The 282,477-nt window shown below is 40.7% G+C and overlaps 29 protein-coding genes, 1 long non-coding RNA gene, 1 other non-coding gene and 1 pseudogene across 44 annotated transcripts in view; 18 read left to right on the forward strand and 14 right to left on the reverse strand.

Annotated features, from left to right (window-relative positions):
• The first annotated feature begins 12,732 nt into the window (after positions 1-12,732).
• Positions 12,733-15,803, forward strand: LOC103991720 (short-chain dehydrogenase TIC 32 B, chloroplastic-like). The gene is made up of 8 exons (XM_009411253.3): positions 12,733-12,927; positions 13,071-13,302; positions 13,385-13,464; positions 13,542-13,695; positions 13,799-13,877; positions 14,713-14,797; positions 14,890-14,936; positions 15,501-15,803. The coding sequence occupies exons 1-8, from the start codon at positions 12,810-12,812 to the stop codon at positions 15,678-15,680; spliced, it is 975 nt and encodes a 324-aa protein (XP_009409528.2). The 5' UTR covers positions 12,733-12,809; the 3' UTR covers positions 15,681-15,803.
• Positions 15,804-17,611: 1,808 nt separating this feature from the next.
• Positions 17,612-21,376, forward strand: LOC103991721 (putative pentatricopeptide repeat-containing protein At5g59900). Its single transcript, XM_009411256.3, has 3 exons — positions 17,612-20,652; positions 20,744-20,908; positions 21,011-21,376. The coding sequence occupies exon 1, from the start codon at positions 17,795-17,797 to the stop codon at positions 20,549-20,551; it is 2,757 nt and encodes a 918-aa protein (XP_009409531.2). The 5' UTR covers positions 17,612-17,794; the 3' UTR covers positions 20,552-20,652; positions 20,744-20,908; positions 21,011-21,376.
• A 407-nt stretch (positions 21,377-21,783) lies between these two features.
• On the reverse strand, positions 21,784-24,725 carry LOC135642490 (histone H2B.11-like). Of its 5 annotated transcripts, none has more exons than XM_065158690.1 (4): positions 24,141-24,725; positions 23,239-23,361; positions 23,065-23,153; positions 21,784-22,122 (listed from the first exon to the last, which is right to left on the reverse strand). In XM_065158690.1, exon 1 carries the CDS (start codon positions 24,629-24,631, stop codon positions 24,173-24,175), a length of 459 nt encoding a protein of 152 aa, XP_065014762.1. In that variant the 5' UTR covers positions 24,632-24,725; the 3' UTR covers positions 21,784-22,122; positions 23,065-23,153; positions 23,239-23,361; positions 24,141-24,172. The 5 variants fall into 5 exon arrangements, with proteins under 5 accessions (XP_065014762.1, XP_065014760.1, XP_065014763.1 ...); XM_065158688.1 differs by having other exon boundaries at positions 21,784-22,128; XM_065158691.1 differs by lacking the exon at positions 23,065-23,153.
• A 357-nt stretch (positions 24,726-25,082) lies between these two features.
• Positions 25,083-30,823, forward strand: LOC135642489 (coatomer subunit zeta-1-like). Its single transcript, XM_065158686.1, has 6 exons — positions 25,083-25,236; positions 28,344-28,503; positions 29,600-29,747; positions 29,860-29,937; positions 30,387-30,471; positions 30,573-30,823. The coding sequence occupies exons 1-6, from the start codon at positions 25,234-25,236 to the stop codon at positions 30,630-30,632; spliced, it is 534 nt and encodes a 177-aa protein (XP_065014758.1). The 5' UTR covers positions 25,083-25,233; the 3' UTR covers positions 30,633-30,823.
• A 1,327-nt stretch (positions 30,824-32,150) lies between these two features.
• Positions 32,151-32,861, reverse strand: LOC135642493 (uncharacterized). Its single transcript, XR_010497983.1, has 2 exons — positions 32,568-32,861; positions 32,151-32,479 (listed from the first exon to the last, which is right to left on the reverse strand). It is a non-coding gene; the product is annotated as an uncharacterized LOC135642493 (long non-coding RNA).
• A 3,908-nt stretch (positions 32,862-36,769) lies between these two features.
• Positions 36,770-39,631, forward strand: LOC135643811 (uncharacterized). Its single transcript, XM_065161177.1, has 3 exons — positions 36,770-37,571; positions 37,719-38,384; positions 38,517-39,631. The coding sequence occupies exons 1-3, from the start codon at positions 36,770-36,772 to the stop codon at positions 39,629-39,631; spliced, it is 2,583 nt and encodes an 860-aa protein (XP_065017249.1).
• Positions 39,632-44,435: 4,804 nt separating this feature from the next.
• Positions 44,436-45,202, forward strand: LOC135642491 (uncharacterized). The gene is made up of 3 exons (XM_065158692.1): positions 44,436-44,623; positions 44,710-44,815; positions 44,901-45,202. Exons 1-3 carry the CDS (start codon positions 44,480-44,482, stop codon positions 44,987-44,989), a joined length of 339 nt encoding a protein of 112 aa, XP_065014764.1. The 5' UTR covers positions 44,436-44,479; the 3' UTR covers positions 44,990-45,202.
• A 143-nt stretch (positions 45,203-45,345) lies between these two features.
• LOC103991725 (protein SLOW GREEN 1, chloroplastic) lies at positions 45,346-46,820 on the forward strand. The gene has a single exon (XM_009411260.3). It carries the CDS (start codon positions 45,553-45,555, stop codon positions 46,597-46,599), a length of 1,047 nt encoding a protein of 348 aa, XP_009409535.2. The 5' UTR covers positions 45,346-45,552; the 3' UTR covers positions 46,600-46,820.
• Positions 46,821-48,786: 1,966 nt separating this feature from the next.
• LOC103991726 (uncharacterized) lies at positions 48,787-55,289 on the forward strand. 2 transcript variants are annotated; one of them, XM_018829116.2, is made up of 11 exons: positions 48,805-49,252; positions 49,996-50,387; positions 50,666-50,761; positions 52,064-52,148; positions 52,284-52,405; positions 52,523-52,547; positions 52,633-52,716; positions 52,817-52,846; positions 52,965-53,070; positions 53,179-53,243; positions 55,029-55,289. In XM_018829116.2, exons 2-10 carry the CDS (start codon positions 50,298-50,300, stop codon positions 53,240-53,242), a joined length of 702 nt encoding a protein of 233 aa, XP_018684661.1. In that variant the 5' UTR covers positions 48,805-49,252; positions 49,996-50,297; the 3' UTR covers position 53,243; positions 55,029-55,289. The 2 variants fall into 2 exon arrangements, with proteins under 2 accessions (XP_065014757.1, XP_018684661.1); XM_065158685.1 differs by lacking the exon at positions 53,179-53,243 and having other exon boundaries at positions 48,787-49,252.
• A 9,948-nt stretch (positions 55,290-65,237) lies between these two features.
• Positions 65,238-66,927, forward strand: LOC135643163 (protein SODIUM POTASSIUM ROOT DEFECTIVE 3-like). Its single transcript, XM_065159811.1, has 3 exons — positions 65,238-66,100; positions 66,176-66,251; positions 66,326-66,927. The coding sequence occupies exons 1-3, from the start codon at positions 65,648-65,650 to the stop codon at positions 66,469-66,471; spliced, it is 675 nt and encodes a 224-aa protein (XP_065015883.1). The 5' UTR covers positions 65,238-65,647; the 3' UTR covers positions 66,472-66,927.
• Positions 66,928-85,107: 18,180 nt separating this feature from the next.
• On the forward strand, positions 85,108-87,530 carry LOC135642295 (exocyst complex component EXO70H1-like). Its single transcript, XM_065158312.1, has one exon. It carries the CDS (start codon positions 85,283-85,285, stop codon positions 87,179-87,181), a length of 1,899 nt encoding a protein of 632 aa, XP_065014384.1. The 5' UTR covers positions 85,108-85,282; the 3' UTR covers positions 87,182-87,530.
• A 339-nt stretch (positions 87,531-87,869) lies between these two features.
• LOC135642594 (ankyrin repeat-containing protein ITN1-like) lies at positions 87,870-103,090 on the forward strand. Its single transcript, XM_065158870.1, has 4 exons — positions 87,870-88,019; positions 88,106-88,648; positions 89,830-90,239; positions 102,027-103,090. The coding sequence occupies exons 1-4, from the start codon at positions 87,998-88,000 to the stop codon at positions 102,852-102,854; spliced, it is 1,803 nt and encodes a 600-aa protein (XP_065014942.1). The 5' UTR covers positions 87,870-87,997; the 3' UTR covers positions 102,855-103,090.
• Positions 103,091-103,739: 649 nt separating this feature from the next.
• LOC135643812 (uncharacterized) lies at positions 103,740-104,270 on the reverse strand. Its single transcript, XM_065161178.1, has one exon. The coding sequence runs from the start codon at positions 104,268-104,270 to the stop codon at positions 103,740-103,742; it is 531 nt and encodes a 176-aa protein (XP_065017250.1).
• Positions 104,271-109,491: 5,221 nt separating this feature from the next.
• LOC135642172 (histone H4) lies at positions 109,492-110,180 on the reverse strand. Its single transcript, XM_065158091.1, has one exon. It carries the CDS (start codon positions 110,044-110,046, stop codon positions 109,735-109,737), a length of 312 nt encoding a protein of 103 aa, XP_065014163.1. The 5' UTR covers positions 110,047-110,180; the 3' UTR covers positions 109,492-109,734.
• A 4,884-nt stretch (positions 110,181-115,064) lies between these two features.
• LOC135643813 (protein NETWORKED 2D-like) lies at positions 115,065-117,929 on the forward strand. The gene is made up of 2 exons (XM_065161179.1): positions 115,065-117,808; positions 117,902-117,929. Exons 1-2 carry the CDS (start codon positions 115,065-115,067, stop codon positions 117,927-117,929), a joined length of 2,772 nt encoding a protein of 923 aa, XP_065017251.1.
• A 1,607-nt stretch (positions 117,930-119,536) lies between these two features.
• Positions 119,537-124,888, forward strand: LOC103991732 (glycine-rich protein A3). The gene is made up of 3 exons (XM_009411269.3): positions 119,537-119,664; positions 123,652-123,933; positions 124,503-124,888. The coding sequence occupies exons 2-3, from the start codon at positions 123,675-123,677 to the stop codon at positions 124,730-124,732; spliced, it is 489 nt and encodes a 162-aa protein (XP_009409544.1). The 5' UTR covers positions 119,537-119,664; positions 123,652-123,674; the 3' UTR covers positions 124,733-124,888.
• A 192-nt stretch (positions 124,889-125,080) lies between these two features.
• Positions 125,081-132,134, reverse strand: LOC103991731 (kinesin-like protein KIN-5A). The gene is made up of 23 exons (XM_009411266.3): positions 131,858-132,134; positions 131,367-131,547; positions 131,155-131,284; positions 130,912-131,067; positions 130,350-130,823; positions 130,002-130,099; positions 129,766-129,922; positions 129,611-129,680; positions 129,199-129,275; positions 129,009-129,062; positions 128,844-128,924; positions 128,630-128,741; positions 128,259-128,345; positions 127,982-128,157; positions 127,728-127,889; positions 127,503-127,610; positions 127,253-127,411; positions 127,082-127,165; positions 126,215-126,420; positions 126,020-126,121; positions 125,790-125,899; positions 125,549-125,703; positions 125,081-125,460 (listed from the first exon to the last, which is right to left on the reverse strand). The coding sequence occupies exons 2-23, from the start codon at positions 131,531-131,533 to the stop codon at positions 125,248-125,250; spliced, it is 3,138 nt and encodes a 1,045-aa protein (XP_009409541.2). The 5' UTR covers positions 131,534-131,547; positions 131,858-132,134; the 3' UTR covers positions 125,081-125,247.
• Positions 132,135-134,241: 2,107 nt separating this feature from the next.
• TRNAE-CUC (transfer RNA glutamic acid (anticodon CUC)) lies at positions 134,242-134,314 on the forward strand. The gene has a single exon. It is a non-coding gene; the product is annotated as a tRNA-Glu (tRNA).
• A 727-nt stretch (positions 134,315-135,041) lies between these two features.
• On the reverse strand, positions 135,042-145,995 carry LOC135643425 (thylakoid membrane protein TERC, chloroplastic-like). The gene is made up of 14 exons (XM_065160345.1): positions 145,792-145,995; positions 145,616-145,696; positions 143,869-144,005; positions 143,675-143,751; positions 141,965-142,052; positions 141,798-141,878; positions 141,650-141,706; positions 139,396-139,477; positions 138,765-138,814; positions 138,591-138,647; positions 138,432-138,510; positions 137,027-137,085; positions 135,691-135,748; positions 135,042-135,542 (listed from the first exon to the last, which is right to left on the reverse strand). The coding sequence occupies exons 1-14, from the start codon at positions 145,925-145,927 to the stop codon at positions 135,448-135,450; spliced, it is 1,137 nt and encodes a 378-aa protein (XP_065016417.1). The 5' UTR covers positions 145,928-145,995; the 3' UTR covers positions 135,042-135,447.
• A 477-nt stretch (positions 145,996-146,472) lies between these two features.
• On the forward strand, positions 146,473-149,859 carry LOC103991733 (protein MODIFIER OF SNC1 11). 4 transcript variants are annotated; one of them, XM_009411270.3, is made up of 6 exons: positions 146,473-146,880; positions 148,341-148,421; positions 148,519-148,644; positions 149,124-149,172; positions 149,267-149,322; positions 149,500-149,859. In XM_009411270.3, exons 1-5 carry the CDS (start codon positions 146,531-146,533, stop codon positions 149,291-149,293), a joined length of 633 nt encoding a protein of 210 aa, XP_009409545.2. In that variant the 5' UTR covers positions 146,473-146,530; the 3' UTR covers positions 149,294-149,322; positions 149,500-149,859. The 4 variants fall into 4 exon arrangements, with proteins under 4 accessions (XP_009409545.2, XP_009409546.2, XP_009409547.2 ...); XM_009411271.3 differs by having other exon boundaries at positions 149,536-149,859; XM_009411272.3 differs by having other exon boundaries at positions 149,270-149,322.
• Positions 149,860-150,929: 1,070 nt separating this feature from the next.
• Positions 150,930-152,906, reverse strand: LOC135642630 (uncharacterized). Of its 2 annotated transcripts, none has more exons than XM_065158927.1 (4): positions 152,317-152,906; positions 152,099-152,212; positions 151,711-152,003; positions 150,930-151,295 (listed from the first exon to the last, which is right to left on the reverse strand). In XM_065158927.1, the coding sequence occupies exons 1-4, from the start codon at positions 152,320-152,322 to the stop codon at positions 151,043-151,045; spliced, it is 666 nt and encodes a 221-aa protein (XP_065014999.1). In that variant the 5' UTR covers positions 152,323-152,906; the 3' UTR covers positions 150,930-151,042. The 2 variants fall into 2 exon arrangements, with proteins under 2 accessions (XP_065014999.1, XP_065014998.1); XM_065158926.1 differs by having other exon boundaries at positions 152,099-152,235.
• Positions 152,907-153,055: 149 nt separating this feature from the next.
• LOC135642628 (pentatricopeptide repeat-containing protein At5g02830, chloroplastic-like) lies at positions 153,056-171,909 on the reverse strand. Of its 2 annotated transcripts, XR_010498014.1 has the most exons (13): positions 171,273-171,909; positions 171,006-171,093; positions 165,455-165,659; positions 162,141-162,248; positions 161,556-161,720; positions 160,848-161,441; positions 158,688-158,753; positions 157,433-157,513; positions 155,991-156,088; positions 155,039-155,255; positions 154,330-154,390; positions 153,469-153,826; positions 153,056-153,373 (listed from the first exon to the last, which is right to left on the reverse strand). XR_010498014.1 is itself a non-coding variant. In XM_065158924.1 (12 exons), exons 1-12 carry the CDS (start codon positions 171,850-171,852, stop codon positions 153,525-153,527), a joined length of 2,565 nt encoding a protein of 854 aa, XP_065014996.1. In that variant the 5' UTR covers positions 171,853-171,909; the 3' UTR covers positions 153,394-153,524. The 2 variants fall into 2 exon arrangements, 1 of the variants encoding a protein (XP_065014996.1); XM_065158924.1 differs by lacking the exon at positions 153,056-153,373 and having other exon boundaries at positions 153,394-153,826.
• A 3,060-nt stretch (positions 171,910-174,969) lies between these two features.
• On the forward strand, positions 174,970-178,647 carry LOC135642629 (L-ascorbate peroxidase, cytosolic-like). Its single transcript, XM_065158925.1, has 9 exons — positions 174,970-175,162; positions 175,258-175,432; positions 175,519-175,584; positions 177,106-177,154; positions 177,770-177,852; positions 177,938-178,017; positions 178,139-178,241; positions 178,338-178,396; positions 178,481-178,647. The coding sequence occupies exons 1-9, from the start codon at positions 175,044-175,046 to the stop codon at positions 178,494-178,496; spliced, it is 750 nt and encodes a 249-aa protein (XP_065014997.1). The 5' UTR covers positions 174,970-175,043; the 3' UTR covers positions 178,497-178,647.
• A 194-nt stretch (positions 178,648-178,841) lies between these two features.
• LOC135642632 (salt stress-induced hydrophobic peptide ESI3) lies at positions 178,842-179,717 on the reverse strand. The gene is made up of 2 exons (XM_065158928.1): positions 179,373-179,717; positions 178,842-179,295 (listed from the first exon to the last, which is right to left on the reverse strand). Exons 1-2 carry the CDS (start codon positions 179,451-179,453, stop codon positions 179,212-179,214), a joined length of 165 nt encoding a protein of 54 aa, XP_065015000.1. The 5' UTR covers positions 179,454-179,717; the 3' UTR covers positions 178,842-179,211.
• A 2,620-nt stretch (positions 179,718-182,337) lies between these two features.
• Positions 182,338-183,230, reverse strand: LOC103991738 (LOB domain-containing protein 1). The gene is made up of 2 exons (XM_009411277.3): positions 182,947-183,230; positions 182,338-182,838 (listed from the first exon to the last, which is right to left on the reverse strand). Exons 1-2 carry the CDS (start codon positions 183,178-183,180, stop codon positions 182,482-182,484), a joined length of 591 nt encoding a protein of 196 aa, XP_009409552.2. The 5' UTR covers positions 183,181-183,230; the 3' UTR covers positions 182,338-182,481.
• Positions 183,231-190,239: 7,009 nt separating this feature from the next.
• LOC135643831 (elongation factor 1-alpha-like) lies at positions 190,240-192,699 on the forward strand (annotated as a pseudogene).
• A 119-nt stretch (positions 192,700-192,818) lies between these two features.
• On the reverse strand, positions 192,819-194,573 carry LOC103991909 (uncharacterized). Its single transcript, XM_009411449.3, has one exon. It carries the CDS (start codon positions 193,981-193,983, stop codon positions 193,111-193,113), a length of 873 nt encoding a protein of 290 aa, XP_009409724.3. The 5' UTR covers positions 193,984-194,573; the 3' UTR covers positions 192,819-193,110.
• Positions 194,574-194,728: 155 nt separating this feature from the next.
• On the reverse strand, positions 194,729-203,218 carry LOC135643834 (lipid phosphate phosphatase gamma-like). The gene is made up of 3 exons (XM_065161197.1): positions 202,609-203,218; positions 202,319-202,535; positions 194,729-194,968 (listed from the first exon to the last, which is right to left on the reverse strand). Exons 1-2 carry the CDS (start codon positions 203,083-203,085, stop codon positions 202,329-202,331), a joined length of 684 nt encoding a protein of 227 aa, XP_065017269.1. The 5' UTR covers positions 203,086-203,218; the 3' UTR covers positions 194,729-194,968; positions 202,319-202,328.
• A 341-nt stretch (positions 203,219-203,559) lies between these two features.
• LOC135643833 (PHD finger protein ALFIN-LIKE 2-like) lies at positions 203,560-208,589 on the forward strand. The gene is made up of 5 exons (XM_065161196.1): positions 203,560-203,835; positions 203,941-203,973; positions 204,060-204,282; positions 207,883-208,003; positions 208,081-208,589. Exons 1-5 carry the CDS (start codon positions 203,736-203,738, stop codon positions 208,330-208,332), a joined length of 729 nt encoding a protein of 242 aa, XP_065017268.1. The 5' UTR covers positions 203,560-203,735; the 3' UTR covers positions 208,333-208,589.
• A 1,280-nt stretch (positions 208,590-209,869) lies between these two features.
• On the reverse strand, positions 209,870-211,962 carry LOC135643832 (jasmonate-induced oxygenase 2-like). The gene is made up of 3 exons (XM_065161195.1): positions 211,251-211,962; positions 210,852-211,182; positions 209,870-210,361 (listed from the first exon to the last, which is right to left on the reverse strand). Exons 1-3 carry the CDS (start codon positions 211,718-211,720, stop codon positions 210,098-210,100), a joined length of 1,065 nt encoding a protein of 354 aa, XP_065017267.1. The 5' UTR covers positions 211,721-211,962; the 3' UTR covers positions 209,870-210,097.
• Positions 211,963-242,937: 30,975 nt separating this feature from the next.
• Positions 242,938-246,535, reverse strand: LOC135583876 (metal tolerance protein 1-like). Of its 3 annotated transcripts, none has more exons than XM_065160902.1 (3): positions 246,396-246,535; positions 243,219-244,456; positions 242,938-243,123 (listed from the first exon to the last, which is right to left on the reverse strand). In XM_065160902.1, exon 2 carries the CDS (start codon positions 244,454-244,456, stop codon positions 243,230-243,232), a length of 1,227 nt encoding a protein of 408 aa, XP_065016974.1. In that variant the 5' UTR covers positions 246,396-246,535; the 3' UTR covers positions 242,938-243,123; positions 243,219-243,229. The 3 variants fall into 3 exon arrangements, with proteins under 3 accessions (XP_065016974.1, XP_065016975.1, XP_065016973.1); XM_065160903.1 differs by having other exon boundaries at positions 242,938-243,130; XM_065160901.1 differs by having other exon boundaries at positions 242,938-244,456.
• Positions 246,536-282,269: 35,734 nt separating this feature from the next.
• LOC135642538 (protein trichome birefringence-like 3) overlaps positions 282,270-282,477 on the forward strand; it is a 1,821-nt gene continuing 1,613 nt past the window's right edge. The window contains exon 1 of one of the 2 annotated variants that reach the window (XM_065158767.1): positions 282,270-282,446. In XM_065158767.1, coding sequence (XP_065014839.1) covers positions 282,302-282,446 — 145 coding nt within the window. In that variant the 5' untranslated portion in view covers positions 282,270-282,301. The remainder of the gene's footprint in view (positions 282,447-282,477) is intronic. The other variant, XM_065158768.1, reaches the window with a different exon arrangement.

Consider the following 282,477-nt stretch of genomic DNA (forward strand, 5'->3'; position numbering starts at 1 on the left):
ATCCTATATTGTCCGACATGTCATTGGTTCATCCGATGCTTCATCTGATCCTTCGGTGCTTTGTTCGATCGTTTGGCCTATTGCCCGATTGACATGTTGACCTCCTGCAACTTCCGATCTCCTTGGTGCAATGTCTGAACCTTTAGCCTAATGCCCGAACTCATGGTACGAAGTCCTTCCAGCACGTTGACCATTCCTCAGGCTCAATATCCAATCTTCTAACATATTCTACTCCGACCCAACATCTAATTCTTCTTGCTTCAGTCGAATTATCTTTCCTTGATCGAGGTTAGTCCTGCGTCACTCAAACGTATATTAGATCATAATTTCATCATCAATATTTGAGATTCAACAATCTCCCCCTTTTTAATGATGATAACCAATTGATGACGGAGTTTAAACTAAACTCCCCCTATCAGTATGCCATATTAAATTAAAGTAAACTTAAATTCAGAAAGAGTGATAACCTTTGAATTCAAGTTAAAACACTATTATTACATACATCATAATATCAAATCATGAGTTAAAATATCATTACATGCATAATTTGAAATCATCATAATTTCAAAATATATCAAGTATATCATACCATGATCATCATAACTTCTCTCACTTTATCATCAACAAAAAGAAGAAAAGTACAACTAGCAAATTTTTAAAATATGTAAGCTAGTAAAATAGCAAGTTTTACATCATTTTAAAATATGTAAACTAGCAAGTTTTAGAGATGTGCAAGTTTAGCAATTTTGCTTCTCTTGAGATGTCTAAGATTAGCAATTTTATTTTTTTTTTGCAATATGCAAGCTAGCAACTTTCTCTCCTTGAAATATGCACGCTAACAAGTTTTCTTTTCTTTGAAATATGTAAACTAGGAATACTTTCTTCCCCTTTGTTATTGTAAAAAAGAATAGAAGAATATAATGTTGTAATTCTTTTTCCTTTACATCAATTTTCAATTCACAACAAAGATAAATTTACATTACTATTTCAATCATAAAAAATGAAAGATCGGGTCATGAATACCAAAAGACTATGAGTCATTTTTTACAAATCTCTTCTTTTGTAAAAAGAAGGAATGATAAAAAAAGATCTTAATTTAAAAAGAAAACTCATGTCATAAAAATCGAGAAATCAATATTATGATCGAAAAATGTATAAGAAGAGTTTATACATTTGTGAGATTTAACAATTTATCTAAATTTAATATTTAAGTTAGTACTTTTGGTTCTATTGAGATACTAGCAATTTTTTTTCTCCCTTTTATCATTGTAAGAAAGAACAACAGAGAAATAATACAATGGTGCAATTTATTTCCCTTTACATCAATTCTCTAAGCATCATATAAGGTATATAACCTAAACACAATGGAATTATATATAATGAAACTTATGTCAAGAAAGATATAATATCAAAGATCATGTGAATACTAAAAGACATGATTTATTTTGATCTCCTTAAAAAAAATTGAAAAGAAATCCTAAGAGACCGAATAGTAACGTAAATATTAAGTTATGAATTCTGAAAAAGATATTCTCTTTAGTAAATAGCAAGAAGGAACATAGGAGAATAAAAGATCTTGATTCATGTATAAGAAATCTCAAGTTGTCAAGAGTATGATTTATATATTAAAAAATTCAAGTTATGATTCCTAGAATTCACAAGAAAAACATGATTCATATAAAAAGAACTTATCTTAAATAATAAGAAGGAATGATACGAGAACACATAATAAGATATTTTAATTCATAAAAGATTTTAAATTATAATTCTGAAAAATCAAGAGAAAAATCATCATTCATTTAGATAATACTCCTCTTTAGTAAATAATAAAAAGAAATCTTGGGAGATTAAAGATCTTGATTCATAAAAAAAATCTCACGTATCAAGTTTATGATTCGGATAAAACTCATTCAAATTTAATTTATCAAATCATCAAAATTACTTTCTTAGTTCAAGAGATTCATCACTAAGGATCACTCGTTGAAAATTCGAAAAGCTTTAGAGTTATTTTCAAGAAAAATGCATTCCCTTTTTAGTTTTAATTTATGTGATTTATTTCATATAAGCATGTCTTTACCTTTTATGCCAAATCCATACATCAATATTTAAAACCAAAAAATAAAAAATTATCACAAAAATCATCAAGATCAATAAACCATAAATCATAAAAATCATCATGCATAATTTCAAAATATAAACTTATTAAGTATGATTTCAAATCATCATTACTTTAAATCATCATTACATTATTACATCATTAAATCATCAAGCATAGTTTCATTAAACATAAAGCATCTTCAATCAAAATCATTTTATTTTGACTAGTGAGTTTTGTGAAGTGTGTTGGATCTCCGGTCATAAGCCTTGAGCATCTACTATCAAAATTTTATTTTTGCACCTAGCTTTCAATTGTAAAGATATCTATAAGAAAAGTGAGTTTCCTTTAAATACCCATTAACTTTAGGTCCCTCATGGTTGGATCTACTTATCTTAATTTTTAGCATTTGATCATTTATGGTTCTTTTAGGAACCCAAATCAATTTATCTACCGTAAAAATTATACTTAACCTTAAGGGTAATATACAATGTGGGTCTTTTAACAAATAAAGTCAGTTTTTGTTGACTATTGCTACTCGCAAAACTTATTCCTACTTTTTTATGTACATGACCCTTATTGGCAAGAACCATGTTTAATGATTTGCTACCAATTTAATTTTTTTTTAAGTTTATTGTAATACTATATTTTTCTTTCTTAAGTGAGTCTAATTCTTCACATTTAGTGCAAGGGGTTAATATGCAATTATCTTGCTCATTTTTTATTTTTTTAAAATTACTAGAGAGCGAAGCATGATTTTTTTTAACACTTTATATTTTTTATCAACTAATTTAAAATCATCATATAAATTATGAAAAGTATTTAATAATTCATTGTAAAGTAAAGGGGTTTTGGTTGAGTCATTTACCTCGTCATTGAGAGCCATCAAAGTGTAGTTCGCCACTTCATCTTTGGTTTACTTATCATTGCAGATACACTCGATTCATCCCAAGTCACATTAAGTGTTTTTTTTTCTTTGACAGCCTCTTCTTTTTAAGTTTATTTTTATTCTTAGATTCTTATTTTATAAACTTTTTAAATTTGCTTGTGAGAAATTCAAAGTCATCATCACTTAAGCTTTTACTCGAGTGGTCTTCTTTTGTTCTAAGTGTCAAATGCTTCTTATTCTTTGGAAGGTTATTCTCATATTCATCAAGTTCATCATGTCTTATATGTCATTTTATAGGTTATTAATGACTCAATCATTTCTTCAAGTAAAAAATTACTTAAGTCATTTGCTTCTTATATTACAGTTACTTTCAAATCCTAATTTTTAGAAAGAGATAGCAAAACTTTATTAATAAGTTCAAGATTTAAAAAATATTTACCAAGAGCTTTTAAACTATTGATGACATCCATAAAACGAGTGTACATGTCAATAATAGTTTTGCTTGGTTTCTTTCGAAACAATTCAAAATCATGCATCAAAAGATTTATTTTAGACTTTTTACCTCTACTTATGTCTTTATGTGTAATTTTAAGAGTGTGTCAAATGTCATATGCAGTTTCACAAATCCAAGTACGATTAAACTCATTTTTGTCTAAAGTACAAAATATAGCGTTCATAGCTTAGCATTTAAAGAAAAGAGTTTTTCTCCAAATTATTCCATTTATTCATTAGAGTAGAAGACTTTTGAAAATCTTTTTCAATAATATTACATAAATCAAAATTCATAGAAAGTAAGAAAACTCTCAAACATATTTTTCAATAAGTGTAGTTCATCCCATTGAACATCTGAGGATGAATGATAGAGTGACCCTCTAGATTGTCGGAAAAAATCATCTCTTTAAGTGTTAAACCAACGAAGAGAAACGTGGCTCTGATACCAACTGTTAGGACTGCATCGACACTAAGAGGAGGGTTGAATTAATACTTTTGAAAAATTACGTTGGTTTGAAAAATTATGTTCAACAAAAATCGATAATGAAAATAAGCATGACTTAAAGTAAGTGTAAAGTGGAGTAAGCAATAAAATCAGTAAGTAATAAAAGTAAACAATAAAGAAAAAGAGTATACTAGATTTATAGTGATTCGGTCATCGTGACCTATATCCACTCCTCATTCCTCTTCATTCGAGGCCACCGACTTCTATTACCAATCTTCTTTCAATGAGTGAAGATCAATTACCCTTACAACTCTTTCTCCTTTTGACAGGTTCAGGAGAAAACCTTTATACCCCTTTTTACAAGGTAACTCTCACACACCTCTCTTAAATCTACTTCTAAGCTCAATAAGGAGGGAACTCAATATTTTAGCAGAGTTTTCTCAGTTTTTCCTTAAGAATTCTTGCTCCTTTCTTGCGACCCAAGTGGGGTATTTATAGGCCCCAAATGATTTAAAAAATAGAGTTAAAATTTTAAAATTTTAGGTTTTCCGAGTAGGGGTGATACCATCACCTGCCAGTCTAACACTGGGCAGTACCACCGCCTGACACACTAACATTGGGCGGCACCACCACCCGATCTAGTGGTACCACCGTTTGACAACCTCGGAGACTAGGCTTTTGACTTTTTCAGCTCATAAGCGATTCCATCGTCTGACCCAACTTTTGAATCATTGAATGGGTCTCCCAATGAGCCCAAATCAATCCTAATTTAGGCCCAATTGACCTCTAATTAAGTTATTTTGGTTACACCCAAAAATAACTCAGTTAGACCTAAACTAACTTGATCTATACATAATCAATTACAAGCATGAATTCTATGTTGTCAGACATGTCATTGGTTTATCCAACGCTTCGTCCAATCCTTCAACGCTTGTCTGATCCTTTGGCGTATTGCCCAATCAACATATTGACCTCCTGCAACTTTCGATCTCCTTGGTGCAATGTCCGATCCTTTGGCCCGATGCTCGAACTCATTGTACGAAGTCCTTCCGGCACGTCGATCATTCCTTCGACTCGACGTCCAATCTTCTGACATATTCTAATTCGACCCAACGTTTGATTCTTCCTGCTTTAATCGAATTGTCTTTCCTTGATCGAGGTTAGTTTATGCATCACTCAAACTATGTTATATCATAATTTTATCAATTGATTTCATCGTTACGAAATTCAACATGTTACAGAATAATAATAAGTTGGATTTGTTTTGGGAGGTATTTGAGTATGCTTAAATCACTTTTTAGATACCTTTTAATCAGATCTAGGATGAAAGTATTCGAGTTAGATTCAGCAAATGAAAAATAAAATGCTCTTTCGAGGAATTGGAGCTCAAAATGTTGAGTGGATCCTCCATTGGAATTGACTCCCAATCATGAAGATTTCAACACAAATGTGCTGCCTTAATTTTTCCCATGCAAGTCACTACCGAAGAAAATTGATTACTTGGGCTGAACTTGACCTTGATTCCAAACCACCTTGACAAGTGATGCAAATTTTTGGAGAGTCTGGAGGTTTTCAATAAGATTGATCATGAACATTCTTTGACCTCTTTGTTCCTTGTAAGATTTCCTTAATTTGATTCTGATATCATCACACTCCACCATATCCATGTTGTGGATCTGATTTTTTATCTGTGCATCAACATAGGAAATGCTTGAAGACAAAGAAAGCAGAACAGATTAAGAAATGCTTGAATAAGAGGTAAAATGAACTCAGAGAATTAATGCATGGATTCATTGATGGGCCTCTTGGAGTTGCCACGAAACTCTCAATCTTGATCACCAATGTAATAAGAATTCAGTAGAACAATCCTCTTCTCTATTCACTTGACCCAAAGTTGGCTTTTCATACTTCTCTGTTTCTTGTCTGTGCTTTGTATCCCCATCTTAACAATCTCTTGGTGCTAATAATTTCCAGATCTAATAGTTGAACAACAGGATTTGCTAACCAAATTTTCTGCAATTTACTGCCAAAATGTGGCCAAGCCAAGACTTCATCCAAGATAAATAAACCAAATTCATGTTTATTTCTTGTCCTCCATATGAAGGAAGAAATCTTGTAGAAAATTCCAAAATCCTGTGACAGGTGGTGGATACTTAGAACAAAGAGAACATTTGTGCAAGAATCATGCCTTCAATGTCTGATCAGCAAAGCAAACAATATAACAGACTTAATATTACAGCAAGTGAGGATTTTCCAGAGAGAATTGAAGGCATGTTTTCATTGCCACTAAGATTGCTATGGGCTTATCATATGATGACTCCCTTGGAACTGTGATAATATGCATGCACCTACTTCGACGCAATTAAGTATGTATTTAAAAGCTGAGCTATCCAATAATAATGATATCTGTAAGGCATGGTCTGCAATTAATCCTTATCCAAACCCCTTCTGAGACTGTCTGTCAATTGTCTTCTTTTTTTCGTTAAGGTCCTTTTAACTCCATTTCTTCAGCTCATTTAGGATTTAGCCATATCTGCTCCTGTTGGAGAACTTTCACAACTTGAGAGCATGTGTCTCAGACTAGATAGTTCACAAAGTTATGAAGAGCTTACACAGGACTGTATCTAATTTCATATGTTCATCAGTCAATTTGAGACTCCTAATCAAAGAAAAACTTAACAGTTGCAATTGCATGGATAATAAATTTCCAATGACATAGTTCTTCAAGTTTCGTGGATTCAGTCCAGGGCAGAGAAATGCATTTATATCGCCATGACAAAGCAGGCAACATCCTTGCAATGAGCTGTAACCTTCGATGCAGATGTGATTTCTGAGGACAACATCACATGCCTATTGATGGTACAGAATCATGCAAATTGACCTCAACAGTCACTAAGATGCCCCACCTGGATTGCCGGGCAGAATCTTTCAACTCTTAAGTGTTTCCCAAGGCAATGTTAGTACAGTGAACTGAATTAATTGTATTAAGACTTGCCAAGATCTGGGCGGATACTGTAGCTCCATGAAGGATCTGCACAAGCTTGATCAAGCTCAGAGCAAGAAGTTAGTGCGGACTTTATCTGGCTGTTAGTACAGTGAACTGAATCGATCGCATCAAGCCTTGCCAAGATCTGGGCGTATGTGGTGGGGTGGCTCCATGAATGATCTGCTCAAAGCTGATCAAGCTCAGAGCAAGAATTTATTCCGGCATTTAATCGAACACTTTATCAAGGTACTCATGAAGTGTGAATCTTCTCTTCTTGCTATTGAGCTCATGAGAATGTGAATGCAGGTGGCCTGAGGCAGCTAAAGCTTATCAGTCTTCTGTGTCCTCCGGCCATTTCATGCAAGCTTACACTGGAAATCTGCTGTCTCTCTCTACTTCAACCGTACGCTAATATTTTCCGGCGCGGCCATGCCGTCTTCAATGCCTCATCCACCGATGGTTGAACACATTGAAGTCCTTCAACTGCTCTGCTGGCTCCTCAGGTCCCCAGTGGCCATGTCGATCATGGAGGATGCCTCCAGCACAAAGACGAATAAACGCCGCCAAATCCAGTCTCGATGAACACACAGCAGACAGCACTCGCAAGCCGTGTACTTCTCCTAGCTTCGACCGATCCAGAACGCCACAACACGGAATACCTGAGTAGGAGAGGATGCACGTATTGATAATTGATTTTAGTTCCACGTAATTATAGACATGTTGTAAGTAGTGACATATCATCTAGAAGTTATAGGATGATTTCTATATTCAACTCAATCATGGATGATATGATGAAATGAGATAGTTACTTCTAAGTCCTGTAAATAGGACCATAGTTCATGAAGTAAGATAGAATATGTGTGCATAAGTGTTCTTGTCTTACCTCTTATTTAAATATTACAATGGTTTTCTTGATCGAAATAATTCTTTTTAATTGCATCATAGTATTCTGTTTTTATCATTTCCTTGCTCATCTATCCCCAACATTTGTACTATCAGAGCTAAGTTTCAATTTGAACTGAGTATTATGATTTTCAATGACAATTCCATGTCGCAACCCTTTATTCCCATCTTCTCGAGCAAATGCTATGAATTTTGAAGTATCAAGATGAAAACTCTATTTAAGTCTCAAGATCTTTGTGACTTGATAGAGAATGGATATGTAAATCCAGATGAAGAAATCGGGCTGAACGAGAATAGAAAGAATGACTTAAAGGCATTATTTTTCGTTCAACAAGTTATACATGAAACAATCTTCTCAAGAATTACAGTAATGACAACCTCAAAGTAAACTTGGTTAATACTTTAAAATGAATTTAAAGGCTCATCAAGAGTGATTACGGTAAAACTTCAAACCCTTCATCGAGTTTGAAATTTTGTTTATGAAAAACAATAAATCAGTGCAAGATTTTCTTTTGACTAAAATTGTTAGTCAAATGAAATCTTATGGTGAACATCTTCCTGATCATATAATTATTACAAAAGTTTTGAGAAGTTTAACTCTGAAATTTGATCTATGTTATTACCGTAATTGAGGAATCAAAACATTTAATCTACAGTTTAATTTGATGAACTAATGAGTTCTTTGCAAGCACATAACTCAAGATTGAACAGATCACTTGAAAAAAAGTGAAAAAAAAAAAAAGCATTTCAAGTTAAGGGAGAGTCTTCTACTTTGAAAGAAGATAAAAAATCAGTAGGAAGTTGACGTGGCAGAGGAGGATTTTTTGATAGAGGAAATGGAAGAGGAAGAGGACACTTTGATAGACATAATGAATAAAAACAATCAAATTATGATTAAAAAAAACTACAAAAGTGAAATTCAATATCACTATTGTAAAAAGTTTGGTCACATAAAGGCAGATCGCTAGAAAATAGAAAAACAAGCATGGAGAAAAATGAAGAAAATAGTAAGTGATTTATGACTCGTTTACAAGTTAATGATATCTTAAATGATATTTAGTTTCTGGATAGTGGATATTCTAATTATATGTCAAGTATAAGATCAATGTTTAGAGATATTGATAAAACTTGTTTCCAAGTTAGACCTGGAGATAACAAGCAAATCCAAATGGAAGGAAAAAAGAATAATTGAGGTGAAGACAAGTCAAGGGAAAATAAAATACCTTGATAATGTTTTCTTTGTTCATAGTTTATCACATTACTTATTGAGTGTTGGTCAATTGATAAATGATGGATATTCAGTTATATTTGATGATGGTTCATACACTATTAAGGATAAAAATCTGGTTTAATTACGTTAAATATTTGTATGACATAAAACAAGATATTTCTACTTGATGTTTCAAAAATTGAAAAGCATACTCTTGTTGCAACTTAAAAGAACGAGTCTAATTTATGACATTTAAAATATTACCTTAACATTAGAGGTTTAAGATTATTAAATAAAAAAATAGTTTTGGGATTATCCTAAATTAATACACTTGATGTATGTGAAGTATGCAACAGATCTACTAAAAAAATCTAACATGATTAATTGCAAAACTACAGCAACACGCATGAATGAATGTAAATGAGAAATTGAAACATAAATATGATACATATTTGACAAATGCAAGATACTATAGAACTTTAGTTAGAGGTTTTATTTATCTAACTCATACTTGATCAGATATTATATTCTCTATTAGTTTAGTATCCAGGTTTATGCATAGCCCAAGCAAATATCATCTTGGAGCTGTTAAAAGAATTCTACGTTATATTGCTAGAACTATAAGTATTTAGTATTCTCATAATTTTAAATTTAAATTATTTGGTTTCACTGATAGTGATTGAGCAGGAGTTTTAAATGATAGAAAAAGTAATTCAGGTAATATTTTTAGCATCGAATCATGAGTTATATGTCGGAGTTCAAACAAGCAAGCAACAACTATGTTATCGACATTGGAAGCATAATATATAGCCGCAACATCAGTAGCTTGTCAAGCAATATGACTTAAAAGACTTCTAGAAGATCTTTATCAAGAACAAAAAGAAGCAACGAAAATATTTTATAACAACAAAGCCACAATTATAATAATGAAGAATCCAACATTTCATGGAAGAATATAGAGATACGTTATCATTTCATCCGGGATCTTGTAGTAAATAGAGTTATAGCAGTGAAGTATTATGAAACAGATGAATAAGTTACGGATATCCTCACCAAGTTGCTTCTAGTTCAAAATCATATTCATTTTATGTTGCAAATCGATGTAATTATGAATCAAGGGGAAGTGTTGAAAATTGATTCATAATAATTATCTAGACAGTTACCTTTAGGTTCTATAAATATGATCATAATTCATGAAGTAAGATAGAATAATGTGTACACTAACTATTATATTTATCTTTCATTTAAACAATATAATATTTTTTTTTATTAAAATGATTCTTTTCGATTGTATTATAGTATTATATTTTTATTGTTCGCTCCTCCGTCCCAGAACCGTCCTCTTCGTAGCGACGATCTGCCAGCGAGATGAACAGGAATCGTGCTCCGGATTAGGAATCCATTGCTTTCACGGCCTGTGCTTGCCGTGTTAGCTCTCCACGGTTGTTTGAGCACTAATGGCATGGACAATCACTGCTGATAGATGGGACGTGGAGGCGACTGAGACTCGAGACCATAGCATTCATTCGGGAGCGCTCTTTTGGTAGGGACAATCGGCCGAGCGGTGGAATACATGCGGGTGTGGCACGCAAAAAGGACGCCACGTTAACGATGGACACGGACAGAACTGAACCCCCACAAGATTCGTGCCGGCACGATCACCCGATCACCGCCCACAAGTCGAGAGCTCCTCTCAGCCCGGTCATAGGAACGTTTTGGGGCCCACACCATCTTCCCAACTGCCCAACGAATCAAGTACTATCCACGGCAGCACTTAAAAGGCCTCAACCATCTCTCGTGGGCTTTTATCATTTGGTGCTGTTCAGCGCAACATTACTAATCTCAAGAACATTCTAATTTTGAAGTGAAATTGGTCACAAATATTTGTATTTAATGCAATCGTCCTCTTTTATCTAACACAATTAAATGCCTTAATTCTAGCCCTTGATTTCGATTGCGAAAACTCAACCATCACCACCAAAGTTTCCAGTGATACAGTGTAATTATGACATCCAAAATATACTATTTCAATATCTAACATCGATATCCAAGTCATTCTGACGTGATATAAATCTATGTGCGTAAAAATGTCTAAGTATCATCAAGATATTCCTGATATGAAAAATTTATATCCTTTAATGTGATCTACACAATGATAAGGTTGAAGGGTTTTTTCGATCTCGTCCCTCTGACGATTAAGTTAGCTCGAGGAGATATACACACAAATGATCTTTTATATCAGAAAGAGAAGAAATTATTCTTCATTATATATATATATATACATATATATATATATATATATCTTGTCGACATAGGCATAGGGGAACTTACATCCGTGTGGATAGATAAAGGGAGGCAGGTTTTTACATTAACTGGACTATAACGTCTATAACCATGCATTGAATAATAATTAATTGATAATATTTTTACTATCAAATATTATTTTTGATATTTTTCATTCAACTTTATCCTCTGGCATCTAACTATTTTATATTTTCTAGACCATCAATTAAAAGATAAATAATAGAATCTTGATTAATAAAGTCTATTGTCTTTTCCATTGTTTTTTTTAATAAAAAACTAACTATAAGATAATGAGAATTGCTGCATTATCACTCCTATTTGCCTCTGGCTGAACGGCCAATAAAATTGTATAATTTCTTTAGAAAATAATTAAATTTTAAGTATTTCTTAATCAATATTTTTATTTTTATTATTTTCTCAAACAGTATATTTAATTAGAAAATATTTAAATTATCTTTCAAAAAATTTTCGTTTATTATAATGTTATAGACTTTCAACCTAAACCAAACTAATTACAATAATCGTCTACGAGCAATAACAATCAAAGAGACACATATGATATCATATTTTTCAATAATATTTACAGTATTTTTAATACCTTAATGAAACACTATGAATATTATTTAAAAAATAATATAAATGAGTGAAATAAAAATACTATAATAGTTAAAAATTGATAAAAATAAATTAAAAAAATTGATGAGAAAACTTTCGAGGGATATTTTGAATATTTTAAAAAATTAAGATTACTTTTTGAATAAAAAAATATTCAAAATATAAATATTTTCTAGGAAAATCATGCAATACAATTCCACTCATGGGTCGTAGCCAACACCCAATTCCACATGGTTTGGTTTGTCCAAACAAGGAAGATACGTCCATGGTCATTTATGCCGTCGCACCTCCACGGTCACCTGCCTTTGCATTGGAGCCAACCTCCGGGGCCCACATTCCGAACGCGTGTGCCCAGAAACGAGAATTGAACCACGAAGTAAATATCTGACGTCCTCATCATATTTAAAAAAGAGTTGTAAACATATTTCAGATGACCTACCCACTCCGGTACCTGCACTGTTATTAGACGGGACACAGCAGGCTCCTTATTGGTGGTCTTCCGGGGGCCCATCAGGCAATCACATCCCCCCACCTTCGCGCATTAACTCGAACGCAGATGCTATGCAGGCTGCTCTGTATCGAAAACCATCCATCTCACTACTCTTCCAATCTCAACCGCCCATCTGAGGGGGTCAACTCTTGATAATTTAAACAAACGGTTGATATGAACCTTTAATCCTTTCCCGTGCAAGTTACCCTGCACAGGATCGACAACGCCTCACCCACCCCGAACGCTCTCCCGGCTCCCATACAATCATAAATAACGACCCGCCTCTCTCGATTCGCTCACCTTCTCTTCCACCACCTTTCTCTCTGTCTCATCACCTTCTTGCGGCGTCGCTGCCACCCTCCTTCGGCGGAGCAGGAAGAATGGGATTCTTCAGGCTGGTGACGGGGCTGCCGGGTCCGAGCGGGTTCGGATCCGCTTCCACGGCTGAGCAGGTCACCGCTGGCATTGACGCCTCCAACCTCACCGTCATCATCACCGGTCCGTCCATCCTCTGCTCTACTTCTCTTACTGCTCTGCTTGCCTTCTTGACGATGCAAATGTCAATCCAAGTAGAGAATAACTTAACTTGTTCGTATATATTTCCATTAACGATCATCAATGAGGGTTTTTACCCGATGCAGGAGGTGCAAGCGGGATCGGCACAGAGACCGCGAGAGTTTTTGCGCTTCGAGGAGCACATGTCATCATTGCTGCAAGGAACTTGAAGGCTGCCGATGGCGCAAAGCAACTCATCCAGCGAACTGCTCCAGCATCCCGAGTCGACATCTTAGAGCTCGATCTGAGCTCGTTGAAGTCCGTGCGAGCCTTCGCAGATAAATTCCTTTCCATGGATTTACCTCTCGACATCTTGATGTATGTGCTTCTTCTTGTTACTGTTCTTCCATATCCGGCATCACAACTGAGACAGAGTTTTGTGCATCAAATCGGTTACCAGAAACAATGCCGGTGTGATGTTCTGTCCCTATCAACTCTCCCAGGATGGAATCGAGATGCAGTTTGCTACGAATCATCTGGGTATCATATGCATTTATATCAGTGTTTTGAGTTCTTAGCGAAGCTGTTGGTTTAATCAATTGAACTTTACACTACAGGTCACTTTCTGTTGACGAATCTTCTACTTGAGAAGATGAAAAGCACAGCGAAGAAGACAGGAATGGAGGGTCGCATCATAAATCTATCGTCGATAGCTCACAAGCATACATACAAGGGAGGAATATGGTTCGATAAACTTAATGACAAGGATGTGTAAGTTTCAGTTGGCAACTGCTCTGCTGCATTCATATGAGAATGGTTCTTTCATCAATAAAGCTGGATGATGTTTTCTTCTGTTTCCTTGTTGCTTTATCAGATACTCGGATAAAAAGGCATATGGACAGTCCAAACTGGCCAATATATTGCATGCAAATGAGCTATCTCGGCGCTTACAGGTACTCAGTTTGATGCATAAACTACACAAGGAATCATACCAAAGAACAAAAATGCATAACTACCATTATATTTGATTGATATACAAATATGTTTCTCAAAATGGACTCTTATATGAACAGTTTGCAGATATAAATAATTCGTTCATGGTCCACATCTTTTTATAACCCTTTTGCAATATTGTCACAGATAAAATATATTAACTTAGCAAAGACAAGTACAAACCCTGTTCTGTTCATACATCTTCTTCCTTCTCATTCCTCAAATTTATTCACGCTGTTTATGTGGAGAAAGAGGAAAATAAAGCATGAACTAAATCATTTTCTGGATTATGCCTAAGCTCAAAGGAGAAATCTGAACTCATAATTTCATGCTTAATGTGCCATTAGGTGAATCTGGCTAACTTAAGTGCACAAACCTGACACACCAGCTGAATTGTGCATCTGCTGCTGCTCCATGTCATCCTGGCTTATCCTGCATGGACCTGGGTGACCATTTTAGTACTTTTAGAATCACAAGCACAAAAGATCTTATCCATCTTTGAATGACTGACAAGATTGCTCTTGGTATCTAAATAGATTTAGAACAGGGATAAACAAGCAACATACTTTTATCAGAAAGGAAGTCACTTTCTGTTGACCAAGACCTCGATCATGATCAGGGCAGGAGTATATATAAGTTAATTTTCCTTCAGGTGGTGAGATTTTACACTGCTGGTCCGTAAGATGCATCCATACGTACATGTAGCCTGTTTTGTTTTCTCAATCTGAATTCTCGATATGTAGCATGGTATGACAGGTTGGTTTTACACAGATTTACTACTCTCATGGTTAACAGGAAGATGGTGCAAAAGTTACAGTAAATTCTGTTCATCCAGGTCTGATCATGACAAATTTGATGAGGCATTCTTTCCTTTTAATGCGTATGCACGATGAACCTTCCAAGTTGATGATTTTATTTGAAGAAGAGTGAAAAGTTCCGAACTCATACATTGTGCTTGCTGCTTTCTTGCAGGGGTGCTAAAAGTATTCAGTTGTGTCTTCTGGAAGAATGTACCACAGGTGTGATGCACTCGGTTGATGATTAAAGCCGCCACTCTATGCATAAAAAGAATCCTTTTTTCCTGCAAAAGATAGGGCAATCTGGATTAGAATCCTGCGATGCAATGGAGAATCTAATTTTCCTCTTGCTCATCTAGTATCATGCTAAGCTATATTTCTGATTAGATAGGTGCGAGTTGAAATGACAATATTAAGCCAACTTCACCTGCCAATAGTCCGGCCGGCTGGCTTCTCTCCTCATCTTGAATAGGTTGTGGCCAATTTCTGCTGGAGGTGGTGCTCAAGCAAATGTTTGACCTAGATAATTTTATAGGCTCCGCGGTTCTCAAAAGAAGAAGAAAAAAAAAAATCAGAAGAGAATCACTAAAAGTCTTAATAATTCTATATGATGTAAACATGAGAGTTGTGTATTCTACGTATCAGCAGCTACTATAATGTTAGATTTTATGACTCTTTATAATTGAATAAGATATATATATTATAATTAATTGGATTCTGATGAAATATATTGGTCAATAGAAAAAAAATCCATACAATTATATATTCTACGTACATACAATGCAGGGAGCAGCTACTACATGCTACGTCGCACTGCATCCGAGCCTCAAGGGTGTGACCGGGAAGTACTTCTTCGACTGCAACGAGGAGATGCCGAGTTCCTGGGCCAGAGACAAGAAGTTGGCGAAGAAGCTCTGGGACTTCAGCGAAAAGCTGGTTAAATCAAGCCTAAGAGATCTCCCATAAAATTGTTGATATTTCCCTACTAGCAACCTATGACTGTAAGGTTTCAATCTACCTTTCTTTCTTTCCTCCGATTACATGCTGCAAAATTGTTGAAGGTGTAACTATAGTAATCGGTTGTCTTCATGCCAAAGATCTTTTAGATCACTCTGAACTGCAACTCTCCGCACCTGGAGCAACAAAATTACAACCTCAGCTTTTTAGCAAGTAGGAGACAAAGCATCATCTTGAACTAAACATCCCACTTTTATTATTATTCTTCTAAAAGTAATTTCAGAAAATTAATCCAACATCATCTTGAGGTAATTGCATGTAACATAATGTTATTAGAGTTATCCAACAATTTGGAACCTTTGAGATCAAACATGTAGCAAATAAAATCCATGTAAGCAGTAGATCAAAAGGATTAGATCCATCACATAATAGTCTGCCACATGATAGTTTCACAAGACTAGCTTATCTTGATCAGAACACAAATGTAATCTCATTCTCACCCTCTGACAATAAAATGATCAGATTTAAGCATCCAAGTAACATCAATTTGGAACTGTATGATAGATACCTTTGCTATCTTAGAAGTTATATACAGTATATGGATCAGGAAATGTGATAAGGTAAAGAGCTTAGTACATCATTTTACCCACTACAGACAAACAACTGTGAAATAAATTTAAAAGACATCCAAAAGATAATGACCCTTAGGCATCATTTCCATTTCAAAACATTCAATCCAACCAACCACATGATCACCAATCACAAGGATCATCTGAGAAAACCTCAACCCACCAAAACACATTTTTCACATACTCATTAGGACTTCTCAAAGTCAGTGATAGGAGGAGACATGTTCAAGTAGCAGACAAGGCACACACTACTGCACTCTTCACCTTCTTGAAACAATACCAGCTGTTATTGAACAGAAACTCATTACACAGGATCAAAGTTGAAACAGTAAAATGTCAGAAACCACAAGTAAGAACTAACATCATCATCAATCACTTAACATAGAGCACTTTGTCATAGGAACAAGGAAAACAAAAATGTGCAGCTGACAAATGAACTATAGAAACCAAATGCAAAGCTGCATCCAAATCAAATCATTTAACAACTAGGCCAAATTAGCGGTCATTATCCTATCAATTTTACAGAAAATTAAACTTAAACAATGTTCAACCACATTGTCCTAAGTTCAAAATCATGATACAGCTGAAACAATTTGAAAGCACACAATGCAAGTTAACCATTAGCAGAAGATAGGAGCTTCCCACATTTTAACAAGAAAAATGAATGCTAGTGAAGAATATAAGAAATGACAACAGCAACTTAGCATCCCAATTGAATCATTCACAATTTGGCCAAATTCAGTCATCATCTCCACAATTCTATAGAGAATGTCTAACATCAACATCTTAATTTTATAGAGAATGTCTAACATTGACTGTCATCTTAGTGCATCACTTATCATCTTTCATAATAATATATATGTTATCTCTAGTACATTGATATTTGATTAGTTAAGTTATATTATATATATATATATATTCTATGATCATTATATTATTAAGTGATTTCATGACAGACACATTCTATTCATGCATAGGAATCTATTTAATAAAATGATGTGTATCTACTTAGTAGAAACCTCTTTATTTTTTCCTATCGGGTAATTTTGCTTATTATATTATTTTTTAATTGGTCGCAATAGATTTCGATAAAAAAAATGAAAATCTCAAAACTCCAATCCTGCCTTTGGTATTTACTCTTTATAAAATAAAATAAAAATTGATAGAAAAATTCTTTTAGGATTTTTCTAGAGAAGTATTAAAGGGGTGTTCGAATCAGATACTTTTTTAGGTAAATAAACGTGTATGACAAAAGACAATTTCAGTTTCCACTATGGATTTCATGAAGTTCGTAATGGGATACAAATTTTAGAATTCATACACGTGGCTGTTTTCTAATGGATGAAGCTTTTGGTTTGGGCCGGCTTTGGGTTCGGTTCAGTTTGGGTCAAGTTGAGCGGAACCGGGCTTTCCATTTGATCTCGACCCGGTTAGCTAATAGGTCAAGTCGCCACTATGTGAGACGGACGCGTCGGGTTCCGTCTTGGTCGAACGATGAATCGGCGTCGTCGTTCTCCGCTCCTCCACCCCGCTTGCTTCCTCCTCGCCCGACCGCACTCCGCCGGGATCCCCGTCCGGCCGCCCAACCCTCCTTCCCCTGACAACAACGAACGCGACGAGGGCTTCGTCAAGATCCTGTGCGACATCCTCCGTTCCCGCCCGCAGGGCTGGCGCGCCGCCCTCGCCTCCCCCTTCGTCGCCAACCGCCTCCGCCCCCGCCACTTCGAGCGCCTTCTCCTCATCCTTCACCATCAACGCCACGACGATCCTCGCCTCGCTCTTCGCTTCTTCGATTTCCTCGGCCTCCACCACCGCTTCCCCCACTCCCCCCTCTCTTTCGCCCTCCTCGCCCACGCCCTCCTCCGCGCCGGCCTCCACTGGCCCGCGTCTTCCCTCCTCCAGACCCTTGCCTCCCACCCCGGCGTCCTCCCGGTGGACGCCTTTCGCGCCGTCGCTGAGGCCGGCCGCCTCTGCGGCGCCCCCCGCTCCACCATCGCATTCGACTTCCTGGTCCAGGCCTACCTTCAGATCGGCCGCCCCTTGGACGCCCTCGCCGTCCTCAGTCTTCTCCCGGAGCCCCGGACCTTCAGCGACGTCATGCACGGATTGGCCAAGGCCAGGATGTTCGATCTGGTCTTCGCGGTGTTCGACGAGGCCGCGAGATCTGGGATCACCCTCGACGTCTTCATCTACACTGCGGTGGTGAAGGCCTTTTGCGAGCTGAAGGATTTGAATAGTGCTAAAGAAATCATTTCCCGGATGGAGGCCGATGGGGCAAATTCTAGTGTCGTCCCGTACAATGTGTTGATTCATGGGCTTTGCAAGAACCGAAAGGTTACGGAGGCGATGGAAATCAAGAATTCTTTGGGGTCGAGTGGGTTGAAGGCCAATGATGTGACTTATTGCACTTTGGTTCTTGGACTTTGCAAGGTGGAGGAGTTGGAAACGGCTGTGGAAATAACCAAGGAAATGATCGACTTAGGCTTGGTACCGACCAAAGCTGTTTGCTCCACAGTGGTGGATGGATTGAGGAGGAAAGGAAAGCTAGAAGAGGCTTTTGGATTAGTTCATAAGCTGGGAAACGTGGGGTTGATCCCCGATCTGTTTGCTCATAATGCTTTGATCAATACTTTGTGTAAGAGTGGGAAATTTGATGAAGCTGAATCTCTTTTTGCAAAGATGAAGGAGAAAGGTCTATCTCCGGATGATGTTACCTATTCAATATTGATTGATTCGTTGTGCAAAAGGGGCATACTGAATAATGCCCTCCAGTTGTTCGGCAAACTGAAGGAAGAAGGTTTGCGAGTTACCATTTACCCGTACAATTCTTTGATTAATGGGCATTGCCGATCAGGAGGTTTGACCAAAGCAGAGGCTCTCTTTAGGGAGATGACCGAGCAAGGATTGTCACCAAATGAATTAACTTATACTTCATTGATAACTGGATATTGCAGGGAAGGGGATTTGGCTAGTGCTTCGAAGCTTCACCGCCAGATGCCTGAGAATGGTTTGACATGGAATACTCATACTTTCACAGCCCTTATTAGTGGATATTGTCGGGCTAAATTGATGGTGAAAGCTGCTGGATTGTTTGATGAAATGGTAGAACTGAATGTGTTGCCGAACCAAGTGACCTATAATGTCATGATAGAAGGATATTGTTCTATAGGAGATACGGCAACAGCTTTCCAGCTATATGATGGGATGGTAAAGAAGGGCATCACCCCAGACAATTATACTTTTAGGTCCTTGATAACTGGCTTGTGTATGTGTGGCAGAGTGGCTGAAGCCAAGGAATTTGTAGATGATCTACACAGCGAGCATCAGGCACTAAATGAGATGAGCTGCAGTTCCCTTCTTCATGGATTCTGCAAACAAGAAAGAATAGATGATGCCTATGATCTCTGGAAAGAAATGGTGGAGAGGGGAGTAAATATGGATCTTGTCTGTTACAGTGTGCTTATTTATGGATCTTTAATGCAGCAGGATAAAGTAAGATCACATTCACTATTAAGAGAAATGATCAACAAAGGAATTAAGCCTGATGTTATTTTGTATACTAATATAGTTGATGCATATTCGAAGCTAGAAAAATTTTCAGAAGCCTCAGTTATCTGGGATAAAATGGCTGTTGAGGGATGTCAGCCAAATGTTGTGACTTATAACGTACTGATAAATGGATTGTGTAAGGCAGGATTCTTTAATAAAGCACTGATGCTTTGCAAGGAAATGCTAGTTAGTGGAGTTCTTCCTAATAGTGTTACATTTGGCTCCTTGCTCGACTGCCTTACTAGAGAAGGAAATATGAATGAAGCTGTAATGCTGCATCGAGTGATGCTTAATGGAATTTTAGCCAATACAGTTACGTACAACCTGCTAATAAGGGGTTTCTGCAAAACTGGGAGAATTCAGGATGCTGCTAGCCTTGTTGGTCATATGGTTCAAAATAACATTTTTCCTGATTGCATTAGTTATTCGACACTAATTTATGAGTACTGCAGAACAGGTAATCTAAATGAAGCTTTTCAGCTCTGGGATGAGATGCTTAGAAGTGGATTGAAGCCCGATACGTTAGCATACAATTTACTTATACGTGGTTGCATTATAAGCGGTGAGCTGGCTAAAGCTTCTGCTTTATACGATGACATGATCAGATGCAATGTGAAGCCAAATAGGGCGACATATACCTCTCTTATTCATGGTATATGCTCGATGGGCACTAAAGGACGGCAAACATTTCTTATCGAGTAAATGTATTTCAGAGTAACCTGTGGTTATATGCTCTCAGCAATGGATTGATCAACAGGCGGCAAGATAGCTGCTATTTCCTCTATTCAATGCATAATGCTGAGGTTGGTTTTAGTTTGTTAATCTAATAGTCAAACCATTGATGGTCAACAAGTATGATGGTTCCGATAATGATCTGGCTTGTATTCTGTGCAGGTTACTGGTCGGTCGATTCGATATAAAACCCACCAATTAACTCGGTTACAGGTGTGGTTTTGTCTGACATATTTAAAAGTAAAGCTATTTCAATGTATTGATTCTCTCAAAACTACATGGTGAGAGGCATCTTCAGAAGGGCCCTTAATTCATATGTGGTTTCAGGTATATCTCTATTTTCTTATTTAAGATCCAAAAACTTGAAAACTAAACGAAGTATGTTGATTCTGCATGTCGATATTGATGCGTGCCCACGATTTCATGAAGGTCATTTTAAGATGTGAAATAGTTTCAAAGGAAAGCATTTACTGTTCCAAAAGTTCAACTTGAAGGAAGGTGATGGCTGACTCTGGCAATTGATAACCATAACGCTGCAAACTAGCAAAATCTGATCTTCCATGAGTTGGAAAGTAAGAGCAAAAGGAAGCATGTATGTTTCAGATATTTCTTCATTCTGAAGTTGTTTCCTGCTTCCGGTTATCCCTAAAACTATACTTCTCTCTAATTTTCCTCTGTTCAATTTTTCTGGTTGTAAATTCTTGTACAAAACTGCTTATTGATTTAGTTACACATCACAATCTTTATAAATGTTACTTGCAAGTTGTTATCGTACCATAATGCTTTGTCAGATTATTTAATGTGTTTTCTATAAAAGTTTAAGAGAGAGGAGAAGATTGGCGCCATGGAAAGATTTTTGGTTTGTGACCTGATTGTGAAAATAATCTGTCTCTGCATTTTGAACTTCATAAAACCCTGTGTTTCTGGTAGACTTTTAATCATGCTGAGGCTCATGTGTATGAAGCATGGAAATGAGCAAGAAAGTTGTATAGGGTGGGCTACCAACTGACCGGAAGCCCTCGTAGGATATCATTTACTGATAAAAAGCTAAATATGTTGTGTCTCTGCGATCCTTCTGAACGGATTCTGGATAAGTTTTGATGTACCAAAATTTCTCCTGAATTTGTCATTGAAATTACTTAGTAAGTTAAAACAATCTCTACGTTTGTAACATTATGCACTGTTGATCGAGTCTCAACAAATAAATAAGTCAATTATTCCATCAGATTAGATGGTGACTAATGTTTCAAAAAATGTTACTACTAGCTTTGATTCTTGGCTATGTTACCAGCTGAGCCGCAGACCACATCAACTCATCCTACTTATTACAGACTTCAAATGCCAAGGTGGAGCAGTAGTTTTCAAATAAGCTGTCAATAATTTCTTAGATTCAAAGTTAATCTTCACAATGCAGTTGTTCCTCTTTAGTTCTCCTCGGACCTTCCATACCAGCTCTATACCTTCAACTTGCTTGGCCTCCTTCACTTTGCAAAGGACAACATCAGCAGCTAAGATTTCTCCATCACACCTGATAATGTAACCTGTATCTACAGGTCCAGAAAGGGAATCCAATGAGCCATCACATTTAATAGTGAAACTGAGATCAAATTATTTACCACAGATCTAGTATTTGGAAGAAAAACCCCTTGGAAGCCCCCAGAAAGACCTGTGCTAAGTATGATCGTTAGCACAAGCAAAAACTTGCCCAGATGATTGTGAAACAAGGATTTGTTATGGTTAACCCAAAGAAACCAATGAGATAGCTAATAGGCTTCTTAGTGGCCATGCATCTCAAAATCTGTATCGAAAATATATCAATTTATTCGAGTACCAACATCCCAATGTGGAAAAGCTAAAAAGGAGTATAATGTCATTTACTTTTCATGGAATCATATCATCACACACGAGCGTCAAAATCTGAAATATCATGTCCAAGTATTTTAAAGACCTTTTGTAGAAAATTACAGGAAGCAAGAAAGGAGAAGAGATAAAGAGCTAGTGCATAATTTGAGATAGTAATGGCAAAGGAAACTAGCACTGAAAGCATGCCATGCTAAATACTTATGCCAAGTAATGACAGAACTACCAGAGAAATACTAATGGCAAGGTAAACTAACAATGAACCATATCCATGCCAAATACTTATGCCAAGCAAGAAATGACAGAGCACTACCAGAAAACCAAACTATTACTTTCTTTTTTGAAAAAGATATGCTTGCACTATAGCAGATTCATCAGATGATCATCTTATGCACTACATCTCCACATCGGCATAGCACTTTGATCACTTGGACAATCGCTAAAAAACTTAAATGTCTTGTCTTAAACAAGTTTTTATGAAGAAATTTCAAAAAGGGGGGATGAGTGATAATCATAGCTTTGCTTGTCCAAGGCTTTGGAACAAATTTAGAATCAGAACTGCTAACACAAAATGACCAAACCAATCAGCAGTGATAGAACTCTAATATTGAGAAAGCAGTCACCTGGCCACATGGAAACCTGCTGACTAATTGAACTTCTACATCTTAGCTACTTTGAACTTTGAAAGAAAAGTATACTATAAGAAGTTCACCTGAAAAATGAAATATAAGGCATCTATCAGCAGGATAGTTTAAGAACAAATAAAAGAATCAAGATGATTTCAGGTGAAAAGGCACCTGTCCGGTTAGAGACGAAAACGTATATAATTTCTTCTCCAATCTGATTTTTGCTCAAGTCTCCAACAAATCCAAGGACATATTAAATAAATTCTGACCATCTATCAGGATGATTGGCAGATTCTGAAACAAACATTCATAAGCAAATTAGTCACCAATCAGGAAGCCACATAAAAGATATTGAATCATATAATAATACCACATCCAGTAACATAAAAAACAAAGACAAAAAGCACTTGACCAATTACAAAAATAAAATGCAAGAAATTTCCCCAAATCCAACTTTTGCTCAAGTTTCCAACAAATTCAAGGACATAACATAGAAATTCCAATCGTCTATCAGAATGATATGTGGTTTCTGATACTAACATCCATAAATACATCAAGCAGAAAGCCACATAAGCATCGCATCCATAACATAAAACAAAAAGAAAAGAACCACCACGACAAAGACAATTGGAAAGGGAACATTAGATGACACACTGTAGATATGCTGAACAAATTATTCCATGGAAAGAAGCTGGAAAGAGGAAGATAGAGATATAAAGCATTGTGACAACAAGCACAAATAAACATCCAACAGCCTCATGCATCAAACCCTTCCTCCAAAATCCTCATAAATGTAGAATACTTAATCTGAGAAGTCCCCCTGACCTTTTGTATCATACATCAACAAGTATAAAGTACGCTTGTTAGACTGATAAAGAGGTAATACCTATCTTTCCCAAATGTAACGTATGAAAGCGATGTCATTTTAAGATTTATATTAACTTATATCAAAAATCATATCATCAAATACCCCTTTTCCTCAACACGGCTCATAAACTTAAATGGAACAACCACACGCCCATCATATCCAATACAAAAAGAAAGCATTATAACCCTAGCAGCCATTTGCTCACCAAAGCAGTATAACCCTAGCGGCAGCCACGGCTCAAGAGCTGGTGAACTTGGTCACCGCTTTGGTCCCCTCAGAGACTGCGTGCTTGGCAAGCTCGCCAGGGAGCACCAGACGGACGGAGGTCTGGATCTCGCGAGAAGTGATGGTGGGTTTCTTGTTGTAGCGGGCGAGGCGAGAGGCCTCCTGGGCGAGTTTCTCGAAGATGTCGTTGATGAAGGAGTTCATAATGGACATGGCCTTGCTTGAGATGCCGATGTCCGGGTGCACCTGCTTGAGCACCTTGAAAATGTAGATCTTGTAGGTCTCGCTCCCCTTCTTAGTCTTCTTCTTCTTCTTCCTGTCGCCGGACGCGCTGTCCTTGGAGGGGAGGCGCTTCTCCGCCTTGAGCATCTTCTCGGCCGCGGACTTCTCCGCATTCTTCTCCTTGTCCTCGGCCGGCTTCTCGGCGGCGGGCTTCTTCTCCGCTGGCCTCTTCTCGGCCTTGGGCGCCATTAGAAGCGAGGGTTTCGGGAAAGCGACTTGCGTGTGGCTCGAGAAACGAACGATCGTGGAGGACAAGCGGCGATCGGAATGGAGAGAGCGGCAGACGTATATAAAGAAAAGGGTAGCGTTTTGCTTGGAGGAGGTGTTTCGTTTGGGATCCTTGACGTGTCACTTTCTTGGATCATCAGATTGAGCGTAAATATACGGCTATGATTCGACGTACCTTGACGGAGCGGAGGCGTTGGATACGATTCGATCCGATTACGACCGGTGTTATTGCTTTGCACGGACCGTAGGAGGATCATCAGATTGAGCGTAAATATACGGCTATGATTCGACGTACTTTGACGGAGCGGAGGCGTTGGATACGATTTGATCCGATTACGACCGGTGTTATTGCTTTACACGGACCGTAGGAGGCATTGAACGCAAACGGATCTGATCCGAACCCGACTTGATGACACCACCTTGGGTTTGGACTTTGAGGTGGTTTCTAAGACTGCCTCTTTTAATCTCGGGAGACAGACTACGAGCTCAGCATCGGAGGTCGCTGCGCCAATTGCCGATTGGATCTCGTCGTTCCCCTTCCTTTTGCCCTTAGAATCTCTCGAATGGTACGTTCTTTGATCGTCTCTCTGCCTCTCTAGTCGATTGGATCTACAGTTTTCCTGCAGTCTTGTGAATTCTGGTAGATTTTGTCGTTGTCGTGACAATCTGGCCGACAAACCTTTAGATCTAGATCTGTTCGACGATGATCATCTGGTGTTTTTGGGCGTCATTGATGCCTTTGGTCTAAGCGGAAATGAAGTACAAACGTAAAGAAAAGAATAGATCTTAAAGCAGAAAGGGACGGCGATCTAAAACGGATGAAAGGAAGAGGATCCAAACGAGATGCTTCTTTGATGGGTGGTAGAACGGGTGACAGGCGCATTAAGTTTAAGAATAAGAATTATGCGATCCTTTTATTACATCTCATTGATAGAAGATTATGGTAGAGGGAAATAAGAAATGATAATTTTGTATTTCTTACATGCTTTAATCTTCAATCAGTCTATGATTTAGGATCAATCATCAAGATATATGTGTATAATTTGAGCACATGGTTAAGATAAATCTCTCCCTCAAATCTGCATAAATATGTATTCCCTTGATGAATGAAATCATTCATTTCATAACAAATTATTTCTTCACTAATATCAAGAAAAACTATGTGACTTCTCCTTCCTTTTTCTCTACACTGTAATTATGTTGATGATTGCATTAGCTGATTTAGATTATTATACAGGAATTTTTACTCTTGAAGCTTTGTTGCTGTACAGTTTTGTGTAGGAGAAATTGACAATTCATGTAGCTACGCAGTCAAGCTTCAAGTGCATTGAAGTGAGATCGGTGCTAGAATTTAGGACCGACATTGAAGTAGAATGGACTATCAAAAATCTGATCAGGTTGACTAGTATCTGCTTCAACAGATATTTGTCGGGAGTCTATGGGATCTGATCTTCAGATCGACCAACCTGGTACAGTAAACCATGTCAAGGATATAAATATCTCATCTGTAAGAAGTAAGAACCTGAATGTATATATGTCTAAAAGGTCTTGTACATACATCTTATAGTATAAGGCTATAAGCACAATGAAAATTGGTATTCTATATTCAGTTACTGTTCATACATTCTGGAGATATACATGTAGTGATAAGCATTGAAGGATGAAATGAGCTGAATTGTTGAATAAACTGAGCAAGCTTTATCTCTAACTAGTTATGTGATCTCAAACACTCAAGGAACTAAAGCATCCATTTGCATGAAGTCCTGTAGTGTAGAAATATGGGAGTCTATGGGATCTGATCTTCAGATCGACCCCATTTGCATGAAGTCCTGTAGTATAGAAATATGGGAGTCTAGTATCTGCTTCAACAGATATTTGTCGGGAGTCTATGGGATTTGATCTTCAAATCGACCAACCTGGCACAGTAAACCATGTCAAGGATATAAATATCTCATCTGTAAGAAGTAAGAACCTGAATGTATATATGTCTAAAAGGTCTTGTACATACATCTTATAGTATGAGGCTATAAGCACAATGAAAATTGGTATTCAATATTCAGTTACTGTTCATACATTCCGGAGATATACATGTGTGATAAGCATTGAAGGATGAAATGCGCTGAATTGTTGAATAAACTGAGCAAGCTTTATCTCTAACTAGTTATGTGATCTCAAACACTCAAGGAACTAAAGCATCCATTTCCATGAAGTCCTGTAGTATAGAAATATGCAAGTTTCTTTGATTATCACAGGTTGGTTGAAGATGTGTATTCGATCCTGAGCAAACAGAACCTCTTTATATAAGATTGTACATGAGGCCATTCTTGACAAGAAAATTAATTTAAAGACCATAGTAAAATCAATTGAGTGCAGCTGTCAGTGTCCCCACTTAAGAAGATTCTATGTTAACAATATGGGTCATAGGTAGGGCCTTTTCTTGTTGATTTACTTGGAATATACTTTGCTTTTGTGTTATCTCACAAATGAGTATCATTTTGTTCAACTGGAGTTTGGAATACTTGGGTATATGGTGTGATATATACTTGGTAGAATTTCCAATTGGTTGTATTGAGTAAATATTGGTTTTACTAGACTCTTTTCCTGCTACGAGTACATTCAATTTCACAGTATGTTATTTTCAGCTTGTAACCATGGTTATGTTTAAACTGTTGGTAAAGTTCAGGTTTTCATTTGACAACAGTTTTTATGCCTTAGCTACTGTCACAACTCAAATTACAGAAACTCTGAAAGAAATTGTTAATGTTATCATATCTAAACCTTTTTTTTTGTGACCTTTCTACTTACAATTTTTTGTCATTTGATTGTATCTATTGAATAAACCATGTGATGTACATTAAAAAAATGCTAGATTTGGGTCATCATAACATATTTTTACCTCTTCATTTGTTTCTACTCTATGCAATTTTCTTAAAAACAAATGAAGAATAATATGTGAGTTTTGAGCTGGCATTCCTCTAAAATGTGGAAAATTCAGCGAATCTTCTGACTGCAGCTATTTAAGATTTCTTTTTGTCTATTTCCTTGATTCTTATGGTTTAGTTTTCTTATCAGCTTTTTGACACGTGGTTTTCCACCATTTATCTATGCCCAGTTATTATAATTTATATTGCACCTTTCTGACCCTTTATCTATATAATATTTACCATCATAAACTCATAGAGTCCACAACAAACATAAATAAAGTCATAAAAATTTCTAAAGTCAACCACCTTTAAGTACTGATGCTGATGGCCTGTATACATATGTGTCTTGTACATAAATGCTTATTTCACTTAAAATACTAATGCATTTCATCATTATCAGTTCCACATTTAGTCTCAAATTTTTCTTCAGTTACCACTCTGATCTCTAGGTGTGTCTGCCAAGACCTTCAACCTTAGCTTTTTAGTACTTCACTTGCAATACACTTTTTAGACTGATATGAGTTTGACTGTTCAAGAACGGCAGTAGCTTAATCAAATGACACCTAGAAATTCACTTGGCATCAGCAGGTGAGGTACCAGTCTCATGCTCACACGAGCACATTGGTACTCTGCCATATATGCTACCGTTTAAACTAATTTTTGTTCAACATTTTCATTAACTTTCTTTGGAGCCATTAAGGATTTTGTTTCTTACAATTGCAACCTCTCTCTGTCTGTTTAATTTGTAGGATTGTTGCCCATCCATCAAGAATGTTCTTCTCCTTGATTCTGAGGGAAAACGAGTGGCTGTTAAGTACTATACAGATGATTGGCCTACACTTGCCGCTAAATTGGCATATGAGAAGTCTATATTTACCAAGACACTGAAAACAAATGCTAGGACTGAAGGTAACATGTCTGTCATCAGTTTGTTCTACTTTCTAATTGGTTTCTGAGTACTTAAAATTGGCATTCTACCACAGTATTCTTGAGCACACATGTTTATATTAGTAAGTGCATAAATTGTGGATTAATTTTCTTTCAATGGAGGATAATTTATTTGCTTTTATTGTTAATATTTTATGCTCAAAGGAAAGATTTATTGAGATCAATTATATTCTCATATCCTTATTTCTCATAAAAAATCTCTCACTGTGATTCTTTGTTGCTGTCACCTTCCGTTGGCGTTCTAGATATACTTATTCTAATGGTTGATTTAGGAGACTGATTCATCAATGGCTGCTTATAAATGAGTACATGCTGAACAGACTGTCTATATGCCATCTTGACTACAGAGACAATGTTCCTTAAAGTAGTAAGCATGTTGTTTCTGGAAGAGAAGAATTTAGCATGCTTCTTGAGTCCTTGAAATTGTATTACCCATGTCGGAAAACATTATATGTCTTAACTGGGGAAGAGATTATGTTGTTTAATCATTTCCACATGCTAAAGCAATGCAGCTTCTTCAACTCTCTATGGAACATACTTGAGAGGAGCTCTCTTATTAAAATTATTGAGCATATGTGTTAGATGTCGGTTTTTAATTTGTAAGGGATGAAGAAAATTGCGGTGCCTGAAAAATTCTGCTTTATGTTGACTTGCCCTGGCTATTTTCTTGATAAGCTTGAATTGTTACTAATTCCTTCCCTGAATTTCTATGTAACTCAACAGTTGCTTTTTATCTGTTTTCATCTCTTGGTCATAGCTTAAGCATTGTCATCGACTTAAGGTAGATACACTATTTCTCTTAATGCCACAGATTGTGGATGAGTTGATATGCAATCATCCAAACTCTCCTTTATCTAGTACAGGCCAGATACTTCATCCTGCTGATTTTTTTTGGATAACTCAAGCAATTGAAGTCTTCTTGAAAATAACTGATGCAGATATGTTTAGTCTGACTATAAAATAACTAAAGAATTGACCAAATTTACCATTTTATCTGTTGTTACATAGACAGGATTTATGTTTTGTTATGCTGATTTAGTGTTGTGACCATTTACAGCTGAGATAGCAATGCTTGACGGTTACATTGTCGTCTACAAATTCATTCAGGACCTTCACTTTTTTGTTACTGGAGGAGACGATGAGAATGAGCTCATCATAGCGACTGTGCTTCAGGGATTCTTTGATGCAGTTGGGCTGCTTCTTAGGTTTCTCCATTTTCATTTGTTGCTGTTTTCTCACGTAAAAGAACAAAGAAATGCAATTGTCTTTCACTTCTATCTGCTGATTCACAGTTGTAACTGTGTTGCATGGTTCCAGGAACAATGTAGATAAAAGATCAGCACTTGAAAACCTGGATTTGATCCTTCTTTGCCTTGATGAAATTGTTGATGGAGGGTAAGATACTTCTGTTTGGTTAATTTGACTTGCATAAATTGTTCGTACTTATGCCATTTTTCACTATCTCCTTCCATCCATGTTGCTTAGTCAACATATAACCTATAAAATGATCTCTCTGGAAATTCGGGACTTGTTTGTAACGGGTAAAGATATTCTTATGGTTTAACTTTCCAAATGGTGCTGTAGCAAAGCTGAAATTAGAAGATAATGTATCCCAAACTAAGACCTCACTAAGACTGAACACAGAATGTTAAGAAAAAAGCCTATTGGACGAGTTTGATAAAGAACCTGAAGCTAGGATAGAAAGAACTGAAAAAAATATGACATTAATTATATGTTCAAAATTAAATCCACTTATATTTCATTATCTACTTGCACTTTAAACCATTACATGTGAAACCAAGATGTTATCAAAGTGTACTTATGGATCTTGTTTTGACTTGCAGGATTGTCCTCGAGACAGAAGCAAGTGTTATTGCCACAAAAGTAGCAGCAAACAGTCTTGATGGAGCCACATCCTTGTCCGAGCAGGTGAGGATCATAACTAGATATACTGTACCTTAATAAAATATTTAACATTCACTGGACCGTGCTGAACCTTAATAAAATATTTCATTGTTTAACATTTGCAGACGATTTCTCAAGCCCTGGCAACTGCTCGTGAACACTTGGCAAGATCTCTTCTTAAGTAATGCCTTTGTCTATTTACTCTGGTAGAAATGAAAAGCTTGACAATGATCAAGTTTAATCTTTCACTTGATCCATTATCCTTTTCTTTTCTCTACCTGATAAAAGAGCTAAACTATTTGGATTCAATTTTGTGACTGCTAAAAATGTAGTACATTTTCTATAATGAATGATTACAGTATGATGGTTGAAATTATTAATGGCTATGAAAACTAGTCAATCTACCAATTGCATATGGACCTGATGCATGCTCATATTATTCATTTCACATCGAATTGTCACACTAGCACCAATGACATGCACAGATGTAGGTTACAATCCCTGTAGATATGGAAGGCAGCACAAGTATTCAGTTAAGAGCCTACTAGACAAATTAACTATGGAATAAAAATAAGTCACACACTTTTGAATCTTGCAAATCATGATGTGCTGAGTAATTGCTCATTAACATGGGTTTTTAGCCTGTGTACCATATTTCGATACATTGATGTCGGAATTTAAAATCATGCTTTAATAGTATTGGATTTTAATGCCTTTTGCTCTAGGCATTGATCCATTTATTGTAGCTATATCTGAAGCTTGTAATCCGTGAAATCCACGGACTGAGCTTTAGACTCGAGCAAAGTAGACTAGGAATGATGAGGTATGCTAAACTTAATAAGGAAATCTGAATCGCAGAAAAGAAATTTTCCAATGAGGAAAACTTTCCTTGCGAAGCTGCGTGAAGTCGGTCGTCCATGCTCCTTGCCTCCCGCAAGTTCCCATAGGAAAACGATTCCGATTCCTTGTAAAGTGTTCTCTTCTTCCTCTTCAAGTACAAAAGTCCCCAGTCCTACAGACTTAGAGAGAGAGAGAGAGAGAGAGAGAGAGAGAAAGAGAGAGAGAGAGAGAGAGAGAGAGAGGATATGGATGTGAATCCTTGATCTCTTTCAGAGGTTTGCACCACCGTCGGCGACTTGGTTTCTGCTTGGGACTACCAAGAGGTCAGACGCCGCTCATCTCTGTCTTCTGCTTATCGAGACGTCTCTTCGTTCCTTCTTTTCTTGCTTGTATCAACGTTTGCCGACGAACTCTTTCCACAGACCGTCGAGGACTTGAATCGCAAGATACTATGCAGCGACATGGAACTGGAGCGACTACGGATCAACGCCCACCATGAGTTGCAGAAGGCCAAGGAGACCATCGAGCAATTGATCGAACACCTCGAGGTCAGAACCTCCGAAATAGACGAAGCAAGGAAGCAGGTGCAGCTCTGTAGTGACTGATATCCTTGCCCTGAAGAAGGCACTACCAGAGAGGCATGTTTCAGCAAGCTGTTCTCCGAGCGGGTCCACTGCTGCAGATTGTCATGTCGGCTGGGCCACCACCATCGCGCCATCCTCAAGTCCCTTCAGCAGCCATTAATCCAGACCTTCTGGTATGCAATCATGAGCAACCTAGTAGAAGGTCTCATGTTTATGCTGTTCCTGAGATGAATTTGACGTAGACATGAAGTCTTCTTCTTCCCTTAACAGAGGACAAGATAAAGAGAATTTTGTAGATTTGGATCGCTTAGCTTACAACTTACACTGATCAAAGTATCAACAAAGCACCTTTGTCTTAAAAATCATTATTAGAAAGTCTTATCAAAGTCTTGCACACGCAAATTCTACTGATCTTTAGTACCATGGAGTTCAGATCCTGGCTTGGCTAGGAAGCGGAGGATGGAGGAGGGAAGAAGATCTCATCAGAGGTCCTCTTGGACCTGAACAGCTTCTCCATGTCAGGGGTGGTGTCGAATGAAGCCTGCAGCACCTCTGCGGACATTGCCTTCCACACAGATGTCCTCCCTGCCAGATGAGTAAACACCGGGCTGCAGCAATTTCACAGACAACACATCCATTAGATTCCAGCAGACACTAGCAAGAAGAAGAAGAAGAAGGGGAGCAGCTCCGACTCACTTGGGAGTGGTGATGATGGAGAACCACTCCATTCCCTCAGCATCAGCGATCTTTGACACCACAAAGAACCGAGGCACAATGAACAGGCAACCCCTCTCCACCTTCGTCTCCAGCACGCGCTTGCCATCTGATAGGGGAAATAATGACGACATGATGCGCCAGGACAACGGCCCCACCTGGACGCCCCGCTGCCCGATGTGGAAGGCAGCGACGCTGACTTGACTCGCGCTGACGACACCCACTGGCGAGCAGCGACTTCCATCCCCGCACGCTTGTCCACAGCGAGACAAGACAACTACCGACCCCCGCCCATACCCTGCGGCGATCCGACCCCCCACGCAACGCCAACGACCGTGTCAAACGGCATCAGAGGTACGACCCTGCTCACACGAACAACCACATCAAGTAACATCAAACCTCGTCTATAAATACCCCTGAGCTCTAAGCAAAGAGGGGGGAGGAACTCACTCAGACACAAAATGTAATCAAATCAAATATTTGAGATTGAGATTTAGGAAATCTTAATCTACTTCCTTGTTTGTTGATATGAATTAAGGAAATAACTATTAAGTATTTCAAATATGATGATATCATATTTATTAGTATATTAAATGGAAATAATTTATATTAAATAAATACGAAAATTAAAATTTATTTTCCTTAATAGAGGCTCACCTCCTCCTATTTAAAGGGGAGGGATCTCTCTTCTTCATTCTTTACTTAGTCGAGCTTGGCAGCGGGAGAAACGAGGAGTTACACCCTGTTGACAAGAGAACGAGGAGTTACACCCTATTGACAAGAGGTAGGTTTCCCTACCTTTCTTAAAAGTTTTAGCTTTTATTTTGATTCTTTAAATGTTGAAAGTTTTATAGTTTGAAAAATGTGTATCAATTCTTTAAATGTCAAATTTTTTTGTATTAAAGTAATCAGTTAAAGTTTTCAAAATATTCTTTGACCAATGATTAAGGTTTTTATTGTAGAATTAAATATGTTAAAAATGTATATGTTTTATATGATATATTTTCTATATTACAGTTTATCTTTAATCTTATCTGGATTAAAATCTTGTTAGACTAGAATATGTTATCTAAAATCCCTTTTTGATATCCTTTGATCTGAAATTTAAAATATATTATTCTGAATGATTTAAAATATGACTAGAATATGTTGAAATTTTATGTGTTGAAAATATGATTTTTATTTGAATTTAGAAAGCTATTTCCTTGTGTTAAAACTTATCTCCTAGTCCCTCTTTTAATGTCTTATGATTTATAGTCAAATTGAAAATGTTATTTCTTTGTATTAAAACTTTTCTCCTCATCTATCTTTTAATGCATTATTATGTTTTCATATATGTTGTTAATGGGTATATGCTATCACTAGTCCATGGGCCAAGGCTGGGCTAGTTTTATGTAATGCATGCTCAATCATGTATAATGCACATGACCAATAGATGGACTGGCTCAATCTAGCCCAATATTATTGTTGAACTTGAGCCCAAATATTGATTGAATTAAACTATACTTGATTAGTCTATATCAATTCAGGGTGATTCCGAATTGATTGGCTTATTCAAGTTAGTTTAACCTAAATTGAACTTAATCTAGTCTAAATTATACTAGTCTAGGGTGGTTCCAGACCAATTAAATAAGGATTAGAGATCAGTTCAGTTAGGCTCTAGTAAATCGAGTTCAAGTGAATCGATTAAACTAGAGTTCAAGTAAATTGAGGGTTAATTTATATTATTTGATATTGATGACTTTTGAAAGAGATGTTTTAAATATGTTATTTCATCCGAAAATTGATATGACCAGTGTGAGATTATATTCCTGCCAAGAGCATGTAGGGCGATTCCCTTCGGGGATTAGCGAGCCGTCAGACGTGGCGGTTGGACGGTTCCTCCATCCGCTGTTGGGAGGAACGTGTCCCCACTTTGGCGGGTGTGGGGACACCACTCCATCCGCTGTTGGGAGTGTGATATGAGTTTGCCTCCATCCGTTGTTGGGAGAACACAAACTCATCCCGTAGGATAAAGCCTCTCCATCCACTATTGGGGGAGTGCTCCTTCGGGTACTTGATATACGCCAATGGGATGATTGATTGAATTTTGATCATGTATTTATCTTGATTTGACTTTTGGGGTTCCTACTCAGCGTTGCTGAATTTTCTTTGTTTTTGATTTTCAGAGCAGCCTCCCTCTAGTACTAAATCGGATTCCAATGGAGAGCGAACCTTCCTCTACCGCTACCGCTAGGTAGAGCCACTTGGATGACTCTTGAAGTTAACTTTTCTATTTGTAATTAGATGAATAAATGAATTGTAATAAATGGTTATAGATGATGAATAAAGTGATGTTTATTTATTTGGCCTGTGTGAAAATATATGAAAAAAACAAAATCTAGGATGTGACACAAAAACACTCAGAGGCTCTTCTTCTGCCTCATCCACAATCCCCTCCACATCTTTCTCTAACTTGATCGTCGGAGGGGTCGGGCCGAGCTCCCGGCCCGACCTGCGTGCAAGTGCCAGACCAGACTACGGAGACCAGCCGCCGAGAGGCCTCGAAGGACATCGATCAAGATCTTCGACATCCGGACCCCCGAACCGAGCCGCGTCGGCCCCGAGACCACGGCTTAAACAGTTGCCCCCCGCAACATTTTAGCGCTAGAAGGAGGGCCTCCGAAATGTCGACTGATCAGCAGATCCACTTTGGCGAACCCACGGCTACGGGGTCGCGCCCGGTCGGGACCCCAGGGGATCATCCCTCGCGGGAGGAGCTCCGAGACGAGCGCGCCGCTGCGATTACGGAGCGATATTGGCGACTGTTCAATGACCCGGGCTTGTCGCCGCCCGACGCCCCCGTCGGTCCGCCATCCGTTTCGCCCGAGGCCTTTCACGACCTCGCCCACCAAGTGCGGGCACTGGCGAGCATGGTGCAGACCATCGTCCCGCTCATCCCTCAGCCGACACTCCCGCATGCAGATCGACCTTTGCAACAACGGGAGCCCGCCCCTCGGATGCACGCGCCGCGTCCCGGGCTTCCTCCGTCGCCTCAGAACCAAACGGCCCAGCTTGGAGATCAGGAGACCGGAGGCACATCCAGTCCCCCCGAGCCCGAGCGGCCACCCGCGAACCCGACCAACGTCCTCCAAGCCCAGTTGCACCTCTTCAATCAACGTCTTAATGAAGTGCAACAAGAGATGCGCAGGTCGAAAGGGGAGCTCGGGACGGACGGATACCAAGGGTCCCCGTTCGCGCCCGAAGTTCAGGATCAGGCCATCCCGCCGCACTTTCGACTCCCATCCCTGGACACCTACAACGGCGACACCGACCCCGCGGATCACGTAGCCGCGTTTCGCGCCCAGATGGCGCTATATGGGACTTCCAACGCCTTGATGTGCAGGGCATTCCCAACGACTTTGAGGGGATCGGCCCGCGCGTGGTACGTCAACCTCAAAGCTGGTACCATCTCTTCCTTTGACCAGCTTGCCCGGGACTTTGAATTCAACTTCCTCGCCTACGCCCGCCCGAAGTCGTCCGTGGCGTTACTCCTCGGACTCAACCAAAGGGAGGATTAGTCCCTCTCCCACTTCTTGAACCGCTTTACAACGCAGATTCGCGGGCTCTCGGACGCTCATCCTTCTCTATTGATGCAGGCATTCATGATAGGCTTGCGACCCTCCAGGTTCTTCTGGTCCCTAGTAGAGCGACCCCCCACGACGGTACCCGAGATGCTCCAACGGGCGAGTCAGTTTGTCGCCGCGGAAGCTTGGATGGCAAGGAAACCCGGGGGACACAGAGGGACCAAGTTGGAGCCACCCCGACAGCAACAACCCGAGACATCCCGGCGTAAGTTGGACCGACCCGACCCGTCGATTTCAAGGCCCCCTCTCCCAGCCTTGAATTCGTCCCGAACGAAAATATTCCTTCACATAAGAGAGAAGGGACTCCTCAAAGAACCTTACCCGATAAGTAGTCCCCGAGCGTTGGCGGACCAATCAAAGTAATGTCGCTTCCACCGGCAACGAGGGCACGACACTGAACAGTGTCAGGAATTGAAAAGACAGATCGAGGAACTCATCCGTAGAGGACACCTCGACCAGTACCTCCGCCCAGACAAGGAACCTTCGCCATGCCCGGAAGGTCCCATCGAATGACACATCGATGTTATAACCGGAGGCCCCGTGTTCGGTGGGGATTCCATGGCCAGAAAGAAGGCGTACGCCCGAGCCGCCTCGGCCGAAGCTCCCAGATACGCGCCCGGACCCAGTGTCACCTTCCCGGCCAGGACATATGAACAGGCCGAGCACGACGATGCGCTCGTGATATCAGCCAGAATCGCCAATGCGCAAGTAAAAAGGATCATGGTCGATACTGGAAGCTCGGCCGACATACTATATTTTGACGCCTTCCAGAAGCTCGGCCTGTCCAGGGATAACATGAAGCCAGTATCCTCGGCGCTCACCGGCTTCACCAGCGATTCAATCTCACCACTGGGGGCGATCACTCTGCCCCTCACCTTGGGAGCCCTGCCGAGGTCAAAGATGACAATGACCACCTTCTTGGTAATCGACCTCCCCGCCGCCTACAACGCCATCCTCGGTCGGCCGACCCTCAATAAAATCAGAGCTGTCATCTTGACCTACTACCAAACCGTGAAGTTCCCAACCCACGCCGGGATCGGAGAGATCGCAGGAAGCCCTCGAGAATCTCGGCGCTGCTACCTGACTGTCGTCTCGTTGCCCAAAAAGGTGAGGATCGAACAACCGTTAGCAGACCCTCGGGAAACGCAGAAGCCGACCCCCCACCTGGAGCCGAAAGGGACCACAGTCGCGGTGCCACTCCTAGAAGATCGACCAGAATGGACGATTAAGATCGGGTCAGAGCTGCCCGAGCAAGAACGGGGACAACTTGTCGGCCTCCTACAAAAGAACGCTGACATCTTCGCTTGGTCGCCTTCCGACATGGCAGGCGTCGACCCGGAAGTCGCCTTACATCACCTCAGTATCTCGCCTGGCGCTCGTCCGGTAAAACAAAAGCTAAGGCGACAGGCCCCGGAACGGCAGGCAGCCGTGCAAGAAGAAGTGACTCGACTCTTGGAGGCAGGCTTCATATAAGAAGCTGAATACCCGCAATGGCTATCCAATGTAGTCCTCGTCAAGAAGGCTAATGGAAGTTGGAGGATGTGCGTTGATTACACCAGTCTTAACAGTGCATGCCCAAAGGACTGCTACCCTCTGCCTAGGGTTGACCAGCTGGTCGACGCCACGGCAGGTCACGCCCGCCTCTCATTTATGGACGCCTTCTCGGGTTATAACCAGATCAGAATGGCGCCCGAAGATCAAGAGTACACAGCCTTTATCACCGATCAGGGGGTTTACTTTTACAAAGTCATGCCCTTCGGATTGAAAAATGCCGGGGCAACATATCAGAGGACGGTGAACAAGATGTTCGCCCACCAGATTGGGCGAAACATGGAGGTGTACGTCGACGACATGATCGTAAAAAGCCAAGAGGCCGGGGCTCACCTCGCTGACCTGACCGAAGCATTTGCTACGCTCTGCAGGTTCGGCATGCGACTCAACCCCGCAAAATGCGCCTTCGGCGTCACGTCGGGAAAGTTCCTCGGATTCATTGTACATGAAAGAGGAATTGACGCCAACCCAGAGAAGGTCCAGGCGATCATCAATATGCAATCACCTCGGACGATCAAAGACCTGCAGCGCCTCAACGGAAAACTCGTCGCCATATCCCGCTTCCTCGCCCGATCAGGTGATCGCTGCTTCCCCTTTTTCAGGGCGCTGAAGAACCCGAAAGGTTTCCAATGGACGGCAGAATGCAAGGAAGCCCTCGAGCAAGTGAAACAGCACCTGACAAACCTTCCTTGACTCGCCTCGGTCTCCCCGGGCGAGAAACTGCGCATCTACCTGGTGGCCTCCCCGCACGCAGTAAGTTCCGTCCTGGTTAAAGAAAGCTTCGGCGACCAGCTCCCGGTCTATTATGTCAGCCATGTCCTCAATGGTCCCGAGGAACGATACCCACCGATCGAGAAGCTAGCCCTCGCGCTCGTGCTGTCCGCCCGGAAGCTACGCCCTTATTTCCAGGCTCACCCGGTGGAAGTAATTACGGACCAGCCGCTCCGACAGGCCTTGTCTAAGTTTGATGTTGCAAGATGGCTTCTCAAATGGGCGATAGAGCTCAACGAGCACGACATTCGATACGTGCCCAGGACAACTATTAAAGCCCAGTCTGTGGCCGACTTCATCGCAGAGTTAACTCAGATCGAGAACGAGAGCCTCAGCCAACCTCCTGAGGCCTGGATCTTGCACGTCGACGGATCAGCCAACTCAAAAGGTGCTGGCGCGGGATTGGTACTCCGAGCTCCCGACAGGCGGTCGTTCGAGCGTTCCCTTCGCTTCGGGTTCCGCGCCACTAACAACGAGGCGAAATACGAGGCGCTTCTAGCAGGACTCAGATTGGCTCTCGAGATGCAGGTGGTCGCCCTCCACGTCCACACCGACTCCCAGCTGGTGGCCGAGCAACTCAGCGGGGGATACGAGGCCCGCGACTCGACTATGACGAAATACCTGGCACAGGTAAAAAGCCTGACCGCAAAGTTCCTTCATTTCACATTATCTAATGTCCCCAGGGGGGAGAACGAGCGCGCCGACGCACTAGCTAAGCTGGCCTCAAAGCCTGCCCCCGAAGTCGGGCCCGAGGTCGAGGAGTTACCCGCTCGCACTGTCGAAATCGCGGCCACAGCTATGAGTAGCGCGTCCACCACCTGGATACAAGAACTGCTACGCTTCAAACGGGACGAAATTCTCCCGCCCGACGAAGCATCAGCTCGGCGCCTACGCCACACACATGCGTGGTATACCGAGGTGGGCGAACGGCTCTACAAGCGGTCTTTTTCGTACCCCCTCCTACGATGCTTAGAGCCCGACGAAGCTCAGACCGTCCTGGCAGAGATACATGAAGGAGTCTGCAGAGAACACATCGGCGGGCGGACCCTAGCACATAAAATACTTCGCCAAGGCTACTACTGGCCGACCATGTGCTGAGACGTGACAACGCATGTGCAACGATGTACCTCATGTCGAGAACACGCCCGCACGCCTCGGCTGCCCGCAGTTCTACTAACTCCCATCGACTGCGCATGGCCATTTGCGCAATGGGGTTTAGACCTCCTCGGACCCTTCCCCCAGCCGCAGGACAGCGGAGGTACATCGTAGTCGGCGTAGATTACTTCACAAAATGGGTCGAGGCCGAACCGTTGGCGACGATTACGGCACGGCAAATAGAGAAGTTCGTATGGAGGAATTTGATCACTCGGTTCGGCCTGCCAAAAACCATCATCACGGATAATGGGCCCCAGTTCGCTAGTCAGGGATTTCGGGAGTTCTGCGCAAAACACGGAATCCGTCTGAAGTACAGCTCGGTCCCTCACCCTCAGACTAACGGGCTGACGGAGGTGACTAATCGGTCCATCCTGGATGGGCTCAAAAGAAGAATATCCACGGCTCGGACAGCTTGGACGGACGAACTCCCGAGCGTGCTATGGGCGCTACGCACCACCCCAAAAACCGCTACTAGGGAGTCCCCGTACAGCCTCGCGTTCGGAAATGAAGCTGTCCTCCCTCCCGAGGTAACCATCGCCACCCTCCGGACAAAAAGCTACGACGAGGGAGCCTCGGACGAAGGACTTCGAGCCGCCCTCGACCTACTGGAGGAGCGGCGTGCTGACGCGCATATAAGAGCCCTCTCTTATAAGAGAGCAGTCGCAAGGGTTTACAACCGAAAGGTGCGACCCCGACCTATCAAATTAGGCGACCTGGTCCTGCGAAGGACCGAGGTCAGCGACCCGACCCGAGCAAGAGGCAAGTTGGCCCCCAGTTGGGAAGGCCCCTACTGGGTGACCGAAGTCATCGGAACCGGCGCATTCTGACTCGCCACGATGACGGGCCATTCCCTGCCAAGGACTTGGAACACCCAAAATCTCAAAAAGTTCTTTCCATGAGTAAAGACTCGGCCAGTTACAAGAACCGCACCGAGGCACAGACAGTCAACTAAGAAGAAGAAGAAGATCATGTTTATTCGAAAACAAGGGGGGTGTTACAAAAATAAAGCAAAAAGTACAAAGGACGTCAATCCTCCAGGACGTCTGGGCTGTCGTCAAAAGGAACTTCAGCTGGCATGTCGACGCCCAAATCCTCGGGGAAAGAACCAAAGGGGTCCTCCACGACCTCCAAGTCGGGGTGGCGCGCTTTAAAACGAGCGAGGGCAACCCGATACCCGTACTCGTATGAGACCCGCCCGGTCCGAACAAGACCCAGCTGAAAACCCGAGGATCCCTCGTACCCACCTTAGTGACGGAAGGCGAACGACCCGACGTGGCCGAGGTCTTTCCCCCACGCAGGGCCTCGAGAAGCACCATCTCTACTAAGAAAGGTCGGAACGACTGCCGGTTAAGCAAAAAACCCACAAGGAAAAGAGAGAAAACCCCTAAAAAACCGCCCCTCGGAGCGTACCTAGAGGTACCGGGCTAAGCCCCGCCTCCACCAACAATCGCTCAGACATACTCCGGATGGCTCGGGAGGCCGGGAGGATCTCTCTAAGCCTCAGAAGCCCTCGGCGCTCCTCGTCGTCCAAGACTGGGGCGGTGTTGTCTATCACACGCGCCCCCCAGCGGACACCGAACCCCCAGTCTTCCAAGCGGTTGACAAAAAGAAGCGCTCCTTCCACCCTTTGTTGCTAGGAGGGGCCCCACTCACTCTGAAGCCCGCTCGAGCGGACAAATAGTAGCCCCCCGACCCCTTAGAAAGACGAAAACAGGAAAAGAAGAGGGCACGGGTCGGGGCTATGTTGGCATAGTGGCACTCCCCCAAAAAAGCCACCAAATAGCGCCATGAGTTCGGCGCCACTTGAGACGGGGAGATACGCCACTAAGAAAGGCAGGAGACTATTACAGGGTGTAGGGGGAGGCGTAGCCCGGCATCAAAGGCATCGAGGGTAAGGGCGAAGCCCCCAGGAATCAGGTCGTATGCTCGTTGGCCAGGCTCAGGAGCGAGAAGGACGAACTCCTCTGGGATGCCATAGCGATCCCGGAGGAGGCTCAATGACGACTCACCCACAGTGGAGTCATGGTCGTGAGGCCACATCAAGGCCTCAAGGGCCCGGGCCGCCTTCTCGTCCGATGACGAGGTGGAGTTCGATGAAGTCGCCGCTCCCCCGGCTTTCGACGAAGGAGAAGACGAACGGGAAGAAGGGGACACCATTCTTCCTGACCTTTGGCGAGAAAAGGAGCGATTAGCACGAGCAAGACGAAGAAGTGTGAAGCAGTCCGAAGCAAAAGATGGGAAAGGATCCTTTCCCCCCCCCCAACGGCTAGCCTCACGCCACTTATAGGCAGGCCGCTTCTCGCCAAAGCAGTAACACTTCCTCTCCCGATGTGCGCTACGGAGGCGGAAAGCATCACCTCACCATAAATACAGCCTGACATGGCAGACAGCTGCAGCGCGGCGCAAATGCAAAGGCGTTAATCATATCGGCCTCGGAAACACTAATCGAATCAACCTTAAAAACGCAGAGCACGCCCGCTTTAAAAACTCTAATTATACCGGCCTCGAGACTCGGCGACCCCCGAAAAAAGGCGGCCCCTTGACCTTCCCCAGGGAAAAGCGAGCCTGGCCGCTCGCGCACACTTAAACAAACAACCGCCGATCAAGATAAAGTAATCCCCGAGGCACTTCAGCGTGGTCTACCCGCCTGGGTCACGCTCCTCGGTCGCGTAATGCCCGAGGCACTTCAGCGCGGTCTACCCGCCCCTGCCTTGCTCCTCGGTCGCGTAATGCCCGAGGCACTTCAGCGCGGTCTGCCCGCCTGGATCACGCTCCTCGGTCGCGTAATGCCTGAGGCACTTCAGCGCGGTCAGCCCGCCCCTGCCTTGCTCCTCGATCGCGTAATGCCCAAGGCACTTCAGCGCGGTCAGCCCGCCCCTGCCTTGCTCCTCGGTCGCGTAATGCCCGAGGCACTTCAGCGCGATCTACCCGCCTGGGTCACGCTCCTCGGTCGCATAATGCCCGAGGCACTTCAGCGCGGTCAGCCCGCCCCTGCCTTACTCCTCGGTCGCGTAATGTCCGAGGCACTTCAGCGCGATCTGCCCGCCTGGGTCACGCTCCTCGGTCGCGTAATGCCCGAGGCTCTTCAGCACGGTCAGCCCTCTCGTGTCACGATCCTCGGCCGTGTAATGCCCGAGACCCCGCCTGCATAAAAGGAGCTCGACCTCATGTCGCCCTTATGAGCTCGACCTCAGGTCGCCTGAGATCGCTTCAGCACCAAGAGACGCAGCTATGCCACGGGCTCCCTCCCCCGCCCGTCACAACCGACGCATAGCTTCTTTCGGGGGGGGAATATGATAGGGGAAATAATGGCGACATGATGCGCCAGGACAACGGCCCCACCTGGACGCCCCGTTGCCCGATGTGGAAGGCAGCGATGTTGACTTGACCCGCGTTGACGACACCCACTGGCGAGCAGCGACTTCCATCCCCGCACGCTTGTCCATAGCGAGACAAGACAACTACCGACCCCTGCCCATACCCTGCGGCGATCCGACCCCCCACGCAACGCCAACGACCGTGTCAGACGGCATCAGAGGTACGACCCTGCTCACACGAACAGCCACATCAGGTAACATCAAACCTCATCTATAAATACCCTTGAGCTCTAAGCAAAGAGGGGGGAGGAACTCACTCAGACACAAAAACACTCAGAGGCTCTTCTTCTGCCTCATCCACAATCCCCTCCACATCTTTCTCAAACTTGATCGTCGGAGGGGTCGGGCCGAGCTCCCGGCCCGACCTGCGTGCAGGTGCCAGACCGGACTATGGAGACCAGCCGTCGAGAGGCCTCGAAGGACATCGATCAAGATCTTCGACATCCGGACCCCTGAACCGAGCCGCGTTGGCCCCGAGACCACGGCTTAAACAGTTGCCCCCCGCAACACCATCGACGTCGACGACCTGCACGCGACCGCTCCCCCTGACCACGTACGTCACCTGGAAGGCCGAGTCGCAGGAGAACCCCGGGGAGCACATGGCGTGGCCGTTCAGCCTCACGAGATCGGCGCCGAGCCCGACCTCCCCGACCAGAGGAAGGTTCTTGGTGTTCGGCACCACGTCGCAGCCGCCGTTCTTGATGTCCACGTCCAGGGGCGCCTCCTCGCGGTTCAGAACCATGCCTTCCCTATCTAGCGCTGAGGGCTCGGGCATGGCGTGGCTGTCCTTCACCTTGACAATGCCGGCACTGGTCCGGCTGTGGACCAGCTTCTCGGCCTCGTCTTCGGTGAGGTATGTGTCAATTATGAAGTATATAGTATATTTTTTCTAGATTTAATTACCTTTGTGATGTGTTGAACTTGGGGCATGATAATATTGAGATTAATTACATCTTATTTCTTATAATTAATTATCTTTAATATCTCGATCCTTATATTTTTAGAAGTTATATTGAGATATTTATATTATGAAATATTTTTCTCTTTAAATTTTTAATTTTATAAAATTATAAAAACTAATTATAAAAAAATAATTAATTTTAATTTTAAATTATATTCAGTCACCTATTTAGGTGTCCGGTCGTATGATATGTTGGTGACGTGACACTGAGATGTTAGACACGTGGTGAGAAAATATCATTAGAAATATCACACCTCATTCTTCTCGGCGAGTGTCACCGTGGCGGATAACACCGACATCTCTGCAACGTCGCATGCGTTGTCTTTTAGTGTGACGGTCACACGCAGGTCCTCAAAGCCTTGCACGCAACCCCATCTCCATCTCAGCATGCACAAGCCCCACTTCACGTGAAGACGTGAGGCACGTACGCTATTCGTAATCTCCTCTCCTCCAATGATCTCCACTCGGGCACGTGATCACCTCCACCCTCTCCTCCTTTTATTTGCCCACCATCATCACCACCTCGGCCGCAGCAGAACCAGTCAAGCTTTCGACATGGGCGAGCACTACTCTCCGGCCGCCGCATACATCAGACTGGTAATTACAGGCAGATCGCTTGCTCTCACCGTGTCCTTAGATCGATACATAGATCGTGCTCTTGACCCGTGCTTTTGGCCGATCAGGTTCAGCATCTCATCGAGACATGCCTGCTGTGGCACATGAGCATGGAGGAATGCATGGAGGCGCTGCTGCTGCACGCCGATGTCAGTCCGGCCATCACCTCCACCGGTTGGTCTTTGCTGCTGCTCCCTACGCTTACCTCTTCCTTCTTTCTTTGTGATTAAGCATTCATGGCGTTGCCATTTGTGTTCAGTGTGGAAGGAGTTGGAGAAGGAGAACCAGGAGTTCTTCAGGGCGTACCGGCGGGTGCCGCCGCAGTACGTCGGTCAGAGCCGGAGGTGATGCAGAAGTAGCTCCTTTGTTTCCACCCAATTCTGGCTACGGTCTCAAGTGCAGTCCTGAGAAATCGATCTAAGTTTTTGGATGAGAAGAGAAGCTAAAACCATTAAGAATTGAGATTTATGGCTTAATCTCATGTCATATTTATCGATCTAAGTTTTTGGATGAAATGACATTTGATCAAAAAAATAGTAATATATATGCTGATTAATTCGAGTTATTTTAAGATAAAAAATATTCAGACTGATAAATATAATTTATCTCTATTTTTTTTAAAAAATAATTTATATTGTGTCCATTTTCCGGATCAATTTTGGTCTCGCATCAGATAACACACGCCCGTCTTATACGAGCTCAAATACTAACGTTTGTCCACTTAAAAGGAGGAGGAAGCGATTGTTTAACTTCTAAAGATCTGACGGTGGAGAGGCTCCCATATCGTAGCGTATGATTTGCGCGTGAAGATACCACGTTCGTTTAAAGGATCCTCTTTATCCCTCGTAGGGTTTTTGGCCTTCTCAGTTCTCCCCATTCTTCCTCGCCTTCGCCCCTTTGGAGACCGAGACATGGAGCCTCTCTGCCGCACCGCCCACCGCCACCCTTTTCACCTCCCTCTCTTCTCCAAACCCCTCATCTCTTCTCCTCCGCTTCTTAAGCCCTTCCCCTGCTCCTCCTCGACGAAACCGTGTCCCTCCCTCCGCGCGTCTTGCTCCTCCAAATCATCGTCGAATTCCCTCGCGCCCGTCATCAAGATCGCTTCCGTCGCTGCAGCCACCTCCATCGCCGCGGCTGCCCTCTTCCTCGCCCGCCTGTGCCCACCCGCTCTCGCCGCCGCCGCCGCCGCCGCGGCCGCTGCCCCTCCCGCCCCCGCCGTCCAATCCGATGCCCTGCCCTCCGATGCCTCCTCCGAGACCACCCCCCTCACCGAGGCCGAGAAGGAGCGGATCCTCGAGGAGCGACTGGACTCCCACCCCGACGACGTCCGGTCACTCCGCGCCCTCATGGAGCTCAAGGTCAAGGCTGGGAAGCTCGCCGAGGCCATTGGCATCGTCGACCGGCTCGTCGCCCTCGAGCCCGCCGAGAAGGACCTCCCTCTCCTTAAGGCCCACCTGCAGAGCTACGATGGCGACACGGAGACTGCGAAGCGAGGATTCGAGGAGCTCCTCGAGAAAGACCCCTTCTTGGTTGAGGCCTATCACGGGCTCATAATGGCCACCTCGCAGTCGGAGGACGATGGCGACCTCGACGCCATCTTGAAGAGAGTCGAGGACGCGATGGAACTGTGCAAGAAGGCCAGGAGAAAGGAGGACTTGAGGGACTTTAAGCTGCTGATGGCACAAATTAGGGTTATAGAGGGGAGGTACGAGGACTCGCTTAAGATATACAAGGAACTGGTGAAGGAGGAGCCAAGGGATTTCCGGCCTTATCTTTGTCAGGGCATCATATACACATTGTTGAGGAAGAAGGATGAGGCAGAAAAGCAATTCCAGACGTACCGGAGACTCGTCCCAAAGGGCCACCCTTATGCACAATACTTTGACGATAACATGATTGCGATGAAGGTCTTCGGGCAGATGGATGAAAACAGAAGAAAGGCTGCACTGAAAAATTAGAAGGGTTTGATGGTCAAATAATCGACCGAAGAGATTAAATTAAGTAAAAGATGGGCTTTGGACAAATTTGGAGCAAATGATCTAATTTTCATGATCTCTGTTAGGTCAGCAAATTTCATTTTAAGAACTCACTAGAAAAGTTGTTTGTTTTGTTATTTTAGATAGTAAGAAGAGGTGTCTAATAGTACTGCTTTAATGCACATGATGAGTTTTCTTTTCCAGCTGCATAAATCTTACTGAGATAACAGCTAATCTTCTTAAGTTCATTGAATTGCATAAGGTGCATCAGTATGTCTTTTGTTTTTCTTTTCATGCTTGTTTCCGTTAGGGGTTGTGATGGAGATTCACTCAATAGTTTATCCTAATTGCAAGTCTAAAATGGCTTTTCATCAGTGATTTCTGAAATCTCATGTCCGCCTTGGTGTATTCGTCACTGACCTGTTGGCAAGCAGGACATTTGTTGACATTAAACACACACCAGCTTTATGATGAGAGATTTAGAAGATCAAAAAATACTGGGGACTTTTTTGCTACAATTCCAAATTACCTTGCTGACATTAAAATGGATGTATTTCCATTGTTGAAGCTTCTCTTAAGATCATGTTTTATCATATGCAATCCAAATAATTTCCCCTATGTACTCTATATAATTCTTTTTTTTGGTGAATCCAACACTTGAATATGATCATGTCCATTCGACTATGAACAACATCCTTACGAGCATTCATGAGATTGTCATCCACTTCCTCTACTAGATATTTGTTACTGCTTAGTTAAGAACTTAAGTGCCTAATTGCTCTAGTACTTTTGCATTAGTCATCATGAACTTGTGAAATATGCCTATTCCACCTTTTTCTAAACTAGTTGTCTTGGCATTGCAAAGGTGCATATTTGTTGGTACAGGAGATAGGATATTTTTTATGTGAATGCTAGTTCAAGGACAATGATTGTGGTGATCTGCCACCTTATGCTTTATTTCTACTGCATGTAAATTTATAACCTTGGTGTATTGAAATAATTCAGCCCCCAATCCTTCCAAGCAGCTGTGTTATGCAATTACAACATCTTGCAAAGTGTATGTGGAATAGTTATGGCAACTGAATTTATATTATAAAATTATTGTGTAAAATATGTACAATTAAATTCTGAGGTAGGAAAAAGTCAATTGTCAATAATGAATGAATACGCTATATTGTAAGTTTAAATAAGACATTGTTAAGCACAGAGTGATGGGTAAAGCCATAGAGATTAGTTTAATGTTCTCATGGTATATCTATATTTTGTAGGTGATAGGGAGGAAGCATGTATCAATCTATTAATGCATAGTCTACATAGTGATGGATATTGACCTGAATATATACTTATGCACGGTTCTCGCATGACTCATCTGCATATGCAGCTGCATGGGTTAATTTAGGACTCCCATATGGATGTTCTTTTTATCAATAACTTTTCTTTAGATGTTCCGATAATGGTTCTTATTTTGGTCATTAAATTTCAGGAGTCTCTTTGCTCACTAACATCTGTACATGATTTCCATTTTTAACTCTAGTATTACACAGCTAAAGATATAACCATCTAAACATTGAATGCAATAAAGACTAAGGCATTACTTAGAATTGGATTTAGCTTCATAAAGCTTGCACTAATAACCATTAGCTGTGGCCGTAGCATAACCTTGAAACACGTGACCAGTATTGTTCACAATCCTTCAAACTTTATGGCCATAGATTGTAACAAAAAATGCTAGAAATTTAATTGAATATCAAGGAGTACAGATATCTTAGTATAATGAGCACATTTGCCATACTCAACTACATAAGGGTGAGCAAATTATTTATTTGCTTTTTGATCTATTTGAATTAGTACCAAATGTAACAAAGATGTTTGAGTTGTTTGTATCTGTCTGTACACATCAAATGATATGGAGATGGTATCAGAGATATAAATTAATATATGTCTAAAGTAAATATCATAAGAGGGGTTCAATAGATAATTGAAAGTTGGGTACTGAATACATGATAGGATCCCTTGTCTCTTTAGAAAAAAAAAAAGCTTTATAGGATTTATAGGATGTTGCCACTGGGAGTTGACCGAGGTGCTGTAGCACTCCTTTCTAAGGAGTGCATGTCTATCAATTTCATCTAGGGGGCTTACTGGAAACAGTAATAGTTAATTCAAGCACTTTAAACAATAGAATTGAATAATAAAGATTCAAGGTATATACTGTTTGTTGCTTTTGTTACTTGTAGTTAGATGTGCTATAACACTTGGCATACATGTTCATATCAAGAAAAATCATGGATAACCTAAGAAGATGTAGGATGCTACAAATCCAGTCTCAGACCTAAGAAGACATCTTTTTCGACCATGATAATTTTTTAGGCATTCATGAAAAATTTCTTGTTACTTCAATAAGCTGGGGTTTGACATAAAAGTATATTGTTATGATCCTTTTGAGCAAGGAATGTTCAGGTGCTTGACCACCTACTGAAGCACAGAAAATGCATGAGATAAGAAAACCGAGGAAGGTATTATGGTGGGTCATCTTGGTTCTTTGATTCTACTCTAGTGTGCAAGTTTGTGGTTATCATAAATGATGCAAGAGTTCTTCGTTCCATCTCCACAGCTGCCAAACTTCTTTGCAACCTTGGTATGTTCTTTTTTGTCTGCTTTCCATTCATTAAGTAGCTGAATCCTACAAGCTTTATGCTTTCCAGTTGCTGTAGGTTTTTTCATATGATAAATAACAGTCTACCTATGTGTCAATACCTGACAGGATCAAGTGCCTAACACACCATCTTTTTGTGAAAACAGTATCTATTAGTTTCTGAAGATTGGATTCTCAGTTTAAATTGAGATTCTTGGTAGTTGTCAAGAGAGATCAGTAGATAAACTTTGGTTTTCTTGTTTACATGTATTCTCTGCAACAGAGGATGGATACGAAAATAAAAGGTTAAATCCCTAATTTTCAAGTAAAATATGATCTTTCAAGATTAGTCTCTGCCATCATTTGTAATATCTTCTTCCCAGGAATGGCATTGTTAGCAGTAAATTGTTATGGTGAGCACAGGGAGGAGTCGTCATAAATGATTGATTAAGATGTAAAAAAATGAAAGGGTGGATCATTTAATATATCTAATCATTTGGTCTCATTGGAACCTTGTCGATATTGTTTCAAAGCATCTATCGAAATAATTCCCTTGGAAATATGTTTTTATTTAGTCCCGTTTGATTGCTTTAATTAAAAATAATTATAAAAGTGGAATACAGGAAGAATAATAATTATTTTTTTTGTGAAAAATAAAATCTCAGCTAATTTTCGATTTAAATTAAAAAAAATCATCGAAGAAAATAAATTGTAATAAAAAAGCGATATTTTCTGCATTTGACCAGTTGACGAAGAAAGACGGTCAATGACACGCCCGCTGACCAATAGCGAATGGAGTTGTTCCACATGTAACGCCACGCCCTTTTCGGTTTTCTCTGCCCTCTCGGCTTCCTCTCTTCCGTGCAAGCATTGCATTAGAAGACGTTGACGGCTGGTCTGCTCGGACGGACTCCCCTCTTACGCCTGCCTCCGCGACGACCAGGTTCTCCATCTCTCTCCTCCTCAGATCCGAAAGGTTCAGAGCCTATCGATCTATCGGCTAAAGAACAGAAGGAAATCGACGAGAGAAAGAAACGAAGGTAGAGAGATGCCCAATTGGGAGCTCAAGCACTGCTGCGACCACGAGCAGTCCGTCTTCATCGTCACCATTGCCGTCTTCACCGTCGTCATCCTCGCCGTGAGTTCATCCTCCCCAAAATGTCGATTCTGCCCGTTATACTTTCCGAACAAAGGGCAATTACTTTTGGCCCTTTTTTAAACGAAGAAATCGAAAAAATGTACGACTTTGTGGGGGCGAAGGCCACAATGTTGAAGCAGTACTGCCGTCAAATTGGTTCCTTTGCTTGATCTTGTGCTGCTTGGTTTGATGGGCAACCTCCTTAAGCTGGATCTTTGAGGTCTATGCTGTCTTGCTGCGTTCTGATCTGTTGGTGTCCTGCTTTTGGTTTCTTGTAGTTGTGGAGGACAGTGCTGCTGACACCTTTCAAGCTCATCACGGTGTTTCTCCATGAGACGAGCCATGCTCTCGCCTGCAAACTAACATGCGGTGATGTAGGGAATTCATACTTTTCACAATGCATGAGCATACATTGTTGTTTTTGACATAGAATGATGAATCTTTGCCTGGAAATTTCTTCTGGTTTACCTCAGATGTTCCTTTTTCTCAGCTCTTAATGCTTCACTTAATCATCCTGGTGAATTTAACTGAACCAAGTGAGGTTTGTGTGTCTTCTGAAATTAACACTGAATGCGTGTCAGCTGTTTTCGGACATATGAGGTGATGGATGTGTTGGATGTAGAACGGGTTTAGATGCTAACAAAATGTGCCTTTCTTAGCAGTTTTAAGGAAAGGGATGACTATGATGATAATTTAATAGATTGCTTCCACTCCAAAAAAGCCCATGCACTCTCTTCTTCTAAGACATGCCACTGACACCAGTAAACCAGCAAAGAGAAAAATGCTGAGGAGGATTACATTTTTGAATGCCTGACACACTTCTTAGAAAGAAACAAAAATTCATTGCATTCTTAGTTGAAGTGATAAAAAAATTTGTTCAGTTTGCCTTTGTATTGTAGACTTCCTTTCAATTACATGGCCAACTAAGAATCTTTTGAGATTTCTGATTGAATTCTTTGACGCGTGTTGTTAATTATAAATGAATCATTGAGTGGGCTTTCACTCCATATTCCTTATTTCAACTTATGAATTCCAACTACTCAAACCAATCAACTTCTTTCTGATGAATTCTTTGTCAGATTGATCGTCTGCGGTAAGTGGCAATAATCACAAACATCTTTTTCCTAATATCAGCATGAAACTTTTGCTGATACATACAAAGTGTAACCTACATTTCACTTCCTATAAAACTATCAAATTCAGATAGACTCACCAAATTGGTATAACTTGACTAGACATGGTTGACATTAGACATGCCCAAAACATGGCCAACTAAACTTCTAGGTTCCATGACCCGTTCTTTTCTTCTACAAAGTTGTAATTTTACCATGAAATTAAATTTCTGTATTGTCCTGTGTGAAGTTGTTATTCCACAAAGTTTACTTTGTCCTGTCAGCTTTGTCTGAATGCTCATGGAGATTGATGACAGTATGGAGTATTATTGACTAATTATTTGCAAAATATGCCCACTTTATCTATTGTTATGGCACCCTTAAGTTGTAGAGTGGAGTCTTTATCACTATATTTATAAGGTTTCCATTGCATGTGCATAAGACTAGTTTGTTGTTTATGCCTTATGATTTACTAAGATACTGATCAATCTAATCTTATATGGTTAACATAATCTGATGCCTACTCCGGGAATAAAGTATTTGCATTAAACATGTTTCATGCAGGTTGAAGGCATACAGGTACATGCAAATGAGGGTGGAGTCACACAAACTCGTGGTGGGATCTATTGGATCATTTTGCCAGCTGGATGTAATGATTCTTTAAAGTTTCAGCTGAAACCAATCATTTGAATCAATGATCTAGATCTAATAATTCTCTGACGAATGCTCTCAATAACATGATTCCGACTGCCTTGATTTTAGACGTTTTTATTTCTCCTCCCAGATCTTGGCTCATCATTCTGGGGAATGGTTTTCATTCTTGCATCTACTAATCTTCTCACAACGAGAATTGCTGCTGGTTGCTTCCTGCTTGCATTGCTTGTTGTACTATTTGTTGCCAAAAATGTAAGTGGTTGATATTTTTTAATTTTATTACTTGCTTCTGCATTATATAGTTGCTTAGATTGAAAATAATCCACAGTTTTCTTAATCAATCTGATTTGTTACTGATGGATCATACAGTGGTTGCTTCGTGGACTTTGTATAGGTGTGTATTAATAATTTATTTACTCGAAAGGACTCAAAGTTAATTGGAAGATCTTAATAAATTTTTGAACTCCTATTTTGTCTAGGCTTTATCATATTTCTTGCAATTGTTTGGCTTCTGCAAGAAACTACCAAGGTTCGCATTCTTCGCTTCGTCATTCTGTTTATAGGTAAGAGTCTGTCTACTTCCCTACTTTCTTCTGTTTATGGTAAATAAGTATTACTAGAAGGTACCTAGAAGATAATTTCCATGATTCTATGCATTTGCAGGTGTCATGAACAGCTTATTTTCTGTCTATGGTAAGATTGATTTTAGATATTATCTTACTGTGAGAAAACCAAGTAAATTAGCATCTTTAAGTATAATAATTATGTAGAAATATATATTTGATGCCATCTGAAGCATACACTACTACAGATATCTATGATGATTTAATTTCTCGAAGAGTTCACTCGAGTGATGCCGAGAAATTTGCTGAAATTTGTCCTTGCCCTTGTAATGGTGTTGCATGGGGAGTTATTTGGTAAGTTTTGTTGATAGACAAACTTATCCAGGAATATCATTTTTAATTTTTCTGTCATGTATATTTTCCTCAATTATTCAGGATGATCATTCTTGATTTGGTTTGTAGGGGTCTAATATCATTTACATTCCTTTGTGGATCCATTTACCTTGGTCTTGTTATTCTCTCTTAAGGTATTCTTTTTTCCATTCCAATGTATTTTTTCACCCTTTCTTTTCATTATTCTGTTTTGCCAAATTTTTTAGATACTGTTAGAACTCATCGAGCAGACCGCTTTGACTAATGAGAATTTTGCAAAGAGAACCTTGCACCCATGTGAAAGATGGATACTTTTATATACTTCATAGTGATATACAATTTAACTGCTCTCCATAGTAGATTTCAAAACTCTTAATAACATAGACTAGAGACGTATTCCCTTGGCATGCAGAATGGTATATTTTCTGTTAGCTTCAGAATTTTCTGAAAGGTTATCATGCAGTGCTTCTGCAGTATAGTGACTGAAGAAAATTGAAGAAAAAAAAAGGAAGTGAAGTGGATTTCTATAGATTTCTGCAAAGCAACAATTTGGTGACTATCCTCCCCTTGGCTCCCCAGGTTTATAAAGGACTAATCAGTTTTAGTTGAAAGCATGAAAGAGACAAAAGGGATAAAATGTTATGGTCTTCAAGGGAATGACTAAGATGTGCAAAGCTGTAGGTTCTATGCCATGCATAGTCGAAAGAAAGGTCTACCACTTCTGTACATATAACATGGGCTTTAGTATCTGCTGAAAGCCAAACATCAAAATGGCAACACTTTGGGCTTCTGCAGACTGCTTTTAACTCTCTTCAGATTGTATTATTATTTTCTTCAGTTGATGGATTTTATTATATATCATCTAACACTTTAGGTGCTTTGTCTTTTTGTTTCCTATTGGATGTGTCATTCCAGTTTGATATCTCACAATTTTCTTAACATCAACGCTCAATCTTTATGTTAGTTCTCTTCCTACAACTGTTGCTATTTTAATTTTTTCCCCAATATCTTGATATTACACTGGAAAGAACAAAGACCATGATATTAGATAAAAGAAGTTCTAAATACACTCAGCAATTTTATCTAGCCAGAGTAAATTTATCATATGAATCAGTAGAGAATGCCCTTTAAATGTGTACCTATATTATATAATCATATTATAGTCCTTGTATATCAGCATTGCTTAGGCATAAATAACTTGCAACATTTTTTCCTTTTCTCCATCATTTGATTTCCAAAATGTTTGGTTGGAGGTGTTATTATGCTACATGTGTAAATTACCAAAGTTGTAGTCTTATACACAGACAGTTCTAATAAGTAGGGGAGCTTTGAGGTTAAGATTTTTCTTCTTCTCTTAAAATTTGTTTCTGTATGTTGTGTGCCTGATCTGAGCCTCATTGCTTCAGAACCTATATCATAAGAGTGAGTGCCTTTTACATCTTGTTATTTTACTTTTAAGCGTGTGAAGAGCTTATTAAAGCTGACCTTTTTAACTGGAATCATGCTGCATCATTCTCTCTATGTTCGACATCATTTTTTGCAATGTCCCTGTTTACTTATACAATCAGGTTTTTCAGACTTTATAAGCACATGACCATTAGCAATGTGCCTCTTGCCAGCTGCTATTCATGATGAAATAAAACTGTTCTGGTTGTACTGCTGCTAATCCTTAGCACCTGTTGTTGAAAAGCATGATAACCAGCAACTTCTTGGTTTGGTTCTTTTAATTCATTTTAATATCTATAATTCTCATGCAATTTAGTAAGTTTTAAGATGGTCATTGTGGATATTGAAAAAAAACACTTTTTTTTCTCTTTCTTTTTCTTTTTCTTTTTTATTTTGTGCTTTTCCTAGTTAAAGCTAAATAGCTACTAATTTGCCTTCATCAATTGCTGATGAAGCCGGCTTTGTGCGCTGATCTCTCTTTCCAACCTGTGCAGGTCTCATGCGTATGCCTCGATCCGGATATGCTCAGATTGGATTGAATGTGCTATTCTTGGCAGATTGCCATTAAATTGAATAGTGCCAGATTCATTTGACTTTCATCATTTCTGGGTTATCATTTGAGACTTGGGTTTCTCTTGACAATACTGATGTTTCCTGTAATCTGCATAGCAAATCATTCTTTGCAACTTGTGCCACCACTCTAATTTATTGCTTCATTTGACACTAACACTTGGTAATGTTCATGTCTCCTATCATGTTGGACTCCATGTCAGATTGAAATAGTTTCTCAAGTATCATAAATCTCTACTGTATTACTCCAGTAAATTTATGATTATAGTCGCAAGCAACCACATTGACTTCCGTTTGTCTACATAGTTCTAAATACCGTTGGCATGATCCATACCTGAAGGTATATAGCCGTCGACGGCATGGGAATACATGGACTAGCTGTTTTTAGATGGTTTAGGACTAACCTCACTCTCTCTCTCTCTCTCTCTCTCCGTGTCTGATTAATTACTTTACCTTTTCTTGTATGAAACAATGACAGCTTATCAAACATGTTGGTGCCATATGATTCACAGCTCATGTTTCCTGTAACCTTTGCCATAGGATCACGAAGAACAGAGTCCAACTCTGACCTCAGTAGACAAGTTGATGTTGAATCTCGGATTTTGATGATAAAATCAATTGATGAGTTAATTGATTTAATCCATATTATTGAGCTAAGTGTGTAGGATTAATTATGATAACCAGAAAACACAGAGCAAGTATACCGGAGTCAAGTTCGATGGACGTTTAAGAGTCCGAAGAATCGTCGGAGATGTCGGAACCAATCGAGAAGAAATCGGGAACCTGTCGGAATTTTCGGAAGTTCGCCGAAGAGATCGTCGGAGGTTTACGGAGATCACCGAGAAGGCTCGGCTACTCGTTAAAGTCATCACAAGTTCGGGAGCTTGCTGGGAGTCCGTCAGAAAGCTCGTCGAAACAAGACTTGACGTTCGCGGTTGAAAGCTTGCTTAGGATGTGTTTTTTGTTATGTAGTTCACTTATAATTAGGATTAGGATTAAGAGATAATCCTATATCCTGGTTAGGGCCAATTGAGCCCGAGTTCGGACTGGTTTGGGCCAAGTTTGAAGCCCAACTAGTGAGCTGAATTGGCTTAGACAGTGGCACCGCCCAGCACCCGAGAGCTGGGCGGTGACACCTCCTGGGCTGGGCGGTGGCACCGCCAGCATCGGGAACCCAAAGAGAATTCAAATTTTAGAGCCCAAATTTGAATCCTCTTGAGGCCTATAAATACCCCTCAAATCTCAGCTGAGATAACAACTTTTGAGAAGCATTTGATTGAGAGAAAAGTCTTAGAAAGTCTTAGCAAGTCTTGTTTTTAATTTGCTAGAGAGTTCTCCTCCTTCTTTCTTATTGAAAATTTGTAAGAGGTTGAACTGCTTGTAAAAGGTTGTAAGAGGGGTATTTACCCTTCCATTTCAAGAGATTTGCTAGTGGAAGGTGGGAGCCTCATCGAAGAGGGGCCTCGCAAGTGGATGTAGGTCATTTGACCGAACCACTCTAAAATCGGCGTAATCTCTGGTTTGCATTTCATTATTGCTATTTACATTACTGCAAACCTTCTTACATGCTTTAGTTCCTTATTACCTTTGCTATACAACTTTAAGAATACACTTTCAAGTTAAGCTTTTCAAGTTCTGTTCTTATCGTACGAAAGATTTTTCTAAAACCGAAGTTTTAATCCGCTGCACTAATTCACCCCCCCCTCTTAGTGCCGCTCCGATCCTAACAAGTGGTATCAGAGCGAGGTTATCTCTCATATTTGGTTTAATACCCAAGAGAGATGGCTTACTCCGGCATGCAAGAGGGCCATTCTATTACACGACCACCTTTGTTTAATGGGTCGGATTACACATATTAGAAGACTCGCATGAGAATCTTCCTCATTTCTATGGACTTTGAGCTTTGGTCTATTGTCGAGAATGGATTTCAAAAATCTTCTCTTCCGATGAGCGAATGGAATGAATCGGAGAAGAAGGTTTTTGCTTTAAATGCAAAGGCTATGAATGCCTTGTTTTGTGCACTAGACAAAAACGAATTTAATCGTGTTTCAATGTGTGATTCGACTTTTGATATTTGGAGAACTCTTGAGGTCACTCATGAATGCACTAGCCGAGTGAAAGAGTCCAAAATCAACATCCTTGTGCACTCTTACGAACTTTTCCAAATGAAACCAAGTGAGTCCATCGGAGACATGTACACCCGGTTTACGGATGTCATCAATGGACTCAAAGCTCTTGGTAAAGATTTTACTAACTTTGAACTAGTAACTAAAATCTTAAGATCCCTCCCTAAAAGTTGGGATCCAAAAGTTACGGCCATTCAAGAGGCCAAAGACCTTAAAGCATTCCCTCTTGAAGAACTCGTTGGGTCTCTAATGACCTACGAAATGACATGTCAAGCTCATGACGAGCTCGAGAACCCCCTTCCAAAGAACAGGAAGGATATAACACTCAAATCACAAGAAGACCACTTGAAAGGAACATCAAGTGATGAGGACAATGACAATGACATTGCACTTTTGACTCAAAATTTTAAAAAATATTTAAGAAAGAACAAATTTAAAAATAATATAAAAAATAAATTTGAACAAAAGAAGGATCAAGTGATTTACTATGAATGCAAAAAATCGGGACACTACAAGAACGATTGTCCTCAAGCCAAAAAGAGAACATCAAAGAAGAAGGTGCTCAAGGCAACGTGGGATGATTCAAGCGCGTCCGAAGAAGAGGAGTCCAACACCGAGCAAGTTGCTCATTACGCGCTAATGGCTTTAGGAGAAGAGACAAACCTACAAGCCAGGAGCAAGAGATGATATCTCGATAGTGGATGCTCAAGACATATGACTGGAGATCCATCTCATTTCTCTATGCTCACTAGCAAAGAAGAAGGGTACGTCACCTTCGGAGACAACAACAAAGGTAAAATCATTGGCAAGGGAACTATTGGTAACAAATTTAGTTTTTCCATCGATGATGTTTTACTAGTTGATGGATTGAAACATAATCTCTTGAGTATTAGTCAACTATGCGATAAAGGTTATATCGTTAGATTTGAATCAAATATATGCATTATTGAAAAACCAAATCATAACATGACTATGATTGCTTTAAAACAAAATAATGTCTATACCATCAATCTTGATGAACTAAGTAATGAAATGTGTTTCTCTGCCGTAAATGATGATGCTTGGCTTTGGCATAGGAGATTAGGCCATGCAAGCATGAAAACAATATCTAAAATCTCATCTCAAGAATTAGTACGAGGGATTCCGAATATGAAGTTTATTAAGGATAAGGTATGCGATGCATGTCAACTAGGCAAACAAATAAAAACAAGCTTCAAACCAAAAAATCAAATTAGCACCACTAGACCGTTACAATTGATCCATTTGGACTTATTTGGACCAATTGATACAACAAGTCTAGGTGGAAGCAAATATGCTTTTGTGATTGTGGATGACTACTCTAGATACACTTGGACCTATTTCTTAGCTCACAAAAGTGATTGCTTCAAGTGTTTCTCTAAATTTTGTAAACTCACTCAAAACGAAAAAGGCTTCATGATTTCATCAATTCTGAGTGATCACGGTGGTGAATTTCAAAACTGTGACTTTCAAAATTTTTGCGAAGTTAATGGGTACAATCACAACTTCTCAACTCCAAGAAATCCTCAACAAAATGGAGTAGTTGAAAGGAAAAATAGAAACCTACAAGAAATGGCAAGAACTATGTTAAATGAACATAGTTTACCCAAATATTTTTGGGCCGAAGCCGTAAATACGGCTTGTTACATCATGAATAGGGTCCTGATAAGATCATCTCTATCAAAAACTCCCTATGAATTATGGAATAACAAAAATCCAAATATTTCTTATTTTAAAGTTTTTGGTTGTAAATGCTTTATTTTAAATGAAAAGGATGCCCTAGGTAAATTTGATGCTAAATCCGATAAAGGCATTTTTCTTGGTTACTCCTCTGTTTCTAAAGCCTTTCGTGTCTTTAACAAAAAGACCTTAGTAATAGAAGAGTCTATTCATATAGTTTTTAATGAAATTTCTGATTTAAAGAAAAATGACTTGGATGATGATCTTGGTTTTGATAATTTGAATTTAAATGAATCCCCTCCTCAAAATAGCTATTTGAATGCATCTTCTTCTGAAATTTCTTTACCCAAAGAATGGAAGTACGTAGATGCTCATCCAAAGGAGCTAATTATAGGAGATACAATAAAAGGGGTTCAAACTCCTTCTTCTTTCAAGAATTTTTGTGCTAACGCCGGTTTCCTTTCTCAAATTGAACCTAAATGCATTGACGAAGCCTTAAAAGATGATTTTTGGGTCATTGCAATGCAAGAAGAATTGAACCAATTTGAGAGGAATGAGGTATGGAAGCTTGTTCCTAGACCAAGTGACCACTTAGTCATAGGTACTAAGTGGGTCTTTAGAAACAAGCAAGACGAAAATGGTATCATGGTTAGAAACAAGGCTAGATTAGTGGCCAAAGGTTTTAACCAAGAAGAAGGTATCGATTACGAAGAAACCTTCGCTCCCGTGGCTCGATTAGAAGCCATAAGGATGTTCCTTGCCTATGCCAGTAGTAATAATTTTAAACTATTTCAAATGGAATTCAAAAGTGCTTTCTTGAATGGTTTTATTTCCGAAGAAGTATATGTCGAACAACCTCTCGAATTTGAAAATTCTCTTCTTCCTAATCATGTATTCAAATTGATTAAAGCTCTCTATGGCTTGAAACAAGCTCCTAGAGCTTGGTATGAAAGGCTTAGTTCCTTTCTTATTTTAAATAATTTTACCAAAGGCAAGGTTGATACTACATTGTTTATTAAACATTTAGAAAATAATTTTCTTATTGTGCAAATTTATGTTGACGATATTATTTTTGGCTCTTCGGATGAATCACTATATGAATCATTTGCCAAATGTATGAGTCATGAATTTGAAATGAGTTTAATGGGTGAATTAACTTTCTTTTTAGGATTACAAATCAAACAACTTAGTGATGGTATATTTCTTAACCAATCCAAATATACATTAGAATTGTTAAAACGATTTAACATGGATAATTCAAAAGCAATAAACACCCCTATGAGCACTGCAACTAAGTTAGATATGGATGAAAATAGTGAAAATTTTGATCAAAAAATATATAGGGGAATGATAGGTAGTCTACTCTACCTCATTGCGACTAGACCGGATATTATGTTTAGTGTAGGACTTTGCGCTAGGTTTTAATCTAATCCTAAATTATCTCATCTTAAGAGTGTTAAAAGAATATTTAGGTATCTTAAAGGAACTCCAAATTTAGGATTGTGGTATCCAAAATATGAAAAATTCGATCTAATAGCTTATGCAGATGCCGATTTTGGCGGATGCAGGATAGATAGAAAAAGTACATCCGGAACATGCCAATTTTTAGGACATGCACTTGTTTCTTGTATTTCCAAGAAACAAAATTTAGTTGCACTATCTACGGCGGAAGCCGAATACATTACTGCAAGTGCATGTTGTGCACAAGTTATTTGGATGAAAAATACATTAGAAGACTATGGAATTCACTTTAAAAACATTCCTATAAAATGTGATAATACTAGTGCCATATGTCTTACTAAAAATCCAATTTAGCACTCTAGAACCAAGCACATCGATGTTAGGCATCATTTTATACGCGATCATATCCTTAACAATAATGTTGTTCTAGAATTCATTGACACAAAGCATCAATTAGCAGATATATTTACAAAAGCTTTGAACGAAGACCAATTTGAATTCATTAGAAGGGAATTAGGTATGTTGAATTGTCCCAAAGAATAAATGTGTTTAAATGGATTTTCCGTAAAGTTTTTCATTCTCTCTTCGTTCCTCTCCTCGGTGAATCTAATCCTTCTCTTTCGATTCTAAATGACTTGTTAAATTATCTTATCCTATCTTGAGTCAAACACTGCTCCCATTTGATCAAGATTAATGATTTTATGAATCTCGAAATTAATTTTGATGGCTTGATTATGAGTTTCAAGTTGACAATTTGAATTTAAATGAGTTTGTATTCGAATTATGATCTTGACTTATTGGAGTTACTACTTGAATTTTTTAATCACGATCTCTTCCTTATACACCTATAATTTTTTATTATAGAAAGAAGAGATTTGATAAAATGGATGAATGTTAAATTTTCCTTTATGATGAACTTGACATAAACATTTTAGCATACTTAATTTTGGATGATAAAATTTTTGTATGATCAATGTTATAATCACAAATTATGTGTTTCAAGTCTCGTTCTCTTTTTGTTGATGACAAAGGGGGAGAAAAGTGATGACTTGTACCATTTTGATAGCATGACTTATATAAATTACAAAAGCTTGTATGAATGTCTTATATGCCTTGCAAAATGCCTTGCAAAATCCTTGAGAATATCACAAGATTGATTGATCATATTGAAAGCATGCCTTACATCCATATCATGAAATTCATGTTGAAAATCTTTATCTCCTATCGTAGTAAAAATCGTCCCATATCATTTAACTTATGATTTTCATCGAAGTTTCGCATTTACTATTGCTTAATGAGAATAACGATAAGTTCGACGGTTAGAACTTATCGGTTTATGCTTGAATTCAATGAATGAAATTCAAGTGTTTTCATCTTATCATAATATGACATATAGATAGGGGGAGTTATGTTTAACTCCGTCATCAATTGATTGTCATCGTAAAAAATGGGGAGATTGTTGAATCTCGGATTTTGATGATAAAATCAATTGATGGGTTAATTGATCTAATCCATATTATTGAGCTAAGTGTGTAGGATTAACTACGATAACCAGAAAACACAAAGCAAGTATACCGGAGTCAAGTTCGATGGACGTTTAAGAGTCCGAAGAATCGTCGGAGATGTTGCCGGAACCAATCGAGAAGAAATCGGGAACCTGTCGGAATTTTCGAAAGTTCGCCGAAGAGATCGTCGGAGGTTCACGGAGATCACCAAGAAGGCTCGGCTACTCGTTAAAGTCATCACAAGTTCGGGAGCTTGCTGGGAGTCCGTCGGAAGAAGTTCATCGGAAAGCTCGCCGAAACAAGACTCGACGTTCGCGGTTGAAAGCTTGCTTAGGATGCGTTTTTTGTTATGTAGTTCACTTATAATTAGGATTAGGATTAAGAGATAATCCTATATCCTGGTTAGGGGCCAATTGGGCCCGAGTTCGGACTGGTTTGGGCCAAGTTTGGAGCCCAACCAGTGAGCTGAATTGGCCTAGGCGGTGGCACCGCCCAGCACCCGAGAGCTGGGCGGTGACACCTCCTGGGCTGGGCGGTGGCACCGCCAGCATCGGGAACCCAAAGAGAATTCAAATTTTGGAGCCCAAATTTGAATCCTCTTGAGGCCTATAAATACCCCTCAAATCTCAGTTGAGATAACAACTTTTGAGAAGCATTTGATTGAGAGAAAAGTCTTAGAAAGTCTTAGTAAGTCTTGTTTTCAATTTGCTAGAGAGTTCTCCTCCTTCTTTCTTATTGAAAATTTGTAAGAGGTTGAACTGATTGTAAAAGGTTGTAAGAGGGGTATTTACCCTTCCATTTCAAGAGATTTGCTAGTGGAAGGTGGGAGCCTCATCGAAGAGGGGCCTCGCAAGTGGATGTAGGTCATTTGACCGAACCACTCTAAAATCGACATAATCTCTGATTTGCATTTCATTATTGCTATTTACATTACTACAAACCTTCTTACATGCTTTAGTTCCTTATTACCTTTGCTGTGCAACTTTAAGAATACACTTTCAAGTTAAGCTTTTCAAGTTCCGTTCTTATCGTACGAAAGATTGTTTTAAAACTGAAGTTTTAATCCGTTATACTAATTCACCCCCCTCTGAGTGCCGCTCCGATCCTAACGGTTGAGTTACCGCAGACTTCTTTTATCCATTGGCAGGCATCTTATGGATGATGCACACCGCTCAAAGTTGCTTTATGACTCCTCAAAGAAGCATGCTGCCACAAAGGCGGCTTAACAGGATGCAACTTCACCGGTTTGAGTCGTGAGAGATAGCAGAAGCCATCCTCTAATTCCACCAAATCTTCTGTAAACTACTTCGTGATATGAAAAAGGTGCACACAACTTTCAGAGAGAGAATACTGGTGGCATCATTGGCAGCAGCCATAGTAGTACTTGAAGCAAATCTTAAGTAGTAGTGGTAGTATTACCTCAAGTAGCAGTATCATTTGTTATGGTCTTGGAGTAATCATATATATTCCATGATCTAGATGTGTTCTATGATGCTGTATTGGTAAACACTGATGAGGTTCAACTTCTAACATCTCATGTCCAATTCGTTTCATTCCTACTTCTCCGACTGACCTTATGCAAATAATATGCATTCTTAGATTACATAAATGCAAAATGAGAATCTGTATGATTGATTTTGACCATTTGGCACTGAAGTCAGAGTCCACCCAACTCAAGGGGATGATCATTAAACAAGGATGATCCTCATCAGCAGGCATCATTACTTGGGTAAACACTTTGAGCATGCCTAGAGGATTAATCATGAGACTTCAACTGGCAGATTAACAATAGAAAGTTGTTTCTAACATTTCCTTGTTTCCTGCAATCTCTGATCCTATTTATAGAACAATGTCCAGGCAAAGCTGCAGCAGCACCTAAAATTGTATTCATACATACTACTGTATCAGTATGACTTCCATCCATCAGGTCCTTTCTATTTGTCAAAAAGACAACACCACCTACAACGAAAGCAAACTCAACTTGCCTAATTCATAGATATTTTTTTCTTCATCAAAAGGTAATCACTCTCTCTCTCTCTTTTTGTGAAGCCAACCTTCTCTTGTCCTCCTGCAAAGTCTGGTGTGCATGAATTTAATTTTCTGGATCCCTTCCCATCATCATTACCCAAGGTTGCTTCCATGGAATGCGAGCATCACTTCCTTTATCTTAACCTAATTGCTTTGTTTAAAGGCCTTAAAGCAAACCCATTTGCCAGTCCATGTGTAGGGTACCAAGATACTATAATTGCAAAGATAAGATTGAAACCTCAGAAAAAGCATGTAGAGAGGGTTGACACAGAGACTCAGAGGATGCACAAACAGAGGTCAAGATGCAAAAGAGACCTCCAAATATAAATTTGATGTCAAAAGTTGATGGCTGAAGTCCGAACAATCCTATCTTTCCAATCCCCAAAACACCTCATTGGCTCCTGAGAGGAGAACACAGGAATCCACAAGTCTCAAGATACACAGCACAAAGATGAGTTGCGAATGCTACTGATATGATGAAGATACCAAGAGCAAACAAAACAAGTGTGTTGCATGAGAGGCAATCTCAGATCAGAGGATTGTGCTGAGAGGAAACACAGCCCACAGTGAGGGAGTGCTTAAAGCAGCAGCAGTAGTCACAATGAGCATCAGATTCCAATGTTGGGTGGGAGAGGAATCTTAGGATGGATAGGAAAAGAAGAAAAAAGTGGATCTTTGTCTTTATTTTACTGATTTGCTACCTAACTCTGCACATTGTTCTCTCCAGAATCAGATCAACCAAAGTGTCTTTACAAGATCTACTTATTTTACTGATTTGTTACTTAACTCCACGCATTGTTCTCGCCCCAATTTCTCCAGAATCATCAGATCAGGTAAAGTGTCATTACAAGATATAGTTACTCCTACGATTCCACCCACAACATATCACCATTTTTGCAATGGTTTCTCTTTCTTCTTAGAATTCCTAGTTGCAAAAACAAAAGTTTAGTTAGATGATCTGATACGATAATCGAGATAAATCGATGATGAGTTACTCGAATAGAATTCTGAAGCTAATACGAATCCCTTCGTCCGAAAAGAATTCTTTTGATGGATAAAAAGAAGGATCAACAGGAGGAATTCATTGGAGTATAGTTTCCAAATAATTCATGCAGCAATTAACTTTCCTCGAGAAAGGAAACATTACACGTCAGGTACGATATTATCATTTGTTTAGTACAAATCGCCGCTTGAGCCGTTCCTTCTTTATCTTTGGCTTAGCAGCGTCGACAGGACCAACAGCATCACGACACCCATGGCCACAAATCAGGCTTAAAACGAGCACCGATGTCTTCTTCTTCTTCTTCTTCTTCTTCTTCTCCCTACACATACAACAGGAAGAGTCACTGAGTCGTCTCAACTCTTGTTTAAGACCAGTAGGTGCTGGTGTCGTCAGTGCAAAAACGTAGTCAACGTGGCCGAAAGGTTTCAGCCGTAGCATTTGTTTTGTAGGGTTTGCTTTTTGGATGACAAGCTTCAGCTCTTCTTCTTCCCCTTGCTGTAAAAGCTGGAGGAGTAGTGTTCGATTGGTGTCGGTCATCCTTACATAAAGTTGAACTCGATCATTGACGCATCCTTTCACTCACCTGAAGGTCGTGGCCCTCGATCTTGCACTGTTGTCTCCTGCCACCTTTCTCCTTGTTTAAGAGCACATCCAGCCGACCACCCCTCGTGACATCTCTCCTCCCTCCGTCACCAAACGGATGCTCCTTCTCACTGAAAGATATGGCTCCTTTGCTCTTTAGAGAGATCAAAGCTGCGGGCTTCTCCTGTGCGTCTCCTTCTTCTGCGGCCGTTTGCTCGACCATACACCAGGGATCTATAGTTCAGCCTGTGACTGGAAGAGCCATCGATCGCCACACGCCTCACCTGAGAGACCCACAGAGAACCAGGTCTCAGTTCACCTCCAAGCCGCGAAGCCATAACCCGAAGGCCGGCAGGAAAATCTCCGCGAAACAAGCTGACCTTGTCAACCCCGCCGACTCCTCCCGGTGTCTCCTGAGCTCATCCAGATTCAGACTTGACGACGCCGCCTTCTACGATATATTCCCTGGCCCTCAGCCGATTCCGCCACCGTCTCCGTTCCCGATCGAAACGCTGAGGTCGCAGCAGTGCGTGAGAAGCTGTAGCGAACGAGCCGTTCGTAGGCCATCTTCTTCTACCAGAACACAGGATCAGGTACCGTACCGCGTCAAACTCTCTTCCTCGTTTCCCATTGCTGGAAGAGGAGCGCCTGACTTCGTCACTCTTCAGGTTGTCGTCCTGAGAGTGTCCTTGCACTGCAAGGGTTGTGAAGGGAAGGTGAGGAGGCACATAGCCAAGATGCAAGGTGAGATCATCTGGTCTTGTCATGATCATACTCGGATAACATTTGGCTGAAGAAAGCAGGGATTCCTCGAGCAGGGGTTTCATCCTTCAGCGTGGACTTGGCGACGAAGAAGGTGACGGTGGTGGGGGACGTGACGCCTCTGGGCGTGCTCAACAGCATCTCCAAGGTGAAGCATGCGCAGTTCTGGCAGTCGCCTCCCCGGGCATCGGCATCATTCTAATGCCATGCAGCAGATCCATCATCTCTTCTAGGCTTGGGTGAACACGAGCATCACCATGTCACATCTCCTGCCTGCAACTTAGTACTGTAGCTTCTGCTGTCCAAGGAGAAAACTTGCCGGAGTATGGCTTTGTTTAGTGTACTCGTCGAACTATGTCAAGCTGTGTACTGCAATCTTGCTGTAACTTATGGTGCTCGATATGATTAGTGCCGGTGGTACATAACACCATGCGAACGACTACAGTCGAACATAAAGCATTGTGTATGTCGTGAACCATGGATGGACGACAGCTTCATCGAAAGGACCGCAGGATCGAGGAAGACTCGAGAGTAATTGGAGATGAAGTAAAAAAACCATGGGTGATATGATGAATAAGAGCATCATCACATGTATCAGTCGGCAGGCATGCACTCGATCTGTGGCAATTATTGCTTCATTCCCTTTCTTTCCTTTCAGAAACAAAGTTAGAGGTGATATGATGAATATTTTCGTGGAACCTATTCGAACTCGACGCTTGGATCATATTTCTTTGACTATATTAATTAAGTTCATAGCGAAAAACATCATCCAGTAAATAAGATTTTTCTAATTATACGAAAAAATCTTTTTGATTTATTGAGAAAAATCCTTCCTCCTAATTTATATAAACAAAAACATATCTTCTGTCGGTCGGAATCCGAAATCATTTAGTCAATACGTCCATATTATAGATAGAGGTCTCTTTAGATACGAAAAGAATTCTTTGACTCTGTCAATCGTATTCGAACCATCTTGATACTTAACTTTCATATCGGATCGAAGACATCTCACGCAGCATTCTCACAAAACAAGTTTTGTATGAAATACTATGATCGAGAATAAATCTTCTTAGCGACATAGTTCGAACAAAGCAGATAAAGATCGAAACAATTTCAACATATATTTGACAGTGACTTCAGAAGATTGAGAAGTCTGCTTGAGAACAAAAAAAAAAAAAAAGAAATAACCACGTATGTGTCGGTGTTACAGCTAACTGTTCCCGCCAAGAAGGTCTCATTGGAATCCATGAGAGACCAACCAACCAACCAACAGGGAGACCGCAATCAAAGCAGCAGCACTGCAGCCGGGATGCAAGAGCTCAGTGCCCAATGCTCGACAGTAGGAACGACAACTTGAAAGGATCAGCACCATATAAATACAGATAGATAGAAAGAAGACTCAACGTTCTAGGCTGAAGAGGCTGACATGAAACCCTAATGGTCCCTTGACATGAACTATGTCCTAAAATATGCTCGTCTTCCCCATTGTTGTCGTGTGGTCTTCAGACAAGAATTCTTTGACCTCTACAGTAACATTCGTGCTCTTCTTCCCATGTCCTTAGTGTTTGATCAAATGCTAGCTTTCTGTCTCCGACATACGGGCCATGGGTTACAGATTAAAGATGGCTCGCTTCGTTCTTTTCTCTTCTTCCATTCGTTCAAATTTGAATTGAACTCTGGAATAGAGAAAAAACAACAACCAATGCCGAGAACAATGATCATGGTGCCAAAATTCTTTTAACGTGAAGTCTGATAAAATATCATATTATAAATAAATATAGAATGATAATTTTATATATTTTATTCCTTAATCAATATATAATTTAAAGATCAATTATAATTTTAAGTGCATACTTTGAACATATGATTAAGAAAAATCTTTCCCTTTTATCGTATCAAAGCCCTCTTAATTTAAATAAAAGACTTTCTTTTCTTCCTCCTCTTATCTCATTTCCATCGGAACTCTCTAATCTATCTCCTTGTCATATGCTATCGCTATAACAATAATCCCTTTCCTTGGTTATCTTGACCAGCATTGGAGTACCTCGAGAGAGCCTCCTCCCTCCCTTTCTTACCGTCGACAAGTTCTATCCACTACCACCTCGGGTGTCCTCGTCGTCATTGTTTGTTTAGGGGCCCCGGTTGCAACCCCAACCTTCTGCCTCTTCCTTTCCTGCCATTTCGATCCCATCCACCACTCCCTCTCTAACCACCGCTCGTGAGTGAAGTTCGTCGACCACTCTACCTTCTCCCACCTAGATTTCTTCACGGGCGTCGCCTCCTACTTACACAAGAACCTAGCCTACTTCCATCTCAACTATGTGACTATCATTGCAACCATCCTCACATCTCCATAGTCAGTCATCAACCTTCTCATCGGCCATGAATGTCGCTATCGATTTCGCTAGTATCCTCGAATGCCTCCTTCGACGCATATCCCAGATTTACGAATCATTAGTTAAACTTCCCTCGATGCCTCCTTTAGTCAATCGTCTACCAAATACTCCTCTATTTGTGCCCCTTGCACCTTGCTATCATCGTCGGCGATCAACAACCTCATTCACATAGTGCTAACGACTTCTCTTCGATAATGAATCACATCACTCGATGGACGGCTTAGCAATCATTCTCCTCTCCCTATCACAAAACACTAGCCATCGTCGTTGATTGCTTTGCTCGACGGTCTTTATTCTAATTTGCAATATATATCTTAGATCTATAATTTTCTCTTTTACGACTCTATCATTGCCACTGCCCTTATTGTCATTGTCAAAAGAAGAGCCTTCTCCATATCTCCTTGAATAATAGATCAAATCTCCACTATATGCCAAATCATTGATAGGACCCTAGCAGGGTTGGGTCCTACTCAACCAAGAAGCAGCTAATAAAACCTTATGAGATTGTAATAAACCCCACCTAGTCGCCTCTATCCTATAAAGAAGAGTGGCTAGGGTTTATATTTGGACCTTTGGGCTTCCTAGCCATCACCCCATTTTACTGAGTTGGTTGGTTAGGGTTAAGGGCAAAAGGAATAACTCACTTAGGAAGCAGCCCCTAAGGCTAGGGTTTGGAGCCCTATATAAGCATGTAGCTTCCATCTCTTTGGGAATGAGATATATCTATAATTGAAGTCATTTGACCGACTTCTAGGAGGGTGGAACACATATAGTGTTCCAAGGAGTGATCTCCCTCAAAGATCAATCTACATAGAATTCCTCTAGAGTTCTATCATCTGGTATTAGAGCGGCGATCTTGCTGCTTTTGCTGCCACCTCTACCGCCTACCACCAGCCAAGCAATTCCCATAATTGCTCTTGACGTCGCCATCTCCACCGTCATCTTCTATCGTAGATCTACTCAATCTACTACCGTCACCTCCAATTGCATCGGAGATCTGGTATTCTCTTATCATCAATACCTTTTGCTGTTGTAATTTTTCATTCAAAATACCAAGAAGAAGTATTTTTATCTATCCTGTGCTACAAACTCCTTTCGTCGTAAAAGTTATATCTTTGCGAACGAAGGATTGCTGCAGAAAATTTCAACCGCATATTGTTGCTTTTAAACAATCTATTTGCTTTCCTTCTTGAACGAAATTGCTTATACGCTTTATAGATCATCTTGGCTTCCATCTAAGATTGATCTATTGAGGATTTCATCTCTAAAAATGTTCTTGTGTTGCTGTAAATTTTCGTCGCAAACCGCTAGAATTTTTCGACAAGAATTCTGCTATCACAACTTGCACCAATCTCCTTGCTGTTATACTGCCAAAATTTTCTTGATTAAATTTGTCATCATTGTGGTTTCCTCCTCAAATCTCTCGATTTTTGCTAGAAATTTTGTCGAGAAACCAGTGTTTCTTCGACGACAATTCTGCTCATACAAGACAATATCTATCTGCAGCAACATCCATTGATTTCTATCAAACCTTTGCTACCATCTACCAGAGATCTAAAACTTTTTTCCTAACCTTCATCCACTACCATTACAGCCCTAAAACTCTAACAAATCACACCCTCAAACTGCACCCAAAACAACAAAAAAATAAGTCTAAAACCGTAGCCTACATCCACCAATCCACCAACCCTTTCGACTACCACTTCTCTTAACCGATACATATCTTTAACCCGACAACAAAAGAGAGATATTAACATTATATATTTGGAGGCATATACTATAGCATCTGAGGAGGCAATCAATGCTAAATTCAAAGCCTTCGAGACACGAATGGAGGATAAGATTCAGACTCTCTTTACCGAACTCAGTTTGGGCCGACCACCAAGCCCGAAGAAATCACATCAAGGGGAGAGCTCTGACCAATCATACCAAGCCCGAAGAGATGAGTTCCAAAAGAGGGGAGGCTCTATGACCGATCTCCACTATCCACGTATAAGGGTGGACTTTCCTAGATGAGAAGAAGGAGACTCGATTGGTTGGATCTCGCGCGCAGAGCGATATTTTAGGTACCACAAAATCGTGGACGCATCTATGGTGGAAATTGTAGCTATACATCTTAAAGGGGATATCATACAGTGGTTTGACTAGTACGAATACACTAATGGAGTCCTCTCATGGTGACAATTCAAAGGACTGTTGATCCACTTCGGACCAACCGATTACGAGAACATTGACGAACAACTAGCAAAGATCCAAAAAATCTCTACCATTCAAGAGTACCAAACCAGGTTTGAAAGGTTATCTAATCAAACTTGTGATTGGTCTGAAAAATAACTTTTAGGGACCTTCATTAAGGGCTTAAAGCCAGAGATCCGAGAAGAAGTTAAAGCACGACAACTGTACACGCTTATGACAGCCATCTCTTTCGCACGACTTCAAGAGGAGCGATTGAACCATGAAGCCCAGAGGACTAGGGTCACTCCCCGACCAGCAATATTGAAGCCCTCAGCCCCCCCCTATTATCAACTAAGCCCCTGCACCAAAAATGTTTATAAGAGAAAAACTTCGGGAGCGATCTGTGAACGAGTTATGTTGGCATTGCGATGAGCCATGGAGCCGCGAGCATCGCTGTAAAAAAGGGAGACTTCTTATGATTGAACCAGTAGAAGAAGAGGCTATTGAATATCCAAAAGAGAGCCTTGAAAATGAAGAAGAAGATACGGAAGAAGAGCCATAACCAATCGATTTTATGGTACATGCGCTAACCGGCTACTCAAACCCATAAACGATGAAAGTTTAAGGCCTTCTCAAACAACAACCGATCACTATTCTTATCGACATGAGCAGCATTAATAACTTCTTAAATAGTAAGGTTGCTGCTCGGATGACGCTCCATATCGAAGGTTGCAGCAAGTTCGATATAAAGGTCACCGACGATAGAATCCTAAAGTGCGACCAAAGATGCCCGCAGGTGAAACTATTACTGTAAGACCAAGAAATTATCACCGACTTCTTCCTCCAACCAATTGATGACTATGAGACCATGCTTGGCATAGAATGGCTGACTACACTAGGTGATGTCTCTTGGAACTTTTCCAAGTTAATTATGAAATTCTACTGCAAAAGCAAACAGATCATCCTATGCGGGAAGCGCGGAAGCAACGTAACCACTGTTTCAACCCAACGAATGGAGAAAGTTTTACATAAGGTAAATGGTGGTTTTTTTATGCATCTCTAGCAGCAATCAGAGGGGAAGAAAATAGAAATTGAAGATCAAAATCTTACCTAATTGCTTGCTGAATTTGCCGACATTTTTGCTGAGCTGCGCTGTCTTCCTCCTACTCAGCAACATGACTATCGAATTCCAGTCCTTCTAGGCAAGCCACTAGTGAACACTCGGCTGTATCATTATCCTCATCTCTAGAAGCATGAAATTAAAAATATTATAAAGGAGATGCTTGAAACATGGGTGATTCGATCAAGTTGCAGTTCCTATTCCTCACCGGTGCTACTTGTACACAAGAAGGATGGAACTTGGCGGATGTGCATCGACTACCGAGCTTTAAATGGCATCACCGTCAAGAACAAGTACCCAGTACCAATGGTGGATGAACTTTTTGATGAGTTAAAAGAAGCTCGAGTCTTCACGAAGTTGGACCTCCGATCCAGTTACCACCAAATTCAGGTATGTGAAGACGACATTCCAAAAACTACATTCCGCGACGGCCATTATGAATTTTTGATAATGCCTTTTGGACTCACTAATGCTCCTTCAACCTTCAAAAGTCTCATGAATGATATATTTCGGAGCTTTCTTCGCATTTGTGCTAGTATTTTTCGATGATATTCTTATTTACAGCCCTTCTCTTGAGACTTACTTTCAGCATTTATGGGTTGTTTTGACGATTCTTCGGGAGAATACTCTTTTTGTTAAGCAACCAAAGTACAGCTTTCTCTAGCAAAAAGTAGAGTACCTTGGGCACATAATATCAGAAGGAGTGGCGGTATACCCAACAAAAATTGAAGTAATGCAAGGCTGGCCGAAACGTATAAACGTGAAATTACTATGTGGGTTTCTTGGACTAACGGGCTACTACCGAAAATTTGTCAAGAACTATGGGAAGATCAGTGCACCCCTCACCTCTCTATTGAAAAAAGATACATTTCAATGGTCGAACAAAGCCTCGGTTGCTTTCGACAAACTTAAGGTAGCTATGACGACGATGCCGGTGCTAACACTACCAGATTTCAACCGACCCTTTATCATTGAGGCTGATGCATCTGGAGTCAGAATTGGAGTCATTCTCATGTAAGATGGTCGACCACTCACATACACCAGCAAGACATTGTCTCCCTTGTTAATCATAGGTGTCTAGCATACCAATCACATGAGTGATGGCACGTGTGACTTGACATGAAATCTTTTTGTTTATTATATTTTAGCATTTATCACTTTATATTGACTATTGCATATATGCATGTATATATTGTGATGTCCTTGGATCTGTGCAATCTGTGCAATAAAAATCAAATCGTGATGAGATCACAATAATGAGATCGATTCACCTTTAAATATAAATCCTAAATAATCCCAGATATAGGTTACTCGAGAGAGACATCGAGATAACCGAACAAACTGGTGTGCTATATACTCATCCATATGATGGATACAACTGGTCTTATAACTACTTGTGTGGAGACACTATGGATACAATACAAGTGCTCATTAGAGAATGAGTTCACTGATTGATCCGTTTACAGAATGCTGGATGGTTGATGATGCCTTATTGTCAGACAACGATTTCATAGTCCCAATGATGTATCTGGTCCTTATAGATTTAGATGTCTTATATCTAGTACAATCGGTCATTGGGAGTGGCAATCGACCTTACGAGAGCTATTGAGTGTCGATAGAGGATCATCCACTCTCGGCGTCATGAGAGGAATATCTTATGTGTTCTTGCTCAAATAAATCCCTAGTCAGGGTCATTCAGATTGAGAGAGAAAGAGTTCTCTAGGAGAATCCGATTAGAGCGAGACTCGAGTAGAAATCGTATGGGTCTGACAGCACCATCCAGGTATATAGTCTCTAGGATATTAAATGGATGAGGGACTATAGGTACACTGTAACTAAGGACAAACAGGTCCAATGGATTGGATTCTCTTGTATTGTCTGGGGACTACGGCGTAGTGTCCTAGTACGTCCGTAGTCGATGAGTCGAGTGAATTATTATGGAGATAATAATTCATTGAGCTAGAAGGAGTTCTGAAAGGTATGACTCATGGCCAGCTCCATATTGGGTCTAGAGGGTCACACACATATGGTAGGCATTGCGATGAGTATAGGTTCGGATATTAGATATCCGTCGGAACCCCTATCTTATTGAATATCCAAAAAACCCCTGAATTATTGGATCCTATGGATGAGATCCAATAAGAGCCCATAAGAGATTATTGGATAGAGATCCATTAATCTAATAGTATTGGGTAGTTGGATGGAGATCCAATACCCAACAAGGGAGGATCCATTAGGGTTAAGTTGATAGGGGACCACTATAAATAAGAGGGATTCAGTGGTTAATATGCTAAAGCCTTTGCTTGTCTCTCCTATTCTCCTCCCCCTCTCCACCTCAAAGCAGGTCTGGAGTTTTGAGGAGCGTCGTTGTAGCCCTGTTGTGTGGATCACCGTTAGAGAGGAGGACGCTTGACCTCCTTCACCCTCTCCTAGAGATTTAAAAGGATTTAGGTGTTGGGAAATCTTGGGGGTGACATCACATACATAGCGGAAGAACAAAAAAATAAAATCTTCGATTTCCAAGGAGATGTTCGTCGTCGTGCGAAGATTGGTGCGCAAAAAATCCGCGAAACTTAAAACTGCGTATAGAGTAGAATGTGTTACCTAGGGAGATTGTATATCCCTGTTTCCTTACAAATCATTAGGAGAGAGTGAAGAAGGTCAAGCGTCCTCCTCTCTAGTGGTGATCCACACAATAGGGCTGCGACAACGCTCCTCAAAACTCCAGGCCTGCTCTGAGGTTGAGAGGGGGAGGAGAATAGGAGAGGCAAATAAAGGCTCTAGCCTATGAGGCTCTGAATCCCTCCTATTTATAGAGGTCCCATGTCAAACCCTAATGGATCCTCCCCTAGTGGGTATTGGATCTGCATCCAATAAGACAAGGGCTCCGTCGGATATCTCATATCCGAACCTCTACTCATCGCAATGCCTACCATATGTGTGTGACCCTCTAGGCCCAATATCGAGTTGGCCGTGAGTCATACATGTCAGAACTCCTAACTTAGTGAATTATTATCTCTGTAATAATTCACTCGACTCATCGACTACGGACATACTAGGCCACTACGCCGTAGTCCTCAAACGATACAGGGGAATCCAATCCATTGGACCTGTCTGTCCTCAGTTACCATGTACCTATAGTCCCTCATCCATCTAATATCCCAAAGACCGTATATCGAGAATGGTGCTGTCAAACCCATACGGTTTCTTCTTGAGTCTCGCTCTAATCGGATTCTCCCGGAGAACTCTTTCTCTCTCAACCTGAATGACCCTGGCCAGGGATTTGTCTAAGCAAGAACACATGATATATTCCTCTCATGACGCTGAGAGTGGATGATCCTCTATTGACACTCAATAGCCCTCGTAAGGTCAACTACCACTCATAATGACCAGTTGTACTAGATCTGGGACAGCCAAACCTATAAGTCTAGTATCAAAGAGTGGAGCACTCATACAGGACATCCTTGGTGTCTCAAGTCTAAGGACCAGATACACCACTAGGACTACGGAATCGCTGTCTGACAATAAGGCATCATCAACCATCCAGCATTCTGTAAGCGGATCAATCAGTGAACTTATTCTCCAATGAGCACCTGCACTGTATCCCTAGTGTCCCTACACGAGCGGCTATGAGACCAGGTGCATCCATCATATGGACGGGTATACAGCACACCAGTATGTCCGGTTATCACGATGTTGCTCTCGAGTAACCTATGAGTATGATTATTTAGGATCTGTGTTTAAAGGTGAATCGATCTCATTATCGTGATCTCATCACGATCCGATTCCCATTGCACAAATCCAAAGACATATATATATATATATATATATATATATATATATATATATATATATATATATATATATATATATATATATATATATATATATATATATATATATATATATATGCAATAGTTATAAAGTGACATATGCCAAAATATAAAAGCGAAAAAGACTCTGTATCAAGTCACACGTGTCATCACTCACGTGATTGGCTTGCTGGGCACCTATGACTAGCATTAGGGGTATATGATCTCTGTAGGTAACACAATCTATTTTATATGTAGTTTTAAGTTTCGTGAATTTTTTGCGCACCAATTTTCACACGACAACGAACATCTTTTGGGAAATTAGAGATTTTATTTTCTTGTTCTTCCGCTACACATGTGATGTCGCCCCCAAAGATTTCCCAACATCCCTCCCATCAAAACATGTCAATATATGATAAGGAGATGCTTGCCATTGTGCATGCAGTAACGAGGTGGAGACCCTACCTAATCGGTTGACGATTTCGAATTAAAACTAATCATAGAAGCCTTAAGTAATTTTTGGAGTAGAAGATATTATCCCTTGAGCAGCAAAAATGGGTAACCAAACTTCTATGATTTGATTATGAAATTATTTACAAAAAATGGGATAGAAAACGTTGTTGCAGATGCACTCTCACGGCTACATGAGCAAACTAAATTTTCAACCATCTCTCTTCCTACCACCGGCTTCCTCGAGGACATTAGGGAAGAATGGAAGAAAGATCTAGAGATCAGCAACATCATAAAAAAATTGGAGGATCCAAGTGCAATAGCCCACTATACTTGGGATTCAAGAGATCTACGCTACAAAGGTCACATTTTGTTTATACCCGACTCCCCTTGCATCAAAATAATCCTGCATGAAATACACTTTTAGTAGGGAACTCTGGATTCTTGAGAACCTACAAAAGAGTGAAGCAAAATTTTTATTAGAGAGGGATGAAAAAAATTATTTCTGAATATGTGGCATAATAAGATGTATGTCAACAACACAAAGGTGAAACAATGGCAAGTCTAGGGAAGCTACAACCACTACCTATACTAGACTCGGTGTGGACTGACATCTCCATGTACTTCATCGAAAGGCTGCCACCTTCCAAAGGTAAAAGCATAATTCTTATAGTGGTTGATCAACTTATGAAATATGCTCATTTTTATGCTGTGCGAAATCCCTACACTACTACTAGCATTACCCAGATTTTCATAGAAAATATTATTAAACTGCATGGGATGCCAAAGTCCATTGTAAGTGATTGTGACAGGATCTTCACTCGTAAATTTTGGATTAAGTTATTTCAGTTACAGAGCACCAAACTTAAGATAAGCATATCATATCATCCACAAACTAACGGCCAAACAAAGGTGGTGCACAAGTGTTTAGAGACGTACCTTTGGTGTTTCACTAGTGACCGGCCAAAGGAGTGGGCGAAATAGCTTCCCTGGGTCGAATGGTGGTATAATACTATATATCATTCATCTACAAAATGTGCCCCTTATGAAGCATTGTATGGTCGGCCGACCCCTGTGATTACAAAGTATGTAATTGGCTCGGCCAAGGTAGATCAGGTCGACCAAGAATTGATTGACAAGGACAAACTCTTATAACTGCTAAAGGATAATCTCTCTACCGCTCAAGCCAAAATGAAGCAACAAGCCAATACACGACGAAGCGAAAGAAAATTTTCAATAGGAGATTGGGTTTATCTTCGCCTACAGCCATATAAGCAACTCTCCATCAATGCACGAGCCTTCATGAAACTATCCCCACGTTTTTATGGTCTCTATCAGATCACGGAGCATATTGGAGTCGTGCCATACATACGTAAATTTCTTGAGGATGCCAAAATTCACCATATCTTCCACGTGTCATGCTGGAAGCTAAAGTTGGGAGAACATGAGTCACCTCAGATCCAACTACCCAACACCACTAATGATGGAGATATTCAAGCCCAACCACAAGCCATACTCGACCGTAGAATCGTGATGCATCGTCGACGTCTCTCTACTAAAGTACTAGTGCATTGGAATAATTTACAACTTGAAGACACCACATGGGAATCACAAGAGGAGTTGAAGACCCGGTTCTCTAAGTTCATGGAACCTCAGCCTTGAGGACAAGGCTGATTTGGAGAGGGCAGGCTTGATAGGACCCTAGTAGGGTTGGGTCTTACTCAACCAAGAAGTAGCTAATAAAACCTTGTGAGATTGTAATAAACCCCACCTAGCCGCCTCTATCCTATAAAGAAGAGTGGCTAGGGTTTATATTTAGGCCTTTAGGTTTCTTAGTCGCCGCCCCCTTTTATTGGGTAGGTTGGTTAGGGTTAAAGGCAAAAGGGGTAACTCACTTAGGAAGCAGCCCCTAGGATTAGGGTTTGGAGCCATATATAAGTATATAGCTTCCATCTCTTTGAGAATGAGATCTATCTATAATTGCAACCATTTGGCCAACTTCTAGGTGGGTGGAACCCCTATAGTATTTCAAGGAGTGATCTCCCTCAAAGATCAATCTATATAGAATTCCTCTAGGGTTCTACCAACCATCAATTGATTTTGAATTTTCTTTGGTAGATTACAATATCTTCTCAGCATGTCTTACACTTCTACATCTCATGCTTCAATTATTATTTCCTTAGCAAGCAATAGTCCATCTCAATTTACAAGACTTATATATATAAATGCAACAAATTTGATGACATTCAAACTATCCAAAAACAACAACTATGCATCTTGATAAGTATAATTCATCAGTCTCCTATTTGGATATGATCTATTAGGCTACATCATTGGCTCTCTTAGTTGTTTACCAGAAAAATCTTAATATCAAGAGAACCCATCCTAATGGTAAATATTGATTATAAGTTATGACTACAACAAGATTGCCTTATTTTATAAGTCATTCAAGCCCCAATCATTGGCTTCATGGCACCATTAATCTTTTTGTGCAACACTACAGTAGAAGTATAGTCCAAGTTACAAATCATCCTCGTCAATCTTTTTCGCACTTGCATGTTAAGTCTTTTATCTATTCTAATAAAAATAACACAAGAAGGAAGTAATATTATTAATTATATATAAAATCTAAAAGTTATTATAAATGACTTAGCTTTAATAAGTCATCCCTTAAGTAATGAAAAAGTCATTATTCATACTCTCAATAGCCTAGAAGACAAATATAAGGAATTGACGATAGTAATTCGAACACGTGACTCATCAATATCATTTGAAGAATTATATGATAAGCTGATTAATCATGAAACATATATGAGATGAAAAGAGACAAATACGAGACTAAATATTACAAAAAAAATAATCAATTCAATAAAAAATCTAAAGGAAAAGATAATCAAAGCAATAAGAACTTCAATAAATGATAAAATAAGATGCCTCTTATATATATATATATATATATATATATATATATATATATATATATATATATATATATATATATATATATATATATATATATATGTATATATATGTATGTATGAGTGTTACGCAAAGTAATCATCCTTCATTACACTATTAACTCTCCAACTAAGGTGACAACTTCAACTTAAACAACTCAGGAAATAACTTTAACTATCAGCAGTTCTAACATCTTGACAATAATAATTAATAAAAAATTATATATCAACTATATGACAAAATCAGATATATAACAAAAGTTTATCGATCTTAACCCAAACCTACTACTACACCTAACGAGCACTCAAGTAACATCATGATTGCTCCGATTGCTTATATAAGCAATTGGATTATTGACTCTGGTATTTCTCATCATATCACTTCTAATGTACAGAATTTATCTATTTACATCGACTATGGAGATAATGAAGATATCATCATTAGTGATAATAATGGAATCCCTTGCTAGTCATAGGTGTCTTGCAAGCCAATCACTTGAGTGATGACACGTGTGAGTTGACACATAGTCTTTTTGCTTATTATTATTATTTGACATTTTATCACTTTATATTACCTATTGCTTGAACATATTGTGATGTCTATGGATTTGAGCAATGAGAATCGGATCGTGATAAGATCACAATAATGAGACGGATTCGCTTTTAAACACAAATCATAAATAATCCTAATCATAGGTTAGTCGAGAGAGACATCAAGATAACTGAATAGACTTGTGTTGTATACCTGTCCAAATGCTAGATGCAGCTGGTCTCATAGCTGCTCGTGTGGGAACACTAGGAATATAGTACAAGTGCTTATTGGGGAATGAGTTCACCGATTGATCCGCTTACGGAATGCTAGATGCTTGATGATGCCTTATTGTTAGACAACGATTTTATAGTCTCAGTGGTGTATTTGGTCCTTGGACTTGAGACATCAAGGATGTCCTGTATGAGTACTTCATTCTTTGATACCAGACTTATATGTCTAGAGGTTCCAAATTCAGCACAACCGGTCATTAGGAGTGGTAGCCAACCTTACGAGGACTATTGAGTGTCGATAGAAGATCATCCACTCTCAGTGTCATGAGAGAAATATTTCATGTGTTCTTTCCTAGACAAATCTCTAGCCATGGTCATTCGGATTGAAAGAGAAAGAGTTCTCAAAGAGAATCCAATTAGAGCGAGACTTGAGCAGAAACCATATGGGTCTGATATCACCATGCTCGGTATATGGTCTCTGAGATATTAGATGGATGAGGGACTATATGTATATAGTAACTAAGGACAGATAAGTCCAATGTATTGGATTCCCCTGTATCGTCTAGCGATTACGGCGTAGTGGCCTAGTACATCCGTAGTCGATGAGTTGAGTGAATTGTTATGAAGATAATAATTCATTAAGCTATAAGGAGTTTTCACAGGTATGACTCATGACCAACTCGATATTGGGCCTAGAGGGTCACATACATATGGTAGGCGTTGCGATAAGTAGAGGTTCGGATATGAGATATTCGCCGGAGCCCTATCTTATTGGATATCCAATAAGCCCATGAATTATTGGATCCTATTGATGAGATTCAATAAGAGCCAATGAGAGATTCTTGGATAGAGAGGAGGACACTTGACCTCCTTCACCCTCTCATAGATATCTATAGGGATTTAGGAATATACGATCTCCCTAGGTAACACATTCTTTCATATATGTAGTTTTAAGTTTTGCGGTTTTTGTGCACCAATCTTTGTATAACGACGAATACATATTTGGGAAATTGGATATTTTATTTTTAATGTTCTTCTATTGCGCATGTGATAGTGCCCCCAAGGATTTTCCTACATCCCTATCAATCATACTGTTCCATAACACTTAATTCACACACAAATACTTTTATATTTGATGATGTTTTTATGCACTTCACATAATTTTTTTTTTTGTCTCTCAATGCTATAAATAAGATAATACTTTTGTTGAGTTCTTTCCTGACTCATTTCTTGTAAAGGATTTGAGTACGAGAGTATAGTCCGAGGCCAAAGTGAAGATAATATCTATGAATGACTATCAACTTTAAAATACCCAACCAATCACTCTTACTTCAGTTGCTACTCCAATCGATGTGTGTCATCGTTGCCTTGGTTCATCATCCTCCATTCAACAACAGCTATTTTTTTGTTACTCCCTTACAACTTCCAAATCAAGTAGAATTATAATTTATTGTGATGCTTGCCTTAGTAATAGAAGTCATAAACTATCTTTTAGTATGTCTTCCATATCATTCTTTAAATCATTTAAAATTATTTACACTGATGTCTAAGGCCCTACCCTATCTAATTCCTTTGATAATTTTAGATTTTATATTATTTTTTTAGATTACTTTACTAAATATACATGATTATATCCTCTCAAATATAAATATGAAGTCATTATAGTCTTTACTCATTTTAAAAGATTGGTTGAGAACTTCTTTCAGTCTACCATTAAAATAGTTTACCCTGATATAAGAGATGAATATCAAGCTCTAACAACGTATCTTTTATCATGTAGTATACAACATCTCAAGTCACTATCACACATACTTTAAGTAGTTGGCTCTATCGAACAAAAGCATTGATAAATAGCTGAGACTAGTCTCACCCTCCTATACTAAGCCTTTATGCTACTAACCTTTTAGTTAGTAGTATTTTAAACTGTAGTTTATCTCATTAACCGTATGCTCAATCCAATCCTACAACACTAGTCATCATTTAAAAAATTATTTTATAAAATCTCAAACCTTCATAAATTTAAAATATTTGGTTGCTTATGTTATACTTGACTGTGCCCCTATGTTTTACATAAATTAATACCAAAATCTAAACATTGTATCTTAATTGGGTACTCCCTTAAACATAATATTTTTCGATGTTATGATCCTTAAACTCAAAAGGTCTTTGTATCATGGAACTATTTTTGTTGAGTCTACCTTTTTTCTTCCAAAATCTTACTCCTGTAAAACGAGCCACTATAACAACCATCTATCACTGAGTTCATATTGAGTACACCTTAAACCCCCTCAAGCGTACCTCATCACGTTAACCAATAATGCTCCTCTAGACCTATACTTCCTTATTATTCCAATTCATTAGCACCACATCGCCTCTGCAACTTCTTCATCTACCTCTACTCTCAATGTTCAATAAAGCAATGCCCTTAGTACCACAAATAATGTCTTTGTTCTCTTCTCAACCAAGTGATACCGAAGTGCATTAGCTTGATCATGTACGTGTCACTAACTCATCAGTAATTCTTATACTATCAACATAACTCAATAATACCACCGAGCTTGGACATCACATGATAACACGTTTCAAAAATGATATCTTCAAACTACATCAAATTCTTGATTTTCATGCTACCACAAGCTCTCCATCTGAGTCTACTAAACCTACAACCATTTCCTAAACCCAAAAATATCCATAATAGCACCAAGCTATATGTGATAATACAGTACCTTACTTCATAATGTCACATGGACATTTATATCATCTCACCTCACACAAAATATTATTGTGTGTAAGTGGATTTTTCGAATTCGATAAAATCTATATAGATCTATTGTCAAATATAAAGTATGTCTAGCGGCCAAAAGGTTTTACCAATAACTAAGTATTAATTTCATAGAGACCTTCAGTCCAATTATTAAACCAATGATAATTCAATTCATCTTGAGCATGACTATCACTTAAGGTTAGCATATATAACAATTAAATGTTAACAGTACTTTCTTATAAATAATCTTAACTTTAAATATCTTTATGCAGTAACCCTTAGTTTCATCCACATATCTAAATCATATTTGTAAATTATGAAAAACTATTTATAAACTTTGTCAAACTCCAAGAGCTTAGTATACTGAACTTGGCATATTTTTAATGTCAGTTAACTTCATCAACTTCAAGTCTGACACCTCCTTATTCCTATGATAATAAATAAGATATATTATATATCTATTAATCTATGTGGATAATATTATTATCATAAAAAATAATTCTATGGAGATCGAGTAATTCCTTAAGTAATTGACAGATTGATTCTCCATAAAAAATCTATGAACCTTAAACTACTTTTTGGTAATGGAAGTAATATTCATATCTTTTGAATTTTTTTTTATTTTAAAAAAGTATATTCGAGATCTATTATCAAAGACGAACATGCCAAAGAACCGTCACCCAACTCTATATAATTGAGTCACTCAAATTATATAATGATAGATTTATTATGGACCCCACGGTACCGACAAATACTTAGTTTCTTATAGTATTTATTTCTCATATGTCCAGATATTTTATTTACAGTTAACAAATTATCATAATTCATGCATTAGCTCTCCACTATATATTGGTCTGCACTAAAATGTATTATGCAATATCTTAAGGGGCTCTCAATCATGGACTTATCATTCATAAACACTCATTATTTTATTCGTTGATGTTGATTGGGTAGACAATATTAATGATAGAACATCTATGTCAGCTTATATTATCTTTCTAAAAGTAAATCTAATTAGCTAGAGTTCCAAGAAACAAAATACAATCACAAGATCCATCATTGGAGTTGAATACTAAGTCAACACTACCATAACTATAAACTCAATTGGGTCATCAATCTTCTACACGCACTTGGCATTATTTCTCAATACACTCCTATAATATAATGTGATAATATTAATGTCACTTACTTTGCACCAATTCAATATTTTACTCATTTATGAAACACATTACCATCAAATTTTACTTTGTAAGAGATCAAGTTGCCCGATGTCAATTACATGTTTATCACATGTATACTTTTAATCAACTAGTAGACTTCCTCGTAAAGCCTCTTGCCTATACAAAATTTTAGTTGTATTAATCCAAGATTGATATCCTTGACAGAAGCTTAATATTGTGAGGCATAATAGAATATCATGATATAGATAAACATGAAATAAAAATTCTATATATTATAATCCTTAATCAATTCATGATGTAAAGATTTAAATGTATGACCTAAACAAGATCTCTTCCTCATCATCTATATAAATATATATTATGAAGCCATCCCTTTCATAATAAATTTTTTAAATCCATCTATCACATCAAATTGTTTATGTTGAGTTAATCTTTAAGAAAATTGTTTATGTAGAGTCAAATTGATTTGTGGACCACATGACAAAACAATATTACCCATCATGATGGATCTTTAAGTGAATGAATTATCAGCATTGACTCTGGCTCATGCATTCTTAGATTAATACATACACATCGCAGAGGTCACGCGCGGAAAAGCATTGATTCTGTCTTCCAGACGCGACCGAAGGTGAGGTTGACCTCCACATGTTTTGTGGATTAATCCGATGGGGCGACGGATTCATTATTAACATGATTAGCATAAATTATTAGTCCAAAATATTTAAATTTAAGTTAATATTTTTTATTTAATATAGAAAGAAGTTGAAGTATTATAAGGGTTTGTCCTCAATCGAATCCATCAAATTTTTTCGCATTAATGACGACTTCATACCATCACGCTATCATACGCCTTCAATTTTATTCACGAAGTCATGTGGGAACGTATCACTTGTTTGTAATCAAATCATTGGTCGACTTTTTTCCTCCGTTTCTCTTACATCTTCGTCAACTTCTCGACTTCTGACGTTTCCAAGCCAAAAACCACACAAGCGAAGTCACATTTCTACAGCGTTCCTCGACCGGCATTAAATTATTAGAGTGACAGTGACCTTCACGTCATTGACAAACCCATCACCTTGTGACGTACAATGCATCTCAAGAATACATTTCCTGTGAGAAAAGCCAAAGCGTGAGGTCGTCAAGAATCACCATCAACAATTTTCTCGGGAAAGCAAGACTTCAAGTACGGGTTTGATGAATGGAGCAGCCAAACCATAAGACTTCAAGAATACGTCATCCTACCTTTCTAAATCTTCTCGTGGAGCCATAAGAATGGAGCAGCCAAACCCACTCTGGACGACTGAAGAAACTGAATGAAATTATCAGGCATCCACCACAGAAATGAGTTTTCGGTTATCAGCCGCCGAGCACATCTCTGCTGTTGGCGCCCGAGAAGATGATGAGACAAACGTTGCGAAGCCTCCTGTCGCGCAAATCCTTCGGCCGTCGCAGCAATCACGACCTCCCTGCTTCCTCGTCTTCGTCGGACGTGTCGATGATGGAGGAGAAGGTGGCGAGAGCTGAGGCAATCATCGCCAAATGGGACCCTGACGCCTCTGCCTACGCCAAGATCACTTCCCTTTTCTACGAAAGCCGCTCCGAGGCTCACCGCTTCCTTGCTGAGGTCTCCGACCTCCAGCGGACCATGCTCGCCTTCGTTGCGGCCGCCGGGCCCGCTCGCCTCTCCCACCCTTGCCTCGTCCGGGCGCAGACCCTCATGCAGGCCGCCATGCGTCGCCTTGTGAAGGAGTTCTACCAGATCCTTGCCGCTAACCGTGACCTCCTCGACCCCGAGTCCGTCTCCGTCCGCTCCGCCCACTCCAGCGTCTCCGAGGAGCCCGACTACGACTCCTGGGAGTACCGCTCGCCCGAGGAGGAGGCGCTCGCCGCTGGGGAGTCCATAAGCAAGGTCGAGCGCGCCGCCGCCATCGCCATGGCCGACCTCCGGGCCATCGCCGACACCATGGTCTCCGCCGGATACAGCAAGGAGTGCGTCACGACGTACCAAACCCTCCGCAAGTGCATTGTCGACGAGGGCCTCTGCCGCCTTGGCTTCGAGCGTCTCTCCCTCGCCCACGTCCTGAAGTTGGACTGGGCGATGCTCGAGCTAAAAGTCCGGTCTTGGCTTGGCGCCTCCAGGGTTGCCCTGAGGACCCTATTCCACGGCGAGCACGTCCTCCTCGACCACGTCTTCGCCGGCTCCGACACCGTCCGGGAGGCACTCTTCGCGGACATTGCGGGTGATGCCGCTCTCCACTTCCTCAGCTTCCCGGTGTCTGTCGCCAAGTCGAAGCGGTCACCTGAGAAGCTGTTCCGGCTCTTGGACCTGTACGACACCATCGTGGAGCTGTGGCCTGAGATCGAGCTCGTTTTCTCCTTCGAGTCCACCGCAGTAGTCCGGGCGCAGGCCCTCGCTTCTCTCTCCAAGCTCGCGGAGACAGCCCGCGCCACCCTCGCTGACTTCGAGTCGGCGATCCTGAGGGAATCCTCTCGGTTGGCGGTCCCCGGCGGAGGGGTCCATCCGATGACCCGCTACACCATGAACTACATCTCGCTGCTAGCCGATTACGAGTCCTCCGTCGCCGAGATCTTCGCCGACTGCCCCCTCCAGACCCCAAGCCCCATCCCGGATTTCTTCTTGGACACGTCTCAGGCGCCGGCGGTGCATCCTCCTGCCTCATGCCCATCTTCACCCGGAACCACCACCTCCTCCTACATCTCGGCGGTCGCCGAGAAGCTCGCGTGGCTCGTCTTCGCGCTGCTCTGCAAGCTCGACGGGAAAACGGAGACGTATCAGGACGTGGGTTTGTCCTACCTCTTCCTCGCGAACAACCTTCAGTACATAGTGAGCAAGGTACGGTCTTGCCAGCTGCTGGAGCTGCTGGGCGAGGAGTGGGTGGCACGGCACGCCGCGAAGGCGAGGCAGCACGCGGCGGGGTACGGGCGAGTGGCGTGGGGCAGGATGGCTGCGGGGGTTCCAAAGGGGGAGGTGTCGGCGGGGGAGGCGGGGGAGTGGATACGGGCGTTCATCGCGGCGCTGGAGGCGGCCTGCGCCACCCAGGCTGGGTGGGTGGTCACCGACCCAGGGATGCGGGAGGAGGTGAGGGAGGCGGTGCGAGGCATGGTGGTCCCGGCGTTCCGGGGGTTCTATGCGCGCTGGCATCCGGTGATTGAGGACGTTGCGGTGGCGTCGTACTCGCCCGACGATGTCCGTGAGCAGCTGGGGAAGCTCTTCTCCGGTTCCGGTTCCGGTTCGGGCCCGAACCGGTCCAAGGTGTCATCCCGGACCGCGTAATTGAGATGGTGGATTCGGTTCATTTCCGCTTCCATATCTAGCTTACAGCAGCTTACACCTCTTCTCTCCTAACAATAGATAATACAGAGTAGAGAGAGAATATAAATAATTATAGCTTGATGTAAAATTCCCTAATCGTGAGAACCGAATTAGTTCATAGTAAATGGAATATAAACAACGACTGAATCTGATGCTATTGGGCATTGGGATCGATGGGTTCTTAGTCCGATCACATGGAAGAAATTGGAACTCAATTTGCCTAATTTATGAGGAAAGGGAAAAAGTGTTTTATTCTTAGATGTGAATTGTAAATTTATTTGGATCGAAATCGTAAAATATATTTCGATTATTTGAATAGGTGATTTGAATGTTTGTGGCATGTTTCATTCAGCAGTGCCAACCTCACATTCTATTGATGGAAGCATATATCGGGAGGATTATTTCCAATAATTTATTGAAGGATATTTGTGTAATTATAATTCAATTTTAGTTAGGTGTCACATCGTCCGCCTAATAATTATTCCTCCATAGTGATCGAGTTGGATTGGGATCCTCTCCAATGCGGCATCGAGCAACATCTCACCGATGGTTTAGGTGGGACCCACATAAACTGACGGCCGTAGTGGGGGTTCGATCGTCTCGCATCGGAGGTATGGTTGGAGAGGATCCCCGGTCGTTTCCTTTTCTTGCGTCCACTTCCTCTCCTCTTCGACTGGCTTTTTGCGCCATGGCTCTCTCTTTGCCCCCCTTGAGCTGATCGCTCACAAGCCGCTCGTGCGCTTCCAATAGCAGCGCCGGAGGAGGAAGAGGAGCAGGATGGGGCTCCAACTCGAGAAAGGTGTCGCCTTTTGCGCTGCTTGCACCTTGATTTCGGTCCCATGTCTCGATTTTGATCGGTATTTCGCTCCGTCTTTGGCTAAGCAGGAGAGAAGGACCTCGAATTCGGATCCACCAGCCTCAGCTCCATCTCTCCGACTGCCTCGGCGCCGCCTGCACCGGCGCTAGTGCTGTCCAACTCGGGGAAGCGGATGGAGCAGGCCTCGTCGGCGGCGGCGTCCCCGACGGCGGCACCGGCGCTTGTGCTGTCCAACTCCGGCAAGAGGATAGACCCGTCGGTGAAGAAGAAGTACGTGAAGCAGGTGACGGGGCGGCACAACGACACCGAGCTCCACCTGGCGGCGCAGCGCGGGGACCTCGCGGCGGTGAGGCAGATTCTCGGGGAGATCGATGCTCAGGTTACGGGTACGCCGGGCGAAGCTGAGTTCGACGCCGAGGTGGCGGAGATCCGCGCGGCGGTGGTGAACGAGGTGAACGAGGTGGAGGAGACGCCGCTGTTCATCGCTGCCGAGAAGGGTTTTCTTGATATCGTGGTCGAGCTGTTGAAGTACTCCAATCGGGAGAGCCTCTCCAGAAAGAACAGATCGGGTTTTGATGCTCTCCATGTGGCTGCAAGAGAGGGGAACCGAGGTGAGTAGGGATATCTGTGATCAAGTTTTACTCATACTATTACTGTTGCTTATGTCTAGTGATAATAAATGATACTGAACACTAAAAGCTACCCTTAGTTACAAGTTTTTGGTGTCTAAATTTGATTCCATTGATTGTTAGATACGTAAATTAAGGAGGATTGATTTGGACATGACAATCTTGTTGACTACAATTCCTGTATTTCATACATCATATCTCCATCACTTTAGGGTTCACTTTCCCATCTTAGAATTGTTCTATCTGTGAAGAAATGGTCAAGTAGCAGTTGCTTGCTTTTAGAAATGGGGACATGGCAAAGCTGATTCTTTAGAGATGATAACATAGTAGAGAACACAGAGGATTTTATAAGTTGGCACATGGTCATGTATGTTGTAGGGTATCCATGCATTCTTCTCAATTAGCTAGTCAACATATTTGTGTGGTTAACGAGAATCAAATATTAAATGAGAATTGATGTTTTAGTTTATGTGAAGTCTGCTCTTTGGACAGCTAAATAACTTGCATTTGTTCAGAGTATGAATTTTGTGGCCCTTGAAATCTAAGCTTAAGATGCACTAGCTGCTCTGTTTATTGGTTGGAGCACTGGATTTTTACTTGCTGACAGCAGTACTGGATTATGAGGCCTTCTGTTTGTTTTTCTTTTCAAGTGTAATCATTCAAGTGCAAAAGAATTTGTATGCTATATCATGTGTTTACTTGAGAGTTATAAATTGATTTTCCTTTCTCTTTATTATGTTTGGATCTAAACAAGGCATGTGAATGTTATTCTAATTGTCTTCTTTCTAGAATAATTTCAGTCGGCTTTGACTACTGTTGGCTCTGAAGTGTTGAAAAATCCACCAAGTTGTTATCAAGAGTCAATGTTTTATGAACATTTATGTTGCATGTTTGTTATACAAATTGAAATTGACTTGCATATGTTTCTAAATGTTCTATCATGTTCTCGTTGGCACCCTTTGCAACATATTGAGCAATCATAGATAAATGACATGAGCTGTAGAAGCAATACGCCTGTTGTGATCGACTGAATTTCTTACAAGCAAATGCTATCCATTTGTCAAATATGTTTCTTTGCTTAGTTGATGTCTGTACCCCCTTCCCTCTCTCTCTATGGCCGAGTTATTTTGCCTGCAGGGATGTCACTAATAAGTTTCATACAGAAATTGTCCAGGTACTTCTAGATCATGATCCGACTCTCATCAAGACATTTGGTCAATCAAATGCCACTCCCCTTATAACTGCAGCAATAAGAGGTCACACCGAAATTGTAAACTTGTTGCTAGAACGAGATGCAAGCTTAATCGAGCTACCAAAAGCCAATGGGAAAAATGCTCTGCATTTTGCTGCCCGGCAAGGGCATGTTGAAACTGTAAAAGCATTGCTTGAGAAGGATCCACAGCTTGCTAGAAGGACTGATAAAAAGGGGCAAACTGCTCTGCACATGGCAGTCAAAGGAACACATTGTGAAGTTGTTAATGCCCTTGTGGATGCTGATCCTGCTATAGTTATGCTACCAGACAGAGCTGGCAACACAGTTTTACATGTGGCTACAAGAAAAAAGAGAGCAGAGGTATTGCTTTTAGTGCATGCCATTGATTGCTTATCATAATCAAGTTTTGTTCTGATGTTCTCATGAGGATTGGTCTGCATTAGCTTCATCAAATAATGGATGTTTACTCCAGATTTTCTTTTGTTTTCTGCTCGAATTATGCATATCTTTGCATGATATTTCTTCACGGAAGTAGAAGTTAAGGTTTCTGATGGGTGCTACAGATATATTTTGCTTTCTGACAAGTTAGTCAGCGAAGATCATTAAGCAAGCTTGGTCAGACTATCTTGGTAGAGTAGTTACACCTTATGATAATTGGGCCAGCTGGCCAGGATAAAACTTGGATCGCTGGAGTGGTTAACTTGCCACTACCTTAACGTTGAATTGCTGACATGAATCTCATGTATATAATTGCCTGTCTAGTGGCTTGTATACATTATTTCTCTTGAACTTTTTTCTTATATCATCTTAGATAGGGGTAGCCTAAAGAAGTAATTTCTTTTATAGCATATATATATATATATATATATGTGTGTGTGTGTGTGTGTGTGTACACACATATACATATATATTTATACGCATACATATATATATATATATATAGATATAAATTTATACATATATATACACATATATATAAATATGTATGTATATATATGTGTGTGTATATATATGTATATGTGTGTGTGTGTATATATATATATATATATATATATATATATATATATATATATATATATATATATATATATATATATATATATATATATATATACATACATATAAATGCGCGCGCACACACACATGTACATATAACACCTGAAAAAGAAGGCTCTTCAAAATTGCTGGGTTTTGTGCCTTCTATTTACTTAGAACCACTACGAGACTGTTAACATGTCTTCTGTTACGGTAAGTAACTTTTTCAGCCGTGACCTCGGGGTCGACGTGGCTGGTTCAGGGTTCCAAATGGCTGGGATCGGACGTGGCTCCCCTTGGGATGCTGTGGTGGCTGATGCAGGGGATCTGGCTGGAAAGTTCCGCCACGCCAAGTGGATTCAGCAGCGGTCGAGTACCTGCACACAGGCCGGGTCGATTGCTCGGCCCGACCCCTCCGACGATCAAGTCATTGATCCGGAGAGGAGTTTTTGAGTGAGATTGTCCCCCCCCCCTTTTCCCGTTGGGAGCTAGGGGGTATTTATAAGTGGGTTTGATGTTACTTGATGTGTCATTCTGTCGGAGCAGGGTCGTACCTCTGATGGCGTCTGTCGTTGTCGTGGGCGTTGCGTGGAAGGTCGAGCTGTCGCAGGGCATGGGGGATGTTAGTCAGCGCCTTCCCCTGCCTCGACCGGCTATGAGGGGTCAGCCGAGGAGGTTGTTTGGGTACGGTGGGTGTGGGTGCGCGTCATGTCGTTGTTAATGCTCGTTCTGGGGCAGTGTGCCGCACAGGGTGTTCAACGTGGGGGTGTATTATGTCGAATCCGGGGTGTTATGTCAAATCAGTTTTTTACCCCTATCATATGCCCCACCCGAAAGGAGCTATGCGTCGGTTTCGCATGTAGGGAGTTCGACGCATTGCTTCCTTCTTCAAGCGAGTTGTTCAGGCGGGTCTGAGGGGTGCGCCGTAGACGGGTCGGTCGTGTGAACGCATCTCGAGCAGCACCAGGCCGAGGCGCGCAACTCAGTCGGGAGGTCGAGCAGGATTGGACTCAGGGGCAATGGAGCCGATGAGGTCCGAGGAGCACCATGCAGGCGGGGTGACCGCGCAGGTGTGATCTCGGGAGGCGTAAAGCCGAGGGCCGAGGAGCACAACGCAGGCGGGGTGACCGCGCAGGTGTGATCTCGGGAGGCATAAAGTCGAGGGCCGAGGAGCACAACGCAAGCGGGGTGACCGCGCAGGTGTGATCTCGGGAGGCGTAAAGCCGAGGGCCGAGGAGCACAACATAGGCGGGGTGACCGCGCAAGTGTGATCTCTGGAGGCGTAAAGCCGAGGGCCGAGGAGCACAATGCAGGCGGGGTGACCGCGCAGATGTGATCTCGGGAGGCGTAAAGCCGATGGCCGAGGAGCACAACGCAGGCGGGGTGACCGCGCAAGTGTGATCTCGGGAGGCGTAAAGCCGAGGGCCGAGGAGCACAACGCAGGCGGGGTGACCGCACAGGTGTGATCTCGGGAGGCATAAAGCCGAGGGCCGAGGAACACAACGCAGGCGGGGTGACCGCGCAGGTGTGATCTCGAGAGGCGTAAAGCCGATGGCCGAGGAGCACAACGCAGGCGGGGTGACCGCGCAGGTGTGATCTCGGGAGGCGTAAAGCCGAGGGCCGAGGAGCACAACGCAGGCGGGGTGACCGCGCAGGTGTGATCTCGGGAGGCGTAAAGCCGAAGGCCGAGGAGCACACCGAAGGCCGAGGAGCACAACGCAGGCGGGGTGACCGCGCAGGTGTGATCTCGGGAGGCGTAAAGCCGAGGGCCGAGGAGCACAACGCAGGCGGGGTGACCGCGCAGGTGTGATCTCATGAGGCGTAAAGCCGAGGGCCGAGGAGCACAACGCAGGCGGGGTGACCGTACAGGTGTGATCATAGGAGGCGTAAAGTCGATGGCCGAGGAGCACAACGCAGGCAGGGTGACCGCGCAGGTGTGATCTCGGGAGGGTGTGTGTGAAGGGCTTGGCGCAGGTAGGCCGCGACCGAGGTGGCACTTGTTCTTTGCCCGTTGATTGGTTGTCTGACTGCGCGTAGGCGCGGGAGGCCAGGTTGCTTCTTCTCTGGGGAAGGTAAAGGGCTGCCCCTTTTTGGGAGTCGCCGGTTCTCGAGGCTGATATGATTGGGTGCCTCCATACTTCGCACCGCGCTGCCGCTAGCCGCCACGTCAGGCCCTCATTAATGCGGAGCGCCTTTGGGGGTCTCCCGATGCGACGTGACGGCTGCGGGCGAGTGGGTTGCCGCCCGTCCTTGGGAAGCGAAGGGGCGCTGGTTCTGACGATCTATCCCCTTTAAATGGCGGAGGCCCGACTTCGTCTCCATCTTTCGCCGTCGTACTTTCTCCTTCGAGTTACGCTGTTGCCTCCCCAGTCCCCTTCCGTCTTCTGCGTACTCTTCCCCTCTTTTTAAGGTCAGTCGAGATGTCGCCCCCTTCTTCTCCTCCTTCCTCTGCATCCTCTTCTTCTCTTCGTGTCCTCGGAGCTGGGGAGGGAAGTCCCCCTCCGTCCCCTGCTGAGTCCTCCGACGGAGAAGCGGTACGGGCCCTTGAGGCTCTGATGTGGCCGCACGACATTGATTCCTCCGTGAGTGGGGCCTTGCTGGAGGAACTCCGGGTGCGCTATAGCATCCCGGAGGACCATATCCTCAGTGCTACCGATCCGGGTCAGCGGGCGTATGACCCAGTCCCGAAGGGCTTTGCCCTGACCCTCGACGCCCTGGAGGCGGGCTTGCGTTTTCCTCTTCATCCTCTCATAGTGTCTTGCCTGTCTCTCTGGCGGGTTTCGCCATCTTAGGTGGCGCCAAACTCTTGGCGTTACCTGGTGGTATTCCTGGGGGAATGCCATTACGCCAACATCACCCCTCTCAACCTCTTTCTCTCCTGCTATCGCCTCTGCAAGGGTTCGTGGGGCTATTTCTTGTCAGCCCGGACGGGTTTTCGAGTCGGTGGTGCCCCTTCCAGTAACAAGGGATGGAAGGGGAGGTTTTTTTATGTCAGCCGTGCACAGGACTGGGGCTTCGGGGTTCGGTGGTCCGCGAGGGCGGTTGATAACACTACCCCATGTCTGGGTGAGGCAGAGCGCTAAGCTCTGGAGAGGCTCAAGGAGATTCTCCCTAGGTCGCAGGCCATCCGTACCATGACCGAGCAATGGCTGGTCGAGGCGGGCCTCAGCCCGATGCCTCTGGGTACGTTTAGTTGCGTTTTGTCCCGGCATTAGCGTGGTTGGCTCCGGGTACTAACTTCTTTTGTTTCTCGTAGATATGGTGAACCTGCGTTCGCTCCTGGGGGGTCAGGGTTCGAAGCCCCCCCTTTCAGCTTCGCCAACCGATCCGCAACCTCCTCTTCCTGCTCCGTCGATCGATCCGCTACCCGGCTCGGAGGGCGCCCTGTTGGAAGTCGAGGCCGGGCGCCCTTCGAAGAAGGCGAAGATAACCCCGTCGAAGGGGCCCGAGGCGAGCTCTCATCGCGGAGGGGCGGGCCCCAGTCGGCAGACAGCCGGGAAGGGTCTTCACCCTGTCTCCGTGCGTGACCTCTGCCGGCTTCCTGCCAGAGACAGGGAGCCGTACCTGACGCGGCTAGCGAGCGAGATCCTGTCCGGTGAGCTCAGCGACCCCCTGGTTCCCCGCTGGGAGGGTTTGTCCCGGGGGTCTAAGGTGTGGGCCGGAGGGGATCCCTCCACAACGTTCCTCCGAGGCGCGCTCCATCCCGACATGGCTCGGGACTTGTATGTCCTGCCCTCGGAGGCGTTGCTCAACAAGTCGGCCCAGTCACTGACCTGGGTAAGCGTGTTCCCGCTTTCCTGGTTCATCGGTCCGACGCCAGCCTTCTTGACCTGTTTCCCTTTATGTAGGGTCTCCACTACGCGGTGGCCCTGATGGACAGGGTGCGCGACGCCGAGCGAGTCATTGGGGGCCTCGCCCATCGCAACGCCGAGCTCCACCGCCGGATCGCGGAGGTTCAAGCCGGGGCCGGCCCTGAGGCCGTGGCGGCCGCGGAAAAGCGCGCGTCTGATTCGGATGCGGAGGCGGCGCGCCTCCGGTTGGAGCTCGAGGCCTCAAAGAAGGCGAACGAGGAGCTCTAGAAATTAATGAGGGTGGAGCGGACCGAGCTCCGCCTATTGAAGACGGAGGCGGGCGCCCTCAGCAAAAAGCTGGACGCGGCGAAGGCTGAGGCGAAGACGGCCTCGGAGGCGCTGGCGGAGGAGACCCGTCTTCGACCCGCGAGAGACAAGGAGCTCCTCGAGGCCTACAAGAGGTCGGAGGGGTTCGAGCTTGGGCTGACGTGGACGGGGCGGGTATCCTTTGAGTATGGATACCGTATCTCTACGTCCCGTTTCCACGCTCGTCACCCGGGTCTCGAGGTGGAGGAGGACCCCTTTACTCCTCACCCCGAGGACCGGGGGGTGGACATGCCCGAGGAAGTCCCTTTCGACGATCGCCTAGAGGTCCCCCAAAAATAAAGGGGTTTTGTATTTTGTTTTTTGTTGGTCGGGTTTTTGTAAGCCGAGTCTTGTAAGTGGGCTTGCTTTATATAAAAGAAAACTTTTTCCTCTTTCGACTGCTGCCTTCTCCCCTTCTGGGCGAAACACCTCTTCTAAAAAAGGTTTCATTACTTCAGACAAAAAACTTCTTAAGGTTCCAGACATTCCAAGTTCTCGGCAAGGGAGAACCGTTCATTGTCGTGAGCCGGTAAGTACCTGGTCGAACCACCTCGGTAACCCGATAAGGTCCCTCCCACTTGGGGGCCAGCTTCCCCCTCGCTCGGGTCGGGTCGCTGACCTCGACCCTTCGTAGGACTAGGTCGCCTAACTTGATCAGTCGGGGTCGTACCTTTTTATTGTAGACCCTCGCAACGGCTCTCTGGTAAGAGAGGGCTTTCAAGTGCGCGTCAGCGCGTCGCTCCTCGAGCATGTCGAGGCTGGCACGAAGTCCTTCGTTCGAGACTTCCTCGTCATAGCTCCTTGTCCGAAGGGTGGCGACAGCCATCTCGGGCGGCAAGACGGCTTCGGTCCCGAACGTCAAGCTGTACGGGGACTCTCCGATCGCGGCCTTAGGAGTGGTGCGCAGCGACCATAGTACGCTGGGGAGCTCGTCCATCCAGGCCGATCGGGCTGCAGACACTCTTCTTTTGAGTCCGTCCAAGATGGATCGGTTGGTTACCTTCGCCAGCCCATTCGTCTGAGGGTGGGCCACCGAACTGAACCTCAGTTGAATGCCATGACCGGCACAGAATTCCCGGAACCTTCTGCCGGCGAACTGGGGTCCGTTGTCCGTGATAATGGCCTTGGGCAACCCGAACCGAGTTACCAGGTTCTTCCACACGAACTTCTTCATTTGATGTTCCGTGATCGTCGCCAGCGGCTCGGCCTCGACCCACTTTGTGAAGTAGTCCACTCCTACAATTATGTACTTCCGCTGTCCAGAAGCCGGTGGGAAGGGTCCAAGGAGGTCCAAACCCCACTGCGCGAACGGCCATGCACAGTCGATGGGGCTGAGCGGGACCGCGGGCTGTCGGGGTGCGCGGGCGTGTTGCTGGCACCAACTGCATCGCTGTACGTAAGCTTTCGCGTCCCGGCACATGGTCGGCCAGTAGTAGCCTTGGCGGAGTATTTTGTGCGCCAAGGTTCGCCCGCCGATGTGCTCGCCGCAGACCCCCTCGTGGGTTTCGGCCAGGACCGTCTGGGCTTCGTCAGGCTCCAAGCATCGCAGAAGGGGATAGGTAAAGGACCGTTTGTAAAGTCGGCCACTCTCCTCGGTGTACCATGCGTGCGTATGACGCATGCGCCGAGTTGCGGCTTCGTCGAGGGGAAGGGTTCCATCCCGCATGAAGCGCAGCAGCTCCTGCACCCACGTGATCGGTGCGCTGCCTGAGGCCGTAGTCGCCACTTCAATGGCGCGAGCAGGGAGCTCCTCAACCTCTGGCCGTGCCTCAGAGGTCGGCTTCGACGCCAGCTTGGCTAGCGCGTCGGCTCGTTCGTTTTCCTCCCTCGGAACATTAGATAACGTAAAGTAATGGAACTTGGCGGTTAGGTCCCTTACCCGTGCCAGGTATTTCGCCATGGTTGGGTCCCGAGCTTCGTATCCACCGCTGAGCTGCTCGGCCACCAGCTGTGAGTCGGTGAGGACGTGTATCGCGGCTACCTGCATCTCGAGGGCTAGCCTTAGTCCGGCTAGGAGCGCCTCGTACTCCGCCTCGTTGTTGGTGGCTTTAAACCCGAAGCGGAGGGAACGCTCGAACGAGCGTCCTGTCACAGACAAACTTCTAAACAAGATGTTGGACGTAATGCTTATGTGTGTCCGTGTCTTTTGGCATGTTCATGCCTTGTACAACATATAGAGGGGCGGCCGAAGGCTTCAGAGTCCCATTTGAGTTAGGTTGGTGGCCTCTTTAGGCTTGTAAATAAAGGTTGTGTCATTTGGACACGTGCGAGAGATTCTCGGTCTGTAATGGACCATTTTACCCTTTGTTGTGCAACTGTTCAGAGCTTGTAAAGTCTGTTTGTAATTTGCATTGTCTATGAAGTGTTTTTCGGACATGTTTGCTTGTGAATCCCGATTGAGGCGTTCTCTTTAACCCGTTCTCTCTTTTGTTGGTCTTAAGGGACAATGGGAGGCTTCGGGGAGGCTGACCTTTGCGGACGGACGCGCGAGGGTGCCGCATGACTTAGGCAAAACCAGCTAAGTCCGTGACAGTCCGTCAGGGGCATGGAGGACCAGTCCCGCGCCGGCACCCCTTGAGTTGGCCGAGCCGTCCACGTGTAGGGTCCAAGCTTCGGGGGTTTGTTTGGGGTCTCCGTCTTCCATCTGAGTTAACTCCGCGATGAAGTCGGCTACCGCCTGGGCTTTAATGGCGATCCTGGGCACGTATCTTATATCATGTTCGCCGAGCTCCATCGCCCATTTGAGGAGCCGACCTGCAACATCAAATTTTGTTAAGACTTGCCGAAGAGGTTGGCCGGTGATGACCTCCACCGGGTGTGCCTGGAAGTAGGGGCGCAACTTCCGAGCTGAGAGCACCAGGGCGAGCGCGAGTTTTTCTATTGGCGGGTAACGCTCCTCAGGTCAACTCAGGACGTGGCTGACATAGTAGATCGGGAGTTGTTGGCCGGAGCTTTCCTTAATCAGGACAGAGCTGACTGCATGCGGGGAGGCCGCTAAATATAGTCCCAGCTTCTCGCTAGGAGAGACAGAGGCGGGGGAGGCTGGCCAGGTGCCGCTTCATTTGTTTAAAGGCCTCCTCGCATTCCGATGTCCACTGGAAGTTCCTCGGGTTTTTGAGCGCCTTGAAGAACGGGAGGCAGCGATCGCCCGACCGGGCGAGGAAGCGAGACAGGGCGACAAGCCTTCCGTTAAGTTGCTGCAGGTCTTTAATCGTCCGGGGGGACTGCATGTTGATTATTGCTTGAACCTTCTCTGGGCGTCAATTCCTCTCTCGTGTATGATAAACCCGAGGAATTTCCCGGAGGTGACGCCGAAAGCACACTTTGTGGGGTTGAGTCGCATGCCGAACTTGCGCAATGTGGCGAATGCCTCGGCCAGGTCGGCAAGGTGCGTTTCGGCTTCTGGGCTTTTCACGATCATATCGTCCACATAGACCTCCATGTTCCTCCCGATCTGACGGGCGAACATCTTGTTCACCGTTCTCTAGTATGTGGCCCCAGCATTTTTTAACCCGAACGGCATGACCTTGTAGAAGTATACCCCTTGATCGGTGAGGAAAGCCGTATGTTCTCTGTCTTCGGGCGCCATCCTGATCTGGTTGTACCCTGAATAGGCGTCCATGAAAGATAGGCGTGCGTGCCCAGCTGTTGCGTTGACCAGCTGGTCGATCTTCGGGAGGGGGTAGCAGTCTTTAGGGCACGCACTGTTAAGGCTAGTGTAGTCAACGCACATCCTCCAACTTCCATTGTGTTTTTTCACGAGGACTACATTGGACAACCACTGAGGATACTTGGCTTCTTCTATGAAGCCTGCTGCTAGGAGCCGATCCACCTCTTCTCGTATGGCGCGTTGTCGGTCAGGGGCCTTTCGCCGGGGCTTTTGCTTCACTGGGCGAGCGTCGGGTGGGATATTGAGATGATGCTCCGCGAGCTCGGGGTCGACACCCGTCATGTCTGATGGGGACCAGGCAAAGATGTCGGCATTTTCCCGTAGGAGCCCAACGAGCTGTTCCTGCTCCCGCTCGGGCAGCTCTAATCCGATCTTGATCGCTTGGTCTTGTCGAGCTTCTTGCAAGGGTACGTCAACAGTGGATCCCCTCGGCTCGGGATGAGGAGCCAGTTTTTTTGTTTCCCGTGGGTCTTCCAGTGGCGCCACGGTCCTGGCTCTCTTTCCCAATGAAACGGTGGTAAGGTAGCACCGCCTGGACTCTCGGGGGCTTCCCGTGACTTCCCCGACTCCAGCACGAGTTGGGAACTTGATGGTCTGGTAGTAGGTCGAGACGACGGCTCTAACCTTGTTGAGGGTCGGCCGACCGAGTATGGCATTGTAGGCAGTGGGAAGGTCGACCACCAAGAAAGTGGTCATCACCGTCTTCGACCTCGGCGGGGTCCCCAGAGTCAAGGGCAAAGTAATAGCCCCCAGGGGTGATATTGAATCTCCCGTGAAACCGATGAGTGTCGAGCACATCGGGCTCAGGTTTTCCCTGGCCAAGCCCAGCTTCTGGAAGGCGTCGAAGTAAAGTATATCGGCCGAGCTCCCCGTGTCGACCATGATTCTCCTTACTTGCGCGTTGGCTACCCTGGCCGATATCACTAAGGCGTCGTCGTGGTCGGGGCGCTCGGAAGCTCCGGTTGGGAAGGTAATCTCGGGCTCGGGCTCGTGTCCCGAGGCTTCGTCAGGAGCGGCTCGGGCATACGCCTTTCTGCCCGAGATGGAGCCCCCCCTTGATGCAGGGTCCCCGACTATTACATCGATGTGCCGCTCGACGGGGCCCTCCGGTCGAGGTGACTGCCCCTTGTTCGGCCGAGGTGTCCTCTGAGGATAAGCTCCTCGATTTGCCTCTTCAACTCGTAGCACTGTTCAGTGTCGTGCCCGTGCTGTCGGTGAAATCGGCAATACCTTGAACGGTCTGCGAGCTCCCGCGGGTTCCTCATCAGGTGAGGGTCCTTGAGCAACCCCTTCCCCTTCTCGTGCAGGAATATTTCAGTTTGGGATGAATTCAAGGCGGGAAGAGGAGACCTTGGTTCGGGTCTGTCTACCCTCCGCCGGGAGGCGGCGGGTTATAGCTGTCGGGGCGGCTCTGACTTGACCTTTTTGTGATCCTCCCGCTTCCCAACCATCCAAGTCTCCGCGGCGACGAATTGACTAGCACGCTGGAGCATTTCGGGGACCGCGGCGGGGGGCCGCTCCACGAGCGACCAGAAGAACCTGGAGGGCCGCAGGCTTGTCATTAATGCCTGCATCAAGAGAGAGGGGTGAGCATCCGATAATCCGCGGATCTGCGTCGTAAAGCGGTTCACAAAATGGGAGAGGGGCTCGTCCTCCTTCTGGTTGAGCCCGAGGAGCAACGCCATAGACGGCTTCGGTCGGGCGTAGGCCAAGAAGTTAAGCTCGAAATCCTTGGCGAGCTGATCGAAGGAGGCGACGGTCCCGGGCTTTAGGCCGCTGTACCACGTGCGAGCTGGCCCCCGCAGAGTCGTCGAGAATGCCCTGCACATTAGAGCGTCAGAAGTCCCGTACAGCGCCATCTGGGCGCGGAAAGCGGCCACGTGGTCCGCTGGGTCAGCGGCGCCGTCATACGCGTCCAGCGAGGGGAGGCGGAAGTGTGGCGGGATCGCCTGCTCTTGTTTCTCGGGGGTGAACGGGGATCCTTGGTGTCCGTCCGCCCCGAGCTCTCCTTTTGACTTGCGAACTTCTTGTTGTACCTCGTCCAGTTTTTTACTGACGAGGCGCAGCTGAGCTCGCAAGGCATTCGTCGAATCGACGGTCGGAGCCTCGGGCTCGGGGCGGCTCGTCGTGCCCTCTGCTTCCCGGCTCTCGGGCCGAGCTGTGGGGTTTCGAGGCGAGACAAGAAGCTCTGGAAGTGGTGCGTGAGACCGGACAAGGGTCTCCCGTTGCTGCGAAGGTCGGGTCGCATGCGGAGGGGTCCGCTGGGAGACGATCGGGACGATAGTTTGCACCATGCTTGTCAGGGCTCGGACCTGGTGGGCGAGGTCATGAAAGGCCTCGGGTGACACTTGCGACGGGCCGACGGGTGCACCGTCGGGAGGCGACAAGCCTGGGTCATTGAACAGTTGCCAGTAGCGTTCTGACACCGCCGCGGGGCGTTCGTCGTGGGTTTCATCATGTAGGGGGTGTTCCCTCGAGGCGGGGAGCCCAGCGGTCGGGGGTCCGCCGAAGTGGATCCGCTGATCGCTTGACATTTGGATGGGCCCTCCTTCTAGCGCCATTCTGTTACGGTAAGTAACTTTTTCAGTCGTGACCTCGGGGTCGACGCGGCTGGTTCAGGGTTCCAAATGGCTGGGATCGGACGTGGCTCCCCTTGGGATGCTGTGGTGGCTGATGCAGGGGATCTGGCTGGAAAGTTCCGCCACGCTAAGTGGATTCAGCAGCGGTCAAGTACCTGCACACAGGCCGGGTCGGTTGCTCGGCCCAACCCCTCCGACGATCAAGTCAGTGATCCGAAGAGGAGTTTTTGAGTGAGATTGCCCCCCCCCCTTTTCCCGTTGGGAGCCAGGGGATATTTATAAGTGGGTTTGATGTTACCTGATGTGTCATTCTGCCGGAGCAGGGTCGTACCTCTGATGGCGTCTGTCGTCGTCATGGGCGTTGCGTGGAAGGTCGAGCTGTCGCAGGGCATGGGGGATGTTAGTCAGCGCCTTCCCCTGCCTCGGCCAGCCATGAGGGGTCAGCCGAGGAGGTTGTTTGGGTATGGTGGGTGTGGGTGCGCGTCGTGTCGTTGTTAATGCTCGTTCTGGGGCAGTGTGCCGCACAGGGTGTTCAACGTGGGGGTGTATTACGTCGAATCCGGGGTGTTATGTCAAATCAGTTTTTTACCCCTATCATCTTCGACTAATAGTTCTGATATAATCTTACTATGAAGAGCATTCAATCCATAAGGTGTTTGCAGTTTTCTGATGTCATGCTTATTTCAGATTTTTCCATTTTTTGTAGATAGTAAAGGTTCTCCTACACCTCCCGGATACAAATGTGAATGCATTGACAAGAGATCATAAAACTGCTTTTGATATTGCTGAAGGCCTGCCCCTCTCAGAAGAATCTGCAGAAATCAAGGAATGGCTTTCTCGTTATGATGCAGTTAGGGCAAATGAACTGAATCAGCCACGTGATGAGCTCAGGAAGACTGTAACTGAGATTAAAAAGGATGTTCATATACAGTTGGAGCAGACCAGGAAAACAAACAAAAATGTCCACGGCATTGCGAAGGAGCTGAGGAAGCTCCATAGAGAAGGCATTAACAACGCGACTAACTCTGTCACTGTGGTTGCCGTGCTCTTTGCTACTGTCGCATTCGCTGCAATCTTTACAGTGCCTGGTGGAACTCAAGAAGATGGAACAGCAATAGTTGTGCACTCTGCGAGTTTCAAAATATTTTTCATTTTCAATGCTATTGCCCTGTTCACTTCATTAGCAGTGGTGGTGGTTCAGATAACACTTGTCAGGGGAGAAACAAAGGCAGAGAGGCGGGTCATTCAGATAATTAACAAGCTGATGTGGTTGGCTTCTGTCTGCACTACCGTTGCTTTTATCGCATCTTCATTCATTGTGTTGGGCCGGCATATCCGATGGGCAGCTATTCTGGTTACACTGATAGGTGGCCTAATAATGACTGGTGTTCTTGGGACCATGACTTTCTATGTGGTTAAATCGAAGCACAGCCGTGCTATGAGGAAGAGGACAAAATCAAGGAGCGGTTCAAACTCATGGCAACATAACTCGGAGATATCTGATTCTGAGATTGACAGAATTTATGCCATTTGAAGGGAGCGTTATTGTACCAGTAATAGAATTCAGGAGACGTGCTATTTAACCATCTGTAGAAGCTATATGTACTCATAGATCCAAGCTTCGTTCTGTAGTATATAAGTGGATGATTACGTTGCGATGAGTTGCTTAGTTCTGTTTCTACCCTATCTTGTAAATTGGAAATGGATTCTGTAGTTGATATCTGCAATTGTCGAGTAATCCTTGTGGCCTTTGATGCCCTTGATTGGCAACCCTAGCTGACACTGGACCTCCATTCTTAATGTGAAGCATCCATTGTCATGCTCATTTCTGAACAGAGATCCCATGGGCTCTTTGTGGTAGTTGTTACAAAAGAAAAAGAAGGAGAATGCATCCTTCTCTTGATCTTGGTTGAAATCATCATTGTCTTTAAATTGCCTCAACTGTGTTTGATTTATGGTAGATTTCGTCACAAGACATCTGTTTTTGAAGGAACTATGGCTGTTGCTCATGACAGGGAGGAGCTTCCCTGCACAGTCCGATGTTTCGGATGGCTGCAATACCATCGAGGAAAGCATTGTGAGACAACTAAAACGCCATAGAGGCTGTTGGGGAGGTCTTTGAAAGCAACTAATATTGTTAATCTTAAACACCCTTGCTTTTGTGCATTGGTGTCGTCGGCATAGTTATCATCACAACATATCTAGTAACAAATGCATCTTAGAAGTCATACAGTTGTAGCTGCTGAGATATCAAGGTGGATGTAAAGAGACACACAGACAGAATACACGGTAAGATAGATAATTCAGCAACGTATCTTTCCATATACAAGAAATATAATTGAGCGAGCCAAATAGCTGAGATGGTTGGTGGGAAGAGACCGCATCATGAGACTGGTTTTTGATCCAAGCGTAGCCACCTTCAATCCACCACCTCGACGCTGCCGGTGCATAACAGGAGGCGACGGAAGATGGAGTACTTCCCGGTACCTGCGGAACCCTCCGCCGCCTCCCCCTTTCTCTCCGTAGTCACGCTCTTCGGAGCACTGAAATCAGAACTTTTAACGCAGCTGCTACCGCCATCGCTGCTCTGACAGCAGATGGGCAGGACCGCAGCCGTCTGCTTGACAATCATCAGGCACCGCCTCGTCTTCTCCGGGACCGTCTCCTTCTTGGTGAAGGTGTAGCTTCTCAGGTACAGCTGCCGGCATGAATAGCTATCGACCACGCTGGGACATGAACTCTGCTTCCTCCCCTCTTTGAGGTCGGCGCAGCAGTTGAGGCTGTGGAGGTCGCCTCTCGCTGCTCTTTTTCTGGCGGCCATCGACTTCAGGAACTCGACGTCGGAATCGGGCCACTTGTAGAGGAGCTGGTAGCTCGCCCTCACCGGCTCACGCGCATCGACGCAGCACAGCGAAGACTTGCACCCGGAGCTCATGACTTCCTTCTCCATCCTTGCACTTCCGAAACCCATATATATATATATATATATATATATATATATATATACACACACTAATGTATCTTACGAAGTCATATAAAAGGAGAAAGTCCGCATATTGATATCCCGCTGTCAAAATGCAATATGCACAAGAGTTCAAGTTCTCCTGTAAGAATCGTTGGACTTTATATAAACAAAGTTAAATAAGGTTTATACAAACAATAGTTATCAACATCAGAAGCAAGTTAAATTCCAACAAAATTGTGGCATAAACTACTGAAATCAAACTCACAATTGTTTCCAGCAAGCCGGTTCTCCCTGTGCCATGAACAGAGTTCTCGTCCACGAATAGTAAGTCACCGCTTTGATTGGATTAAGAATGATTCTTGATTTCAGCTCAACTTTGTTAGCATGAACTCCGAAATGAAACTATAGTTTTATCCTTCACAAATTAAATATTTTTAACTTATATTCTTAATTATAAAATTAATTAATATAATTTATTTTAATTAATTATTTTGATCAAATTTGATCATGACTATATTGTTTGAATAGATTTAGATTTGATCAATCACGTTTTTATCGAATTTAAAAAATTAAAATTTGATCATTTTTTTTATTTTGATCAATTTTAATTTTGATTGATCTAATTAGGTTGATATTTAGCCCAAGTTTAGGCTTGTCCAATTAAATATGATTGACTAATCTTATTTAAGGGTTCCATATGAAATTAAAAATATATAAATCATGACTTTTTATAATTTTCTCATATGATATATTGATAAAATTTTATATGTGATAATTAAAAATCTAATTATTGTTCTTTGATATTTATTTTGATTATTGACATGCATATGTTTAAAAGTATAAAATGATATTTATTTTTTATATAAAGACATGATTTATGTTTCATCATGATTATAATTATCATATGAGTTTTTTATATTAATTAATATATAATAATAATTTATTTTTATTCAACTATTTTATTATAAATTAGACTAAAGATATTTGATAAATATTATTTGTAACTTATATCCCTAAGTCTTATTTGATTAGTAGTTGCGAATGATAGGCCTACGAGATAATATTGTTTTGAATATCTTTGTAATTTAAGGTAGGTTGTATACCCTATGATAATACTATTATACAATAATAATATCAGTATTATGAATAATTTTATGTAAATACTAAATATATCAATATTTCACCTAAAGTTAAAATAGAGATGATATCAATAGTTCAATATTTATTAAAAAAATTAAAGTATTAATATTATATTATGTTATTACAATGACAATTTCTTCATTACATTCTTATGAATATATTTATATTTTTAAATTAAATTATTATAAATGGCTTGAGTATATATAATTTATATTAATTGTGTTAGACCACTAATTGAAAGGATCATAGATATAACTACTGAAAGCTTCGTGGAACAAAAAAATAAGATAAATGATAGAAAAAGATCTAAGAGACTTAGTTTTATGATAATTGCTAATAATATTTAGACTTCACTATAGTCTACAACTATTGCATTGAAATATTTAAAAATAAAATTAAATTTATTAATAAGATATTGACTAACATACTAATAAAAGAATTAACTAAAATTTAGTATGACAATGTTTGAGGAATTCAAAATTATACCGTCAATATGATTTACAAAGTTGTAAGATCAAAAACATTAGGTCTAATTATAGTTGAGTCATTTTTCATATAATTTATTCTTAATTCTATTTCTTTACTCATTTAAAATTAATTATAATAAAATTAAAGATAATTGAAACTTAAATAAGCCGGCTAGCATATGTGTTTAAAAAGAAATAAGACTAAAGTAGAAAATATTCATAATATTTCGAATAGTACTCAAGAAATAAGTAATAATAAAAGTTTGAAGCATCATTTATCAAACAAATTAACTAAGTTTATAAATACTATATAAACTTATAAAAAAAATATTCATAGTAAAGTATTATTTTTTTGAAAAAATAATATGAAAAAGGATCGTAAGCTTTTGGTTCGAAAGGAAAAAAATATAAGTCTAAACTCAAACATTATAAAAATCTTTTTCTAATACTTATTGGATTGATTTTGATGCCTTAACTTAAATTATTAATAATAAAAAATTATTTTAATATAAGAACTAAAAGAGTATGAAGTATTTATCATTGTATAAAATTAATTATCTTAAAGTAAAAAATAATAATAATTAGTACTTATTACCTATACTATTCATTTGATGAATCTTGAGGATACATATTATATTCGTATAATTCTAAAAATTTAAATTTTTTATCTGAAATTATAATGATATTCTTTTTTTTGGTAGAGGTAAACTCATTATGATTCAATAAAAATTATTTTTTAATATTATGTAATGGTTTATATAGAATTAATGTGAATTTTAAGTTTGCAATGATCCTATAATAAAATATTAGAATAAAAATATAATTTAAAAACTTCTTAGATTATATATATTTATATCTATGAGTCACTCTATATTCCTTGTTTATATAGAGAAAGACATAGTTTATAAACTTCTTGAGATTATATATATTTACATCTTTCAGTCACTTTATATTTCCTATTTTAACGAAAAAAAATATTTTATCATCTTTGTAGATAATATATTAAGATATTATATATATATATATATATATATATATATATATATATATATATATATATATATAATTCATGTAAGTTTGACACCCTTAGATATACATAATTAAACTCGAGAGATAATTAGATAAAAATATTAAAATTTTCAAATATGAAAAGGGTAGTAAATTTTTTTGGCAACATGATTAGCCTAATCATAATTTTAGTTCTTTTATAAGATTCCTAAAAACACAAAGTATTTGTATTCAATATGTCTTATTAGATGTATTATAGTAGAATGAGGTTACTGAAATGTAAAATCATACTCTTACAAACATAATTACGAGTGTTATGAGTTATTTTTCTGTACTTAAATCAATGTGAGAAGAAATTCTAAGAATAATTATATATATCTTGAACGAGGTTTTTAGTAAGTCAATTTAGTTAACTTTTTTTATTTATATATGAATAGAAAACTCAATTTAAGATATGTACATATTTAGGATTATCCTATAAAGATAATAATCTTCTAATCATACAAAAAGAATTAGATTTAAGGATTATTTTTTTATTTATCTAAAAAACTTAAATAGATATAGATTTTATTATTCTAAATATAGTACATGAATAGTTGAATATGATAAAATAAGATTCATTAAAAATTAAAAAATCAATAATAGTATATCTTAAAATATTAATCTTGATATTAAGAAGATACAGGTTTATACTTCTTTATCATTTTATATTTAAAAATTATTATCATAATCAATAATTTTGAGAATATCTGAAAAGAAAAAGAGACATTTAAATTTTGATTATATGTCGTATATTTTATAAAAATTAAATTATGATATATGAATCAAAAGACTATCATTATTTTTACAAGTTATAAAAAGTAATGATTCTAAAAATTAACATAATATAATAAAAAAGTTAAAATCAATAGACCAAAATAGTTTTAGAGAACTCGTCAAATTACTTAATATTACTAAAAGAATAATATTGAATGATATAAAAGTCAAACTTATAATTAAATATTTTATTCATAAAGAATGTATTGATTATAATGAGACATTTTCTCTAGTTTTATAAATAAACTCATTTAGAATCGACATGACATTAATAACTCATTATAATTTTAAGTTATATTAGATGGATGTAAAAAATTTATATAGATTAACTTAAACAATTCACTAAAAAAAATAAATTTTGGTATATAAATTTTAAAAAATTATTTATGACTATAAACAAGTTTCTAGATAATGTATGTAAAGTTTCATAATACTAGTATTTTTTTAGATTTAAAAAATAATAATTAATGTTTATATCTAGAAGTGAGTGTAAGCAAATTTATTATATTGATCTATATACTGATAATATTTTACTTGTAAATATTATTATTGATTTATTATACTAAATTAAAATTTTCTCATCAAGAACTTTAAAATAATTGATATAAATAAGATAACTTATGTTATTGGTATTAAGATATTTAAAATAAAATCTTAAATATTACTAAGACAATCTTAGAAAGAAAATATTAACTAGATCTTGAAGAAATTTAATACACAATATTATTCAACAAATGACAAAAGTAAAAAAATAATTAAAATAAATATTTTTAAAAATGACTAAAAAATCAAATAAAAGAAATTTTTTTTTTTTTGTATTCTCAATTCAAAGTCTATTATATGCTTAAGTATAGAAAAATTAAAGATTATATGCTCGTAAATTAAATTAGCTTAAAATAATAATATTTTTATATATTAATGTTATAAATTATCTCGATAATAAAAAAATCTATTTTACGTTCTACATTTATATTAATTAAAGAAATAATTTTAAAAAGAATTATAAAAAATAAAAACTAATTTTGTAACATTCTTTGAAACTACTAACCAAGCTTTATAACTATCAAATTTTACTTTGAAACTTAAACTTAATATAGTGAAACTCAATTATTAAATCATTAAAAATACTTTGTAACATATTATAATAATTTTTTTAAGAATGGTAAATACTTTAATAATTTTTTATATTATGATTAAAATACTTAATAGTTAGAGAAAAAATTAAAAATAATTAATGTTAATTAAAAACTTAAATTTTAGTATACTGATTATTCATCTATTCATTAAGGCCTTACAACTTAAAATATAAAAAAATTCTTATAATTACATAATTAAAATTATTTATTTTTATTATCTTATTCATATATATATATATATATATATATAATGTTTGAATTTATATAACAAAATTATCTTGGTGCATACTTATTTTATTAGATTTATTACTAATTTTATAAAATTCATATACACATGTAAATTTTTTTAAAAATTTTAAAACTAAATTTATATAAAATTATTTTTGAATAAAATTTTAGTTTATTTATTTTAATTTTAAATTTCTTTTTTATTAGCAACTAATGAGTCAAATAAAAAATATTAAATTATATAACCTTATTTGATTAAAAAATAAGATATAATGTAGATCTTATTAAATTCTGATTATAATTATTAGATAATAAAAAATTTAATTATAATATAGTTGTTCAGAAGATAATCTATTCTCATGATAAGGGTCTTATATAAATTAAAAAGGAAAAAAAAGAGCCCAATTATCATTGAAGATCAACATTTGCAGCTTTCAAATCCAACAATAATACATCTATAAATCAGCAAAAATTACTGACGCCAAACTAGAATTATAGATAGAAACCCCACATTAACCCAAATCAAACATATTGCAAACGTTAAAAGCCTGAACTTAGTAGTTTCTGAGCTACAGGTGGTTTGAGTTGCTGCTCTCTTTTTCTATTAATTTCTTTTCCGTTTTAGCAGCAGCATTTATAAGGGAATATAAAACCCTAACCACCGAAGCCATAGAGGGTGCGGCCCTGCCTTTTGAGGGCGTAGACGACGTCCATGGCTGTGACAGTCTTCCGACGCGCGTGCTCGGTGTAGGTGACGGCGTCACGGATGACGTTCTCGAGGAAGATCTTGAGGACGCCACGGGTCTCCTCGTAGATGAGACCACTAATGCGCTTGACACCACCCCTCCTCGCCAGCCGCCGGATCGCCGGCTTGGTGATGCCCTGGATGTTGTCTCGCAGCACCTTGCGGTGGCGCTTCGCCCCGCCCTTCCCCAGTCCCTTCCCTCCCTTCCCTCGGCCCGACATCGCCTCCTCGCTCTCAAAAATCTAGAACTCGATCACCAAGAACGATTCTAAGATCAGAACAAACAGGGATCGAGCGAAGTCTTCCAAAAGCCCAGGGAAGAGTTGATGGAGCGATTGGGTAATCGAAAACCGGAGATGATTTGGGCCTGCTTACAGGTGGTTTGGGTGGCCATTTATAGTGCGTTCGTAAACCGTTGCGGGGATCCACAGGCCATATCCACCGTACACTTCAAAATTGTGGACGGCCTGATTGGGTTGAAGTTAGTGAACGGGGATCCGTAACGTGGCTGATTATTCCCCTAGCATTTTGCGCGCTCTTTTTTTTCCCGCCAACCAAATTTAAATCCGTAATATCCTATCAATCGGACGATATGTGTCCCAGTAATAAATATTCCTCTAAAATTTATATTTCTCATGCATACCCCTTTTATATTTAAATATTTTATATATCATCAAATAAACTCGATTTTGCTATTGATATTCATATTTATCATTGTATTTTCAAATATTGAAATTTTACGAAAATATTCTTTCTCTTCAATTATTTTTTTGTCTTATTTCTTTTGATATTTTGAAGAAGGTATCAACGCCAATTTGAGTTTCAATATTGGTTAAATCAATCGAGTTATAATATTTTCAGTAATATCAAAAAATACTATAACATAGTATAATATAAAATTTATAAAAAAAATATTATATTTATATTTGTTTTATATTATGTTATAGCATTTTCAATAATACTAAGAAAGTACTATAACGTAGTATAAAAAATATTGTAACATAAAATTGATGGGCACAAATGAGTTATTTCCAAAATGTCAAGGACAGAAATGTAAAAAGAACCCTCCTTCATAGGAGGAGGGACTTAGCTACGTTTTGCCGGCTATTCTCCTTCCTTTTCCTTCTTTAACCGGCGAAGACAGCGAGGCCGTGGGAGGATGGAAGGTAACCACGCCTTCTCCTCTGGGGTACTAATCCCCTCCTTCCTCCTCTTGATTCGGACTCACAGCTCGTCTTCTCAATCCCTCCTCTCTCCCCCTTTTATCCCTCACAGCCATCGGAGCACTCCATCTCCCTCCTCTCCAGGCCCCCCACAACCTCGTCCATTTCTCTCAGAAGAGAGGGGCGAGGGGATTAGGGAGCCGGGCGTCGGGCAGAGATGTTGCAGAGAGCCGCGAACAACGCGTACTCGTGGTGGTGGGCCAGCCACATCCGGACCAAGCAGTCGAAATGGCTCGACAGCAACCTCCAAGGCCAGTCTCTTGATCCTCCTCTACCTCTCACTACGTCGTCTTTTCTTCGTGATGTCATTGTGTCAACATTGGTGCTTATATTTTTTAGGGTTGTATCAAATAAACGTTTTAACTCGTTCTTCGATTGCACGATCAGAGTGTACTCACAGATTGGGTGAAACGACACTGTCTCCAGAGATGAATAGAGAAAGAAAAGAAAACAGGGAATTTGTCTGCTGTCATTTGATCAAGGCACTAGTTTTTTATCGTATTAGAAGAAATTCCCAATCTTGAGAGCAAGAAGAAAGAAAAGAAAAGATGCAACAGAGAATTGTCTGAATTGGGGATCGAAGGAGAGAAGCATAAGGTTGTTTCGTGTCATTAGCTACGAATTAAGTTGATTCATAACCATGTGTAAATATGTGATAGTAACACAATCATCTTGTTTAAATTAGGAATCAGTCCTAAGATATATTGATTTTAGCAGGGTTTTGAATACCGGTTCGTATCGGCGTACCAAGCTCTGCTTGGTATAGTACGTACTAGTATATATCGTCGGTACGCTAGGGCGTACCAATGGTACATCCTAAAATCTTAAAAATATCTTCACCTACCATGCCAGTGCGTACCGATTGGTACACCTCGATACCGGTCAAAACACTGGTATTGCCCGGTAGAGGATGGTCCACGTACTGGTATCCTCTCGAACCGGTATGTACCGCTCATACCGGGCGGTACACATTGAAATTAAGAACCCTGGATTTTAGTGAGTTGTTGAAGTAAAAAAAAAATGAAGGACAGAGTTTAACGGAGCATGAGAGCTATGAATTGTCTTTTAGGTTCATGTCGTGAGTAATAACTTGAGATTAAGGGACAACATTAATAAGACCATTTATAATATTTTCCCTTAAGTCTCAAGTTAAAGGAAAGCAGGAATTAATTCTTAACATAGATAGTAGTAAACCTTAAGGAACCATACATGATGGACTTTAAGGCAAAGCACCCCGGTTGTTTGTCAAATGATATTCTTTGTATTGCTAAATCAAGTAAACCATATGTCTTTATCAAATTTATGCCATTTGTAGATTTCCTTATGTGTGATTGAAAAAAATTTAGATCACTGACAACCAACATAAAATTACATCAGATGTTTTGAATGTCATTAGTGCTTATGCCCCTCAAGTTGGATTGGATGATTAAATCAAAAAAGAATTTTGGGAAAGCTTAGATGATATCATTCAAGGAAAGCTTATAATTGAAAAATTTTGAATGATCATATAGGGAAAACATATGATAAATATAAAGAGATACATGAGGGCTTTGGTTATGGGGATAAAAATGAAGATGATAGTATGATTTTGGATTTTGTAACTTTGTATAATTTTATAATTATAAATATTCACTTGAAAAAGAGTGATTAATATTTAATTACTTATAGGAGTGGCCACAACTATAGTCAAATAGACCATTTTCTCACTAGAAAGGTAGATAAAGTTATTTGTAAGAATTGTAAAGTTATATCCGGTGAAAGTTTGACGAATCAATATAGGTTGATGGTATTCGATATTTACTATAGAAAATGGAAGAAAAATATGATAAAAAAATTTACTAGGACTAGATGGTGAAATTTTAAAGATGATAATATAAACACTTTTAAGAATAAGATGAAATGGGAGGCGACTTGAAACTTAATTGAGGATAATATTAATATTATTTGGACTACAATAACTAATAAGATTAGGAGCTTAAGCAGAAAGATTCTTAGCGAAACTAAAAGTAGAGGCGTAATCTTAAAAGAGAGTTGGTGGTGATACGAAGAAGTTCAAAAAATAATTTTTACTTAACGATTATATTATAAAGATTGGCATAATTATAAAAATAAGAAAAATTTAAAAGATATAAAAAATCTAAAAAAGGCTGAAAAATGATTAGTATATCAAGATATATAGCTTATAATAATTTTTATAATAAATTAGGTACTAAAGATGGTGAAAAAGATTTAGCACTAAAGATGTATTAAAGATGAAGATCAAAGATTTAGTACTAAAGATTTAGATGTATTAAAGATGAAGATCAAAGATTACTTGTTAATAATAATTGAGATTAAGAAAGGATGATAAAATTATTTTTTATAAATTATTTAATAAATATTTCACATAAGACTTAAATTTAATGTTAAATAATAGTGGTATATTTAATAATTATAGATTTATTAGTAAAATTAGAGCTAATAAAATAAAAGACGTATTGAAAAAATAAAATAAGCTAAGAGTGTAGAACCTGATTATATCCTTATTAAGGTCTAATAAAGTTTAGGGGGCAAGAGAGTAGCTTAATTAGCTAGTTTATTTAATAAAATCATGAGATTAGGAAGGATGTCTGATGAATGGAGAAAGAGTTTTTTAATATCAATTTATAAAAATAAGGGTGACATATAAAATTATTCAAATTATGGAGGAATAAAAATCATGAGCTGTATTATGAAATTTTAGAAAAGAGTCATTAAAATTTTCATAAGGCTTGAAATAAATATCTTTGAAAATTAATTTGATTTTATGCTTGAAAGATCAACCATAAAAGTTATTTATTTATTAAGATAATTAATAAAAAAGTATAGGGGGGAAAAGAAAGATTTGTATATAGTTTTTATTGACTTAGAGAAAGCCTATGATAAGGTTCCTATAGATTTCTTATTGGTATACTTTAGAAAAGAAAGATATATCTACTAATTATATTGATGTTATTAAAGATATGTATGATAAGTAACCACTATTAGCATAGGATTATACTGAAAATTCGCATTAAGTCTCAATCTTTTCACATTAATAATGGATAAACTTACTAGTCACTTACATAATAGATCTCCCAGGTGTATCTTATTTATTGATGATATTTTATTAGTTGATGAGAGCCTAAGTAAAATTAATTATAAACTTCAGTTATGGAGGTAAGTCTCAGAAACTAAAACTTTTAGATTAAGCAGGACTAAAATTGAATATATAAATATAATTATAATAATTTTAGAAATAGACAAGAGAATATAGTTAAATTAGATCGGCAAGAAGTTCCTTTCAATAAAAGCCTTAGGTATATAGAATCAATTATTCAACAAAATAGAGAAATCAATGAAGATATTATTGATAAAGTTAAAATAGGATGATTAAAATGGAGAGGGGTATCAAGAGTCTTGTGTGATCATCGAATATCTTTGAGATTAAAAATATATATATAAGATAGTTATGAGACCAATAATGCTTTATGGATCTGAGTGTTAGGCAATTAAGAAAAAATATATACAAAAAGTTTGCATTGTTGAGATGAAAATATTAAGATGGATACCTAGAGTTACTTGGAAAGATAGGAAAAGAAACACATTTATTCATGAACAATTAGGTATCATTTCGATAGAGAATAAGATGAAAGAAAATAGTATGAACATATGTTGAGGAAATATCTAGATGCGGTAGTCAGAATAGGTAAGATAATTAATGCTAGTGGTATGAGGAGAGTTAGAGGAAGACCTATAAAGAGGTAAGACTTATTTTTTAATATAATACTAATTGATTTGATAGTAATTTGATATTAATTCTTTTTTAATTATAAAATTGTAAAATATCTTAATTATGTGATTCAGAATCCTCTAGGACGTTCTAAACTTATACTGTAGAACATTTCCATTACAAACAGTGTGATTGTTCATGCAGGTTTCTAGTGAGAAAAATGTGTGCAATACATCATTGTGTTGCATGGTTTACTTACAAATAATATTTACCTTTAATTACAGAGATGGAGGATGTAGTGAAACGAATGCTCAAGCTCATTGATACAGATGCTGACTCCTTTGCCAAGAGGGCAGAGTTGTACTTCAAAAGGAGACCAGAGTTGATAAACTTTGTGGAAGATGCCTACAGGGCTTACAGAGCATTGGCTGAAAGATATGACCACATATCAGGAGAACTACACAAGGCCAACCACACCATAGCAACTGCTTTTCCTGAACAAGTTCAGTATGCCATGCTAGAGGAGGAGGAGGATAGTTTGCCTAAAGCAATTACCCCGATTGATCCTAGTAAAATTAACAAGCCAACAGTGGAGGGATTGATGAACAAAAGAAGAGAAAATGAATCGTCTATAAGGAGGAAACAGAAGAAGGGTAATGCACCTCAGTTCAATAACGAACAGGCTCAAGAAGAGATAAATAAGCTCCAGAAAGGAATACTGGTTCTGCAGACTGAGAAAGAATTCATCAAGAGCTCATATGAGAGTGGGATAGTCAAGTATTGGGAGATTGAAAAGCAAATAGTGGAGATGCAAGAAAAAGCTTGTGGCTTGCAAGATGAGTTTAGTACTAGTGCAGTCATTGGGGACAACGAGGCACACGCCTTGATGACAGAGACGGCTCTTAAATCTTGTGAGGATGCCATAGTTAACTTGCAGGAACAACGAAAGAAATCATTGGAACAAGCAAAAGTAGAGTCTGAAAGAATTAAGATCGCTGGCAAAAAGTTGAAAATTTTCAAAGGTGAGAATTGTCAATCAGAAATGGTAAATGCAGACATGTTTGGTGAAAACACACAGATGGGCTTCACTGCTGAAAAAATGGAGGGAGATGAGTATGCTCTAAACAAGGCAAGGCTTGAGTTACAGTCCATATGTGAGAAAATTAGGACTCATTTTGAAATGAATACTGAAAGTTCTGTATCTGAAATGGCGGAAAAGATTAATGAGCTTGTAAATAAAGTAATTACGTTGGAACTCACTGTTTCATCACAGGCAGTACAAATAAATCAATTGACTTCAGAAAACAATGAACTCGATGAATGTCTTCTGAAATTGGAAGAGGAGAAAAATGTTCTGATCAATGACTCAAATGCATTGTCTAAAAGACTGAAGGAAGCTGAAGAGGAGTTAAGCAGAGTTCAGGCAATTGAGAAAATTGTCCAAGACGAAGAAATAGTTTTCCATGAAAACTTGGCTGCAGCATGTTGCAGCATCAAAGGTTTTTCAGATAAGCTGCAGTCTCATGAGCATCCAGAAGATGATTGTATAGTAGAGAAAGAAGTTTCAAAATCTAGCACTGAACCACAGAGAGAGTGTCAGGATAAAAAGGAAAATGAAATCCATGAGATGAAGAAAGGTTTGGAAGAAGAGATTCATACAACTCAGGAACTTGGTCATTTCCTAAAAGATCTTTCCCAGACTGAGGCAGATTCTGGACTCAAGAGTGCTTCAGGAAGGAATGAGGACTTGATACAAAGAAATGAACTGGCGAAGAAAGTTTCATCACAAGCAGATCTTAGCATTCGTCTAAATAACAATGAACAAATTTTGCCCGACGGAGAAGAGCAAACTCTTAAGTTTCAGCAAATAATTTTAAGTGGTTTAGAAGGTAGAGAAAAGATTCTACTAGCTGAGTACACGTCACTCTTGCAAAATTACAAAGAGACAAAGAGAAGGCTCTCTGAAGAAGTACTGAACAAAAATCAGTATCTTCAAAGGACGATGGCTTTGACAGGGGAACTGAAGAATGCCATTGCAATCAAAGATGAGGAGATACGACTGTTGAGACAATGGCTGGCCTCTCTAAAAATGAGTTCTAGTGTCACGCTAGGTGCACCTTCTGTTGAAGGCTTTTGGCATGGTCAACACAAGGTTGAAGGCATATCCAACTCTCCAATGGTCACGCAGAATCCTACTCGAGATCCTGAGATGTCCAAAGATCTAAATGCATCCGCTACCAAACAAGATTCGTGTGTTGAGTATACAGAAATAACAAGTCCCCTTGCACAAGGCACTAATGCAAATTGTATCGATGAGCCAACGAGCATTTCACCCATCGGAGAAAAATTTAGAAGAGATATTGATGCTTTGCTTGATGGAAATTTAGAATTCTGGCTAAGGTTTAGCACATCATTCCATTTCATACAAAACTTCAGAGCAAAGTTCAAAGACCTACAAGCTGATATCAGTAAGCCGAAGGACCACAAGACACTGGAGGGCAATGGTGGTGCTGCTAGTGATCGACCTGGGAAACCTGAACCAGCACTTTTAACCACAAGACTGAGAGAATTGAAAACTGAACTACAGGTATGGTTGGAACAATCCACACTATTAAGAGCAGAGCTGCATGGTAGGATCTCATCTCTTTGCTACATGCAAGAGAAGATCTCTGGTGCCGTCAACACAGAATTAGAACCTGGAGAAGTGCTGCTCACTCCTTGTCAAGCTGCAGGGTTTCACGGTGAGGTGATGAACATGAAACAGGAGAACAATAAAGCCGCTAGTGAACTGCAGATGGGAATCGATTACATCAGGAGGCTTCAACTAGAAATCGAGCAGCAGCTGTCCGAACTATGTGAGCCATTTGTACCAAAAAGCAGCCCAACCGATCACTTGGAAAATTCTCCAAAGAGGACCAATGTGCCATTGCGGGTCTTCCTTTTTGGTGCCAAGCCTAAGAAACCATCTTTATTTGCACGCATCCAACCTATGTTTCAGAGACAAAACAGCAAGCTTCGGGCTGGGCATCGGTAAGTCAATGATGGGTACTTCAAAAGTTTTGAGTAACTACAAAATATTAGACTAGTTTTCATTGTATAAATTTGTGGAATTACTTTGAACAGGTCAAAACGGTTTTCTCAGCCTGAGTAGTAGCTCCAACAAAGCAACTTCAATCCCATCATGATGTGGAAGGCCTTCTTTTCTTATTTTTCTCTCCTCTTTTTATATGGATTCCTTCAATTTGTCTCGATTTTATATTGACCCATCTGTGTGCTTTGTCTCATCTTTGTATCCATTCTTTTATTTTAATTTTTTACACTGGCGAAAGTTGTGTGGGATTGAATTCTATAACCGTGTAATCAAGATGCTATTCATTCTTTGAAAAGAAAAAACCCCACCTGCATTTATTGTTCAAAGCCTGGATTTTTCTCCCCTTTTCCTTCCAGGAGAAGTCAGAAGCTATTCTTTTCTTTCCATGTTGTTATTGTCCATGCGGGGACCAAAAATCCTCATGTTGAAATGCTCTGTAATGTCATAATATTATTCATAGTAGCATTCACTATTGTATTTCCCAGTTGCAATTGGAATTGATGCATATCAATCAGTCTTGGTTCGAAGATTCTGAAAAGATGGCATTAAAGAGATAGTAAAGAAACATGCATACGTTAATAATCTAGTCTTCATGTGCAGTTATGCACGAGAGCTGTAGGTGCAATCGGATGCAATGCATATGTGTATCTGTTCTTTATTTTCCTTTTACAAAGATTGCGTGAAGTGATCAAGTTTGTGTGTTTATGCATCACAACATAACTCTTTTGCAACAGTAACATTTAATCATGTGATTAAGTTTTAAGATCTTCCGATATATCTTTCTTCCAAATATTATTGGATTAGAGGCCGTCCCAACAATTTTTGCATTTTTTTTGGAGTTAATGCAAGTCCGCATCATTTTACCATCGGTCCCTTTTGATATATATTCTCTGCGTCGATCAGACGCCGAGTTCACAGAAACACTGAATTGGAAGATCTTGATGGGCACACAAAGATACCAAAAGATAAAAGCGTGTGGATCGCAAAGGAAGAAAAGAAAGAAGTTTCTGTCGAGCTAAAATATATGATTCATAATAAAAATTAAAATAAAATTTGTTGTAAAATGTGACACTAGAAATAAAAATCTTCTCTCTAAATGTTTATTCTTATTCCTAATTTATTTTCTATTGTATATGTAAATGGCATTCTACGAAAACCCAAACAAAAAAAGAACATTAAAGTTAGGAACCTCAATTTTTTCATTTTAAATTACTTTTTCTTTTTTTTCTTTTCTAATATGACTATTATTATTATTATTATTATTATTCTATTTCTCGGTATTCCTTTTTTCATAATCTATTTTTTCGATTAAACTCTTTCCCTTTAATAATACGATAAAAATATAATTAATTTTTCGTGGGGTCAAAAGCGCACAGCGATCTTCGCGCCCATTTGTTCTAAGATTATTATTATTATTATTATTATGAGATATAAATGCAATTCTTAGCGAATCGGAAGAGGCACTCAACCGTCCCGAAGTCAACAATTCTGGAGGTACCAGCTAGAATCACGCGTCGCTTGACAGCGTCCGCAGCACGTTTACACGTGGACACAGATAACTGGGACCCACCGTTAACTCGATGGCCGGTACGTTTTGGGTCTCGTCTCGAGGTATCTAAAGAAAAACTAAAAAGGCGGTTCGAAGAGTTATAAATGAGGGCGGAGAGAGTCACCATTCTCGTCTCAAGCTCTCGATCTCTTCGCCCTCAACTCTCGGTGAGACGCTTCCTCCTCCTCTTCCGTTTTCTTTGGATTGCGCTCGTGATCTATCGGAAGTATTCTCTATCATCGGATTGTACGTCGTGGTCTTCGATCTGCATGCGGCCATGTTTTTTCTTGATTTCTTTTGGGGTTGTGTGACTGGTTTTCATGCACGAAATGAGGAGTTTGGGGATCTTGGTGTGAGATATGTTGGCAATCCCTGGTTCTGTTCTTCGTCTATCAATTTCTTGAACCTTGTGATGGGTGAGACAGGTTTGTTTATGGTTAAGGTGGCGATGAGCGCGTTTCATTTCCTTTCTTCCTCCCTTTGTCTGTGTCTGTATCGGTGCTGAGATGCTAACCCTTTTTTCCTCCTTTCTCTCGGTGGAGAAGGTGAGGAAACGGGGAATTGGCAAAATTCTTGGATGAAAGACTTTAGCAATTCGGATCGATGACTGCGAGTAGAATTAAGATTGTGGAATATGGTTGATGGGGATCTGAGATGAAAGAGGGAATGGACACAATCCTTGTATGAAAGACTTTGTGATTCAGCTCGATGATTATGAATTTCGTTAGGTTGTAGAATATTGTTGGAACTTAGATGTGTATTCCGTGAGGATATGCTCAGTCACATGAGATCTATGAGAGAATTCTCAATTGTACACACCTTAAAATATTATTTTCTTCAATACATGTATCAGAAGCGAGGACGGGACCAGCTCCTTTGATTTCAATGTTAATATATATATGATGTTAGGAGAAGTATGAAGTTCTCTTTCTTTCCTTACTTGTTTCCTTCTTTTTCCTCAATCTTTTTTGGGGTTTTGTGATTGGTTTTCATGCAAGAAATGAGAGAGTTTTGGGATCTTGGAGGGAAACATGTTGATAAATTTAGCAAATAATTGTAGAGGGTGAATCCCCAGGTTTTCTTCTTGGTCTATCAATTTGTTGAATCATCATATTAGGGATTTGTGATGGTTGGGATTGGTTGGTTTGTGTTCAAAGTGGTGTAGGCACGTGTAATTTCTTTTCTTCCTCCCTCTATAACCCTTTTTTTCCTCCTTCAAAAGCGATTTTGAGAGGCTAGTTGACATGAAAGAGGGAATGGGCACAATCCTTGGATGAAAAACTTACCAAGTGATTCAGCTCGATGACTATGAATATGATTAAGATTATAGAATATAATTTTCGGGGATCTGAATGTGTATTCCATAAAGATATACTTTCTGTTGCATGAGATTGCTTAGGGAATTCTCATTTCTTCATAAGTTAAAGAGTTTTTTTCTTCAATATCTGCATTCAAAACAGGGATAGAGTAATTCTTTTTGGCAATGCTTACTTTCTGTGATTTCAATGTTAGCATATGACATTTAGGAGAACTGCAAAGGTTTCTTTCTTTCCTAGTTACCTTTTCAAAGTTCCTAGTCTATACATCAAGGTTAGGTATAAGCAAATAATGGTTGAAACAGGACTAAGATGGCGGGTAATTGTCTGGATAAGACGAGTAAGCCTTAGTTTTGTTGCATGTTTTGCGGATCAACAGAATGGCAGTATGGCCCTTGGATAATGGATTAGATGACAAGTGGTGGTTATCATTTTTGGAGGCGTAGTCATAGATTAATGATGCTGTAGGAGTGCTTATGATCCCATATGGCTGTTGTTTTGTACTCACTACCTTTTGCTTAAATAGATGGGTCTAGTGCTGAATTTCTCCCAGAAAGGGGATCTGGAATCGTGTTTGATTATTTTTTATAGTAATCAGAAAGACAAAATTCCTGTTTAACTAGGAAAACCTTTTGGAGTGAGAGGAAACCATGTTTTAGAACCATAAATCCATCACCCAATATAACCACATAGCAGCCAAGGAATCTAAGACTAGTGGTAGCCCTCGGTCAAATAAATGTCAGTCTAGAATATTTCCAGAAGGGAAAGTATCACTGAAACAATAAAGCCTATTTAGGTGATTGACTTCCTTAGTTAGGCAAAAATAAGTTTGAAATAAGAATTCATCTGATAAATCTCTGGTTTCGGTATTAAAATTACTCTAATAATTCATGTTAATATGTCAGCACTTTTTCTCTTTCTTTTAGTTTGATATTTTCATATGATGATACTTGGTAATGAATTAAGCAGAGAAGCATGAACATTTTTATAAATCAACAACAAATAATGAGCAGTCAAACTGAAACCGTGTAGCTAGAGATTAATCTCCAGTGACTAAGTTGTAGATATTATGAGTGCTCAGTAGCTAAGCTATTCTCATCCTCATGTTCTGTCCAGAAGGCATGGATATTGTACTTGTTCGACGTGATTTGTGTAGATAGTTCAATAAATTTCTGGTTATATTTATTTACATATTTTTACATCAGTTATGGAGAAGTTGAATGACTAAGATAGGGATTAAATAAAAGAAAATCAAGCATGATCTCTATGCTCTGCAATTGGGCTTCAGCTGAGGTAGTTAAACTTATAAAAACAACAAGAAGAACATTTGATCTTGTTATGTGGTAAATCCTGGATGTTGTACATGCACTCTTGCTGATAGTAGTACTATACTGTTTCACATGACTTGTCCCTTATCATGTTGCAAAGAGTTATAAAAATTGGTTCGAGTATTTTTTTTTTTTTTTGTCTGACCGATATATGTTTTATGTCTCTTGTTTTCCTCTAAATGCTCTTGGCGATGACAGAAAATTTAAAGCTGTATAGATGTTAAATAAAGGACTAGGAAGAGATAATAAGATAAAAATATGAATTAATTGTTTAAGATGGCTTGACTTGGCTTTCATTGTAAATTCCAATGCATGCAATCTTAAATTAGAGAGCATCTGCTTCAAGACCAGAATGGAGAGGGACCATTTTTAAGGCAGGGATTTGACTTTAAGGCTAGAGATCTCATCCTTATAGAACATTCTTCAGCTCTGTTAAGGTACAAGGCTGTGGAATTGTTTCTGGTTTGGAGTTTTTGTAAAAAACTTGACATTGATCTAAATTTTACATGTGTTGGAGTGTCATTGAGGATTATACCTGATTGTGATCCTGGTGGAGCTCTGTGTGGTCAACTTAGGTTTGATCTAAGCTGGCTATCATCGTTGGTAGTGTAGCTATGATTCTACTTGTAATCTATATTTCACCCAAATTGTTCACTTGAGAATTAGTGGTGGTTCTTGAGTTGTGCCTAAGCTTGTTAAATTCAGATTCCTTAAAAAATCTTCTGATTGTTTTGGAAGATGCTTGTAAATGGTGTTTCTCACAGCTCTATTGGTTGAATTGAGCCAGTTTTGGCAATGACAACGGTCATGTCAACTATTAGAGTGGAACATCTGTTGGCTCAGGTACTCAATCACATAGATACACCATTTTCATCTTTTTCCCATAAGGGAACCAGGCTTGTTTGGGGACACGGAAATGTTGTTGGGATTTCTTTATTTAATTGGTGGAGAAAATAGTTGAAATAAAAAAGATGCGTGAATGGGATGATGAATGTTCCAGCTTAGAGAAAATTTAAAGAAATGACCTATATGAAATTATACCAAGTAAGTAATTATTACTAATAATAAGAAACCATGTGAAATTCAAACATTATTCTAATAAACTGTACTTTATTACCACCTTGTGTTATGACATCCCCATTGAAGTGAAATTTTTGGGATATGGCTATGGCAATATTTTTTCTGTTGCACTTGTGTCATGGCAGAGTAGGGTGAGACATAGGGCATAGGAAAATATTTATTGATGGCAAAATCTCATTGTTAATTACATGCTGGATGGTGAATAGAATTTCAAAATTAAAGGGGTGGCCAGATCATTAATTACGCTCTCACCATTGAGGGGTCTGAAAGAGGGGACAGTGCACCAGTAGAAGACCAAAGTGCTAGGTGGAGATGCGACATGTTACTTGATATCAATTTGGTATCTTGTTCAATTTACTGCAGGAACTGTGCATGTCATTGCACCCGATGAAGGACAGATAATGTTCTAGGAAAATGAATCCTTCACAATTGTAGATGGATTTTTATTTAGTATATATCATTGCATCAAACTGTCCAACCCATTTTTTTTTTTTTTTACTTTTCCACAGCATCAGCCATTTCAAAAAAGAAAATGGGAGGTGGAAAGGACAAGCATGATAAAGACGGCAGCGACAAAGGATTACATGGACATGGACATGGACATTCTGGATATTATCCTCCAGCAGGGTACCCTCCCGCACCTGGGGCATATCCACCACAAGCTTATCCCCCAGCACCTGGGGCATATCCACAACAAGGGTACCCTCCACAGGGATACCCTCCACAGGGATACCCTCCTGCTGCATACCCACCAGCAGGATATCCTGGTTCATCTGCTCCCCCACATCAAGGTATGGATCATCACCAAAAATGTTAAGCTATGCTCCGTTCAGTATTCATCGTTAATTGATATAAGCTCAAAGGTACCCATGATAATCATTTTACTTGCTGATCCTTGTAAGGTATGGATCATCACCAAAAATGTCAAGCTACGCTCCGTTCATTATTCATCGTTAATTGATATCAGCTCAAAGATACCCATGATAATCATTTTACTTACTGATCCTTGTACAATAACTGGATCTTTGACCTGCTGTTTTAAAAAGCAATTGACTAGAGGAAAAGTGGTGTTACGTTCTTGTCGCATATGTTGCTTTTACTTGTTAATGGCGTCCATCAAAGCTTTTTTTTTTTTTTTTAACATAACTAAATTTCAATTGGTATATTTCCTGTTGGTTTCTTTTCATGTTTTGGAATTTGATACTATAAAGCAAATTCTCCTCGTGAACAAGTGAATGTCACTGATGAATTTTAGATTACACGCCAAGTAGTACGGCCTTTGTTGTATCCAGCGTAGTTTGTCGAGAACAGTATGAGTAATGATGTTCTGTTTATTCTCTTGTCCATCAACTACTGACAGGGCATGGATCTCATATGGGGGCAATGTTAGCTGGTGGCGCTGCAGCCGCTGCAGCTGCTTACGGGGTGCACCATATGGCCCATGGTTCCCATCAGGCTGGCCATGGGGCCTATGCTGGGCATATGCCTGGCCACCATGGCAAGTTCAAGCACCATGGCAAGTTCAAACATGGCAAGTTCGGGAAGCACAAGCATGGCAAGCATGGGGGAAAGTTCAAGAAGTGGAAGTGATTGTGTGTGTTCTCTCAGCTGAGCCCGACTCCGGTAAGAAAGCTCTCTTATCTAGTTTCGTTCGCTCTGCAGTGTGACTATTTCCGATGACGACTTGAACATCTTTCATTTGGCTTCTGGTTGAATAATAGAGCTTCTAAGATTATATTTGGCATATTTCACCTTATGTACGCTATAAGTTCTTTTTGTGATGTCCCAAATGTGGATGCATCTTACATTATTTAAACTGTATACGTTACAGTTTAAATAGGTTTTTCCCCCACGTTTTTTACATAATAATAGCCAGGCTGCTTCAGAAGAAACGCTGATAACACTCGTGTTTGTTTGAATTACAAATTCGAAAATCAATTGAAGAAGAAAAAGTGGTGATGATCGCTGTTGTAATTTAGACCCTGTACACACAACTCGGTCTTCGAGTGAAGTTTGACAAATTAGGTAAAGAATGAACTGTCAATTCGAGCCATTATATTATTATGTACATTCGACTAACCCCTGCCGTATCCGATCGAATCTAATTAATTCGCCGTTAATGAAAATCTTGCATCTCGCAAGGCCTGTGATTCTGAAAGGTGTTTCAGATCCCCATTTACCTCCTTGGAAGCAGACACTGCTTCCCAGGATGATTTCAGCAGTTGTTCGAATGATGGCGTCCTCAGCTCCTCGATGGATTTGATGGTTGGAAGATTGATAGACCGCTTCTTTGGAGTGGAACAAGATGGTGTGTCAACCTGGTCAGTTAACCAGCCAACAGACAGTGAGTCAGAAGAAGAACATCATATAACGGGATGTTTTGCAGCCGATGTCGATGCAACCTACCGTGTATTCCTCTTCGAAGCACTTTCCCGAGTGTTCTGAGATTTCCACCATCTTGTGGTAGTGTCCACTCCTCAGCTCTCTTAGCTCTCCACAGCACGGGATGAGGAGCATGCGATTAATGTTTGCACATGCATCATGGTCGAGTTTTAAGGAACCTGGAAAATAATATGCATTATCTTTACCTTTTTCGATTTGGAGTTGTAAAATATTAACCAAAACAATATGGAATAACAAATAATACATTCGATCGATGAATGGAGATCTTTCTTTGCACTGTCTATGTCTTCCAGAGTCGTAGAGGAAGTAGAAGACAAGTTGTCACGGAGTAGTTGGTTGGCTTCCATTCCTCTCCTGCAACAATCCATAATGTACAAACAAAATACCATAACATTTGCAGCCATAGTTTTCCTAAACGTCATTGCTGAGATCAAAATTCACTGTTAAGTTCAAAGAATGTTTCACGTAAATTACCTGACTATTGAATCCACTGATGCCACATTCCCTTTATCAAGATCTATCAAGCAACTTTGAGCCACTCTCCATTGTTGCAAGCCCTCTTTTGCCATTTCCATGCTATAATCATCATAGATAAATATCATTTAAAAAAAAAATGATTTGGCAGTTCATTGCTGTAACAACACTGCCATGATGATTTTCTATTCTTACCAACTTTTAAGACCTTCATCTAGGCTAAGCTTGCCTCTTTCGATGGTCGCAATATCCTCAAGATAGTGACATTCAGTTTTTTCCACGTAATTTTTCCATTGTTCTTTCACAGAAGAGGTAAAATTGTGACGCCTTGACATTTCCTTTTCAAGATTATTTGTCCTCTCAGCAGCAGTTCCTCGAAGACTACTGACTGCCGCTTGCACCTGAACAAGAAGCTCGGATGTGGACTCATTTTAACAGAAAGTTAATGAATAATGCTAGATTGAGTAGCAAAGTACACTATGAAGCTTCTAAAGAAGTACAAAGTTTGCAAGTCGAATGTTCAGAGACCAACAAACCTACACTAACATCCTCTGAGCAACTTTCATCCTCTGATGAAGCAAACTCACAACAGAATAAATGTGAAATTGACTGGCATTTTTTAGCGAGTTTATCATAGTTTAAAGAAAGACCCTGAAATGATTAACATTGGCATATACCTAATCATGCTTTTCAATCTTTGAGTTGGAGATCTAATCCACTCAAGACATCCTATTATCAATCATCTACCAAGAACAAGTAGTTGAGTATTAATTTCCCTCAAAAGCCAACTGTGGCCTGCTTAAACCTGGAATCTTTCCATGGCTTAACTGAACCTAAAGCAAAGATATCATACATAACTAGAATTACCTGATAACGAAGCTAATGTGGTAATAGAAAGTTGATGGTGTCTATGGGTTACAGTTCACACTGTTGCCATCGGCCACAAGTAACATTGATGGGATCAAAAACGTCCACAAACTTTTCCTAACATGTATAAGATTTGCAAAGCAAAATAGATAGCAGAAAGCATCAACATTCTTGATGAAATAAAGTGTTCCATACCAGCTTTTTCTTCCGGGCGCTCGAGCTCGCAAGCATCTCCGCTACTTTTTCAAGCAGTTGTTTTTCTTCATTAGCAGCACACTCCTGCAGGAATAATAAAAAATATGAATAACAAGAGAATTATGGTTCCTCTGGACAGACCAATAGTGAAAAATATGGAATGAAAAATGCCTCAAATTTCTTCTCAAGCTCATGGAGTCGTTTGTCTTGTACAGTTTGTGATTCTTCCAGAATCTTGGTTAGCGTTGATGCATGAACATCGAGAGTATGGAAAAAGTTTGAAGTTATTTTTGAAATAGACCTTGTTGCTTGGACAGTCCTGAGATGTCCCTTTTTTTTCCAATGAAGAAAAATTCAGTCGTGTCAAATTCCAAGAATGATGCGCATTCTTGCAGCCTTCTTAAAGGGCATAGCAACTTACCTCACGCTGCTGTTGTGCAAATGCTAATAACTTATCCTCTTGTTTAGAAAGACTAACTTGAAGTTCATTAAGCAACTGATCAGCCTCCAAGGCTATTCCTTTAAACCACTGAATAGATAGAAAAGAATAACTGAAAAAGTGGAATATACTTGAACAAACAAGTTCACATATAAAATATAAAATTTTAAAAATTTTAAAAGAAGTTCACATTGAGTAAGTTCTTACATCCTTAAGCATAGAAGAATGCAATAGCACTAGTGAATTTAATCTCTCAAATGTAGACTGAGAATTTTTGTCAAGTTCGCCAACTAAATCATCCAAAGCTCTGATTCCAGAACCATACATGGCCTTAAGTCTTTCAACATGCCCTCTGATTTCTTTGGTGGCCTGAATCCCAGAAAAATTCAGTTAAAAGAACGAGCTTAACTTTCTCACATAAAGTAGCACCAGATTAGATAAAACAGAAAGAATGAATACACCTCAGTCTTTGTCGAGACAAATAAATGCATGTCTTCTTCCACTTCTTTCAGTTGGGTCTCTTGTTGCATCACAGAAGCTGAGACAGTCTTATGCAAAATTTCCAGCTGCTGAGTCAATTGAGATCGGAATTTCTGGACAAGTATCCTATTTCCATCTTCTATCTTATCTTTACGTTCTGCAACCCAATTGCAAAGATGATGATATAAATCAACAGAATTATCTTTTGCAGTCCAAGAAGAGGCGACTTCTAAAAAGAAACAAAGCAGCAGTACAAACCTATTTTAGAAAACAAGCCAGATAAATCTGCAGTTGCATTTTCTAGCTCTGACCGAAGCTTGTATGCATGCTCAACAAGTACCTTTTCTGTTGGAATGTATACATTCAAAGTTATTTGCTTCTGCCCTAAATGTTCTCAGACCAGAAAAATATGTAATAGGTGGATAATCCACAAATTGTGAATAATGTCAAATCAATTGTTGACGGTAATGACAAATAAATGAAACCAAGTTATACAAATAGCACGTTGAGTTCTCCTTAGATTTATGAGCAAGCAAAGACATTGATCTTTACAGACAAAAAGAGAGAATCCTAGAATGAATGGCAGCCTACCATTCAGGAGGAAATATAACTAACTACATTTTTCTCACCTGATTTGAGGAGATTAAATATCAAAAAATCCTTTTCTTTTATCTTTATATTTGCCTGTTTATATCTTTCTTCTAGGTCCAGCAATGCATGCTCAGTGTCCCCCAGTTTTTCCTGCAACGAGTTCACAAAACAAATAGAAAATTAAAAGAAGACAAGATCAGCATCTTGAAAGAAATTTAAGTCATCTAATGCATAAATCAGAAATTTCCTTACTGCAGTTTTCTTGAGTTTCTCACTTAGCTCTGCACTTAGCAGTTGTTGAGAATTACAAAGCTCTTGAAGCCCAATTAGTTGCTGCTTAAAGCATATTACACCAGATTAGATCTCTATAGAGAAACTACTTGACAAGGTAACACATTACAAGATACAATAAGAAACCTTATCCTTTGAATCCAAATCAAGTTCCAAATGCTCTATTTTCTCAGTCATGGCCTGAAAGATGAACAATTGAATATTTTTTTTAGAGCACAAAAATCGATCAAAGACTCTGCAATCTTGTAAAGGCATGATAATAATGAATTTTCTCAGAAAAAGAGTATAGATGATCAGATAACATTTGCAATCCAACCTTCTTCTCAGCCTCTTCAATCAAGAAGCGATCCCGTGGAATATAAATGCCATGCTTCTCTCTTGCAGCAAAAACCTCTGAAGGACGATAGAAAGGACAGAAACTTAACCGAAAAATAGTCAAAGCAATATCTATTTGTTGGTACTCCATACACTGAAAAGTGTTCTTAGGTGAAAAATACCATGATGTTGACACTTGCTCATACTCGAGAGATTCAGTTAAATCATCCCCAAATATGAAGCAGCATAAAATTTATAATACTTCTTCATTTTTTTCAATTGAATTGGACATATACAATAATTGTAGATGTGGGGCCCGCATTCTATGAACAACTAAGACTCTTTTAATATAAAATGAAAATAAAAGACACCTGAAACTGGAAAAAAAAAATCAATTAAGAAAAAAGAAAAACCTTGCTTAAGACGATCGATTTCTGCACATAAATCCTTGATCATGGCAGATTTCAACATCTTTTGATTAACCTGTACGGCAGCAAAATGGCATGTATTCACTTAGTCCCTATGAATCTCATAAGATAATCAACAAGAAACTAAAGATTACGGTAACCTCAGGCTTATTCTTTATATTTTTTGCGCGGTGTGCATAATCCAAGGTGCTCAGGGTCTCTTCCAAACAGTAGATGGAAGGTGATATGGTGGCAATAATGCAGGTTTTTGTCTTGCCTCCCAGAGAATCTCTTAGTAATCTTGTCAGTTTGCTGTCTCTGAAAACAAACAATACAGTGATTCACTAGTATGTGACGGATAAGGTAAATCAAATCAGGTGAAATTAATCTGGACCACCTGTATGGAATATGGCCAGAGTGCTCGACGAGAGCATTAATTACACGGCCAAGAGTTAGCAAACTTTTGTTGATCTCTCCTGCCTCCCTTGCTCTACCCTGCAGCAGCACGTGTTTTGACAGTCATACCCAGAAGCAGCAAGCATTTCCACAGTCATCGAATCATGCACATGGAAAGATTTTCAGAAAAGGAAACTTCTGAAGGGAAAAAAAAGGAATTGCTGCAGTTCACCCTAAGATAGTAGCCTCATATAGTGACACAAATGTTTCTTTCTTTTACTTTGGGAGGGGGGAGGACGCTGAGAAGCAGAGGGTTGTAAGTGCCTGAAATGTGAAATACTTTACTCACATCTCTTGCACCAGATCGGGAAATGTTCTCAGAACCAGCAAGATCCACGAGATTAAGCTTCCCACATTTGATCATCTCTTCCCCCTCAGGGGTGCATTCCTTGATGTGAATTGTGATAGAGAATATTGAGTGAGATCGACTGCTTTGCTTGTTGAGTAGAGTCTCTGCAGTGCGCCTCTTTGTTGACCCTTTATCCAAAATTTTGTAGATTTCACTGGCGGTGTAAACGACCTCTTCTTCTAGCCCTCTCACGAAAACACCTCCTTTCCCATCTTCCATTAGAGCTATTGGCTTCTTGGACTTGTCGTCAGACAATTTTGATTCATCTTGGGCCAAAAGATCTGTTATCTCCTCATTGTACAGTTCAAGAAATGTGACTTTCATGCTGTATTCAGCACACTGTGCCTCCAGTGTGTCAAAGATTTGCCTCACTGCTCTGGGGATGACTCCGGCATCACTTGCGAAGTCTCCATTCTACGACAGTGCCAAAAGCTGACTAAGAAACCAGAGTTGAAGGAAAGTGGACCTCCCGGTCTAATCAACATTGGAGAAGAGAAATCACCTTGGCCTTTCGTCCTCCTTCCATGGTGTAAGTTTTACCCGTGCCGGTTTGCCCATAGGCAAAAATCGTACAATTGTAGCCCTCAAGGACCTCATGCACGATTGGAGAAATAGCTTGATCAAACAGATCCTTTTGCTTGGATGTCGGGCCGAACACCTACACTTAATCATCAAGCCCACAGACACTTTACCACTCACAGGTGACAGAAGGAAAGGAGTGTCGCTGAAATAACTCGGAGAGGACCTTATCAAACATGAAGGTTCTGTCGATTTGCTTGTTAGCAATGTTCTGAACGGCTGAAACTTCTCTCCGGTGCTCATTGCAGGATATCACAACCGGCGTGTTCATCCTCATCTCCTCCTCGCTCAAGGGTCTGCACAACGACCAAAATCAACCAAGCAGAAGATCCAGAGGACCAAATTTCGCAATTCAATAGAAATCAAATCTTTGTCTACCTGCATCTGAGTAGGACTTGAACATTGACCCCCTTCTCCCTGTCAAACTTGCTGCTGAGGTTCCCGTTCCCCTCGAGTGACCGGAGATCTCTCCCCGTCTTCTCCGTCGACCTGGGGGTCTGGGATGGCGACACCGGAATCATCCCTTTCCTCTGTGAGCTATCCATTCGCCCACAACCCGCTACATCCAAAGCAGAAAATTCTTGATACTAAGCATTAATTCCCGAAACAAGAAAACCGCAGTTCTTGATCCTTATTCTCTACATTGTTTCGATCAACCAAAAAAAGAACATGCTCTTTTCCTTTTTATGGAAAGATCCCCGAATCGATCATCCGAAATCCATCAAGAAGCTCTAAGAAAACGCTTTTGAGGTTTCATTTTTTTAGAACAAGAAAACCCATTTTCACTTCGAGAAGCCAAAAATTCGAGCAAGAAACCCAAGAATCATCACAGAATGCAAGCACGAGGAGGAGGGAAGAGTAAAGAACACCTCGAGGCCGGGATGAGCGTTCAAGGGGCGGCAAGAAATGTCGAAGGAACAGCAAGCGGCGACGAGGACAAGGAAGGAGAGACCGAGAGGCTAGAGCCTCCCCGTCGTTTCTTTGTCCTCGTCTCTTCTTCGATCAGGTACGGATTATTGTAGGTTGTGTACCGTAACGCTATCGATCTAATTGAGGATAGTAATTAGCGAGAGAGAGAGATAAGGGAAGGGGAGAAGAGAAGCGAGGAAGGCGAGAGCAGTGGAGGGGGAGGAAGAAGAAGCGTGCCGTCAGTACTTGTACTGTTCCATAGATCTGTCGGAGGAAACCGTTCTTTGACGGCGTCAAGAACTGTTGTCCGACCTTGTGGTTCGACCATATACGACTGCACATGGTGCATAGAAAGATAACGGTGTTGTAACACTGTTATCCATAGTGCTATCAAAACTAAGCCGGTTCAGCTAACGCTCCAGTTAGTTAATCCAACAAACCTATTCAACCACATATTTAATATATAAATAAATATATATATATATATATATCTTTTTTTTTAATTGTTGGAAATTAAAGGATTAAAAGCTCTCTAGGCAAATGGGTATTGCGAAACCGGTTTGATTCACACAAAACCGATTAATTGAATATGGTTCGAGGGGACGTGGACCGATCGGTCCGGTCTAATGCAGATGCTTATTGGGTCGGATCCATTTAGAACCGGGTCAAAAGGACTTGAGGATCCGTTTCACGCGCCAAAACATAGACGAGCGGCGCGTCCCCTCGCCTTATTATTGCATCTCGTGATGCATGTGGAGTGTTCGACGAAAAGCATCTCTTGATCGGGGAGGAGATGGCGATGCACACGTCCCGTCATCACGAGCTAATTGTCGTGCAAATTGCGCATTGCAAGACACGCTTTTGTTTAGTCCGCGGCTCACTGTGCTGTGATTCCAAAAGGTGGGGTAAATGATCTTCTGAAATCGTATATACACGAACTCGATTCTCAAGCTTTCGATCGTGTCTCATCACTCCATGAATGCGGCGATAAGATCTGCAGTCGCAGGAAGAAAAGCATCCGAGGACCGGTTAATTGCATGGAGCTTCTCGGTTCAGGCGAGCAGAGTCCTCTGTGAGGTCAACCGATCACCTGAGCAGAGTCCTCTGCTGGTGTGCCACGGTGAGTCATCATGGCAAAACTGATACTGCTGACAGTGAGCAGATCGGTGGTATAACTTCACTGAGCCAAGCAGTTCATCGCCTGAAGCCTGTTACGGACGGGGACTTCAATTCGGTAGCAGCTTTGCAGTGAGGCAATGAAGGAAGACCATGAACCGCACCAAATTGGTCATGACAGAACATTCTACCCAATCCTTGACGTCGGCTGCTTCTCTTTTCAGGGAAGAGAGGGAGGTGATGTCACGTGAAGGAGGAGGGGGGCCACTGGGACCTTGTCACGTGCGCTCGGGCAACAGCCGCAAGTGTCACTCGAAGCTTTTTGGCTTTTCTTCTTCATTTAGGTGGGGGGAAATAAATGAATGCCCGATGAGAAATCAGTATCGAAGTCGACAGAGTTCGTCACAGCGCGATCAGTTCAGCTATCATGTCATCATCAAATTAAACCAAAGATTTGTTGATGTGTCTATTCCCCTTGTTTAATCATATTTCTACCATAATCTTCTGCATTGGATTGCTTGGATATTATTATTGCTTTTATAGATATTGTTGTATGCGGAGTCGTGCACAACCAACATAAGAACACCAAAACGGCAATCATACATCCTCTGCCACACACTTCCGTATCAATCATGCGATGCTATATGAATGCAGTACTGCAGGCATGTGCATGCATGTGATCCCTGTGGTCCATCCATGCGACGCATCGATCCTGGTTTAATGGCTGAGATTTAAAGCCGAGGATATCATCGAGACAGTGGGATTGCAATTCGTGCATGATCTCCGTATAATAATGTGAGAAATCAGATAGTAATTAAGTATGAATTGGATCACTAATTTATGATGCTCGATGGACTGGTGGTCAACATCAAAAATATACTCTCGATCACTAGTAAGGTAGGAGTGGACAGGTGAGGAGATCGATATCAGGAGCCGTTGGCTTTCTTGATCAAAACGAGCACCAGCCACGGGGATGAGAAGAGCGGTCTCACTTATTGGTGGACGGTTGGGGTCCAATGGGAAGCAAAGGTTTCCTGAATGGTGAGCTGGCGAAGATAGATGGATGAGCCTGACACTGTTGAAGTAGGGTGGGATGGCGTGGAACGGAAGGGAATCCGGCATCGCTTGGCGGTGCATGTCGAGAAATAATTGACACGAGTCGTTGTTGGAAACTTCACGAATTCGGCAGTATTCGAGATTAAAATAAAATGAAAGACCACAAAGCAAATCCGTTGTAGTCTAGTTGGTTAGGATACTCGGCTCTCACCCGAGAGACCCGGGTTCGAGTCCCGGCAACGGAATTCTATTTCTTTTAATTGGTAATGGGTCCCATGAGCAAGCAAAACACCTGTTTCTGTGGGTCCCATAACTTGGCTTGGCTGACGCGCTTCGAACAGCCTACGCAACATCGAAGAAGAGTCACTGTTACACCAATTCTCATGTTTTCTATTTCCTAATTTAAAGTCTTATAAAAAGTGATTATCGAGTGATCAAGTCGTTTAGTGCACGAGACAGAGACATGAAAGGAATACTTGAGGCAGTCGTCTGTCGTTTTTGTTTGCGTGTGTTATTTAGAGAGAAGCGTAGAGGGTGATGGTTGACCCAACTCGTTGGTCAGTAAGTCAAACCATGGGACTAATACAAAAGCTAGAAAATGATGTTATGCTTGATCTTTGAATGAAAAGCAAGTAGCTGTCGGCACAAAAGCCGTTGTTGACATATGACATTTAAACTCACACCATCTAGTAAATGGAACTATATGATCTAACAATCCTTTTGAGTACAATAACTGCTATCGTAAATTGATTGCCTGACGACAACAAGAATCAGCAACTAACTCTGTTACCAGTCTAAATGATTCACCCAAACCCAAGAAGGATGATGCAAATATAAAGATAAAACTATCCGATTGATTGCAGATGTATACATTGATACTTATATGCAAGATCTAACAAAAAGGTGCACCACCAAACTCAAGTTCTTCCAGGTTGCTCACAAAATTGAGTTTATTACATTCTGGCAGAGGGATGAGGTCACAGTGGTTCCAGATTTTATACATGAAGCAAAATAATACATGACAAAACCTTATGGCTGGATATATTGGGTGTCATGAAAAGTTCCACCTAGAAACTAATTTATGGAAACAATCTGTACATATCTATTTTCCATCAGAACTATTTTAGAGGTACCTGGTTGATGTAAAAGGGTCCCTTAAAAAGTGATAGGAAGCATATCATCATACCATTATAAGAGTAGAAGTGAATACAAATCTCCTCTGGGGCACTGCATATTGCTTAGTGCACATAAGCTCCACCAAGATGCAAAAGATGAACATACCCGATGGACAGAACAGGTCTTCAAGCTTCTTGAGTTCTTCAGCTGGCCTGGCAATGCTGCTTCTTGGGCACCTCTGTTCAATAATTATGTCTCTACCTCATTCGATCTGATTTTTTCCGATGCTCAGCAAAACTCCAGCACCGAGGGTTACGGCAACAAAACCCAAGGACACCTCAGTTGGTACATGATAACCTAGAGGATGCATATCAAAGCAGAAATCACTTGTACGATGGACGTAGGCAAGATGTACAATGCATGTCATCAACAGAGTGCTCTCTAAATATATCTGAAAGGAAAAACTATATAGATAAGATGCCAAATTGTTGAGGTCATCACTTACCAAATAAGTCAAATAGCATCTTTGTTCCTATGAAGCCCAAAACAAAACCAATAGCAGGCTGCAAAGTGGGTTTTGCTCAATTGAGTTCCAAATTGTTTGCTTGCGCAACAAGGAGTTGAAAAGAAAATGATAATTGAACATCAAGGATATGAAAAATCAGTCAAAAAAATGCATCACCAACCAATTGATACAATCTACATGCATGGACACAAACTTTAAATCTAGTGAGTGAAAAATATGCCTGTTTTTACAAATCACCTACTGATCTGCAGCTACATGTAAAACTGACTGAGAAACTCAGAAAAATAGAATTTAGACAAAAGTTGTATATTCTGTAATGTGTGTGTGTGTATATATATATATATATATATATATATATATATATATGTATATGTATATCTAATTATATATATATATATATATATATATATGAATTTTTCCAATAGTACCACAAGCGAATTGTATTGGTTTTACAATGTGCTATCATTTTGAAAACCTTTCTCCATGTTTTACAAATCACCTACTGATCTACTGCTGCAAGTAAAACTAACTGAGAAACTCAGGAAAAATAGCACTGAGACAAAAGCTGTATATTATCTATTGTGTGTGTGTGTGTACATACATGAATTTTTCCAAAAGCATCAACAGTGAATTGTATTTGTTTTACTAAGTGCTATCATTTTGAACACCTTTCTCCATGTATATTTTATAAAGTTGGTGTAACATATTCAGTGTCATCTAGTCAAGTGATAAAAAAAAACCACTAAAGGCCTCAACAAGCAGCTGGAAACAGATTAATCAATGTAAAAGAAAGCTATCCACATAAAAGGTAAAAACTCTGGTGATAGAGCACTGTAAGTTGATTGGAAAAGGATAAGGTGCTTGACAAGCAAGACACACAAAGTAACTCTTGCTAAATAAACCATCGAATTTGATACACTATTCTTGCCACTTGTACTTGACATATTTCTGAAGCCAATCATACAACTCCATTAACCATGCTAATACAAGTTTCTTGGGAAAAAAAAAACTTCTTGGTAAATAAGCACAACTGACGAAGCAAACAAGGTTCAACTAAAACAACACAACAACTAGTAGTCCCAAGTACTTGGAATCAGCTGCATGGATCTTTTGTTACCATTGAGATCAAAAACAAAAAGCAATTAAAGAAAAATATCAAGCTGCACTAACTTTTGATACACAAAGCTACTCAAAAGAATATTGAAAATTATCAATGTAATATATCATATAGAAAAAAAAAAAAAAAACTAAAATAAAAATTGTTGCATTATGGGAAAATGTTGCAACGTAAGTATTAAAAAGAGTTGATGCATACCTGTAAATACACTAACTCAGACATACTTTCAGAAATGAGCACATACAGTGACCTTAGGCCTACACAAGTTATTTTAGAACAATAATCAACCAGATCAGTAAATCTTAAAGCAAAATAAAAATACACAACTTGGTTCCTAAATCTTTGTGCAGTTTATAAGAAATAAGTAAAGCAACTTGTGCCATAATGACATATACTGACAGATTATGTATCCGGATCCCTGTTTACCCATGCTACAATGACTTTGGAACTTCCACTATAGCAGGTAGATAAGTGTAGCAAGACAATCTACTGAATTCAGATATTTATCCACTTTTGTCATATATTCTTCAGCAAACCAAAAGTTCAATTTATCTCCCATTTTACATTGATAAGGATTTTAAAGGTGCAATAAAGTAGAGAAGGAATAAATTGGATGTCATAGGATCATTAAAGTATACATGACTTAGAAGCCTAATTGAAGTTTAAAGGTATCAGTCCTTTTTATAGATTATCTAAATCCTGAACTATTTTTTACTTGTATTATAAATAGAAACAGTGTGTTCATTATCCACCTTTCATTTTAAAAAAGAATAAATGTGAACAATCCCTTTTAGAGTACAACAAATACTCTTTGATCATTCAATATCATATTAATCGAAACTGGAAAAGGATAGATAATCATGGCCTTCGATGAGAGCTAACATAGAGGAAAGATGCAGCCATTCCACAAAGATAAGTTTTATATGAAGTACAAGCATAAAAGGTGGCATGTGAAAAAGGTAAGGGCAATCCTTGGCAGATTTTACATGAATGACATCATTTTTTATTGTACGAATATGATTTAATGTCAATCTATTATGTGGCCTATATTAAATAAACTTTAAGAAACTGGGATTTCGTATTGGTTAAAATTACTCATGCCGATCTAAGCTTGCATGAAGCAGTAACGATTTGTAAAGTCATCAGTTGTAACAGAATGGGCAAGATGATTCTGATCTCTATGGCACTCCTAGCTGGTGTTGATCCAATACTAATCCTACTATGGCGACAGATATGCATTTGAAACCCTTGCTTGAAGTGAATTAGAACGAGACAAACCTAGAGCCATCCTCTTCATTCATTTGCAGAAACAGATAGTAAAGATAAGCATCCTTTATTGACATAGCAATTTCACCTTGATTCCATCAGAAAAGTCCTCTTAAAAATGTCCATCTTTAATCCAACAAGCCAAATAATTTTGATGCATCTTAGAATAAGATAATCAACACTAACTTTTCAACAATTTGAAGACAGTGTAGTGACTAGATAGGCTCAATAGGAGTAGCTTGCCAAGAAGGCACATTATATATAAACTAAAGATTCAAATACTAAGATAAAAGAAATATTAAAAAACAGGTCATTCAACAGAAAGTGACAAGGTTACCACATATAGCAAAAAGGTTTGAAGAAAAGACGATGAAAGGATCCCTTGTAACACCAAAAACTGCAGGTATGGAGTCCACCTGTAAGTACGAACATTTTCTACTATAGTCAGATCAAGCTCAATTGCAATAAACAGTTAGTTCATAGTAAATTAACCTACAGCAAATGCAATATCACTGAGTTCGATGACTGCAACAGTGAGTAGTAATGGCGTAGCCTGCAGATATTTTGAATCATTAATGAAGCATAAAGGACAGAGAAAATAAGAATTTGCAATATTCAGCAAGAAGCACATAAATCACTGTAGACATTTTCGCGATGGGACAATACTTACTTTCCTTACACCATCTTTAATCGTAAAGAAACGATCACCATCATAATAATCTGTAAATGGAATGATACAAAATGTTTAGTTAAGAGTCTAGAGTGAAGTGCTGGAAGAATAATTTTATATGAACAAGGAAAATACTACACCAAGCATGTCAATTAACTTCTTTGGATGAAAAGATGGAACTATTTTATTGTAACCAATATATAGCAAGAGATACATTTCAATTCTCAAATCTTAACTAGACAACCGATTTACAGTTAAAAATCCTTTTCTTTTCCCATATCAACAGAGAAGTGCAGACTCCCAATTTAAGTTTCCGGTACAAAAGAATCATGCACAAAGCATAAAACTAATCAGGTCCTGAAAATATCCTTTTAAGTAGAAATGCATATTGTGTTGGTCATATACTTGCACATGATAATTGATATAATTAATTAACCATCTAGAAACTTGTTTCAAGTGTCCTATATAACAAAACAGTACACAGTACATGCATCATCCAATATTCTACCAATAGTACTACTATTATAGATTCATATATAAATCGCAATTTACCCAATTAAGAAAATCAAATTGAAAGATCTGGTTTAGTAGATAAAATACAAAGCAATTGAAGATTCTGGTGTGAGGTCACCTGTAACAGGTATAAACTTTTGGCATGTTTTTACAATGAAGTTATCAGCCAGATCAGTCTCCTCCGCTTCAGCAGAAAATAGCTGTTAGGTTAACAATAATTTTTTATATTAGTGTGCTTAAAGATATTTTGTACTATTCTACATAGTTCTCCATGAAGTAAGCAGCACCACATACAAAAAATATGAACAGAATACTATATGATAGCTGTTAGGTTAACAATATTTTTTTATGTTAGTGTGCTTAAAGATATTTTGTACAATTCTACATAGTTATCCATGAAGTAAGCATGAACAGAATACTATATATGTATGTATGTATCGTGCCTTATAAACTCAAATTAGTAGAATAAAACAGCATGATTTGTTTGTTAATCTTAGAAATTGTAACACAAGAACTTGAATAATCAGATCACATCAAATTGAGAAGACAAATAAATGGTGGGGATCAGAAAATGTACGTTTACAACACTTGTATCCTTAATAGATTAGGAACTACAAGATTTAAGGAACATATGAGAAAACAAAAAAAAATCAGTGAAATATAACCACTCAGATATTCTGTGACCTATAGCACTCATCGTACAGGGGATAAGATTGTCTGCTCATTGAAACCATAATCTGAATTTCTTGTCCTCGAAAATAATTATATAAGTTGCATCACTGTAACAAAGTCTATTATATAAGTTGCTCACAAAAACATCTACAATACAGTTGCTAAATGAAAAAAAATGATAATAAAATATATTGCACATCATTAATTCGCATGCTCATATGTACTGTCAGTAACTCAATAAAAACAACAAATTAATTGTAAATTGTGAAGCTATAACAGATATATGTATGCCATAATTTAAAAAATAGGTAACAATTTCCAGAAGCTTCAAAGGTGAATTTCATCTCCTTGGCAAACCACAACCCAAAAAATTGAGGTCAAAACTCATCCCTGTTTTTCAAGATTGTGATATCTGGTGTTTAGTCACACACACACACACACACACACACACACACACACACATATATATATATATATATATATATCTCCAATAACCTCTTTGCCAAAGGTCATATCAGGTCAACCCAGTGATTACAATAGGCGCTCGGGCGATGCGAGGCGAGGCCTGAGCGCCTCGCTTCATTTCTAGGCGGCGCGCTTCAAAGAGGCACCGCCTGGGCGCTCGCCCGAGCCCAGGCATCGGGCGCTTCGAGCGAGCGCCTGGGTTAAACCAGGCGACCGAACTAGATTTTTAGGTCTGGTTGGTCTCCGGTGCTTTAGTTGGTTCAATCGAACCAACTAAATCACCGATATCAGGCTCCCTCTCTCGATTTCCCCGACTTCCCCAACCCTAACACTCGCGATTTTGCCGCCAAGATTTCTTCTCCGCTGTCGTTGCTCTCTGCTGCCGCTGCCACTGTCGCTGCTCGCCGCTACTGTCGCTATTGTCGCTGCTCGCCGCTGCCATAATCGCTGCTTGCTAACTGCTCACCGCTACCGCAATCGCTGCTCGCTGCTGCTGTCACCGCTCCCGCTGTCGCTCGTAGCTCCCACTCCCGTTGTCGTTCGTCGCTCCCGCTGCCGCCATCGCTCGCCGCTCCCACTCTCGCTCCAGCTACGGCTGTCGCCTGCTACCATTACCATTGCCTCAGCAGACACTCTTCTCACTATACTGTTAACAGTATATTAACAGTATACTGCTAACTGTATACTAATAATAATATTTTTATTTATTAGATTAATAATATATTATTTTAATTTTAATACTATTAATTTTTATTTATTTAAAATTATTGTTATGTTTCAAAATAAATGGCAAGTGTACAGAGCAACTCAATAGATTTGATATAAAATTTTATTGTTTTGATTTTTAAGACTTTTTATTAATGTGACATTGTGATTTTATACTTGATTTTCTTAATTTAATAGCATATTTTTTATTTAAATAATTATATTTATTAATTATATTATATATTTTTATATTTTTGCATCTCGCTTCACTCTGGCGAGTGGCTAACGCCTCGGGCGTTTTTGGACCTTGGCGCCTAGCGCTTTTTAAATCACTGGGTCAATCCATTATTGGGAGTAATGGATACCCAATATATTTCTAAAAAATCCATCAACAAACAATGATAACATAGTAGACACGAGCATCACTTCAAAAGAAAAATATTATTTAGCTACCAATTGTTAAATTATGATGATTAACCATTTAAACTGCAAAATATTTCTATTTCATTATGTAGAAGGAGAAAGTATACCTTGTATGACGAATATAGAAGAATCAAGGCAAGTAGAAAGTTCACTGACTCAAATCTCTGAGACATAGGTTGACATCAAGATGAAATGAAAGTGAGATTTGACAGTAATACAAAGAGAAATTGGTAGAATGAATGAAGATAATTTAACCTGAATTGTTGCTGTCCCAAGCAGGATCATTACTGCACGGAAGATGATTGCACCAGCAATACCATATGAGAGCACTCGATTCTAATTTTGTACATAATAAGATTCTATTAGCACCATAAGGTCAAACATAGACCATGCGAAAAAGGAAAAAAAACAAACCAGACTACCTGAAATTTTACTGGTACTCTGAAATATTTGAAAACCAAAACAAAGACGAAGAGATTGTCCACTGAAAGACTCTGTTCCAATATATAGCTGCAACATAGTATATTTAATCAAATACATGTTCCTAATCATTTCAACAAAACCAACTTTTGTCTCTGAAAATAACTGAAATCAACAAAAGACTTAGCTGGCAGAACATAATGACAGAACTGATTGACAACATAGAGAATTTGGATAAAAAACCTACGAAAATGAATTCAACTCTCATTCATTCTTATAAAAAAAAAGCATAACACTGAATGAGGCCTACAGATAATATTAAGCATACATTGCCAAAACTGCAAGTGCCTCGGTATGTCATACAGCATATGCCATGCTGATAGGGTGTTAAAAGTTCTAGCCTTCTAGGTAGAGATCAGGGTACAGTCAGCGATCATATATGAACTGTGGGCATGTGGATGGTGTGTGACCAGCATTGGCATAGTGGGTTGCCCCTGCCATGTGCAATGAATGTATACATAGACATGCAGGTTTCTGACAGAAAGGAAAACTGCTAACAACAAGTCAACCAACCAGAAGAACAGAATTAGATTATTCTAGTAAAGGGGCAAAAAAGATAATCCAACAGCTTAATGCTGGGTCTTTGATGTATCCCGACCTCTTTCTCATTCTACTTCACAGATTTTCACTGTTCTAAATGCAAACTTTACATTGCAACTATATTATTTCAAAAAACTATAATATCAGAGAATGCAGGTATCAAAATAAAACCATAGCTGACAACTTGAACAAAATAAAATAATTTAACATAGAAATACAATCCTAGAAATGATGAGTCATGAGTATCATGAGATATTTCTTACAGCTATTTCTTGCCCTTTCTTTTTTCTTAAATGAAGGTGGAGTGATATCAATACTGGTAGAGGTTGTCTGCTGTTCTTAAATGCTCCGTGGAGTTATTTTTCTGTGTTCTTCTGAATTTCTGATAGAGGTTTGTAGCCCTAGTTTTTCAATGGCACAATACTTTTCCCTCCTTCATTTCTTTTTCATTTTCTTCTTGAATTCTGCTTATTATTACTTTTACATTATACAGACAATTCCACTTTTCTTATAAAGGACAATGACATATCATCAGGTTTGTTTATAAGAAAAGTTTGTTTACATTCAATCGAATACAAGTTTCTTGATTCTTTGAAATAGTAACAACTACTACCTCTCAGAAAACTGCTCTTCGATTGAATGTGTGCATCAGGTTTGTTTAACACTCATCATCCACAATAATGTGTGAGGGAAGTGTTCTGATAAGCGCCAGTTGACTCCAAAAAAGAAGAAATAGATAGTACATACACACCACATTATATATATATATTTATATATATATATATATATATATATATATATATATATATATATATATATAACATTAAGACCATACACATTAGACACAGAAGACTCAAAATCCTATCATTCTGACTATTCATATAATTCTTGTCCACCAGATTGTCTCCTCAGATAAATCAAACAAAGTTTACATATCTCAAAAAGTAAACACTTTTTTTTTTGGTAAGTTCAAAAAGTAAACACTTCCTAATCAAGTAGCAAAGACACATACCAGCCTCTTGATGAAGCAAATGGTTTTAAGCACAATTATACCTATATTTATGGATACTAACAATCTGAAACATTGGTTCAGTAACATACATGTTGCATACCCTGCAAAAAATTCAGATGCCTTTTCAACACCATCCTTCAAACCCAAGCAAACTCCAAAAGTCACAGCAGCAAAGACCTGAAAAAATAAGGAAGAAATTATGATCAGAAATAGCACTCAATCCTCATTTCAAGAAACAAGGAAACTGCAAAACCACCAGAAGCATGCTTTAGCTTGTAATATAGAGGCACGCACCCAGAGAGCAACAGTTTTCAAAGAAGAAGTTTTATCTGTCAGTACACCTTGGCTGCCACTTGCAACAGGATCTGAAGCAGCCACTATATCAATGTCTACCTCATCATGCAACAACGAATTGGTTTTCTCCACTTCATCTGCAGATCCATTTCAACATATATTAGTTTCAAAGAGGTAGGTATCAGAATTCTTGTATGTTTTTGAATGGCTATGAAATATATGGGTCACTTAATATAAGCATGGAGAAATACTGAGAAAGCATAATTAACAATATTTGACCCAATTCTTTTAGTAGCTATATTCAAGTCCAATTTCATACTACAGAGAACGAATCAGTGACCCTAAAACAATAAAAAAGGTTAAATATGATAGACTCATTAGACACGAAGATTTACATTAGCGGGGTTTAGACCATCCAATAAAAAAATATATATAAACAAAAAAATTACAAAATCAAGCTTAAGCTCATCTTCCTTATAAAATTACTGCATGATGATCTTCTCAAGAGAATAGTAAGATTTTCAGCATGTGAAATGCAAAAAAAGGTAGTTCACCAAAAAGATGAGTAATCTAGCCAACAGGTTGACGGCTTGACACTGCCATCTCTGAGAGCCAATGACATAGAATAAAGGTAAAGTGATAATGTTGCATATGCACCACGGTATTCAGAAATGATCTCCTAGAAGGTAGAATACCAATATATTAGTTGTTATTTTCATTTAGATACTTGTCTAGCATAAGATTCTATGACAAACATGTGCAAAATGAATCTTTTACTAATCGAAGTACTATTTTCTCAAAGATATGAAAGTTTTTAGAATATTATCCATCAGTAGAACTCATAAATTTGGGTTACTGGGTCTAGTGTGTAAAGGATCCAATGTCTTACATTGCAGTTTAGAACATATAAGCGAGAGAATTAGTCAAGACCTTTCCATAGTTCTTGATTACCTGTCTCCCAAGTTCCATTTAGTAATCGAAAATGTTTTCAGGGAAATCTCATGTAATGCAAAGTTAAACCAAGTTCCGTTTGATGTTTGAATATTGTAAAATATATATGTCTCATTAAGCACCGCCCATAATTTACCTTTCGCAATAAACTTAATAGGTTTGTGCATATGGTCATCCTCAGAATGTAAAAGCCTACTCTGACACAATGTGCCTCGGTGCACTCTAGGCATTGCTGAAGTTCAAAAAGTTATTCACGATCAACATCATGGTTTATCCAGATCATAACTTTCTACCACACAAGTAAATTCAGAGACAAGTGAGTTAAAGGAGACAGTTCATTGTACTTAGTTATAATCCAAGTAAGCATCAAAAACAACTTTTCCTCAAAAAGATTAAAGAACATCTCATCAACTGATCTCAGATGAGATGGCGAGAATGAGATCTTGCCAAAAGACAATCCAATCCATCACACACCACTCCTCTTTGCTATTCTCTCCCATTGAACGTCAATATCTACTCATTCCACCTCAACCTTGGGCTTATTATGCACATCAGAAATTGTATCACGTTGTTCCAGGTAACTAAATCATTGGCAAAAAGGTTCGTTTGAATATATAGGACACCTCACTTATAAAACATCATATTAGAAATAAACAGAATAAACTAGAAATTAAAAGAACAAACATTGTCCCATAAAAAAAAAAACTCTTATCTTATCACATGATAGTTGCAAAAGAACCAAATAGATAAAATTAGTCAATGGGGCGTATTAATAGGAGAGGTCCGATGAGGTCACCCGCAACCGAGACGTCTTCTTGCTCGGTCCCCTTGACCCACCGCACGCCAATCGGACGCCTGCAGCGACGACTGTCTCCAACTGAAATCGGATGCCAAAGGAGCATGAATCCGGCAAACGCAGAGCTCATACCGAGCCGACGCAAAGGAAACTTCATCCAGGGGGGAGAAGACTACCTGGGTGTCGGGAGGAGCTGGCGGCAGCGCCGGCAGCGGGGAGGAGAGAGGAAGCGAAGGGGACCGAAGCCCGCCGTAGATCGAACCGAAGCGGGATCCGAACGCACGAGGGTTGCGTCGCCGAAACAAACGCCATGGGCGGCGAGGACAAAACGATATGTTATCCTCCGCCCACACCGTATGTGGGGAGGGTTACCATTTTATATATCTCAACATATCGGTAACCCCACTCTCTTTATCCGTCGAGACGAGTCATGTTATGGTGACCTCCTCAACCTTTTAGGCCAACTTACACGTGTATCTATCGACGTGTCAGAAATCAAACGGCAGTGCAACAATTCCATAACGTGATGTGATTTCGAGGGACTAAAAGAACAAAAAAAATTTAAATTCAAATATATATATATATACACACACACACTTATACGTCGAATATTGGATTTAATCGATTTTTTTATGAAGATGATTAAATATCTGAATTTATCTTAAACAAAGTTGATATGTATACTTTGCTATTTGCAATGATTGTAAATTCCTTTCAAATATGAAATAATTTGATTCCTGTCAACCTAATATTGAATAGGGATCACAGTGGACCGGAACAGAACCGAACCGAGCTGAACCAAACCAATACCCGGCCGGTGGACCGGAATACGGTGAGGCTTCTTAGACCACGTCGCGTCACCACTAACGCTAAGCCCTCGTCGTCCTCTGTGGCCCTTCGATCCCCAAATTCCCCATGGCGTCCCAAAACCCCAATGCCGTCGCGGAGGCCGGCGAGAAAGCACCGGTCACGCCTCTCTCGTCGTCGGCCGATCCTCCTCCGTCTCCTGCGGCGATGGCCGCCAACATGCCCGCTCTTCCAGCGGCATGCCTCGAAAACCCTACTCCTGCGCCGGACGCGAGCTTCGCACCGCAGCAGCCCGAGATCCATGGGGCCGGTGCCCTTGCAGGATCCAGCTTGAGCTTGGCGAGTGCTTTAGAGGTCGGCCCCGTCACCGATCTGCAGAAGAAGCTCCGGCGAGCCGAGCGATTTGGGATGCCGGTGATGCTCTCCGAAGAGGAGAAGCGGAATTCTCGAGCAGAGAGGTAAAAGGTTTTAGCTTTGAACAATTTTTTTCTTTTTCTATTTTACTTTACTTTAGGTATGTAAGCATGAGACAAAAGGGAAATTGTCAGTCTTAAATCTTTACTTTAGGTATGTAAGCATGAGACAAAAGGGAATTTCTTGAATGCTTTTCTATTAGAAAAATTGTCACTCTTAAATCTTTTAAGAAGAAAAAGAATATATGTTCGTATATTGGCTTATTTTAATATTCTGAGAGGGCAGACCATGATACAAGGTTGCTCCTTTAGCACCTTTCTGAGTCTCAGAAACAACCTCTATAAGAACATAAAGGTAAGAATATGTTCATGGACTCTCCTCACATCCTCTTTTATATTCTAAGAGATAAATCAACTTTTGTCAAAGCTCGATTGAGTAATAATGTCAAGGTAAGATGGTGGTATCTTCAAAAATTAGTGTTAGTATGAGATGGGAATTTTGAGGCTAATGATAGTTTGTTTAAAGTGCCATTGATTATTTCTCATGTCTTGTTTGAAGTATCATTTTATTTTTTTATTTTTTCTTCTCTTACAAACTACGCTCATGTTAACGTCAATTTTTTTTTTCTGCTCTTGAATGCTAAATATGAGTAATTCCTTAGTCTTGTTATGTCCATGACCTTTATTTTTAGGTATTCCACATTATGATCTAAGGGTTGAGTATGGACTAGTGTATTGTCTTTTAAATTACCAATTTATTATTTGAAATTGTTCTTTTTGTTTTTTGTGTTGGGTGGTTTAACAATTTGGCCAAGCTTAAGTTTTAACCAGTTTCTTCTCATTTATATTGACTATCATTATTTATTGTTAGTCTGATCAATCACTTCAAGCTTTGCATTTATGAATTGTATGTGATTGTTGTTCAAGGCCATGGGAAGTGAACATTGCATTGGTGATATATTATTGCTATTATCACATAGATGACATCTTCATTGTTGATTGAGGTGCAATCTGAATTGGTAACAAATGCATTCCAATTTTGGGCTTTTCATTTATTGTTAAAACACACCTGTATAAGATGTGGGCTTTGACTTGAGATGTTAAATGCGTGACTATCCATTTTTAAAGATCACCTTCTTAGGCTTGTCCCACGTGATTTTCGGACTTTTAATTGTGGTGTCTCTCTTTTGCTCAGGATGGTGCTTGATCGGTTACAAAGAGTATGTCACTGGCATTTGTTGTAACGATCTGGTGCTTAACTTTTATGTCTTCAAATGTTGATATTTGGTGGTTCACTGAATTCTATATGTTACCAAATTTTCCGGTCATTATTCCTTCAGGCCTTATTGTAAAGAAATGGTCTGCCTTGCTTCCAATTAGTACATGCTGTCCCGTAGATTTTTCTTCCACTATTTTTATAGTTTATTTAGTTAGTTATCTCTTTTTCCTTTACTGCATGAATTATAACTTTTTATGTCTTTACATATTACTGCAAATCCTGGCAGGTTTGGAACTGGGTCACCCTTAAGTGGAAGGAAAGATATAGGACAACCAGAGGAACAAAAAAGGAAGGCCCGAGCAGAGAGGTGCTTATATTTGGTTTCGACAATTTCATCCTTTTTCCCCCTAAGATCATATATTTTGTGAAGAAGCGTCTGAGACCACTTGCTTTCCTTGTTTTAGGTTTGGGCTTAAGATAGATATAGTAGTTGATGAGGAGGCAAAGAAGAAAGCTCGCTTGGAAAGATTTGCACCAAAGTCCATGATGGATACTTCAGAAGTGGAGAAAAGAAAGGCAAGAGCAATCAGGTGATTAATCTTTTTCTTCTTTTGGATGCTGTTGTCTCTGTTTTTGGTGCTATTAGATATAAGAAAAGAGAGTGTTTTTCTTAATTACTTTTTAAAGCAAGTTATTACATCTTAACTTAAATTTAAATGTCTGAAAAAAAGGGCTCAAATTCTTAAAGGTCTTGAGCCTGATCTTACGGGTCACTGGTTTTCATCACAGAAACTTCTGGAAGTAGAAAGTTACGATGTCCAAATTTTCAGAAACCATTTGATCTTCATAAAAGAGGATTAGAGACAATGTAACTAAATATGTTTCATATCTTGGTTTCATGTATGTATGCATAAGCTTCCCATCCTAACTTGTCTGCTTCTGGAGGAGGCTATATTTACATTTATCAAAGGTCGATTTAACCTCAATAGCATAATAAATCAGGAACTTGTTTCTCTTCTCGCACCAGCAGTAGCTGAGCTGATTGTACTTCTCTATATTTTCATTTCAGGTTTTCACAAGGCTCACCTCAAGTTGGCAGCCAATCCAACTATGATCTGGTAGGTTTTTTGTAGCTCAGTATCATTCTGGATGCCAGAGAATCATGGTCAATTTTCTTAAGTTTTTACTTCTATTTTTATTTACTGAAACCAGAAGGCAACAACAGTAGCTCACGCTTGACGGAGCTCTTATGATATAGAGGTTTTCATGTAAGTTACCGTTGCAATCCCTTCTCCAATTAGCTTCCTCCATATGTATATTATGCATGGTTGAGATTGCGTCCAATGACCCTCCCTAGACTTACATTGGTAGGAGCCCCGTGGGTGCCCTCTATTCTTTAGCATCATAAGTTAATTGGTCACTTCTTGGTTAATCTTGTTTGACAGGCCCCCGTATCTATTTTATATTCTTGTATCTGCCAGAGCTTTGGTGGTTGGTAATCGGGAATGCAGCATATTGAAAGAGTGGCACAAACTATGTTGAAGAAGATTTTGATATCACCAATGGGCCTCTTTTTTAATGTATTTAAGTATGATTCTAACTAACGTGATTAGGAACTCAAATATTGGCAGACTTGCAAAGCTTGTTCTTAACCTGACTGTAGTTGCAAAGAAGGTTGTTTGAACATGGATTCTACTCGTCAGAGTAATTGGCTTGCCAGTTAATCATGGATACTTAGAAACACAGCCTTGGGTTGAACGCTTGTATGGTGAATACAGTATTATTAAGTATTAGTGTTTCTGGTCTGTCATTTGGAATCAAATATTGAGACAAAAATCAAAAGTCCATGAACAAGGATTTTTGAAGCTGAATATAACCACCCTACCGAATTAAATAGCAACATAATAAGATTCATTCGTCATTATATCCTGCAGCTGAATCAGTTGGGTTACATGTTTGCCATTAGCCTAGAATGATTTTGTTGTTGTCCATGATATTTTGACTTATGCAGTTTAGTATCACTGATAAAAGAAAAAATTAAACTGTCTCTACATCAGTATCGAGCTATATGTTTTAACACTATCGTATGGATTGATCCAAATAGTATTTAAAACCTATCTCTTAGGAACATTTATTTTCTTTAATATTATAGATGATCAAGCTATATAAATCTTCTTCGGTAAATGCTTAATGTTTCTGATGAACCAAAGCCGGTAAGAGAATCTCTTTGCATCAGTGTTAAAATCTGTAGGCATGTTTCTTGGAGGAACTTGTTCCTCAAGAGTTGACACTGAGAGACTATGGTAGAACTATTTACCTAACAGAGTGGGGTCCAGAAATTACAAAGATGACAAATGTATCATCACGAAAGGGTGATTTCCAATGGTGTCTCATTATGTCAAGTGTGCCAATTTTGGACCACAGAAGGGGATAAATAACTTGCAGTAATTTTTTGAACGGTTTAGGAAACTTTCAAGTATGATGACACTTAGGTTGATGATTTGTTCTGAATAATAAGGTTAAAAACATCAATCATTTCTAACTACAAAGAGACTAAGCATTAATACTCACCTTATGAATAAATAGGTAGCCATGATGAAACTTCTGTTGCAAAGCTTTGTGGTTGACATGCAAGGCTATCTTGTTTCTCCAAATCTCTGAGCTGCAGTGTGGTGTGCCATTTTACCTGGTGAAGAAAGTCAACTTTAGTCTTCGAAGTTCCATGACTTTTATGAGTGCCCCTTGCATTTCCATCACTGCTAATAAACTGTAAAAAATATATATATATATTGATATGAATGTTAAAAATATAAATTAGATCATATTTTATGTATTGCCTTAAAATTCTACATGGAATGGCAATGATAAAAAATACTTGGCATATCACGAGGAGACCTGATCCATCATTCTTGAGCAATATATTGGAAATCTATAACATGTATACATACATATATGTAAACCATAATACCAATATAGATTTGAATTAAGTCATTGATAAGAGTCTCTCTGACCAGCCAAGAGCTGTTCTGGAGAGTAAACATTAGCTTTGCTCCCCAGAGAGAACAGTAGCAGCTCTTTAACATTTCTCAGAGCAGCAAGAACATGATGCACATCCTCCTTGTTCTGCAATTTGGGTGCCTCTGACTCTGGTTGTCTACATCCTCGAATGAGAGCCAGCATTCTCTCTTCCTTGCTACCTTCGTCCATTGATGTCCCTTTCTTGTTGTCACCACAAGATGTCCTGCTTTCGAGATACAAGAGGTTGGCATCAAGAAGCTTAAACCATGGAACACCAGTTGGATGATTTCACATGCATTTTTATTTATTTATTTATCTGTCTTTTGATTAGCTAGTATCTGAGCACCAATCTTGTCTTTTTCTTTTTCCCCTTTTTAGGGTTTTGGTGTTCTTGATTGCTGCTACTCAACAATTAAACCGGAAAGAATGAGTGAAAATCCAGAAAAAATTATCTGTGTAGAAAAATTATCAAACATCAAAGAGAATTAAAAGGGATCTAATTATAGAGACCATGTTGTAAGTCTTTTTTATTTTGTGTTAGCAAAATAGGTGTAAGTGTCATTATTTTGTGTGTGATCATCACAAAAAAAAACACAATGATCTGTGACAGAAGACATATAAGTTGCAAACATACATACCTTGAAGCATCAGTAGACGATTCCTGAGACCTGAACTCGGGTTCATCCTCAACATGGTCCTCCTGCACAGTCCCCACCAGACTGCATCTCCCTTCATCACCTGCCATCCCTTCCACCTCTTCCGATGGCCCACATTGTCCCGAATTCACCGTGGCCGAGCATTGTGAGGAAGAGCAGCTTCTCTCTTTCGCGAGCTTAAGTGACTCCAACTTCTTCAGAGCATGCTTCAGCCTCTTTTCAGCTCTTCTTCTGCACCTGATCTCCTCAGCCAGCTCCCTCTCTAACTCCTCCAGCTGCTCAAAACCAAGCACACAAAATGAGCTCAGATGGAACGCTTCTCTCTGTTACTTGGTGATGATGATGGCGTAGAAAAGAGAAGAGCACATACCCTTTTGGCCAGGTTCTCAGCTTCCTCCTTGGCCGCCTTGGTGGCCACTCTCTCTGCTAGCAGCCTCCCTCTCAGACTGTCCACGATCCTCGACCCAACATCCTGTTTGTCTATCTGTTGTGATATCTCCATCATCTCTGCTAAGATCAGACAACAAAGGTACGAAAATAGCAGTCATCGTGGAGAGATAAGGATGGAAGAGGAAAGGGTTTGGTTACCTGCATTGGCCATTTAACTCCAGCATCTCGTTCTGCAAAAGCTTCATGCCAAAGGCAGCAAACGCATGGAGATTATTAAGGAAGGCCGAGAACAGTTAGTTTCCTTTCTTCTGCAGGCCTTTGAGCTCTCCTGCTCTTAATTGCTGGGGTTGTCCTTTGCGCTCCCCTCTCCCTTGCCTGCTCTGCCACCTGCGGCAGTTACGACACACTAAGGTCATGGGTTTCATGGATGGGAGCGGGGCGAGGAGGGGTTCGCTGCGACAGGAGAACGCCGCAAGCAGGTGAACGGGTGGACGCTCGTGAGGGGGGCTGCTGGAGACCGGTGCTCACGTGAGCACAGTGCGATGACGTTTAGCTGTCTTTAATGCCATCCCTCCCTCTCTGCTCTCTGCCTCTCTGCTCTCTGCTCTGTCTTCGACCTCCGGATTTTAGGATATCTAAAAACGCATGGTTGATTCTTAGATTCTGCATCCATCCTATACGAAGAATCCACAAAAACCACAGTACAAGTCTCATGCGGCAGTGAGACATACTTCTTTACCATCTGAATAATTTAAGTGCCGTAAAGTAGCAGAAGCAAGATGGCCTCTTTGCCTGTGCCGTAAAGTCGCTCATTTACCCTTCGAACAATGTTTTCAATCACTGGCTTCTTTTATTCTACTATTTCCCGGTCCACAACATACGTGTTTTCGCAAACACCACCTAAAAACAACATTATGGTATCTTCTTCTTCTTCTTCTTCTTTTTGTCATTTATTTATGAGAAGCCATACGATACTGTCACTAGTTCTTAAACAAACACTATCAAAAAGACCTTCATATGAAGAATTTATGTATTACCAACCAAAATATCCATACGCGATTAAGAACAAGAGTAGCCCCTGACTCACCTTTTTCCCGGTTGGCTATACAAATCTGCTATCCAGTCAACCTCCCATAACTGTTTTTTCTTTTTCTGCGTTATTATTTTCTGAAGCAAATGCTTGATTCTTTTGGGATGCTGACAGCACTAACTTGAGATAACAGTTTGTGCGCACACACACACCAAGCAAAGAGTTCTGCCAAAAAGATCAAAGAATTCCGGTTTAAATACATATACATTTAAAAACTGTATGTATGAGTGTAACATTTTTATCAAAGAGCAAGCTATTACATCTTAGTATTATGTAGCACCACAATTGAATAGAACATGCAAAGAATAAAAAGAAGTTAGCAATCCGCCTCGGAGCGCCTGCCTCTTTTCTGTAACCAACAAAGAAGCGACTCCCTTGTGACCTTTATCACTCCTAAATCCTGTGGCCTCCTGGCCTGGAGATTTGAATCTGGAGGAAGAATCAAGGGGTTGCATAAGAGATGGTCAGGTGGGCCATATCTGGTCCTAACGTCAAGGCCCAATTCATCCTGCAATACTTGGGTTATACTTTGTCGCACATCAACTTCGTGGCCAGTTGAGTTCATCATCTCTTTGCTGATTTCAGTAGTGATGATCATATCATCTTCAATTGATTTTCCTGTACAAGTACACCAAGAAATTTGTTATTTTGCTTAGAAAGGTGTATCACTGTATCGTATAATAAAGCTTTGACTAGACATGTATAGGGTACTTGGACGCCAATTGTAATGCAAGATAGAACTGGAATACTTCTGTCGGCAATTGTAAGCTGAAGCTGTTCAAGGTAATATGAATGGCCAGAATTAGCTACACTAGCAAGCTACTCGGGAATTGGGTGACAATGCAGCAGAAGTGGAATATTTCAGTCGAATTAGCTAGTTTTTAATGTAGAACTGGAATACTTCTGTGGATACACATCTGGAGGATATTGACATGGAACTGGAGCCATGGCCACTAGATGTTGACACTTGACACAACTAGGCAGAATAGAATTTTAAAATACATTTTAAAAGCATCTCGCATGAGCTCATGTTGTTCATTGATTGATGCTTATGTAAGGCTAATATGTTAAAATTTTTCTCAAACAGCAATGGTGGCAACTTCTACCGTATAATCCTTTACCTAGCATGTAGTTCTCCTTGATCATCTGCAGAACTGAAAGAACAACAATTCGTGCTTCAACCTGCCAGCATGTTATGGAAATGCATCAGAAATCATGGTAATAACAATAATACTAGTGAATGGTTGATTGTAGCAACAATAAATGGAAGCGGGAATTAAGATACCTAACTACTGAAAAATTATTTGATCAAGTTCATGAAGCAGTGATACAGTGTTAAGGCCCCTCAAATATAGATGTCCAGTATGAAGACTGGAAGGTAGTCAGATCATAACTCAATAAAATCTCACCAAAAGATGACAGATAATTCTGGATCGAGCAGAAGCAAGGCTAGGTTTGCCCCCTTTTATCTTTTGATGAATGTTATGTTTATCATCATTGAATAAATGGATTCAAGTAATAAAATACAATCAGATCCCTGATTTTCACAGGCAAATATGAAATGCATATGATGAAACAAGTAGTAAAACCTAACAACATGCAATATCCCAGAATGAATGAGATTTTGCTTACATGATGATTTGACAACAACTGCAATGTTAAGATTATTTATGGTACTTTACAATTATAATCAACCTTGAACTGTAATCATATTGTCTTTTCATTTTTCTGCTTTGATAACACAGAAAACTTGATAAATAAAGACTTCATTGCAAATAGTTTAATCAGCACTAGATAATCCTCATCAATTTGCAATGTATATAGAAGTACCTTTGTGAGCCCCCGAATATCAATAGCTTGACTGTCACCACCATCTCTTTGCAAGTGTATTGCTACCTTCTCAAGAAGCAAATTATATGGCTTTCTCGAGTTGGCTTCACTATAATTGTCAGATCCAAGCACGTTGTGGCTTTGATCTTTGCTGCACAATACTCCTTCACACCATTCTTCGATCAATTCCTTTAGATAATAGTCATTGGATCGGTACCTGCATATTGGATAAGAACCAACAGAATTATTCTAACCATCCACAATTATTCTGTTTATGTTTTATAGGCACATAGAAAAGATCTAATTAGTTCAACCACCTTGATAAGCATAAAACACACTGTATTCCAATTTGTTTACACAACTTTATTGGCCAACACGATATAATGCAATATTGAGTCTGACTAAAGCAATATGATCAATACACGTGTTACTTACTGGCATGGCCGAGATATGTGATAAATTAATCTTTGCCTTGGTGTAAAGAAATAGAGATGAAATTAAATGGACTGAAAACTCCTTAGAGATAGAAAAGAGGGAAAACTCATATAGCCCCTAATCCCTGACTTATCCAGAGGGTTCTCTATCTCATTGCTTGTAGAAATATAAAATCCTAGGGGTTTCAACTAGTTGCTTAGACAAATAAGGCACATGTCACACTGATACTTCACACTATAGAATATGTTAGCCCAAAAATATGTAATCAACAATCAACACATTATCTACTAGCTCAAAGCCAACCTAAAGCTGTGGACCGATAAAGGCTAGGTAGGTGAAATTGAACGTGTTGAAAATTTTCATGCGAGATAATGCATACATGGCACTTTCAGGACTAAGCGTAAGTGTTCATTACAAACTTGGACAAATAATGACTACTTCCAAAAAATAACAGATCACTGAAGACATGTCTGATAAAAAGGAAATCTCACAATAGTGCTAAATTCCTTATCCATACCCAGCTTTTCGCATTTCTTGATATATCCCAAGACATTGTTGAACTTCATGTAAAGATCCATATTTGTTACGAGCTCTCAAAAGAGTATTATATGTCACCTGAAATGCCAGCATCACTGAATGTCAGACTTCTATAAGGATCATAACTCAGCTGAAATAGTAATTTCTAACATTTAACAAAATTTCAATCCTCCTACAAAAAGAATAAAGAAAAATAAGACTAACAGTGACTGTGACTATGAATTTATCATATCACAAGTGAAAAAAATTTCACCATAACACTATGACATACTTCTAAAAGGAACATTAACAAATTTGTAATTGTCCTACAAAAAGAACAAAGAAAGTGAAGACTATGGCAATTCTGACTATATTTATTATATGACAAGCGAAAAGATTGTCTTGAATTTAAAACTATGGCATCCTTAATTTCTCCCACGGCTGAAGTTAACTAATCAAATAAATTAACCAATTTAAATTACAAATGTTATAACTGTCAATCTTGAACTATGTAAGCTCACAAGTTTACAGATGAGAATCTCCATATTAGAAGCATGATTTAACTGGAATATGAATTACTTTGATGCTTATAACAATAAAGTAGAAGTTACCAGCGAAAGAACTACTTGCCCTGTGATATTGTTTAAAGTTAAACAAAATCTTCAGACTAAAATCTTAGTACCCAAGGATAACAGACATAAGGGGAACAGTATCTAACATATGAAACAGTGGATATCTGAGATCTCGGATCAACATAACCATCTGAAGCTTATAAGCTTTTACTGTCACTATAGAATTGCTTAATGGCAAAACTAAAAGAGCAAAAAGACCTTATAAATGAGTTGATAAGATTCTACAACAGGCTCTCAGTAAATATGACACCAACAATATAAAGCTGGTCCTGACTTACATGCAAAGGCAAAACTTAGACAAGAGAGGATTTGCTAGAATATTAACAGAAAGGCAGGAAGAGAGCTACCTTAGTGGTAGTCCTCATACTGCTAAAGACTTGGAAAGAGTGTTGAAATGGCCATGCGGACATGCTGTACAAATAGGAAATTAAATCCATCCTCAAACAATCCCATCAGACAGTTAAATTAAAGTTGTATTACTTGTCCTTTTGTGTTTCACAACTTTGCCAATCAGATATTCTTCATAAAATCAGTGGCCAGACATAGGTAACAAACCCATCGAGGTTCATCATATCAGGGAAATGATACCATCTAGGCTGAATGATCATACTAACTTGATATAACATATCTGATTCAGTCACTGTCCAGTAAAAAAGCCAAAATGCAACATACAGAAAACTATAGATGAAAACTCACCTAGTGTAGTCTGAAAGGTAGAAGAAAACATAAAACTACCTCACCTTAATAATGAGAATATTCTATAGTTACTTCATACAAGCAATCCTATTATCAGACAATAATAAAAGCTTACCCAGTTTGGTCTTATTTGATATCTTTTCATCTCTTCAAACAAAGAATACGCCACTTTCAAATTATTGTTCTCAACACACGCCTGCGAATGAAAAGCTTCAATTATTAGCTCCTAGAAGTTTTCCAACAGACATGCGTTAGATATATTAAGCATATTAAGACTCAGTTGTAACTCTAAAATATGTTTTGATAAATCAATATGTTTATGGCATGAAAAGTGCATTCTTCAATCAGTTTCATTCAACATAATTTGTCATCTTCTACTAGGCATAAGAGAGTGAGGAACTGCTCATATTTTAAATGCTTGTGTCAAGGACTGTAATTTTGTGTATCAAACCTGTGCCGGTCACTGGCATAATTTTTAATGCTTGCACCTTATGTTGCATAGAAAGTCAACAACACACTAACATATGCCATAGTTAAACCAATCTGTCAATACGACCATCAACAGCATCATACAGCCAAAATAAAAGAGCAAAAGCAATTGTACTATCTAACCAAGAATTGCAGTTCTGCAATAACAAGGAGGGCATATCAAAACTGATGAACTCTAGCTGATGTTCAATATTTCCATAAACTAAAACAAATAAGAATCAAATTCCTACAAACCACAAAAGTATAAGAAATTGCCTACAGCAACTAAAAACTCAACTGCTATTAAATACAGTGACAGCTCTCTATAACCAAGTTGAATATTGGAGAGTCCTTTCCAAAGACCAAATGTACAAGATCAACTCCAAGGAAATGATGATGCATTAGTTTGGTACAAGCAGCAGCCCACTTTGGACCTTAAGAAACTTTTCCACAAGAAATGTGTTTTTCCTGATTATGAATATTGATTTAATCCTTCATCCTTCATGCAAAATGATGGTAATTTTAATTCATTGTATATTGATTTTGTACATCACGCAAGGTGCATTACCTTTGCCACAATAAACAATAACAGAAACCAACAAGAGTATCTGTTTCATTGAACAATTTGTGGCTATCTCTGCCTTCGAATCCAGGAAATAGTTGAAGTAAATCACATGTCAAAGTTATTTCTTTTTATTCCAATAGGCAAACGTCAGGACTAATGTTTTGGAACTTTAAAGTTTGAACTAAATCTACTTGCCAAGCATGAATAATTACACTAAACCAACAAATCTCAAAGCAAAGAAAAACAGGGCAAGCATAAAAAAAGACATCAGAAATTACTAATATTACTATGGTGCATCTAGAAATATGACATATTTGAGCACTTATCAATAACCAACCTTGATGGCTGTAGTATACGCAACAACATCAAGTTTTATACCTACATCTCGTAAAGCTCTAAATGCCTGTGTAACATAAGAAAAAACAAAACATGTAAACAAAAAAGGAGTTCAAAAATACAGATAGTAGGATTCTGAAAAATATTCATCAAAAGTAAAGATAACAAGAAGAGCGAACTATTTAAATACAAACAAAATTTACAGAGTGGACTCGGTTCTTTTTTGGCAAAATTAAGAAAAGGTAAAACATTAGATATATGTATGGGCAAGCACATGGCATGCCATAAAGGTAACCCTCACAACATTTAAAGTATGTCTATATGTTAATCAAGAAGAAAATGTGATACAATATGAAGTCCCTCATTACAAGTAAAGCTATGTCCAGATGTGTACTGAAATAGTCATTGCGACTAAGCCTTGGAGCTGGAATTGGTAACCTTAGTTGTTTCATTATCTTTTACCATTTAAAATTTCTAAAAACTTCCACTGCTGGATAACCCAAAGCACCTATATGAAAGCAAAGCAATAGGAGACTTTTAGTGAGCCCAACAAACATTAACACATGAGAAACAGTATTCTTACCATTGTGGTCAACTCTCATAGTAAGCAAAAACTTATACATAGTGAAAAAGTAAATAGCATGATTTTTATGTTCCACATTTTTCCTCTTTTTAGGAGAATGATCTTGTGGAGAAGTTCACCAAGACTATAAGTGATGTTGTTATTCAGAGAAAATGTGCATATTGAATATATGGCATGCACTTCGGATGTAGGTTGCTTGGGGCTGTTCATGTTGGACGTATAGTTATGTATGTATATGAGTGTCCATATTATTCTTCCATTTAACTGACCCAAACAGTGTACCTCATGGTGTGAATAAAGCTCTTCATATCCTGAATCTAGTTTAAAAATCAATCTTCTACCAAAATATTTGCATGATACTAATTACAATAGGAAACAGAAAATTCTATCTTTCAAAATTACTCTCTTAAGCAGGCTGCTTTATATATTAGAAATAAAACAAAATAAGCTAATAGTATTACTATATTAAAATCTGAAAAATTAGAAATATGGAACATAAACAATTAATAGAGGATTGATTAAATAATATTGGATTCGCACAAAATACTTTACCTACCCCTTGTTAGCCTGCCTGCTCACCTGCTCTGCCCATGTGGGTTCCATTGTGGAGCCATTGTTGCATTCAGCAGCAAGGGAGGTATGACAGGCGAATAGGAGAGTAGGTTAGTAAAAGTATTAATCAATTCATTCAAGAAAAATGTAACTAGGACTCCTAGGAGTAGTCATTGTGATTAATCATATAAATACTTAGGGAATAAATTATGGGTGAGACATCTCTCCCACACACTTCTTAGTGCATATCATCATCTTCAGCCCTCACAATTTCCTTGCCCTCTCTCTCAGTGCACGATTTAAATCAATGGTCTCGGGAACCAACCTTTTGGTTTTATATCCTGGACCTTCCAGATATCCCTTGAAGAGCTTAGGGGACAAACAACAACTTAAAGGAATGTCCCACAAGGGAGCTTGGAAGGATACATCCAACACCTCAAGTTTCCGAAAGCTTTAGATGTAATTGCAATAGAGATACAATTGTTTTCTTAAGTAATCAAAGTGTTGTAACTTCAAATGATGAATTCACTCTCACAGACATCTAAAATTGAAGACAAATAACCCCTGTTTGAACACAGTCACCTGAAGTAGAAACATCCCTTAAAAAAATATTAACAAAGACCAGATTTAAATAGATGGCAAAGAGGAGGGTCAAAGAAAGCACTAATAAAGTTGCCATTGAAACATATATTATATGGAATTCATAAGTCTTCTGGTTGTTGACCAGGATTAAAATATTTGTTATTGGCATTAACAAGAACTAAAATTCTGAAGCACCATACAGCTCTGGACTGATAACATGAAACTTGGAATAGTGCATATCTAAAAGAGTCAGGTAATTATAACAATAGCTTAAATATATTACAAGGTTATAAGACAAAAAATGAGCTAATGTATAGTAAGAATATGAGACAAATAAAAGTACAAGAACCAGGATTGCAGACTGCAATATATAACATTCTGCAGAAGATACCACTATCACAAGAAATAATAAGCAACAAACAACATATGTAAGTTAAAACTAACCTGCATAGCCCCTTTAATATTTTGGGCAGCTCCATATATACCAATGAGGGTAGACCAGCTTATGTGGTTAGGAGTAAGGCCCATTGTCTTCATCTCATCCATCAAAGCTTTTGCACGGTAGTAATCAGTACCACAAGCCTTCATCAAAATATTAAAAGTGAAAACTGTTGGTCTGAAGGGAACCACTGTGGCCACATGATAAGGTTTTGTGTCTTGCACTGATGATTCATATGAAGTATATTCATCCCTACTTTTAATTGCTAAGCTAACATCCCTAAAATCACATTTCATGTCTTTGGTAGAAAAAGGAATCTGGAATCCAGTTTCTTTCCATGCATAAAATAACCGAAAGGCTCTATCATATTGGCATGACTCAACACAAGCATGAAGAAGAATGTTGCAACACTGAGCATTAGGTTCACAGCCAGTCATAAGCATTTCCTCAAATAGCTGAATGGCACGATCAACAAGACCAGAATTGGCACAAGCACTCAGCAACGATGACCAAGTAACTATATTTGGATTAACATTGGCAGACAGCATGTTTTCCTTTATGCTCAAAGCCATCTGCCACATTTTTGCATCTGCAAAGACCTAGAATCAAAAGAAAAGTGATAAAATTAATCATATCCTAAAGGGGGGAAAAATGGTATGAAAGCATACTGAAAGTTGTAGCCCCTTAAAAACCATCAAGACACTCCCACTAACTTTTATCATTGTAGTATATGTGAAGACGTCCAACTTAAGCGCTCCCTTCGATGCCATGTATCTTATTTCCCCATATATGTTTTGAGCCAAATCAACCCTTTTGGCATTACAGCATGCCTTCAAAAGTATGTTGTAAGATGTTACATCTGCAGTGACTCCTAGATTCTGGATATTTGCAGATATGTAAGCCAAAATTAGTCAATGTACCAAAAATATTACTATGAAAAATTATAGCTATATCACCATGAGGTATTGAAAAGCTTCTGAAGCATGAACTTTGAAGTACGGTAATAGCTCAAAGACATAGAAAATAAAAGAACCTCAGTGTCTACGAGAAAAAAGATAACAAGCTATCACAATAAAAATATATTACAAGGCGATCTAAAAGTGTTTAACAGCTTATGACAAGCTTTAAAACATGTTCATATATTGTCAAGCAATTTGAATCACGCTTACCAGCTTAAGAGAAGTGTAAAGTGTAAACGATAAACAAAAATGGAAGGTGTCAAATCACTTGTCATATCAGTATAATAAGAATAAACAACCTACCAATTAACAGCAACATAAGGTATGAGATGGCATTACTTGCATATGCTTGTAAACACCAAAGGTGTAGCTCATATCATGGGCATTCGCATTCATAAGGCTGTTGAAAACATATACATTTGGAGTTATATTCTGAGCAAGCAACTCCTGCATCAATATAACCGCATGCAAACAAATAGTTAATATCACATACAGAAAAATAACATATATTGACAATTTGACCAACAAATCTCCAAATAAATATCCGTAGTTGAATAGAGATATGCAACTTACAATAAATATATCTAGATGTCAGAACAATAAAAGGACAAATAGCAATCCTAGCATGAGCCTGCAATATGCTTTCCTTTGTATGCATCAATAGAAAAACTATCTAACAAGTATCTATCTCTAGGTGGATAAATATCTCCAAAAATCTCTTTTTATTTGAAAAAATCATAGGTCACACTGTTACAGAAATGTCAAATGATATTGTCTTCTGTCGACAATTTCATGGAATAAATTCTTCTGATATTTATAAATCTATAAGTTCCCTGAAAATGCCATAACATATTAAGAGAACATTCTTTGATGGACCAGCCCATTTCTAGCCTGCTTATCCTAGCAACCCAACAGGATTCATCAAATATGTTACAAAGACACTATCCAAACAGAAGAAAGGAAGTAGCCCACAAAGCAAACTTGATAGGAACCAAGTATAAACGATAAACTGTGTTTTTCGGATAGAACAGAAACAGAATATAGTAATTTATAAAGTACGATTGTAGCATCTCAAGATTGAAGACCAGAAATATTACAACAATAACAAAGTACAACAATGAACAAATTGTAATGAAATTTGTTTAGATTTCAGAACTTTCAAGACCATTACAGAATAATATAAGCAACCTAAAAGTATAACCAGAAAAAATAAAAAATAAAACCAGTTAAAAGAGTACTATACATTGTTCATTAAAAAATTATATTACTGTCTGATGTAATCATGATTCATGCTAAGCAATTGCTTATATCATACACATGATGTTGCATAAAATATTGTTATTATATTCGATGATTGAAATTTCGTACCGTATCAGAGTTTCGAGATTCGCTCGAATATATATATATATATATATATATATATATATATATATATATATATATATCATTTTCTGTGACATCACCAAGGCAATGCCACAGAGAAACGATTTCTGCGACGTCGCCAAGGCGACATCACTGCTCTTCTCCCCGCGACGCCGAGGATTCTTCCCGTGCAAATGAGGAGAAGTCACCGACAAACGAGAAGGGAGAGCGGCGCCAACTCCACGTTCTCTTCTTCTCCCTTTTCTTTCTTCCCTCGGTTACTAACACCCTTCTCTTCTTTCTTCTCCCTCGATCACCGCCTTGTCACGAACGGTCATCGTACACCCGCAACAACATCGTTCAACGAACCGTTCGTCGCTTTTGCATACATGTACAGATGCTTGGCAACATGTTTTGTCTTAGTTTTGTGTGTTTTTGCTTGTAAAAATGCATGTTCGAACAGGTTGTAGTGCTACAGTACGACCGCTCGCTACACTGGGCAAAACTGCCCCAAAATGGTTCCGTTTTCGCGTGCCACGGCCTATTTTCTACAGATCATAGCTGCACGCAAAACGTCATCTATCTCAGCACCCTAGAACCCCCTGGGTGGCACCATGGGGGATGGGGCTTCGATATAGTGTCGAGCGTTAAATAATCTTCGTAAGTTCGCACGTTAATTTGATGGGAACTTGCTTTCGCATCCGGCACCCGATGAGCAGTTGTTTGTGGACTTGTAACTATTCGTTCTACCTTCTAAAGTCTTTGTTTTCTCCTTCCTCTCTTTTCTCTCTTGCACTCAAGGTGCTCACCGAATTGCTTGTAAAGTTTCCCGCTTCGCGAGACATCGGGACTTGTCCATCGCTCGTTTTCAATCAAATCAACTTTCTGTTTTACAGGTCCTTCGAGACCTGTACGAGGTTACAACTAGGCTGACCCTTTGTGGATGCATATGTCACACTAGCGCCTAATGACTTAGGCAATCCCAAATAAGTCCAAGGAGTTGGCGTAAGGGTGCTTCACGACTTAGGCAACTCCAGCTAAGCCTGTAACTTTGCTGCAAGGGTGCCTCACGACTTAAGCAATTTCATCTAAGTCCGTGACAACCTGAGGTGGAAACAGCCCCAATCGATGGTACCACCCGATAGCGAGCAATCCGTGTACCGGTCTACTAGCAGATCGATACGTACTGCTTGGTACGAGCGATATTATTCGAAATTAAAAACCTTGATTCTATTTATATGGATCAAGTATTAGTTATTCATCAAGACCATTGAGTCATAATGTTATGGCAATAACAAATCAGTCAACATTTTTTAAAATGTTAATCCAACAAAAGAAGTTCGTCGTGGTACAAAATGAAGAATTAAACTAATAAAACAAGTGAACACCACTTGGATTGCAAGATGTAAATGGCATTGATCCAAAATCCACCTGATAAAGAAAATGCACAAGCTCAGATATTATAGGTATTGCCAACGAAAAGGAGTCAGCATTAATCAAATTGATAAAGGGTCATTACTTCAACATTATGAAGGCACATTAGATTTTACAGCCTTTACAGTTTTAAGATCTTTTAATCCAGTATCGGCAAGGTCAAGTGCCATAAGAATATGAAAAATCACACCCATCCAGAGAGGAGGTACAATTCGTCCGAGGCAAAAAAGAAAGCAAGAAGACTTAAGATTTAGAAACCAGACACAAATTCTGAACATAAACTGGAATCTCAGCATGACCAAACGCAGCCCCCAGCTTGATGCTCATTCAATGGGTACATGTAGCTGGTTGATATAATTTTATGAATCATTAATAATAAGGATATTCTGAAAATAAAATATCGAGGCAAAACATGTCATGACTTATTTACTTGTTTGCCTTCTTCCAATTCAGATATCCACACAAGTAGTAAAACACAAATATGCAACTAACTACAAGCACAATATAGTAAGTGGATTCTAGTCTACTCAACAGTTAGCTCCCTACAATTTGAATTCAATATATTGTGCAGAAGCGCAGGATTGCATCCATAGTGCAACACGATGATTACAGAATCCAACTATATGCCATAAGCTACATATAAATGTATATAAATCTGGACCATCAAGTGCAAGATTAGCCACTTGTAGAAAAAGTCAACAACTAGAACATGCAAGAAGAGTATGATGGCATGCCTCCTAATAATTAGTGACAGCTTTCTTGTTCACAAGTTATTTTACTCAAAATTTTAAATGCATATTTATGTGGACACGAACCAAGATAACCTATCTTGGAATGCAAAAACTTGAAGCAGTTACCTCGAATATACTTCTAGATTTCAAGCAGTCCCCACAAAGACCACAAACGTCAATCATAGCTCGCCAAGCAAACATGTTCATACCACCTGACTTTGCTTTGAAAATTTCAAAAGCTTTTATAGCAGAACCAATGTCATGCTTCTTTCCGAATTCCTCTAATATAGAGCAGAACAAAAGTTGGGAATGTGAAAAAACACTTGCATACCTGAAAAACCATATACTACACTATTAAATAGCAACTATGGTCTAACTTAGAAAACTCGAATTCAAATGATCAAAGTTGCTCTACAAAAGCAGCAACTGTAGATAAAAAATTAAACATGATGACAACAGTTAGTGTTACAGTTTGTATACAAATGAGCAGTTAAGCATACAAGACCAGCAACAGTAAACTTTGCAGAAAGCGCACCAAATTTCAGATGAGTATATACCACAGTGTAGTATTATTGGCACAACATATATCTATCTTCTCAAGGCTACGAATTTAAAAATATCATCACATTTGTTGAATATTTCAAACGTACAGTTGGACTAATTTGTATGACCATAAATACATTGAACAAATCTTCAAAACCCTTTTATCATCTAGGTTTGATGGTACCATTTTCTATTTTGTAGGGCAAATGGGCTTGACAATCAATATGATATAGTATTGATAGTGTATCAAAAGTCCACCATGGATTTCAACTATTTGTGATATCTTGGCCTCTAATGTTTCATTTTCTAAAACCTTAATGTGCAAAAGTTACCTCCATTTAAATCAAAATTTGTTCCATCGTGTTTGACCATAGGCTTTGACCTTCTCTAAGGAAGATAGGTCGCACAAGCCTGAATGATAGGATTCTAAGCTAATGAAATCTGTATTTCATGAGCAATAAAAGTCAGATATTCAAATTGAACACTTTATTAGGTCACTCCAGCTCTTCTTTCAGGAATATAAACATATTAACTTAAAATCATCATCCTTAGACTTTCAATTCAGCATATGGAATGAGGGTAAAGTGCCTTTGACATGTCATGTCTCCAAGTGTACATCATAATCAAACTTTTTTGCTTCATGTATGTACGCGCGAGGACTATCATGGCTTTAATCTTGTGCCTCATTGATTAGGGATAATCTAGCACATTTCGAGCCAAACTCCAATTCAACCCAAATGAAGTTTCAATCAGACTCCAATTTGATCCCATCAAATCAAGCAAAGATCAAGCCCAATCTCAACCATTGAACCAGATTGCTGCTCATCCAAGTCACGTCCAATCTCAGCCGTTGAAGCAAGAGGTGACTTATCCAAGTCAGCCCCACATCAGCCCAACACATGGCCAAATCCTAGTCCAACAAGGACTTGGGCTCAAGGTCTGCGAGGCCTATTAAGATCGCAGATTGCGTGGGTGAAAGGGAGCCGTGCACAACTCCAAGAGTCATCCCATTGCCCAATCTCAAAGGAGTCCCAATCATGTCAGGATTCCTCCAAACGCAGCCTATATGGGATCGCTGCCTTCTCAACACACGGAAGAAAACCCCAGCCCCCCGTGAGAAGCCAGATCACAGGAGAAATCAGGATTCTTCCTCCCGTTAGCACCCTACAGCAGCAGAATTCTACTGCAAGGAGGGATACTTTCCGTCGATGGCCACCAAAGATCCTTCCTCAGGTTGTCCCAACAAGATCCCTCGACCACCAACTGATCTAGAGCCTGCTCTAGTCAAGAGAACCAGAGGAGAAAGCAGTGGAAGTATTGTTGCCCAGAATCAAGCCACCAGCGTCCCTGTTTTGGGCTGCTAACCAGTGCAGGCCCTCATCTTTGTCCCATATAGCATGCAGAAGGCTTCAACATCTTCCTAACCCTCTGTCGTAGCCTCAGGAGGAGGTCTTAACAGCGGAGAACCTAGCAGAGCAACACCCAAGCCAACAGCAACAGATTCTGCCAAGAGATACTCTTTCAGCCTGCGACAAAATTTTGCAATAAAGAACCCATTGCAGAACAGCAGCTTCATCTTCATCCTTGACATACAAAAACGCAGCAGAAAGGGAGAACCGGCAGCAACCTGCATTCTGCCAAGAGTGATCTGTCCGTGCTTGTTGAGCAAGAACTTCTGAGCAATCGTTACTTGAAAACTCTTTGCTTTAGTTTCCTATTTTAGGCACTTTAAATTCATAGCAATAGTAGATTAATTTCCTCTTTCTACGTTGTGTTTATTGCAACAAATGTTCAACTCTTCTATCAAAACTTTCATCTGAGATGCGGTATCCGATCGACGGATCATCGAACTCGAACCCCATACAATGCCAGAGCAACGATCCCTTGCATGTTGATGGTGACCATAAGGCAAGGATACAAAGCCTCTGGAAAAGAACTACAAGAGTTAGAGTTCGAGTCGTGCTCACAAACCACCGTCAGGATGACAGCCAACATCCAAATAATATTGGTTGACCTTACTGTTGCAAGCCCAAGCCAACCCTACCCCGAAGGACGACCAAGCAAAGAATGACGCAGCAAAGGAGAGAGAGTCATCTCCATCCAAGACACAACCACGAAGAAGATGTTGTCAAACAGGACATCGCAGCACAAACTCGACTGTTTTAAGTCGAGGCTCACATCAACAGACCCTCCTACAACGGCTCAATCAACGTTGAGGTATTAAACTCATGGATAGATCAATTCGAAACTTGCTTTGATCTAAGGTATATAGTTTCGAATGATACCAACCAGTACGGGCGGTACGTATCGGTCCGACAGTAAACCGATAGGCGAACCGCTCGCTACCGAGTGATTTTTTTATTTATAAATAAATATTATATATATATATATAAAGGCGATGTCGCCTCATTTTTCTGGGCGACGTCACCTCGTTTTCACCCCGCCTGAGGAGAAGAGAGGCGACGTCGCACCTTTTTTTTTAACTTTTATATATAAATATATATATATAAATATATATATAAATAAAAGATTATATATATATATATATATAGGCAACGTCACCCTTATTTTTCTGTGACATCGAAACATTCGCCTCATTTTTCTACAACGTCACTCGGTATACAATACCGTACCGTACCGAGAGAATATCGAAACTTCGGTACGGTACGATATTTCAATCTTTGCTTTGATCTATATGATTGCAGCAACAAGGATAGGATGATGTTGGCGTGACTCAAGTTGACTAGGCACGCACTTGCTTGGTGGAAAGCCTATCTTCGAACCAACAACGATGAAGATATGCTATGGACACGATTCAAAAAGCTCATATGACAAGAATTCTACCCTATGGGATATCTTGAAGAAAGATGAAGGAAATAACACTCCTTACGTTAAGGTCAAGACTAGTCTATGCAAGAATACACCACCAAGTTTTGACGATTAGCGGTGGCATTTAGAATCTCCCTCGGCGATCACTCGATGATGATGAAATACATCGTCAGAGTATACGATATTTCGGTCGCTAGCAACATGGCGAGAGTGATCGAGAGAAAGAATCACATCTACAACAAAAAGCCCATGAAGAAGGCCCAAGAGAATTTTGGAGATGGTAGAACTTCTTCCTCAAAACGAAGTGATCTATTTTGTGAACATTATAAAATTATAGGTCACTCCAAAGAAAAGTGTTTGGACGGTTCATCTGGAATTCTTTCCAACGAAGTAGTTGAAGAATGATCAAAGTCGACGAACCGCGGCCACACCATGGGCAATGACTCCATTGAACTTTCACTGGTCTTCCACTCAAATTCGAGTCTATCACTGATGGTTATGGTTTGAAGATTATAGACTTAAGTCCGACTCTCGATCCAAAGGTTCAAAAAGAGCTCTTCACCATAAAAATCCAAGTGAAGCAAGAAGTCGTTAGTGCAATTTTTGACACCGGGTGCTAAAAAAACCTCATCTCGGTGAGCTTGGTCAAGAAGCTTGCCCTAGAGACGCACTGCATCCACACCTATATCCTCGTGGATGGCTTCATGATATGTGGAAATGAAGATTGACCAACAATGCAAGATACGCTTCGCCATCACAGAGGAATTCATCAACAATGTGACATGAGAGGTGGTTCCGCTTGGTGAGAGGAGGAAGGAAAGGGAGAACTCGCAACAACCTGCATGGCTGCATTTGTTTGGTTATTTACATACCATTGAACATTAGATATAAGCATATCTTATTGTAGTTTGATTCAAGGTTTGTTGTATCGCCCAAGTCAGTATGGTACGGGCGATACATATCGATCTAACTCGCCATCGAGACATGACTCGCCCAAGTCCCCATCGACATGCTCCGATGTACCATATGTCGATACACCGATATTGATTGGTATGCACCATACCGACAAATCTTCAAGATAGGTCCGATACCCGAAATGGCGACCCTGGTTTGATCCTATTTTTAAAAATTATATTCATTAACTATCATTTTAAGTGTCTTGCTTTAATACCACATGCGCTTCATCTCATGACTTGTGCCTAGACTCCACAAGACCGATGCACCTTAGTACATCTCAAGCATTTTTGTGCACAATATACATAGATATTTTTCATCGGTCAACGTACTTATGTAAGAAATCAAACTTCCGTAGGTTACATAAATTTGGTGCCATTACTAGCTTGTACTTTTCTTGTGAGCTATCAAATTTTATGAAATAAATTACTGCAAAAGATGTACATTACAACTTTTTTGTTGTATCTTAGTTTAGTGTATTTCATCCTAGGGCAACCTAGTCCAACGGTGACTCCCATTGGAGGAAAATTGAAATCTGTAATGTCAGGCCATATACAGACTGGAGACATGATTGAAATTTCATTTTGTCTACTGTGTCTCAAATGGTGTAACATTCAACTTTTAAAAAATAAAGTGTGTAGACACTTGGTTAAATACTGTTAGAATCAGATCTCATTTTTATTTGGTGGTAGCATGCTGCCAAATGTAGTTGAATGAGACATGAATTTGTGAACTTACATTAGGTAAGGAAACCTGGATTCATAGAAGAAAATGCCACTTTAGATATAAATTGATTGTATAGAAATGAAAATATCAAATTGCTGATCTTTTATATAGAAGGATCATTGAACAAATGTCTCATGAAAAAACTTTTGAAATCATTAATGAAAAGAAACTGCAACAACATCCTCTTTAAGCAGCCTATATAAATCGTGTGTCATTCATGAGTTTGTCTCTTTTATGTCACAGGATAGTACAATGCACTTGTTTTAAGTCAATTCATACATGAATGAAAGGGCTATTGCACTGATTACTAAAGCTTGACTTTGTTTCATCTAGAGATCGAGAGTAGCATTTCAAAGTCAGCTACCAAAACACAAAATATACTCAATAATTTAACTGAAGTCTAAAGCATTGTTGCCTTTCTAATAAATAACTAAACGAATCTTATTAACTTAACATCAATATCACACAATATCCTGTATTTAGGACTCAAAGATGAGAGCAAAAGCTAAAATGTAATGGAACTAAATGTTTCAAGGAGCTGGAATATATATTTATATGCAAGTGAGTGAAAATTGCAAAGAGAAGGTCAAATTTCATTTTGTTTAACATGTCACGATTGCCGCACCTTACAGCCAAATCTGGATCACGAGTGTGAATAATCTTGCTCAATATATAATCTGGATCTACGATGTCTTTGATAGAGAATCCATAACCTAGACACATTTCAAGAGAACAAAGGAATTCAACAAGACAGCATCTAAAGAACAATAGATACAAAGCTGCATTAAACATTCTGTAAATTATCAAGTTGCAGAGATTATTCTACGCATGAGAAGAAATTTCACTCCAGCAAGTGCACTTTTAAATCAAGAAAGAAACGAACACTTCGCACCTGCGAGAGTTTCCATCAACTCAACACACTCCTCTAATTTTCCCTTGTCCGCGAGCCGCCGGCACTCCAATCCCAAAGCCTCCAATGCCGGCTCGTCAAAGAGCGAAGAGGGGCAGAACCCAAGCCTCGCCGCTTCGCTCAAGAAACCGGTAACCTCATCAAGATTCCCGTCGCGAAGGACGGCAGCGATACCTTGAGCGGTTAGCCTGGGATCGATGCGGGCCACGAACTGGGGGGAATCGGCGGCGACCGCGTCAGAGGTGAGGACGCTCTCAGCGATCATCAAGAAGTCCCGGAGCTTGCCGTTCTTGGCTAGGTTCGAGGCGAGGCGGGCGTAGTACTTGAGGAGGTTACGGGTGGAAGATGAGGAGGGAGCAACGGCGGCGGAGGGGGGACCGGTGTGGTGAGGGACGGCGGTGAGATCGCGTCGAACATCAGAGAGGAGGGGTTTGGCGGGCGAACGGCGAAGCTTGCGGCGGGGAGAATGCGGGGGATTTCCGTTGGGGGTGGCGGAGGTCGGGGAGAGGACACGGGAGGGCGAGGAGGAGGAGGAGGCGACGAGGAAGGCCATCTCCACCATGGGCTTCACTGTTGGCTCGATGTGTGGAGCGAGAAGAAGCCCACCCTATCATGTTTCTTGAATTGTTTGCATACATGATATTTTCTTTCTTTAAGACATAAATATTATATATATATATATATATATATATATATATATATATATCTTAGGCGAATTTTCATTATAAAAAATCGTTTATGAATTTTTCAGATAACGTTTTAATTTTAAAATTTTTTTTTTTTTAAATATGTCTTTCATCGTGTCTTTGCCTCGTCGATCATCCCGGATTCGCCCAATAACAAATGACCCTACTGAACCAACGATGAAAGCAAGGTCATAAATATTATGCCTCTATTATTAGGTCCAACGAAATACGATAAAAATCATTATGTCTATATCATTGAATTTATTGGATCTAACGAAGAGACTTATGACAAACAAAAATGATAGTGGTAGGTCAAGTAAAAATAAGAGTAGAATGATTTTTCATGTGATCAGGGATATTCCGTGAAATTTTTTTGAAGTTGAAACATTTAATGAAAAATTCTCAAATTTAATTTTTTTAATAAAAAAATCATTAATATATCTACCTATATATATTAGTATGGACGAAAAATGAAAGAGATAAATATACGTCGTAGAGTCTTATAATTAGGGGAACATGTGAGTGTATACATAGATACATACATATATATACATATATATGTATATATATACATATATATATATATACATATATATATATACATTTATATATATATATATATATATATATTCATCGTGATCAAAAAATAAAATAAATATTTTGTTATCGAAAGCACACGATTAACGGGACTATTTAAATTTATTTTGACTTTTTTTAATGATAGAGTAAATTAATGAATCTTCCAACATGATATAATTATGATTATGAATCCAACTTAGCAAAATTAATCCAAGTAGCCCTTATGTCTCTTAACCTTGTACTCGTGGATTTGAGTCTGGATCGACACGAATCATCACTAATGAGAATTTTAAGCTGCAAAGAATTAGGTGCTCTACTTTAGACATCGTACAATTGTGCTTTTGGATGGAAGCGAAATGGGGTGAGTCACCCTCTGTCTCGTGAATGGACTTTATATCAATTATTATTATCATAAGAAATTATATATGACCATGTAAAGTTCACGATGAATGTTGATATCCCAGAAGAACAATAGAGAGGATAATTCTAGTAGGTGTATTATTGAATTAACACTAACATGGTAGAGTAGGAGATTAAGTATATTAAATTAAGATATACTATAGACATGGTAGAATGTTAGGGAGTTCAAATCAAATAAAATAATCGAATCGAATAAATTATCTTAGAAGCAGACAGTTATTCGATTTGATTAATCAGGTTAGATCGAATTGAATCGATTTTAATTTAAAAAAATATCAATTCAACCCAAAACTCCAACATCAATAATTTATTGATCTTCTTTTTGTCTCATAATTTTTTTTTGTCATTATTCTTTATTAATAATCTCTTTTGTTGATTTATATGTATTACTATATATTTTCGTTATTATGAACAAAGGACTACACGTGAATTCGTTATTTCTTTATGTTATATTTTAATAAAAAGATAAAGAACAACTTGTGCATTAGTTTAATTGTCTTTAATATTTAGAATGATATTTGTAATATAATTTTTCTTAGAATATAGATAAAATTTGATCAAAACTCTGATTTGATTCAATTAAACTAAATCGATTGATTAAATCCAATTGATTCATTTGAAATATATATATATATATATATATATATATATATATTAATTATTTTTAAAAAAAATAAAAAAAAAATTGATTAATTAAACCAAATTAATTTGCTTTTGAACCAATTCAATCATATAGATCTGAACTGATTTCGATTTAAATTATATTATTTTAATCAAACTGAATCAAATCTTTTGTTCAATCTAATCCGACCTTAAACGTCTCTCCTCTAGTAGATAGATTATGTCGAATAAGATTGATTATGACTATCATGTGAACATGAAGGTAGAAATCTCTCATTACATTCTAAGAGATATAGTAACAAACATATTAATATATTTTTAAAATTTAAAAAATATATATTAAATGACATTCAGATAAATATCCCTATAAAGTTTGGAAGAAAATGAATTTGCTCATGAAAATTTAGATATAGCATATATTTTCTAAAAAAAAAAAAACAAGATCCAATTACTCAAGTCAACCATTACTTTGACTATAAATAATTAATTTAAATTAAAAATATATATTTTAAAAATGAAAACATAACTTTATCTTTAATATTAATCGGGGTCTCAATTATATTTTTCATTTTGGATATACGTGTACATTCTTGTTTTCTTTTTCTTAACTTAAAAATCAACAGTGGCAGGATCCGCTGTGTTCGCTATAACAAGAGCAACACTTTTCATAGTAGTTTGTGGGTTAGCTGTGTTGCCTGCCGTCCCACCTAACGCCTTTGTGAGTGGACTCAGCGACGCGACCCACTCGTCGAGCCAACGCTGCTCGCTCTTCGACTAAAAGCTACGACAGGCGCTTGGGTTGCTCGCCTTGACCATTTGGTGGCAGGATTCCCTGTCCGAGTCCACTAAGGTTCAGGGTTTCGTGCGCCTGATCTTCCCAGCGATTGGGTTCCAGGGACGTGTCAGCCATCGGACCTTCTCATCCCTCACAGCAGATCCCGGCGCACAGCTAATATTCTCCGCACCTACGGGAGGACCCAAAGGAGATTTCAGTCCATCCAGAGCATCAAATCCGCATCGTTTCTCGGGGTTTCTTTTGGTGTGTCGAAACCACTGTGCATCCACAGCCTAGTCAAATTGGAGATTGCCGCGTGTCCCACATAATTTCGCTCTCACGTCCCTCAGAGCATGACATCCCTCCACTATCCCGCCGCGTTCACACCTTTCATCGTGCGAAAGGGGTTTTGCACGCTCCACATGGGTCACTACCACCTATCAAGGCACGATAACCGCACATCCGTCGAGAGTCCTTGCATCCGGACCGTTAAATATTTAACGAATCATGTCCGCATATCTTTGCCCATCCGACGGCGTAGAACGCGCTACTAGAACCTTCTCGCCGAGGCCTAAACCCTTGCTTTTTAGGCGCCCCGGAGGAACGTGCTGAGCACTCGCCGTCTCTTCTGCCTCTCGCCGTCGTTGCTGTTCTCGCATTTGCGGTTTCGAGATGGGGAAGTCGTACCATGTGGTGAGCGATGAGTACTTGAAGGCGGTGGAGAAGGCGAAGAGGAAGCTTCGCGGTTTCATCGCCGAGAAGAATTGCGCCCCCTTGATGCTCCGCCTAGCGTACGGGATCACTTACGCCTTCATGCTGCTTTGTGTAACGTATTTTTTGCGGCGATCTGGTAATGGACGGCGCCGATCTGGGGTTGGGGTTTCAGGTGGCACTCGGCGGGAACGTACGACGTGGTGTCGAAGACCGGTGGGCCGTTCGGGACGATTCGGAACCAGGCGGAGCTCGCCCACGGCGCCAACAACGGGCTCGACATCGCCGTCAGGCTCTTGGAGCCCATCAAGGCGCAGTTCCCTATCTTGACCTACGCTGACTTCTACCAGGTCCGTCGTCTCCTGATCTAACGCCATTATATTTTGCAGTCCTTTTCTCATTCCTAGCATGATACACATTTTCTATCAAATGGCAGCTTGCGGGAGTCGTGGCCGTGGAAATTACCGGAGGACCCGAGATCCCTTTCCATCCCGGAAGGGAGGTATATAGACTCGCTCTTGATCTCTCTGTGATCTAAAAAGCATTTGAATTATATCAATGGTTCGCATATGTTTGGATCTGTGATGAGGATAGGTAGGGTCGCACATTTTGGCTTCTGATGTCCTTATTATCATTTTCTCGGTCTGCGGTTTACGCCTGTTTTTGGCGACGTTATTCGCCGATTAACAAACACGATTTTTTAGAACGAAATATATATGTTCATTTTTCTAACTATTCTGATTTAGGTTAAAGCCATCTGATTTTGCGAGATTGCTGCTTATTTATGTTAGCCATATTAACAAGAAATTGTGTTAATTATGGACTATGAAGTGCTTATTTTTTTGTTTATATGTTTCTGTGTCAGTTAAATCTGTTTTTTATTCACGTGAGGTCAAGCGTTGTTATCTGCGCCACAACTAATGAAATCTTTCAATGGTTCTGAGATTTCTTTATATTACTATAGCTAATAGGACCGCTCCTAAAGCCATGAATAACCAATACAAGCGAAATGAACAATATTTGTACCTTTATGATCGGTCTCTGCTTTTTTAACTTTTATTTAATTATGGATTATGAAGCGCTCATTTTGTTTATAAGTTCATGTGTCAATTAAATCTGGTTTTATAGTCACATGAGGTCAAGCTTGTTTCATGTCAACCTGTTTGATCATATTGGTATTGTTACCCAATATATTTTCATCTCTTTGATGTAATCTATTATCTTGGTTATTCATGGCTTTAGCAGTACTCCTATTAGCTATAGGACTCTATTTTTTTAATGTAAAGAGATCTTGTAAGCATTGGAAGTTTTCGTTAGTTGTGGAGCAGATAACAAAGAATGTCTTCATAATGTTGGAGCAATACTATGGATTATTTATTTCTTTCCTTACATGTTACACCATGTAATTTGTACTATATCTTCTAGTTGTCCAGAGATAAGTTCAATGAAAGTAAAATTATATGCATTGTTGGCTTGAAGAACCAAATTAGGTGTTGCTGCTCTATCTCATTGTCCATAATTCTTTTTGCTTCTGTACTTTCCTTTTGTATTCAGTTTAATTGTGGATGATTTTTTTTTTCTGTTTATTTATTTTATTTGATTCCTTTCAAGATCATTTTATTTAAGATTATAACACATTTGTAAAATGCCTATCAGCGCTGAAAGCAAAACTAGACTATCTAATCTTGTGTTTGTGTTTACCTGTGTCACCTAGAACAGTAATTAGATATACGGTAGTGGTTTTTATTGAGATGTGTAATGTCATTTGATATTGATTTTTCTTGAATATTTGGTGGAACAAAGCTTATATTTCGAGGAAACAATCATGAATCTTTTAAATTTCAAGGTTGACATCTTTGTTCGACATATGTTGATTATTGTAGAAACTTTATTGACTTGACCACTCCCTTGTAAAATGAAATTTTGCCCCATATAACCATTTGTTGGGTAAGATTTTCAGCTTTCAACTTCTGTGCATGAATGGGATCACTGTGCATTGACATTGTTGTTTCTGTGTTTCTAGGACAAGCCTGAACCTCCTGTTGAAGGTCGTCTTCCTGATGCTACCAAGGGTATGGGTGTTTGCAAAGTTTTGCATGCTTAAAGATAAAAAAAATCTATTTTTAAAATTTGAAGTTTCTGACATGTGGTTTGCAGATGCTAGTTGTATGTGTTTGTTTTCAGTGCCAATTATCTTAGTTGCTGACAATAACTGTTCTGCACTATTGACATGTCTACAAGACATCTTAGTTGTTCACTCCAGCATTTGCGGGTTCAAATTCAGAAACCCTGACCTGATGTAATATAATTGCCACTCTCATTGGACTGGTTTGTTTGCTTAATAAGGAAGCACTTGTGCATGCACACAACTGCAAACTGTTATTGGATGACCTGAACTTTCCTTGGGTTTAATTTTCAATTGCTGATATTCCTGATTCCTGAAATTGCCCATCGATGTGTGTTGTTGTCAAGTGCGTTGTCAAGTTGTGGATTGAGTCATCTTTATTTTTCATTTGTTGATATTCCTAAAGTTGCTCTTGCCAAGTGCATTGTCAGGTTTAGGAGTGAATCATCGGCTTAAGTCATAACAATTGCAGTTATGAAGGACAACCGGCTTTTTCAAAACCTATGTTGTTTCTGTCATAGGACAATCCTTATTAACTCAAGTTTTGTTTATAATCCTACAGGTTGTGATCACCTTAGGGATGTGTTTGGACACATGGGTCTCAGTGATCAGGACATTGTTGCACTGTCTGGTGGTCACACACTGGTAATTTTCTGGTGTGCTCTCACTTGTGATCTTTCCCATAAATTCTTTTATACTTGGTTCTTTCACTGCTCTATGCCCTTCACAGGGAAGGTGCCACAAGGAGCGGTCAGGCTTTGAAGGGGCTTGGACTCCCAACCCTCTTATTTTCGACAACTCATATTTCAAGTGAGTTAGTTCAAAATAATTAGTAGTTCGTTCCTGCTACTGTTATATTTCCCTACATTAAGTTGTCTGAAGCGTGTGCCTTATAAATTTATGGGGAAATGACATTTTGCTTCTCTGGCAGGGAACTCGTGAGTGGAGAGAAAGAAGGCCTTCTCCAGCTGCCGTCCGACAAGGCCCTCCTGACTGATCCCGTGTTCCGCCCGCTTGTTGAAAAATATGCTGCTGTACGTACTCTCGTTCTTAATGTCTGTATAACTCAATATTTAATCATGACTTTGCCATAGGTGGTTTAAATTTTTAACCTGGAATTTCCGCCTCAGGATGAGGAGGCATTCTTTGCCGACTATGCTGAAGCACACCTGAAGCTGTCGGAACTTGGGTATGCATTGAAGTTTCTAGAAAGTGAACTGGCAATTTGATGAAACTACTTAAAACTGATGTGTGTTTTTCTATCACTTTTCAGATTTGCCGAGGCTTGAAGAATGGAGTTGTGGATCTAGCAAGACAAGGTTTTGAGGTGCTATCTTCTCTCTAGAATCATCAGAAACATTTAGAAATAAAATTCTATGGTTGTATGCCGTTTCCTGTCGTAGTTGATGTTTGTTTAATATCAGACTTTGTTTTGTGACATGTCTCGATCTCTATCAGCACCTACAACAAGTCCTTCCCATTGTGATCTTCATTTCTCGTACAGCTGATTTTGTTTTTTATACAATAAGTGACGAATCTGAGATTAAAATTGAAAACATCACGATAAACTATAAATATTTATTTGTTAAACTAGTTACCAATCACCATGAGACTGTCGACACTTTGCTTTAGCATGACGTCCGTAGCATCTTCACGAATGCTGTGGGTTCCAGTCTTCCAAATCGATAGCTTGGCACGGAAAATTATCCTCTTCTCTCGAGTACCTCGGAAGCATCCAACCCGCCTTTTGTTTTATAACCCAGACATCAAGCATAACATGTAGCATTTTAAATTATCTTTTCTGCTATTGTTTGTGAAATGATGTGAACAGAGTAGTAACACATTTTAGTATACTATTTCAACTAACGAACCATGTTTGCCAACACACAAGAACTCTTTATTTCAAGGAAAAGTGAACCTGGAACACCATCTATCCTTGTACATTCATCATGCCCATATAATTACTTCTCCATCTACGTTGCATCCAAAATTGTGGCACTATGACTACCCTACCAACACATATAAGGCGTAAATTATTCCTGGTATGTAGCCCAGTATCGTCAGCAGCAGGTCAATCCAAAACTCCACCTGCAGTTCACCGTATAAGATGATCACAACCTCCTTACTAGAGAGAGAGAGAGAGAGAGCTGGATTCAAGTGCTTACACCGATGCCATAACGGAGGAAGACACCCACAGGTGGTAACAAAATGGCCAAAATCACTTCCAGGAACGTCGCTGACCCCATTCCTCTCTCTCTCTCTCTCTCTCTCTCTCTCTCTCTAAAATACCTGAAAGCCGTACAGCTTCACGGTGGCCTTGTGATGGTTGGATGATGATGGCACGAGACCGTGAAGGTGGGATGCACTGGAACAGAGAAGAGTGACTGACAGGGTAGCGGACGTGGTTCCCACCCAAGCTTGCTCATGGAAGGCTGATGGTGTACGTGGCGAGCCGTAACATTCTGCTGCAGCCGCGTGTTGTGCTGCGAGCCACGTACCCTACCTTTCATAATTTCCAAAGGTATAAATTGTGGTAAAAGTGATATGTTTAGCTGCATGAATCATATCATTTCTAATTCCTTCAATTAATATGTTATTTCCTCTTCAATAAATTGATATCATTTCGTGATTTACACCAATTGATTGGTCGTAAAAAATCAATAGATTACTGATAAAGTGAGTGCTCATGCTTGTCTTGTCACAACATTGTGCAGGGCCAAGCTGATGTTGTTGGCTTTTGGGTGGTCAGCGTCGGGCTAGTGAAGTAAATTGAAGGTTGAATGCACTTAAATATCAATCAATCCGTAAAATTTTGATTGATGATCAAATAGAAGAGTGAATACACCTAATAAATGGAAGACATTTTTAGTGTTCGGATGAGTATGCACTGTTTCTGGAGGAGGAGGAGGGGAAGAGAAAGAGGGAATGACACACCGACTACAACTTCTAGTTCCCATCTTATAAACACATGCACTGTGCCTGCAACACTCACTTTAGGATCTAGGAGGGATCAAACATGTGCAACTCTTAATGTGAAGGACATGGTTATTGCTAGTGACTACAAACTTAGGCTTTTGGTAATTTAGGATGTTGAATCCCATGTCAGTTTAGGAGTAGGTGAAGGACGTCAGGGAGTCTCCGGATCAGACAATTCCTCGTAGGCCCAATGAGGATGAATGATGCTTCCAATGATGAGGCCGAAGACATCTCGACTCGCCTACTAAGAAACATTAATGGGGAATGGACGATTTACTATACTTTTCATGAAGTTTGTTCTTGAAACAGTTTTTTGCATCAAAAAGCTTGATGGTATTTTCTCAGTTGCAGATTCAGCATCAGGCAGGTTTTAGTGGAGAACACTTTCACCAGGAAAAGAAACAAAAGAGACTTTACTCCATGCCATGTGATTCACGGAAGCTGTAGGATCTTTTGCATCCTCCATCAAATTAGAGTAATCAGGATCATAAGTGCTTCCAATCTCGGTACAGTGAAGTGTTTGAGATATTACTTGAATGATGGTTCTTTGGACCTGAAGCACAAGTCTTCTAATTAGGAAGGAGGAAGCAAACAGAGTTCCGGGTGCTTGTACGCCACCAAGTGAGAAAGCAAGGATGGAGTGTGGGAGCTGAGTGGAGACTGGGCCATCTTGGATCACCTGAAAGCTCTTTCCAGAGTGAGAACGAGACCTGCCATATGTTCCACAGCTCACGACTGCTCCATAAAGTGAGATGAGTATCAAATGCTGAAGGGCCCCATGAAGCTTGGGAGAGACACTGCCATGAGAAGCGCTCTCATACACACTAAGGTATCCCCATCGGTTCATACTCACATCTTCTGCTAACACTTCACATCCACTGATCATTATGGTTGTTCACACAACATCTGGTTCCAGATGAAGTCAGAGGTAGGCACACATCATGTGTACCGTAATATGGATGCAGATGAATCATGACCTGCGACCTTTAACGTATGTGTTTCCTGCATTCCAGCTTGTGGGTCGTGGTCCTCTCCTATCTTGTTTCTCCATTTCACCGTGGGGAGTGTTCTATCTAATTAAGCTAGCTTAGAAGCACATGCATCCACTTAAACTCTTCTAATACAATTATTATTTTATGGATTGGACTAGAAATAATGTTAAAGACCTTCTTTGGAACTCCAGTGCTTGTCACCTATTAGAAGATAGTCTTCTCTGCCCACCTCCTCCACTAGGCTACCAGAATTTGTTCTCTCTCACTCTCATGAAACCCCAAGTCATAGGTTCACAAAAGAAAAAAGAGGAAAGTTGGCAGACTTGAGTCTTAAGTCTGAGGTACTCTTCAAGTTTTTTCTATCCATACATTGAATTTATGAGCAATGGGACCGCTTGGAGTCAAATCTACAGGGAGAATATTATGTGTGTTACAGTTCACCTTCCCGACTCTTCTAGGATTCATATTGTTATCCAAGGAGGAATTGCTAACCAATGGCAACCTTATTAGGACCCACTTTAGGTGTATGCGGTTGCTCTAAGATAAGATAATGCAGCTTTGGCTTGGTGTGATCTTTAGTCAAGCTCAAGACTTTTTGGCTCTTCATTTAGGCTTACTTTGCTGACTGCGGCCACTTAGGATTTCTACAACTAATCGAGGGATAACAACAGCATGCATGTCGACCTCTTCTGCACATGAGCTTATCTGTGTTTGACAAAACACACAAGCTTGGATGGCCTACAGAATCCAGTAGTGCTCTCTGTAAACATGGTGTCAGTGTTGATTGATTAATGTATGGTTAGATTGCTGCAATAATAGCTAATCATTGCTGTGGTCAGTCGATCGAGAGCTGACATGGTGTGAATCTGACCTGTGCACATGATGGTTGCATTCTTATTAGGGTTGGCAGCTGAACTAACCCTTAAGAATGTGGATATTGTTTTGTGGCTTTTCTTGATGGATTCCGCTTCCACCCAACTGCAGCTCGATCGCCTTTGAACTTCCATCTAAAGTCATAGGAAAAGGACTCTTCCGAGTTTGTAAACCTCAAGTTGTTGTCGTGATGAGGAGATCATAATCGTTTGAAGTTGACATGTGTTACATGGCATAGCGAAGTCATTTTCGAGCTTGAGTTCCTCGTTGGCAATGTTAAGGAAGAAAGTAATAATCAATCACGATCATAAGTTGTACGAAAACAAATCAGTTCACGTCTCTCGACTTGGTCGATCTGCTGATGGTTTATTGATCGGCAGTATACATAGGTCTTGGAACCATTATTTGCTTCTGCGATTAATCCAAGCTTGGCTCATATCCAGAGAGGCTCATCCCAAACCGAGCCGTGGCTGATCTCGTCAAGGAAGTACGCATCGTTCTGATACATGTTGGGGCTGTCAGCGAGGGCATTGGTGGATTGGGGTGTTGTGCAGTAGCCCTGCTGTGTCTGAGCCATCTCCATGCAGATCAACGCGATCAGGTTCTTCTGCTGGGCTTGCAGGTTGATGAGCTCGGCGTGCGCCCGTGCCAGTTGTGCTTGCAGCTCGCTCACCTGTTTCTGAAGCTGGAATATGGCACCGGCGCAGCCGTACACGGGATCCCGGATCCGTGCGTTGGCCTCGTACACCATGCTGCTCACGGCATCGGCCCTCTGGCTCGCCGGAAGTTCCTGAGACCATCGAGTTCGATCGTTAGTAGGAAAGCGGTTTGCAATTGCAGTAGAACACGTAGAGGTAGAATGAAGCTTCGGTGTGATCATTCGATGCGGAGCGCTCACCTGCAACAGCTTGATGATGTTGCTGGCACCGAACACGCGATGCGCGGTGGTGAACTTAAGTGGCTCCGTCGGGGGGAAGTAAGGAGCGAGGACGCACTTGTCGGCGCATCGCCGGCGGAGGATCTTGCAGGCGGCACAGGGGCTGTGAATCGCCGCAGGAGGAGACGAGACGGGAGAAGATGTAGGGGAGGAAGAGAGGTGATGGAAGCCGGTGGTGGTGTCACTTGAATCCATGAGAGTGGAAGAGGGAGGAGGAGATGGATGGTGGCTTGTTCTCGTCGTCATGGAGAGGAAATATATAGCGAGCAGGAGATTATGACGCTATGGCTCCACAAATTTGAGGTCAGCAGATTAAAGCCTCTTATTTTGACTAGCCAACGTATAAAAAGGCACAAAAGTAGTCAGATCATGCCATTTAACGTCGTGAACAACTGGAACTATAAACAAGTCGTAGGTTAGTCATTACTGCACAATATATAGGCAGTCAGTCATACTCGGTGTGTGTCTTCCTGGACATCGACGGGCTATTGATTGGCCTATAGCCACCCACTATTTCTGGCACCGCTCAACATGATAGAAATCTTCCTCATGTTGTGTGCTTCATGGAATCAATTAAGCTGCCTAAAAGGGAGGATGAAGGTTTTGTGGTTGTCACAATCATCGGTATGAGAAACTTTGTGCACATGGACGCACCCCCATCCACAGCCAGGTTTTATCACCTCAGTGGTATATGTATCACCAGGAAATGAAGGAGAGAATCTGAATGGAAGTGCTTCATTTTAGGAGGATTTCTCCATCTTAACACAGACTTGTCAAGCTCTTTGTCCTAAATCCTAGCAGGTTATATGGTATAGAGAACATTCTATTTCCTGATGAAGGGGTGTGTTCTGCGTTTCTTCAGCTGTAGGGCCTATGAGATGAAATCCATGCGTCGTGAAAGACTGACTATGCAGCGGTGCTGCCATCCATCAACAAGAAGGTGGCTTTCGTTATCTATTCAGGAAGCTAAACATCATCGTTACGGTGCTGAAAACGTTGTGCCTCATAAGACTTCTGACTTCCTGCTTCCAAGAACTGGAATGGGTCGTATCACCTGCCACACGTTTCCAGCCGTGTGTGGGGTGGGAGACTCGAAGCTGGGTGTTGGATGGGGAGATGTGCTGCATGCACGTTGAACCCATGAAAGCAACCTTCCACGGCTGCCACTCCAGAGTTCAACACCGGGTTAAGCGTTGAAGGTGGAAGGAAGCTCTGTGAACCATATCTTGGTTGACTTTGATATCATATTTATTGATTTTTTTCTTAAAATTAAAGAAAAAAAAAAGAGATTAGGAGTACTTCTAATCTACAGTACTTTCGATTGATCCAAAAATATATATTTATATTGATCAAAATAAAGTATAAAATTTTTAAATAATAAAAATTTTTATCATATCCTAATAAATCTTTTACCCTCATCTATTTATTTAAATCTAAATTTCTATCTTTTATTTTATCTAATCCTAATTATTTAAATTAATTTTAACATACTCTCTTAATTCAAATAGTTGTCAGTTAAGTTGTTTTCCGAATAAATTCACCGTAGCTTTTAGGAAGATATCAACAAGTTAATCTTTGGCACTACATCCATAATTTTTATATCATTAACCTTCTTCGTAGTCTTCGATGGTTACTTATCTTCACTTTTCTCACTTTACTCGTAAGACTCGTTAGAACCACTATTGCTTTTTATGCTTGAAACTTCTTATTGCCCTTTTAAATGTTTATCATCAAAACTTTATGTAGAGTTGTTATCCTTAACTTTATCACTATTGATGCTCTCCTTTTTTTATAGCATTTATAATAGTTTTACTAGTGTTAGATCGAATAGAATTTCAAACTTTTCGTCTCTTGAAGAGTGCCTCCTCATCACTCTCATCACAACTTTCATTAACTTTAATCTTGTTTTGAAACATCTTTTTATAAGTTAGAATTTCGAAAGGTTCATCATATGAGATTGTTTATATAAACTTATAAAAATTAAGATAATTATAACTTTTATGTCATAATGTCGATTCATTAACAACTAGCATGAAAGGAGAAATCCAAAAATAATAAGAGAAATATTTTATTTTTTTTGTCATCCTCATAGTTACTATCAAAATTTTAATTTTCTTATCATAAATCAATCATTTTTCATCATAAAAAATAGGATAATATACTTTTCTTATCGATTAATTTTTTAGTAGATTTGGTGTTCACAGAACTATTTCTTTTCCTTCCACTTAAATCTTATTATCATTTCCTATTTTATACTATAGATCTGACTGAATCATTAAGTCTTTAGAATAATTTTTTGTTTGTTATCATATAATTATTGTATTCACTATCCAAAAATCAAAGAGAACTAGAATATTCTTTTATCAGATGCTATAAAGAAAAAAATATTTTCTCATGATAATTTCTTTGATCTTTGTTCCAATAATCTTTTTTAAGATAATCATATTTTTTACAATAAGAGCAAAAAGGAACATTTAGATTTTTATTTTTGTACCAACAATCCTTTTCAATATGTTTATTTTTTGTAATAAAAACATCGACAGGTTTCTTTGTTATCTTTATTTGAGTTGCTCTGACTCTTATTAGATCAATCACATCCTCTATTATTTTGATCTCTTTCTTGAGATTTAGCTTTTAAAATTTTCTTTTGGTTCTTCTAAGTTCGTTTGAAGAATATATTGAAATTTCTTTTGAAGATCTATTTACTTTTTGTTCATAAACTAAAAGAGAACTTATTAATTCATCAATAGATAATGTATTTGTATCTTTGGCTTCTTCTATAACAGTAGAAATTATATCAAATTTTGAAGATACACTTCATAAAACTTTTTTTACTATAGTTTGATCTTTTAGACTTTTACCATAAGACCTTATTTGATTCACAATCAAAGATACTTTTGAGAACAAATCAATAATGGGTTCAGAATATTTAATCATAAGAGTTTCGAATTCAAATCAAAGAATTTATAGCTTTAAAATTTTTTTATCATATCTGTGCATCCAAACACACTTTTTAATATTTTCTAAGCTTATGTTGATGTTGATGCCATCATAATTTAGGGAAATAAGGAATCAATTATTGTTTGCTATAGGATACAGAGAGCTCTTACATTTTTCTATATATTCTTATTCATCTGATTTTTTTGATCTTTAGTAATATTAGAATCTTATAGATCATACTTAACACAACATCTTCTATCAAGTTCTACAATCCTTATGAGATAAACAAAGTTTTTATCTTAACAATCCAAAATTGATAATTATCGCCATTGAAGATAAGAAGAAATTGCATAGGAACACTTACTCCGGTCATATTCTCTTTTCTCTTTCTAAATCTACTAGTCTTTTCTTTGTTTTTAATCGATGTATTCCTTTTGATCTTTTTCGAACCAGGCTCTAATACCATATTGTTGACTTAAATATCATACTAATTGACTTTTCTATAGAACTTAAGGGAGAAAGAGAAAAAAATAATAAAATATACTAGGAGTATTTCTAATATGTAGTGTTGCGGATTGATCCAAAACACCTTTTTATATGATAAAAAAATAAAGTATAAATTTTTTAAATAATAAAAAATATCACATCCCAATAAATCTTTTACACTAATATATTTATTTAATTTTTTTTTTATTTTTTATTTATATAATTTTAATTATTTGAATTATTCTTAACATTCTTGTAAGTCTCACATGTCCTACACCGCGAGAGAGAGAGAGAGAGAGAGAGAGAGAGAGAGAGAGAGGCGGTTTGTTATCTTTGCTAACCTTAGCATGAGCAGATTAGATTGTGTCCACTTAAAAAGCAACTTGAATCCAATGACGAACAATGAATTGAAATGCTTGTACTGCGCCTTGCTTTTGCATCAAACGTACCGATCAAGAACATATCGTCTGAAAAGGGTTGGTGTGCCATTAATTACTCGAGCAAAAGAAAAGTATACTAATCCAGTACTTGTCAATTGCCCATTCTGCACTGCCATTCTATCATGTGTCAAGTTTTCTTGCTCTCTGGTCAAGGAGAATGATGATTAATAGGACAACGAGGTGGTAGCATCTTCTTCTTCTTCTTCTTCTTCTTCAACAAAGAAAAGAAGCACCTACAGTTCGACCTAGTGCACGTCAAATCCAAATCTACGTCACCTGCATGCACACAGGCCCACACGGCATTCACTTTCTGCTTGGATCTTAGCAATTTCCCACTAGCTCGGACGCAGAAATGGATTGAGATGCTGCCATGTAAAGCTTTTCTTCATCCTTTCATTGCAGCAAGTGTCTCTCTCTTTGGTTCCTTCATGCAGACAGGTTGGGGTGATGATGATGAGCGAGCTTTTGCCTTCCCCACCTTTTCTCCCTCTTATCTCTTTCTCTCCTGAGCTCTCGCTGTCGTTTGATGAAGAGAGGGACCGAGTGTCAACTCGGAGGGTTGGAGAGCACTTGTGCATCAAAGCCAACTCGGCCATCATCATAACATTGTGGACTTTATCGATAAGGTATCGTGGTATCTCGAGACTCCCATGAAAGAAGAGAAGAGGAGAGAAGCCATGAGGTGGACACATTTCAGAATCTGTAGCTTGGAAAAACAAACTCAACTGGTGATGAGCTGCATCAGTCGATCAATGCTATTTGCTTTTGGACCAAACATTTCACGTTGTGAGTAAACACATGTACAAGAAGAGATACAGAGTCACAGATGGTTGACTGACTACTTGGTGGATTGTATCTGGAAGTCACTGTTACGATGGCCAGCCTGTTGGATCATGTTCTTCGTCTGATGGATGATGGGCTAACTTCTGATGTCCGATCCAAATTAAGAGTCACGTATGGCTGGGCTGTTGGATCGTGTACATGTTTATCCAGATAGTAAGCTTCTGAATGGATCGATCGATAGTGATCGATAGCTTAACATGGCATTAGAGCAGAAGGTCCTCCTGTCTCACCTACTGTTGTTGCTGTGGAAGCTGAGGTGGTTCTCTTAGGGTTATTTGCTATTAAGATTTGAATCTGCATTAATTAATTGCAAACACTAATTCCATCTCCTAATTCTTCTACCATTTCTGGGCATCAAAGCTTCATGTCTGAAGCAGAGCATGGTGACTAATTGCCACCAACAGTTGCTTGACTACAGGTTGTGAATTCTTCATGCATGAGTCAACGTAGTTTGATCTACTATGTTCTTCTCGGTCTAGACTTCTCGGCAGCAGCGTCCGTGAAAGCTAGCTATCTCAGCATGGTAATAGTTAGCAATGTTGCATCGTCTTATAATAAGCATATGTTATGCTCCTCATTGCTTCGACATCATGCTGCCAAAGGTCATCCCTCTTCCCTCCCTCTCTCTCTCTCTCTCTCTCTAAAACATCTGCTAAAAAATGATCGAATATACTTATAAGGCTGGCTCCATATCCTCTCTTCCTATAATAGGTGGTCTAGTCGTAGCATATAAGATTGAATTCAAGTAGAGAGTACAAACCTATGAGGTGGAAGAAGGATATTACATACATATAAAAATTATACAAGGGATGAAATAAAGGGGGATAATTACAAAAATTCAAAATATGACGCTTTGACACCAATGATAAAGATTTAGGATGAGATAATTACATTTCTAAAAAGTTGAGCTTTTTTATTTATTTATTTTGATTGGTTGACCATTAATAATCCTCAACTATATTTATGTTTTAATATTCAAAAAAATAAAAAAGAAGGTGGATAAGATAAAGGAAGTATTAAGTCAATTTCTTTTTTATTTTAAAAAATAAATATAAGTATTTTTTTCTTATTATATTATCGAAACAAGTATTTATTTATTTATTTTATCTCCTACTGGATCTCTGGGCAAGGCTGCCACTGCTTTGGCTTTCACGAAGGCACAAGTACACGTGGCAACCAAGGGTCGGCTCGATCCTGATCGAAGGCTAGATAAGTAGTATCTGACGTGCTCACCGTCAGATGCTTCAATCCGACGGCCTGGATAGAAACCCTAGGCTGGGCTTTCGGCCGTCGATATAAGATGGGCGACATGGGTGTCGTTGAAACCCTGTTGATTCTCTCGGCTGCCGGCTCTCCGCTCTTGGCGCTTCGGTCTGTCTTCTCGAGAGCGTCATCCGGTGAGATTTGTCGGTCCTGGGTGATCGTTTGCTGTTTCGGGTTCAACGTGGCCGTTCGTTGTATTGGAATCGTAGTTGAATGATAGAGCTTGGGCTAGCAGTTTTACATGTGTTACAATGAATTGGGTCGACCATCCGCTCGTCTTTTTCTTCGTCTTTAAGTTGAAGGGTGTCGGATCTACTTTCTATTGCTCTGATGGTCTTTGGTTTGCTTTCCTTACTGAATCATTCATGTTCTGGCCATTTATTTCCCTGCTGTTGTTGCATGTTGTGCACACATAAGTAGTTCTTATCTTTGAAACTGAAGTAAAAAAAGATAATTTTTTTCATGTTAGCATACCGGTCACCGAGCACATGTATCTCAGGAAGCAAAACTGAAGGAAAAAATATCATTTTTTTATTTTCATGTTAGCATGCTGGTCACCGTGCATATGTATCTCAGGAAGCTTTGCCTCTGCTTTCAGCTGCAAGTATTTTTGACTGAGTTATTATTTGTGGCTTTGTCCTAGAGGCATACAATAAGGATCGATGAGGAGGTTTTCATGTCCTGCGTTACATTCTGGTTGCCTCAGGATATCATTACTACCTTACATATATGCAGGATTGCATTCATCGTATGCTTTAGTTAATTGTTTGGGTTTTTTTATTATTTTTGGGGAGAACTGATTGCTGGAGTTAGTACACTAGCCACAGCTTGAATATGCGATGTCATAAAGTCTGCCAGTGTTCGGAATTGTTTATATCATTACCCTCTACATATTTACAGGAACATGTTCGTTTTATGTTTGAGTTTATGTTATGGATCAATGCCACTGTAAAACTGATTTTTGGAGTTACTCTATTCAGCCCCGATTTTGATATGCAAAGGCATAAAGTCTGCGAAATTTTGGGAATTCTTTCTGGTGTTGCCAGTGATGATAGATTAACTTCATATTTTCCATTTCTTGTCTTTGTAATATCAAGAAACAAGTCACTTGGCAAATGAAAATGATTCTTTTGCTATTTGAGACATGCTCAAATGTAATATTTGTTTCCAACTACTTGATGCTTGTCTTTAAAGTAAATTTCTTTTTAAAAAAATGTTTTCTTCGCTGTTAATTTATTTCATTTTTGATCTTCTCTTATCATATTCTTGCCTTCCAGCCATCATGGGTAAGGAAAAGGTACACAAACATTGTGGTCATAGGCCATGTCGACTCTGGGAAGTCAACCACCACCGGCCATCTCATTTACAAGTTGGGCAGCATTGACAAGCGTGTAATTGAAAGGTTTGAAAAGGAGGCAGCAGAAATGAACAAGAGGTCATTCAAGTATGCTTGGGTTCTTGATAAGCTTTAGGCTGAGCGGGAGCGTGGTATCACCATCGATATTGCACTTTGGAAGTTTGAGACCACAAAATACTACTGTACAGTGATTGATGCTCCTGGGCGTCGTGACTTTATCAAGAACATGATCACAGGAACCTCTCAGACTGACTGTGCTGTTCTCATTATAGATTCTACTACAGGTGGTTTTGAGGCAGGTATTTCAAAGGATGGTCAGACAAGGGAACATGCCCTTCTTGCATTCACTCTTGGTGTCAAACAGATGATTTGCTGCTGCAATAAGGTAATCTTGAGAAGTCCTTAGGACCGTAGTTAAAATTAATAATTTATGTTATACGACAGTTAATACTTAATTTGTTGTGTCAACACATGGTTTATACATTTTTTATATTGTTTTTCTTGTTCTCATTCATCAAATGTTATCTATGTTGTTCAGAGCTCCCATCATGTAACTTTATGCTCTAGGGTTTTAATGTGAAGTTTCCTTTCACATCTATTATCGTGTCAAATATTCTGCTAGCCCGTATTTATTAGAAGTTTCAAGTGCTTTTGTTGACATTTATTTTATTCAAACACTATCTTGATTGTGGTAATTCTTCTATTAACCTACCTTCATGGCATTTTTGGGGCAAAACCATGACCATTTTAAGGTGTGGTGGCATTCGATTTTTGAATCTCACTTCTGTTTCTACTTTGTCCTAACAGAATTGTTTACATCAGATGTTTTATATATGCCACCACTTCATTTTCTTGAGTATGTATCCTATATATCTGTTGTGCTACTTCTTTTGAGAAACTGGAAATGCAGTTTCTTTTTTTGGATTATAAATTAAATTAATTTTGTTATTTAATGATTAATAAATTTTGTAGGTCTTCCTTTTTCTTTAACTTTAATGTGTTACTTGTTATCTCTTGCAGTTATTTTGTTGTGTTAATTTTGTTGAATGTGTTACTTAATCTGAGTTATTGAATGATTATGTTAATTATGTTACTTAATCTGAGTTACTTAATTGTGTTAATTTGTTGTGTTAATTTTGTTATTGAATGATTATAAATTCTGTTGTGTTAATTTTGTTGAATGTGTTACTTAATCTGAGTCTGAGCTATTTGTTATCGCTTGCAGTTATTTTGGCAAAGAATGTGTTTTTTTAATGAACTTCATGCGTTTATAAATTATTCTTTTCCATTTCATAATAGATGGATGCCACCACACCAAAGTACTCCAAGGCTAGATATGATGAGATTGTGAAGGAGGTTTCTTCTTACCTGAAGAAAGTTGGATACAATCCTGACAAGATTCCCTTTGTTCCCATTTCTGGTTTTGAAGGTGATAACATGATTGAGAGGTCTACCAACCTGGACTGGTACAAGGGTCCAACCCTTCTTGACGCCCTTGACATGATTCAGGAACCAAAAAGGCCCTCGGACAAGCCTCTTCGTCTTCCTCTCCAGGATGTCTACAAGATTGGTGGCATTGGAACTGTCCCTGTTGGACGAGTTGAAACTGGTATCCTCAAGACTGGTATGGTTGTCACTTTTGGTCCAACCGGTCTTACAACTGAAGTCAAGTAAGTCGAAATGCATCATGAGGCATTGCAAGAGGCCTTCCCTGGTGACAATGTAGGGTTTAATGTTAAGAATGTTGCCGTCAAGGATCTCAAGCGTGGGTTTGTTGCTTCCAACTCCAAGGAAGATCCTGCCAAGGAGGCAGGTAGCTTCACATCACAGGTTATTATCATGAACCATCCCGGTCAGATCGGCAATGGATATGCACCTGTGCTTGACTGCCACACCTCTCACATTGCTGTTAAGTTTGCTGAGCTTCTCACCAAGATCGATAGGCGGTCCGGTAAGGAACTTGAGAAGGAACCAAAGTTCTTAAAGAATGGTGATGCTGGTTTTGTCAAGATGATTCCCACCAAGCCCATGGTCGAAACCTTCTCCGAGTACCCACCCCTTGGTAGTTTTGCTGTGAAGGACATGAGGCAAACGGTGGCCGTGGGTGTTATCAAGGCAGTTGAGAAGAAGGATCCTACTGGTGCCTAGATCACCAAAGCTGCTGCCAAGAAGAAACGAGTTATGATGACATCAAAGTGCGTTGTCGTGGTGGAATGTAGTTCCAAATTTTCCTTTGAATATATATTAGTGTCAGGTCTTTTTTTTGTAGTGTAGTGGTTGAAGTGTAATCTGGACAATTTGATCATTTGATTTTGAGTCGGACATGTTGATTAATATTTTGAGAGACAGTTGTTGTTGCATTAATGGATCGTATCGTTTGAGTTCCGATAGAGATCATATCGACGCGAGGAGTTCAGGTTGAGATGAGCATAGTCGAGGTGATCCCAGATCCGAAGACCTCGACCTGTCCTGCAGTAGGGACGCACGTAAGCATCTTTTTTCTCTCCCTTCGTCCTGTCGGTGTCAGAGAGTGACGGCCACTGAGGGTTTCAGATTCCCCTGCAAGTGTATCTGCTTCAACCTTCACAGACGATGAGATATCGAGGGTGAAAGGAAGGAAAGAAATCATAGCTTCCAAAAACACTCTTTTATGTTGGAATATACAAACTACCGTTTCATACATCGGATCCCATCAGCCAGCAAACACCGAGAAAGAAAACTACGAGGCAACCAGAAATGGACAGGAACAGAGGAACGGAACACGACAGATGGGAACACCTCGTGCTTGCTTGATGCCTACGCCGCCGACCTCCTCCTCCTCCTCCCCGGCTCCGACCTGCTTCGCGTCAGCACCAGTGGCCGCTGTGATTCCGACCCTGTTCCCTCCTCCTCCTCCTCGTCTTCATCTTCTGCCAACTCTGCTGCCGCCGGGCTGCTCAACCTCTCGTTGGTCTTTTTCTTCTTCTTCTGCTTCCTCACTTCGCCTGGTTTGGGCTCCGGAAGGGGGGAGGCCGCGTAGCGGGCGGTGGTGGCGAGCGAGGACTCGCTATTGTGCGGCGCCGAGCGGCATCTCATCAGCAGGAGCGCATTCTTCGGGGGCCTCGCGGCTGCGAACAACCGTGCGTCTTCCTCGTGCTCCTCTTCTTCGTCTTCCCCGTCTGCCTTTATTATGATGAACTCCAACGGCGGTGCTTTGGGCGAATCCGGTTCCCGCCGTTGGTACCTGCCCGATCGGCCGCCCAGCGACGCCCACCTTCGCCACAGCGACCGGCCGTCGCCCCCACCCTTGGGCTTCTTCCGAGCAGGAAGAAGACTGCAGAGCAACGCCTTGTGGAAGCACTGACAAGGCGCCATATCCTTCGGCTGACGCGTTCTGGACTGCGACGCCGACTTCTTGTTCCGGATTCGAACCTGACCGATGCAAGTCACCTTCGGCGAGCAAGGCTCCCCTTCCTCCCCCACCGCTGCCGCCGCCACGGCTACCTGCGTCGCCACCGAAGACGAGCGGCCGACGCTCTTGTTACGGGAGCTGAACATAGGGACGGAGCGGGCGGCAGGCCGGCCGCGGCTCCGGCTGCCAATGCCGGCCAGGATCCGGGCGAGTCCCGGCACTGGGAGCTTCTCCCGGCCGGGGCTCGACGGCACCATGGCGCCCGCAGGCCTCATCATCTCCTTGGCTCACGAAACCAGAAGAGGTAGCGACATATTTTAGGAGGCTGTGGAGAGGTCTGTGCACGCCGAACTGTGAACTGTACCGATACCAGATGAGTCCATGTGACCATTGTTTCCTTGACATAACGGTGATTGTAACGGTTTCTGAAACCGTTTTATATATGATACGATATAATCGGACGAACTTACGAGAAAAATATTATTATTATTTTTATCTAATTCTGAAACCTCATTTTCAGAATTTCCTGATAATATATATATATTTTTATCTAATACCCGAAAATATTAAAAAAATGCTACTCGTGCAATTTTCCAATGTATATAATAACATTCTTAAGTGACATGGAAATTATCTGTATTATCATTATATAATCCATATCAGCACCGCAAAATGCTGGACTTCCGACATCAAACATGATATAGTTCGGGGATTGTGCGCCACTACATGGTTCATGCATTATATCCATATGGGTTCACGTGAAGCCCCCTGTAGGCCCCTCCCCCCACTCCGTTCCACGTCGGCACTTCATTGTGATCTGCACGTACGAGCTCACACATAAAATACCATCGCATTAAATGCACCTGTAAGCATCTTATGCACAACATCTATAGCACGTGACTCCCACACCTTCACATAGTTTGACCAGATTCCATAATTCCGATAACGGACGGCTCCAATCCGATCGTTCGAATCCATCAACGATTGATGTATTCGCATTCATATCACCCCCACACGTACACATATCCAACACTAATGAGCTGTGTTTGCTGTGTAACTAACTACATACTGTTCGACATTACAAAGATGCACGATAATAGAGTGCAAATGTGCAGTGCTGATATCAGTTTTTTCATATGAATCAGAATGGTGATAAGCTAAAGGACAAACAGTACCAGGAGGAAGATCATCTCTCTAGACCTTGTCAGTATGCCTTCGGAGATTCAGGTTATTTTTGTTTCTTTTTCTCCCAAGCAGATCAACCTGCACCAAAGGGATGAAAACATTTCAAACTAATACATAAATCGACCAAACTTCATCAAACATATCCGAAATCACTGATGCAATAGCCAAACATTCCGAAATCATCTGATTTTACTTAAAAAGAATATTTTCATGAGAAATCAGAGAGCAATTACCAGAACAGAAATCTTCTTTCGGAGACACCCCGATAGTTAAGATCATATGCTGATAATTTAATCTATCATTTTTGGACTATACTAAAGATGACTGCTACCATTTAGTTACCATAGTCACTCAATATTTCTTGCTTTCTACAATTAATCGAACGAAATTATGGTTAAAAAGTTCCTAAAGACCTACATAGTTATACAGAATTTAGAAAAAGAAACCCCATTTTGGTGCAAGGTCCAGCAGAAAAGCTGATGTATCAATTTCATGTATTCCTATCAAAAGCTCTCTTTTGGAACTGGGAAAATGCAGTTTTAGTCGAGATAAAGTGTTTCTTATAAAACTATTAAATTGTTATGAAACACCTGCAGTCACTTGTTAAATTTGCTTGTAAATTGTTCACTTATAATTTGATTGTAAATTTAGCTTCAAATTTCAAGTCCCTTGTTATACTTGACAATTCCAATCACTGTTTAAGTTCTCAATCCGCGAGTTTCTCCCCAACCACCCTTAAACATTAGTTTGGTAATAGTGCACCAAACTCACATAACAAAAGTTACAGGTTCAAAATCTCATCCAACATAGTTGACATTGTTTGGTAAAGACTTTGGTAGTATATCGCAAGGTCCTGGGCTCAAATTCTGCCTTCACCCTTACCCTTTATGAAAAAAAAAAAAAAAATCTCTCCAACCATACGTTTACTAAATTAACCTTGTCTCCACATTTTTTCTCTATTCCCATTTTTTCTTGTCCAAAATTCTTTCCTCCAAAAGTTCAACCAAATCGGACTGTGAAATTTTTATTCTTTGAATGCTGGCTAACATACTAGATGTCTAAGGTGTATAAACCAGATACAATTTTCTTTTGGAAATTTTACTTTGCTTTTCAGGAAAAAAGAGGTCCGTATTAAGTTCAATCATTTTGGAAAACCTTTGACTTGCAAGATTGGAATATGAGATAATGGATATACTCAGATAAGCAAAATCATAACAGCCAGAAAAATTATATAACTCTAACATATCATTATAAACGTATTGAAAACACAAAATGGGGCAACTTGAAAAGGATCTAGCTGATAAAAAATAACAAAGAAACCTCAAAGTGTTAATATTCTACTTACTGAACAATATAAACCGAAGCAGATCAGATTAAAACAGGTTTGGTCATACTATAATGCAGGACAATTTTAACTTATTTCTCATTTGAATAAAATTTAATAATTTAAAGGGCCTTTTGTAATTGTTATAAGTTGTCAGATAACAACAATTTCCATATTTCTTCATTAATTATCAAAGTTACTCAAGGAAAAGAAAAATAAAGTCAACAAAAAAAATAAAAAAAATTGCTTTAGGTCTAGTTGATCTTATTTTTACAAGGACATTTCACAATTTACAAAGATAGAAACCTACAGATCAAATACATTATCAAAAAAGGAAAATTATCTGTTGAGAAAAATCTAGAGAATACGTGAATGACTTGATTTGATGTAATTTTATCATTTCCCTATTTCTATAAATAAATATATATATACATATATATATACATATATACATATATGCATATATACATATACATACATACATACAATCATACATACTACATACATATATATATATATATATATATATTTATTTATTTGTTCTTGTACTTTGGAAGTTTACAAAAAAAAAAAAAGAGATTATAACTGTGATATAGACAATCAATTATCATATTAATGGATCAATAGTTCTATTTTGTGGATTATGTGAGTGGTGTGAGACCCATTCTTTCTAATTTTTAATGGTATGATTTAGCCATCCAATTATGAGACATGGAAGTTTGGTCAAAGGCTCAATATATTTGGGATATTCGACCATCTATTGGATTTGGTAGTGGCACCATATCAACAAAAAAGCTGTGGGTTTCTAAATTCTTGGCTTGTTGGATACATTAATGCCAAAGTTTTAATTAGTTTTTAGACAACTCATCACTTCTTGCTATTTAAGACAATTTCTTATGATCGATATTATCTCCTCATCTCATTGTTTATCTATTGATATCCTATCATATATAAGACCTTCAATAGATATGCATATAAGAAAAGGGATTATATAGACAAGATGTTGGCACTTAGCGTACCATAGGATGTGTGAGAATTGTATGACAAAGGCCTTTGTTATGCACACACATATGCTCATTCATTTCAATCTATCTCACTGTAATTGATGTCTCATTAGATGCATGCACCAAAAATTGCTATTCAACTTTGGATTTTAGCAAGGGCTTAAATAGGTGCTCGGGTGAGGTGAGGCGAGACGAAGCCCGAGCATCTCAAGGGTTGACTAGGTGACGTGCTTCAATGAATTGTAGCGCCCACTTGAACCCAAGCGCTAGGTGCCTCGAGCGAGCGCTCGATTCAAATGAAGCGACTGAACCAAACTTTTAAGTTTGGTTTGGTTGAACACTAGCTAGTTGGTTCGATTGAGCTAACTAGCTACTTTCTTTTACTGTACCCACAAAACCCGCCCCCTGCACCCTTGCATGACCCCTAGCCATCAACCCTAATGCAACCTCTGCCTCCATCGTTGACGCTTTCTCTACTGCTACCTTCGTCGTTGACGCACAGGACCGAGGCTTCCTCTATCGCCGATGGATGGGTCCGACGGTCTAGCATTCGTGCGTAGTTCCTTTTGCCACAACTGCTTCTGTGTGCGATTCCTTCTACTATAGAGAGAGAGGACAACAACTTCTTCAGCCACCGACGGACACCTTTGAAGCTTCCTCCGCCGATGACATTACCATCCATAGCTTTTGCCATTGTCGCTGTTGCCGTCCGCAGCTTCCTCTGTCACCATGGCTATCATCTACAGCTTCCTCCGCTACTGTCGTCGTCGTCTCAAAGTTTCTCCATCACTGTTGCCCTCTCATTCCTCACTTTCCACTGTCGGTGACACTATTCTCCCCCTTTAACTACTGTTAACAGTAAATAATATACTGTTAACAATAGACTCTTAATTACTGTATAAAACAATCTATATTTAGATTGATAATATATAATTTAGATTTTAACATTGCTAATCTCTATTTATTTAAAATTATTATTAGAGTTTCAGGATTAATGACAAGTGTACAAAACGATTTAGAAGATTTTTTAAAATATTCAAGAAAGGATCCTGCCTGAAAATACAATTATCTAAAGGATCCTAAAAATCCTAATACAATTACTTGCATCTTTTATGATAAAACTACTAGAGGTAATATTTTTCGTGCAAAACAACATCTAGCAAAAAAATTTCAACAATGCATTAGCCTGCAAGAAGTGTCCATCTGATGTAAAAGAAGAGCTGCTAGCTTATATGATTGAAAAAAAGATATAAAGGAATAAATCTTATGAGCTTTTACCGAAGGATAATGTTAAACATATTAGAGATAACGAAGAAGATTATTATTTTGAAAGTGTCAATACAAGTGAGAAAAGAGCATATTACAGAAAAGAAAAAGAAACAATAACTATTAAGAAGGCAAAAAAAGGATCGATGGACTTATATATGTATCAAGGATCACAAAAGCAACAAGGGAAAGTAGGAGCAAAGTTAAGATAAACAAATATAAGTAATGCTTGTGATAAGGAAATAAGGGGAAGAATAATTCAGCACATTATTCGCATTTTTTATTAGGCTAGCCTTCCCCTTAGCACTTATCGTCAGTAATTTAAAAAGCGCTAGGCACTCGCCCGAGCGAAGCAAGACACTAAAATATAAAAATATATAATATAATTAATAAATATAATTATTTAAAATTTTAAATAAAAATATGCTATTAAATTAAAAAAAATTAACAGTATTAAAATCAAAATAATATATTATTAATCTAATAAATACAAATACTATTATTAGTATACTGTTAACTGTATACTGAAGGAGAAGAAAGAAGAGGAGTGTAAGGGGGTGCTGACTGAGAAAAGATGAAGCGGCAGCGGTAGCGGGAGCGGGAGTGTAAGGAGGCAGCGGGAGTGGGAGCGACGACAGCGACAGCGGCAACGAGCAGGGTTAGGGTTGGGCAACGATAGTTGATATCGGGTTGGGTTCGATTGAACCAACTAAAGCACCAGAGACCGAACCAGACCTAAAACGCTGGTTCGATCACCTAGTTTAACCTAGGCGCTCGCCCAAAGCGCCCAGCACCTGGGCTCGGGCGAGTGCCCAAGCGGCGCCTCTTTGAATCGTGCCGCCTGGAAGTGAAGCGAGGCACTCGGGCGAGGCAAGGGCCTCGCCTCGCCTCGCCCGAGCGCCTTTTTAAATCATTGCTTATCGTTTAGACAATTTAAAGACCCTTGCCTCGCCTCGCCCGACCGCCTTTTTAAATCATTGCTTATCGTTTAGACAATTTAAAGAAGATAATTGAAGCTATTGGAAGATATAGTGGGGGATTAAAACCTCCAAGTTATGATGATATGCAAATTCTATTACAGAAAAAAAAGTTGGATTATACAAAAGACTTATTAAAAGGCCACAAAGAATCATGGGTAAACCATGATTGCTCTATTATGTTAGATGTTTGTATTGATAAGAGACATATGAGTATAATTAATTTTATGGTAATTGTTCTTTAGGAATCATGTTTATGAAGTCAATAGATGTATCATCTTTATGAAATCTAATGAAAAGATATATGACAAGTTTGTGGAAGAAATTGGTGAACAAAATATCGTCCAAGTTATAACTAACAATGGAAGCAACTATGTGTTAACTAATAAGATTTATCTTTTAAATTTTTTAATCTTTTAATTGCTTTGTCTCCAATTTGAATGAAAGGACTATGTGACTCTGAAGTCTTATCAATTTTGTTATCCTTTGTTTTAGGTAAATTACTTAAAGTAAAAAGACCACTTATATAAGACTCTATGTGTGGCACATTGCATTGATTTAATGTTTGAATATATTGAAAAAAAATTTAAAATAAATTTTTTTTAAAAAAGGACAATCTTTGTCGTTGGATTTCTCTATAATTTGAATATGATAAAAGAATTCACAAGAAAAAAGGAATTGGTGAGATATTGTGTTACCCAATTTGCTATTTCCTTCTTGATATTACAGAGGGCCAACGATATAATCTTAATATTGTCCTTTTGGAATCTTATACTTTATATATTAAAGATAATGAACCTTTTCGTTCGAGTCCTTCAATTGACAGATAATGTAAAAAACATACAATGAAATATATTTATGAGGTTATGAATAAAGCAAAGGAGAATTCAAAAATATTTTGATGAAAATGAAGAGAAGTATTAGAAAATATTTGAAATCATTGATGAAAGAAAGAATTATTAATTTCATCGTGCATTATAGGCAACAAGATATTATTTGAACCCAGAATTATTTTATAAGAACACCTTCGTTGAGCTTGATGCAAAAGTTATAAATGAGTTAATATAACAATGCATTGCAAGATTGGTTCCAAGCTTTGAAGTGTAAGATAAGATCATACGTGTATTATCTTTACATAAGAATGTCGATGATCTTTTTGGAATTCCAATGACAGTTCAATATATGACAACTACGTCCCTAGGTATTAATAAATTGATATAATTAATTTCACGTATAGTGTGTAATTGCTAATAATAAAATAAATTTTACAATTGAATGGTGGAATCTATTTAAAAATTCCATCCCGAATTTGTAGTAATTGACCATCAAAATTCTTAGTTTGACATATAATGCTACGGGCTGTGAGCGAAACTGGAGTGTATTTGAGCATGTAAGGATCATAGAATATTTTGTTTTAATTAATCTATTCTTTTTTAAATATATGTATTAATATATTTTCAAATTATATGACATTACAGATTCACACAAAGAGAAAAAATATGTTAAAGCATCAATGATTACATGATCTTGTTTATATAAAGTATAATCAAGCATTGAAGGCTTATCATGATTTGCCAAATAACATTGATCCAATCTCATTACAAGACATTGATGATTCAATTGAGTGATTGGTAAGAGAATGGGTGCGAACTTGCAAGATACCAAAGATGAGCTTGTATTTGAAGGTAATAACTTGATATGGGGAGATGTGACAAGAGCCTCAGGTGTTGAAGAATTATAGATATGTATAAGACAGATAATGAAGGAGAAAATGAGTACAAAAGCCATAAGCTCATCTCTTGCTATTGTCGAAGAGGAGAAAATATATTTTGATGAAGATGGATGAGAGGAAGAAAAAGATGATTATATGTTTGAGAATGACGATGTTGATTATAATGATAATTAAATTTGATCCAAAATTTTATTGTCTTGAATCTTTTAATATTTTTGTTATTAAAAGATAGATAATGTGTTATGTGACTTGTACTTTAAATCTTTTTAATTTAATATTATATTTTAATTTAATATAATTATATTTATTAATTATATTATTTTTTATATTTTAATATTTCAGAGTATCTCGCTTCGTTTTGACGAGTGCCTAGTGCCTAGTGCCTCGGGCATTTTGAGACCTTGCGCCTTTTAACGTCTAACGCTTTTTAAATCACTAGATTTTAGCATACCATCGTATGGACCTGTTTTGATGAATCATCTTTAAAACCCCTTGTATATAAGTATATAAGATCTAATTAAGTGAAATAAGAACCCTTTTGATCATAATTAGTTTTCAATTGGTCAATAGGAATAAACTACTATGCAGATAATAACTGACACAGACATTATAAAGGCCATGATCAATTGATCACACAGATTCCTAGATTGCAAGACACCAATTACAAGATCTATCATACTAGAAGCGCATGAGGTAAAGTTCCCAAGAGAAGTTGAGAGGGCGAATGTGTGTTCCTACAAGAGAGCATTAATTTATAAAGATTGAAAAATTGCCAGATGAAAGAAGACACTGTGGAGGATCGGCTGAAACAAGCCTTGCCAACAACAAACAATCTTTGTTTGATCAAAAGGTTCAACATCAGATGGAAGACCTAAAAAGTAACATGATAGAAACTTGCACAAAAGGGCATGAAGAAGTAGCAAACAGATATAGCCCTTCATAAAAAGTAGAAACATAATAACAATCCAACAGTCCCTGTTTACTGATAATTAACCCTACAAAATTCCAAGGATAGCATTCTAAACATCCAAAATAACTAAAAAAAAATCAAGTGAAAACAAGAAGTAAATCACATAATGACTACCAAAGAAAAGAGAAAAATAAAGAAAGGTTCCAACAACGTACAGAGAAGCAATCAATCCTTGGCTATCTTCTTCCTGGCAAGCCTCGCATTGTCGTACTCGAACTTGAGCACGTTCGGGACGTGCGAAGAGTCCTTGATGTAAAGGAATCTCCCGATCGCGCTCTCCTCCACCGCCGGAAAGTAGTCGACCAGCATCGTGTTCACGATGCAGAACCACCCCGCACCGAGCACCAGCCCCAGCGTCGCTCCCGCGGTAACCTGACCCATCGATCAAATCAGATTGAATCTTGAACAGATCCGGGACCTGCGATGGTAATAAATGAAGAAATACCTGGGGGACGGTGTGGTAGCCGAGGTAGACGCGGGAGTATAGGGTGAGGAAGGCGGAGGGCCAGGGGAGGAGGGCGAGGAGGCGCCTGGAGCGGGGTGAGGAAACACCGATGCCGTTGAGGAGGCATAGGAGGGAGAAGTAGGCGGCGAAGAAGAACATGTACTGGGAGTGGCTGGAGGGCCAGCCGTGGGAGTCGCAGACCTCGAGGGCGGCGCACATCGACGAGGGGCGGGACTGCTGTATGGAGGACTTGATGAGCTCGTTGAGAGCCTGGGAGAGGAGGAGGCCAAGGAAGAAGCAGAGGCCCTGCAGCTCCCGCCGGAAGAGGAAGTGGGAGACGAAGCCGCCGAGGCTGATGAAGACCGGCATGAGGGACACCCACGCCAGAAAGTGGCCCAGGGCGTCCCCGCGCCGGTACCGGACGTGGGTCAGCGTGACCGCCTTCAGCACCGCTGCCGCCGACGGCGTCCCCTCCATTCCCCCGGTGGGATGGGACGAGGAGGGGTTCGGGTCGATGCGTCGGCGATCGGCGATCGGCGATGGAGGTGGGTGGGAGGAAGGTGTACGACCTATTAAAACATTAAATGTATGATCGAATAAATTGACCGACGTATTCAATTAATGACACGGTAATCTGAGATTTTATGCGATGCCATCGCACCGAACAATCACAACCACACAGACGACAAGTGGCTTTCCATTAGGCACATGGTTTGCACGTGCAATGATCGACTCCGATTTGATCGGCTTTAGTAAGGCCCAATGGGCCGATAAATCGGACATGAAACTGGGATTAAATATAATTTAGTATCGGTTCAATTACATAACAAAAAGGCAGGTACAGCAATATGGGAAAAAAAAGCAACGGAGACAGAAAAAAAAAAAAACTGTAATAAATACAAAAGAAAACCCGCCTATTAGAATTGTTATTTATCTTTTTTATTTCCCTAACATATTCCTCGGCGTCCGAATAGATTGCAGCCCTCTCCGTCAAATCGATCGCGAATACACTACCGCTTCGCTCCTCTTGGAGTGTTCTCCGTATGCGTTCCGTCTCTTCCTCCTCTTGCGGCGATCGGTAGCGCCGGATCCGCGGGCCGCCGATCTCAATCTCCGCCCCCCGCGCCATGGAAGTCGGCCCCATCTCCTCCGCACCCCGCACCGTCGAGGAGATCTTCAAGGACTACAGCAGCCGCCGCGCCGGCATCGTCCGCGCCCTCACCCACGGTCCCCTTTCCCCTTTCTCTTGATCTCTTTGTTGTTGTCGTTCTTCTTCTTCTTCGTGTTGTTGTTCTTCGGCTGACCTCTTTGACGACGCCTTGTTGTTGTCAGATGTGGACGAGTTCTACGCCCAGTGCGATCCGGGTGGGTTTCTGTCGGCCTTCACCGCACGGATCCGGCTTATTTGGTGTTTCTGCGTGTTTGCTTGACCGGATTTGTGGGTGGTGCAGAGAAGGAGAACCTGTGTCTGTACGGACACCCCAACGACTCGTGGGAGGTGAACCTCCCGGCGGAGGAGGTGCCGCCGGAGCTGCCGGAGCCGGCGCTCGGGATCAATTTCGCGAGGGATGGGATGAATCGCCGCGACTGGCTCTCGCTCATCGCCGTGCACAGCGACTCCTGGCTCTTGTCTGTTGCTTTCTATCTTGGGGCGCGCCTCAACCGGAACGAGAGGTATGGGTTTGATTCAAATCAGCGCGTTACTCTATTCTGTTGTTTGAGCAGGGAGTATGAACAGGAGGTTTGAGAGTCTTATTACCTTTTGTCGAATATCTCTAAATGCATAGTAGATGCGTTGGCTTGTTTTGATGGTTACTTGATTGTAGTTACAAGGTGGACATATGACTAATATTAGACCATAAGTAAAGAATATCTCTGAATCTGTGCATTTATGAGTTGATATTATCGGACATGAGGTTAGATGTGTAGGTGGGAAATACCTGAGAGATGTGAAATTGCTGATGCTTTGTCCTAAGTATATTCTCTCCTTTGCCCATTTACTGATTTGAGAAATCTAGTTGAAATAGATGGGGGATTAAATGGTCTTTCTTTTGTGTATTTTTCTTTTTGTGTTCTTCCCAAATGTATGCCATCATTATATTGGCTGATGTAATCGATTGCAACTAAAAAGCATTGCATTTACTAATCGCATACACTGTTTCATTGAAACCCACTTCAGTTGTAACATTTTCAACAGATGGTATACCCCATTCCAGAACAATCTAATTTCACTTTCTCCCATACCGACCACAATATAGAGAAATTTAAGGAAGAGAAGAAAAAACTTTATCATTCTTTCATTTTCCTTTTGCTATAACTTTATTCCAATATGGTATCAAGAGCTCTTGACTCTTGTGCTATGGTTGGGTAGTTTGGCATGATTGCTGAATTTTTTAGTTTTGTGAATAAAGAAGGTTGTTGAAGACCTGCTTAACACATACACGAGACCTGAAAGATTGGTGTTCATTTTTCTTTTTTCATTTTTTTGTCGAAAATGAAGATCTTAATTGAGATTAAGAATTTGATTCATGCATGAATCATTTATTATCTATATCGTTGATCCAATAGTAAAATAGAACACAAAATGATTTCCAAACCCCTATGTAGTTTGTTTTCTGAATAAGTTGTGCATGTATCTCGAACTTGCTCTTTTACATGAAAAAATGTGGAGACTACTAGAAGCTAAAGAATGAGTTGGATGACATAAATGGACCTATGGTCCAGAACAATGTGGAGCTTGTTTTAACTGTGTTCATTCTGTGTTGATAGTATCAGAACCAATTTTTTTGCTCAATGACTTCATGTGAGCAAGGAAGTTAGCAGACCATCACAAACATGGAAAGCTAGACTTCAGGAAGGCTTTTGATGTGGTTAACTGTTGCAAATTGTCTTCAAAGTTCTTATCGAGGGAATCCTGCTGAGGAGATAAAAGACAATTATTTTGGTTGCTGGTGTTGGCAAAACACAACCAAATCGTGAAACAACCAATCGTTTATTCTTGAATTTTTGCCTCACCAAAGTGATGGCCGGAGATTTTTGTAACATGGAAATACACCCTTATATGAAGTTCCACCCATGTTCTGGCATCACACTCAGAGATTGGACATGAATATCAATTGCCAGGTGTGTGGTCATTCATGCAAATTTGTATAAGCTGTTTAAAGTACAAGGGTGCTGCCAAATTGGATTTCCATTAGTGAAATATGTATAAAGTGATGTTCATGGAGTAAAAAGGAGCATGGTACGTTGGTGAGAATTTTACCATGGATGATTCACTGACCTGAGCACCTAGATTGTGAGTAGAAGAAACCAGTTGTATGCATCAAGTGTTGTAGAAGCATGTTGGTGATTTATGTTGCTTATAAATTAGGATGATGGAATTGTTAGAATATCTTGGGTTTGATGTTTTGTTGCATCTGTCCCTTGTGATGGTATGTCAAGGCCTGGTGCATCTTTTGTTTTGGATCTCAGTGGAATTCTGCAACCCAAAGTCTTTGTAGTGGTTCGAGTTGTTAATTTTTTTTCTTTGGAGACTACAAGTTGCACATCCACTAAGATTTTGACATTCTTTTATGGCTTTCTATTATTTGGTAAAAGCAGTGGTTTAAAAAGCGCTAGGCGCTAAGATCCTAAAATGCCCAAGGTGCTAGGGACTTGCCTGAGCGAAGCGAGGTGCTTTGATAGTGGAACTTTCAGACGAGGAGAAAAGAATTGTTAAGAGGGGGAGAAAATAATTGTGCTCGAGTGAAGCGAGGGGGGGGAAAAAAACTGTTAAGAGGGGGAGACAAAGTTACCGACAATGGAACTTTTGGACGACAACGAAGGTGGTGGAGGAAATTGCAGGCGACAGTAGTGGCAGAGATGGAAGCTGTGAACGACAATAGCCGTAGACGGCGACGTCGTGGACAGAGGAAGCTTCATAGGTGTCCATCGAGAGCGAAGGAAGTTGTGGTCCTCTCTTTCGATGGTGGAAGGAGCTACACACAGAAGCAACGACAGTGGAAGGAAGCTGTGGATGAAAGCTAGGCCGTCGGACCAGTCTGTCGGTGACAGAGGAAGCCTCGATCCACTGCATCTGCAGCAAAGGCAGTAGCAGAAAGCGTCGGTAGTGGATGCAGAAGCTGTGCTAGGGTTGATGGCTCAGGGTCATGCGGGGGTGCAGGGGGTTGCTTTTGCTGGTAAGAAAGTGGCTAGTTGGTTCAATCAAACCAACTAGCCACTTTTGGACCAAACTAGACTTTAAAGTCTGGTTTGGTTGCTTCATTTGAACCGGGCGCTTACCCGAGGCACCTGATACCTAGGTTCAGGCGAGCACCTCACTGAAGCACGTCGCCTAGCCCACCCTTGAGGCGCTTGGGCCTTGCCTTGTCTCACTCGAGCACCTAGGTGAGCGCCCCGGTGCCTATTTAGACTGCTGGGTTAAAGTCATTACTCCCAATTATAGAAAAACATTATTTTCTCAATAATAAAAAATATATCAGAAAGATATTGTTATTATATTATTAATCTACTGTGCACTGGCATCTTATTTACCATCATCCACTGCATACATGATTTGGATTTGCCTGACTTGAAATGTATACAAAGAACCCGCTTAATTGGATGTCTTTAACAAATAGAAGTGACTGAACTATGCTGAAGTACTAGTACTACTCAAGAGTGTACTAAAAAGTATGTTCTATTTATCCTTGGTTTTTGACTTGGGAGTGTAATGTTGTGGTTTAAGTTGCCAATTAGTCATATTAGTTTATGCGAGGAAGATGCAAGAATTATGAAGTCCTTCTCTTCTTTTTGATTTCTTTATATTGTGGTTAGTAAGTAAGAAAGCAAATTCAAATTGTTTTAGAATGTGGTATACCAGCTATTGAAAATTTATAACAGAAGTGGTTTTTCATGAAACGGTGTATGTGATTGGTTCGGTGCTGTATATAAGATCATATACTAGTTATAGAATTTGACCTAAACCAGTCTTTTCTTATCCTGACCGTACGTTGTCATTCCTGAACCAGTGATCGTATTATCTTGTAGCATTCGTCTTGTTAGACTGTTGGTTTTGAGGATTTGCACACATTTATGCTCTAAGGTGTCCACTTTCTCACTGCTTTGGTTTCTGCATACTGTAAATGAAAATTAACATAGAAGTTCAAGTGAATGAACAGTTTGTTTGTTGTTATATATTGTTCGTACTAGCATGGAAGTTCCACAGTCCAATTGACTGCTTTGCCAGCTTGTCTTGGCACTCAAAAAGTATTTTATTCTCCTTTGTAATGACAGGAAACGTTTATTTAGCATGATCAATGAACTTCCGACTGTTTTTGAAGTTGTCTCAGATAGGAGACAGTCAAAGGAGAAGTCTAGCATGGACAGTGCTAGTAAATCTAAACTCGCAACCAAGGTGATGTTAGTTGAATCTTCTGCTTGTCTTTGCTTTCCTTCCAAATTTTTTGACCAATAACTAATTTTACTCCACAGAGATCAAGTGATGGACAGATTAAAAGCAACTCGAGGACAGCTGATGAGGGTTATGGTGAGGAAGATGATGAACACAGCGAAACCCTTTGTGGAACTTGTGGTGGAAGTTATAGTGCAGATGAATTTTGGATTGCCTGTGATGTATGTGAAAGGTGGTTCCATGGGAAGTGTGTGAAGATAACTCCTGCAAAAGCTGAGAGTATAAAGCAGTACAAGTGCCCCAGTTGCAGTTCAAAGAAAGGAAGGCAGTAAGAATTCGTTTACCAAGTAAATCATATTCCTCCATTGCAAACCAAGTAAACCCTTGAGACTTAGTTTCCCGTGGTGTTAACTGTAGTCACTAAGTAGTGGTAGGGCCTGTCAAACTGTTCTCATCCGATACAGAATTGCAATGCTGAAAAAGTTTTTATCATTGTTATCTGTAATTTATATTAGATCTGGATTCACGTATAACTGGTCTTCTCCCTGTTTCTTTCCCTGGAAAATTGTGGGTTACTTGCTTGATTTCATCTTTTGCTATCACTTACCATGGATTCCCTTCTGGCAGTGAAATCAATTCAGCTCTCTGTATATGCCAAATTGGTAAAACATTTTTATCAAAGGTAGCTGAATGCCTGATTTTTTTTTTCTTCTCATTATTTTATCTTCATTCATGTTGAGATTGGGAAGGAAATACGGAGAGATTGTAATTTTCAGCATGGTGATGGATTCCTCCATCAACACTAACAAAATTGCCTGCAGCAGGTAAGGTTTGGATGGATCAGTTATGAACAGTTACCTGTTTAATCCACTCTATATAGCCTGAGGTGCCCATACGACTGTCCTCATGCCCCAGTCACATTTTAGAGCGTCTTGAATGGTTGTGCAGTGCAACATGAAGGTCCAAGTAGAACAGGCTGAGTTGAGGATCCTGTTATCATAGCTACCAGAGAAGGCTTTTCATGTCTAGTAGACATTTAAACAATGTTATAACGACATTTCTTTGTCAATCATTTCTTCATGTTTAGTACTAATATGATATATTCTGGTATATCCACGTGCCAACAGTCACTTCAGCATCAGCATCAATGAGGAGGTTCAAGATTGACGTAGAATGGTATCGTGCGGCGCGAATCCACGTAGATCAATCAACGTTTACACATGAGGTACAAGTCAATTACCCGAGGAGTCAAGAAATTTCCCTCCCGGCTCTGGTCTTTGTGCAAGGACTCGGTGGAGAAGAAACAAGCCTCCGTGTGGATGACTTTGCGTATTCGGGATCGGATCAATCCATGCTAACAGTTCGTTCGGCCATAAGGTTTCCAACAAGCATGGGGTCCCTGCCCATGTGCTAAGTTGACAACAAATTTGAATTTGATCCTATCAAACATTTAATGGGATTATTTTGATTGATTTAAGATTACAGTTAAATCCTTGAGATATTATCCAAGAGTAGGTTCTACATCCTTACCCATTGCCATTATATTCTAACACATCGGACCAAGAAATCACAGAAAATTTTATCGGTTCTTGCAAGCTTATCTCATCCACGACCATCAGGAACAAGTCGCCGACGACGGAAGCCATGTCAGAGGACGAAAGGACAGAAACCTTAGTCGAAGGTAAACAAACGGGAACGATCAAGACTGCAGGCCGTCGCTCCTCCTCGTGTCAGGTCGGCATCAGGCCTTTTTCCTCCTCGTCTTTCTTGTGCGCGCCGAATGGAGCTGCATCCTCCACGCCTACTATACTGACCGCTTTATTATTAGCTTGACAATTCCGGGTGAAAGCTGATGAACAGTCGTGCATGTGGAAGAAAACCCACTACCTTTTACAGACATCAACATCGAATCGTTTGCTTACTGTTCTCGAGTGAAAGAAAGGAAGAACGGGATGTCTATGCCAAATCGGTTGTGATATTACTTATCATTTGTCCCAAGCTTTGCTCTCTGTGCTCCCTCGTCGGGTCCTCATCGTTCTTCTTGGGATCGGAAGAGTGTCGCGGAGCAGGACGACGACGGGGGGGGGCGGGGGCCGGTCAAGTCCCTGGGATGGCCATGGCCTCGAGTGACTCGACCTGGGACTTGCCGCGAGGGCCCTTGCGCCGGATGAACAGGCGGTAGTCGTCGAAGGTCATGGGCCGGTACAGGGCGGCGCGGCCGGTCACCGTGAGGAGCTCCGGCACCGGTCCGATGGGGATGTCGCTCCTTGGGTTGTAGAAGAAGGCCACGGAGAGGCGCTCCTCCTTGGCGTGGACGATCGCCCGGTGCTCGACGCTCTTGTACTCTGCGTTGCTCAGCACCTAAGGACGCGTTCACACATACATGTGTTAATGTTGCATTTCTATTGTTTGATTGAATAAGGTACATATATAAATATATGTATACATATATACATATATACATATATACATATATATACATACATTTATACATACATATATATACATAAATATATATACATATATATATATATATATATATATATATATATATCTCGGTGATTGGACTTGCACTGTGTGCAGTGGTCCATAAGGTCTGATTGGGTGTCATTGGCCAGCTCAACATGGACCTGATGAACCGAAATGCATCTACCCTTGTTGTACCAAGTGTTTCCCTCGAGGAACACAATGCAGCAGAGGATAGTGGTTCATGTTTTGGACTTTGTAGGTGCATGATTGTCTTCAGATGGATCCTCTTGTGACAGCGCAGGAAGCCCAAAACAGGTTTGTGCCATGGTTGGCGCAACAGACAGCAAGATGAGGACAGGAGAGAGCTCGATGACGAAGTTACCTGAATCTGATCCCCCACGTTAATGATGAAGGCGTTGGGGAGGGGGTGGACAGTGATCCACACACCGTCCTTGCAGACCTGGAGCCCGTGGACGTGGTCGTCCGCTAGCAGCACCGTCATGCCGCCGGGGTCGGAGTGCGGGGACAGCCCCAGCGCGAGGTCCGGCCGCGGGCACCTGGGGTAGAAGTTGACCCTGATGCAGACGCCCTCGTCGTCGCCGCCCAAGGCCTTCTGCAAGCGGTCGGCGTCCAGGCCCAGGCCGAGCGACAGCGCCCTCATCACTCTCCTGCACAGCTTCCTCACCTCCACGCCGTACTCGTCCGTCGCCTCTCTGGTCTCACGTGGGCGGGAGTCAGAATCGACTCATGGGAAGGAGCGGAAGCCAGGGTTTTGCGGTACCTCAAGCATGGTGGGACTGCAGGCCACTTGTCATGGTCTTTGAGATAGCAAGGCAGGAAGTGAAGGAAGTAGTAGTCTCCCCAGTCCAGATTGGCGCCCTCGTCGACCCCGAGCCGGCTGCCGTAGCCCTCGTAGGTCCTCGGCGAGTTCGCGTATCTCTTCTTTTCCTCCATGGGCAGATGGAAGAATCCCCTCCACGCCTCCCGGAACCTCCTCACCAGCTCCAGGCTCACGCCGTGGTTCACCACCTGGAAGAACCCCCAGTGCCTGCACGCCTCCGACACCGCCTCGACGACGCCGCCACCGGGCAGCATGGCGAGGTCGACGACCGGAATGTCGAGGCTGCGTGCGGCGTCGCCGACCGAGGGCCGCTGGGACGGCGGCTTTACGTAGCGGTCGGGAAGGGTCGGCGCCTCCGATAAGGACTGCACGGGGACGATCGGCTCCGGCCACTCCTGCAGGCAATCCATGAGCACCTCCAGTTGGGCAGTTTGCTTCAGAAGAGATGTGTGTGCTTCCTTGGATCCATCAGAGTGCAGAGATGAGGCATGAAAAGATAGGAGGAGGAGAGCGAAGAGGGGACGGGAGGAGCAGGTGGTGCAGTGTGGGTACACGTACGTTGACAGGGCGAGGATGAAGGGGACGTGATCGATGAAAAACGTGTTATAAATGTGGAATTGCAGGAATGGGCATGTGAGGGGTTGTCATTGTGGGGGCTGTGAGAGATGCGTCGAGGAGAGGGAGACGACGCTCAGAGAAAAGATGCTCAAAGTCATCTGTGTCCACGTCATGTTCATCTATCCATTAATACATTATATATATATATATATATATATATATATATATATATATATTCATAACCTAAAAGCCTAATATCCATTAACGACTATAATATGTCACTGCATGCACCATGCAGCTCACCGTGGTTTGCATTTGAGTAGTCCAATATAAGTGAAGGGTTTGGAACTCAACCAGCCCTCTCACAGTGGAGGTGTGCGACTATGATCTAAAGGCGAATCTAATAAGGGTTCTGAGAATCCGAGCATAGATCCTTGGCCGTTTGATACATACTATAAGGACAAGGTGTGTACTTAAGATTCATATTTAATCTGTATCTCATAATTCAGTGTCTTCTCTGTGACAAGCCGCTTCTTTCTCCAGCGACACTCTCTCTCTCTCTCTCTCTCTCTGTGCATGCACCAGTTTAAGCATCATTCATGTCATTTTTCTTTATTCTTCAGGAAAAGGGTAGGTCCAGAAAATAATAGAGTTGCTGAGATAATAGTTTCTTGTAGATAAGATGGCAGATAAGAGCGAGTGGCTGGGAGTTTAATTGGTATCTTCTACAAGGGTCCACAAAATATAGCAGTGTCTGGGAGTGAAAACATGTCAGGAGCACATGGTTTGCTGGAGACATGAGCAGGGGAGATGTCTGTGTCTTTTTAGTGCCCTAGAAAATTGTTTCCACTTGCTCCTTCCAAAGATCAACCCTATCTTTCCCAATTTGGTATATGGCAAATTTGACATGTGCAGGGGAGATGATGAACAGGTTTGCTCTTTGCACCCTCTCTCTCTCTCTCTCTCAGCTCTCCCTGGTTTCCTCTTCATACAAACAAGAAGAGCTGCTGCTTTTGCAGTGTTGACATTTCTCAGTTCTTAGTTTTGTATAGAATCTTGTGACGATCTGAAGCCATAAATGCCTTCGATCGATGACTGAAACACGGACCTCTTTTGGAGGAAGATGACCAGTTGTCTTTGCATGCCATCGTCTTCAGCAACTGTAGCGTGCTACCCACCCATACTACGGATGGAGATAAGGATGGGCGATAAAAAGGGATAGCTTTTGTGTTCGGGTGATGTTTTCCTCTACTTTAGCGTACATAAAATACTTGCAAATCTAAGAATTTTCACATGTATGTCATTATAATTAATCTATGTCTATTAACTAATCTTTGATCGTTGATTGATGTTCGTTCTAAATGGTATTAGCGTCCTTTAAAATTAAATATGATCAAAGAAACACATCAGGGGTACTTTACGTATTTAATTTTTCCAATTTAACTATGGTTAGCTGTGGGTGTTTTTTTTGGATGAATGGTAAGAGTAAAATATGTGAGAGAGATTAATATTTGTGAAGCATCTTAACGTTCGGAATATTTGTGATTTAGTATTAAAGGAAATACATGTAAAAATTAGCTTCATGAGAAGATTTCCAATAGATTTAACTATCATTCACCAATTCATCAAACATGAAAGGTATTTTGGATTAAGAAATTGCTTTGATCAAGTGAAGAGATGGGTCAAAATTTATCTTTTTGTTATAAACTTAATTGACTTTATCTAAGTCTTAAGTTACCTTTGTTTATTCATTTACAAAGGGTCAACTTCCTCAAAATCTTTTATCATTCTTTACAAAAAGAGAAAATGAATTAGAAGAAACATTGGACTCGATATCTTATAAATAGATATTTTAGTAAATACTTAATAAATAATATAAATTATAGATATAAACTTCATAAGCTTTGAACGATTATGCGACAAAGGATTCGTCATGGTTAAAAGTCCCCATAAGTGCCCACATGACATTACTACAAAATAAAGTAATGAACTAACAATAGACACTACCCAAAAGCCCATCCAGCCATATGTCACTCGGGTAGCTCCTAGTTGTTGTATTGGATGATACTCCTTACCGCTCTATGGAGCTAGAAAATTCTCAAAATGATCTTGCTTTGATAGCCTATTTTTGAACAGTTTTACTCATATGTGACGACTGTCATAATCTGCATTTATAAAACTAAGACGACTATAAAAGACAATCAAAATGAGGTTATCAAGCCTACTGCAAACCCTCTACATGCTATGTAAAGCATGAATAAAATCGAAAGATATTGATATTCACAAGTATCACATCGAACCCTTTGTACAAACTTATTTATGATATTTTCCCCTACTTATTTCTTCGATGTTCTTGTCGAAACCTTTGTGGATGTTACATCTTCTCACATTTATTAGATCTTTAATATTATGCTCTAATTACAACGTGTTTCTTGGCTTCCAACTACTCTCCGTCACTATTATTAAGTAATTGAACTTTGACTCACCACCGTTGCTCCAACTCACTAATAACTTTGACTCTAGTGTTGGGTTGATCGAGTTATGTTGATCTTTGTTAGTTTTTATGGATCTCTCAAATAAAGAAAAAGACCTTATTTGTTGTGCATCGATCTTTTCTCTTAAATATCTCATGCTGCTTGAATTGGGTAGATGCCTATTAAAGATTTAACGAGCAACACCTCAAAGATTTAAGATATTTCCTCTATAAAATTTGCCTATTGATTCTTCTTTTTCTTAGTTATTGCCTTTAAGTAGGTTCATATCACTTTTACTTTCGATTGATATTCTATTGAAAAATGAAGTAAACAATCTACACTCTATCATAAATAGTCATCGCGCACCCACAACACATTCGTCAACGGATCTATCGTTACTTTTGTTTGCTTATACATATGTTTCGGCAGCATGTTTTGCCTTTTTTTTTTGTATGTTTTGCTTGAAAACTATAAGTAGGAACACTTTGTCACGTTGTAGAGCAATCGCTTACTAGAATAGTAAAACTACCCCAAAATGGCCTAGCTTTCACGTGCCATGGCCTATTTTCTATAGGCTACAAGAAAAATGTTAGACTTCTCAACACTCTAAAACCCCTACTGTGACACCTGGTTGGATGGGGGTTTGGGGTTGTGTTGGGCTGGATTTATAAATTCACACGTTAAGCCTACAGGAACTTGCCAATACACCCAACACTCGATGAGTAGTCAATTGTATACTTATGATTGTTCGTTTGCTTTCTAAAGTACTTGTTTTCTCCTTCATCTCTTTTCTTTTTTGCACATCCAATGTTTTCTGAATTGCTTGTAAAGATATATTTTTCATGAGATATCGGGATTTGTTTATCGCTCGCTTTCGAATTAATCAATTTGCTCATTTACTAGTCTTTTAGGACTTAAACGAGGTTGCAACTAGGCTGACTTTTTGTGGATGGATAACATAAAGGTGCCTCATGACTTAGGCAATTGCAGCTAAGTTTGTGACATTATGGTATCAAAGCGGATAAGTAATTCGAGCAAATAGTAAAAGTTTCATAATTTCACTATAATAAAGCATTATGGCGAATCGAGCAACATAAGGCAAGCCAAACAATGGCCCCAAGTAGTCACAGGTGGGTTGCAAGTGCAAACTTGCTCTCAAGCTATTGGAGCAACTCAAAAGGAGCACAACAACAAATAAGACAGACGAGAAGTTGGCCATTCTTCGCGAGTGGAGGAAGCATAATTCATAGTGTCAACCAAGAAAAGAAACCACTATGAGTGACTGATTATTGTGGAAACCTATCTTGATATTATTGAAGCGAGTCTAAAGAAACTTTAAAGAGGATGCAAGGCTAACAAAGGCCTCTTGGTGTAGAGAACTTTAAAGAGGATGCAAAATCTCGGATCGACAAGGTTGAGTCTCTAGTATATCGATTGACGGAAGACACCAAAGACTCCATACAACATCTATACGAAGTTATGGTGAAACTTATGTCCAGGATTACATTATTCACAAGGGCTCTTAATGTGAGAGGGAGCAATACCTACATTGCTCGGCCATAAAACTTGAGGGCACCCGAGCTGCATTGCAACAGGAGTGTTAGAGATGTGAAGGAGATCGAAAATTTTCTGTTCGATATATAATAGTATTTTTGAGTTACGAGGCCTGATTCTGAAGAAACCAAAGTTTCGATAGCAATTATGTATCTAAATAGAGATGCAAAACTTTAGTGGCAAACATGTTAAGAAGAGACCCAACAAGGTCGATGTCGAGTGGATACATGGGAGAACTTAAAGTGGGAGTTAAGTACCCAGTTCCTTCCCGAGAACATAAAGTTCGTTGCAAGAAGGAAGCTAAGACAACTCCACCAAAGTACTTCTATTCGAAACTATGTAAAGCAATTTTCTGCACCGATACTAGACATACAAGATATGTCCGAGAAGGACAAGTTGTTTAGCTTCCTCAATGGCTTAAAGCCATGGACATAATATGAACTACTTCAAAAGAATATCACCGATGTGATTAAGGTAATCACAGTTACGGAAAGGCTAATTGACTTTTTTTTTTTTTTTTTCCTTGGAGAACTTGGGGAAGATAAATAATCTTTAAAAAAATCACCTATCTAATTATTCTCGAGAAAAAGAGTCCGAAAGTAAGTAAAAGAAAAAGAGTTCCCATAAAGGGTGGAGCTCAAAAGGTAAGGCCGCGAATAATTCTTGTGTGGAAGACCACACAAAGTGCCCACAAAAGTGCCTACAAAAGCAAGTACTAATTACATTGACAACATCAATCCATCCCCCAAGATCAAACATGGGTAAGACTATTGCCCTTAGTTCAAGTAGTTCAAAATCTAGTGGCAATGATGAAAACTCACAAGAGCCATACATGGGAGCAATGCATTTGTTAAATGCATTGCAAGGTCAAGTGGGGGACAACATAAAGACAAAACTATAAAAAGTAGGAAGTAGTGAGCTGATATATGTAAATATTAAGCTAAATGGCCAAACAACCTATGTGATGATGGACATGGGTGCTACCTACAATTTAATTATCGATCAAGAAGCAAAACGACTTAGGTTGAACTTAGAGAAAAAACTAAGTCGAATGAAGGCTATACACTCGAAGGCTAAGTAGATAATCGAACTAGTAAAAGGGGTCCTCATCAAGATCGGGATATGGAGCGAAAGCACAAACATGATGGTAGTGTCGTTGGACAATTTTCAAGTGATCTATAGAATGGAGTTCATGCCCATAATGAAGTTGGTGCCAATGACGTTCTTGAACTCCCTATGCCTAATGGGAGATGATGACACCTATGTGGTTCTAATTTCTCAAGGAGAAACCAAGGACCTACAATAAATATTTACTTTTCAATTGAAGAAAGGAGTGTGAAAAGGTGAATTAACTTTCATCGTTGCATTAAAACTAAAGCTACTTGATGTGGAGGCTACTTATGAACCTGTTATGGTGGTGAACGTTTTGAAGGAGTTCATTAACGTTATGCCACCCAAGTTGCCAGAAATTGTACCACCACAGAGAGGCATGGATCATCACATCGAGTTGGAGCTAGGAGTGAAGCCTCTATTGAGACCACTATATCGCATGACCCATTTAGAGTTGGTAGAGCTTAGGAAGCAATTAGATGAACTGCTAGGTAGTGGTCTCATCGATAGTTCTAAAGTACCATTCGGAGCTTTAGTCCTCTTTCAAAAGAAATAAGATTGGAGCCTTCGATTAAGTATTGATTATTAGGCCCTAAACAAGGTGATGATAAAGAACAAGTATCCTATCTCACTCATTCCTGACATGTTCGACAACTAGGCGAAGCTAAGTATTTCTCTAAACTTGACCTTCGATTAGGTTACTAGCAAGTACGCATTGCTTAAAACGATAAAGCTAAGACTACTTGTGTGAATAGGTATAGAGTGTTTGAGTTCTTTTTGAATTAATTAATGCTTTTTGAATTAACGATAAAGCTAAGACTACTTGTGTGAACAAGGTGATGCTTTTTGAATTAACTAATGCTTCAACCATATTCTATACTTTCATAAAACAACTACTCAAGGAGTATCTGAACAAGTTTATGGTCGTCTACTTGGATAATATCATCATTTATAGTCAAACACTCGAGGAGCATGTCGAGCACATTTGAACAATTTTTAAGATTCTCAGGATGAACACTTTGTTCATGAAAAGGGAGAAGTGCTACTTTGCTCAGATGTAGATTTTATTATGAGAGCATCAAATTGGCAAATGTTCCATTCAGATGAACAAATTAAAGATGCAAACTGTGGCGAAGTGGCAAACACCAAAGAAGGTACTAGAGTCCTTCCTTGGTTTCGTCGAAGTATTATCTATGCTTCATAGCTAGGTACTCAAAGCATATAACTCCACTAACATAGTTACCAAAGAAGGAGTAGCTTTAGCGATGATCAAACAAATGTGAAGTGATATTCTAAGACCTAAAGGTTGTTATATTAGAAGAACCACTACTTAAATTGTTAGACTATGGAAAATATTTTGAAGTCCAGATAGATGCTTCGAACTTTGCTATATGGGGAGTACTTATATAAGAGAGTCACCTAGTGGCCTACGAGAGCTGTAAGTTCAACAAGATCGAGCTATTGAATCTCGAATTTTGATGATGAAATCAATCGATGAATTAATGATCTAATCCATGTGTTAAGAAAAGTGATATCGGACTAACTACGATCGTGAAAAGGAAAAATAATTAAAAAAGAATCGAATGTTGGGTCAGAGTCAAAGATCATACATCGAGCTAAAAGAATTGGGGGATATGCCGAAGGTTTGGACGATGCGTCGGAAGCTCATTAGAAGTTCGCTGAAAGTTCGTCGGAAGATTGCTGGGAGTGCGCCAGAAGTTTCACCGGGAGTTTAAATGAATAATTGACATGTGGGATAACGAATTACTTACATTATAATTGTTTAGCATTAATTATCATAGTTAGGGTTTCAATTTGAGTTAGTTTTAGAAAAAAATCATACTAACTCAATTATGAGCCAATTGGGTACCACATCAAGCGGGGGCACCGCTAGAGCTAGCGGTGGAACTACATGAGGCTCAACCTCCTAGGGAGTCTGAGTGGTGGTACCGTCCAGACTGAGCGATGGTATTGTCGGGAGTTAATGCTGCCAGGCGATGGTATTGCCAGAGCCCAATCTCCGAGGCTCTATCAGGAGGTGGCACCACCCAGTGTTAGAGTAATTGTGGTGGTACCACCAGTACCTCGAAAACCCAGGATGATATATTTTTTGGCTCCATTTTTAAAGCTATTTGAGGTCTATAAATACCCATCTCATCTTTGCTCAACATATAGAACATTTTGAATGAAAATTAGTGTTAAATGTTATTGTAATTCCTAAAAGTTCCCTTTCTTTGGCTCTAAGTTTTGAATTCAGTTTGAGAGAAAGGTGAGTGAATTGTAAAGGTTGTTTCTTAAACATATGAAAAGGAGAAAAGGGTTGTAAGAGGGTAATTGGTCTTCGTCCATAGAAATAAGACTGTTAGTAGACGTCGGTGGCCTCAACGGAGGAAAAATCGGGAGTGGACGTAGGTCACAACAACTGAATCACTATAAATTTGGTGTGCATTTTCTTTCTGCTCTTCATTACTATTATTTTTCTGCTTTAACTGCTTATTATGTTTACTCTAGATCAAGCACACTTTGATATCATTTATGATACGGTTTCATTGAATCAAGCTTTTCCAAATCATTGAAGTTTTTCGAATCGACGTTGTTTTCCTAAAAGTACTAATTCACCCTCCCCTCTTAGTGTCAATTTCGATCCTAACAGTTGGTATCAGAGCCAAGGTTTTTTTCATTTGGTTTAACACCTAAAAAAAATGGCCTTTACTAGTAATCAAGAGGGTCTTTCTATTACTTGTTCTCCTATGTTCAATGGGATGGACTATACGTATTGGAAAATTAGAATGAGAATTTTTTTGCTTTCTATGGATTTCGATTTATGGAACATCGTTGAAAGTGGTTTTGAAAAGTCTTCCAAACTAATGAATAAATGGAATGATTTAGAGAAGAAGACTTTCCCTTTGAATGCTAAAGTGATTAACGTATTTTACGCTCTTAATAAAAATAAATTTAATCAGGTTTCTATATGCGAAACTATATATGAGATTTGACACACACGAAGTCACACACGAAGGCACAAGTATGATTAAAGAGTCAAAAATTAATCTTTTGGTTCATAGCTATGAGTTGTTTTGTATGAAACCAAGTGAGATCATTGGAGACATGTACACCTGTTTTATAGATGTCATCAATGATCTAAAAATACTTGTAAAAGTTTTTCTAATTTTGAACTTGTTTATAAAATACTAAGATCCCTTCCAAAAAGTTGGGATCATAAAGTAATGACAATACAAGAAGCAAAGGACTTGAACAATTTTTCGCTCGAAAAACTTATTAGGTTTTTGATGACTTACGAAATGACATGTATTGCACATGATGTGTTAGGATCGAGAGCACTAAGAGGGGGGGGGTGAATTAGTGCAGCGGAAATCTTACAGCGATTAAAAACCAAAAGCTGCGTTCGTTCAAAAACTATTATGATGCAAAAGCAAATTCTCAGTTTGTATCTAAGTGCAGTTTGCATCTAAGCGCAGATTGCGTCTAAGCGCAGTTTTGCGTCTAAGCACAGTTTACGTCTAAACTCAGATTTACGTCTAAACGCTGTTTTACGTCTAAACGCAGATTTACGTCTAAACGCAGATTTACGTCTAAACGCAGATTTACGTCTAAACGCAGTTTTACGTCTAAACGCAGATTTACGTCTAAACTCAGATTTACGTCTTAAACTCAGATTTACGTCTAAACGCAGATTTACGTCTAAACGCAGTTTTACGTCTAGACGCAGATTTACGTCTAAACTATGAAACTTGTTTGTATACTCGCAGAAGGCAGTATGCAGATGAAATCAAGACGTAAACGTGAACTGAGATCTGATGATTGAGCAAGGAAAGCCGATTTACGTCTGAATGCAGTTTTACGTCTAAATGCTGAAACTCGTTCGTAAAATCGTAGAGGAAAGTTTGCAGTTATCAATAGGATCAAAATGTAAGTGTAAACTGCAAAGAAGCTCGTTCGTAAAAGCACGGAAGACAGTTCTGCAGAATCAAACGTAAACGTAAACTGTAATGTATGAAAATACGAATTTACGTCTGAATGCAGATTCGGAAGAACAGCACTTAGAACTTGTTCGTGAAAGCGCAGAGAGCAGTAGTAATGAGGGAGGTTTGCAGTAATGATAAAGTGCTCGAAAATAAACGCAAACCAGAGATTTAGAGTGGTTCGGTCAGCCTTGACCTACTCCACTTTTGGCTTCCTCCATCGATGAGGTTGCCGACGTCAACTAGGTGCCTTCCTTCAATGGGCGAAGGCCAAACTGCCCTTTTACAAATTCTCTCCTTTTGACAGGCTCAGGAGACAACCTTTACAGACCTTTCTCTCCTCACTTTACAACTGAAAACTTGAAGAACAGAAGGAGGAGACTTAAAGGATTTACAACACTTTTGAGCTCTTAGAATCACAGAAAAGATCAAGATTTCGGTGTAGGTCTGTATCTTTTCAGTGCTGAATGGGTGGGGTATTTATAGGCCCCAACCCAATTCAAAATTCGAGCTCAAAACGATCAAATCGATCAAATCCCAGAATTCTGGGATCAGGCGGTTGCACCTCTCAACTGGAGAGGTGGCACCGCCTGGCAGAGCTCGAAGACTGAGCTCAGCCGATTGCTCTTCTCTGCCAGAGCTCGAAGACTGAGCTCGATGGTTGCATCACCTGGCAGAGCTCGAAGACTGAGCTTGGTGGTTGCATCACCTGGCAGAGCTCGAAATCTGAGCTCGGTGGTTGCATCACCTGGGAGAGCTCCAAACTGAGCTCAGGCTGATGCACCTCTCTGCCAGAGCTCGAAGACTGAGCTTGGTGAATGCATCACCTGGCAGAGCTCGAGACTTAGCTCAGGCTGATGCACCTCTCTGCCAGAGCTCGAAGACTGAGCTCGGTGGTTGCATCGCCTGGCAGAGCTCGAAACTTGAGCTCTGGCGGTGCAACCTCTTGGCTGGGGCGGTTGCACCTCCCAACCCCACAGCCCAGGCGGTTGCACCTCCTGGCTGGGGCGGTTGCACCTCCCAACCCCACAGCCCAGGCGGTTGCACCTCCTGGCTGGGGCGGTTGCACCTCTCAACCCCACAGCCCAGGCGGTTGCACCTCCTGGCTGGGGCGGTTGCACCTCCTGGTGCAATCTGGGTCCGAATGGTTCACTCCATTCGGCCCACTTTGAATCTTTTCAGGGGCCCAATTGCCCCAAGATTAAGCTAATGGGATCACCTCCCATTTTCATGCTTAATCATCGTGCTAACTACGATTAACTCTAAGACAACTTATGCAGCTTTGCTCCAATGCGTCAATCGCTTCTTCCGGCGAGTTTCCGGCCAACTTCCGTCGATCAACCGATAACCCTCGGTGATCCTTCTGCGGACATCCGGCATACTCCTGGACTTGCGACGATCCACTTGGCGAGTTCCGACGAGCTTCGCTTGGCAAGCTTCTGGACTTCTCGGATCTGTTCACGCTGAACCTCCGACGACCGTCCGAACTTCCGTCGAACTCTCGAACTCCCAACGTGATCCTGATCTTGACTCCGGGGCAACACCTGCTGCTTGTCTTACTCTTTATCGTAGTTAATCCTGCACAACAAAACAAAACTTCAATCGAGACAATTAATCCTAAGCAATTAACCAAGTTGTCCGACATGTCATTGGTCCCTCGACGCTTCGTCCGATTCTTCGGCGCATCGTCCTCTCGTGCAGCCTATTGCCCAATCGGCCAGTTGACTCTTCAACTCCGATATCCTTGGCACAATACCCGCTCTTCTTGGCCCGATGCCCGAGTCCACGGCCCGAAGCCTTCTGTCGATACGCCGACCGATCCACCGGTCCGACGTCCAATCTTCTGACATGTTCCTTCGGCACAACATGATTTTCCTACTTTAATTGTCTCATCCTGATCGAAGCATCCTGCGTCACTCAAAACGCAGATTAAATCATAAACATATATCAAGTAGTTTCATCATCAAAATACGAGATTCAACAATCTCCCCCTTTTTGATGATGACAACCACTTGATGACGGAGTTAAACTTAACTCCCGGAGTTTAAACAAACTCCCCCTATCAATATGCCATATTGATAGAACCTTGAATTCAAACTGAATTCAAGTCATTGCAATATTCATCATGAATACTTGCAATACATCAACATGAACATATGCATAAACTTATGCATCACATGTCATGTCATCAACATACTTTCATCAACTTACTTCTCCCCCTTTGTCATCAACAAAAAGGAGAAGTACTACAATCAAGTGTGTGTGATATTGGTTCAACTCATTGCATGAAAAACATAGTATCAAGTTTTATCATCATGCAATCTTGGAGCTAGAAGATTTAGCAAGTGTTACATCATGCTTAGAACATTCATGCTATCAAGTTTTAGATATGCAAGTTTTATAGCATATAAGATAGCACTTTTGGTAATGTTCAAGATAGCAAGTTCTACATCATGCAAGCTAGCAAATTAGAGATGTTCAAGAAGGCAACTCTTGCTTCTTGAAAATTTTGCTCACTTTGCTAGATGCGCAAGTTAGCATTTTTGCCTCTTGAGATAGGCAAGATAGCACATTTGCTTCTTTTGAGATAGCAACTTTTTGCTTCTCTTTAGACCAACAAGCTAGCAATTTTTACGATATACAAGTTTCACAATATATAAGCTAGCAAAAATTTCGAAAGCAAATGCAAGATAAATTTCTTGTGTAAGCTCATGATTCTTGCTTCCTATTGCAATGTGCAAATTGCAAGTTTTGCTTCTTGAGATATTCAAGATAGTGATGTTCAAGAAGACAATTTTTCTTCTTGAAATAAGCAAGTTAGCAATCTTTGCTTCTTAAAATAGGTAAGCTAGCAAATCAAGTTTTTGCATCTTCTTGACTTGTACAAGCTAGCTATCTCCCCCTTTGTCATTGTAAAAAAGAAAGAGAGAATACAGTTTTGTAGTTCTCTTTTCCTTTTACAACGATTTCAAAATCATGACAAATGATGAATAATCAAGTTATGAATGTCAAGATAATTTTTCATCATGAATATTTTATCATAGCATGCATCATTATCATAAATTGAAGTATTACATGCATGATATCATATCACCATTCATAATTACATTAATATTTCAATATAACAATTTCTTCTCAAAATGTGTAACTTGGCACTCATAGCATTTTAAATCATGATTTACATCATATGCAATACATCACATCATAATTAGAAAGCACAAGTATTGCATGCATAATTGTATATTATAAATGTTTCATATCATGATGGTATCAATTTTGTCAAATTATATCCTACCATGCATGATCAAAACTTCTCCCCATTTTATCATTGAAAACAAGAAGAAAGTAGGGGGAAGAGCATAAAAGTGTTAAATATTTCAATCATTTCAAGGCATTTATATCATAGATCAAGTCATGATTCGTAATTCATCATAAAGCAGATTAGTTTTCAATCATCACATAAGGCATTTAAGGAATTTTTGAAACATAGGAGAATGATTAAATTAAGCATACAATGTTTCAATCCATTTTAAGTCATGAATATCAATGTTTTCATATTGTGAGTATCAATTCATGACTACCACAAGATATTATTTGTGACTTCAATTTTGCAAGATCAAGATTATGATTTAGATAAAACTTATTCAAATTAAATCATTAACTTGAAGTTCATAATCAAGTCATTAAAATTAATTTCGAGATTCATAAAATATCATGAAATCATTAATCTCGATCAAATGGGAAAAGCATTTTTTAAGAGATTCTTTTTCATCTAAGCATGCCTTAGTCTTTATATGCCAAATTAAGATAAGCATAAGGCAAAGAAATCTTGTATTATAAGATATATGATATCAAGGCTTATGATTCATTTGAAAAGATATAGTAAAAGGAGCAACTTGAAACATTCTTATCAAAGATCACATTTTAAAATATTCCAAGTTTCAAGATATCAAAATGACACTTCATTGAATTGCATTTCATTTGAAAAACTCCTTTTTGATAAATGTAGGGAGCATAATGAACGATCTTGATTTATAAAGAGCTTCATGTTATCAAGATCATGATTTTAATAATTATTCTCTTTAGCAAAGAATCACAAAAGCACTTTATTTTTGCATAAGAAATCACATTGTGTTATGATTTATAAATTCTTTTTCTGTATACGAATCATAGGAGATATGAATGTGAAACAAATCTTTGAACGCAAAAACACTATCATTCATATTTCAAGATGGAGTTTATAAGCATGAATCATTTTATCAAATCCATTTTAGAAAAATATTTTTCATAAGTGTATGAGAAAATCCGATTGTTAGGATACCAATTGTTAACTGAATCCGAAAATGAAATTAACACTTTCATATATTCAAACATGATTTTTGCTATAGATCTTGAAATTAAGTCAAGAAGATCAAACAAGCTCATGATCATGGATAACTTAAAATCACATGCATAAAATTATTAATAACCATTTCATATTACATCTTTATGCATTACTTTAAGTCAAACGTGATTTCATTCAACAATGTTAATCAAACATGATACACATTATTACTTCTTAACCATGATCAAAATCATTTTGTTTGTTTATCATAATATTATTTTCGAAATTATCAGCATGATCATAATTTCTGTTTTTTTATTTTTAAACATGTAATTTTCAAGAAAATTAATTCTAAACTAAAAAGAAAATATATCATGAAAGCATCAAGTAATTTCAAAATAAACCAAAGGCATTTTAATTACCTCAACATCGTAGGCTGGTAAGGCGTATTTTGTCGCCTCGCTTTTGTTGACTTTCTCGTCTTCAGATGAGCTCGATTCATCCCAATTTTTGTTCTTCTTCTTGCGTTTAAAGCAAGTAGTTCCATTCTTTTTGCTTTTTAATTTTCGTTTCATTTTAAGTTCACCATCACTTGAGCTTATGCTCGAGTGGTCTTCAAATGTTCTATGTCCCAAATCCTTCCTGTGCTTTGGAAGGTTGGTTTGTTCATCATTGTCCTCATCACTTGAGTCATCGCTCAAGTGGCATTCATTTGTCCAGAGTTCCAAATCCTTCCTGTTCTTTGGAAGGTGGTTCTCAAGTTCTTCACGTGCATTGCACGTCATTTCATATATGATCAATGAACTAATTAGTTCTTCAAGTGGAAAATGGTTCAAGTTTTTCGATTCTTGAATAGCAGTTACTTTTGAATCCCAAGTTTTAGAAAGTGAGCGCAAAACTTTGTTAACGAGTTCAAAATCCGAAAAGCTTTTACCAAGTGATTTTAAACCATTGACGACATCCGTAAAACGGGTGTACATGTCAACAACGGTTTCGCTTGGTTTCATATGAAAAAGCTCGAAATCAAGCAGTAGAATATTAACTTTCGAGTCTTTGACTCTACTAGTTCCCTCGTGCGTGATTTCAAGAGTGCGCCAAATATCGAAAGCCGTTTCACACGTAGAAATCCGATTGAACTCATTTTTGTCCAATGCGCAAAATAAGGCATTCATAGCCTTTGCGTTTAAAGAAAAATTCTTCTTCTCCAAAACCGACCATTCGTTCATCGGTTTGGAGGTAAGTTGAAAACCGTTTTCAATGATATTCCATAAATCCAGATTTAGAGAAATTAAGAAAACTCTCATTCGAGTTTTCCAATAAGTGTAGTCCAATCCGTTAAAGAACGGTGGACGAAAGACCGAACAGCCCTCTTGAAAAGTCATTTCTCTCGGGTGTAAATCCGAAATGAGAAATACCCCGCTCTGATACCAATTGTTAGGATCGAGAGCACTAAGAGGGGGGGGGTGAATTAGTGCAGCGGAAATCTTACAGCGATTAAAAACCAAAAGCTGCGTTCGTTCAAAAACTATTATGATGCAAAAGCAAATTCTCAGTTTGTATCTAAGTGCAGTTTGCATCTAAGCGCAGATTGCGTCTAAGCGCAGTTTTGCGTCTAAGCGCAGTTTACGTCTAAACTCAGATTTACGTCTAAACGCTGTTTTACGTCTAAACGCAGATTTACGTCTAAACGCAGATTTACGTCTAAACGCAGTTTTACGTCTAAACGCAGATTTACGTCTAAACTCAGATTTACGTCTTAAACTCAGATTTACGTCTAAACGCAGATTTACGTCTAAACGCAGTTTTACGTCTAGACGCAGATTTACGTCTAAACTTTGAAACTTGTTTGTATACTCGCAGAAGGCAGTATGCAGATGAAATCAAGACGTAAACGTGAACTGAGATCTGATGATTGAGCAAGGAAAGCCGATTTACGTCTGAATGCAGTTTTACGTCTAAATGCTGAAACTCGTTCGTAAAATCGTAGAGGAAAGTTTGCAGTTATCAATAGGATCAAAATGTAAGTGTAAACTGCAAAGAAGCTCGTTCGTAAAAGCACGGAAGACAGTTCTGCAGAATCAAACGTAAACGTAAACTGTAATGTATGAAAATACGAATTTACGTCTGAATGCAGATTCGGAAGAACAGCACTTAGAACTTGTTCGTGAAAGCGCAGAGAGCAGTAGTAATGAGGGAGGTTTGCAGTAATGATAAAGTGCTCGAAAATAAACGCAAACCAGAGATTTAGAGTGGTTCGGTCAGCCTTGACCTACTCCACTTTTGGCTTCCTCCATCGATGAGGTTGCCGACGTCAACTAGGTGCCTTCCTTCAATGGGCGAAGGCCAAACTGCCCTTTTACAAATTCTCTCCTTTTGACAGGCTCAGGAGACAACCTTTACAGACCTTTCTCTCCTCACTTTACAACTGAAAACTTGAAGAACAGAAGGAGGAGACTTAAAGGATTTACAACACTTTTGAGCTCTTAGAATCACAGAAAAGATCAAGATTTCGGTGTAGGTCTGTATCTTTTCAGTGCTGAATGGGTGGGGTATTTATAGGCCCCAACCCAATTCAAAATTCGAGCTCAAAACGATCAAATCGATCAAATCCCAGAATTCTGGGATCAGGCGGTTGCACCTCTCAACTGGAGAGGTGGCACCGCCTGGCAGAGCTCGAAGACTGAGCTCAGCCGATTGCTCTTCTCTGCCAGAGCTCGAAGACTGAGCTCGATGGTTGCATCACCTGGCAGAGCTCGAAGACTGAGCTTGGTGGTTGCATCACCTGGCAGAGCTCGAAATCTGAGCTCGGTGGTTGCATCACCTGGGAGAGCTCCAAACTGAGCTCAGGCTGATGCACCTCTCTGCCAGAGCTCGAAGACTGAGCTTGGTGAATGCATCACCTGGCAGAGCTCGAGACTTAGCTCAGGCTGATGCACCTCTCTGCCAGAGCTCGAAGACTGAGCTCGGTGGTTGCATCGCCTGGCAGAGCTCGAAACTTGAGCTCTGGCGGTGCAACCTCTTGGCTGGGGCGGTTGCACCTCCCAACCCCACAGCCCAGGCGGTTGCACCTCCTGGCTGGGGCGGTTGCACCTCCCAACCCCACAGCCCAGGCGGTTGCACCTCCTGGCTGGGGCGGTTGCACCTCTCAACCCCACAGCCCAGGCGGTTGCACCTCCTGGCTGGGGCGGTTGCACCTCCTGGTGCAATCTGGGTCCGAATGGTTCACTCCATTCGGCCCACTTTGAATCTTTTCAGGGGCCCAATTGCCCCAAGATTAAGCTAATGGGATCACCTCCCATTTTCATGCTTAATCATCGTGCTAACTACGATTAACTCTAAGACAACTTATGCAGCTTTGCTCCAATGCGTCAATCGCTTCTTCCGGCGAGTTTCCGGCCAACTTCCGTCGATCAACCGATAACCCTCGGTGATCCTTCTGCGGACATCCGGCATACTCCTGGACTTGCGACGATCCACTTGGCGAGTTCCGACGAGCTTCGCTTGGCAAGCTTCTGGACTTCTCGGATCTGTTCACGCTGAACCTCCGACGACCGTCCGAACTTCCGTCGAACTCTCGAACTCCCAACGTGATCCTGATCTTGACTCCGGGGCAACACCTGCTGCTTGTCTTACTCTTTATCGTAGTTAATCCTGCACAACAAAACAAAACTTCAATCGAGACAATTAATCCTAAGCAATTAACCAAGTTGTCCGACATGTCATTGGTCCCTCGACGCTTCGTCCGATTCTTCGGCGCATCGTCCTCTCGTGCAGCCTATTGCCCAATCGGCCAGTTGACTCTTCAACTCCGATATCCTTGGCACAATACCCGCTCTTCTTGGCCCGATGCCCGAGTCCACGGCCCGAAGCCTTCTGTCGATACGCCGACCGATCCACCGGTCCGACGTCCAATCTTCTGACATGTTCCTTCGGCACAACATGATTTTCCTACTTTAATTGTCTCATCCTGATCGAAGCATCCTGCGTCACTCAAAACGCAGATTAAATCATAAACATATATCAAGTAGTTTCATCATCAAAATACGAGATTCAACAATCTCCCCCTTTTTGATGATGACAACCACTTGATGACGGAGTTAAACTTAACTCCCGGAGTTTAAACAAACTCCCCCTATCAATATGCCATATTGATAGAACCTTGAATTCAAACTGAATTCAAGTCATTGCAATATTCATCATGAATACTTGCAATACATCAACATGAACATATGCATAAACTTATGCATCACATGTCATGTCATCAACATACTTTCATCAACTTACTTCTCCCCCTTTGTCATCAACAAAAAGGAGAAGTACTACAATCAAGTGTGTGTGATATTGGTTCAACTCATTGCATGAAAAACATAGTATCAAGTTTTATCATCATGCAATCTTGGAGCTAGAAGATTTAGCAAGTGTTACATCATGCTTAGAACATTCATGCTATCAAGTTTTAGATATGCAAGTTTTATAGCATATAAGATAGCACTTTTGGTAATGTTCAAGATAGCAAGTTCTACATCATGCAAGCTAGCAAATTAGAGATGTTCAAGAAGGCAACTCTTGCTTCTTGAAAATTTTGCTCACTTTGCTAGATGCGCAAGTTAGCATTTTTGCCTCTTGAGATAGGCAAGATAGCACATTTGCTTCTTTTGAGATAGCAACTTTTTGCTTCTCTTTAGACCAACAAGTTAGCAATTTTTACGATATACAAGTTTCACAATATATAAGCTAGCAAAAATTTCGAAAGCAAATGCAAGATAAATTTCTTGTGTAAGCTCATGATTCTTGCTTCCTATTGCAATGTGCAAATTGCAAGTTTTGCTTCTTGAGATATTCAAGATAGTGATGTTCAAGAAGACAATTTTTCTTCTTGAAATAAGCAAGTTAGCAATCTTTGCTTCTTAAAATAGGTAAGCTAGCAAATCAAGTTTTTGCATCTTCTTGACTTGTACAAGCTAGCTATCTCCCCCTTTGTCATTGTAAAAAAGAAAGAGAGAATACAGTTTTGTAGTTCTCTTTTCCTTTTACAACGATTTCAAAATCATGACAAATGATGAATAATCAAGTTATGAATGTCAAGATAATTTTTCATCATGAATATTTTATCATAGCATGCATCATTATCATAAATTGAAGTATTACATGCATGATATCATATCACCATTCATAATTACATTAATATTTCAATATAACAATTTCTTCTCAAAATGTGTAACTTGGCACTCATAGCATTTTAAATCATGATTTACATCATATGCAATACATCACATCATAATTAGAAAGCACAAGTATTGCATGCATAATTGTATATTATAAATGTTTCATATCATGATGGTATCAATTTTGTCAAATTATATCCTACCATGCATGATCAAAACTTCTCCCCATTTTATCATTGAAAACAAGAAGAAAGTAGGGGGAAGAGCATAAAAGTGTTAAATATTTCAATCATTTCAAGGCATTTATATCATAGATCAAGTCATGATTCGTAATTCATCATAAAGCAGATTAGTTTTCAATCATCACATAAGGCATTTAAGGAATTTTTGAAACATAGGAGAATGATTAAATTAAGCATACAATGTTTCAATCCATTTTAAGTCATGAATATCAATGTTTTCATATTGTGAGTATCAATTCATGACTACCACAAGATATTATTTGTGACTTCAATTTTGCAAGATCAAGATTATGATTTAGATAAAACTTATTCAAATTAAATCATTAACTTGAAGTTCATAATCAAGTCATTAAAATTAATTTCGAGATTCATAAAATATCATGAAATCATTAATCTCGATCAAATGGGAAAAGCATTTTTTAAGAGATTCTTTTTCATCTAAGCATGCCTTAGTCTTTATATGCCAAATTAAGATAAGTATAAGGCAAAGAAATCTTGTATTATAAGATATATGATATCAAGGCTTATGATTCATTTGAAAAGATATAGTAAAAGGAGCAACTTGAAACATTCTTATCAAAGATCACATTTTAAAATATTCCAAGTTTCAAGATATCAAAATGACACTTCATTGAATTGCATTTCATTTGAAAAACTCCTTTTTGATAAATGTAGGGAGCATAATGAACGATCTTGATTTATAAAGAGCTTCATGTTATCAAGATCATGATTTTAATAATTATTCTCTTTAGCAAAGAATCACAAAAGCACTTTATTTTTGCATAAGAAATCACATTGTGTTATGATTTATAAATTCTTTTTCTGTATACGAATCATAGGAGATATGAATGTGAAACAAATCTTTGAACGCAAAAACACTATCATTCATATTTCAAGATGGAGTTTATAAGCATGAATCATTTTATCAAATCCATTTTAGAAAAATATTTTTCATAAGTGTATGAGAAAATCCGATTGTTAGGATACCAATTGTTAACTGAATCCGAAAATGAAATTAACACTTTCATATATTCAAACATGATTTTTGCTATAGATCTTGAAATTAAGTCAAGAAGATCAAACAAGCTCATGATCATGGATAACTTAAAATCACATGCATAAAATTATTAATAACCATTTCATATTACATCTTTATGCATTACTTTAAGTCAAACGTGATTTCATTCAACAATGTTAATCAAACATGATACACATTATTACTTCTTAACCATGATCAAAATCATTTTGTTTGTTTATCATAATATTATTTTCGAAATTATCAGCATGATCATAATTTCTGTTTTTTTATTTTTAAACATGTAATTTTCAAGAAAATTAATTCTAAACTAAAAAGAAAATATATCATGAAAGCATCAAGTAATTTCAAAATAAACCAAAGGCATTTTAATTACCTCAACATCGTAGGCTGGTAAGGCGTATTTTGTCGCCTCGCTTTTGTTGACTTTCTCGTCTTCAGATGAGCTCGATTCATCCCAATTTTTGTTCTTCTTCTTGCGTTTAAAGCAAGTAGTTCCATTCTTTTTGCTTTTTAATTTTCGTTTCATTTTAAGTTCACCATCACTTGAGCTTATGCTCGAGTGGTCTTCAAATGTTCTATGTCCCAAATCCTTCCTGTGCTTTGGAAGGTTGGTTTGTTCATCATTGTCCTCATCACTTGAGTCATCGCTCAAGTGGCATTCATTTGTCCAGAGTTCCAAATCCTTCCTGTTCTTTGGAAGGTGGTTCTCAAGTTCTTCACGTGCATTGCACGTCATTTCATATGTGATCAATGAACTAATTAGTTCTTCAAGTGGAAAATGGTTCAAGTTTTTCGATTCTTGAATAGCAGTTACTTTTGAATCCCAAGTTTTAGAAAGTGAGCGCAAAACTTTGTTAACGAGTTCAAAATCCGAAAAGCTTTTACCAAGTGATTTTAAACCATTGACGACATCCGTAAAACGGGTGTACATGTCAACAACGGTTTCGCTTGGTTTCATATGAAAAAGCTCGAAATCAAGCAGTAGAATATTAACTTTCGAGTCTTTGACTCTACTAGTTCCCTCGTGCGTGATTTCAAGAGTGCGCCAAATATCGAAAGCCGTTTCACACGTAGAAATCCGATTGAACTCATTTTTGTCCAATGCACAAAATAAGGCATTCATAGCCTTTGCGTTTAAAGAAAAATTCTTCTTCTCCAAAACCGACCATTCGTTCATCGGTTTGGAGGTAAGTTGAAAACCGTTTTCAATGATATTCCATAAATCCAGATTTAGAGAAATTAAGAAAACTCTCATTCGAGTTTTCCAATAAGTGTAGTCCAATCCGTTAAAGAACGGTGGACGAAAGACCGAACAGCCCTCTTGAAAAGTCATTTCTCTCGGGTGTAAATCCGAAATGAGAAATACCCCGCTCTGATACCAATTGTTAGGATCGAGAGCACTAAGAGGGGGGGGGTGAATTAGTGCAGCGGAAATCTTACAGCGATTAAAAACCAAAAGCTGCGTTCGTTCAAAAACTATTATGATGCAAAAGCAAATTCTCAGTTTGTATCTAAGTGCAGTTTGCATCTAAGCGCAGATTGCGTCTAAGCGCAGTTTTGCGTCTAAGCGCAGTTTACGTCTAAACTCAGATTTACGTCTAAACGCTGTTTTACGTCTAAACGCAGATTTACGTCTAAACGCAGATTTACGTCTAAACGCAGTTTTACGTCTAAACGCAGATTTACGTCTAAACTCAGATTTACGTCTTAAACTCAGATTTACGTCTAAACGCAGATTTACGTCTAAACGCAGTTTTACGTCTAGACGCAGATTTACGTCTAAACTTTGAAACTTGTTTGTATACTCGCAGAAGGCAGTATGCAGATGAAATCAAGACGTAAACGTGAACTGAGATCTGATGATTGAGCAAGGAAAGCCGATTTACGTCTGAATGCAGTTTTACGTCTAAATGCTGAAACTCGTTCGTAAAATCGTAGAGGAAAGTTTGCAGTTATCAATAGGATCAAAATGTAAGTGTAAACTGCAAAGAAGCTCGTTCGTAAAAGCACGGAAGACAGTTCTGCAGAATCAAACGTAAACGTAAACTGTAATGTATGAAAATACGAATTTACGTCTGAATGCAGATTCGGAAGAACAGCACTTAGAACTTGTTCGTGAAAGCGCAGAGAGCAGTAGTAATGAGGGAGGTTTGCAGTAATGATAAAGTGCTCGAAAATAAACGCAAACCAGAGATTTAGAGTGGTTCGGTCAGCCTTGACCTACTCCACTTTTGGCTTCCTCCATCGATGAGGTTGCCGACGTCAACTAGGTGCCTTCCTTCAATGGGCGAAGGCCAAACTGCCCTTTTACAAATTCTCTCCTTTTGACAGGCTCAGGAGACAACCTTTACAGACCTTTCTCTCCTCACTTTACAACTGAAAACTTGAAGAACAGAAGGAGGAGACTTAAAGGATTTACAACACTTTTGAGCTCTTAGAATCACAGAAAAGATCAAGATTTCGGTGTAGGTCTGTATCTTTTCAGTGCTGAATGGGTGGGGTATTTATAGGCCCCAACCCAATTCAAAATTCGAGCTCAAAACGATCAAATCGATCAAATCCCAGAATTCTGGGATCAGGCGGTTGCACCTCTCAACTGGAGAGGTGGCACCGCCTGGCAGAGCTCGAAGACTGAGCTCAGCCGATTGCTCTTCTCTGCCAGAGCTCGAAGACTGAGCTCGATGGTTGCATCACCTGGCAGAGCTCGAAGACTGAGCTTGGTGGTTGCATCACCTGGCAGAGCTCGAAATCTGAGCTCGGTGGTTGCATCACCTGGGAGAGCTCCAAACTGAGCTCAGGCTGATGCACCTCTCTGCCAGAGCTCGAAGACTGAGCTTGGTGAATGCATCACCTGGCAGAGCTCGAGACTTAGCTCAGGCTGATGCACCTCTCTGCCAGAGCTCGAAGACTGAGCTCGGTGGTTGCATCGCCTGGCAGAGCTCGAAACTTGAGCTCTGGCGGTGCAACCTCTTGGCTGGGGCGGTTGCACCTCCCAACCCCACAGCCCAGGCGGTTGCACCTCCTGGCTGGGGCGGTTGCACCTCCCAACCCCACAGCCCAGGCGGTTGCACCTCCTGGCTGGGGCGGTTGCACCTCTCAACCCCACAGCCCAGGCGGTTGCACCTCCTGGCTGGGGCGGTTGCACCTCCTGGTGCAATCTGGGTCCGAATGGTTCACTCCATTCGGCCCACTTTGAATCTTTTCAGGGGCCCAATTGCCCCAAGATTAAGCTAATGGGATCACCTCCCATTTTCATGCTTAATCATCGTGCTAACTACGATTAACTCTAAGACAACTTATGCAGCTTTGCTCCAATGCGTCAATCGCTTCTTCCGGCGAGTTTCCGGCCAACTTCCGTCGATCAACCGATAACCCTCGGTGATCCTTCTGCGGACATCCGGCATACTCCTGGACTTGCGACGATCCACTTGGCGAGTTCCGACGAGCTTCGCTTGGCAAGCTTCTGGACTTCTCGGATCTGTTCACGCTGAACCTCCGACGACCGTCCGAACTTCCGTCGAACTCTCGAACTCCCAACGTGATCCTGATCTTGACTCCGTGGCAACACCTGCTGCTTGTCTTACTCTTTATCGTAGTTAATCCTGCACAACAAAACAAAACTTCAATCGAGACAATTAATCATAAGCAATTAACCAAGTTGTCCGACATGTCATTGGTCCCTCGACGCTTCGTCCGATTCTTCGGCGCATCGTCCTCTCGTGCAGCCTATTGCCCAATCGGCCAGTTGACTCTTCAACTCCGATATCCTTGGCACAATACCCGCTCTTCTTGGCCCGATGCCCGAGTCCACGGCCCGAAGCCTTCTGTCGATACGCCGACCGATCCACCGGTCCGACGTCCAATCTTCTGACATGTTCCTTCGGCACAACATGATTTTCCTGCTTTAATTGTCTCATCCTGATCGAAGCATCCTGCGTCACTCAAAACGCAGATTAAATCATAAACATATATCAAGTAGTTTCATCATCAAAATACGAGATTCAACATGATGAACTTGAAAACAACATTCTAAAGAACATGAAAGACTTGACACATAGAACCAAAGAAGATCACTTAAGAGAAAACTCAAGTGATGATGATGATGATGATGATGATTTGACACTTATTACAAGAAAGTTTAAAAAATTCTTAAAATGGAACAAAACAAAATAAGACACTAAGAATAAAAGTGAATTAAAAAAGGATCAAATAATTTGCTATGAAGGCAAGAAGCTGGGACACTTGAAAAAAGAATGTCCCTAAGTGAAGAAGAAACTACCAAAGAAAAAAAAACGCTCAAAGCTACTTAGGATGACTTAAGTGCATTTGAAAACGATGTGCCTACCAACAAAGAAGAAGTTACAAATTACGTATTAATGGCATTTGACAATGATGTATGTAACTCAAACAAATCTTTTTTATCATACGATGAATTATTCAATGCCTTTAATGATTTATTTGATGATTTTAAATTAGTTAGTAAAAAGTATAAATTGTTAAAAAAAGAGAATGCTTCTCTTGTTAGTGAATTTGATAAATTAAAAAATAAGCATGATGATAGTATGTTAGCTCCTTGCACTAAGTGTGAAGAGATAGATTCACTTAAAAAATAAAAATATTTTACTATAAGAAATATTAGAAAAAAATTAAAATAGGTAATAAATCTCTAAACATAATCCTTATTAATAAGGGTCATGTTCATAGAAAGGAAGAAATTGGCTTTGTAACACTAAACAAAAGGCAACTATCTTCGTTAAAGGATTTATATTATATGTCTCACCTAAAGATAAATATAATTTTTGTAGAAAATATAAATATTATACCTATAAATATTTATTTAAAAAGTATAATATACACAAATTAGCTTGGATTCCTAAAGAAATCTTAAATAACTTAACACCAATAGTTAAAATAGGTAAATCTATTAATGAGGGACCCAAAGTTAAATAAGTACATAAAAGAAAACCCCTTTTATTATAGATATGTTTACAATCAAAAGCTAGGAGCAAGAGATGATACCTTGATAGTGGATGCTCCAAGCACATGATCAAAGATTTAACACATCTTTTAAGCTCATTAGCTAAAACAACAATAATAAGGAAAGATCATTTGAATCAAAATAATTAAAACTTGAGGATTTTTGTGATGATAAACCTTTTGATTAAAGATGGTCTATGTATTATCTTTCGGTTTTAAATGATGATGCATGGTTCTTGTATGGAATACTAGAGCATACTAAGTATAAAAACAAATTAAAACTAAAGAACCTTAGCTCTTTTAATCTTATAGGAAACTATCTACATTGCTTTCATTGGATTTCTCGAAAAGTGATTTTGATAATGATGTTAGATTTGTTTTTATATAAGATGATATGTCGATGTTTACTACTTGAGATGTACCATACATGAAACAATTTTCTTGATTCTCAAGAATATTTATCCAAACAAATCTTGATTCTTTCACCTGATATATTTTGAATTTATTTATAATTTTTTCATTAATTATTCTCTTACGATTCTATCCTATATTGATCGAGGAAAGGATTTATCCAAATAAATCATGATATATTACTAGAGTTTTTGATGTGCATGACTTGAATTGTATTATAAATTTTTTTATATTTATGATTTGTATATCTTATAATATAATTGAATCATCGATGTACAAGGACAAAAAATTGTTGGCCTGCACATCTCAAAAGTGCTTTGAAGCTTGCACTTTCAATGAGCAAAAAGTGATGACTTGAATGCTAAATTACGGATCGGTATCATCTACTTAAACGTTAGCATGAATATTATTGATGTTGACTTGAATGTTAAACATTAGCACCATTTCAATATTAAATATGGCTACTGGGGTGTTAAAGGTCAAATGTTAATGAAAAAAAAAAGAAAACTCAATAGTACCCCAATGTGTTATACTATATGTTGTACTCCTTATCCTTACACTCTATGACGTACTCTTTGACATTATGTGATTTTTAATATTATGGTACACTTCTTTATGATATTACGATTCATGCAACACTCTAAGAATTAGGTATGTTAAATCTTCTAAATGCATGAGTTTCTCTTATACATTTTTCGGATTTCTCGACTTTTGAAAATTGAGTTTTTTTTTTTAAATTGAGATCATTTCCTATAATTTATTTTATAATTTACAAAAGAAGAAATTTAATTCAAGGACTTTTGGTACACTTTTTATGTGATGATTATTTCCTATGAATCTCTCCTCTACCTATTTACAAAAATAAAGATATGATTTATAAACTTTTGGTATGCACAACTTGATCTTTTATGTGATTATTTCCTTGAATCCTTCCTCTTTCTATTTACGAAAGTAGAAATTTTATTAATGGACTTATGGTATACTTAATTCTTTATGTGATGAATGAATTCTTCCTTTCTTCTTCTTTTTTTTCTTTTTTGTTATGACAAAGGAGAGAAAGAAACTCGCTAACATCTCAAAAAAATACAAAAATGCTAGCTTGCACATCTCAAGAAAAACCAAAAGTGCTTGCACATCTAAAGAGAAGTGCTAACTTGCCCATTTCAATAAGCAAAAGTTGCTATCTTGAACATCTCAAAAAGTTGTTATTTTGCTCAACTTCACTTGTTAGCTTGCATGTTCTAAAGTGATGTAAAACTTACGTGGTCCAAATATTTGTTGAACATGTCTCCTTTTTGTTAGTGACAAAGGGGGAGAAATGATGAATGTTTGGTGTCATGAAATGATGAATGGTATCATGCCCAAAATAATATTAATTTTGGTATCATGCATGAAGTGATAAACGATCAAAATTTTAATGTTTAGTATCATGTATGTTATGCCAAAAATGATTTTACTTTTAGTATCATGCATGAAATGATAAATGCGTTAATATCATGTATGTTATGTCTAAAGTGATGTTGATTTATTTTTTGGTCTCTTATAATATTTTGAAATTGTGCATGTTACATTTAGATGCACCATGTATGAAATTTTGATATGATATATTGTATTTGATCACTATGATTAAAATTGTTTCACTTGAATTCAAAGGTTACGAATCCTTTTGATGGATGGCCCATTCAGTGACCTAATGCCATGTCAGGCAATGGCACCGCCAAAGCTGACAGTGGAACCGGGAGTGGACGTAGGTTATGACGACCGAACTACTATAAATTTGATGTGCATCTTCTTTTTGCTCTTCATTACTATTATTTTTCTGCTTTAACTGCTTATTACGTCTAAGTCAAGCACACTTCGATATCATTTCAGATGCGATTTCATCAAATTAAGCTTTTCTAAATCATTGAAGTTTTCCAAATCGACATTATTTTCCTAAAAGAACTAATTCACTCCACTCTTAGTGCCGATTTCAGTCCTAACACGAGCGATAATATTCAATACATGAAAAGAAGATGCTACATTCTCATAATGTGATTTGTGCTAAATACGGAAAACATCACGTTGAGTTACTTTCAAACTCAAAAGAAACTATCTCCAAAGCAAGCACGATGGTAAGACTTCCAAACTGAATTTGAAAGAGAAAGAGTTCTCCGAGAGAAAACAATTATAATAAGACTAGAGTATATTTTATATGGGTCTGACAGCACTATGCCCGATATACGATCTCTGGGATATTAAATAGATGAGGGACTATAGATATATTATAATTAAGGATAGACAGATCCAATGATTTAATTCTCCTGTATCGTCTAGGGACTATGTCGTAATGGACTAGTACATCCGAAATCGATGAGTCGAATGAATTATTATGGAGGTAATAATTCATTGAGTCAGAAGGAGTTCTGACAGGCATGACTCACGACCAACTCGATATTGGATCTAGAGGGTCACACACGTATAGTAAGTGTTGCGACGAGTAGAAATTCAAATATGAGATATCCGCTAGAGCCCCTATCTTATTTGATATCTAATAAACCCTTGAATTATTGGATCTTGTGGATAAAGTCCATAAGAGCCAATGAGATTATTGGGTAGAGATCCATTAATCCAAAAGGCTTGCGTAGTTACATAGAGATCTAGTACCCAATATGGTAAAATTTATTAGGGTTAAGTTGAGAGAGGACTTTTATAAATAGGAGGGAACCAAAGGATCATAGGCCAGACCTTTTTTGGCTACCACCTCCTATACTCCTCTCTCTCTCCTCAACCAACAACCCTAGATTGGGACGTGTGGACAATAAGAAGGGTCGACCCCTTCTTGATCGTGTGATGTACGTGGAAAGGAGGATTATACAACGATTTGATGAGCGACTTTGTAGCCCGGCCATGTGGATCACCGTTAGAGAGGAGGACATTTGACCTTCTTCATCCTCTCCTATAGATCTGTAGGTTTTCATGGACATACGATCTCCCTAGGTAATATATCTTTTACATATGCATAGTTTTCGATTTTGCATGTTTTTGCGCACTGATCTTCACAGGACGACGATAAACTTTTTATACGAGATATTCTAGGATTTTATTTTTTTTTATTTTTCCGTTGTGCATGTGATGTTGCCCTATATTTCGTAACAGACCCACCTTTGCGGTATCATGACATCCACTTCTTGAATTAATAGCCCCTCTTGTCATCATGTCACTCACCAAAGTGAAGCTCCTAATAGCTCCCGATCATGCCTTTATATGATCAAGTCCCTCACGAGATTTCTTTTGTGTGTGATGCATTGCCTCGAACTGTTCTATCATGATCCACTAAACTATATCACCTCCTAGTGATATCTCTATTGCATTCTAATCTTTGTGTGATAAATTCAGACTATAATATCTCCATGTGTGATCTTTACCAGCACATCGTAGGGCTTCTATCATATCCGATTGTGTTTGCTCCTTTAGCATTCAAATCTTCATCCACTCACTCTCGGGTCACACACGAACGAAGTATAGCTCTATGATAATACGTTGCTTAATAGCTCTCAAAATGTACCGACTTAACTAAAATCAGTACGTCATTCTCTAGATCCCAGATACCTACCTCTAGCACAATCTCTATCGTGCATAACATCCCATGCAACAACTCAAATGACAATATTATGATATATTCTTCAAGAGTAGCAATTTTTACATTCTCTTGCCTCGTGTCAAGGCCTTCAAGCCTCAACTTCACTTTCACATGTTGAGTCATCTTAATCCCTTTGTCAATTGTTTTGCCAAGATAAGCTACATGTCTCTCGTAGCTCCATTTGCCTTTGCCATCATGCAAGATGAGTCTGCTCTATCAGAACAAAAGACCTATGGAATAACATGATCTCGCTCTTACCTCTGCAAAAATTCATGTCCATGACCTTTGTCTAAGGAAAGATTTGTACCTCTGCTCCATATTTTATTTTGTATGTTGATCCCTTTATGCGACTTGGGTACTTCACAAAGTTCCACCTAAGTTGCTTTGTTCCTTGATTTACATTGAGATGATGATGGTCCTTATGCCCACCATTCCATGAGTCAACCCTCCATTGAGTTCAATCTCTATATTAACTCTAAGTATCCCTTCATTTGGTGTTGCCTAGGGTCACTCCCTCGCTTTATTTTGTAATGCATCCGCTGATATATTACCTCGTGCAAAATCATGCGATGATTCCTCGTTGCTCGCTTAGTATATACGATTCGTTACGTATGATTCTCTCTATGGAGAACTAGGATTTATCCATCCTAAATATTTATCCCGTTAGAGTAACTTTTATTTTTATCGCTCTCTAGAAGTTTTAGAGACCACCATCCCCTTAGACTACTCGACCTTGTTGAACAAACTATGTACTATTCTGCTACCATGAACTCACTTACTAGATTGCGACTCTTCGTTAATATAGTCTCGCAACGCCACTCGAGGCCAAGTAATATGCTAAACTTACTGCACAATTTATCCTCTTATGGACGTGTCCTTCCCGAGACGAAGAGAAAATTTCTTGCTTCATAACATCAAGTTTTAGTCACCTTAGGATGGCCACAAATAGTCCATCATCTACATTCAAACTATTGCATGAGTATCGAATTATTTGAGTTAGAAATTCTCCTTACCTCTATGAGCATTATGCAACTCTTTCAATCAGTAAGTAACTTATCCCTCCTTACATGGTCTCATTCTTTGCTGTCAAGCACTTATTTGCCTTTAGCATTGTTAAGCTTAGTTGCCAATATTGAGCCATAACTCAAACTAAACCATCCAAACCTTTGTGTACTATGCATTCTTCATAACTTACTTATCCTCGTTGTGGTTCACACGCGAAGGGTTGATTATTCTTTTGAATAAGCTCACACCTCCAAGTTCCTTATATCTTTACGATTGTTTTTTTTGAACGATCACGCATGCTAGCTAACTCCGCTAAGTCCCTCATGTTTACATGCCAAATGTTTCTAGGTGTACTTGCCCTGCTCTTATATCATTTATTACAAACTTAATTGGTTTTACCTAAATCATTCGACACCCTTGCATGTTTGTTCGCAAAAGATCAACCTTCTTGAAACTTCTTAAGATCCCTTAAAGACTTGCAAAAGAGAATATGGATCTCACAAGCAGATATTTCAACAAATACTTAATAAACAATACAAATAATAAATATAAATTTAGTAAACTCTAAATGACCACATGATAAAAGATCTAAGGTAACTACCACAACTAAAGGTCCATACAAGTGCCTACATAATGAACAAAACAACAAATCAATTTTAAACACTATCTTAAAGGCCCATCCAATTATAACCACCCGAGTAACTCTTAAAGCTATGTTGATTGACACTTCATATCACTCTACATAACTAGAAAATTCTTAAAATGACTATATGAATGATTTATTTTTAAATAATTTTATCTTTGTATAACGATTGCGTTCAACTTATATTTATAAGACTAAAACAATCATAAAAATAAATCATAATAAGGATGTCAAGCCTACACAGGTCCTCTAGAGAAGAATATAAACAAAAAGTCAAAAGATATAGATATATATAAATATTATATTAAATACTCTATATTCATATTTATCCGTGAAATTATGATCAAAGATCTTATAGATTTTGTTGATCCAAGACACTCAGCCGGTCAATTGTTAGCAAGATCAGCCAAGGATCAAACTGCTTGTGCCTTTATATTTGGACGAGATCCATAACCCTCTCTGGTCCAAACATTTCAGCCATGTAGAAAAATGAGGATTTTAGCGAGGAGCCAAACATAAATGCAGAAAAAGCTCAGATAATTACCACAATCTGCATCCATGAATCAGCAACAAGGTACAAGAATGCAAGGCTGAACACCACCCATCCTACCAGCCATAATTCATCAAATCTCACGTGATTGCCGATCAACTTCTTCTTCCACACTTTGCCAATGCGAGGATCAGCTGAAGCACTGAGATGCATAGGCTGACAACTAACTGGAGATTAGAAGACTAAGAGACCACGGTATCGTCGTACACAGAATTCTTAAAGAGTTATGACCAGTGATTATTTGAACTCACATCGAAGAAGCCTACTGTCGCTCTATCTGGATGGTCACATGACTGATGTTGTACTCCCTCCTGATGTATCTTATCACCAGATCGAGCACATGATCGGCATCTGAGTCTGGAGTGATCGTGACATGGCAGGCAAGGAGGACCTTCCCCACCGTGATCGCCCATATGTGGAGCTCATGAATGGCAACCACGCCATCCAATTCGCAGAGACCTTTCTCCAGCTTGCTAGCGTCTATCTCTCGCGGGGTGCTCTCCATGAGCACCTCCAGGATGTTCCTCAGCATCTTGATGGTAGTCAACAGCACGACGACGGAAAAGATGAGCGTGCAAATCAGATCGATGATCTTCCACTCGGGTTTGTACCATACGAGAGCCCCTCCAATCATGACTCCGATGCTTTGGATTGAATCTCCAAGAACATGTAGATAAGCACTGTGGACATTGATGTTGCGCTGCTGCGTCCTAACACCAGAATTCTCAGCTGGAGAACGTTCGACGTCTCCTAAAAGTGGGATCTTCTCCTCACCTGTATGATGATGATGGTGGTGATGATGGGTTGTGACAGAAATGCCATGACAACGAGTATGCTCTGCGCCATGTAAGTGGTTGTGACGGTGGTCAGCATCATGCTGAGAGTGGTCATGGTCGGCCTTGGTGTGGCCGTGACTGTGTCCACCGTGTCCATGGCCGTGCTCATGACCCAGCACGGCAGCCATTATAATGTTCACCAACAAGCCAAATGCTGCAACAGCAAACATCAGTTTGCCTTGGACCTCACCGTTGTCATGTATGATTCTGTCAATAGCTTCATAAACCAGTATGCCAGCTAAAAGCCATATCATCTGAATGGAGACCAATGTTCCAAGAATCTCTATTCGGAAAAAGCCATATGATTGCTGTGGTGTTGCCTCCCATCCAGATGCCCAGAGCGAGAATAAGGAGATAGCGAAAGCGGCAACATCGGAGAGGAGATGAGCAGCATCAGTTAAGATTGCAAGACTGTTTGCTGCAACACCTCCAGCCACTTCGACGCCCATGAATATGACGCAAAGGATAACAGCAACCATAAGTTTCCTCATCGAGGCAGATCGCTCTTTGGCATCATGTGAACTGCTTCTGATATCAGAAAAATCACAAGCTGCACCCCCGCAAATCTTGTTCCCGCCTAGGCCAGAAACCCCGGGAGGCACATCCATGTCTACTTCAATAATTTGAGCTGACTCGGAGTTCTGCGTCTCCATCTGAAATAACAAGTAAAATGCCTATCAGACATTCTCCCTTCAATCAACGTGTTTTTAACACTAGCAAACAATGTCGAGAAGCGCTTCACAACAAAGAAAATTCACTGTGAATGGAAGTTCCCACGTAGCATATGAAAATTACAAGTTTTAATCATGACAAATTCAACATAAACAATTTAATGATCTGAAATAATAACTAAACCAAACATTACAATACTTTATAATCAGAAGATGACTGCAGAAACTGATGGAAATGTCACAAGTTTCCAATATTCAATGTCAAGATATCACAAGTCAATAAAACGAAGAAATCAATAGCAAGGAAACCTTAGAATTATAATATTGCCAACCAACTAAATTAAGCTATGGAGAGTGAAGAACGAACGTACACCAGGTTTGATGCAATTAAATACCTGTCCCTTGTAAAGAGATCAAGATATCTTGAAGCATAAGGGTCCGTACCCTGTAATTTAGTATGTATGCTCAGATAAGATCTTGGCTATTTGTATGATCAAGGACTCTTTAAAAATTGAGATAGGCTATTCAATTTCTAGGTTGAGCAGTTCTATTTTTAATTATATAATGAGTTGTCACATCAGTAGTTATCAAAGTTGAATAATTCTTCTACGAATTGCTTTCAATCCTAAAGCAAGATTAAGCCACCAAGTAGGACGTAGTAATTATGTCTATATTATAAGAACTTGTTTTCATTGGCAGATTGTGCTATTGCATAGGCAAGCACCAGCCGATGCATCAGATGCTCTAAATAAAATAAACTATCAAATCAATCAATTATGGCTGACAGAGAGCCTCCCAAAAGGAAAATACAGTAGGTCAAATGTCTATCAATTGACTGCACTGAGTATTCTAATTTACTGAACAAAAAAAATTGACTATCATGATGCTGAATTTGATGTGGGTAAAATAAAAGTCCTGACTGCTTTGCTTTAAGGCAAAAGTTGCCTTCAGGTACGGAGGATAATTTCAAATCGGTGGAGCTATTAATTCCTCTGGAATTTTCTTAACCAGGCGACAATGGTGTAAAGGCAGAACTCCTTTTCATTTATATCAATAATAATTCCCTACTCAAGGCCAAGTTCATGTTGAAACTACAATGATTGCGGATGTCACGATGCGGTGACAGAAAAGAGTGACAACTCACAGAGGAAGACAATAAACATATTTTAACACAGTACAGTGAAGGAAGATCTTATATAGGTTCATTGACTATGATAAAGCCAAAACAACCACACCTAAACTCCCTCTTATATAATTTTCCAAGGCTTCCAAGATATGATTCATCAACAGTGATCATTTACTCAAACAAGAAGCCACTGCTGTAAACCCCTTTTTTACGCCCAAATAATATATATATATATATATATATATATATATATATATATATATATATATATATATATATATATATATATATTCTCACTTTTATCTGTGACAATCACCCAGCAAATGAGATCAATCTGATCACCGTCAAAGATCAAACCAACGCCAGATGAACCATTGCAAGAACCGTAAACACCCAGCCTACTGTTATGCACGATCTCCACGTTTCTTTGGACCTTACTTTTGGCATAAAGAAGGCAAATCTGCGCTCATTCCAAGACACAAAATCGAACCCTAAAACAACATATCTTTATCGACAAAGAAGAGAAGCAGACCCAAAATATCAGAGATTATTCAACAAGAACAAATATAAATACCGTAGAAAAGAGAAAAAGAAATGCAAAACGGGAAAAGAAATTTGTTCTCATCAATCAAGACAAAAGATTCATTATCGATCATGACTGCAATCAAGAATATAGCACCCAAAACCGAAACGAAATCTCCCAAGATTTTGCCCATATAAGAGGCACAAAAGAAGCGAAAAGAGTTGGAATCGAAGGCAGCGATCGAAGAGAAGAAGGGGGAAAAGCGTTGGTACCTTGGGAGACGAAGGGATGGATCTCGAGCGGCGGCGCCTCCGAGTCGGATTTGGGTTGGGAGAGAAGGAAAGCGAGGCGAGCGGGCGGCAGAGAGATTAGCGTCAGGGGGGAGATTGGATACAACCGCCTCTCGTGGGATGAGATTTAAAACGGACCGGATTAGGTAGCACGTAAGTTCCAGGGAATACGCCGCGCTCGGCGGTCACGACGATCTGTACTCACCACCGGAACTGCGGGGTCCACAGCAAAGAACAAATTGGTTCAGCGGTAGGAAAATTGAGTCATCTAAAGGGACCGCCGCCGTGGCCGCACGCCCACAGCAGTTGCCCCGCTGGACTGTCGAAGGGAGGCGAGTTGGAAAGTCAAAATTGGATACCGGTTCGGATCCGCCCACCCGCGGATTTCCTGACTAATCGCGCGTCCACCGATCGAATCGGACCGGCGGCAAAGGGGACCCATTGCTTGCGTAGTCCGCCAGGTGGAAGGTGACGTAGCTGTGACAAGCTATTTGGTCGTTCCTTCTTCACGGGATGAAGCTGTTGAGGGATTCTTTCTTGTGAAGGTAAAGGACGGAAAGCATTCAGGGCGTTGTCTCCTTCCTCGTCATGTCTTTGAGTCGATAAAACAATTTTTTTGGGTTTATAATGTTTTTGGACGTCAAGAAATCTAAATAAGGAAATCGTTTTAAAGGAAAGAAATATTAAAATTTAGGACTTGATTGTTATATAAATATTTCATCTCATTTTAATTTTTTATCGGGATGATGAAGTGTGAAAAGACAATGTGGTGTTTAGTTATTATATAGATATCTGAGAACTTGTTTGGAGACATGGTAATGACATCAACATAGGATTTTGTCCACCAAATATTGTAATGACTCCTTCTGCTACTACTTGCGTTGAAGGTTGAATAATTAAGTAAGAAAAGGTCACAATGGATCGCCCATTGTAATGACAACTTGTAGATGTATTCCGGAAGTCGATTTTAGCCATGTTTAGCTAATTTATGGAGACTTTAGTATCTTAGCTACTCTTCCAAGGTATTCATCCGAGCCGTGGGACTGACTTCCCATCGCCACCGAATACGCTTTCACCATCGATGTCCTTCTCTCTAATGCTTCCAAGTTAGGGAGAGAGAGAGAGAGAGAGAGAGAGAGAGAGAGAGAGAGATGGCTAGCTGTGTTCACCGTTAACTAGTCTCACAAGCAATATATGTTCCTCTCTCAAATACTTCCAAGAAGAGAGAGACATAAATCAGAAGACTCGAAAGCATGGCTTCTTTTTGCATAGAATTTTCTGTAGGAGTTATGAAGTTGACGGACTGATAATGACACTGCTGAAATGTATACACCTTATCAGAGAGTAGTTTGAGAGTGACAACGTTGAAAATCCAGCAGAAGAATCCATGACAATATCCTCAATTCTTCAGCAATTGATGCAAATGGATAAGTACTTCGAATGGATCCGCAACTTTCTTCTATCTTTATACTATTTGAAATGTGAAACTCACATCTGTAGGGTAAGTAAATATCGATGATGTCCATGTCAATTCGAATTATCGAGACGAAACAAGAGCTCAAACATCTATTTGGTGGCCAACCTATATGAAATACTAAGATTGAATAGGATTCTCGATAAGATTCCTAGATGAAAAACAATAGCTTCCAGTAAAATAGTATTTGACAATGATTAATCCAAGAAAATATATGTATGAAATATTGAACATCAATATGGTTGACTTATTAATCGAAACTCGTTTTTATTTACAGGAATATATCCTCTACCAATGTCAAATGCAGACCACTGTTCTTACTTTCTCCTTTCCTGATATAAGATTTGAAGTGCAACCTACACTTGCCTATATATATCATCCATCAATGGCTGCGAAGAACAAACGAATTGAAGATCGACTGTACATAGTTTCTCATACCCTTCACACACACACACACACACACATATATATACATATATATACATATATATATACATATATATATGTATATAATCATATTAAAACACAAAAAATTAGGAAAAAAAGAGACTAAATCTTTAGTTGATGCAAGAAAAGTCTCAAATGTTAGGTTTAACCAATTAACACTGTTACTAATTAAAAAAAATCCTAACTAGTGATTGAAATTACAGTCAAAAGAAACAAATACTCAGCAATTATTTTAAGACTACGTATTTAGTTGGTGATTAATTGCTATATTGACTATAATTGCAATCACTAAACAAATTATGAGGGCAAAAAGGACAAAAAAAAGTAGGAATTTTCAGATTAGCTTAATTATAAAAAGGCATAAGCTAGTTTTTCTTTGTTATATTTGTTCAGGAAAAGGGTTCTTGATATGTTTGGTTGTCTATAACTATAAATAATAGCTACAAATAAAACCAAATGATGCATGTATTTGGATGTCTGGATGAATAATTGTCATTTGTGCTCACAATCAAGAAAGCGATTGCTATATCTCCAATAAAAAGGAACCGAACCAAACCGTGATATGCATTAGCTCATCCAATCCATGTTTAGCAATGGCGTCTTTGTGATCACAATCAAGGCCGCTAGAAGGAGGGCCTAATGTCGATAGATCACCCGATTGGCTCAGACGAGCCTGCGGCTGAGAGGTCACACCCGATTGGGGCTTCGGGGGAACATCCCCCACGCGGAGATCTTCGTGACGAACACCCCGCCACGATCTCAGAGGGCTATTGCTGGATATTCAATGACCCGGGCTTGTCGCCGCCCGACGGCGCCCCCACCGACCCGTCGCCCGTGTCGTCCGAGGCCTTTCACGACCTCACCCATCAAGTCCGAACTCTGACCGGTATGGTGCAATCCATTATTCCACTTGTTTCTCGTCCGTTGCACCCGCAGGCCGTCCAACCACTGTGGCAACAGGAGCCACCCATTCAGGCTCGCACGCCACCTCGGGAGCTCCCCGCTTCGCCTCGGGTCCCATCGGTCCCACTCGGGGATCGAGTGATAGAAAACCCAAGGGGCCACCCGGAACCCGAGGCATTATCTTCAGATTCTACGGATTCCCTGCGAGCCCAATTGCGCTCCGTCAGTCAGCGACTCGACGAGGTGCAGAAGGAGGTTCGCAGGTCAAAGGGAGAGCTCAGAGAGGATGCACACCAGGGATCTCCGTTTCAACCCGAGATTCAGGATCAGATAGTCCCCCCAAACTTTCGACTCCCCTCCCTGGATGCTTACAACGGCTCCACTGACCCAGCGGACCATGTAGTCACTTTCCGTGCTCAGATGGCGCTGTACGGAACCTCTGATGCTCTGATGTGTAGAGCGTTTCCCACCACTCTGAGAGGGTCGGCCCACGCGTGGTACGACGACCTAAAGACCAGAACGATCGCTTCCTTCGACCAGCTCGTCAAGGACTTCGAGCTCAACTTCTTGGCCTATGCATGACCAAAACCTTCCGTTGCACTTCTCCTCGGACTCAACCAGAGGGAGGACGAGCCCCTTTCCCATTTTGTGAATCGTTTTGCAACATAGATCCGGGGGTTACCGGACGCTCATCCTTCTCTATTGATGCAGGAGTTTATGATAGGCCTGCGTCCTTCCAGGTTCTTCTGGTCCCTCGTGGAGCGACCCCCCACTGCGGTGCCTGAGATGCTTCAACGCGCGAACCAGTTCATCACGGCCGAGGCCTGGATGGCCGGGAAGCGGGAGGAGCACAAGCGAGCTAGGCCGGAGCCGGCTTGGGGACAACCGTCCACCGCGCTGAGGTGCAAGGTGGACCGACCTAACCCGCCGACGCTGAGGACCCCGTTGCCCTCTTTGGGTGCATCCCGAACGGAGATATTTCTACAAATAAGGGAAAAAGGGCTGCTCAGGCCCCCCGTCCTGATAAAGAACCCGTAGGAACTCACTGACCAATCCAAGTGTTGCCGCTTTCACCGGTAAAGCAGGCATGATACTAAGGAGTGTCGCGAGCTGAAGCCGCAAATCGAGGAGCTTGTCTGCAGAGGACACCTCAGTTGGTACGTCTGATAGAATAGGGAACCCTCGCCCCATCCGGAGGGCCCCGTTGAGCGCCACATCGACATCATCATGGGCGGCTCAGCATCCGGTGGGGTCAGTATGTCCGGAAGGAAGGCATACGCACGTTCCGCTAGGGCCGATGCTCCTCGACGCGACCCCGAGGTCACGTTCCCTCCCGAGGGCACTGAGCGACCAGAGCATGACGATGCGCTCATGATAATGGCTCGAATCGCCAACACCCAGGTGAGGAGAATCATGATCGACACGGGGAGCTCAGCCGATGTGCTCTACCTTGATGCTTTCCAGAAACTTGGGTTAGCCAAAGTGCCCTTGGAGCCTATCTGCTCGGCGCTCACAGGGTTCACCGGCGACTCGATCTCACCGTTGGGAGCCGTCACCTTGCCCTTGACTCTGGGAGCACCTCCCAGAACAAAGACGGTGATGTCCACCTTCTTAGTGGTTGATCTCCCTACGACATGCAATGCCATCCTCGGTCGCCCCACCCTCAACAAGATTAGAGCCGTAGTCTCCACCTACCACTAGACGGTGAAGTTCCCGACCTATGCAGGGACAGGGGAGGTCTGGGGGAGCCCTCGTGAGTCCATATAATGCTACCTGACGACGGTTTTGCTACACAAAAGGGCAAAGATTGACCGACCCCTAGAGGACCCAAGGGAGACGAAGCAGCCGACCCCACATCCTGAGCCGACAGCGCCCACTTGTGACATACCATTGATGAAAGATCGGCCGGACCGGACGATCAAAGTCGGATCGGAACACCCCGAGCAAGAGCGGGAGCAACTTGTCGGCTTCTTGCAGGAGAACGCCGACGTCTTCGCTTGGTCGCCATCTGACATGACGGGCATCAACCCAAAGACTGCCCAACATCACCTAAACATATCACCCGATGCCCGGCTAGTGAAGCAAAAACCACGATGCCAAGCTCTAGACAGACAACAGGCCGTCCGCGAAGAGGTGGAGGGACTCTTGGCAGTTGGCTTCATAGAGGAAGCCAAGTACCCGCGATGGCTGTCTAATGTAGTTCTGGTGAAGAAATCTAATGGGAGCTGGAGGATGTGTGTTGACTACAACAGTCTTAATCGTGTTTGCATAAAGGACTGCTATCCCCTCCCGAGGATCGACCAGCTAGTCGACGTAACTGCCAAGCATGCCCGCCTTTCATTCATGGATGCCTTCTCCGGCTACAACCAAATCAAAATGGCGCCCGAGGACCAAGAGCACACGACCTTCCTCACTGATCTAGGAGTGTATTTCTATAAAGTAATGTCGTTCGAGCTGAAGAACGCAGGTGCTACCTATCAGAGAGCCGTGAACAGGATGTTTGCCCAATAGATTGGGTGGAACATCGAGGTATATGTTGACGACATGATCATGAAGAGCCGTGCGGCGGCAGATCACCTGACCGACTTGACCGAAACATTTGCCATGCTGCGGAGGTATGGTCTGCGACTCAACTCGGTAAAGTGTGTTTTCGGCGTCAACTCGGGAAAGTTCCTCGGATTCATCGTACATAAAAGAGGAATCGACGTCAACCCGGAAAAGGTCCAGGCGATCATCGATATGCAAACCCCTCAAACAATCAAGGACTTGCAACGACTGAACGGAAGGCTCTCTGCCTTGTCCCGGTTTCTATCCCGATCGGGTGATCGTTGCCTCCCCTTCTTTCGGGCGCTGAAGAACCCGAAGGACTTCCAATTGATGACGCAGTGTGAAGAAGCTTTCAAACAAGTCAAACAACACTTGGCCAACCTCCCCCGCCTTGCCTCGGTCTCTTTTGAGGAAAAACTCAGTATTTACTTGGCTGCCTCCCAGCACGCAGTCAGCTCCATCCTGATCTAAGAAGCCCTCGGTGAGCAACTACCGGTCTACTACATTAGCCTTGTCCTGAATGGGCTTGAGGAGCGATACCCGCCAACTGAGAGACTTGCTATGGCGCTCGTACTTGCGGCCCAGAAGCTGCGCCCCTATGATAAGACCCTAAAGTCTTATCGTAGGCTCTGATACCAAATGATAAGACCCTAAAGTCTTATCGTGGAAGAAAGGTGAGAAATGGGGACGCTCTGATACCAAATGATAAGACCCTAAAGTCTTATCGTAAAAAAGAAGAAGAGAAAGGGGATGATCACTTCGAGGGGATCGGCCTCCTAGGGTTTGTCAAAAGACAGAATAATATTTTTCATAGATTACTGAAAAGAAGCAGTTACATCCCTATTTATAGAGTTCCACCCAAAGTCCATCAGGACTTGAACTCTAATAATAAATAAATATTAAATAAACCTATACTTAATTCTAACTGAACCAAGCCGACTCAATAAACAACTGGACTAAATAGACTCAATAAACATTATTCAAAAGCTCAGAAAAAGGGTCCTAATAGTTTCTCCCTCTTCAAATCAGCCTTGTCCTCAAGGTTGAGCAGCATCAATCTTAGGGAGCTTCTCTTTCAGTACTTTACCCATAGACTATCTGCAAAGCATCACAACCCGTTGATCAAGTAAGTATGGTCTCCACTTTTTGATAATGTAAGCAACAGGTCGATCTTTCAGTGTAGTAATCGTTGCATGAAACTTCTGGCCCTGTATAATCAATTTTATCTTTGAACCTTTGCTATTACAAGTGAAAATCCGTCCATCAACGATCTTTACTTTGAATCTATCATAGTCTTCAATGTGGTGGGCCAATTGGTCAATAATCTCACTGTCCATAAAATTGTTAGTGCTACCGGTATCAATCAAAACTATAATAGGTTGATGCTATAGAGTTTTGGCAACTTCCATAGTTTGCGGGTTAGAGTAGTCGGCTAATGTATGCATTGTATGTACGGTAGGTTCAACGTCTTCATTAGAATTTATACCTTCATGATCGGAGTCCACATTCTTAGCTTTCGGCTCCTCTCCAATTGGTTCAATCATCAGAAGTTGTCCTTGTTTACATCGGTGCTCCATACTTCCATTTTTCATCATAGTACAAACCTCTTGCTGATCTTTCCTTGCTAATTTTTTTCTCATATAGATTTGCAAATGAGATTGCAGCTATCATAGTGCGGGGTTGACGAGCCTTAACTTCACACCGGATCTCTGGAATAAGCCCTTCAATAAATGTATCCAGAAGTTGTCGGTCCGACCAATCTCTAGCTTGATTTGACAATCTTTCAAACCTACTATGATATTCTAACACTGTAGAAGTCTGACGAATTTTGGTGACCTGCCAATCAATATTCTCATATTCAGATAGGCCAAAGCGAACAAGAAGTCCTCTTTGAACTACTCCCACGAAGGAACTCCGTGGAAAGTTTTATACCAATCGTACCACTGGAGTGCATCTCCCTTGAGCTGGATTGAGGCCACTTCTACCTTGGATTCTTTCGGGGTTATGTGAAAACGAAAAAATATTTCTGCCTTAGAGATCCAATTGGTCAGATCTCCATCTTTCCATCTTGGAAATTCTATCTTCATGTGTGAATAATTTGTGTCATAATCTTGGGGCCTTTTCCTATATTTTCAGATCTGTGCAATGTAGAACTTGAGCCCCAATTTTGTTGAAATTTGCTGAGGTTCTCTAGTAGGCTCTTTTTGAAATCATTAAGTGTTTCTTGCAATCGGTTCTCAATTCTGATTTCCAATGCTTTCATTTGTGCTTTCACCGAGTTATCAGTGGCCAATGCGTAAGACTGCAAATTTGTAATCTCAACTCCTGTTTTTGGTGTCGGTCAAGGGCATCAACACTATCAATGCGAAGTTGCCGAGGAGGTGGATGCCAAGGGCAGTGTTGCGATCGCTGCGTTGGAGGAAGAGTAGCTGCCCTATTTCTATCGCTACGTGGGGTGAGAGCCCCGGGGTTGGAAGGCGACTGCGTTGATGTGACTGCAACTGTTGCGACCCAAGAGGCGATCGCCGAGCAACGGGTTGAGGCTGCGGTGATGGCAACCTGTGGTGATGGCAACCTGTGGTTGTGACAGAATATGCTAAGCAAGGGGGAGGCGGCATTGATGTGGCCGAGGTTGAGAAGAGGAATCGGTGTTGCATGCGCTGCTGGGGTTGAGACAAGGCAACATACTTGCTGCGTTCGCTGTTGGAGGGCGGCTGCTGTAGAACGAGAGGTTGGTCGTTGGCCAGGAGCGACGATAGTGGTTACAATTGGCGGCTGCAGCAGCAGGGGATGCCACTATTTTTGTTGCTGCGTGGGTGTTGCGGCGTACTCTGTTTTTGTCACACCACAGAAGGAGTTGGTCGGAAGAATCACGACCGGTTGAGGAGAAGGCTGCGGTGGTTAGCAGCAGTAGTCGTTGCTGGCCGGAGCGCAGCGGCGGCGGTGGAGAAGGAGGCAGCGAGGGTCATGGCAGGTTGGGCGGCGAGCGGCGTCGTCGCTGGCTGGGCAGCAGTGGCGACGGTGGTGGCAACTGGCGTTCGCTGCAGCAAGGGGATCCGCGACTACGGCAGCAAGGGGACCTGCGACTGCGACGGTGGTAACTGCCCTGTTTCGGTCACCACGGATGCAGAGCAAGGGGGAGCAGCGGCTGGGAGGCGAGTGGCGGTCGACGCACGGGGGAGCAGCGGCTGGAAGGCGACGGCTGGAAACAAAGGCAGTAGATGTGAGTTGCCCGTGATTGCCCTGTTTCGGTTACAAAAGATGCAGAGCAAGGAGGATCGGCTGCTGGGAGGCATGCGGCGGTCATCGCACGGTGGCTGGCAGCGGTGGTGGCTCGACAACGAAGGAGAGGGGTGGCGTTGAAGTGGCCGAGAAACAGCGGCGGCGGTAGAGGCAACCGACGGCTGCTCTGTTTCTATCGCACCACAGAAACAGTGATGACGACAGATCGCACGGCCGAAGATACAACCAAGGGAAGGCAGCGATGGCGGTGCAGCTAGGGCAGCGTCGCCGACGGTAGAAGCGGCGATGGGTGGTCCGCTGGCTGGGAAACGACGGCGGTGGAGGAGAAGGAAAGCAGGGTTGGTCGGCGCCGGGAAGCAAATGTTCCTTTTGGTTGAGAAGGAACAACGTGCGTGGCTGCCGGCTTCGCCCTCACAAATTTTTTTTTTTTTTTTTGAGATGACAAACTATAACGAGAAGCCGAGGATTGCTGCTCTGATACCAAATGACAAGACCCTAAAGTCTTATCGTAGACTCTGATATCAAATGGACCCTGATAATATTTTTCATAGATTACTGAAAAGAAGTAGTTACATCCCTATTTATAGAGTTCCACCCAGAGTCCATCAGGACTTGAACTATAATAATAAATAAATATTAAATAAACCTCTACTTGACTCTAACTGAATCAAACCGACTCAATAAACAACTGGACTAAACAGACTCAATAAACATTATTCAAAAGCTCAGAAAAAGGGTCCTAACACCCTACTTCCAAGCCCACCCGATTGAGGTAATCACTGACCAACCACTCAGACAGGTTTTATCTAAATTCAACATTGCAAGTCGGCTCCTCAAGTGGTCGGTAGAGCTTGGAGAGTTCGACATACGTTATGTGCCGAGGACGGCCATCAAAGCACAATCGGTAGCCGACTTCATCTCAGAACTCGTCCAGACTGAGGACGAGGTTCCCGGCCAACCTGGGGAAGCATGGGTCCTGCACGTGGACGGCTCGTTCACCTCGAGTGGTGCTGGCGTGGGACTGGTGTTATCAGCCCCCAACGGGAATTCGGTCTAATGCTCCCTCCGCTTCGGGTTCCAAGCAACCAACAACGAAGCCGAATATTGTTGGGAAATCTTGGGGGCGACAACAGATGCGTAGCGGAAGAACAATAAAACAAAATCCCCGATTCCCAAATAGATGTTCGTCGTCGTGCGAAGATTGCTGCGCAAAATCCGCGAAACTTAAAACTACGTATAGAGTAGATTGTGTTACATAGGGAGATCGTATATCCCTGTTTCCTTGCAGATCCTTAAGAGAGGGTGAAGGAGGTCAAGCGTCCTCCTCTCTAGCGGTGATCCACACAGCAGGGCTGCGATGACGCTCCTCAAAACTCAAGGCCTACTCTGAGGTGAAGAGGGGGAGGAGAATAGGAGAGGCAAGCAAAAGCTCTAGCCAATGAGGCTTTGAATCCCTCATATTTATAGAGGTTCTCTGTCAAACCCTAATGGATCCTCGCCTAGTGGGTATTGGATCTGCATCCAATAACCCAAGCCTTTTAGATTAGTGGATCTCTATCCAATAATCTCTCATGGGCTCTTATTGGATATCGTCCATGGGATCCAATAATTCAGGGGCTTATTGGATATCCAATAAGACAAGGGCTTCGTCGGATATCCCATATCTGAACCTCTACTCATCGTAATGCCTACCATATGTGTGTGACCCTCTAGGCCCAATATCGAGCTGGCCGTGAGTCATACCTGTCAGAACTCCTTCTAACTCAGTAAATTATTTTCTCTATAATAATTCACTTGACTCATCGACTACGGACGTACTAGGCCACTATGCTGTAGTCCTCAAACGATACAGGAGAATCCAATCCATTGGACCTATCTGTCCTCAGTTACTGTGTGCCTATAATCCCTTATCCATCTAATATCCCAGAGACCGTATATCGAGGAAGGTGCTGTCAGACCCATACGATTTCTACTCGAGTCTCGCTCTAATCGGATTCTCCCGGAGAACTCTTTTTCTCTCAACCCGAATGACCTTGGCTAGGGATATGTCTGAGCAAGAACACATGAGATATTCCTCTCATGATGTCGAGAGTGGATGATCCTCTATCGACACTCAATAGCCCTCGTAAGGTCGACTACCACTCCCAATGACCAACTATACTAGATCTGGGACAGTCAAACCTATAAGTCTGGTATCAAAGAGTGGAGCACTCATACATGACATCCTTGGTGTCTCAAGTCTAAGGATCAGATACACCACTAGGACTACGGAATCGCTGTCTGACAATAAGGCATCATCAACCATCCAGCATTCCGTAAGCGGATCAATCAGTGAACTCATTCTCCAATGAGCACCTGTACTGTATCTCTAGTGTCCTTACACAAGCAGCTATGAGACCAGCTGCATCCATCATATGGACGAGTATACAGTACACCAGTCTATCCGGTTATCACGATGTCCCTCTCGAGTAACCTGTGACCGGGATTATTTAGGATCTGTGTTTAAAGGTGAATCGATCTCATTATCGTGATCTCATCACAATCCGATTTCCATTGCACAAATCCAAGGACATCACAATATATATATATATATATATATATATATATATATATATATATATATATATATATATATATATATATATATATGCAATAGTTATAAAGTGATATATGCCAAAATATAATAAGCAAAAAGATTCTGTATCAAGTCACACGTGCCATCACTCACGTGATTGGCTTGTTGGGCACCTTTGACTAGCAATCTCCCACTTGACCTAAAGACAATCACCTATGTTTCTGATCCCCATCAGACCCCTGTGACGCTCAAAGACAATCTGAGACAATGGCTTTGTCAGTGGATCTGCAATGTTATCTTCGGATGGAACACTTTCCACTACTATATCTCCTCGGGTTACGATCTCTTTGATATGCTGGAACCTCCTCAGAACACTTCTGATGAGACCCGGGTTCCCTTATTTGAGTAATCGCCCCATAGTTGTCGCAATATAAGGAGATCGGCTCCTCGCTACCCGGAACGACTCCCAAATCTGTGATGAACTTCTTTACCCAGATTCCCTCCTTTGTTGCATCTGATGCAGCAATGTACTCTGCCTATGTGGTCGAGTCAGCAGTAGTATCTTGCTTGGAACTCTTCCAGCACACTGCTCCTCCATTCAAGATGTACACACACCCTGAATTTGCCTTGCTATCATCGACATCAGACTGAAAACTTGAGTCTGTGTAGCCTTCAACCTTAAGGCTACTACCTCCATATACTAGTAAAATATCTTTAGTCATTCTCAAGTACTTAAGGATACACTTTATTGCTTTCCAGTACTCCAAGCCTGGATCCGCTTGATACCTGCTCGTGACACTCAGAGCATACATTATATCAGGTCTAGTACATAGCATGACATACATGATAGACCCTATTGCTGACGCATAAGGTATCATATCCATGTTCGCCCTTTCTTCTGGAGTCTTTGGGGACATACTCGTAGAAAGCGATATCCCATGTCTCATTGGTATGAGACATCTCTTGGAATTTTCCATGCCAAACCTTTTGACAATGGTTTCTATGTACTTAGACTGGGACAAGCCAAGCATCCTCTTGGATCTATCTCTATATATTCGAATCCCCAAAATATAGGATGCTTCCCCTAAGTCCTTCATGGAGAAATGTCTAAATAACCAAGCTTTTACTGTGGATAGCATTCCTACGTCATTCCCAATGATCAGGATGTCATCCACATATAACACCAAAAAGGTGATAGCGCTCCCACTTACCTTCCTGTACACACAAGGCTCATCTTCGTTCTTAATGAAGTCATAAGATCTGATTGCCTCATCAAATCTTATGTTCCATCTTCAGGAAGCTTGCTTTAGTCCATAAATGGATCTAAGCAACCTACACACCTTATCTGGGCAGTTCTTGAACATGAATCCCTCAGGTTGCATCATATACACCTCCTCCTCGAGGTTCCCATTGAGTAATGCAGTTTTCACATCCATCTGCTAGATCTCATAATCATAGTGTGTTGCAATAGCCAATAGAATTCTGATGGAATTTAACATTGCTACGGGTGAGAAGGTTTCGTCGTAGTCAACACTTTGCCTTTGACGATACCCTTTAGCCACTAGCCTTGCTTTATAGGTCTCTACCTTTCCATCTACTCTGATCTTTTTCTTAAAGATCCACTTGCAACCGATGGGTACAATACCTTCGGGCGTATCAACTAGGTTCCAAACCTTGTTGGAGTACATAGAATCCATCTTAGAATTCATGGCTTCTTGCCACTTCCCAGAGTCTATACTCATAATAGCCTCCTCGTAGGTCTGAGGATCAATATCCTCAACATCCTCTCCTCTAATATGTGCCACATATCTCTTAGGAGGATATGATACTCTATCAGACTTACGTAAAGTTGAAACTTGTGTATTAGGTATCTAAATAGACTCGGGCTGTAGAGTAGTGCTTGAGCTTGGTTCTCTAACCTTGCTAACTCTATCATTCTCCCACTATCTCCGCCAAGAATGTATTCCTTCTCAAGGAACACTTCTCTCTTAGCTACAAAGACCTTTTGGTCCTCGAGATGATAGAAATAATACCCACAAGTTTCCTTGGGGTATCTCACAAATTTGCATCGCTTTGTACTGATTCTAACTTATCGGGGTTGTGTCTTTTAACGTGGACAGGGTATCCCTAAATCTTAACAACCTTAAGATCAGGCTTCTTCCCTTTCCATATCTCATATGGTGTAGACACTACCGACTTAGTTGGAACTCTGTTCATAAGGTAAGCTGCGGTCCTTAGGGCATATCTCTAGAATAAGATGGGTAGGCCAGCAAAACTCATCATGGACCGTACCATATCTAACAGCGTACGATTCCTCCTTCCAGAGACACCATTGAGCTTAGGTGTATAAGGAGGTGTCCATTGGGATAATATCCTATGGTCCTTGAGGAACTGAGTAAATTATGTACTTAAGTACCCACCTCCTCAATATGATCGAAGAATTTTGATACTCTTTCCAATCTGATTCTGCTAGTCATAGGTGCCCAACAAGCCAATCACGTGAGTGATGGCACGTGTGACTTGATATAGAATCTTTTTGCTTATTAAATTTTGGCGTATATCACTTTATAACTATTGCATAAATGCATATATATATATATATTGTGATGTCCTTGGATTTGTGCAATGGGAATCGGATCGTGATGAGATCACGATAATGAGATCGATTCACCTTTAAACACATATCCTAAATAATCCCGGTCATAAGTTACTCGAGAGGGACATCGTGATAACCGGATAGACTGGTGTGCTGTATACCCGTCCATATGATGGATGCAGCTGGTCTCATAGCTGCTCGTGTAGGGACACTAGGGATACAGTACATGTGCTCATTGGAGAATGAGTTCACTGATTGATCCGCTTACGGAATGCTGGATGGTTGATGATGCCTTATTGTCAGACAGCGATTTCGTAGTCCTAGTGGTGTATCTGGTCCTTAGACTTGAGACACCAAGGATGTCCTGTATGAGTGTTCCACTCTTTGATACCAGACTTATAGGTTTGGTTGTCCCAGATCTAGTACAACTGGTCATTGGGAGTGGTAGTCGACCTTACGAGGGCTATTGAGTGTCAACAGAGGATCATCCACTCTCGGCGTCATGAGAGGAATATCCCATGTGTTCTTACTCAGACAAATCCCTGGCCAGGGTCATTCGGGTTGAGAGAGAAAGAGTTCTCCGGGAGAATCCGATTAGAGCGAGACTTGAGTAGAAACCGTATGAGTCTGACAGCACCATGCTCGATATACGATCTCTGGGATATTAGATGGATGAGGGACTATAGGTACATGGTAACTAAGGACAGACAGGTCCAATTGATTGGATTCCCTTGTATCGTCTGGGGACTACGGCGTAGTGGCCTAGTACGTCCGTAGTCGATGAGTCGAGTGAATTATTACAGAGATAATAATTCACTGAGTTAGAAGGAGTTCTAACAGGTATGACTCACGACCAGCTCGATATTGGGCCTAGAGGGTCACACACATATGGTAGGCATTGCGATGAGTAGAGGTTCGGATATGAGATATCCGACGGAGCCCTTGTCTTATTGAATGCAGATCCAATACCCACTAGGGAAGGACCCATTAGGGTTTGACACGGGATCTCTATAAATAGGAGGGATCCATAGCCTCATAGGCTAGAGTCTTTGCTTGCCCTTCATATTCTCCTCTCCCTCTCCACCTCAGAGTAGGCCTGGAGTTTTGAGGAGCGTCGTCGCAACCCTACTGTGTGGATCACCGCTAGAGAGGTGGACGCTTGACCTCCTTCACCCTCTCCTAAGGATCTGCAAGGAAACAGGGATATACGATCTCCCTAGGTAACACAATCTCTATACGCAGTTTTGTGTTTTGCGGATTTTTGCGCACCAATCTTCGCACGACGACGAACATCTTTTTGGGAATCGGGGATTTTTGTTTTCTTGTTCTTCCGTTGCGCATATGATGTCGCCCCCCATGATTTCCCAACAGGTTCTCCACCTCATTCTTATACTCTGAATTTGTCAAAAGCCTTAGACTTGTACTTCATTAAGTACACATATCCATACCTTGAGAAATCATCAGTAAAGGTAATGAAGTAGGAGTAACCACCAATGGCATGAGTTAACATAGGTCCACATACATCACTATGTATGAGTTCCAACAGCTTAGTTGTTCTCTCTCCAGTTCCACTAAATGGAGAGTTGGTCAGTTTTCCACGAAGGCAAGGCTCACAAGTTGCATATGACACATAGTCGAATGGATCTAAATATCGATCATTTAGCAAAATTTGAATCCTTCTTTCATGGATGTGACACAGCCTACAATGCCACAGGTATGCACTGTTCATCTCATCTCATTTCCTCTTAGACACTTACATTCATGATATGTGGAGTAGTGTCTAGCATAAACAAACCTTTATGCAATATTCCTCTCGCCAATCTCCCCTCGGCTTTGCTAGAATTTACAATAAATTGTAGATGTGATAAGTAATACTGGTATCCAATACCAATGCACTATCACAAAAATCTGACAATTGGAGATTGATCATGAATGTACCTGAAGCTTCTCCAAGCTTCTATTTCACCCTCTCTGCAAGGTACTCTTTGCAGTTCCTCTTCCAGTGCCCATCTTTACTAAAATGGAAGCACTAGCCTTTATCCTTTGTTGGGTCTTTCTTAGCAACCTTTGCTTTACCTAGTCTGCCCTTGCCCTTTCCCTTCTTAAGGGACCTTTTTGTTTTCCTTTTCTTTCTAGTCTCACCAGTGTAGAGAACTGGCTTCTCTTTCTTAATAGTACTCTCTACCTCCCTCAACATATTGAGGAGCTCTAGGAGAGTCACCTTAAGCTTGTTCATATTAAAATTCATTATGAACTTTGAAAATGAATCTGGTATGGACTGAAGCACAATGTCCATACACAAGTTATCCTTTAGGACCATTTCTAGACCTGTGAGTTTTTCTATCCACTCAATCATCTTTAGTGTTGGGAAATCATAGGGGGGGCGACATCATATGCGCAGCGGAAGAACAAGAAAACAAAAATCCCTGATTCCCAAAAAGATGTTCATCGTCGTGCGAAGATTGGTGCGCAAAATCCGCAAAAACACAAAACTGCGTATAGAGATTGTGTTACCTAGGGAGATCGTATATCCCTGTTTCCTTGCAGATCCTTAGGAGAGGGTGAAGGAGGTCAAGCGTCCTCCTCTCTAGCGGTGATCCACACAGCAGGGTTGCGACGACGCTCCTCAAAACTCCAAGCCTACTCTGAGGTGGAGAGGGAGAGGAGAATAGGAAGGGCAAGCAAAGACTCTAGCCTATGAGGCTGTGAATCCCTCCTATTTATAGAGATCCCGTGTCAAAACCCTAATGGGTCCTTTCCCTAGTGGGTATTGGATCTGCATCCAATAAGACAAGGGCTCCGTCGGATATCTCATATCCGAACCTCTACTCATCGCAATGCCTACCATATGTGTGTGACCCTCTAGGCCCAATATCGAGCTGGCCGTGAGTCATACCTGTCAGAACTCCTTCTAACTCAGTGAATTATTATCTCTGTAATAATTCACTCGACTCATCGACTACGGAAGTACTAGGCCACTACGCTGTAGTCCCCAGACGATACAGGGGAATCCAATCCATTGGACCTGTCTGTCCTCAGTTACCATGTACCTATAGTCCCTCATCCATCTAATATCCCAGAGACCGTATATCGAGCATGGTGCTGTCAGACCCATACGGTTTCTACTCGAGTCTCGCTCTAATCGGATTCTCCCGGAGAACTCTTTCTCTCTCAACCCGAATGACCCTGGCCAGGGATTTGTCTGAGCAAGAACACATGGGATATTCCTCTCATGATGCCGAGAGTGGATGATCCTCTGTCGACACTCAATAGCCCTCGTAAGGTCGACTACCACTCCCAATGACCAGCTGTACTAGATCTGGGAACAGCCAAACCTATAAGTCTGGTATCAAAGAGTGGAGCACTCATACAGGACATCCTTGGTGTCTCAAGTCTAAGAACCAGATACACCACTAGGACTACGGAATCGTTGTCTGACAATAAGGCATCATCAACCATCCAGCATTCCGTAAGCGGATCAATCAGTGAACTCATTCTCCAATGAGCACCTGTACTATATCCCTAGTGTCCCTACACGAGCAGCTATGAGACTAGCTGCATCCATCATATGGACGGGTATACAGCACACCAGTCTATCCGGTTATCACGATGTCCCTCTCGAGTAACCTATGACCGGGATTATTTAGGATATGTGTTTAAAGGTGAATCGATCTCATTATCGTGATCTCATCACGATCCGATTCCCATTGCACAAATCCAAGGACATCACAATATATATGCATTTATGCAATAGTTATAAAGTGATATACGCCAAAATATAATAAGCAAAAAGATTCTGTATCAAGTCACACGTGCCATCACTCACGTGATTGGCTTGCTGGGCACTTATGACTAGCAATCTCCCACTTGACCTAAAGCCAATCACCTATGTGTCTGATCCCCATCAGACCCCTGTGACGCTCAAAGACAAAATGAGACAACGGCTTTGTCAGTGGATCTGCAATGTTATCTTCGGATGGAACTCTTTCCATTGCTACATCTCCTCGGGTTACGATCTCTCTTATAAGCTGGAACCTCCTCAGAACACTTCTGATAAGACCTGGGTTCCCTTATTTGAGTAATCACCCCATAGTTGTCGCAATATAAGGAAGTCGACTTGTCGCTATCTGTATCGACTCCCAAATCTGTGATGAACTTCTTCACCCAGACTCCCTCCTTTGTTGCATCTGATGCAGCAATATACTCCGCCTCTGTGGTCGAGTCAGCAGTGGTATCTTGCTTGGAACTCTTCCAGCACACTGCTCCTCCATTCAAGGTGTACACATACCCTGAATTCGACTTGCTATCATCGACATCAGACTGAAAACATGAGTCAGTGAAGCCTTCAACCTTAAGGCTATTACCTCTATTTACTAGTAAAAGATCCTTAGTCCTTCTCAAGTACTTAAGGATACACTTTACTACATTCCAGTGCTCCAAGCCTGAATCCGCCTGATACCTGCTCGTGACACTCAGAGCATGCGCTATATCAGGCCTAGTACATAGCATGACATACATGATAGACCCTATTGCTGAGGCATAAGGTATCATATTTATGTTTGCCCTTTGGAATTTTCCATACCAAACCTTTTGACAATGGTTTCTATGTACCTGGACTGGGACAAGCCAAGCATCCTCTTGGATCTATCTCTATAGATTCTAATCCCCAAGATATAAGATGCTTCTCCTAAGTACTTCATGGAGAAGTGTCTAGATAACCAAGTCTTTACTGTGGATAGCATTCCTATGTCATTCCCAATGATGAGGATGTCATCCACATATAACACCAAAAAGCTAATAGCGCTCCCACTTACCTTTCTGTATACACAAGGCTCATCTTCGTTCTTAACGAAGTCATAAGATCTGATTGCCTCATCAAATCTTATGTTCCAACTTCGGGAAGCTTGCTTTAGTCCATAAATGGATCTAAGCAACCTACACACCTTATTTGGGCAGTTCTTGGACACGAATCCCTCAGGTTGCATCATATACACCTCCTCCTCGAGGTTCCCATTGAGGAATGCGGTTTTCACATCCATCTGCCAGATCTTATAATCATAGTGTGCTGCAATAGCCAATAGAATTCTGATGGATTTTAGCATTGCTACGGGTGAGAAGGTTTCGTCGTAGTCAACACCTTGCCTTTGACGATACCCTTTAGCCACTTGCCTTGCTTTATAGGTCTCTACCTTTCCATCTACTCCGATCTTTTTCTTAAAGATCTATTTGCAACCGATGGGTACAATACCTTCGGGTGCATCAACTAGGTTCCAAACCTTATTGGAGTACATAGAATCCATCTCAGAATTCATGGCTTCTTTCCACTTCCCGGAGTCTATACTCATAATAGCCTCCTCGTAGGTCTGAGGATCAATATCCTCTACATCCTCTGCTCTAATATGTCCCACATATCTCTCAGGAGGATGGGATACTCTATCAGACCTGCGTAAAGTTGAAACTTGTGTATTAGATACCTGAACAGACTCGGGCTGTAGAGTGGTGCTTGAGCTTGGTTCCCTAACTTCGCTCAACTCTATCATTCTCCCACTGTCTCCGCCAAGAATGTGTTCCTTCTCAAGGAACACTGCTCTCTTAGCTACAAAGACCTTTTGGTCCTCGAGATGATAGAAATAATACCCACAAGTTTCCTTGGGGTATCCCACAAATTTGCATCGCTCTGTCCTTGATTCTAACTTATCGGGGTTGTGTCTTTTAACATGGGCAGAGCAGCCCCAAATCTTAACAACCTTAAGATCAGGCTTCTTCCCTTTCCATATCTCATATGGTGTAGACACCACCGACTTAGTTGGAACTCTGTTCAGAAGGTAAGCTGCGGTTTCTAGGGCATATCCCCAGAATGAGATGGGTAGGTCAGCGAAACTCATCATGGACCGTACCATATCTAATAATGTACGATTTCTCCTTTCAGAGACACCATTGAGCTGAGGTGTATAAGGAGGTGTCCATTGGGATAATATCCCATGGTCCTTGAGGAACTGAGTAACTCTGTACTTAAGTACTCACCTCCTCGATCTGATCGAAGAGTTTTGATACTCTTTCCAGTCTGGTTCTCCACCTCATTCTTATACTCTCTGAATTTCTCAAAGGCCTCGGACTTGTACTTCATTAAGTACACATATCCATACCTTGAGAAATCATCAGTAAATATAATGAAGTAGGAGTAACCTCCAATGGCATGAGTTGACATGGGTCCACATACATCACTATGTATGAGTTTCAACAACTCAGTGGCTCTCTCTCCAGTTCCACTAAATGGAGAGTTGGTCAGTTTTCCATGAATGCAAGGCTCACAAGTTGCATATGACACATAGTCGAATGGATCTAGATATCCATCATTTAGCAACTTTTGAATCCTTCTTTCATGGATGTGACCTAGCCTACAATGCCACAGGTATGCACTATTCAACTCATCTCGTTTCCTTTTGGACACATTTACATTCATGATATGTGGAGTGGTGTCTAACATAAATAAACCATTATGCAATGTTCCTTTCGTGATGATCTTATCATCTAATAATATCGAACAACCATTGTTCTCAAAAACAAATTTATATCCACTAACTGTTAAACATGAAATGGAAATAATGTTTTTGATAATAGAAGGAACAAAATAACATGCATCTAATGCAATAAAAGCTCCACTAGGCAGATGTAGGGCGACCTCGCCAACAGCTAATACAGCAACTTTTGCTCCATTACCCATCTTGAGGTCCATCTCGCCTCTCTCTAGTCTCCTAGGCCTTGCCAGAACCTGCAACGAATTGCATATATGATAAGCACTACCGGTATCTAATACCCATGTGTTATCATAAGAGTCTGACAAATGGAGACTGATCATGAATGTACCTGAAGCTTCATCAAGCTTTTGTTTCGCCCTTTCTGCAAGGTACTCTTTGCAGTTTCTCTTCCAGTGCCCATCTTTACCACAGTGGAAGCACTGGCCTTTGTCCTTTGTTGGGTCTTTCTTAGCAACCTTTGCTTTACCTTGTTTGCCCTTGCCCTTTCCCTTCTTAAGGGACCTTTCTGCTTTCCTTTTCTTTCTGGTCTCACCAGTGTAGAGAACTGGCTTCTCTTTCTTAATAGTACTCTCTGCCTCCCTCAACATATTGAGGAGCTCTGGGAGAGTCACCTCAAGCTTGTTCATATTAAAATTCATTATGAACTGTGAAAAGGAATCTGGTAGGGACTGAAGCACAATGTCCACACACAAGTTATCCTCTAGGACCATTCCTAGACCTGTGAGTTTCTCTATCCACTCAATCATCTTTAGGACATGGTTCTGAACCGGTGTCCCCTCAGTCATCCTAGCGCGGAAAAGGCTCTTGGATATCTCATATCGTTGAGTCCTTCCCTGTTCCTCAAACAATTTACGGACATGTAGGAGAATGGATCTGGCATCCATCTTTTCATGTTGTCTCTGTAACTCTGGAGTCATAGAGCCCAACATATAGCACTGAGCAAGAGTGGAGTCATCAATGTACTTCACGTAGCGAGCGATCTCATCCTCGCTTGCCCCTTCTTCGGGCGTAGGCATCACTGTATCAAGGACGTACACGATTTTCTCCGCTGTGAGAACAATTCTCAAGTTACGGAGCCAATCCGTATAATTTGGATCAGTGAGGCGGTTGACATCAAGTATGCCACGTAAGGGATTTGAAAGCGACATTTTCTGAAAATAAAGATATAGCAACAATGAATAACATGCAGATTTTGCAAGAAATAAACTATCAAGATATGGACTTCTATCTTAATATGCTCCCACTATTTTACTAACGAGTCACGCGACACCCTCAGCACGTGAAACGGAAGTCTCCGGCAGACTTCTAGTGGGGATCAGGATCCAATCAGCGTCTTAGTGTAACCTCGAGGGACTCGACCAATCACACTAAGCCTAAAAGGTAGACAACTCTTGCCGATCACAACTCCTTGTGATTCCCGTCCTGTTCGGCCTCCGAATCACCATGGCCTCGAGGGACTCGACCAACCATGATGCTCGGTTAAGTCAACACCTTCGTTACAAGATGAGTCTGATTTGATGATATACCCTCGAGGGACTCGACCAAGCATATCATGCCCTCAGGTCACCGGTGACATCTCTATGTCGTAAGCAAGATAGCGAATCGCGATATAGGTGAGTCTCGAGGGACTCGACCAACTCAACCTACACCGGGATTCGGTTCCTACTCATAACGATGGAAGGCCACGTGGGTCAATCTAATTGCCTCACGTTTACCGACTTAATATTATCGAGAGATGTTTCTATGATTTGGTCTCCTAATATGACATGTCACACATATGCATATTTAATATATATCTACATCGCATGCAAATATATATACATATCTAGTATGTGTATAAGCAATCACACCAGATGATCATGGACCACAACCTAATATGATTAGGCCCGAGCCAGTAGGCCTAATCACTCACATCAAGATCTATGTGTGCAACGATGCATCTCCATGCCTTGTGATCGTCCATCTCGTCCTCGTCGGTTCCGTCGACATCTTGATGCATCTCCATGCATCACGATCGTCCGTCTCGTGGGTCCCGCTATGGCATCCACGCTCCCGCTGCGCCTCCTCATGTGATTACAACTTAATCATAGGCACGCAGGCCCGACAATAAACGAGAAATATAATGGAGGTTCGCAGACCTCAATAATAATAATCACAAGTACACACATCACACGGTCCATGATCATCCGTCCACACATCATACATCACATGTATAAATAATCATCATCATGTAGGACTACTAGATAATAATAAAAATAATAATCAACTAAACCTTTTAATTAATTAATATTTTCTGAAATCAGGGATATATAGGGAATTTCTCAATTCCTAAGGGTATTTTCGTAATTTGGACAAAAGACAGAAACTGGAATTTCTCAAATTCCGAGGGGCAAAACTGTCTTTTGCCCAGAAAACCCTAATACCCTTTGCTCTTTTTGCTGCTGCCGCCGCCGCCACCCTGCCGGCGGCGGCCTGTGCGGTGGGGCGAGGGCACTGCCCTCGCCTGCAGGCGGCACGCCCGCTGGCGGCGATGCCGCTGCCTCCGCAGACGGTGCTGTACCGCCGGGCGACCGCCCCTGTGGGGGGTTTCGCCCGCGGGAGCAGCGACGGTAGGCGCCGCTTCCCTGCGGCGCCTCTACCCGTGGGTTGCCAGCCCCGCCAGCAGCAAGCCTGTTGCACGCAGACCGCCGGCCGGCTGCTGCAGGCACAGCGCTTGCGCATGTGCCGGCGCTGTGCTGCCTGGCTGCGGCTGCAGCTGCGGCTGCAGGTATGCAGATCGAGGGCAGCAACTGTTGCTGCCCTTCCTCGCTTTTGCGTCAACGATTTTGACGTCAATATTCTTCCTAAACACAACATACGCAGTTCAAAACCAATCATTCGCACGAACAACCTGGCTCTGATACCACTGTTGGGAAATCATATGGGGGGCGACATCATATGCGCAGCGGAAGAACAAGAAAACAAAAATCCCCGATTCCCAAAAAGATGTTCATCGTCGTGCGAAGATTGGTGCGCAAAATCCACAAAAACACAAAACTGCGTATAGAGATTGTGTTACCTAGGGAGATCGTATATCCCTGTTTCCTTGCAGATCCTTAGGAGAGGGTGAAGGAGGTCAAGCGTCCTCCTCTCTAGCGGTGATCCACACAGCAGGGTTGCGACGACGCTCCTCAAAACTCCAGGCCTACTCTGAGGTGGAGAGGGAGAGGAGAATAGGAAGGGCAAGCAAAGACTCTAGCCTATGAGGCTGTGAATCCCTCCTATTTATAGAGATCCCGTGTCAAAACCCTAATGGGTCCTTTCCCTAGTGGGTATTGGATCTGCATCCAATAAGACAAGGGCTCCGTCGGATATCTCATATCCGAACCTCTACTCATCGCAATGCCTACCATATGTGTGTGACCCTCTAGGCCCAATATCGAGCTGGCCGTGAGTCATACCTGTCAGAACTCCATCTAACTCAGTGAATTATTATCTCTGTAATAATTCACTCGACTCATCGACTACGGAAGTACTAGGCCACTACGCCGTAGTCCCCAGACGATACAGGGGAATCCAATCCATTGGACCTGTCTGTCCTCAGTTACCATGTACCTATAGTCCCTCATCCATCTAATATCCCAGAGACCGTATATCGAGCATGGTGCTGTCAGACCCATACGGTTTCTACTCGAGTCTCGCTCTAATCGGATTCTCCCGGAGAACTCTTTCTCTCTCAACCCGAATGACCCTGGCCAGGGATTTGTCTGAGCAAGAACACATGGGATATTCCTCTCATGATGCCGAGAGTGGATGATCCTCTGTCGACACTCAATAGCCCTCGTAAGGTCGACTACCACTCCCAATGACCAGCTGTACTAGATCTGGGAACAGCCAAACCTATAAGTCTGGTATCAAAGAGTGGAGCACTCATACAGGACATCCTTGGTGTCTCAAGTCTAAGAACCAGATACACCACTAGGACTACGGAATCGTTGTCTGACAATAAGGCATCATCAACCATCCAGCATTCCGTAAGCGGATCAATCAGTGAACTCATTCTCCAATGAGCACCTGTACTGTATCCCTAGTGTCCCTACACGAGCAGCTATGAGACCAGCTGCATCCATCATATGGACGGGTATACAGCACACCAGTCTATCCGGTTATCACGATGTCCCTCTCGAGTAACCTATGACCGGGATTATTTAGGATATGTGTTTAAAGGTGAATCGATCTCATTATCGTGATCTCATCACGATCCGATTCCCATTGCACAAATCCAAGGACATCACAATATATATGCATTTATGCAATAGTTATAAAGTGATATACGCCAAAATATAATAAGCAAAAAGATTCTGTATCAAGTCACACGTGCCATCACTCACGTGATTGGCTTGCTAGGCACTTATGACTAGCATTTAGGACATGGTCCTGAACTGGTATCCCCTTAGTCATCCTAGTGCGGAAGAGGCTCTTGGATATCTCATATCGTTGAGTCCTTCCCTGTTCCTTAAACAATTTACAGACATGTAGGAGAATGGATCTGACATCCATCTTTTCATGTTGTCTCTGTAACTCAGGAGTCATAGAGCCCAACATATAGCACTGAGCAAGAGTGGAGTCATCAATGTACTTCACATAACAAGAGATCTCATCCTCGCTTGCCCCTTCTTCGGGCGCAGGCATCACTGTATCAAGAACGTACATAATTTTCTCCGTTGTGAAAACAATTCTCAAGTTATGGAGCCAATCTATATAATTTAGACCAGTGAGGCGGTTGACATCAAGTATGCCACGTAAGGGATTTGAAAGCGACATTTTCTAAAAATAAAGATGCAGCAGAAATGAATAACATGCAGATTTTGCAAGAAATAAACTATCAATTTATGAACTTCTATCTTAATATGCTTCCACTATTTTACTAACGAGTCACGCAACACCCTCAGCACGTGAAACGGAAGTCTCCGGCAGACTTCTAGTGGGGATCAGGATCCAATCAACAACTTAGTGTAACCTCGAGGGACTCGACCAATCACACTAAGCCTAAAAGGTAGGCAACTCTTGCCGATCACAACTCATTGTGATTCCCGTCCTATTCGGCCTCCGAATCACCATGGCCTCGAGGGACTCGACCAAGCATGATGCTCGGTTAAGTCAACACCTTCGTTACAAGATGAGTCTGATTTGATGATATACCCTCGAGGGACTCGACCAAGCATACCATGCCCTCAGGTCACCGATGACATCTCTATGCCGTAAGCAAGATAGCGAATCGCGATATAGGTGAGTCTCGAGGGACTCGACCAACTCAACCTACACTGGGAATCGATTCTTATTTATAACGATGGAAGGCCACGTGAGTCAATCTAATTGCCTCACGTTTATCGACTTAATATTATCGAGAGTGATGTTTCTATGATTTGGTCTCCTAATATGATATGTCACACATATATATATTTAATATATATCTACATCGCCTGCAAATATATATACATATCTAGTATGTGTATAAACAATCACACCATATGATCATGGATCACAACCTAATGTGATTAGGCCCGAGCCAGTAGGCTTAATCACTCATATCAAGATCTATATGTGCAACGGTGCATCTTCATGCCCTGTGATCGTCCATCTCGTCATTGTTGGTTCCGTCGACATCTTGATGCATCTTCATGCATCGCGATCGTCCGTCTCGTGGGTCCCGCTATCGCATCCACGCTTCCGCTGTGCCTCCTCATGTGATTACAACTTAATCATAGACACACAGGCCCGACAATAAACGAAAAATATAACGGAGGCTCGTAGACCTCAATAATAATAATCACAAGTACACACATCACACGGTCCATGATCATCCGTCTACACATCATACATCACATGTATTAATTAGTATTTTATGAAATCAAGGACATATAAGGAATTTCTGAATTCATAGGGGTATTTTCATAATTTGGACAAAAGACAAAAACTAGAATTTTTCAAATTCCGAGGGGCAAAACTGTCTTTTGCCCAGAAAACCCTAATGCGCCTACCGCCGCCGCCACCCTGCTGGCGGCGGCATGTGCGGCGGGGCGGGGGCGTTGCCCCTGTAGGTGGGTGCCACCGTGGGTTGGCGCCCCTGCGGGTGGTGCTGCCCCCGCTTGCGGTTCTACCGATAGGGCAACGCCCGCAGGTGGTGCTGCCCCTGCAGGTTGCGCTGTTGCCTCCGCGGGCGATTCTGCCCGCGGGGCAACGCCCGCAGGCGGTGCTGTCCCATCGGGCGACCGCCCTTGTGGGGGGGTTCGCCCGCGGGAGCAGCGGCGGCAAGCGCCGCTGCCCTGTGGCGCCTCACCCCGCGGGAGAAGCGACCGTAGGCGCCTCTACCCGCGGGCTGCCAGCCCCGTCGGACGCAAGCCTGCTGCAAGCAGGCCGTTGCCCGGCTGCTTGCCTGTGCTGCCGGTGTTGTCGGTCGGCTGTTGCAAGTAGACGTAGCCCCTGTGCTGCTTGCCTGCGATTGCGCATGCAGATCAAGGGCAGCAACTGCTTGCCTTTCTCGTTTTTGCGTCAACTTTGACGTCAAAAGTTTTTCCTAAACACAACACACTGTCATGGACAAACTTCTAAACAGGATGTTTGATGTAATATTTATGTATATCCATGTCTTTTGTGTATGTTCATGTTTTGTACAACATATAAAGGGACGACCAAAGGCTTAATAGTCTCATTTTAGTTCGGTTGGTGGTCATTTTAGGCTTGTAAATAAAGGTTGTGTCATGTGGACACGTGTGAGAGATTTTCGGTCTATAATGGACCATTTTACCCTTTATTGTGCAACTGTTCAGAGCTTATAAAGTCTGTTTGTAATTTGCATTATCTATGAAGTATTTTCGGAGATGATTGCTTATGGATCCCGAATGAGGCATTTTCTATAACCCGTTCTCTCTTTTGTGGGTCCTTGGGGACATGGGAGGCTTCGGGGAGGCTGACCTTTGCGGATGGACATGCAAGGGTGCTGCACGACTTAGGCAAAACCAGCTAAGTCCGTGACAGATAGTATCAGAGCGGGACAAGCACTCATAGAAACACCTAGCATGCAAACGTGGGAGACCTAGTGGGGCTGCGTTGAGGGCAGTCAGCACACGCGCGACCGTTTGGGGGAAAACGGGCATGGAGATGTAGGGAAAAGGAGTCACTCGGAGGAGCGAGCATATGACATTGGCATTCAGAGGAATGGCCAACCCTTCGTGAAAGAGGTACCACAAGAACAGGCAAGCTTGGAAGAATGTAGAGTGCACAAAGGTTGGGATGGTTGAGTTTGAGCTACGGCTCAACGTTGACAACTATACTTTATGGTGCTCAAGACAAGCGAGGTGCTTGGTAAAGGATGAGACCATGCAAGGTGGAATGAGTTTCTCAATGATAAAAAGAGTTATGCAAAGCTCATAGAGGTGAGGGGAATTGCTAACTTGAAGAATTTGGTACTCATGCATGAGCTTGTATGCGGACGATAGAATGTTCGTGGCCATCCCAAGGCGACCGAAACTCGGCGCCATGGAGCATTGAAACTTTCTCTTCGGCATGGGAATGATACGTCCGTAGGAGGCTGAAGGGTGCAACGAGTTCATAGCTGCTCGTGTATGGACACTAGGGATACAGTACATGTGCTCATTGGAGAATGAGTTCACTGATTGATCCGCTTACGGAATGTTGGATGGTTAATGATGCCTTATTGTCAGACAACGATTCCGTAGTCCTAGTGGTGTATCTGGTCCTTAGACTTGAGACACGAAGAATGTCCTGTATGATTGCTCCACTCTTTGATACCAGACTTATAGGTTTGGTTGTCCCAGATCTAGTACAGTTGGTCATTAGGAGTGGTAGTCGACCTTACGAGGGCTATTGAGTGTCGATAGAGGATCATCCACTCTCGGCGTCATGAGAGGAATATCCCATGTGTTCTTGCTCAAACAAATCCCTGGCCAGGGTCATTCGGATTGAGAGAGAAAGGTTTCTCCGGGAGAATCCGATTAGAGCGAGACTCGAGTAGAAACCGTATGGGTCTGACAGTACCATGCTCGATATACGGTCTCTGGGATATTAGATGGATGAGGGACTATAGGTACATGGTAACTGAGGACAGACATGTCCAATGGATTGGATTCTCTTGTATCATCTGGGGACTACGGCGTAGTGGCCTAGTACATCCATAGTCGATGAGTCGAGTGAATTATTACAGAGATAATAATTCACTGAGTTAGAAGGAGTTCTGACAGGTATGACTCACGGCCAACTCGATATTGGGCCTAGAGGGTCACACACATATGGTAGGCATTGCGATAAGTAGAGGTTCGGATATGAGATATCCGATGGAGCCCTTGTCTTATTGGATGCAGATTCAATACCCACTAGGGGAGGACCTATTAGGGTTTGACAAGGGACCTCTATAAATATGAGGGATTCAGAGCCTCATAGGCTAGAGCCTTTGCTTGCCTCTCCTATTCTCCTCCCCCTCTCCACCTCAAAGTAGGCCTGGAGTTTTGAGGAGCGTCGTCGCAGCCCTACTGTGTGGATCACCGCTAGAGAGGAGGACGCTTGACCTCCTTCACCCTCTCTTAAAGATCTATAAAGAAATAGGGATATACGATCTCCCTAGGTAACACAATCTACTCTATACGTAGTTTTAAGTTTTGCGGATTTTGTGCACCAATCTTCGTACGACGACGAACATCTCTTTGGGAATCGGGGATTTTGTTTTCTTGTTCTTCCGCTGTGCATATGATGTGGCCCCAAGATTTCCCAATAGCGCGTGCCTCCTCCAGTTTCCGAGCGAGGCTTGCCGCCTCATCACGGGCCAGACGAGCCTCAGTTCGAGTCACCCTCAAGAGCATCTGGAACTCGTTATTTTGATCTTTGGCCGCCTTCACCTCTGATTGGAGGCGCGCCGGCTCCGCCTCCAGTTCCGAGACGCGTTGCCCAGCCACTCTCGAGACGGAGGAGAGGCGCGTCACTTCCGCCTCTAGATCGGAGGCACGCTGCGCGACCGCAGCAATCGCCTCTAGAGCCGCCCCTGCGCGAACCTCCTCGATTTGCCAACGCAGCTCGGTGTTGCGATCGCTCAAAAGGCCGAGGGCCCGACCCGCATCACGGACACGGTCCATCAACACCGTGGTATAGTGATGACCCTTCCAAGAGAAAGAGTCAGGACAAGTAGCGTTCGGGCATAAGCAGAAAGTCGATAGCAAGATGCTTACCCACAGCAACGACTTAGCAGACTTGCCGAACAAAACGTCCGAGGGCAGGGTGTACAGATCCCGAGCTATGTTGGGATGAAGCACGCCTCGCGCGAAGGAGGCTGCGGCCTGCCCATCAGCCCATACCCGGGTCCCACGGGTTAGGCCCGCCCACCGGGCGACCAGCAGGTCGGAGGGTTGGCCCTCCGGGAGTCCGCCCATCACCCGAGCTTGGTAGGGCTCGTCCTGCACTCCCATGGGGAGGTGACACAGGTCGCAGATGGAGGGTTCCCGAGGCAGCTTCCCTGCCACCTCATTGCTCGGGCCAGCTTCACCCCGACCAGGGCCCCATCGCCGACCACGACGGCCCGGTTCAACAACGACCTCCTTGGCCCAAGGTGGCGATATATCCTCTTTCTGGATGCCGATCTTTGATTTCTTCCGGGGCCTATTGGCCTCAAGTTCTACTGGCGCTTCTTTTGTGCCGGCCCCAAGCTCGGCCATTTGACGCGACGACGTGGCCAACGAAGAGCGCCCCCCACGCACAGCAACGAGGTTCACCATCTCTGCACAAAAACACCGACATTGGTCAGAACACCAAAAACGATCCTTAGGAAAACCCTAGCGTTACCCACTATGGGCATACCTCGAGGCGTCGGGCTAAGACCTGCTAGTCATAGGTGCCCAGCAAGCCAATCACGTGAGTGATGGCACGTGTGACTTATACAGAATCTTTTTGCTTATTATATTTTGACATATATCACTTTATAACTATTACATATATGCATATATATTGTGATGTCCTTGGATTTGTGTAATGGGAATCGGATCGTGATGAGATCACGATAATGAGATCAATTCATCTTTAAACACAGATCCTAAATAATCCCAGTCATAGGCTACTCGAGAGGGACATCGTGATAACCGAACATACTAGTGTGTTGTATACCCGTTCATATGATGAATGCAGCTGGTCTCATAGTTGCTCGTGTAGGGACACTAGGGATACAGTACAAGTGCTCATTGGAGAATGAGTTCACTGATTGATCCGCTTACGGAATGCTGGATGGTTGATGATGCCTTATTGTCAGACAGCGATTTCGTAGTCCTAGTGGTGTATCTGGTCCTTAGACTTGAGACACCAAAGATGTCCTGTATGAGTGCTCCACTCTTTGATACCAGACTTATAGGTTTGGTTATCCCAGATCTAGTACAGCTAGTCATTGGAAGTGGTTGTCGACCTTACGAGGGCTATTGAGTGTCGATAGAGGATCATCCACTCTTAACATCATGAGAGGAATATCCCATGTGTTCTTGCTCAGACAAATCCCTGGCCAGGGTCATTCGGGTTGAGAGAGAAAGGTTTCTCTAGGAGAATCCAATTAGAGCGAGACTCGAGTAGAAACCGTATCGGTCTGACAGCACCATGCTCGATATACAATCTCTGGGATATTAGATGGATGAGGGACTATAGGTACACGATAACTGAGGACAGACAGGTCCAATGGATTGGATTCCCTTGTATCGTCTGGGGACTATGGCATAGTGGCCTAGTACGTCCGTAGTCGATGAGTCGAGTGAATTATTACAGAGATAATAATTCACTGAGTTAGAAGGAGTTCTGATAGGTATGACTCACGGCCAGCTCGATATTGGGCCTAAAGGGTCACACACATATGGTAGGCTTTGCGATGAGTAGAGGTTCGGATATGAGATATCCAATGGAGCCCTTGTCTTATTGGATGCAGATCCAATACCCACTAGGGGAGGACCCATTAGGGTTTGACAAGGGACCTCTATAAATATGAGGGATTCAGAGCCTCATAGGCTAGAGTCTTTGCTTGCCTCTCCTATTCTCCTCCCTCTCTCCACCTCAGAGTAGGCCAGGAGTTTTGAGGAGCGTCGTTGCAGCCCTGGTGTGTGGATCACCGCTAAAGAGGAGGACGCTTGACCTCCTTCACCCTCTCCTAAAGATCTATGAGGAAACAGGGATATACGATCTCCCTAGGTAACATAATCTACTCTATACGCAGTTTTAAGTTTCACAGATTTTGCGCACCAATCTTCGCACGACGACGAACATCTCTTTAGGAATCTGGGATTTTGTTTTCTTGTTCTTCCGCTGCGCATGTGATGTCGCCCCCAAGATTTCCCAATAAGACTCGCCTTGACCAGCCACCCCTCGATCATTTCCTGGATAAACCTAGAGGCTGGGAGAATCTATTTGAGCCGTCGAAGGTCCCTGCGCTCCTCATCGTTCAGGGACGGGGCGGTGTTGTCAATCACGCGCGCCACCCACCGGAGCCCAAAGCTCCAGTCCTCCAAACGGCAGACAAAAAAGAAACGCCCCTTCCATCCCTTATTACTGGAAGGAGCCCCGCTAACCCGGAAGCCCGCTCGGGCGGACATATAGTAACCCCCCGACCCCTTGGAAAGGCGAAAACAGGAGAGGAAGAGGGGCCGAGTCGGGGTAATGTTGGCGTAGTGGCACTCCCCTAAGAACGCCACTAGATAGCGCTAGGAGTTTGGTGCCATCTGTGACGAGGAAATACGCCACCACGAAATGCAAGAGGTGATGAGGGATGCACTGAGAGGCGTAGCCCGGCCTCGAAGGCATCTAAAGTCAGGGCGAAACCCTTTGGGATAGGGTCGTACGCCCGCTACCCCGACTCAGGGCAGTAAGCACAAACTTCTCCAGGATACCATAACGGCCCCGGAGGTAACCAAGGGATGACTCGCTCACGGTAGAGTCGAGGTCGTGCGGCCACATTAAGGCTTCGAGGGCCCTAGCTGCTTTTTCATCGGATGACGAGTTGGGCCTCGGTGGCAATATTCTCTCTCCAGCATTACCGGAGGTGGATGGTGAAGAAGGCAAAGGCAAGGAAGAAGGGGAAGCCATCCTCACCGACCTTAGGAAAGAACAGCAGGATAGCCTATTCAGACGGAGCAACACAGTCCGAAGAAGCAACTAGGCGAATGCAAGTAACAAGACGTGCAGGAAGCCAACGATATGCTATTTATAGGCCAAATCCCACCAAAACGGCGACCCTTCCTCTCCTGAAGCATATTGCGATAGGCAGACCAAACGTCACTTCGCCATAAATATGGCCTGACGTGGCAGCCAACCGGCGCGCGGTGCGAATGCTGAAGCGTTGATATTATCGGCCTCGAAAACCAGCGACTCCCGAAAGTGACGGTCCCCTGGGCTTCCCTATGAGGGAAGTGACCTGGCCACCTGCACCCGCGCGCCACTAAGCAATGAACTGCTAATCAAAACCAAGTTGCGCCTCGGCTGCGTGTTGCTCGAGACTACACCTGTGCGGCCTGGCCGCCTGCGCCATGCTCCTCGGCCACGTGTTGCCCGAGACCACGCCTGCGCGGCCTACCCGCCTGCGCTGTGCTCCTCGGCTGCATGTTGCCCGAGACCACGCCTGCGCGGCCAGCCCACCTGTGTCGTGCTCCTCGGCCGCATGTTGCCCAAGACCACGCTTGAGCAGCCAGCCCGCCTGCACCGTGCTCCTCGGCCGCATGTTGCCCGAGACCACGCTTGCGTGGCCAGCCCGCCTGCGCCGTGCTCCTCGGTTGCATGTTGCCCGAGACCATGCCTGCGCGACCTGCCCGCCTGCGCCATGCTCTTCGGTCGCGTGTTACCCGAGACCACACCTGCACAGCCCGCCCGCTTGCGCAATGCTCCTCGGCCGCATGTTGCCCGAGACCACACCTGTGTGACCTGCCCGCCTGTGTCGTGCTCCTCGGCTGCGTGTCGCCTAAGACCAAGCCTGCATAGCCAGCCCGCCTGCGTCGTGCTCCTCGGCCGCATGTTGCCTGAGACCACGCCTGCGCGGCCTACCTGCCTGCGTCGTGCTTCTCGGCCGCATGTTGCCCAAGACCATGCCTGCCCGCCTGCACCATGCTCCTCGGCTGCGTGTTGCCCGAGACCACGCCTGCGCGGCCAGCCCACCTGCGCCGTGCTCCTCGGCCGCATGTTGCCCGAGACCACGCTTGCGCGGCCTGCCCACCTGCGCCGTGCTCCTCGGTTGTGTGTTGCCCGAGACCACGCCTGCATGGCCAGCTCGCCTACGCTGTGCTCCTCGGCCGCATGTTCCCCGATACCACGCTTGCGTGGCCTGCCCGCCCACGCCGTGCTCCTCGGTTGCGTGTTGCCCGAGACCACGCCTGCGTCATGCCCCTCGGCTACATGTCGCCCGAGATCACAGCCTCTGCTCGGCCTGCTCGACTGAGTTGTGCTCCTCGGTCACGCACTACTCAGGGTCACCGCTGCATATCCAACTCTCCTTAGTTACTAAACTCCACGATTCCCACACCCCTGGCAACGGACCGACAAACGCCCGACAGATACAGTTTCTCAAAGCCGAAGCCATGCCTCGGAACCCCATTATAGCAACCAACGCATAGCTTCCTTCGGGGGGGGGGGGAATATGATGAGGGTAATAATTGCGATAAGACTCGCGTGACATCAGCTGCCCCAGATGACGCCTCACACCTCTGTTGACCTGATGAGGCACCTGGTCAAAGTGGACCGGAACGCCTACTAAGGTACATTAACGCCCTGCTCAGGCTCGATCCCCCATGCCATACCAACGACGATGTCAGACGCTACCAAAAGTACGATCCTGCTCCCTGCGGGTAGGCACCTCGGGCAACGGTAATTCTCACTATAAAAACCCTCGCGCTCCGAGGAAAATGGGAGAGGGAGAGACGAAAGGCACACAAGAAGACACAACTTAACTAAAGAAATCCCTTGCGACTATCCACTAACTTGATCGTCGAAGGGGTCGGGCCGAGCTCCCCGACCCGACCTTTATGCAGGTGCGAAGGCGGAGGTCACCCACTAAACACAGAGGCGAGGATTTCTTTTCCGGAGGGAATAGCGACCCCGTCCCGATCGGAACACCGTGATCGGCCACCTCAGTAGTCTCAAGTAACGTCCCAAGGAGATCCCTCATCATCCGGATCCGAACTAAGCCACATCAACCCCAAGGTCACGGCTTAAAGTTGTTTACACCAACATGTGTCAAATTCCTATGTTGAATTGATAATGTTATTCAGTTATTGCTAATTAACCTTATCCCATTTCATCCTTTGCAATACTGCAAATCATAACACCAGTTCATGTCGAGATGGGTTCCTACATTGAGCCGATAACCTTATCGATTGCTAAAACTATATGATTCTTTTTCTAATACTCTTTACGCTTTCAAAATTCATGTTGACCAATTCCTATATTGAGTTGATAACATTATCGATTGTTAAAACTGTGTGTGTTCAATTCTTATGTTGAGCTAATGACGTTATCCTATGATTGCTAATTGACTTTCTCCCATTTCATCCTTTGCAGCACTATGAGTCACAGTATCAGTTTATGTTGAGATGAGTCTCTATATTAAAGTGATAACCATATAGATTGCTAAAACTATATGATTCTTTTTTCGATCTATTTTTCTTTTTCCAAATTCATATTTACCAATTCTTGATAATATATTTTTCTTTTTTAATTTATCTCATTTTTTAATATATATATATATGTATATATATATATATATATATATGTACATATATATACATATATATATATACATACATATATATATATATACATACACATATATATATACATATATATATACATATATATACATATATATATACATATATATACATACATACATATATATATATACATAAATATATACATATATATATACATATTTATATATATTTATATTTATGTATAAATAAAGTGCCTTATTTGGGCCTACCTCAGTGGGATTTTTGTTTAGTGTGAAAGCCCATATGTTGGAGTTGCTAGTAATCATTGCTACGCCACCTTCATCTCACGTAAATGGTAAGTATGAAGCATAACGATGATTTGGCTTTCAGACTTCACACAGTTGTCGTTCTTCTGCAGACAAACATAAGTTGAAGTTGCCAGCAGTAGGTCGTGATTTGCCAACCCATGCAATGAACGATGCACTCCCTCCATGCCATCAAGACCATGATAACGAGAGACATATGTGGTATTCTTCAACCTCGATCATGTTGTTGGCAACTCCCCCGGACAATCTCCGAAGCAATGAAGATTACTCTCTCAACTTTCTCAAAAAGCTAATGAGTAGCCACTAGAGAAGTGCTTATGGTTAATGAGCAGTGGTTGCATCAGTAATGGCGGAGATGGCTTTATCTTTACCCCTACTCCATAACCAAACCCTAGTAGTAATATACTCCTTTCATCATTCTTCCTTGCACCACCTTCCACTCCCTATAAACTTGCCCTGGAACAAGCACTCCTTCCTCGCTTGCTCCCTACTCGATGAAGATACCAAAAGGGAGACTCCCTCTCTCGCTCATGGCGGTTGTCATCTCTGCCGTCGCGTTCACTGGGTTGATCTTCACCGAGGACCTTCGTGCTCTTACTGGTACATCGATTCTTAAGCTTACAGCTTGTTCTAGAAAGGATGATGCAGTAACCAAGTCTAGTAAGGTGTCTTCAGGTAACCACGTCTTGGGTAGCCACTGCGGATC

Source organism: Musa acuminata, chromosome BXJ3-7, assembly GCF_036884655.1.
Source record: "Musa acuminata AAA Group cultivar baxijiao chromosome BXJ3-7, Cavendish_Baxijiao_AAA, whole genome shotgun sequence".
Lineage (NCBI taxonomy): Eukaryota > Viridiplantae > Streptophyta > Magnoliopsida > Zingiberales > Musaceae > Musa > Musa acuminata.

What these genes read in the sequence shown, in the direction of transcription:
- LOC103991720 (XM_009411253.3), top strand. Translation starts at nt 12,810, where the DNA reads ATGGGATTCTTCAGGCTGGTGACGGGGCTGCCGGGTCCGAGCGGGTTC. An exon ending in GTTTGCTACGAATCATCTGG is followed by an intron (nt 13,465 to 13,541) that starts GTATCATATGCA and finishes TTTACACTACAG; the next exon opens with GTCACTTTCTGTTGACGAAT. An exon ending in TCTGGAAGAATGTACCACAG is followed by an intron (nt 14,937 to 15,500) that starts GTGTGATGCACT and finishes CATACAATGCAG; the next exon opens with GGAGCAGCTACTACATGCTA.
- LOC103991721 (XM_009411256.3), top strand. Translation starts at nt 17,795, where the DNA reads ATGAATCGGCGTCGTCGTTCTCCGCTCCTCCACCCCGCTTGCTTCCTC.
- LOC135642490 (XM_065158691.1), bottom strand. Translation starts at nt 24,631, where the DNA reads ATGGCGCCCAAGGCCGAGAAGAGGCCAGCGGAGAAGAAGCCCGCCGCC.
- LOC135642489 (XM_065158686.1), top strand. An exon ending in AACAAATGCTAGGACTGAAG is followed by an intron (nt 28,504 to 29,599) that starts GTAACATGTCTG and finishes GACCATTTACAG; the next exon opens with CTGAGATAGCAATGCTTGAC. An exon ending in GATGAAATTGTTGATGGAGG is followed by an intron (nt 29,938 to 30,386) that starts GTAAGATACTTC and finishes TTTGACTTGCAG; the next exon opens with GATTGTCCTCGAGACAGAAG.
- LOC135643811 (XM_065161177.1), top strand. Translation starts at nt 36,770, where the DNA reads ATGGCCAGAAAGAAGGCGTACGCCCGAGCCGCCTCGGCCGAAGCTCCC. An exon ending in AGTCGCCTTACATCACCTCA is followed by an intron (nt 37,572 to 37,718) that starts GTATCTCGCCTG and finishes TATCCAATGTAG; the next exon opens with TCCTCGTCAAGAAGGCTAAT. An exon ending in GGCGCTGAAGAACCCGAAAG is followed by an intron (nt 38,385 to 38,516) that starts GTTTCCAATGGA and finishes CCCCGCACGCAG; the next exon opens with TAAGTTCCGTCCTGGTTAAA.
- LOC135642491 (XM_065158692.1), top strand. Translation starts at nt 44,480, where the DNA reads ATGATCTCCACTCGGGCACGTGATCACCTCCACCCTCTCCTCCTTTTA. An exon ending in CCGCCGCATACATCAGACTG is followed by an intron (nt 44,624 to 44,709) that starts GTAATTACAGGC and finishes TTGGCCGATCAG; the next exon opens with GTTCAGCATCTCATCGAGAC. An exon ending in TCCGGCCATCACCTCCACCG is followed by an intron (nt 44,816 to 44,900) that starts GTTGGTCTTTGC and finishes ATTTGTGTTCAG; the next exon opens with TGTGGAAGGAGTTGGAGAAG.
- LOC103991725 (XM_009411260.3), top strand. Translation starts at nt 45,553, where the DNA reads ATGGAGCCTCTCTGCCGCACCGCCCACCGCCACCCTTTTCACCTCCCT.
- LOC103991726 (XM_065158685.1), top strand. Translation starts at nt 50,298, where the DNA reads ATGCCCAATTGGGAGCTCAAGCACTGCTGCGACCACGAGCAGTCCGTC. An exon ending in TACTATTTGTTGCCAAAAAT is followed by an intron (nt 52,406 to 52,522) that starts GTAAGTGGTTGA and finishes TGGATCATACAG; the next exon opens with TGGTTGCTTCGTGGACTTTG. An exon ending in CAGCTTATTTTCTGTCTATG is followed by an intron (nt 52,847 to 52,964) that starts GTAAGATTGATT and finishes ACACTACTACAG; the next exon opens with ATATCTATGATGATTTAATT.
- LOC135643163 (XM_065159811.1), top strand. Translation starts at nt 65,648, where the DNA reads ATGGCTCCTTTGCTCTTTAGAGAGATCAAAGCTGCGGGCTTCTCCTGT. An exon ending in CTACCAGAACACAGGATCAG is followed by an intron (nt 66,101 to 66,175) that starts GTACCGTACCGC and finishes GTCACTCTTCAG; the next exon opens with GTTGTCGTCCTGAGAGTGTC. An exon ending in GCACATAGCCAAGATGCAAG is followed by an intron (nt 66,252 to 66,325) that starts GTGAGATCATCT and finishes TTCCTCGAGCAG; the next exon opens with GGGTTTCATCCTTCAGCGTG.
- LOC135642295 (XM_065158312.1), top strand. Translation starts at nt 85,283, where the DNA reads ATGATGAGACAAACGTTGCGAAGCCTCCTGTCGCGCAAATCCTTCGGC.
- LOC135642594 (XM_065158870.1), top strand. Translation starts at nt 87,998, where the DNA reads ATGGGGCTCCAACTCGAGAAAG. An exon ending in GGGGCTCCAACTCGAGAAAG is followed by an intron (nt 88,020 to 88,105) that starts GTGTCGCCTTTT and finishes TTGGCTAAGCAG; the next exon opens with GAGAGAAGGACCTCGAATTC. An exon ending in TGCAAGAGAGGGGAACCGAG is followed by an intron (nt 88,649 to 89,829) that starts GTGAGTAGGGAT and finishes AGTTTCATACAG; the next exon opens with AAATTGTCCAGGTACTTCTA.
- LOC135643812 (XM_065161178.1), bottom strand. Translation starts at nt 104,270, where the DNA reads ATGGAGAAGGAAGTCATGAGCTCCGGGTGCAAGTCTTCGCTGTGCTGC.
- LOC135642172 (XM_065158091.1), bottom strand. Translation starts at nt 110,046, where the DNA reads ATGTCGGGCCGAGGGAAGGGAGGGAAGGGACTGGGGAAGGGCGGGGCG.
- LOC135643813 (XM_065161179.1), top strand. Translation starts at nt 115,065, where the DNA reads ATGGAGGATGTAGTGAAACGAATGCTCAAGCTCATTGATACAGATGCT. An exon ending in AAGCTTCGGGCTGGGCATCG is followed by an intron (nt 117,809 to 117,901) that starts GTAAGTCAATGA and finishes TACTTTGAACAG; the next exon opens with GTCAAAACGGTTTTCTCAGC.
- LOC103991732 (XM_009411269.3), top strand. Translation starts at nt 123,675, where the DNA reads ATGGGAGGTGGAAAGGACAAGCATGATAAAGACGGCAGCGACAAAGGA. An exon ending in ATCTGCTCCCCCACATCAAG is followed by an intron (nt 123,934 to 124,502) that starts GTATGGATCATC and finishes AACTACTGACAG; the next exon opens with GGCATGGATCTCATATGGGG.
- LOC103991731 (XM_009411266.3), bottom strand. Translation starts at nt 131,533, where the DNA reads ATGGATAGCTCACAGAGGAAAGGGATGATTCCGGTGTCGCCATCCCAG. An exon ending in ATATAAAGAATAAGCCTGAG is followed by an intron (nt 129,681 to 129,765) that starts GTTACCGTAATC and finishes GCTGCCGTACAG; the next exon opens with GTTAATCAAAAGATGTTGAA. An exon ending in TCTCCATTCATCGATCGAAT is followed by an intron (nt 125,704 to 125,789) that starts GTATTATTTGTT and finishes ATTATTTTCCAG; the next exon opens with GTTCCTTAAAACTCGACCAT.
- LOC135643425 (XM_065160345.1), bottom strand. Translation starts at nt 145,927, where the DNA reads ATGGCGTTTGTTTCGGCGACGCAACCCTCGTGCGTTCGGATCCCGCTT. An exon ending in AGAAGACGTCTCGGTTGCGG is followed by an intron (nt 144,006 to 145,615) that starts GTGACCTCATCG and finishes ATGGATCTGCAG; the next exon opens with ATGAAGTGGAGAAAACCAAT. An exon ending in AAACCTTTTTGCTATATGTG is followed by an intron (nt 137,086 to 138,431) that starts GTAACCTTGTCA and finishes TAACTTGTGTAG; the next exon opens with GCCTAAGGTCACTGTATGTG.
- LOC103991733 (XM_009411270.3), top strand. Translation starts at nt 146,531, where the DNA reads ATGGCGTCCCAAAACCCCAATGCCGTCGCGGAGGCCGGCGAGAAAGCA. An exon ending in AGAAAGGCAAGAGCAATCAG is followed by an intron (nt 148,645 to 149,123) that starts GTGATTAATCTT and finishes TTTTCATTTCAG; the next exon opens with GTTTTCACAAGGCTCACCTC. An exon ending in GCCAATCCAACTATGATCTG is followed by an intron (nt 149,173 to 149,266) that starts GTAGGTTTTTTG and finishes TACTGAAACCAG; the next exon opens with AAGGCAACAACAGTAGCTCA.
- LOC135642630 (XM_065158926.1), bottom strand. An exon ending in CTGAGAACCTGGCCAAAAGG is followed by an intron (nt 152,004 to 152,098) that starts GTATGTGCTCTT and finishes GGTTTTGAGCAG; the next exon opens with CTGGAGGAGTTAGAGAGGGA. An exon ending in TCGTCTACTGATGCTTCAAG is followed by an intron (nt 151,296 to 151,710) that starts GTATGTATGTTT and finishes TCTCGAAAGCAG; the next exon opens with GACATCTTGTGGTGACAACA.
- LOC135642628 (XM_065158924.1), bottom strand. Translation starts at nt 171,852, where the DNA reads ATGGTGGAGATGGCCTTCCTCGTCGCCTCCTCCTCCTCCTCGCCCTCC. An exon ending in GTTGATGGAAACTCTCGCAG is followed by an intron (nt 171,094 to 171,272) that starts GTGCGAAGTGTT and finishes AAATGTGTCTAG; the next exon opens with GTTATGGATTCTCTATCAAA. An exon ending in GATCCAGATTTGGCTGTAAG is followed by an intron (nt 165,660 to 171,005) that starts GTGCGGCAATCG and finishes ATGGTTTTTCAG; the next exon opens with GTATGCAAGTGTTTTTTCAC.
- LOC135642629 (XM_065158925.1), top strand. Translation starts at nt 175,044, where the DNA reads ATGGGGAAGTCGTACCATGTGGTGAGCGATGAGTACTTGAAGGCGGTG. An exon ending in CCCTTGATGCTCCGCCTAGC is followed by an intron (nt 175,163 to 175,257) that starts GTACGGGATCAC and finishes TTGGGGTTTCAG; the next exon opens with GTGGCACTCGGCGGGAACGT. An exon ending in TTGTTGAAAAATATGCTGCT is followed by an intron (nt 178,242 to 178,337) that starts GTACGTACTCTC and finishes TTTCCGCCTCAG; the next exon opens with GATGAGGAGGCATTCTTTGC.
- LOC135642632 (XM_065158928.1), bottom strand. Translation starts at nt 179,453, where the DNA reads ATGGGGTCAGCGACGTTCCTGGAAGTGATTTTGGCCATTTTGTTACCA. An exon ending in TCCTCCGTTATGGCATCGGT is followed by an intron (nt 179,296 to 179,372) that starts GTAAGCACTTGA and finishes GGTGAACTGCAG; the next exon opens with GTGGAGTTTTGGATTGACCT.
- LOC103991738 (XM_009411277.3), bottom strand. Translation starts at nt 183,180, where the DNA reads ATGGATTCAAGTGACACCACCACCGGCTTCCATCACCTCTCTTCCTCC. An exon ending in ACATCATCAAGCTGTTGCAG is followed by an intron (nt 182,839 to 182,946) that starts GTGAGCGCTCCG and finishes CGATGGTCTCAG; the next exon opens with GAACTTCCGGCGAGCCAGAG.
- LOC103991909 (XM_009411449.3), bottom strand. Translation starts at nt 193,983, where the DNA reads ATGATGAGGCCTGCGGGCGCCATGGTGCCGTCGAGCCCCGGCCGGGAG.
- LOC135643834 (XM_065161197.1), bottom strand. Translation starts at nt 203,085, where the DNA reads ATGGAGGGGACGCCGTCGGCGGCAGCGGTGCTGAAGGCGGTCACGCTG. An exon ending in GCTACCACACCGTCCCCCAG is followed by an intron (nt 202,536 to 202,608) that starts GTATTTCTTCAT and finishes TCGATGGGTCAG; the next exon opens with GTTACCGCGGGAGCGACGCT.
- LOC135643833 (XM_065161196.1), top strand. Translation starts at nt 203,736, where the DNA reads ATGGAAGTCGGCCCCATCTCCTCCGCACCCCGCACCGTCGAGGAGATC. An exon ending in CGTCCGCGCCCTCACCCACG is followed by an intron (nt 203,836 to 203,940) that starts GTCCCCTTTCCC and finishes TGTTGTTGTCAG; the next exon opens with ATGTGGACGAGTTCTACGCC. An exon ending in AATCTAAACTCGCAACCAAG is followed by an intron (nt 208,004 to 208,080) that starts GTGATGTTAGTT and finishes TTTACTCCACAG; the next exon opens with AGATCAAGTGATGGACAGAT.
- LOC135643832 (XM_065161195.1), bottom strand. Translation starts at nt 211,720, where the DNA reads ATGGATTGCCTGCAGGAGTGGCCGGAGCCGATCGTCCCCGTGCAGTCC. An exon ending in GCAGTCCCACCATGCTTGAG is followed by an intron (nt 211,183 to 211,250) that starts GTACCGCAAAAC and finishes ACGTGAGACCAG; the next exon opens with AGAGGCGACGGACGAGTACG. An exon ending in ACGTGGGGGATCAGATTCAG is followed by an intron (nt 210,362 to 210,851) that starts GTAACTTCGTCA and finishes ACGCGTCCTTAG; the next exon opens with GTGCTGAGCAACGCAGAGTA.
- LOC135583876 (XM_065160902.1), bottom strand. Translation starts at nt 244,456, where the DNA reads ATGGAGACGCAGAACTCCGAGTCAGCTCAAATTATTGAAGTAGACATG.